This window comes from Pararge aegeria, chromosome 22 (genome assembly GCF_905163445.1).
Source record: "Pararge aegeria chromosome 22, ilParAegt1.1, whole genome shotgun sequence".
NCBI classification, from domain to species: domain Eukaryota; kingdom Metazoa; phylum Arthropoda; class Insecta; order Lepidoptera; family Nymphalidae; genus Pararge; species Pararge aegeria.
This window is the reverse complement of record NC_053201.1, coordinates 13,727,108-13,955,175: the sequence shown is the minus strand read 5'-3', so window position 1 is coordinate 13,955,175 and position 228,068 is coordinate 13,727,108. Positions and strand designations below refer to the sequence as shown.

At 36.9% G+C, this 228,068-nt stretch overlaps 3 protein-coding genes across 3 annotated transcripts; 1 reads left to right on the top strand and 2 right to left on the bottom strand.

Annotated features, from left to right (window-relative positions):
• Nucleotides 1–2,959: 2,959 nt before the first annotated feature.
• LOC120633925 lies at nt 2,960–5,908 on the bottom strand. Its single transcript, XM_039904336.1, has 2 exons — nt 5,757–5,908; nt 2,960–3,269 (listed from the first exon to the last, which is right to left on the bottom strand). The coding sequence occupies exons 1-2, from the start codon at nt 5,854–5,856 to the stop codon at nt 3,049–3,051; spliced, it is 321 nt and encodes a 106-aa protein (XP_039760270.1). The 5' UTR covers nt 5,857–5,908; the 3' UTR covers nt 2,960–3,048.
• Nucleotides 5,909–7,802: 1,894 nt separating this feature from the next.
• LOC120633883 lies at nt 7,803–8,710 on the top strand. The gene is made up of 2 exons (XM_039904267.1): nt 7,803–7,899; nt 8,487–8,710. Exons 1-2 carry the CDS (start codon nt 7,803–7,805, stop codon nt 8,708–8,710), a joined length of 321 nt encoding a protein of 106 aa, XP_039760201.1.
• Nucleotides 8,711–26,020: 17,310 nt separating this feature from the next.
• LOC120633751 (hemicentin-2-like) lies at nt 26,021–154,949 on the bottom strand. The gene is made up of 16 exons (XM_039904085.1): nt 154,810–154,949; nt 116,403–116,611; nt 111,759–111,869; nt 72,225–72,431; nt 70,612–70,757; nt 69,544–69,691; nt 67,851–67,981; nt 66,630–66,789; nt 64,840–65,001; nt 63,074–63,208; nt 51,238–51,411; nt 41,543–41,692; nt 36,415–36,520; nt 34,500–34,642; nt 31,311–31,426; nt 26,021–26,047 (listed from the first exon to the last, which is right to left on the bottom strand). The coding sequence occupies exons 1-16, from the start codon at nt 154,932–154,934 to the stop codon at nt 26,033–26,035; spliced, it is 2,238 nt and encodes a 745-aa protein (XP_039760019.1). The 5' UTR covers nt 154,935–154,949; the 3' UTR covers nt 26,021–26,032.
• Between the last annotated feature and the right edge of the window lie 73,119 nt (nt 154,950–228,068).

Genomic DNA, 228,068 nt, shown 5'->3' with positions numbered 1-228,068 from the left:
ATTAAAAATTGTTCAGACGATACATTATTTATGTACCATCGGTATATAATAACCATATGGCCTTCATATACCTATTACTACACCCGCGGAATCTAAAACTTTTCCCCATTTTATGGTAAACGTAGAGGACATTAGAGGTAAAATAACTGTCAACTGCTAAATGGAATAAAGCGACTGACCGAGAAAGACTACTAAAGTGGAGTGGTTCTTGATGCTTCAATATTAGTCGTGTACACGGATTCTGTATGTTCTTAATTCTGTGATTCTGACCATTTTAAAACGTCAACGCTATTTGGTATTTTAATAAAATTATAACTTAATCCACTGTCATCTCTAATATAAAAATAATCGCAACAGAGTGTTATGTATTGCGGGTAATAAAAAAACCGTGCCTCAAGTCTTTAATATTTTGTTTATTTAGGGAATATTCTTCATTAAGTTGTCACGGAAACCCGGCGCCATGACGGGTTGACGTTTGACACGTCCCAGAAATAATAACATCAAGGTGTTATTTTTTTTGTTCATCTTTCTTCACTCTTTTTTTATTATATCGACTACAAGTTAGCCCTTGACTGCAATCTCGCCTGGTGGTAAGTGATGTTGCATCCTAAGATGGTAGCGGGATAATCTGTTAGGGAGAATGGTAGTCGTACCTCTAATAGGTTTCTACGCGACATCGCACCGGAACACTAAATCGCTTTGCCAGAAGGGAGGTAACTAGCCACGGCAAAAGCCTCCCACCAGACCAGACTAGAGAAAATTAAATAAATAGTAAATAAATATAGGTACTACGACAATACACACATCGCCAATCGCCATCTAGCCCCAAAGTAAGCGTAGCTTATGTTATGGGTGCTAAGATAGCTGATGAATAATTTTATGAATATAATACACATAAATACATATAATATACAGATAACCACCCAGAAAACTGAAAAACAATCATGTTCATCACACAAAGATTTTCCAGTTGTGGGAATCGAACCCACGGCCCTGGACTTAAAAAGCAGGGTCGCTGCCCACTGCGCCAGTCAGCCGTCTTATTCAGAAATTATAAATTCCCAGATATAGTCCCTGCCGGGAATCGAACCCGGGCCCTCCTCTTGAAAGTCACAGCTCTCTATGCTGCGCCAGGGAGTTCGTAAAAACAAAAACGCACTCGTTTATAAGCTTACACTACAGCTGTAACTCTTTTCCTACCGGTTTCGTCTATCGTCAATAACATGAGAGATTTTTCAACTACGCGCAGTGGCGTGCACTTCATACATGCACAAAAGCACTGCATACCCTAAAAAATTTGTATTACTCATAAAGGGGAAGGATTTTTCCATTTTATGCCATTTTCCTTCTTTATGCATACCCTGGTCAAAAACCCTGTGCACGCTACTGACTACGCGGTCTATATTATAGTGCACAAGTGACTGCGCAAACACAGGTGTCTCATTGTCGCAAATCTCATAGTCAAATGTGACGATAGATCCGACACGACCGGAAAGAGATCCGGCGCATGACTATATGCATACCAAATTTTAAAGCTGTCTGCCCGCGGCTTAGCTCGGAAATAATTTTAAACTTTCCCTCGGGAATTACTAAAGGAATCGGGATAAAAAGTAGCCGTTTTTGTTTTCCATGTCAAAGGCTACATGCGTGCCAAATTTCATCCTAATCAGTTCAGCCGTTTTTGCGTGATTGAGTAACAAACATCCCCACTTTCACATTTAAATTCAAATTCAAAATTCATTTATTTCAAGTAGGCCTAATACAAGCACTTTTGAAACGTCAAGTCTGTGTGTGTAGTGATTCTACCACCGGTTCGGAAGGCAGATTCTACCGAGAAGAAGCCGGCAAGAAACTCAGCAGTTGCTCTTTTCCAACATCAAAAATTTACATTTTATATTTTAACATTCATTTTTCTATCTTGTGAGAGATGAAAGCGGAGCCGGATGCTTCCAAGCAACCTTGTCATTAAGAAACTCATCAATAGTATAATAACCTCGCTGTAATAAATGTGTTTTAACACATTCTTTAAACTTATGGATTGGTAGGTCCAAAATTACCTTATTTATAATCTTAGTAGGATGGTAGGATAGTAGGATCAGTAGGATAGTAGGATTAATACATACATATATTATGTTAACAAACATTGAATTCCGTCTTGTCCGCATTGAATAATGTCTTTCCAATTTGCTCTTTTTTAAATGCTTAAACAAACAACTGTGACATTTTTAGTGTTTCTTTGATCAAATTCAAAAAAACTTATCAAACACTAGCGTACCCAGCCCGCTTCGCCGGGCTAGATTTTGATTTATTTTATTTAAACAATAAACTTACATCATTATTTTTTTTAATTTAAGTCTCATAATATACGAAATCATTTATATCTCTCCGTATTCATTCTCTTCTATTCTCTTCTCGGGCGGGTGAAGATCATTATCTACACCCATGTACACCCAACAATAGAATTTCATCATAGTAAATAAAAGCTGCATTTGACAGTTTGAAAGTTCAAAAATAGGAGTGCTCCGATCGTCACCAAACTTTACAGGATTACTCGCCAGGTCAATCCGGAGATCCTCTGAAAGTTTCATTGAAATCGGTCCAGCCGTTTCGGAGCCTATACGGAACATACCCACAAACTTTCTCTGATAAAAGATAGATGTACTTACATAGTTTAAATTTATTTATTTATTTTCCGTTTTACTTTTTTATCAGCCCTCTTCTTTGTACAAATATTCAGTTTTAAACTTTGCTTTGTTAGTTGATAAACTTTTAGTTTTTAGGTTATTTTTATTAAGCATTCTGTGATAATTTCTTGAAAGTTTCAATCTCCTGTCTTTCTCTTTTGTTTATGTTATTCCCATGTTAAGGTCATTGAAAGTTGCCAATTTAATGATCCAGCAAAAAAAAAAAAAAGTGAGTAAGGCTTTATAGGTTAGGAGTATCTATTAAGTTAACCATATTTTAGTTTTCCGAAAATGATTTATTTACCAAAATGGCTGTCAAATATGTATCAATGCCACATTTTTTTCGATTTGTGATTTTTTTTAATTAATTTTTGGTATCTTTCGTCTTAGTGCATTCTTCTAGAAGCACGCATTTGCCAGTAGCAGTATCACGCACGGTGGGCGCGTCGCAGTAGCACGCGGTGAAGTCGCAGATATCTTCGGTAGGGTCAACCACAGGGGTGGGGTTGTCGCAGGTAGGTTCCGGTTCTACTGGGCTACATCCGGTTGAGTACCCGTGGGTGCCTTCCTCGCAGTCGCGAACGCCTGGAAACCAATCGTCATCATTTACAAATTATCATTATCATACATTATTACTGGCAACAAGGTTGCCTTCTATTCATTTATTCATTTAAACACTTTATTTGTACTCCACAACGTCATAAGAACATTAAAAAAAAACACTTTTCAAGTAGTAGGATACGAAAGGCGGCCTTATCGCTAAGTAGCGATCTCTTCCAGGCAACCTTAGGATTAGGAAAATTAAAAAGAAAACAAGAAGGTTAGGTTAGGTACACTGTTAAAAACGTACATACGAATAACTACATACTAAAACATAAACCAGACTACACACATACAACAGTTCAAACTAATATATACTTTAGCATACAATAAATACTTAAATATGAGTTAGAGTAAATAAATAATAGTCGTCTTTATTGAGCGTGATAATGAGCTTTAACAACATTTTTTAATATACCCAGTAACTTAGTCTTTTATGGTAGAGTGGTAGCTAGCCTCGGCTAAATAATAATAATCATTTATTTCAGGCTTTACCTATACAATTTTAACATTAGTTCAACAAGTACATCAGTTACAAAATTAAATTAAATGCAACTAAAATAAATTTATGTAAAAAATAAATTAATTAGAAACTAAATTAAATCAAATTAAAAAAATTTAAAGAAGAAGAACAATAAGAATATTCCCTCAATACTGTCTAAGTGGCATTGGTATTGCAAAGTGCCAATCACAGCGATGCCGGAGTTAATGACAGTCCAGTCTAGCCGCGATCATCTTCAGAACTGGACGGCCAATTGGCGCAGTGGGCAGCGACCCTGCTTTCTGGGTCCAAAGCCGTGGGTTCGATTCCCACAACTGGACAATGTTTGTGTGATGAACATGAATGATTTTGTGTATTTATGTATATTATTTATAAAAATATTCATCAGTCATCTTAGTACCCATAACACAAGCTACGCTTACTTTGGGGCTAGATGGCGATGTGTGTATTGTCGTAGTATATTTATTTATATCTATTAACTATGTTGGAGCTATTTCGCACCCTGTGCACCAAAGACTCGCACCGCTCGCGAAACAATCCGTCCGCGCATCCGCAAACATGAGGCGCTGCAGAATCGAGGTAGCCCCAACTAAATTCTGAGTACATTGTAAAGCGTCCCACAAGATCAGACCAGCCAAAATTCAGAAATTATAAATTTCAAAATTATTCCCACCGGGAACGAGCCCGAGACCTCCCACTTAAAACCTCACCAACCTCACCGCTGCGCTAGAGAGGTCGCCAAACTTAAACAACAACCAATTTAGATAATACCAATGACCAAACTCATATTTTTTGTATTATTGATTAAAAACTTATCAAAGTGGCCTTTTAAATTTTTATTAGGTTAAATAATATTATTATAGAATGGTATATTGGTAATGGCTTATGAAATGGTATCTTAGTATTATAAGCATTTGACAACCTTCTAACACAACGGTGAGCGCTGTGAATTTAGGTAGGAGGTACCGGGTTTGATTCCTGGCAGGAGAAATCTGGAAAATTATAATTTCTAATTGTACTCTCTTGCTATGTATTTATATCTCTGTAACTACTTTTTTTTGGCGTACAATAAAAGTGTATTAATTCATTCATTCATTTCTGAATTTTCTGTGGTCTGGCCTGGTGGGGCTTTGGCCGTGGCTGGTCCACCCTACCGACAAAGACGTGCCGCTAAGCGATTTAGTGTTCCGGTGCGATGTCGCGTAGAAACCGATTAGGGGTATGTCTACCATACTCTTTAACAGGTTAGCCCGCTACCATCTTAGACTGCATTATCACTTACCAGCAGGTGATATTGCAATCAAGGGCTAACTTGTAGTGTAATAAAAAAAAAAGTCGGGGACCATTTCAGTAGTCATCTGATCGTCAGGGTCGTGAGGGATATGTTAAGGTCTCCTCTTGTTGAGACTGGCGCTAAGGTTGAGTGAGTAAAAAGAAAACGCAATCGTAAGAGGAACCGGATGTCGGATATTAGCGGAGAAGCGGTAATAAGTTGAGCTGCTAAGCGGAGTAGTGAGTTCGATTCCCAGCACGCACCTCCAACTTTCTGAGTTATGTGCGTTTCATTTCATTTCATCAATTCGCATTACCGGCCCACTACTGGGCACGGTCCTCCCACAGTGAGAAGGGGTTAAGGCCGTAGTCCACCACGCTGGCCCAATGCGGATTGGTGGAGTCCAAACACCTTTGAGAACATTATGTTAAACTCCCAGGCATGCAGGTTTCCTCACGATGTTTTCCTTCACCGTTGAAGCAAGTGATATATTAATTACCTAAAACGCACATAACTTAGAAAAGTCAGAGGTGCGTACTGGGATTCGATCTCGGCTACCCTGAAGTGAAGTCGAGCTCCTACCCACTGGGCTATCGCCGCTTCTTACCATAAAGATTATAAATAAAATAATATAAATAAATACTTAACATGAATTTCCTACATCGAAAAATCTAGCTTATCTAATGAATGTACTCACATCTTCCCTCAATGTAAATACAGCCCCTCGGATGGAGATCTATTTCACCCACCGATAACCCGACCACGGCAATAAGACACAAAACAAACAACAACTTCATATTGACAGAGGTATTTTCAAATATTCCGTATTACACGTGAGTATTGTTTGGTGTCCCAAGATGTACTGATCATTTGACCTTATGTACAAAGTTGATTTTATAATGACGTCATTAATCTTTAATGCAAAAACCACAATCACCTTTTTATCAAAACCTAACGTTTTATACCTATATATATATATATATATATATATATAGAAGTAGTCTATACTAAGCATATTAATATTTAAAATGCGAATATGTGTCTGTTTGTTTTTCTTTATAGTTATAGTTGACAGATCTAGCAAATGGAACACCGTGATGGCCAGCGTAACGCCATCGCCTGTGAACAGTCTTCTCCACAGAATTAAGAACATACAGAATCCGTGTACACAGCTAATATTGATGTATCAAAAACCACTCCACTTTTTAGTCTTTCTCGAACAGGCGGTAAGTCAAAGTCAGTCTATTCCATTTAGCAGTGGCATTATTAGTGACAGTAATAATTTTACCTCTAATGGTTTAAATGTTTAACATAAAATGGGGAAAATGGGAAAATTTTGTGAGCTAGCTTCATTTCGCGGGTGTGAAGTGAGATGTGCGTATTTTTTTTTTTGATGAGGTCTAGGTTGGAGCACGCTTGCCTAGAAAAAGCTTATTCACTCTAGCCTTGAAGGTACTCAAGTTATACATCTTAGCGTTCACTGTTTTTGGACACAATGCACTACATGCAATAATCCCTGAATGAGGGTTCTGTATGTTTTTGATTCCGTTGTCTGCTGATTATCTTATTATATAAGAGAAAATCGTTAAATATTTCGCACATAGGATACTCTTTATCTCGGTAAAGCAAAAGATACCCACGGGATTTTTAAAAAACCGGAAAAAACACGGTCGATTTCTCGGACGAAGGCAGGTAATAAAATAAAGCAAAAAAAAAAGAGAGCAAAAACTCGAGAGCGATTAGGTATTCAAATTTGCACACGGTGTCAAAGGCAACTAAAACGTGTTTAAATTATCTCGCAATGGTCTGTGACATTGACTTTCTTTGCGTCTTTGTCCGATTCTATGAGTTGAATTTCTTGCCGGCTTCTTCTCGGTAGAATCTGCCTTCCGAACCGGTGGTAGAGTCACTATAAAGAGACAAAATTGACATTAAAAGTGCTTAAATAGCTTGAAATAAATGAATTTTTAATTGAATTTTATTCTTCTCTTAAGATCTGCACCTTTACGTGGTTATATACCTTTAAAAAAACATTTCATCCACATTTTACGGCCGATTGGTGCAGTGGGCAGCAACCATGCTTTCTGAATCCAAGGCTGTGTTTTCGATTCCGAAAACTGAAAAATGTTTGTGTGATGAACATGAATGTTTTTCAGTGTCTGTCTGTATTTTATAAGTGTTTATGTAAATGTAGATGTATCTTATTCGTAAAAAAAAATCATCAGTCATCTTAGTACCCACAAGCTACGTTTACATTGGTGCTAGATGGCGGTGTGTGTATTGTCGCAGTATATTTAATTATTTGTTGCAACGGTCTAACAATCAGCGTTTATGAGATACACCCTGGTGTTATGCAAATGATAGACGGACGGATAGCGGAGCCTTAGTAATGGGGTTCCGTTTTACCGCTTGGGTACGGAACCCTAAAAATCTTTGATTTCGCTTAGATAGCGCGTGAAGAAAGGGCAAACAAACATACACAATTTCGCATTTATAATATAAGTTACAGTTAGGATAGATTGTCGGTATCAGTTAAAAAAATACTGCGAATTATTAAGAAAATTGTTATTACAATTCATATAAACTCTTGTTGACGTTGAGGCATACTTTATGATTAAGAATCTTCATCTTTTAGCTACTTAGCTATCAAAGGCCAAATGATCAGTTCATTTCTTGACATTAAAAGTGCTACACATTAATCTAAAATAGATTTCTCGTATAATTGAGAAATACCTCGTACAGGATGATATTGGTCGTTGCTCTGTGCTTTGTTGCATTGGTCGGGTCTGCGCCGTCGGTGCCCGAAGACAGGGAGTGCATTTATGACGACAGAGGATTGTGTAAGTGTGAACAGCCTTCTTTTGTTTTTACGTGGTGCAAATCTTAAGCTTTATTTACTCCATTTGTTTATTTACTTTATTTTTTTTATTTGTCTTGATATATCAAGAATTTTGTTTAAAAATATAAAAAAACAAATGCTATACGATAAATAAAAACAAACATAAACTTTCGGTAAGTGTGTTTTAAAACTTGCTTTTAACCGCGGCTTCGAAATTAAATAAATTTGAAAAACTTTGCCAGGTGACGTGATTTGGCATAGAGACAGTTTATGACCTACATGGGCTACTTTTTATCACCAATTCACATCAATCCGTTGCGCCGTTGCTGCGTTATTGATGGACAAATATTTTTTTTTATTTAACTACAAGTTATCCCTTGACTGCAATCTCACCTGGTGGTGGTGATGATGCAGTCTAATATGGTAGCCGGCTAACCTGTTAAGGAGTAGGCTAGTCATACCCCTAATCGGTGTCCACGCGACATCGCACCGGAACACTAAATCGCTTAGGCACGTCTTTGTCGGTAGGGTGGTTACAGGCCAAAGCCTCCAACTAGACACTTAACTATTCAAAAACTGTTATTTCAGGTATGGGTTACTGTCCGGAAGGGACCTATTCGTACACACCCGGTTGCGGCCCCATCACCGCGGAACCAACTTGCGACAACCTCCAACCAGTTGCATCCGACTACGACGTCTGCGACCTCTCAGATTGCTACTGCAAACCCCCCACTGTTAGGGACACTGCTTCAAAAAAATGTGTACCCCTGGAGGAGTGCCCTGATAAAGAAAACATAATTGTACACGATTAGAAGAAGTGTTTTTAATAATAAAATGCTAAAAACACGAGCATAATAAACTTATAGCCAATCAAACTTTAACTTTATTGTTTAACTAGCGGTCCCTCGCGACATCGTCTTCGTCTTAGTTAACCTTAATAGAAAGACATATGCTGTAACGGACTTTTTTAAGAACTTTCAAAGGACAACAACTTTGTCATACATGATTATATTGTAACTTTAACCGTTACGTAGCGCACGCGGGAGCTCTCAAAAGGAAAAAAAACGCTCGATTTTTAAACATTATTTATTAGTGCTATTGGTCACACTCCTATAGGTCTTAGCGTGAATGGGCTATCCAACACTGAAAGAAATATACAAATCGAACCAGTAGTTCCTGAGATCATCGCGTTCAAGTAAACAGACAAACAAAAACTCTTCAGCTATATATATATAAATAATAATAATATATATAACAGTATAAGATTTCACTCCAAGTAAGCCCTTAAATGCAAGTTCTAGCAGTAGGTAATGATGTAGTCTAAGATGTTAGTGTGCTAGCCTGTTAGGAATATGGCAGTTATGTTATACATATAATAATTATAGTATATATTGATTTTTCATGTCATCGGTTAAATGCCAGTCGTAAACCTCCATTTGCGTGGACAAGATGTAAGACAAGGTATTCGGCAAATAACTTTTTATCTCGTGCGCGTGCAACAACAAATAAAAGGTGTGCGAGGGCCAAGTGACCGCACGGCGTTTATTAAACATTTGGACAAAACTACTAACAAATAACCTTAAACTAGAGGTCTAATCCATATATTTTTTTACTAGGTATTTGTATTTTTTTTTGAAGAGATTCCTGACTTTCTGCGCTATTTTACACTGAAAAACATTCATGTTCATCACACAAACACTCTCCAGTTGTGGGAATCGAACTCACGGCCGTGGACTTAGAAAGCAGGGTCGCTGCCCACTGCGCCACTCGGCCGTCAAATTTATTGATATTAAATCTATCTAAAATAAAGTTTAAAAACAAAAAAAAAACTCAAAATTTTATGAAAAATCACGACATTTTTTTATATTCACCTCGTAATAACGAAAAATTTCATGAATATTATTGTATTTTAAACTATTATAAAAATACATAATATTATCTACAATTTCTTTGAACAATGTTTATAGCTATCTCAAACATGTACCAAAATACAAACTCTTGAAACAACGCTGGGACAACTTGTACAAGTTATGTGTGTGCAATGTTGCTAACTTTTTTAAGGGCATTCGTAGACCTCTATTCTCAGTAACAGATCTTATCTAAGTAAATCTCTTTGGGTACAGCACAATCGAATGCCTGGCGACGTGTCCCGGAACGATCTTCACGCCGCAACGCATTCTTGCTTCGAAGGCGCAAACCTATTTGTTCTCGATAACAAAGTGTGACGAGGCTGGGCGTGTGCAGGGTTTTCCTGCAACCTACCAACCGAGTTGAAATTAACTCAGTTGGAAACTAAGCTTTCAGAATGCAAAATATAGATTTAGCAGATTGTTTAAAGCAAAATTTTTGTTATAAGATTGTTATTATATATGTATTAAGTTACTTCCTTGTAATTAAAGAAAAAAATCCATCGGCCAGCTGGAGCGTGCTCATCTGCAAGTACACTCGCGTAAGTCTTGCACCTTGCCGATAACACACCTGATGCTACATGCAAAAATTACTTTCTTTTAAAACAAGTAATAAGCGATGATAGCGTTGGATCCTCGGTACGCAGCACTAACTTTTTTTTTTAGATATATTGCATATCCTCATTAGTTATTAAATAGTATATTGTGACCTAATTTGACCTATACTACAATTAAAACATCTTACTTACATCTTGGGGTAGCTGGAAGAGATCTCTTATAAGCTTTCCTTTGTACACTTCATGTATCTTATGTTAATAATGACAATTTATGGTACATAAATAATAAAAAAAATAATAAATAAATAACTTTTAGGACACTTATGTGCGTTATTTTTTTATTTTAGCAATTAAAATATCACTTACTTTGACGGTAAAGAGAAAGCATCGTGAGGAAATCTGCGCTTTGCCAGCGTAATGGTCTATGGCCTACTCTAATTCTGTAGTTAGCTTCAGTAATTGGTTGATAATGATGGTGATTTACACAAGTTGACTGGGGATTCTATTTGCAAGAGCTTTCTGTGATGCTACTTCCCAATGCAAACGAGGCATAATGATCGATATTGACTGATTGCGTGTAAATGGAGTATTTCAACCGAAAGTAGAATTGCAATAACAAGTTTTATGATTCGATTTTTAAATCGTCTAGTCTCTTCATTTCAAAAAGTATTAAAAAAACAATTAGTAGGGACTCTCAGATCTTTACGACTGCCGCCATTGATTCGTACCCGGCTTTTAATTCCATCCTGCGGGCTGGTAGTTTGTAGCACCGACGATTTAATCGCACAAGCCATTTGTTTTTAACCGACTCTAGGTACCTATATCTCGAATCGACCCTCATGTTGGTACAAAGATTGATTCGTTGCTGTTTACTACTTGGATATACTCGTAGGTACCTAGAGACTAAAATGTGAATGAATGAATTAAGAATGAATGAATATACTTTTGGTAGTAAAAGGGTGAAAATTAAGAGTTGTATGTAAACCTTGTCACAAAAATAATGTAGGTAGGTATGTCCTTTTCTCAGTCCTATTAAATATACATAAAAAACTTCTGAAAATATCGAGTGCCCGAAGAAAAATAGAGAAATTATGTCAGTTGAATCTGCTTCACCGCCAGCCACCGCAATTACGATGTTTACGTTAGTTCGGATGACTTTTATATGGTATAAAAGATATTAAAGGTTTTTTTTTTATTTCTCCTATCAACAGGTTAAGAATCGGTGAAGCCGTTACAAAAGAGTTTTATTACAAACACGAAAATTATTCATATCAGACTAAATGACAACTTTTTACTGAGCACCTGTAAAAAAAGAGGAGCAATATTTTATAAGTATAGTTTAGTATTGCTAAAGTCGCAGGCGCTGATATTCTATGATTTCACAGTTCCAAATTGCTGGAACAAATTTATATCCGCATCAGAAGACTCAAGACTCCCAATTGCGGTTTGTATTGTAATGTAAATACTCTTTGCAGACATCCAAAACTTCCGTGGGAACTTCGTCCGCCAAGTCTCGAACAGAGCAACAATTTTTAGCAACTCTCTGTTTAAAGTTTTCTTACAAAGTGGCTAAGAAGAGCATGATTTGTCATTTTGCTTCTTTTTATTAATATGTCTTTGTTGGCTGGTGTTGTTCGCGGTTCTTATTCAATCCATTTGGAAGTCTGTACTTTTTTTTAATTTTTTGCTCTACAAGCCCTTTATTGAGACTGCTATCTCACCTGCAGGGCTAGCACGGGCTGGAGATAAAAAATATATCCCCGATTATGTCCCCTGACAAGGGATATAATTAACGTGTCCACCTGCTAAAGTACGGGAACCTGGAATGAGAAGTTTACCCCCGTTTATTATTTCACCTATATTATTAGCATATTATTTCCACTTGTACGCCAGTGCTCTGAGAGTTGATAAAGCGATAGATACATGGACAAGATACATTTTTGACATGACAACGTCTTATAATTTGATGGAGCCGGCTGCACGCACGAAAAAACATGACGTATGCGGCGTTACCTCGCTCTGAGGCGTTCCATTCAAGGCTTGAAGTGCAAGCGAGAGCGCGGAACGAGCGACAAAGAGGCACAGTCGGCCTCCGCGTTCGAAATCTGACTCTCTCCTACTTGAGTGAGCGATGCGTCCGCGTGGACAGCTTCTATACAATAATACATTTACATGTTTTCGGCAAGGATGAAGTGCAGTGAAAAGTGAATATGGTGTCAATTGTTTATAGCAACGATAATATCTATCAAACAAATGAAATTAAAATTTTCTTTTGAAAAATGCAACTATTCCATCAGTATTTTCTTACGACGTTGTCACGTTCAACTATCGTCAGTAAGCCGACTTTACAGACAACCAATTTTTATCCTATCCCCGGGGATATAATTGTCTCCTGCCCATGCAAGCCGTGCTGGTGTTAAGCAATGAAGCAGTCTAAGATGGTAGCGTGCTAAACTGTTAATGAGTATATCAGTTATATAAAAAACTAAGATATAAAAAGGTTAGTCGCTAAGCGGCATGTCTTTGTCGGCAGCGTGGTATCTAGCAACTATCAGATCAGAGTGAATTCAGGAACCATAAATTCCCAATTTGCCCGTACCGGGAATCGAACCAAACTCCTATTTAAAACCACATCGATCGCCGGAAGGTCGGTGGAAGGTCGTCATAACACCAAGGAAGAGTGCTATGTTATTTAGATTTTGTTCAACCACGGTGTTTGCATTCTGTAAGACTAACATGCTCACTTTGTAGTGAGCATGTTAATCTTACGACAACGACAACGAAACAAAATGACGTGGTGTCTTGTGACAATTATGCAATTATTTTTTCCGCTTTCATCACACACAAGATATAACAATGATTGTTAAATTGTAAAATTATGTTGGAATAGAGCAACTGCTGAGTTTCTTGCCGCCTTCTTTACAGTAAAATCTGCCTTCCAAACCTATATACCTACTTAAAATAAATTAAATTTGAATTTAGTTTTATGAATTTAGAATTGCATTGCATTGGTTTGTATTTAATAAGAAATTGTAGCGGATGCTTTTAAAAGTTCCAGAGACCACAGTTTTATTTTCATGCAAATCCAGTTTTAAGCCACACTCACGGGTTCCCTCGCCGCGGCTCGCCACTTCTGTTCCCAGCACTTTTTTACTTTAGCAAAGCTGTTGGAACTACTTAATCCAACTTTCGCTGTAGTGACGTAGTTTGCTATTTTGTTGACAGAATGTGTAATGTTTTTTCTTCATACCACTACGAGTAACTGCAACTAGTTTATTTTATTTATTTACAAATAAAGGAAATAAAATAATTTTGAAAGCCATGAATTATTTAATTTTAAAAATTGCTGCGCCCAAACTTTGTGTATGTACATACTTTACACTATATAATTAGATTTGTGTTTAATATAGTAATATAAATGTACCATTATGTATTGCTGAATAAATTGAAATTGAAAGGTCCCGGGTTTTGGGAAATTTTAGACTGTGAGATGGTGTTAACAAAAAAAAACCTGGCTAAGTTTGTTGTGGGCTCTTCTTAGACCAGGGCGCGTTTGGAACCCTCATAGCTTTAGTTTTAAGTTAACGAATGCAGTTATCACCATCACTAACATTAATGTAACATGTTGAATGTATGAACGCTTCATAAGTGCCTGTGATAAGGTCTACATGAAAAAAATATTTTTGAATTTGAATTATAATTGCTGAGCTTTCTTTGGTTCGGTCTGGTAGGAGGCGTCGATCTTGGCTAGTTACCCTACCGACATACAGCAAGGGAACGGGATAATGCCAAGAGTGTTTTAATATAGGTATACATAAAAATGTATATTGTATACAAATACTTAGAACGTTTAAATAAATAAACGTAATATATAAATATAAAATAAACATAATATGTACATTTATATGACATACATAATATATAAAAGTAGATTTTAATACATAATTTACAAACAATAATAAAGCAACAACTTCATATGCCATCACACAAAGAGAGGTAGAAGTACTTCAGACGACTCTTAAATATAGGAAGGGAATTACTTCCACGTATTTCAGAAGGCAGATTGTTCCATAGCATAATTTTAATTTAGGTATATTCCCTTTAGCCCCTCTAACCCTATAAATTGGTAAAGCTCATTATGAAAACTCAGGAAGATGATGAAAGGGATAGGCAGAACACCGAGGCCTGAATTAAACAGCTGCCTTTCTGATGGAATACTTAGTGTAATACCGGAAAGTACAGTGGAGGAAGGAGGAGGTTTTTGGTCCGCAGGTCACTTCAAAATTATAGGTGAAGTCGGGCATGCCACTTACTGGTATCCATGAGAATTTTCCTCCTCCATATATATATATATATATATATATATGGTTATGGCCCCGGTTAGAGGGGCTTTTTTATATATATATATATAAAAAAGCCCCTCTAACCGGGGCACAAAATCCCACATAACCTCCGTCCTGCCTAAGGATCTGAGATAGATATAAAGGTCTTCCACCATGCTATAAAAAAGGGAAGATGTGTTTGGCAAAACTGCCATACCCCTAACAGGTTAGCCGGTTATCATCTTAGACTGCATCGATACTTAAAAGTAGATGAAATTGCAGTCCAAGGTTAAATTGTAGTAAAAAAAGGGTCTTTCAACCTTTAGATAGGGGCTCAACTACTAAATATTTCTTATAGTACATCGATACGCTGAAAAACACTCTTATAATTGAAAATAAACGGAAGAAAGCGCCCAAAGTATCAAAACAACAACTTATTAATAATGTCCAGGGATCACAAACTTGTTAATAAAGGCCAGGGATCACAAACTAAGGCCAGTAATTATCACAAAGCGTGCCAATTGTTGATAATCACGCAATTTGTGAGCGCGGCACGTTCATCTTCATTAGTAATGATATATTGTTGGAAATTCGCGACTGAATAACACGGGAACAAACGGCAAACGGCGAGCCTTTTGTTGCGTTTTATATATGTATATGCGTTTTATATTTGTAGTGATTATTGACTGACAAGCAACATCAGGTGGGTTATCTGGGCAATATGGATTTTTAAAGTGAAGCTTTTATTACACCGTCTCAAACTTTTCGTTTGTGTGTTGCATGACACGTGACGGTCGGCCGCGGAGTGCGGATAAAGTACAGGCGCTCGACAGAGCAGCCGAGGCTAATATGGCGGCACCTATTCTGCACATCAGCTGACCGTGTAGTGTATAGGCCATCATTCATTTGTGCCAGTGCTCCATAAAATATTCAGACTCAACGATTATAAAATATTGTTTTCAGCTTTTCAATATGCGACACAGTGTTCAATAAAAATATTAGTTGGAGAAAATGATAAAAGTAGACTAGGTTACTTTATCATTTTCCCAGTATCATTCCCATTTTAAAAGTAAAATATTTATTTTACTGAAGCTATTTTTATACCCTCAATGAAATATTATTCCGAAAATTTTTAGTTAAATGCCTATAATGTCTATAATGAAAGTTTAACTTTTACCGTGGTTTTATAAAACCACTCAATCCTTTTTTAAATAAATAAGAACAGAATAGAATATAACACAACAGAACAAAATAGAATAGACCAGAACAGAGCAGAATTAATCAGAACAGAAATTAAGGGCCGGGCAGGGTGGGGCGGGGCGGGGCGGGGCGTGGCGGCGCGTGGCGGAGCGGAGCAGAGTGGAGCAGAGCAGAGCAGAGCAGAGCTGAGCAGAGCGGAGCAGAGCGGAGCAGAATGTAGCTGAGCGGAGCACAGCCAGAGCGAAAGCCTAATTAGGCCAGAGGAAATTCAGAAATTATTTATTTCCAATTTGCCTCTGCGGGGAATCGAACCCGGGAACTCCATTTATAGCATCTATTAAAATTTTGACACATATTATGTAGCCTTAGGCAACAGTTTTATTCGTACATAACATCCAAATCCACCTTACTTACATTTAAATTTCGTGTGTTCGTTTGATTATTTGTCTGTTTGTTTGTTCTTCCTTTACGCCCTAACCAAGCAACAAAGCAACTTGATTTCTGGCATAGAGCTAGTTGCAAAGACAAATAATAACATAGTCTACTTTTTAGCCCAGAAAACCAACTGGGATTTCTAAAAAACGGTAATAAACAGGGCGAAGAAAGTCAAATAAGTTTGTTGTTTAGTTATACTTTAATTAACCAAACCGCAAAATAGCTTAGCATTGTTACAAGTTTTACTTTGAAATTAAAGTTTAAAGTTACAGCAAAGAATCACTTCGGCGCCCTGAGCTGCGGAGTTCTGAGTGTTGTTTGAAACAATATTTGCATTAAAATACAACGTGACTACGAAATGTTTGCATTATAGTAATGCAGCTTGTTAAAAAACAGTAAAATAATCCTTCATAGTCCTAACTAATATTAGAAAAGCGAACGTGTATTTGTTTGTTTGTCCTTACTTTACGCCCTAACAAACTCATCGACTTGATTTTTGTTAGTTGAAGGAGCAGAGAGTAAAATTGGCTACCTTTTATCCCAGGTATGCAAACGGTTCCCATGAGATTTGCATAAACGCGGGGAAGAATGCGGCATGAAAATTTTAGAAATTATGAATTACCAAAATGCCAGGAATCTATATCGATAAAATAGTATAGAATATAACACAACAGAACAGAACAGAATGGAAGAACAGAGTGGAGCCCAGTAGAGCAGAGTCCGGTACGGGACGGGACGGGACGGAACTGAACGGGACGGAACGGAACTGAACGGAACGGTACGGAACAGAACAGTCTTTTTACTATTACGTGCAGTGCCAATAAAAAGGTTCCGACTCGGCTTAAAGTCCCTATTACAAATGTACACACAACGCTGGTATTCTGTCAGTATCTACAGAGTTGAGGGAAGTCCTGTTAAAAAATGACGTATTAGAAAAAAACAAAAAAGAAAGTAAACTTTCATCGAAAATTTCAGAAGAAAAATTATTTTTATTTTATTAGAAATTAAAAATTATGTTAGTCAGATCAAAAATTTCAGTTTTTCAGTAGTTATTGGAAGTTAGGTATTTAAATACTTTCACACGAAAATAAGAAGAACCCATAGCGGTTCTGCTTTTTCATTGTGATTTGCGGAACCCTAAAGATAATAGAAGTTTTAAAACTACTTAAATCGAGCTTTAGACCTTTTAGCGACTTCCTAATTAATTTATTCTCCGGTGTACACTTTTGCGGGTCGTTCGTATACCATACTCGATTTATAAATCATAATGCAAATACATCATGCAGTTTTGATATTTAAAGCTAACCGGATTGGGTTTATTTTCGGTTACAAAGGTATCATATGTCGCTGGGTGTACTTTCTGTATTACTATGGGTTTCCTCCAGAGGATCGTTATCATGAATTATGAGTATGTTTATTGAATTCTGACCCATTACGACACCTGTGGGTATTGTATATTCAAGGGTGAGATTGGACTAGGCGTGTAGTTAAAGTAGGAGTTGGTATTTTAAGTCTAAGGCAATCAGTGTATATCCGTGCAGTGTATAAGCGTGTATTTCCGTTAAATTTGCACCGATTTTAATAGTTCTTTTTTTATTTGACAGAGGGTACTACCAAGCATGTATTGTCTTATTTTAATGAAGATCTGATGAATATTGTCGGAGATCAAGGACATAATTCTTCACTGATAATCGCAATCGCGATCGCAATCGCAATTTCAATCGCGACCGCGACTAAATTTTGGATCAAATGCAACGTTTTCTAGAGAGAATTTCAGGTAGGCCAATTTTTCCATATGCTATCTCTATCACTCTCTCGGGCGTAATGGGGCTATATGGCTAGCGGTAGTGGTTCAGATAAAATATCAATTTTGAAAATAGAAATAGAAATAGACAGAAAATATTTATTAGCAAAACTAGGAAATCCCGTATCTTAGGGGTCAGTGCCTTCCCGGACATTAATTCAATCGTTGAGTTAATATCTAGTGCACAATAACAAAGGAAACTTTACAAAGGTGTGTTAAGTTCTCTAACGGTTAAGTGAGAATAGAAATTCTGACTGAAACGGGTGGGTATGTATGTGTGTGTGTTTATTTGTGTTTGTGTTTATGTGTATGCGTGTGTGTGTTTATGTTTGTGTTTGTATGTGTCTGTGCGCCCATCTGCACGTGAATGTTGTGAGAATAATTAATTGAATAATTAATTATTCTAATTTTGAGAAGGTTTTTTTTCTTTATTATTTTTATTCAACTTTTTGCAAAATGAATCTATTATTGTGTTGTATTAAAAATTCTGTGCAGAGTGGCTTGCACCGCGAGCTAAAAAAATAAAGCTGTATTCAAATCATCCAGCAACGTTCGGGAATCCCACTCGTAATTGAGTGATGTCGCGACGAGATTTATTTAATTCAAAGAATGTCGGTCGCGTCATCAATTATCGCGCGAGGCTATAAATCGCGCGAGGTGTCGGCCCAGATCGACCCACCTGCCTTCTCATTGATATATTTAACCAATGGCATTATACAAAAAGCGGTGATAGCCTAGTTGTTAAGGCTTCTGGCAACCTTTATGGGGACCGTTTTCGATCGAGTATAAAGGACTACATTATCGATAAAAAAGCCTGGGTCCGAATTATTGCTCTAACCAGGTAGCTTTTCGAATAATTTTAAATGACGATGTGAGATGGTGGGAACAAAAAAAAACACCCGGCTAAGTTTGTTGACTTCTTTTTAGCCGCGTTTGGAACCCTCGTAGATTTAGTTTTAAGTTTACGAATATGGTTATCGCCATCATCTCAATACCATGTAATGTAAACATCAAAATTGCCACCTTAAAGATATTTTTGACTTTGACTTTGCCTTTGATCCCCGGGACGCAACTTTTTCCTATGAGTAATGTGCGATGTTAATTTGCGCCTAATAAATATCACTTGCTTTAACAGTGTAGGAAAACATTGTTACCAACATTCTCACAGGAGTTCCCCATAACGTACTCAACGCCTGAAATCTGCTCCGGCCTACCAAGTAGGGAGACAAGCCCAGGGAAAAAAGAAGAACAGACAGGGTTGCAGGACGTGTTATTTGCATGCCCTGCGAAGTGTTGCTCTGTTTATAGTTCAACTTACCATAAGGTGGACAATCTGTTTGGTCAATTATTCCTACAAAAAAATATTTTTTTAAACTATGCGGAAACGGTACCCCTGTGCTAAACCGGGATAAAGAGTATCCTCGGTTCGTCTCTAGGACTAAAATCTATCTTTATACCAAATATGAAGTTTCGAGAAGCTAAACATAGATAGCAAAAAAATAAACGAATAGGCAGACACTGTCGCAATCAACATTGTCACACGCAAATGACCGTCCCGGGCACCTAAAACGGTTTCACTTTTAAGGTTTTGAAGATGTGGGATAAATGGAAACATAAAAAGTAATGCCCCATAGGCTTTAAATGAATGTAGAAGCATCTGGCTCCGCTTTCATCTGTCTCAATAAGAAAAAAAATCAATATTTCTATAGAAAAATGAATATTTCTTTATAAATTGTCAATTTAAACAAAGAGAAACTGCGGAGTTTCTTACTGGCTTTTCTCGGAAGACTTTGCCTTTCAAACCGGTAGTAGAATAACTACAAAACGATCGAATTGACGTTTGAAAAGTAAACCTACTTAATATAAATGAATTATGAATTTAAAAACCTTCAAGGCAAGAGTACATCAGGCGTATTTTCTCGGCAAGTGTGACCTAACTTAGTTCTCATTACCCTCAGGGTATTTGTCAAAAGCAAGTGTTTCTCAACTTAACTTGGGTGAAATTGCATTTTGTCCGTCTCTCCGAAGCCAACGCCCTGACTAACTATAAAATAAGAACCGCAGCAACTCCAAATTTACAATAATCCATTACCCTAATATAAAGCTGATTTGGATGCTATCAAAGTAGTTTTTTTTAATGTTTTTTTATTCTTCTATAAGCTTGTTTTCAATTGGTGATAGCCCAGTGAATATATGATAGACTTTGAATTCACTTTTGGGGGACCGAGTTCGAGTCCCAGCACGGGCCTCTAACCTTTTTAAGTTATGTGCGTTTTTAATTAAAATATCACTTGCTTCAATGGTGAAGGAATACATCGTGAGGAAACCTGCATGCCAGAGAGATCTAATAATGTTCTGAAAGGTGTGTGGAGTCCACCATTCCGCTCTGGGCTAGCGTGATGGACTCCGACCTTAACCCCTTCTCATTGAAGGAGGAGACCCGTGCTCTGTAGTGGACAGGTGATGGGTTGTTTTGATGATGACGATGATTATAACTTACGGGATTACAGTAACATGTAGTGGAATAAAGTAATACACATAAAGTTTGATTGAATAATAATTTATTACAAAATTATTCACAACGTAATCCCATTAATGCGCGATAATTGTTTCAATTAGATTTTGGAAATGAGTGTGCTGCTGTCGGCGGTAAGCATAACTAATTATTTGTTATCAGTTAACAGATTTACCATAAATTATTTAATTAGGATATTAGACTGCCTCTTTGGTCTATTCGTCAGCATGTCTAACCAGGCATCCCGAGGTTCTCCGTACAATTTCCAAGTCGGGTTAGAGTCGGCCCGAATTTGGGTAAGTATTGGTTTATCGGTACCAGCCTGGAGTAAGGATATTGGAATCCCAATGCCTCGAGATCCCGTTATACTGTGGGTCTCGATTATTCAAACGAACGAAATCATGACATCAGCCCATCACCACCCCCACTACAGGGCCCGGGTCTCCTCTCAGATTAAGGTCTTTACCTTATATCACCTGCTTTAACGGTGAAGGGCATCCGACGGCCGGTTTGCGCAGTTTGCAGCGATCCTGCTTTCTGAGTCCAAGGCCGTGGGTTCAATTCCCACAACTGGAAAATGTTCGTGTGATGAGCATGAATGTTTTGCAGTGTCTGGGTGTTTATATGTATATTCTAAGTATTTATGTATATTATTTATAAAAATATTCAACAGTTATCTTAGTACCCATAACACAAGCTACGCTTACTTTGGGGCTAGATGGCGATGTGTGTATTGTCGTAATATATTTATTTATTTATTTACCTTGCTGAAACCGGCAGGAGTTTTCAATAATGTTTTTAAATGCTTGGGAAATCCGCACTCGGCCAGCGTGGTGGACTTCGGCGTAAACCTCTCTCATTCTGAGAGAAGGCCCGTGCTCTGTAGTGGGCCAGAAACAGGTTGATAATAACGCACTAGGCATCGCTCTATTCTCATTGAAACTCGGTGAATGTACGCAATGCGTACCAATTCATAGACACCTACTGACACAGATTGAGGTTCATCTCATGCCCAAGAATGGGCCGGTAATGATGACCTAACCTAACTAACTTTTGTAATTTTGATTAGTGTTTTTTACCTACACTTGAAGGAATTATCAATTTTATAAATTTAAAAAGCATATAAAAAATTTCGGAACCGACAGGACTTGAACCTGCGACTCTCTGGCAATCGCGGCCTGAGCGCTTTCTCCAATTAAGCTACGGCTCTCCTACCGCCGATGCCGAAATTAGTATATGCCTTTTCACATCAGAAAGCGAAAAGAAAAGCATTTGAGAAAGCGCTCAGGCCGCGATTGCCAGAGAGTCGCAGGTTCAAATCCTGTCAGTACCGAAATTTTTTATATGCTTTTTAAATTTATAAAATTGATGATCTCCTGCCACGGGAACTGTTTGAGAGATCGGTATAGAAAGTCCATGTCCTTTTTCATAGCATAGGCGACACGTACACGAAATTTCAAAGCTGTCTGCCCGCTGCTCAGCTCCTGTAGCTACATTTGTCTGCGATGTCATAATTTAGTTGACTCCCCACTACTTCTAAGTAATATCGATTTGTCATGTCGTAGTTTAAATGCAAGGCGTAAACCTCCCTTCGCGTGGGCTAGATGGAAGACAAGGTATTCGGTAAATAACTTTTTATCTCGTGCGTGCAATGCTTTTAACAACAAATATTGTGAGACGGACATTTTTCATGTCTAAATTGGCACTTTTCGGAAATTTATTATGGCAAAATAAGTATTATAAAGTTTTAAAGTTTTTGTTATTCATTTTTGTTTTAATTTAATTTTTTTTTATCGTATTTGTATAATTTTCGCTTGTAGGTATTTATTCCTAAGCAATTGTGGTTAATGTTATCGTATTATATGTATAACGAAGTTGTGGAAACTTCATTGGTTTAAGTGGGCATTACTTTTATGTGTAATAGTACTGTTTGTTTCCTTTGTAAAGCTAATAAATAAATAAATGTCGCCAGTTTTATTTTTTACTACAGGGACCACAACACTCTACATAAAGTCTGCCGGGAGATAGGAGTGCCGGATGCAAAAAGTATAAAGCATCAAAGGTAACCGAAAAATATGAGCGCCTGCATGTACGAGATACGGACTCGGACAGAGATACGGACACCAGGGACCAGGCGAACCTGAGCCGCAAGCAGAAGAAGAAGAAGATGTACGAGATGCACTACGCTCAGATTATCGTGCCCTTTCCTGTTGCTTAGCTCTATATAACATTCTTGGCACTAAAAGAGAGGGGAAAGTCCGAAGCAGGTCTCCCCCCTCCGATTCACAGGTTTCTATCTAATGTTGAGCGTACCCTAAAGTGATCACTACTTTATCTTTATCCCGAAGATAGATACAGAGACATTCTAAGAGGATACGCGCTCAGGTATGGGAGGTTAACGATAAAGAAGAACTGGCCACATGGCTCGTTTCTCATAGAAACGACGAATACATTACGTAAGTATTCATAGATACCTACCGATATATCACGATATCCGTGTAATCCTCGTGGATATCGAACATGCATTACCTCCATCGCTTATCACTTTATCCTCCGAGACGCGTCGCTCGCAAATGAATACAGATGTTCCGCCGATCAGACGAGCATTGAGATAAATCTCACCGCTAACGACCGGGCGGGAGCATCGCTAACACCCACTTCCGATGTTTATAATGTTTATTTTGAAAATTCACACTTATTTATACTATAAGTATCTACCTACTAGAGCTAATTGTAACAAAGCTCGTCCGGGGAAGTACAGCAGCCATATACCTACAATGAACATTAAGCAGGATTTGCTATACTCCGCCTAAAGCATGAGAATATGTACGGGTAATTTATAATTTCTTCAATCATTATACTACATATACACCAAACAGATCTTTGGCCATTGATTTAATATATTACGACTATCTTCGGCAATGTACTCTTTACGCACGTTTCGAAGATGACGTAAATTTTTAACACAATTAGCTAATAAGTTAACGGCCGATTGGCGTAGTGGACAGCGACCTTCTTTCTGAGACCAAGGCCGTGGGTTCGATTCCCACAACTGGAATATGTTTATCTGATGATCATGAATGTTTCTGTGATGAAATTATTTGTTCTAGTCATCTATATGGATTGAAGAAATTATAAATTACAACATACAGATTCTCCTGCTTTTCGCGGAGTGTAGCAAATTAAGCTTAATTTTCATAATATTCATTATAAGAAACACACCAATAAAAGTCAAAGCCAACGGAGACGGCATCGATGCAGAAGCGAAGCCGAAATGGCAGTATCGGTCAGCCATCATCAAGTCAACCGATTGACGTCCACTGCTGGATATACTCGTAGGGAGTTCCAACTCCACGATTCTGGGCTGCTTGTATCCAGCAGCTACCCGCGACTCGTTTGATGTCGTCTGTCTACCTGGTTGGGGGTCGACCAACGCTCCGCTTACCGCTGCGGGGTTGGCACTCCAACACCTTGGAACCGCAACGTCCATCTATTCTCCGAGCTATGTGCCCCGCCCATTGCCACTTCAGCTTCGCGACTCGTTAAGCTATGTCTTCTATGGATCTCCTCATTTCAGATTTGATCACGTAGAGATACTCCTAACATAGCTGTTTCCATCGCCCGCCGAGTGGCTCTCAGCCTTCTTATGAGGCCCATAGTGACCGGTGGTCAGAGAAAAGGCTACAATATACACAGCTCTTTAAAAAAAACAACTACTTCTTTAAGTATCAACATTTATTTAAAGATATCATAGAATTTACATTAAATATCATAATATTACAATTAGTTAGTTACAATAAGAAGAGATCCTTAGAAGATAGTTAGTAATAATTTGTTGATTATTAACTAGCTTTTACCCTCGACTTCGCATGCTATCTTTACCAAGTGACAATCGTTCGTTTTCGTGTCATATCCGTTTCTAGGACGCAAGTTTATGCGAAATTTTTCAAAAATCGGTTTAGCCGTAAAGCTAAATAGGTAACGAACCCCGTGTGCTTTACACCCTTCTACGGCGGTATATAAATAATATTTTCGGTTTGCTTTCCAGGAAAAAAAAATACCCTACCTCCATCTTCAGGATAAAGAATAACACGAATTCAAATATCATACGTTTTAATTATAACGAACGTAACGTAATTAATTAATCATTTTTCTGAAATAGTAATTCCCGAAAAGTACATTAGAAAAGTATTAGAACGTCTATTTTAAGCTACCTCATTAGATTGGATAGAAGAAGACGTTACTTTGCGCAATTCCACGATATATTATGAAAATTAAGCTCATATATAAGCTATAACTCATAGTAAAGTCAAACTTCTCCTGAGGATGGTCCGGTTTCGTGCGTAGAGGGTACATTGCCGAAGATCTGTTTGGTGTGGAGTATAAGTATTGAAGAAGTAATAAATTACACAATACAGATTCTCCTGCGTTTCGCGGAGTATAGCAAATGAAGCTTAATTTTCATAATAAGCATACAATGCTTACGAACGCGTTATATTCTACAAATCGAGAAATTGACCAATTTACCAAGCAGCGCAATTTGCTAAAACAGAATTAGGAATGTACAGAATTCATCCGTTATTGCATGCAGTGCATTGTGTCCAAAAACAGTGAAAACGCCCCGCGCATTTCTCACTTCACACACGCGGAATATGTAGCATATTTATTGGCAAATCTAGATATATTAGTTATATTTTACAAAGAATGTAAAGGTATCGTTCTAATGTAAGGTTTGGTCATAATAAATGTAAATCTTTTTTTAATTGCTAGGACACACACTTTTCCCATTTTCCCAATTTTATGGTAAACTTTTAGAACATTAGAGGTATAATAATTATTGTCAATTGCTAAATGGAATGAAGTGACTTCCATAATAATCGTGTACACGGATTCTGTACGTTCTTAACTCTGTGGTTGATTAGATGTTTCATTAATTAAGCTAATTTAGTCTTTAAATATTAAAAAGAAAAAAATAAATTTATGTTAATGTCTTAATTACTTTAAAATATGTACATTAAATTTTATTTTTTTTTGGTTAACATAACAGTTTGATAAACTTACAGTTGCTTTATACTTAGTTTATATATTTTTATGTATAGTGTGAGTTTATAATAGTGAGATAATATCGGTATATTATCCAACATATACCGAGAAAAAAAAATAACAAATTACGGCAGTTAAATAGGTGACGGTAACTTTTATTTAAATTTTTACTCTTGCTAAATCGAGATGAGTTAAACTCTAATCTAAAAATCTCTTCTTGTCATAAACATTACAATTTAAAGTGATATGGAAGAATTCGTCTATATTTCTCTTAAACTAAAGTTCATTGGCAATCAAGAAATGTACAATGTAATGATATATTTACACGACTCGCACCTCGGGCTCCGTATGTTATCTCTGAGGCATCTGAAAGTGTAAAAGTGGCATTAGTTAAAGTGGGCGTGGCTGTTTTTTTATTCCACTACATAGGCCTTTAAATCAATTTGGTTTGTCAGAAGGGTCCGTCGATAATCTCTATATTTTTTTTATAGTAATTATTGACCGACCAAGCAGATCCAAGTCAAATATTTCTTTATTCAAAATAGTTACATAGATGGCATTTTTGGTGCGTATGTTCCATGTAAAATATAGTAATGTAAGCATCAAATGTGTAGAATGTTGTAGAAGTGAGTTGATGGCCATAGCTAAATTCGTCGATTTAAAACTAAAGCAACCTGGGTTCCAAACGCGCCTAGTCTAAGAAGAAACTCGTACAATATTAAGCCGGTTGTTTTATTTTTTAATTCAATTCAATTCTTTTATTTGCATAAAACATTTAGGTTTAAATGTTTAGTCATAATATATGACATGCAAATCTTAATTTAAACAAATTCATTTATATAATAACTAAAAAAACATGAAATAAAGAAAATCAAAATAATCAAGATATGTCGGCTGAATATAATAAAAATGTCATTAATTTTACTGTCTGGAATAATAAATTTATTTATTTAATAATAATAATTTCTTTATTTCAAGCAAAACCCATATTAATACATTTAAAACAACAATTAGTATTACTTAATATACAATATCGAATTAAAAATAAAAATTACATTATAAATTTATTCAAATGACATGTCAAAAATATAAAATTAAAAGATAAAATATAAAATAAAAATTAAATTAAAAATTACAATGAATGAATTAAAATGATAATTCTCTCAGGCATACAGGTTTCCTCACGATGATTTCCTTCACCGTTGAAGCAGAAAAGTTGGAGTTGCTGGGATTCGAACTCGGCCCCCCAAAAGCGAAGTCGAGCTCCCACCCACTGCGGTATCACCGCTTCTACTGCCAACGCGCCTAATAAAGCATAATTGAATTGAATGTTTTCAATGTTCTGAATTTGAAACGGCCTTCGCTGTACATTTAGGAGACGTATATAATTACATGTGAGGTTATATTTCGGTTCCCGGGGGTGCGGGGTGCGGGGCACAACGCCAGGAGGGGGTGGGGGGCTGTAGAGCGCGTACAGATGACCGGCTGGAGGGCTGTTTGTGGAGCTGATGTGAAACCTCATTACTAATACATGTTACATCTACATATACGGAGAATTGTTCGCTTGAGACCTAATACCTCGAACTATATGACCTTACTATGCTGACTGTATTTTTCATACAAACTGAGCTGTACTGCACTGAATTCGAAATTTGAATTCGTCAGAAAAAAAAGATTCATGAAGCGGTTATAGCGCAGTAGGTGGGAGATGGACTTAGCTTTCGGGGGGCCGAGTTCGAATCCCCTCCAACTTTTCTAAGTTATGTGCGTTTTAAGTAATTAAAATATCACTTGCTTCAACGGTGAAGGAAAACATCGTGAGGAGGAAACTGCCTGGGAGTTCTACATAATGTTCTCAAGGGAGTGTGGAGTCCACCAATCCGCACTGGGCCAGCGTGGTGGACTGCAGCCCTAACCCCTTCTCATTTTCGGAGGAGACCCGTGCCCTATAGTGGGCCGGTAATGACTTGATATGATGATATGACCTTTACAATGCTGACTGTATCTTTAAACTGGACTGAGCTATACTTAGCATTGAATTCGAAATTTGAGTTTTAGAAAAGCACGATTTACACTTTTTTATTATTCAAAGTCAAAAGTCAAAGTCATAAATATCTTTATTCAAGTAGGCCCACAGGTGGCAATTTTGATGCGTACATAAGAATTACATGGTAGTGAGATGATGGCGATAACCACATTCGTAAACTTAAAACTAAAGCTACCAGGGTTCCAAATACGTCCTGGTCTAAGAAGAAGCCCACAAAAAACTGAGCCGGGTGTTTTTTTTTTGTTATCACCATCTCACAATGAAGGACACTAACTACAACACTACTTCCTCTAAAGGACATCAACAAAGGCACTATAATTCTTAGAATATTTTATAACCTTCGTTCCAAATAACTGCTTTCCGAACCAGTGGTACAGTTACTACAAACAGATGCTTGACTTTTCAAAAGTGCTTAATTAGGCCGACTTGAAACAAATGAATTTTGAATTTTGAACGTATGTAATGTAATGTAACGGACACTTGTGATTTCAGCTCTTGACTGCAATATCTGTACAGACGGTAGCAGTATATTAGAGGCATGGCATATATTAAAACTATACCCTAAACGGCTTGTACGCGGTGACGTGCATGAATGTTGAATCAATCAGCGGTAGTAATCCATGCCCCGAAGCCTAATCAGGCCTACCCGGGAATAGAACCTAGGACCACGTGATTAGTAGTCGAACTTGTAATATAATATGGACTAACATATGGAATAAATATAAATAAATAAAAAATCCAAACAAACAAATCGTAATAAACAGCACTAAGAATCAGTTAGGATTAAATAAATAATATCGATACGACATCAGTTGTTGAGTATTCCCGATTCCTGAACGAAAACTGTAGGTCTTGGTAGGAGGAATGTCAATGTCAGTGGTGAAAAAAGGGGGAATAAGGGGGAATTAACCAGTGATGGTGGAAAAACAAGCATGGTTAAAACTTAAAAGAAAAGTTGGTAGTTTAGTTGGAAGTTTTAAAGGTCATTCTGTTCTCTTACACCTAATTATGAGAAGAAGTAATTGTTTATAAAGGAAAGTAAAACGAACAACCAGTTTAATTGCGAGTCATTGAAACGTACTTTCTTAAAAACCACAAGTTGCTGACGAGATTGGAGATGAGTATTAACACATTTACATTAAACCTAGTTGCTAGAAGCCGTTATAAGCACCATTGTGACAAAATAATAATCGGTTAAAGTTTAGGCATGATAATTAAACTTTATAAAACTATTCAAACCTATTAAGTCGGCAGGTACTATGATAAATTATAAGTACCTGCTTTAAATAAAGCGAAATTAAAGTATTAGTATGAAAGGTGTTTACCTAGTAGGTAACTAAAATAAATCTCGTAACTAAAACTAAAGTAAATAAATAACTCTTAAATATGTGCACTGTATTTTATTTATGTGAGCCTAACCCAATATCTAACACTTGCTAACCTCAATATCGACAGGAACATCAGAAAAATCGAATTGCTAACACCCCCTTCGGTTAAATACTTGACTGCGTAATAAAGTTAAGCCTACAGAGCAATATTTTATTGATAATCATAAAATTGATGGCGAAATCAATTATATATAACGCGTCGTTAATTATACCGCAGGGGCCAATTTCCGTTCGCACTCATTGAGTTATGAGTGTTATTGGGTACAGGATGTTTCCACACTATTACGAGTGCGTACGTAATTATGGAAATAGGATGTGTCCACACTAGCACTATTGTAAAGAAGAATTATTAAAGCAGCTAAACGTCATGAAATATTATGTGGACTAGCCTGTTATATACTTATGTTTATATATATACTAGCTGTTGCCCGCGACTTCGTCTGCGTTTGTTTTTTAATGTGACATTAAATTTAGTCGTAGTTCTAAAAAAAATTTAAGTATTCAGTATCGCTAAGCCTTAAATAAGGGGTTTGCTGCTGTTCGCTATCCTCCATCTCCAACAACAGTTTGGGCAAAATTAAACACATATACCTCTATAGTACAAAAATATTTTTTTAAATCGGTTATAATTTGTCGGAGTTATTGTGTAAAATCGTCAAACACTCATCCCCTCTCCCAAAGGAACCGAGCTTAATGTCGGGATAAAAAGTATTCTATATTACTTCTAACACTTCCAAGAATATGTGTACAAAGTTTCATGACGATCGGTTAGGTAGTTTTTGCGTGAAAGCGTAACAAACAAACTTACATTGACATTTATAATATTAGTAGGGATAGGGATTTCTTGTGTGCGTGTGTATGTCACTGAACTCCTAGACGGCTGGCCCGATTTAAAAGAATTTTTCTGTATGCGTTTGGGTGGCACCCTGGATGGTTTAGATTCACAAATCAGCCCGACAAATGGCGCTGGAGTCCGCTAGTATTATAGTCTGTATAGAAATTATCACCATCTCTCCTAAGTTGAAAGTCAAAGTCAAAAATATCTTTATTCATTAAGGCCACATGACCCTTTTGATACGTATATCCTTCCTCGGGTGTCAAATGGAATTTAACAGAGAGCGGCCAGCAGCGTCCTCTGTTGAGATCACCAACCCGTCTGTTCAGCGTGGTGATTATGAGCAAACCCTTCCGTGTCGGGCAAACTTCCTTGCGTGGGTTTTACGGTCTAATAAAATGGTCTATAATAGCGTAATAAGAGGGAGAGGGACAATGATGTGTAACGATATTACCATTGCGTCGGGGACTTTTTTTTCTATTACGAAACTAAAAGAACTCGTTCAATATGTAGGTTTGGCGGTCACTAAGCTATATAGTGGTGTTATAAGAGGTATATCTTAGTGCTATTTTTTTTTATTTACATACATACAAAGCATTTTTCCACCATATCATCTACGGGGGACGGTGTCTTAAATACTTAGCTTAGCTGAGTGAACTCGTTCATTGCGTAGGTATAACTAGCCTTTAGCCTGCATAATGGTGTATTGGGGGATAGGTACAAACATCATACCTCTGGTCGGAGGCTTCGGCCGTGGCTAGTTACCACCCTACCGACAAAGACGTGCCGCTTTGCGATTTAGCGTAGTATGAAGTCGCGTAGAAACCGATTGGAGGTAAGAGTGAAATATAACTGCCGTACTCTCTAACAGGTTAGCCCGCTACCATCTTAGATTATATCATCACTTACCACCAGGTAAGTGCAAGGGCTGATTTGTAGTGCAATAAAAAAAAAAGTTTTTCACCATATCACCATCGGAGGAGAGTGTGTAGTTTGGTGAACTGAATAAACTTGTTCAATATGTAGTTTTTGCGGTCACTAAGCTGTATATTGGTGCTATAAGAGGGATATAAACAGCAATTTTTTACGATATCATTTGCTGGGGAAAGTGTCCTATATATAAATTTACTTAATAGCTGACTGAGTTAAATTCTAGGATGTGTTTTGCAGTAAACAAGCTGTATATTGGAGCTATAAGAGGCATATATACAAACAATTTTTTATGATATCATTTGCTGGAGAAAGTGTCTTAAATACCAATTTGCTTGATAGCTGACTGAGTTCAAAGCTAGGGTACGTGTTGCATTAACTAAGCTGTATATTGGTGCTATGAGTTGGATATAAATAGGGAATTTTTACCATTTCATCTTCGGGGGACGGTGTCTGGTAGGAGGACTTGCACGGCTGGCTGGCCTCCTTGATTATGTAGGTTTTGCTGTCACTTGACTCCAGCACCACACGTGGAGGTTCGCTTTCTGTAACAAAAAGTAATTTTTACTCTGAACTTTTTGCCGGCTGTATGCAGCCAAAGAGGCCGGCAAAAAAGTTTAGAAAAGCGCAATGAAGTTCAGAGAAGCCAAGAGGCTTTGGCTGCATACAGCCACAGCTCAAAGGCTGGCTCAAAAAAAGACTCATAATTGAGAGGTACAGAGTTCATTTCCTAGCAGGGGCAATTTAGAAATTTATAATTTCTGAATTTTCTCTGGTCTGGTCTGTTGAGATTCCAACCGTGGCTAGTTTTGGAAGACGTTAATAATAGTATTAGTAGAGATTTTTGTGACAGCTTTTTGTTATGCTTATTTCTGCCGCTAAGCAGCATTGTTGCAATGCTGTGTTCCTGCTGAGGGGCGTGGTTGCCGGTGTGATTACAGGCGCATGACAGTTGCTTTAACGGTGAAGGAAAACATAGTGAGGAAACCTGCATGACAGTTCTACATAATGGTCTCAAAGGTGTGTGGAGTTTACCAATCCGCGCCTTAAACCCTTCTAATTGTGGGAGGTAGTGTGTTCTGTAGTGTACCGGTAATATATTCATTAATCAAAAATACTTTATTGCACACAAGAAAACAAATAAAAGAGAACAATGGTACAAGTCATTTAAATTTGTGTTACAAAGGCGGCCTTATCACTTAAATATATATTTTCTTTTATATTAATAGCGGGCAAACGAGCAAGTGGGTCACCTGATGATAAGTGATCACCGCCGCCCATAAACATCTGCAGCGCCATAAGAGCCACCATGCGATAAAGTCAAAGTCAAAGTCAAAAATATCTTTATTCAAGTAGGCCCATAGGTGGCACTTTTGATGCGTAAATAAGAATTACACGGTAGTGAGATGATGGCGATAACCACATTCGTAAACTTAAGCTACGAGGGTTCCAAACGCGTCCTGGTCTAAGAAGAAGCCCACAACAAACTTAGCCGGGTGTTTTTTTTTGTTATCACCATCTTACAATGTCATTTTAAATTATTAGAAGAGCAACCTGGTTAGAGCAATAATTTACACCCAAGCTTTTTTATCGTTTACGTAGTCCTTTATACTATAATAGGACTTTTCTATAAGCTTACGTTTAATACAAACTGTGAACTTTTTAAGAGACATCTCCAAGATGTCAATTGGTAGTTTATTGTAGAATTGTATGCAATTTCCTTTGAACGAATTATGAATTTTATGTAACCTAGTATATTGCACTGTAAGTTATTTATACTTCTAATGTTTAAATTATTGCAGTCACATTTTTTCTTAAATTTAGAAATGTTTTTATGAACGTACATTAAATTTTCAAATATGTACTGACTATACACTGTCATTATTTTAAAATCTTTAAATTTATCTCTCAATGACTCTCTCAATGACGATGACGATGCCGACTTTTAAGGAATTTGTTTATCCGCAGTGGCACCAGTGGCGCAACCTATTGCGCAACCACCTTTCCGACGACCTCCGTGGTTCTTACAAGCTAGCCCCTTACCACCTTAGACTGCATAATCACAGGCACTTGAGGCTAAATACCTACGCCTTAAATTGAATGACACAAGGCGGCATGAATGAATGAATGAATGAATACACTTTTATTGTACACCAAAGAAAAAAACTTACGCTACACGACCACTCAACACGTCAACAGCGACGGTCGATTCTCGCAGTGCTGTACACCTCAAGCAACACTGCTTCACTGGTACGAATTCCAGTCTCGGGGAGCAATACTGTAGCGGTCTCCACATTACATAACAAGATGGCGTTACAAAAATCCTGCATCGCGCTAGCGAAGTGTTCACGAAGAATGCCTATATATACAACTTCGAAAACTGAATGTTCGGACCTCGGTCCCCAAGCACGATCACCAGCTCGGAGGAAGATCTTCCTATTGTTACGGTCGAGCGTATCACCATAGCTCCCGTACACAGAGATATAAATACAAAGCAAGAGAGTACAATTTGGTGGCCTTATCGCTACATAGCGATTTCTTCCAGGCAACCAATGGTGTAAAAGGAAAAAAAACATAGAAAAGAGGTAGGTGGTGGAATCAATAAGATTAAAAAATTATACAAATATATAAATAAAATATATAAATTTCCCTATTAATATTATAAATGTGAATGTAAGTTTGTTTGTTACGCGTTCACGGGAAAACTACTGAACCGATCTTCATGAAACTTTTTATAAATATTCTTGGAGGTATTAGAAATAATATAGTATACTTCTCATTCAAAAAAAATTTACATAAGATAAAAAAATGTTTGTGAAAAAAAACTAAAAATCTCTCTAAAACTAAAAAAAAAATTAAAAATCATGACTATAGGTGTAGACTATGTAGCAGTACGCTGCCTCTCAAACTTACGCGGGCGAAGCCGCAGGGCACATCTAGTATTACATATAAATACAAATAAGATATAAAAATACATGAAATTACCCATAACATATCATCATCATCATCATCATCATATCAACTGATAGACGTCCACTGCTGGACATAGGTCTTTTGTAGGGAGTTCAAAATTCCACGGTTCTGTGCCACTGGGATCCAGCGGCTACCTGCGACGCGCTTAATGTCGTCTGTCCACCTCGTTGGGGGTCGACCAACGCTGCGCTTACCAGTTCGGGGCTGCCATTCCAGCACCTTGGGACCCCAACGTCCATCCTTTCTCCGAACTATGAGCCCGGCCCATTGCCACTTCAGCTTCGCGACTCGTTGAGCTATTTCTGTAACTCTGGTTCTTCTACGAAACTCCACATTTCTGATTCAATCGCGTAGAGATACTCCGAGCATAGCTCTATCCATCGCCCGCTGAGTGACTCTGAGCCTTCTTATGAGGCCCATAACATATATAAATATGAAAATATATAACAAAAATACCTATATCAATATATAACATGTAACATATAACATGCATGGCATGTTGTAGGACCTGCTCCTTGCATGCCCTGTGAAGTGTTGCTCGGTTTATAGGTGACGGTTTTCCGCTAACCATCAGGTGGCGATTTGTTCGGTCCGACAATTATTAACAAAGTTTACCCTGTCAGTTTCCCTGAAAAACAAACTTACCAGCTTTAGGATTCAGGATGTCAGGCTTGGTCTCCAGCTTATCAGCAGGGGCGGGGTATGCGATAAGGTACCGCCTGCCGTTTGCATCCACCTGAACCACGCTCTGAGAGGGTCGTTTGCTGCTCGAAGATGCCTCATTACGCCTGTTGGTGTGGAATAGATAAAGACGTATTTACGTGTTACAATCTCAAGCCAGCTATTTTTGTTCATGACATTGAGTTGGTGGGTATTTTGATATAGATACGACTGTGTTATCGATGCACCGCAGTCCTACATGGATTCGAACGATGCAAAGATACCTCCCGGAGTCTTAGTCGTTTATCACTTTATTATGTGTACACTATTTTTGTTAGTAGTAGTACTAACAAAAATAGTGTGTACTCACAAAAGTGAGTGCACTTTTATTTTGCTTTGTCCTTGGTCTCCACACTTCGCGGTGTAAACAATATCCGAATGACTAGGCGGCAAAGGAAAAGAAATTAGGCAATACGACAATACACACATCGCCATCTAGCCCCAAAGTAAGCGAATCGAACCCACGGTCTTGGACTCTGAAAGCAGGGTCGCTGCCCATTGCGCCTATCGGCCGTCTTAAATAAATATGTTAGTAACCCAACAAAAAATATTATCAAAAGATTTTGTGCGAGTGTGCAATTAAAATTATTTTACTTCAACTTTGATATTTATTGGATTACTAGATAATTTATATTTTTATTATGTTAGTTTTGGGCTCTATTTTCTTTGAGTAGGTATATTTTCGGTTTCACTGTATATTAAATTCTTCAATTAGTCTGTAATGCGCTTCTTGGCTTGTTTTACAGTCCCTGATGTTATGAGACTAGGATATTATATTGTACACCTTACTAACAGCAAAAGACCCAAAACTTCCGCAAAAGCATCTCTAGCTGAAGACAGATAACGTGGATCTGATTCCCCTGTTTTTATTTTTTTATCAAATATTACCACAGTGGAGCCCTGCCAAAGAAATAGCGGGCGCTTCGCGAATCAGAATAGCGTCAATAATAACTGAAAATGAAAATGTATTATTCCTCAATTACTATATAAAAGGCTAAGGCGTAGACCTCTAATTATAAAGAGTTTTTTTGTGCAAACCATAGTTATAGAAACAACTTTACCATGTTGTTATAAAAAATACGCGATCACAGCCATAAAGTTAACTGTGTAATCAGTGGCGTGCATAGAGGGTATGCACAGGGTATGATATAAAGTGAAGGAAATCACCTGCAGGGCTAGCACGGGCGGGGGATAAAAATTATATCCCCCGATTATATCCCCTGACAAGGGATAAAATTAACGTGACCACCTGCTGCATCACTGGAACATGGAATTGGAGAAGTTTACCCCCGTTTTATAATTCACATATATTATTTGGATATTATTTCCACTTGCGCGTCAGTGCTTTGAGAGTTGATGAAGCTGTGGGAGAAAATAAATTTATACCCTGGGGTATAATTGTCTCCTGCCCATGCTAGCCGTGCTGTACGAGTTATAAGTACTTAAGGGTAGGCTTTTTATAACTCTTACAATGCCTATCCTTAAGTTTTTTACAACTCGTACTGGAGATATTCTTCATTTTATATCATCTGCATACCCAGTGCATCCCTCTATGCACGCCCTTGCTGTGTATGGGGTCACTGATTTCTGTGTTATATTAACCTGGATTATATTAAATAAAATAAGGTGGTGGAAATGAAAATGTATCATTCCCATGTTACTATATAACAGGCTAAGGCGCAGACCTCAAGAGTTTTTTGTGCAATCCATACTTTTCGTTTTATTTTTGATCTGCTGGCAAATGCTCTGCTAACTTCACCTACACGTGGAGGGTGGGAATAGTAGATAAATAGAAGGAATTTTTCATTCCAAAGCAAGAAGAAATAAATTTGATACTTACTTTCGTAATGCAAGGACACCGATCGCAGCAGCAGCCGTGAACACAGCTGCGAGACCTGCAATTGCTGCGGCAGCTGGAAACTTGGAGATAGTTCTCGTTGTCTCTTCTGTTGGAGAAAAAACATTGCATTTTTTTTTTGCACAGTGGAAATGCTTTATGGCTACCTCTGACCCTTGGGCAGGACGAAGGCTATGTGAGACTCCCCCCTCCAGCGGGGGTACAACCAAACTAAAAACCACCACGGCATGCCCCTCTTGTTGGCGTTGTTAAACGCTCGGGGAGTCCGCTGTATGGTGGTTGGTAGACGTATGACCGCCCGCTGTTTGACGGGAGGTAAACCTTCCGGACGTCTATCAACCATCCCAACCAATCGAGAAATCTCAGAAAGTAGAGTCTTGTATATTTACGGGTAGCTAATCCAGAGCTACCGCCGCCTACCAAGACAACGTTTTCTTCCCACACGTCTACGCCGGAGCGGATGCGGGTCTGGAGCCACTTCAAGCACCCGCTCTGGGACCTCCATCTGTGAAGTCGGCCACGGCTTCTCCAGAGCTCTCGCTGTTTAGCCTGGGAAGCACTCGTGATATGAGCCTCAGCACCACATTCATGGCACAACGGTGTCAGTTCTCTCTACGCGACTCGGTAAAGGTAAAGACCGACGTAGCCATGGCCTGTCATAGCCTGTACAAGCCAGAAGGAGATTGACTCATAGCTTCGCCCGGACCACCTACCCGCATCGCATGATCTGTGTGATTTCAGATCGTTGCAAACTGCAACGCGACCTATAACCCTACGTGCCGTTCTGTAGATCCATTTCCACTTTTTTTTTTGCAAGTTTTAGTTACTTCAATCGATACTACATAAACAACTAAAACACACATTTTTATTGTTTTATGTTTTGTTTTATTAATGCGTATTTTTTGTTTATAGATCGAGTGTATTTCCGATACACTTCAGTCGTGTGAGTGACTCAGATTCGTTATCACATTACTCGTATGAAGAATGTAACAAGAAAACCGTATGTTATCACAAGTCTTAAAAGTTTCATATTAAGGATACGGAACTAATCTTTAGCGAATTACCAGCGAAGTACTGGATGTAAGTAGTTTTATATGACGGCAAGCAAAAGGAAGCACACATCCTCATCCATTAGGCATCAGTTATAGCCCCGCTCCGGCCAGACTATGATTCAAGGCAGCTGTAATAAGCTACTCGGCGATAGGGTGACCATGTTTCTCATGTTGATAATTTCGAAAAGTAGCTTGCCATCTGGGTTCTTATTACTGTTACAATAGTATATAGTGCGTTCAACTTCGCTTTCGTGGGCAATCGACAACGTCGCACTTGTTGCACATACTATTTTGTATTACTCATGCGGGGAAAGTTTTTAAACTAATTTTAATTTAATTACAATTTTATTTATTAAATTAAACTGTCAGACGCGTCAACCTCAATTCAGTTTTAATATGTGTTTTTTTTGGTTATTATTTTTTTTATTTTAGCAATTTTATCTAAATTTGCGTGTGCCAAGAATAATTTGAGTGCGACAAGTAAACTTGTCGCACTCAAATTTTAAAATGGGCAAACGGTTCTTTTTCAACCGCAACAGCGTGCGTCAAGATACTACTTTCCCCGCATGAGTAATACAAAGTACTATTTAAGTAACTTAATGCTAGGAAAGTAAAGTTCATAATCGCGCGTGAAAGTAAAGTGTAGGCACGTAAAGTTGTGTCAAATAAGAACCTAAGCAACAAAGTAAATCGCAACCAAGTAATTTCGAGATAATGCCTGCTTCAAAACGTGTCTAGAACTGTTGTTACTTTTATTTACTTGTTAACGATTTCACAGTAAAGAAAGTTTTAAGCCGCAGAAGAGATATAAATAGTGCGTGCGGGATGCGAGTGACCCAGGGGATGTAGGTTTATGTGTTACTGTTTATCTCAATAAGATAAAGTTATTATGAAAATTAAGCTTAATTTGATATACTCCGCGAATAGCAGGAGAATCTGACAATGAATAATTGTTAGCCTTAACAATTATTCGTTGTAAAGTCAACATCTCCTGAGGATGCCCCGGTTTCGGAGCGAAACGTGCGTAGAGGGTACATTGCCGAGGATCTGGTGTGGAGTATACGGTTTGAAGTAATTATAAATTACACCATACAGATTCTCCTGCTGTTCACTGAGTATATTAAATTAAGCTTAATTTTTATAATATATTATGGATTTCCGCAAAGTAACGCCTGCTTTTATCCGATAAAGTTATTTATTTGTGAAGCAGCGAAAGCGGCGGTGTAGGATAATCCCTTTTCATTCTGAGAGAGGAACCGTGATTTGTGATTGGGTTGATAACAATTATGCTTTATTTGCAGGCTGTCAGTTACAGAACCAACAAAAATAATAAGCAGGGTTAAAGTAGCTGATAGCAGTATTATTTTCATGTCGATTACGTTTTTATTTCAGAATTATCATAATCCATATTTCTGTGAAGTAAAGGTATGTCATTTGAAAATTATACTGCTTGTCTTAGGCCTCTGGATTTGCTTAAAACATTTTAGCGAAATTCGCACAGATTCCGTTCAATAGTAATCGCATGGCTACCCCACTCGTCCGTATATTACAGTGGAGAGTATTCCCCGATGATTCTGCAAACAGAATTACAGTAACACGCTGTTATATGTTATATTGTAGATCGCATCTAGCAATTTGTGATGCAGCAGAATCCCGGTTCACTCGACCACGGCAGGGATATGTAGCGCGACTAAAAGTAGCATAATCTCAACCAAGAAACAAGTATGTTTTTAAAGTTATATAGAGTGTTTCATGTAAAGCGGTGATAGTGTGGTAGTACCCAGTACGCACCTCCAACTTTTCCGAGTTATGTGCGTTTATGTGCGTTTAAAGCAATTATATATTACTTGCTTCAATGGTGAAGGAAACCATCGTTAGGAAACCATCACATAAGTTATAATAGCCAAATGTCAACTGCTCACAACCTTCATAGTTCAAAAGTTTTCCCGAAGTTTGAGGAGTTCCCCGGCACTTCACCATCAGCTCCTTTATTGTGACGTGCATAAATTGCTTAGTTGCTATATACCATAATCGAAGCGCAACCAGTGTTATACTTATTATTGTGTAGTTTCGGTGACCATCTTTGGTTACATTAAAAATACTCAATCGCTATAGGTGTGGCCATATTTAAAGAGTTCTCTCGATTTTCCTCGCGTACCTGAGAGTTCTAAATGATGTTCCGTAAGGTGTGAGTCCACCAATCCGTACTTTGTCAGCGAGGTGGAGTACGGCCTTAACCCCTTCTCATTGTAGGACACGTGTCCTGTAGTGGGCTGGTAATGGGTTGATGTAATATGAAGTCTTTAGTGTGTTCACACACTTATATGTTTATTATACATGTTATATAATAATGTTATATCGTAGCCGGCAATTTGTAATGCAAACCTCGTCCCGAGTAATTCTAACTGTTATTGCTTTAATTTTCATCGCGTTTCAACTTTGTCGAATTTATTGTCTAGCGCCGGTGGAATTAGAAGACGTTTGGATTAGCGGTTAGCCGGTTAATATGCGTAAGTTATAAGGAAACCGAAATTGGAAGCGTCGTTTGAGTATTAACCTAAAGTTCTAAGCACACAAAATTCGCAAGTCTGCATGTAAAAGAGTGATTAGAAAACGCAAATCATCACCCACCCATTTACCGGCCTACTACAGGGCACGGGTCTCCTGCCACAATGAGAAGGTTTAGGCCGTAGTCTACCACGCTGGCAAAGTGCGGATAGGTAGACTTCACATGCTTTGGAGTAAGTTATGGAGAACTCTCAGGCATGCAGAATCTTCTATATATATAAAAGAGAAAGTGTGTGGGTATGTTCCGTTTCGGCTCTAAAACGGCTGGACCGATTTCAATGAAACTTTTAGGGAATCTCCGGATTAACCTGGCGAGTAATCCTGTAAAGTTTGGTGACGATCGGAGCACTCCTATTTTTGAACTGTTAAACTGTCGAATACAGCTTTTATTTACTATGATGATATTCTATTGTTGGGTGTACATGGGTGTAGATAATGATCTTCACCCGCTCGAGAAGAGAATAGAAGAGAATGAATACGGTGAGAAATAAATGATTTATAACACAAACATTTTCCAGTTGTGGAAATCGAACCCACGGCCTTGGACTCAGAAAGTAGGGTCGCGGTCCACTGCGCCAATAGGTTTCACAAATGACTGGTTTTTGTTGGCTTCTTCTCGGTAGAATGTGCCGACCCAACTGGTGGTAGAGTCATAAAAACAGATAAACTTAATCTCTTAATAGTGCTTTTAAAGTAGCTAGCCCTAACTGAATAAACTTGAATATACCTATCGTACTTCCGACGAACTTATGCACTCTACGAGCAAGAGTATCGCGTATAGAGTATACTGGCTGCTGTCCGAAGATGATGCACCAAGAAGATGCACAAGTTCTTTTACAAAATATTCAATTGATGCTGGTGTGCTGTTGTTGTGCCTATAATACTTGAAGCGTTTCCTGTATTTCTCCAGGATCAATTATAGAAAATGGTTCATAATTGACGGAGTATTTGAGTAACAAATATACAAAAAAAACATACCTACAGTCGAATTGTGAACCTCATTTAACTTAGTTGAAAACAAAAAATAAAATTAATAGTAACGGGACTCGATAGATCTGTGCTTGCCATTTATTTCTAAAATTTAGTTAGAAACTGTAGTTTTCATAACTTTCATAACAGCTTTAACGGTCAACCAAAACGAAACAAAAAATTCGTATAAATAAACTTTAGTAGAACTAGGCCTATATTTTTATTGTCGTACTATGCACGAAATTTACTTTATGAAACTTAAATTAACAACAAATGATGTAAGTTTATTGTTTAAATAAAATAAAGCAAAATCTAGCCCGGCGAAGCGGGCTGGGTACGCTAGTTCCTTATAATTTCTTTTACCGTTATAAACAAGTGATATTATAATTGCTTTAATTAAAAACGTTAGAGGTTCGTTTTGAACTCGGTCAATCCGAAAGAAAGGCCGAAGCCTTAACCACTAAGCTATCATTTCGCTTGTTTTTTTTAGTAACATAACCTAATTTTACAGCCTTACGCACCTGTATGCTTCGCAGCATCCCTGTAGACTAAATCTCGTATGAGCACAGGATCTGAGACACCTTTACTGTTCCGAGCAGTTACAGTAAGAACTTCGTCGTCTGGCATTGACTCCAGCTCTGACCAGCTCACGTTTAGCCATACTATCAGATCTGTAAAGAAAACTTAATTAGAAAATACAATAAACACCAAGTTTATTTTGCTGAACTCCGGAGAATCTATTCATAATTTCTTCAATCAAGCAGATCTTCGGCAATGAACTCGTTTCACTCCGACACCGGAGCATTCTCAGATGTTGACTTTACAATCAACAATTGCTAAACTTGACTTAGAAATTGTTCTCCTGCAGCTCCTGCTCTTCGCGGAGTATAGCAAATTAAGTTTAACGTTCAATGTATATCGTGGAGTTCCGCGCAGTATCGCCATTTCTATCCAATATTGAAAAAGTTATATTCAAACTTAAAAGTGAGAGTGTGGAACAAAATTTTTGACTTCCTGAGTACCTGAGCTTCTGAAAACCTTTGTATATTCTCAAGGCATGAGTTGATAGGTAAGCTAAATGTAGCAAGAAACACAGGTTGGACTCTTCCAACCTGTGTTTCTTGCTAGATTTAGCTCAGTGTTTTGCACCTTAACGGTTCTTACTATTTACAAAATATCTAAATACAGTTAGATAATTGTATTATTTGAATATGTTTATTTATGAATGAATGTATAAATATACTTTTATTACACACCAGAAAAATTACATAGAAAAAAAAGAAAAGTATAACAAAACAACGTATATATGTTTATCAACAGAAATGTGAATAGAAAATGTGTGTAGGTGAAGTTAGCAGAGCATTTGCCAGCAGATCAAAAATAAAACGGAGTTCTCTTCGCATGCAGCTGAGTTCTAGAGTTCCTGATGATTTTTACGAATAGTTCTGGCGTTTTTACCCCCAAAAAAAGGGTGTCAAAAAATGATCTGCTAACTTCCGATAGCAGATCATTTTCGAGCAAATCAAAATTTGATGCTTGTTCTGGACGCATGCAGCTTAGATCTATAGTTCCTGATACTTTTTAATAATAGTTCTGTCGTAAATACTGAAAAAAAAATACTTAAAGAAAATAACCCTAAACATCCTATCGTACACAAAGACCTTTGAATAAAACATTTTTTAGACCCGTACTCTCTCGAAACTCTTTTCTTTCTCACACATCAGTATATAAACTATAATAAAAAAATATTAAAGTTCTTATAAATCAAGTTTCAGAGTCACCACAACAAACATGAAAATTTATTTTCTTAAATAATTACATAAAATAATAAAAAACATTTGTTTTTGAAAACCCTACCTATTAAAGGGGTAAGAACTCTTTTGTTTCTGTTGAAGCATCATAACGCCTGAAACATAACATAAAACCAAGCCTCAAACACTGTTATTCGAGACTGCATATCAGACGTCAATATTTTCAATCCAAAAGAATTATATGAGGAATTATTTTTTTGAAAACCCATTAAACCTCACAGCTAAGAACTCTTAAATTTCTGATAGAACGCTACTTACACTATAACACAATAAAAATTCAAGCCTAGAACACACGTACTTTAGACTGCATATCACACTTCAATATTTTAATGTCTAAAAAATTAAATAACAGAAAGTATAATTTTTTTTGGCAACCCTATAGACCCGACAGCCTAGAACTCTTTAAATTCCGATAGATCACTACTAACACTAAAACATAATTAAAATTGAAGCCTAGAACACTCGTACTTTAGACTGCATATCACACGTCAATATTTTAATATCGAAAAAATTACATAACAGAAAGTTTAATTATTTTTGGCAACCCTATATTCCACACAGCCTAGAACTCTTTTGTTTCCGATAGAACACTATTTACACTATAACATAATTAAAATTCAAGCCTAGAACACTCGTACTTTAGACTGCATATCACACGTCAATATTTTAATATCGAAAAATTAGATTACTTGATTTGTATTTTTTTTAAGAAACCCATCCTACAGCCTAGAACTCTTTAATTCCGATAGATCACTACTAACACTAAAACATAATTAAAATTGAAGCCTAGAACACTCGTACTTTAGACTGCATATCACACGTCAATATTTTAATATCGAAAAAATTACATAATAGAAAGTTTAATTATTTTTGGCAACCCTATATTCCACACAGCCTAGAACTCTTTTGTTTCCGATAGAACACTACTTACACTATAACATAATTAAAACTCAAGCCTAGAACACTCGTACTTTAGACTGCATATCACACGTCAACATTTTAATGTCTAAAAAATTAAATAACAGAAAGTATAATTTTTTTAGGGCAACGCTATAGACCACACAGCCTAGAACTGTTTAATTACTGATAAAACACTTCTTACACTATAATACAATTAAAATTCAAGCCTAGAACACACGTACTTTAGACTGCATATCACACGTCAATATTTTAATATCGAATAAATTACATAACAGAAAGTTTAATTATTTTTGGCAACCCTATATTTCACACAGCCTAGAACTCTTTAATTTTTGATAAAACACTACTAACACTAAAACATAATTAAAATTGAAGCCTAGAACACTCGTACTTTAGACTGCATATCACACGTCAATATTTTAATGTCTAAAAAATTAAATAACAGAAAGTATAATTTTTTTTGGCAACCCTATAGACCACACAGCCTAGAACTCTTTAATTACTGATAGAACACTTCTTACACTATAACACAATTAAAATTGAAGCCTAGAACACACATACTTTAGACTGCATATCACACGTCAATATTTTAATATCGAAAAAATTACATAACAGAAAGTTTAATTATTTTTGGCAACCCGATATTCCACACAGCCTAGAACTCTTCAGTTTCCGATAGAACACTACTAACACTATAACATAATTAAAATTCAAGCCTAGAACACTCGTACTTTAGACTGCATATCACACGTCAATATTTTAATATCGAAAAATTAGATTACTTGATTTGTATTTTTTTTAAGAAACCCATCCTACAGCCTAGAACTCTTTAAATTCCGATAGATCACTACTAACACTAAAACATAATTAAAATTGAAGCCTAGAACACTCGTACTTTAGACTGCATATCACACGTCAATATTTTAATGTCTAAAAAATTAAATAACAGAAAGTATAATTTTTTTTGGCAACCCTATAGACCACACAGCCTAGAACTCTTTAATTACTGATAGAACACTTCTTACACTATAACACAATTAAAATTGAAGCCTAGAACACACATACTTTAGACTGCATATCACACGTCAATATTATAATATCGAAAAAATTACATAATAGAAAGTTTAATTATTTTTTCAACCCGATATTCCACACAGCCTAGAACTCTTCAGTTTCCGATAGAACACTACTAACACTATTAAATAATTAAAATTCAAGCCTAGAACACTCGTACTTTCGACTGCATATCACACGTCAATATTTTAATTTCGAAAAATTAGATTACTTGATTTGTATTATTTTTAAGAAACCCATCCTACAGCCTAGAACTCTTTAAATTCCGATAGATCACTACTAACACTAAAATATAATTAAAATTAAAGCCTAGAACACTCGTACTTTAGACTGCATATCACACGTCAATATTTTAATGTCTAAAAAATTAAATAACAGAAAGTATAATTTTTTTTGGCAACCCTATAGACCCCACAGCCTAGAACTCTTAAATTACTGAAAGAACACTTCTTACACTTTAACACAATTAAAATTCAAGCCTAGAACACACATACTTTAGACTGCATATCACACGTCAATATTTTAATATCGAAAAAATTACATAATAGAAAGTTTTATTATTTTTGGCAACCCGATATTCCACACAGCCTAGAACTCTTCAGTTTCCGATAGAACACTACTAACACTATTAAATAATTAAAATTCAAGCCTAGAACACTCGTACTTTAGACTGCATATCACACGTCAATATTTTAATATCGAAAAATTAGATTACTTGATTTGTATTTTTTTTAAGAAACCCATCCTACAGCCTAGAACTCTTTAATTCCGATAGATCACTACTAACACTAAAACATAATTAAAATTGAAGCCTAGAACACTCGTACTTTAGACTGCATATCTCACGTCAATATTTTAATATCGATAAAATTACATAACAGAAAGTATAATTATTTTTGGCAACCCTATATTCCACACAGCCTAGAACTCTTTTGTTTCCGATAGAACACTACTAACACTATAACATAATTAAAATTCAAGCCTAGAACACTCGTACTTTAGACTGCATATCACACGTCAATATTTTAATATCGAAAAATTAGATTACTTGATTTGTATTATTTTTAAGAAACCCATCCTACAGCCGAGAACTCTTTAAATTCCAATAGATCACTACTAACACTAAAACATAATTAAAATTAAAGCCTAGAACACTCGTACTTTAGACTGCATATCACACGTCAATATTTTAATGTCTAAAAAATTAAATAACAGAAAGTATAATTTTTTTTGGCAACCCTATAGACCACACAGCCTAGAACTCTTTAATTACTGATAGAACACTTCTTACACTATAACACAATTAAAATTGAAGCCTAGAACACACATACTTTAGACTGCATATCACACGTCAATATTTTAATATCGAAAAAATTACATAATAGAAAGTTTTATTATTTTTGGCAACCCGATATTCCACACAGCCTAGAACTCTTCAGTTTCCGATAGAACACTACTAACACTATTAAATAATTAAAATTCAAGCCTAGAACACTCGTACTTTAGACTGCATATCACACGTCAATATTTTAATATCGAAAAATTAGATTACTTGATTTGTATTTTTTTTAAGAAACCCATCCTACAGCCTAGAACTCTTTAATTCCGATAGATCACTACTAACACTAAAACATAATTAAAATCGAAGCCTAGAACACTCGTACTTTAGACTGCATATCACACGTCAATATTTTAATATCGATAAAATTACATAACAGAAAGTATAATTATTTTTGGCAACCCTATATTCCACACAGCCTAGAACTCTTTTGTTTCCGATAGAACACTACTAACACTATAAAATAATTAAAATTCAAGCCTAGAACACTCGTACTTTAGACTGCATATCACACGTCAATATTTTAATATCGAAAAATTAGATTACTTGATTTGTATTATTTTTAAGAAACCCATCCTACAGCCTAGAACTCTTTAAATTCCGATAGATCACTACTAACACTAAAATATAATTAAAATTAAAGCCTAGAACACTCGTACTTTAGACTGCATATCACACGTCAATATTTTAATGTCTAAAAAATTAAATAACAGAAAGTATAATTTTTTTTGGCAACCCTATAGACCCCACAGCCTAGAACTCTTAAATTACTGAAAGAACACTTCTTACACTTTAAAACAATTAAAATTCAAGCCTAGAATACACGTACTTTAGACTGCATATAACACGTCAATATTTTAATATCGAAAAAATTACATAACCGAAAGTATAATAAATCGAAAAAATTACATAACAGAAAGTATAACTATTTTTGACAACCCTATAGACCACACAATCTAGAACTCTTTAATTACTGATAGAACACTTCTTACACTTTTTAACACAATTAAAATTCAAGCCTAGAACACACGTACTTTAGACTGCATATCACACGTCAATATTTTAATATCAAACTTTAAACTTTCTGTTATGTAATTTTTTCGATAATAAAATATTGACGTGTGATATGCAGTCTAAAGTACGAGTGTTCTAGGCTTCAATTTTAATTATGTTTTAGTGTTAGTAGTGATCTATCGGAATTAAAGAGTTCTAGGCTGTAGGATGGGTTTCTTAAAAAAAATACAAATCAAGTTATCTAATTTTTCGATATTAAAATATTGACGTGTGATATGCAGTCTAAAGTACGAGTGTTCTAGGCTTGAGTTTTAATTATGTTATAGTGTTAGTAGTGTTCTCTCGGAAACTGAAGAGTTCTAGGCTGTGTGGAATATAGGGTTGCCAAAAATAATTAAACTTTCTGTTATGTAATTTTTTCGATATTAAAATATTGACGTGTGATATGCAGTCTAAAGTACGAGTGTTCTAGGCTTCAATTTTAATTATGTTTTAGTGTTAGTAGTGATCTATCGGAATTTAAAGAGTTCTAGGCTGTAGGATGGGTTTCTTAAAAAAAATACAAATCAAGTAATCTAATTTTTCGATATTAAAATATTGACGTGTGATATGCAGTCTAAAGTACGAGTGTTCTAGGCTTGAATTTTAATTATGTTATAGTGTTAGTAGTGTTCTATCGGAAACAAAAGAGTTCTAGGCTGTGTGGAATATAGGGTTGCCAAAAATAATTAAACTTTCTGTTATGTAATTTTTTCGATATTAAAATATTGACGTGTGATATGCAGTCTAAAGTACGAGTGTTCTAGGCTTCAATTTTTATTATGTTTTAGTGTTAGTAGTGATCTATCGGAATTAAAGAGTTCTAGGCTGTAGGATGGGTTTCTTAAAAAAAATACAAATCAAGTAATCTAATTTTTCGATATTAAAATATTGACGTGTGATATGCAGTCTAAAGTACGAGTGTTCTAGGCTTGAATTTTAATTATGTTATAGTGTAAATAGTGTTCTATCGGAAACAAAAGAGTTCTAGGCTGTGTGGAATATAGGGTTGCCAAAAATAATTAAACTTTCTGTTATGTAATTTTTTCGATATTAAAATATTGACGTGTGATATGCAGTCTAAAGTACGAGTGTTCTAGGCTTCAATTTTAATTATGTTTTAGTGTTAGTAGTGATCTATCGGAATTTAAAGAGTTCTAGGCTGTAGGATGGGTTTCTTAAAAAAAATACAAATCAAGTAATCTAATTTTTCGATATTAAAATATTGACGTGTGATATGCAGTCTAAAGTACGAGTGTTCTAGGCTTGAATTTTAATTATGTTATAGTGTTAGTAGTGTTCTATCGGAAACAAAAGAGTTCTAGGCTGTGTGGAATATAGGGTTGCCAAAAATAATTAAACTTTCTGTTATGTAATTTTTTCGATATTAAAATATTGACGTGTGATATGCAGTCTAAAGTACGAGTGTTCTAGGCTTCAATTTTAATTATGTTTTAGTGTTAGTAGTGATCTATCGGAATTTAAAGAGTTCTAGGCTGTAGGATGGGTTTCTTAAAAAAAATACAAATCAAGTAATCTAATTTTTCGATATTAAAATATTGACGTGTGATATGCAGTCTAAAGTACGAGTGTTCTAGGCTTGAATTTTAATTATGTTATAGTGTTAGTAGTGTTCTATCGGAAACAAAAGAGTTCTAGGCTGTGTGGAATATAGGGTTGCCAAAAATAATTAAACTTTCTGTTTTGTAATTTTTTCGATATTAAAATATTGACGTGTGATATGCAGTCTAAAGTACGAGTGTTCTAGGCTTCAATTTTAATTATGTTTTAGTGTTAGTAGTGATCTATCGGAATTTAAAGAGTTCTAGGCTGTAGGATGGGTTTCTTAAAAAAAATACAAATCAAGTAATCTAATTTTTCGATATTAAAATATTGACGTGTGATATGCAGTCTAAAGTACGAGTGTTCTAGGCTTGAATTTTAATTATGTTATAGTGTTAGTAGTGTTCTATCGGAAACAAAAGAGTTCTAGGCTGTGTGGAATATAGGGTTGCCAAAAATAATTAAACTTTCTGTTATGTAATTTTTTCGATATTAAAATATTGACGTGTGATATGCAGTCTAAAGTACGAGTGTTCTAGGCTTCAATTTTTATTATGTTTTAGTGTTAGTAGTGATCTATCGGAATTAAAGAGTTCTAGGCTGTAGGATGGGTTTCTTAAAAAAAATACAAATCAAGTAATCTAATTTTTCGATATTAAAATATTGACGTGTGATATGCAGTCTAAAGTACGAGTGTTCTAGGCTTGAATTTTAATTATGTTATAGTGTAAATAGTGTTCTATCGGAAACAAAAGAGTTCTAGGCTGTGTGGAATATAGGGTTGCCAAAAATAATTAAACTTTCTGTTATGTAATTTTTTCGATATTAAAATATTGACGTGTGATATGCAGTCTAAAGTACGAGTGTTCTAGGCTTCAATTTTAATTATGTTTTAGTGTTAGTAGTGATCTATCGGAATTTAAAGAGTTCTAGGCTGTAGGATGGGTTTCTTAAAAAAAATACAAATCAAGTAATCTAATTTTTCGATATTAAAATATTGACGTGTGATATGCAGTCTAAAGTACGAGTGTTCTAGGCTTGAATTTTAATTATGTTATAGTGTAAGTAGCGTTCTATCAGAAATTTAAGAGTTCTTAGCTGTGAGGTTTAATGGGTTTTCAAAAAAATAATTCCTCATATAATTCTTTTGGATTGAAAATATTGACGTCTGATATGCAGTCTCGAATAACAATGTTTGAGGCTTGGTTTAATGTTATGTTTCAGGCGTTATGATGCTTCAACAGAAACAAAAGAGTTCCTTCCCCTTTAATAGGTAGGGTTTTCAAAAACAAATGTTTTTTATTATTTTATGTAATTATTTAAGAAAATAAATTTTCATGTTTGTTGTGGTGACTCTGAAACTTGATTTATAAGAACTTTAATATTTTTTTATTATAGTTTATATACTGATGTGTGAGAAAGAAAAGAGTTTCGAGAGAGTACGGGTCTAAAAAATGTTTTATTCAAAGGTCTTTGTGTACGATAGGATGTTTAGGGTTATTTTCTTTAAGTATTTTTTTTTCAGTATTTACGACAGAACTATTATTAAAAAGTATCAGGAACTATAGATCTAAGCTGCATGCGTCCAGAACAAGCATCAAATTTTGATTTGCTCGAAAATGATCTGCTATCGGAAGTTAGCAGATCATTTTTTGACACCCTTTTTTTGGGGGTAAAAACGCCAGAACTATTCGTAAAAATCATCAGGAACTCTAGAACTCAGCTGCATGCGAAGAGAACTCCGTTTTATTTTTGATCTGCTGGCAAATGCTCTGCTAACTTCACCTACACAGAAAATGTTTCGTTAGAAAGTAGAGATTTTAAACTAAAATTTTAAACTAATTAAGGTATCAGATGTCAAGTTGAATGTCACGGGCAGAATCTGACTGACCGCTTTCGTGTTCTTTTTGTTGGTATTTCCATAATACTATCGTGGTATGTACCCGTTAAACTATATTTAAGGAATGTGACGTTAAGGGTTTTCTGGATGCTTTTGCTCAAGTCATTTTGCTTTTCTGTGGTAGGCCGGTTAAGGAGACGATATTGTTGAGTTCTTGAACATACGTTCTAAACTTTAAGTCGTTATAAATTAAGGCAGAGGAAATCATCATCAACAGTAGCCTAAGCAGTCCACTGATGGACTAACGAGGCCCAGTCCAGGAGTGGACTGTTCCAACTGGAGGGTTTGCCAATAATCAAGATTAACAGAATGATAGGAGTTCGCAGTAGAAGGTAGTAGATACACAGCTATGCTGCACGGTCTCTGTTACACTCTTTTAGTACCCTCGTGCGACATCCGCAGAAAGAGAAGGGGTGGTGACAAGTGTATTCTGATCTGCTGACACAGAGACATATGCCCTTGGAAACTTCGACACCTCAACGCTTTGTGTCAAAAACAATACCAGAAGAATGCCACCACTTACGGCGTGCTGTTTTTTGTGTCGGTGGTACTCACCAGTTTTACTAGCAGTGCTGTTTTCGAGGATCCTCCCCGTATCCCCCACAGCCTCGAGCGTGAAGTGCTGGCTCAGCCCCCCATCGTAACCAGCTACGCATCGCACCGTGAGGTACGCTTCGTTGTGTTTGATCGCCTTTTTGGCGGTGCAGTTTCTAGGTGGGGATGGTCGAGCTGTTGAAAAAAATTGTAGAGATTAACACCAACTTTAGTAGTAGTAGAGTTTTCTGCGACAGAGCTCGTCCGGGGCGGAATTGTCGTCATACTTATTTCTACCGCAAAGAGCACTGCTGAGTTCCGGTCTGAAGGGCGCAACCAGAAGTGGTTAAGGCCGTAGTCCACCACGCTCCAATTGTTAAATAATGATGTTGGAAATGAGCGACTGCTGAGTTTCTTCTCCATAGAATCTGTTTTCGGAACCGGTGGTAGAGTCAATAAAAATAAACAGGCTTGACGTTTCAAAAGTGCGTATATTAGGTCTACCTGATTTTTTTTAACGATTTAAATAGATGTGAAGGAATTGGAAGAGTTTTGTTGCACGGGTTATCCGTAATAGAAAACCCGCCCAGTTTCTTTGTTAAATAAAAGGATTAATAGAAAAAAAACAGATGGTTTTTTCATCATCACCTTTCTCAAAGAATAAGCGTATAGCGATAACGTGCTCCGTGAGGCTCGGCTTGTGGCAAACGACTTCTTAGAACTCGGCGCTAGGCCCTAGCAGCGGTTCCAACAACGCTACGTATTTCGGTGCAGGGTCAATACAAGCACATTGGGATTCCAACGTGCATCGCTCCAACTTGCTCTATTGTGAGTAAATTTGGCTTAAAGAGTTAATTACGATCAAAAGAATTTAAAGTTTAATTTCGAATTGGCATCCGGGTTCAGTTAAAATACGGGTTGCACGCTAACCGTTATAAAATAAAAGTAATAAAATAGTCGGGGCAATGCGCGCGAGAATTTTCAAAATGGCGGACTAAATCGCACGTTTTACAATTTATAACTTTGTGTGTAAGTTAGGTCAAGCTAGCGACACGTCACACGATAAAATGTCGCTAGAGCTAGTAACAGAAAAGTTTAGTTTTCTAAATAACGTTTGGGTTGTTGGGAACGTTTGAAAAAATTATGAATGATGCCTACCTGAAAAAATTTACCAAGACAGCAACTGATTAATGTTAGTAGCAAAACAATATAGTTGCATGAAGGCTGGTGTGAGAATAAAAAGGCCAAAGACCAAGAAAAAGAAAGGTGGTAAGGCTACTCTTTCCTGAGGCCACGATAAACCATTGTATAAGCTTATTGTTAACTTTTGCATTAATTATACTATTACAATTAAAAATATTCTTTACTAGCCATAATAGATTTGTTAAATCAATTTTTGTTTTGGTTTTGCCCTTATTAAATTCTTTATTTTTATATCCCTACAGTATTTCTTCTAGATAGAAGGAATAATCTATGTCCTTTTCTGTTATGCTGGCCCAATTGACAGTTTAGGTTTGAAAGCGTAACAAAAAAATAAACTAATATTCGCATAATATTAGTTAGTTGGTTTGGGGGAGGATTTGAACTAGACCTATCAGGCTTTATTGCAACGTCAAGTTTGTCTATATGACGTGGATTCTACTGAGAAAAGCCGGCAAGAAACACAGCAGTTGCGATTTTTAATAAAGGTCAACATTTTGCAGTATTTGTTTCTTTGTCATTTTGACGTTATTGATTTTCTCGGTGTCGTGCGACATTATTGTCGTCGGTGTATTCTGACTGCAACGCTGTTTGTAAAGCTGGGTCACTAAATTTTGAGCAACGTACAACAAATCTGCGAAATTAGGTTCTATGTTTTATCTTTTTACCACCACCCATTCGGATGTGTAACCAGTCTTATTCATCCAAGTGAGCGTGCCCACCGGTGTAGAGTTCGATTCCATGTTGACACTTCTCAACTGACGTAAGAGTTTTTGAACTTGAGACGTTATTTAGAGACTCCTTCTTTCTGTGGTTAATGGTAAGTATGTGTGTCTACAAATTATGAGGTCGTGGACCTGCACAAAAATTATAATAAGAGTTTTTTGGTGGAGTTCTGATGAATATTTTGATTTACATTAAAAACTTTAACTTTTAAATCGTTTGTCTTGGTTTCTCCTTTTCAAATTCTTTATTTTGTCATCCTTAGGGTACAGTATTTCTTATGGTAAAAGGAATTATCTATCTATCTATTTTTTTCGTTCCTCTGACACGATTGACAGTTCAGGCGTGAAAGCGTAACATTATAGAATAGTTATAATATAGATTAGGGGTTTGCTTTGAAACTTGAACCATTATTTGAATTTCATCATCATCATCATCAGCCCATACCGGCCCACTACTGGGCACGGGTCTCCTCCTACAATGAGAAGGGGTTAAGGCCGTAGTCCACCACACTGGCCCAGTGCGGATTGGTGGACTCCACACACCTTTGGAGAACTCTCAGGCATCCAGGTTTCCTCACGATGTTTTCCTTCACCGTTGAAGCAATTGATATTTAATTGGTTAAAATGCACATAACTTAGAAAAGTTAGTGGTGCGTGCTGGGATTCGAATTCGGCACTTGAAGCCGAAGTCTTACCGACTGAACAGTCCCCGCTTATCGCTAATATTTGGTTTTAATTACCATAAATTATCTTAAAGCGAAGTTTATAACTAGCACCAATCAAAAGATATCTCTCGGAAGCGGAGATAGCTCTCAAAGCGTGTTAATTCGTAATTAATAACTTAAAACACTCGCCGATATACCTATTCGTTAACGTCGCGTTGATTCAGAGGCCTTGTCATATTGTTAGTTCGGGGTTCAGTTCTCGGAGCATTCCTAAAGGGTTTCTCTAATAAGCTAAGGGTTTCTCTAAAATAAATAATAAATGAATAAATGTACTACGACAATACGCACATCGCCATCTAGCCCCAAAGTAAGCGTAGCTTGTGTTGTGGGTACTAAGATGCCTGATGAATATTTTTATCAATTATATACATAAATACTTAGAAAACATATAAACACCCAGACACTGTAAAACATTCATGCTCATCACACAAACATTTTCAACTAGTGGGAATCGAACCCACAGCCTTGGGCTCAGAAAGCAGGGTCGCTGCAAACTGCGCCAATCGGCCGTCAAAAGAGCAACTGCTGAGTTCCTTTCCGGCTTCGTCTCGGTAGAATCTGCCTTCTAACCGGTGGTAGAATCACTACAAACAGGCATACTTAACGTGCTTATAATATGAAGTCTACTTGAAATAAATCAATTTAGAATTTTAAGAAAAAAAGTAGTAAAACTTTTTTGTGTCAGAGCTCTTTCGGGGCCATGCTGCCATTATTTCGGCCTCCAAGCAGCATTGTTATATATACTTATGGAATGCACTCTCAATGAACATAAGACACTCAAAGTTACAAATTCAAATTTCATTTATTTAAAGTAGGCCTTATATAAGCACTTTTGAAACGTCATGTCAGTCTGTTTGTAGTGACTCACCACTCACCGGTTCGGAAGGCAGATTCTACCGAGAAGTAGCTGGCAAGAAACTCAGCAGTTGCTCTTTTCCAACATCATTTTATTATACTAACACCAGACTACTCACATAACACAATACTAGTTATAAATATGGAGAATAAATAAGAATATATAATATAAAGGTTGTTATAAATTAGGCCTACTTGAAATAAATGAATTTTGAATTATTTTGTGTATGTAGTCATTCGTATTTTTTTAGTTTCCCTAATCCTAAGGTTGCCTCTTAGAGATCGTCACTTAGCGATAAGGTCAACTTTTGTATCCTACTGCTTTTAGGATCTGCTTTCCTTTTATATTCTTTACCTGTTGTGGTGTATAAATAAGAACTAAGTACAAATAAACTTCTGGTCTGAAGGGAATGGTTGCCGGTGTAATTACAAACACTTGGGTAATATACCTACGCCTCAGGTTGATGGACACAGAGTACGTTTCAAAGTTAGGAAAACATCGTCCACTCTTGAATATCTGAACGGTATTAGTTATTATCATTTACATACATACATACATACATACATACATACATACATACATACATAAATACAAACACCTACACACACACGCAAAACAAATTTATATATGTATTTAAAATTTAATATAAAATCTATCTTGTATAAGCAAACATATTATACGCGAGTACAAGTACCAACGCGTCGCAAACTCACAGACGCACAATCATACATTCAATCATCGGGACAACAATTTAAGTAGAGCACTCTCGCCTATAATACAGGTTTTTACCTAAATCAGGGACAGTAGATTTTAAATTGCACAATTACATACATTTAATAGTAGTTAAGGCCCGCAAACCGGTATAAGAACAGAGTGGTGGGTCTTTGCTTTAAAAACCCTCTTTCAAAATTCCAAAGGCACGCCAGTTAGAGCATTATAACTATTTGACGAGGTCATTAAGTTTTATTAAAAAGTCAATAAGTTGGTATATCGAATATCGAAGGAGTAAAAGTCAAGCTGGCGAGAAGTTTTCTCGTTATCCTACCCATACTGGGCGATTTCAACTTGAGCCGTATTTTAAAACGTGGCGTGAATTAAGACGCGCACTCACGGAGCGACTTTGGAATCATTAATTTTGTCTCAAACTTACTTTAGTGTAAATATATCAAGATCTAAAACTAACGTTAGTAATGAACCGCCAATCGATCCGATGGCATCGCTCTTTACAACTTAGGATTTATAATTAATTAATCAAGTACCATGTTTAATCGGTGATAGCCTAACGGGTAAGACTTCGACATCAGTTTCAGGGGGCCCAGTTCGAATCCCCGCCCGCACCTCTAACTTTATTAACTTCTAACTAACTTTTACAAGTGATAAATTTAAATATCAAACAGGTGATATTTTTAACGGTTAGGGAAAATATCGTGAGGAAACCTGCATGCCTAAGAGTTCTCAAAGATGTGTGGAGTGTGTTAAAGTGTTACCGTTTTTTGAATGTAACAAAACATTGACAGCCTGGCTGAAGACACTAACCTATGAAGAAACTGAGGCGCTTCTTCAGTTTATTTCTGTTTAAAATGTAATGGATGTAGACGCATTTAATAACATGTACACACACACACACACACGCGCACACACACAAACAAAAACACACCATACACACCAAGACACACTACTTAATCGTTTTATTTTTATTTTATCTTGTTTTTGCTATGGAAGAGTAAGGCCTCCTGACACAGGTATTTTGATGCTTACTAGGAGGTTTTCACAACATGTATCATTTACAATGTAAGAAACGAAATAAACGTTTTTTTTTTTTTACCTATCTTCGACGGACATTTTAATTTTAATTTAATTTAATTATTCTATTTTGTATAACATGTAATTATTTAATATTATAATATTGTAATCTTTTAGTGTAACAATGAATAAAGAAAAGTAAATTATTATGTTTGCAACGTCCAGACTACATAATAGCAAATTATATGAAATAAATGAAAATAAAAGTATAAAAGTAGTTCCTGGGATAAGCGCGCTCAAGCAAACAAACTCTCCGGCTTTATTATATTAGCATAGCATAGATTCGTTCGTTAAACTTAAGACAATAAAGAATTGGAGGCCGAAATTACAATAAAAAAAGTTTTTACGACGACATTCTTGAAACTGGGTGCCATAAATCGAGCTCGCGAGTTGATTTGCAAACTTTCTTCGAGGGTGACCTCGTCTAAATAATCCTAGGCCAGTGAAAGTGGGAGGCGATGGAATATCTGAATTTGACAAGTCCAGCCGAGATCGTGCGTACGTGAACAGTGCGTATTGCTAATATAACTTACTAGCTGATACCCGCGACTTGGTTCGCGTGGATCAAGGTTTTTTTTATTTCCGCGGGAACTCTCTTATTTCCGGGATCAAAGGTAGCCTATGTTCTTTTCCATGTCCCAGGCTAAATGCATTCCAAATTTCACACAAATCCGTATAGCCGTTTTGCGTGATTGAGTAAGAAACATCCACATTTACACATTAATAATATTATATAAAATGTGACGGTAAATTGTTTAATGTTTATTGTTTATTGTTATTAGATACACAAAACAGGTAATAACTAAAAGTAGATCTAAATATAAGTAATAACAAGTTTTGTTCTAAGCTACAACCCAAAGCATGTGTACAACACTTGGAATTAAATTAAACACAAAGTAAAGATAAAATTAAAGTTGAAACAAAAAAGAAACACTTAAATAATAATGTATATATTATTTCTCTAAAGATTATGTGGAATAGTGCTAAAAATTAAAAAAATTAAATTGTTAAATTGTTTTTCAACGCCGATAAAGAAGTTTCACTTCAATAATATCACACCGGCGACGTGCCATTTAGACCAGAACACACCATTGCAGTAATGCTGCTTAGCGGCAGAAATAAGCATGGCGTCAGTACTTCCCCGGACGAGCTCTGTCACAAAAAGCTCTCATCATCATCATCATCACTTCAAGCGATTGAAGTCCACTGCTGGACATAGGTCTTTTGTATTGAACCCATTACATGGCAAATAAATGATCACAGGCATCACTGTGCCAAAGGCGATGAATTAGACTGATTAATGTAAATCCAGTACATTACTACGTTTGTTAACTTGAAAACTTATACTACGGGCTCTGACGAAGATCTTTGGAGATATAGGATGGAACTTGGCAAAGAAACTTTCTGTGTTTGCTGAACTGTTCGGAATTGCTCCCAACAACTAGATTAGACATCAAACCTACCTATCGGATTGTCAACATGGTTTTAGGGTTCCACTTTGATTAACCATGTAAACTTTATAGATTACGCTATTACCGATATGGATTCAGATTGACAATTTTATGTTGCTGATTTCGACTTTAACAAAGCATTTGACAGACTCATGCAAAAGTTTTTTTTTTACTTAAAAACAGATGTCACCATCCCTACTCTTGCGGGTGGCGAGACAAGTAGAGAAATGTAACGAAGAGCGGGCAGCAGCCTCCTATGTGCTACTACTACCATATTCTGCGATCACCAACCCGTCTGCTCAACGTGATGATTATTATTGGAAAGTATTCCCGTTGGGAGTACTGTTGTACTGGTGTACTGAGTATTTACGCTTAAGCAATTTCACTGTAAATTGTCATTTCAGCGTATGTTTCTAGATCCTTCCTTCTGTTGACTTGTTTACAATTTTTGAGTAAAGAATGTTCTTGGCCTCCAAAGCGGTATAAAAGCCAAGTACCCGTCCCGACTGAGTTAGTCTGCTCAGAGAGCAAAGTGTGGTAACATAGCAGTGACTACGATTGACCTGCGATTGGAAGCGATTTCTGGAACTTTGTATTGAAGAGAAGATTTAAGTCTTAATACAGTGTTCTTATCAAATCAACGAACCTTAGCTCGTAATAATATTTTTCCTGCTTTAAACTATTTCATTTTATTCTAACATGTCTCTTTTCGGCGTACCGAAAGGCTAAATAAAAATATTTAGGTGAATGGATATTTCCTAGCGTAATATACAGAGCATGTAAAAATTAGATTTTTTTCCATTAGGAGCCTTTGGGCCAAGCTACAAAAGCTATTAAAAGTACGCACAAAGGTATATAAAAATGTAAAACGTGCTTTTAAGCCGCCATTTTAAAAATTCCCGCGCGCGTTACCCGCCATTTTATTAGTTTTATTTTTTAACGGCCGCGTCCGGACTCCGGCCAATATTTTAAACCGGTTCCGGATTCGAATTTCAAATAAAATTTTCAATCGTTTGACCGGATTGGGCTAAATTAAATCATGGGTACAACATTTTTTTGCGAAAAATTGAATAAAGTTTTACATTTTTTTTTTTAAGTTTTGGCAATTCGCGTCTGTTACTTTTTATGTTGCTACTTTTTAACAGAGCACAAAAATGAGTAGACTGTTCGATATCTACTTCGCGTTGAAGTGATTTGGAACGAGCTCGACTTCACTTTCGGGAGTTCAAATCTCAGCACACACTATACCTTTTCTAAGTTATGTGCGTTTTAAGTAATTAAAATATCACTTGTTTCAACGGTGAACCGGTGGTCAGCGTGGTAGACTAGGGCTTAAACCCTTCTCATTCTGAGAAGATACTTGGTTGAACGTCAATCGTCGCCTCGCAACGTTGCGTCGTCGTCGCAAACGTAAGAAGCTTTACCAAATTTTGGGCTTTAAGACGGTTCTTGACAATCAAAAATGTAATCGAGACCTCCAATATGGAAGAGCTTCTCAAGTGCCTTTTTCAACTCTTAAATGCCTCATTTTTACAATTTTGAGAATTAAAACGAATTGATGTTTTTTTAAATAGATTAAGGTACGGGTATAGGCGGGCGGCCGGACAGAAAGACGCATAGAAACTCTAAACGATCGATTCACTCGGTTAAAAAAATCTAAGAAATTCCTCTAAAGCCCCTAAAAGTTAGAAAATCGATTGTTATAGCCTCCGGCCATTAAAGTTGAACAAAAATCTCTCTAATCGGAAAACGCGTAAAAATTCCGTGAGAAAACTCTTTTACGACTTTGTTTATTGCTTGTCCTAACCGACTTCGGAAAAGAAGTTCTCCATATCGCAAAATTAAACTTAGTCACGCTTGCTTGCGGAATATCTGTTCCGCTCTTTGAGCTTGAATCATCCACTATTTGGAACCTTAAATCACGTAAACATTACCAATCGCAAAAGTCCGGCTCCTGTTTTGCCTTATTTAAAATACTTTGTAACAAATGACTGCATAAATTATGTGTGACTTAACAGTAGTATGTGTGTGTTGATTCTACTGACTCTATGCTTAGAATAAAGTTGACTGTTACTTGGGGCGTAAAAGAAGGACAAACAAACAAACATTTACAATATTAGTAAGGATTTCCTTAAAGGTAATCTTTTATTTTTATGGGTAAAGGTTTTTATTGACATATTATAATCCATACTGATATTATAAAGAGGGAACGTTTGTGACTTTGTGACGTTGTATGGGGTAATCTCTGGATCTACGGAATCGATTTTCAAAATTATTTCACCGATAGAACGCTACTTTATTGTTGAGCGTTATTGGCTATATATTAACCTTAAAACTGAAAAGAACTATTCGTAAGAGTCGGATTTACAAAGTAAGTCGTAAAAAACGATCGATCGTTATCGTTTCTTACGAACGCTGCCTTAACTATGAGAGATATATGATTGAGTTCTATAGAAAAGTTTTAGAGCTTAACAATGCCTACAAAAAAGTCCGCAACAGCATATGCATAGCTATTATATTTAAGTAACAAAAAGTAGTTTTTTATATTAAACGAATAATATTATTATATACTAGTTGTACCCTGCCACGCTTCGCTGTGGCACATTGTGATTGAATGGTTGAGAAAAATAGATAAAAACAATCCTTAATGCGTATTATATATCATGCTAAAATTTCAGTTCGATCGGTGCAGAACTTTTTGAGTTTTTGAAGCGTACACAAACCAACATAACATTTATATATATATATAGATTACGACAATACAAACATCGCAAATTAGCCCCAAAGTAAGCTTAGCTTGTGATATAATAATAATCTTTATTGAAAGGTATACACCCAGTTATTAAAATATACAAAGATAAATAACAAAATAATAAAAATAAGTAACAGTATTGCAATATAAAAATATTGCAAACTCACGTCCGTCATAATAATTACATAATTCGTCATAGTTTATGGGTTATCTTATACCCAACCTTTAGAAAATCACTAAAGTTTATTTTCTATGATATGGCTACTAAGCTGGCTGATGGATATTTTATAAATATAATAAACATAATTTTTTATAATATATAGAAAAACACCCTGACACTGAAAACATTCATGTTCATCACACAAACATTTTCCAGTCGTGGATATCCAACCCACGGCCTTGGAATCAGAAAGCAGGGTCGGTGCCCACTGTGTCATTCGGTATAGCGTATGGACTTGATTTATGAAGTGCTAATTTTGAGTATGGGAGGATTATTTGTTGTCTTTTATTGTTACAATAATTGTACAATAATCGATATTGTTTATCAAAGGATCTATTAAAAGCTTATTTAAAAAAAAAATTAAAGCAATGCTCAGCGAGTTTATTAAAAGTTTTCAGGTCCGTTTAAATCACGAAAAGTTCGCAAATCAACCCGTCCTGTTTACGTCCCAGTTTGAAAAGCATCACTCGTAAAAATCGTTTTTATTTAATTTCGGCGCCGAATTTGTCAAGTTTGGACTGCGATTTATTTAATGATTTTTGTTTAACTCACATAGATAGTTTATACATACACGCTAAATACCACCCTTTTGTAGAGACAATGCGGTTATAGCAAAATAAATGCTGGCCATGGGGAGCGCGACCGGCTGGAAGAAATATATGGAATGCATTGGATTTGACGCCCTCCCTAGCGCAACGGTGAGCGCTGTGAATTTAAGTAGGAGGTTCCGGTTCGATTCCCGTCAGGGCCAATTAGGGAATTTATAATTTCTGAATTTCCTCCGGTCTGGTCTGGTGGGAGGCTTTGGCCGTGGCTACTTACCACCCTACCGACAAAGAAGAGCCGCTAAGCGATTTGGTGTTATGTCGCGTAGAAACCGATTAGGGGTATGATTACCATACTCCCTAACAGGTTAGCCCGCGAACATCTTAGACTGCATCATCACTTACCACCAGGTTATATTGCAGTCAAGAGCTAACCTTTAGTTGAATAAAAAAAAGCATGCCACAGGGTGTGCGTTGCCAATACATTTACTCACAACGCACGATTAATTGGGCGACGCGATTGGTCCCCTGGCCAGCACGTTTGGCTTCTTTATGAGAGAGAACTGAGTTCCATCCTTGGCATGTTTCGTGCGTTTTTAATTAAAACCATTAACGCCATGCCATGACATGAATTCCGGTCTGAAGGGTGTGTGGTTGTCACGTGGCTTAAAACCTACGCCTCAGATTTATGGGCATAGGACGGTGTTTGTAATACGTGATCTTTGCATGCCCTGTGGAGTGTTTATCGGTGTTAGCTTTATAAATATACTACAATACTACGACAATACACACATCGCATCTAGACCCAAAGTAAGTAAGCGTAGCTTGTGTTATGGGTACTAAGATGCCTGATGAATATTTTTATGAATTATATACATAAATACTTAGAAATACGTATAAACACCCAGACACTGAAAAACATTAATGCTCATCACCCAAAAAAATGCCAGTAGTGGGAATCAAACCCACGGCCTTGGGCTCAGAAAGCAGGGTCGGTGCAAACTGCGCCAATGGGCCGTCATCTTAATATTTTTTATCTCATCATCATCATCGTCATCATATCAACCCATTACCAGCCCACTATAGAGCATGGATCTCTCCTCCTGATCGTCCACAACACTGGTCCAGTGCGGATTGGAGGACTAGTATAGACGAGTATCTATATATATGAAAGAGAAAGTGTGTGGGTATGTTCCGTATAGGCTTCGAAACGGCTGAACCGATTTCAATGAAACTTTCAGGGAATCTCCGGGTTGACCTGGAGAGTAATTCTGTAAAGTTTGGTGACGATCGGAGCACTCCTATTTTTGGACTGTCAAACTGTCAAATACAGCTTTTATTTACTATGATGATATTCTATTGCTGGGTGTACATGGGTGTAGATAATGATCTTCACCCGCCCGAGAAGAGAATAGAAGAGAATGAATACGGAGAGAAATACATGATTTCGTATATTATGAGACTTAAATTAAAAATTGAATGATGTAAGTATATTGTTTAAATAAAATAAAGCAAAATCTAGCCCGGCGAAGCGGGCTGGGTACCCTAGTAGATTAATAATTTTAAATTTAAAAACATACCAGCAGGGACTATCTGGAACACGCAGGGCTTCTTCTGGCGACCAACGGCGTTGGTAGCTCGGCAGAGGAGCGCACCGTAGTCTCGCTCACTGGCTGCCCGGTACCGTAGCTCGCTGGACGTCCCGCCCGTTGACACTGCTAAAGTTACATTCAGTTAGTCCCAATACGAAAAATACTCTTGACAACCTTGCTTTTGTTGAACTGCCAGTAGACGTCGGCGGGGTCAGCACTGACTAAACAACTTACGCACAGAGGTTTAGTCAAGAAACGATAGGTAGTAACGTTCTTAAGTCACAAAGGAGAGCGAGTATTGGACTATCAACAGTTATTTAAAAAGTTAAAAAGTTTGTATTACACGTAAGCTTATAGAAAAGTCCTATTTTAGTATAAAAGGCTACGTAATCGATAAAAAAGCTTGGGTGTGAATTATTGCTCTAACCAATTTGCTCTTCTAATAGTTTTAAATGATAATTTGAAATGGTGACAACAAAAAAAAACACCCAGCTAAGTTTTTGTGGGCTTCTACTTAGACCGGGACTCGTTTGGTACCCTCGTTGCTTTAGTTTTAAGTTGACGAATATGGTTGTCACCGTCATATCACTACCGTGTACTTCTCATGTAATGTACGCATCAAAATGCCATCTATGGGCCTACTTGAATAAAGATATTTTTGACTTTAACTTTGACTTTATCGCGCACAGAATGAACCTCAGCGATGACACTTCAAAACTCTATCTATATATCTTGTTAAACTGCCAGTAGACGTTGACGGGGTCAACCCTTGCTATAAAGTTGACGCACTAAATCTTATTTGATCGAGCAACGATATAGTAACGTCACTATCTCAAATAGGAGGGTACTTATCAGTCTATCTTTGAGTACGTACTAACCGTATCTCACTGACACTTTAAAACTCTCTCTGCTGTTTTTGAACGGCCAGTTGAAGGCGACGTCAGTTGGTCTGTACATCGCCCGTAAGGAGGCGGATTTAGTCGAGTAACAACGCCCTCCAATGTCACCAAATGACGTCATTTGATGACATTGGAGGGCGATTTATTGAACACCATTTGTTAAGTATATACTCGTACTAATCATATCTCGTAGGAGACACTTAAAACCTATCGCTAATGTTGTTAAGCTGCCAGGGGAAAGCAAAAACTGCGGAGTCAGCGTTATACACACATCGCACTAGTAAGGAAATAGGTTTGTAAAGAATTACAGCACTTTATCTATGATAAACCCGATGATTCTATTAAGTATATAAACAAACCATACTTTGTATACTCATTGATAGTGTACTGAAGGCCGTTATTCTACTTTCAGTACACTATCAGATATTATTCAAATTCAAAATATTTTTTATTCATGTAGACCTTATTACAGACACTTATGAAGCGTTCATACATTAAACACGTTACACTAATGTTACTGATGGTGAAAACTGCATTCGTTAACTTATAACTAAAACTAGGAGGGTTCCAAACGCGCCCTGGTCTAAGAAGAGCCCACGAGGTTTTTTTTTGTTATCACCATCTAATATAATCAATTAATATAATCATCGGGTTCATCATATATAAAGTGCTGTAATTCCCTATTTCCTAACACACGCATGCCTATGATTAGTCATACCATATATTGTCCACCATATATTGTCCTACACGTTCTTCTAAACGAGCCCCTAGGTTTTAAGGTGCCAGATCTGCTATCTTACACTGGAGGGGCTAGTTGTTTGACCATCAATTGTAAATGGGTACCTTTATACTAACCATATCTCGCCGGGGATACTTGAAAGCTCTCGCCGCTGTTGTTGAACTGCCAGTAGAAGGCGACGTCGGCGGGGTCAGCGCTGACCGTGCAGCGCACGCGCAATGGCTCGTCCAATCGAGCGCCGATGACCAGTGGGGTGAGTTGAGCACACAGTGGAGCGACTGTTAAGCCAATTAACAGTAATTATAAATTTTACGTTATTTTGTGGAATTTCATTTTTCACTAGAAACTATAGTTTTTCCAAAAAAAAAAAAGTTAAATTCTCGTTAACGAGCCGCTGTAAGAGCAAGAATCTTCCATCTAGGTGACACTGTGAGATGACACAATACCAAGTTAAGTTTTCTTAGTCTTAGAGTACAACTGAGTATGTTAAATATACTTCCATAAAAAATCGCCTCTCGTAAACTTTGGATCGAGGTCAGTTCTCAAATCGTTCCCAAGGTTTTAGCTGACACAGACATGATAGTGCATTTAAAATACTACATGTAGCGACATTAATTATATAAACTAACATATATATTAAGTTCATTGTGAATTACTAACACTGTACCATTGTGGTCATAAATTCAATAATTTACATACATAAAAGTTACCGTTAAGACACATATCTTAATATTCTGAAAGGGCTGGTCTTTTGGTGGTCCAGTGTTCTGGTATATATATTTGTTAAATATATAATAGTGAAATATATTTAACGAAGATATTTACCACATCACTACTTCACTTCGAACTCACTGTTATGAGTCACTTAGAAAACTTGGTGACTCATAACAGTGAGTTCGAACAAGCGACCGGTTTACGCTGCAGTTTACCGATACCGTTGCAGTTTACCGATACTCTACAGTTTACGTTGCTCAATTTTTTTATGTCCACCCACATAGCGTAAAATCAAAATTTGTTTTTTTCTAATAAACTATATAGCTACGCATAAGTATTATGTGAGATCGTCATTAGTACAAGTTATAAGTATAGTATAATTTATTTGAATAAGTGTGAATAATGTGCTTGCGTTCGGAACCAGCACAGTTTATATAAGGTAAAAAATATGTTACGTTTTTTTTGCGTAGGTGATAAGGTTAATTTTTAGTTATTGTATCTTTATTTACTTATTGTATATGTTTACAAAAGTGTGTTAGCCTGAACAAAAAAAATTATTAGTTTTACGTTAGCAATAAGAACTTATAATATGTATTGCTTAACATTTGTTACATTTTATTGACAAAATAAAGAAATTTTCAAACTACAAATAGTGAAATAGTAGTTCTAGAAAAGCGGAGTCCTCGCACCTCGAAGAGCCCGTTAAGCCGTCGGTACCGGTTGTAACCACTAACATGTGATAATAATCCTTAAAACCCGCCAACGCGCATTGAAGCAGCGTGCGTGGCCTTTACTCTAAAGCTGTCCAGCCGCAGAATTAATAACACACAGAACCCTCACTCAGACATTGAACAGTGAAAACTCCACGCGCACGTGTTTTCCACACCCGAGGAATGTTGCTAGCTCACAAACTATATCTCATTTTCCCCATTTTATGGTAAACGTTTAAAACATTAGAGGTAAAATAATTACTGTCAACTGTTTAAGAATTCAAACGGCATTAAGTGACTAACCTAACCTGTTCGAGAAACGCTACTAAAGTGGAGTGATTTTTGATGCTTCAATATTAGTCGTGTACACTTTCTGCATGTTCTTAATTCTGTGTGCCCAACATTGGGAGGTTAATAGTGAATGTCTTGCAGATACTAAGAAAGATCAGGGATGCGTCATAAAACAAGTAGGTACAACTTACACTGCACTCGTAAATAAACTGCTTGGCTACTCGATTCTCCAATTTGGTTAGCAGCCCTACAAGCATACAGACCACCGTCTCGCTTCGTCACTTTCTGAAGAACCAGTGACTTGGTGCTGATGAAGACCCCCGACGACATGTTCTGTGTCACCAGATGGTCCTGTAGCAATGATATTTGTGCTTTACTTAGAACTATATTTAGATTACGAGGTGATTAAGGGAATATAACGGAGGCTGCTATCCGTAGTTGTATTTCTTTGATCACCAACCTGGCTGTCCAGTGTGATGATTATGGGCAAACCCTCCCATCGGGAGAAGTCTTAAGTCGAGCAGTAGACTGTTATAGGCTATTGATGATAGGAAGTGAAAAAACAGGAAAAGGTTAGGACGTACACAAGAATAGTTTATCATTAGATAGATATCTTCCAGAAGACCTCGAATGTTTTCCTTTACAGGATCAAAATTTAAACAAATTTGGTATGTAAGAATATTTGAGGAAGGATTACGAGTTTCTGCACTCCTGTATTCAATGGAATTAAGTTTTTTGTAAAAACAATTTCAATAGTAGCCCCTTGTAAGGAAATTGCTGCTGTCAAACACTGTGCCTTAGATAATATGCTGAGAAAATAACCGAGACCTTATTGGAGTAGCATAGTTGGTCTAAGCTCCCTGGAAATCTGTGCCCAGTAGTGAGTCCTTAATGGACTGGAAACGTTGCTACGTTGCTGCATGAAAAAAGATGGATACACTTTCGCATTCATAGCATAAGTATGTGTGTATGTGTGATTACAAATTGCTTGAATTGAAGTCCCCAGCCCAGCGGACAGTCGATGCCAAGCACGTGGATGAAGGCAAGTGGCACAAAACCGAGGAATTTGAAACTCCCTACAAATGTTAGCAACGCATTTTGGCAACTTCAGCTGTGGTCATCTGTGTCGGGTAACGGAAAGAAAAAAAATGGTCGGTCTGCTTCACGTCTGATCACATCACGCGGCAGCTTTCACTGAGACTGCAGATAAACAATACCTTGTACTTTGTTAAAGTAACTTAATTAAATTACTTTACAATCTGTTTGTACCTGTGTGTTTAAGTTTTTACAAAAGGCAGATGTCCGGCAGACGGGTATTGGTTTGGATGATGATGATGGTAAATGGAAGATGACCAAATCTTATCTCAAAGAAGAAATGTAGGGTAGTCATAAAATAAAATGAACTCACTCACGTTATGGTACCATGAGATGCGGTGCTCCCGGGGATTGGCGCGGATGTTACACTCGAAGTACACGTCGTCTCCCTCCTTGATGTCATTGGGGTTTAACGTGCTGCCTAGCGACATCGTCAACACGGGTCTGTCTGCAGAAAACACCCTGTTAGTACTGACTCTCCATCTTGAATCCTACTGATACTCTTCTTCTTACCCTTATCTTAAATTTTATTATATATAAAGAAAGAAAGAAAGAGTTTCTTTGCGAGAGTTATCAAAAAAAAATGTGGAAATTCTAAAATCTGAATGATCTCTGATCTGCTCTATAACTGCCATGTATCTAACAGGTAAGCCTGCTAGCAAAATAGACTTCATCATCCATATCATCAGGTGAGATTGCAGTCAAAGGTCACCTTCTGAATAAAAACAAGAAAATAAAATAGGCCTATAAAAGGAACATTGATTCTTAGAGATGGTATACTTTTGAATAATTGTTTTGTAATATGCGTAAAATAGGCTTAGATAATTGAAAATGTTTGTGTATGCACATGGATGTTTTTCAGTGTCTGGGCGTTTATCTATACATAATACGTATTTATGTATATTATACATAAAAAATATTCAACAGTCATCTTAGTACTCATAACACAAGCTACGCTTACTTTGGGACTAGATGGCAATGTGTGTAGTGTCGCAGTATATTTATTTATTTATTTTCTTTATGAAAACTATCCACCTTTTTTAAGTTTAGCTTCTACTCGTTTTAGGTCAGAAAACGTGTCTTACTTAAATAATACTAACAAAAGTATATGGCTGAAATTTATAACTTTACGTATTTTTGTTACAAGGGTTTGAATATTGGCAAAGATTATTGAGTGCGATAGCCTTCGGCCCTATCGAGTCGATCTCACGTACTTGCAGTAGTTTGTAGCAAATTGTGACTACTTCTGATAGCAACCCCAACCATTTACCCTTTTCAGATCTTTAATAGGGTTGGAAATCTAAGACCGTAATAGTAGGTCTGAATTAAGATTAGACTAAGAGAAGCGGTCCTTTAACTTGGTCACACTGTTCATATTTATAGCTTAAAGACTTGATAAAAATCAAGGGTAAGGTAATTTAATGTTTTTCAAAAAATGCTTTATTTTTTGCTGTAATCTTTTTAATAGGTTACTCCCATGGTTTTCGTAAATAAAAAGTAAAAGCAATAATTAAATGTTGTTAACGATTTTAAACTTAGATTAGTTAATCAACATTTCATAAATATAGTTCAACGGGTACATACCAGGATAATATTGTGGAGTATATTTTATAAATTTAATATGCATATTAAAATTTTTCGTAACCGACAGGATTTGAATCTGCGACTCTCTGGCAATCGCGTCCTGAGCGCTTTTTCCAATGAAGCTACGGCTCTCCTACCATCGATGCTGAAAATTAGTATATGCCTTTAACATCAGTCTTATAGCGACTGTAGTCATCTAGTATGGACCTTTGAAAAAGTAGATCGAAACTGCAACGTTTTCAGGTGTAAAAGGTATATATTAATTTACGGCATCGATGGTATGAGAGCCGTAGCTTAATTGGAAAAAGCGCCCAGGCCGCAATTGCCAGAGAGTCGCAGGTTGTGAATGGATGATCGCACATAGCTCTGAAAATAAAGAAGCGCGTGCCGGTATACAATTCACCAGATATTATTTGTTCAACTTACAAACAACGCTCATCTTGAAGGAGTCCTCCAAGGCTACTCTGAGGATAGGGTTATCAGCTCGGCATCTGATCATGGAGCCATCATCCTCAGGTTGGGGCAACATCGTCAGGCGACTGACGGTAGATGTCTCGTTGATAAACTCACTGTGCTGTAGGAAGTATAGACTTAGATTTTGTTTTTTTTTTTAATAATTGTATGCGCCAAGTTATATTAAGTTATTTTAAGATTTTATTCCGAATGAGTGGACTGTAATTTTTGCGGTATGGTGGTGTACAAAAGAAATATGCAAAGGAAGACAGCACTGACTTGACCATATTAGGAACACCAATGAAATTTTTAAATTAATATTTAAGACTTTATATAACTTGGCGCAACCAATAATAATTATTGATATATATTCATATGTATGTTTCACGCAATTTGTTGTCTGACCGCTATGTATATATAAGTACGCCAAATTGTATACATTGTGTAAACTTTTTATTTACAATTTTTCTATTACGAAAACTAAGCTTTATTCGCGATACTCCGCGAACAGCAGGAGAATCTGTGGGGTGTGATTTATGATTCCTTTAAATGTTGGACACAGGTTGGCAATATGTGGGACGTGTTCCTTGCATGCCCTGAAAAGTGTCATCATCATCATCATCACATCAACCGATTACAGAGCAGGGGTCTCCTACCACAGTAAAAAGGGGTTAAGGCCGTAGTTCACCACGCTGGCTTAGTACGTATTGGTGGACTTCACACAACTTTAAAAACATTATGTAGAAACTTAGGCATGAAGGTTTTCTTTGGATGTTTTCCCTCAACGTTGAAGCAAGTGATATTTTAATTGCTTAAAACGCACGAAACTTAGAAAAGTTTGAGGTGCGTAGTTGGGATTCGAACCCGGCCCCCCGAAAGGGAAGTCGAGCTCCTGCCCAATGCGCTGTCACCGCTTCCGCTTGCTAATAGTGTCACTCTGTTTAAATATAGTTTTCTGCTTATACCATGATGTAGGCCATTGCTTGGGGACCCTCATAAATAATATAAAAAATCTAAAGAATTGATACTAGGTAATCTTACCTTCCCCCTAGTGTATTTCCTATTCTCTCTGTACCAAGTGACCAGCGCAGCGGGACGGCTTCCATGCGTAACGCAGACCAAAATAACCTCGGAGTCTGCTGACAGTTGTCCAGGTTTGTCCACTATTGACACCGAAGTCGGACGCACTTAAACAAGAAAAACCCCATTAGCCATCGATGTTTTAACGAAAGAAAAGAAACTTATTACTAGAGACTGAAAGTTCAAAATCGTGCGACAACGTTACGTCTTAGTAAATACCTACATACTGATACTTACGAAACAACAAAGTGATTCGTTCTCCCGAATTGCTCTCTATGTCTAGGTCTCAGATAAATCCTTATATATAATTACTGTGGAAAGTGTGTTTGCATGTTTGTTTTTATGTTTGCTTGATCTTCGTTAACGCCTTGCTTAACAACCATTAAACTTGATTTTTAAGGCATAGAGTTTCGTCATGTTTAGTCATAGAATTAGTCAACAGGACGGGCAGTAATGTAGGCTACTTTTTATCCCAAATATCCCAAGATAAAGCGCTTAAAGAAGTGTAAAAATACATCATGACTTAGTCAGTCAACAGTGCCCCATTTAGGTAACAGGCACACAACACCTGCACAGTGTCTTCGCCGGCGAAGACGAGTGGCCAAGATTTCTAACGTCATCTGGAAGTGGGTCTTTACCATGGTCACGTGGGCTTTAAGACCTTCGTCGGACTTGGGTTAACGAAGTCCAACGAAGGTCCTTGCAGGAGGCACCCTCGAGATAACATCCTACCTGCCCCCAATGTGGTCGAGCCCAGGAAATCTTCCCACTATGAGATTTCGCGCTCGCCCCAACTCCCCGGTGAAGCTATAACAATCCTTTAGGATTATTAGCTACCGTCCTTTTGAAAAATAATAGTCACTAAGTCATTCTGCTCTGAGAGTGAAGCGAAGCAACTTCTAAGTTGAATAAGTGATGTGATACCTAGATTACCTAGTGACCTACCTGACAAGCGATTATGATCTCTAAATCACTAGCAAAAAGTTCTTTGAATGAATTGATAAGTTGGTGAAATCTCTCTATTGTACCTGCCTAATATTTGTAATTTTATCATTTTTAAACTTTTATGTTTTGTTGTACAACAAAGTGTTATAAATAAATCTCTCTTTATCGTCATTGCCGAAGGTCGAGATCACTTCCACTCATAACCTTTCGGACGATGACGCGCCACTTTACTCGGCTTCTAGCAACAGGTAAAACTATATACACTTTGGTATCGAGAGCAGTGTGCACTTGATCTGCCCAGCGCTTCGGGCTACGTGTTCGAGGCCTGTTTCCTTCCACTTTGCCAGTTACTATCGTTTCAAGATTGTCTCCATATCTTCTGGCAATGTGACCGAAGTACTCAAGAATCCTCCGAAAACAGATGGTTTCTAACCTTTTATTAACTTTAAGCTGTCTCAATGCGTTGGTCATGTGTACTGTCTACGGGAGACGAAGCATTCAGCAACACCACATCTCAAAAGCGTCTATGCGAAGTCGATCAGCTGCTTCAATGGTCCAGGTCTCAGCCGCATACGTAAGTATAGGAAAAATGAGAACGTGGACATGACTTTAGTGAAATAGGTACTTACAATTCATTTCCACTCTAGCTGTTCTCTCATGTGGACTCAGTAGAGGAGTGTTGGTCGCCTGACATTTGACGGTAGTGTTCAGCCAGCTCCGCTCCGCTCCGTTGACGTTGATCCTACTGATGATGACTTTCCCATCGTTCTTGAGGACCGTGTGCTCATCTAAGGGCTTGTTGTTTATCAGCCAGGATAGAGTCGGCTGCGGTCGACCTGCGGAAGATTGTATGGTTAGTGGTAAACTTATACAAAGCGGTGGTAGCCTTGTGGCTCAGCAATTGCGTCTGACTTTTCGCAAACGCACTTTTCAGAGAAACATATGTGCGTTTTAAGCAATAAAAGATCACTTGCTTTAAGGGTTAAACATTTCAAGATAACATTATAAAGGTTAACTTTTCAAGTTCAAGGGTAAGCTTTAAATAGTTTAAAATGACAATGGGAGATGGTGATAAGAAAAAAAAACAACCGGCCGTTTGTCGTGGGCTTCTTCTTAGACCAGGGCGCGTTTGGAACCCTCGTGGCTTTAGTTTTATGTTGACGAATTTAGTTATCGCCATCAACTCACTTCTATGTCATATTTTACATATAATGTACGCATCAAAGTGCTATCTATCTGCCTATTTAAATAAAGAAATATTTGACCTTGAATTTGACAAGGGTGGTAAACATAAGGAGAAAATTCTCGTTCTCAAGGACTTCTGAAGTTGATGATGCTGATACAAATTCATTTAGATAGAGTTTCAAGAGGTTCACAAATTAGTGTCACTAATTCTTGATTTAGCGAAATGATTTCAAATAACGTATATTATATAACTAGAAAACATAAAATAATGGAAAACTCTCATGAATTGTGAGTTGACGTCACATTGTCATCTGCGTGTGTGAGTGTGTTTAAAGTGTATAAATATACATAAATAATAAATAATAAATAAATTTACTACGACACTACACACATCACCATTTAGCCATAAAGTAAGCGTAGCTTTTGTTATGGTAACTAAGATGACTGATGAATATTTTTATGAGTATACATAAATACTTAGAATATAAATATAAATACCCAGACACTATACCCTATCAGCCCGACACTATATCTGTAGCCTATTCTTGCCTGTTGTTCTAATTTGGTCTTTAATGAAAACAGTTTTAATTTTGTGGTTGTCCCTGTACAATTATGGAGAACGCATTGTCATGTACAATAGTTATTTTTGTACATGACAATGCGTAGTAATTTCTAGTTATTTTTCTTAAAGTGTTCTAAGCTTAAGCCAAGCGGTGATAACCCAGTGGGTAGGAGCTCGACTTCACTTTCGGGGGACCGAGTTCGAATTCCAGCACTAAATTTTGTCTGCGTTTTAAGTAATAAAAATATCAATTGCTTAAACGGTGAAGTGAGGAAACCCGATACTTTAGAGTTCTCGATAATGTTCTCAAAGGTGTTTTGACCACCAATCCGCATCGGGCCAGTGTGGTGGCCTTAACCCCTTCTCATGGGACCCGTGCCCGTCGTTGCGTGTCGTAGGCCTAAGAATAAACATGTATAAATTGGGAAAACATCGTGAGGAAACCCGATGCTTTAGCGTTCTCGATAATGTTCTCAAAGGTGTTTTGAGTCCACCAATCTGCATCGGGACAACGTGGTGGTTTACGGCCTTAACCCCTCCTCATTGTGGGAGGAGACCCGTGCCCTTTAGTGGATTGCGTGACGTAGACCTACGAATAAACATCTAAAGCTGTTTCATGTTTAAGGCAAATTAATTTGAATTTATTACAATTTCACAATAACGAAGATGAGAATTCCGTTAACAGCATCTCACTTTGTAAATCATGTCATACCGGATTTCCGTGAGTACAGCGATTCTCTCGGAAACTTTTCTCCACTTTTTCTAACTAAATAATATCTCAAGCGTTTTACGTCTTACCATCCGCCATATTGGATACAACGGAACCGTTCAGAAACGATTTCAGACTTTACCATCCCCTTTTTGTATTTTCTTGACGTTCCCGAGTGCTTTGTCAATTTATTGTATTTTATTTTTATTTCTACAGATACTTCAATGGTGGATAGAAGCAGGCGTTACTTCGTAGAATGAACACTTTTAGTGATTCAGTTATGTTTTTTTTTTTATTTTAACCACTTGTTATTTATGGTAATAGTTTAAAGTCAAAGTCATAGTCAAATGTTTCTTTATTCAATTTGCACTTTTGATGCGTACATTACATGTAAAATATAACATAGAAGTGAGTCGATGGCGATAACTAAATTCGCCAACTTAAAACTACAGCTACGAGGGTTCCAAACGCGCCCTGGTCTAAGAAGAAGCCCACAACAAACTTAGCCGGTTGCTTATTTTTTTTTTGTTATCACCATCTCACATTGTCACTTAAAACTATTAAAGAAGCAACCTAGTTGGAGCAATAATTTACACCCAAGCATTTCTATCGTTGACGTAGTCCTTAATACTATAATAGGACTTTTCTATAAGCTTACGTTTAACACAAACTTTGAACTTTTTCAGAGACATCTACAAGATATCAACTGGTAGTTTATTGTAAAATTGTTACAATTTCCTTCAAATGAATTACTTATTTTATGTAGTCTAACATATTGCACTGCAAGTTCATTTTTGCTTCTAATGTTCAAATAATTGCAGTCACATTTTCTCTTACATTTAGATATATTTTTGTGAACATAAATACAATTTTCAAATATATATTGGCTAAATTCATTATCTTAACATCTTTACACTTATCTGTCAATGAGTCTCAGTTTTTGAGTAGCGTGGTAAGTATAGCGAATAAAACTTATTCTTATATCAGAGATAAGGCCCAGCAGTTAAACATTAATTGGTTGGGAGATACAAATAGTTTTTTTCCTCCACTACAAGTTAGCCCTTGACTGCAATCTCACCAGGTGGTCAGTGATGATGCATTCTAAGACGGTAGTGGGCTAACCTGTTAGGGAGTATGGTAGTCATCGCACCGGAACACTAAATCGCTTAGCGGCACGTTTTTGTTGGAAAGTGAAACAGTTTTCACAATGTGGACTATAGGATATATTTTATCCCTGGAAAATAAAGAACCCTGCGGGGTTTTCAAAATCCAAAATAAACGCGGACGAAATTGTGGGAAAGAGAAAATTGGTAGGTCAAACTCTTCTTCAGCCATAAAATTGAAAATTTTTGGGGTAGGCAGTGCTTTTGTGCATGTATGGAGTGCACGCCACTGCCTGTACACAGCTAAGGACTGAGGAGATACCTCAACAAACATTTTTGCAAATTCCTATTTCTGACTTGAATGTTAAACTGCGTCATAGCCTCTCGGGGACGGTAAAAAGAATATGAATAAATCAAGGGGAAGACAATGAGTTAGGAATTCAAATCAAAGTTGTTGGAAGTTTATGGAACCTTTTGGAACTATGTTAACAATTCTGTAGGTCAATTTCGTAAGCATCAAGTTGTACATTATAAAAGCCCTTGAATTATAAAGCGACCATCGTATATTTTGTGTTATATACAGAAAATATACGACTGTCGTATAATAATATTATTATACTAATATAGACAAAATATTAGTGGTATATTTTTAAGTTGATGTTAAAATTAAATTGGTTGCTGGTTATTAAGAATATTTATTATTTTTTTACAATTAATGTGGTATACCGCCGATGCGTGAATGTGGGTCCACGCCACATATGTTTGTATGACCGGTTTCGGTGGACAGAAGTGGACGATGAGTTGACCAGCGTAACCCAATGGGGTGACAAGCTTCTGAATGTTTTACCAGTAGTGACCTAAGTCATAGATTCCTCCGTTTTCACCAAACCAAAAAATCGCCTAAATCGAATGCCTAATGATTTATGCGACGTCTATAGAAAAAACGAGGTGGACAGATGACATCAGGCGAGTAGTTGGGAGCTGCTGGAGGCAAGCGGCCCAGGACCGTGTATTACAGGAACTCCCTACAAAAGACCTATGTCCAGCAGTGGACGTCAATTGGTTGAGGTGATGATGATAGAAAAAAAGCGGTTCATCAACTCTTAGGTGATAACTATTGGTCAAAAGATGGTATTTTGACCAATATTATATTGGTATGCATAGGAATATCCTTAGATTAGGTATTACTTATTTAGGCATTGCCTTTTTGGTCGTTAGTGAAAACAGGCATAAGCGTTGCCACTGATGACTTAGGGATCTCAGGCGTGGTCTATTACCTATTACGTGGTCACATAATAAGGCTCAGAGTGACTCAGCGGGCGATGGAAAGATCCATGATAGGAGTATCTCTAAGTGATCAGGAATGAGGAGAACTTAATGAGAACAAGAGCTACCGTAGCTTAACGACTGGCGAAGCTGAAGTCTGATCGCAAATTTGGTCGGCCCCGAACGACACGATCAGACGACATCAAACAAGTCTCTGGGATCCGCTGGAATAATTAATATATACCCTCTTTATCAGTCTAATAACGACTGTAGCGCCATCTAGTAGGAAACATTGCATGTTTCGATAAAATTTTCAAAGGTCCTTTTACAATGAGAGACTTACTGAAACAGATGGCACCTTGCTTCTATATCCTTACTAATATTATAAATGTGAACGTGTGTTTGTTTGTCACTCTTTTACGCCCTAACCAAGCTACCAATCAACTTTATTTTTGATTTATTTTTGTAGAGTTAGTTGTAAGAATGGAGAGTAACATACTAAATACTTTTTATCCCAGGAAAAGAAATGCTTCCCACGGGATTTGTAAAAAACCGAGGACGAAAAAAGCGTGAAATAGACAAATCAGGGCAAATTATTTTATATTTTATCATGGTATTTTACGTACACCTGAAGGAAATATCAAATTTATATAAAAATAAAAAGTGCGTGGGTGGAACCTTTACGTGCGATTGAAGTAAACTTTTATTATTATTATTTATTAATGAAATAGTAAAATGTTCCTGGGACTCCACCATTTCATTTAATATACACTATTTCATTTTATATTCTATTTAAAATTCATTAATATCACTTTCACATTTTACAAATATTTTCATCTGTTAAATAGAATAATTATTAAGAGTAGAAAATTTAAGGTGAGATAAGTACATGTCAATATAACCTTGTCATTGAATATTAAATAATGTCGTAATCGTCAGAACATCTATTATTAATTTATTTATTACAAAAGTAATAAATGAGAGAGAGAGAGAGAGAGAGAGATATTTAGAGATTTTCAATAAAATATATATTATACTGTTGAATTTTTATTCACTTTGCTATTCACAATTGATCCGTTTCAAATTTTTTTTTTTTTTCTTAATTTTTTTATGGAGGGTTTGGTCAATTCTGAACATGCCACCCTAATCGGATCGACTTAAAGCATATTCATTACTGCCTACGCTTAATGGACACTTTATATATGTCATAAAGTTTTCTGGCCTCCGTAGATAGTGGATGCGCCAAGACATTGGAAAACATTCATGCTCATCACACAAACATTCTCCAGTTGTGGGAATCGAACCCACGGTCGTGGGCTCAGAAAGCAGGGTCGCTGCAAACTGCGCCAATCGGCCGTCAAGAAGCGTGGAGTATGTGACATATACTTACGACCAATCCAAATTATTATATTTAAATGGCGGAAACTACACAGACGTCTGACGTAAGCGTTACTTCCGTTAGACGTCTCTCAAAAAGTCTGAGTTACTATCTAGTCGCGCCTAAAGAAGTTTTACTTAAAAAAAAAATAACATATCGTTTAAAACTTATGCATTTTGTGGTCAGATATATACCAATAAAAATGAATAGAGCGCTGAAATATTAAAACTCCGTAACACCGAAACGAACCGAATATTAATCTGCGTCGATATTGCCTGCTGGGCGGATATCTAGTATTAAAAATGTATGCACACCCGCTGATGGTGGATATGAAAATGAACGGTGTATGGATCATTCATTTCCCTATCACTTGGCTTTTGATATCCACATCGCTATACTTTTTTGTAATAATGGGATAGGTGCTGCATTCTTCTTTGTTTCTATTTTTAACCGACTTCAACGAAAACAGCAGGTTGTCAATTAGTCTGTTTGTTTTTTTGTATATTTGTTACGCAATTACTCCAAATTAAAATTCAAAAATGTATTATTCATGTAGACCTTATCACAGGCACTAATGAAGCGTTCATACATTTAACATGTAACACTAATGTTAGTGATGGTGATAACTGCATTCGTTTACTTAAAACTAAAGCTAGGAGGGTTCCAAACGCGCCCTGGTCTAAAAGAGCCCACAACAAACTTAGCCAGGTTTTTTTTTTCATTATCAGCATCTCACAGTCGAGTTACTGTTGAGCTATGAAGTTAGCGCAATTCATACCTAAGCTTTTTTATCATATATGTAATACTTAATAAACACCGATTTTGATGATTCTTTTTTTGTTTCTTAAGTCATATCTCAGAGGTGATCCTATATTAATTTGGTAGAGATCTATAGGAGATATCCTGAAAAAATCGAGGGAACTCTTTAAATATGGCCACACCTATAGCGATTGAGTATTTTTAATGTAACCAAGGATGGCCACCGAAACTACACAATAATAAGTATAACACTGGTTGCGCTTCGATTATGGTATATAGCAACTAAGTAATTTATGCACGTCACAATAAAGGAGCTGATGGTGAAGTGCCGGGAGAACTTCTCAACTTTCGGGAAAACCAATATTTTATTGAAGGTTGTGAGCAGTTGACATTTGGCTATTATAACTTACATGATGGTTTCCTCACGATGTTTTCCCTCACCGTTTAAGCAAGTGATATTTTAATTACGTAAAACGCACATAACTTAGAAAAACTAGAGGTGCGGGCTGGGATTCGAACTCGGCCCCCCCGAATCGAAGTAGAGTTCCTTCCCACTGCGCTATCACCGCTTATATTAAGGATTAGAAAAAACTTGGGTATGAATTGCTCTAACTTTGTAGCTAAATAATAATTAACTGAGAGATGGTACCAAAATAATACCCGGCTAAGTTTGTAGTGGGCTCTTCTAGACCTAGGCGCGTTTTAACCCTCTTAGCTTTAGGTTTTAATTAGCGAACGCAGTTATGACCTGACAATTATGTAAACATATATATATGAACGCTTCGTAGGGCCTGTGATTAGTTAAGAATTTTTAATAATAAATAATAATAATAATAATAATAAATTTGATTTCAGTCGTAGCCCATATACAGTACAATTAACATTTAAAAAATTAACATAAAAATAATCACAAATTAAATTAAACACAATCATAAAAAATAATAAAATAAACAGGAAATAAGTATTAAAATAAATATAAAAATAATGTTTAGTAACAAAAACCACTGTCCTATGTTTGCCAGACTAATCAGACCCTAAACTACACCGGCCAAACAAACCAGGCCCTTGATGTGGCCCTCCTATAGCACCTGTTTGCACCATTCCAGCGCAGAGAGGTACTGGGATGGTGCACACAAAGGTTATTAAAAACTTATCTTCTAAATCGTGGTTCCTACACAATTTCTTAACTACAAGGATTCCTTGAAGATACGGCTGCCCCGCCGTCTCCTCTCACGAACGCAATCATGCATTGAACAGTCATAAATCATGAATACCCTACTAGAGTCCACCGCTTAACTAAAGGTTTGTCCATACAGCCGATTGGCGCAGTGGGCAGCGACCCTGCTTTCTGAGCTCAAGGCCGTGGTTTCGATTCCCACAGCTGGAAAATGTTTGTGTGATGAACATGAATGTTTTTCAGTGTCTGGATGTTTATATGTACATTATAAGTATTTTATGTATATTACCTATTCATAAATATATTCATCAGTCATCTTAGTACCCATAACACAAGCTACGCTTACTTTGGGTTTAGATGGCGATGTGTGTATTGTCGTAGTATATTTATTTAATAAGTTAGTTGTAGATCGAAGAAAATTAAAAGTATGTAGTATCGCTAAGCTTAAGGCTTAGCGATACTACATACTACTAAGGGGTTTGCTGCTGTCCGCTGTGGAGTTTTGTCCTCTATCTCCAATCACAGTTTAGGCAAAATTAAACACATATTATAACCTCTATAGTACCACAATAATTATTAAAATCGGTTAAAATTTGTCGGAGTTATGGTTTAAAATCGTAAAACACTCATCCCCTCTCCCAAAGGAACCGAGCTTAATGTCAGTATAAAAAGTATCCTATGTTACTTCTAACACTTCCAAGATGACTGCCAACCGCATGCTCATTACGCGCGCTAACAATACATACGGTGAGCGTACGACCGCCTTTTTGGTTCCGCGATTCATGAACGAACTACCTTCAACGTTGATCCAAAATGTAAATATTAAAAACATTAAGCGTAAACTCAAAGAATACTTTTTAGCGAAGTTAGTTTGCTGACTCTTTTGTATCTCGTATAGTTTATATTATTTTGGTACTTACTACTATTAAAAATTAAAATTGACAGTCTTACTTGGTTCCTATCGTTCTACAATGTAGCAGTATGTTTTTCCCACAGCTGGTTTTATTCTTTTAATTAACACCTTAGGTAATCGTTGCAGATAGGAACCGAGGACAAACCTCTGCGGTTTTTTCGGTGTTTTTATACTAACCATTTTATTGTAATTGCTTTATTTGATAAATAAATAAAAAAAAAAAAAAAAAAAGAATATGTGTACAAAGTTTCATGAGGATCGGTTAAGTAGATTTTGCTTGAAAGCGGAACAAACAAACTTATATTGACATTTATACTATTAGTAGGTTTAGGTTAGTTAGGTTTATAAAAATTGATAATTCCTCCAAGTGTAGGTAAAAACACTAATTAAAATTATAAAAATACCGCCCGGCCGCGATTGCCCGAGAGTCGCAGGTTCAAATCCTGTCGGTTCCGAAAATTTTTATATGCATTTTAAATTTATAAAAATTGATAATTCCTGCAAGTGTAGGTAAAAACACTAATAAAAATTATAAAAACATTAAGAGAGTTCTCTGTTGCTAACATCGGGAGTTTCATCGATAATTACCGAAACAAATGATGTCAAATTAATTACAAAATCGACACCTCCAGCCGTATTTGTATACTGTGTAGCCGTAGTATGTGCATACACTATTGAGTCAAAGTTAATACATCGTTTTTATTTCCTCATTGCTATAAATTATGAAATATTTTAGAAGATTTACTGTAACGCAAGCCGGGCTTTTCGGCTTGTATGGTAGGTAGTACCGCCACTGCGTACGACACCCACGGGAAGGGGAAGGATGGTGACAACTGTATTGATCTGCCGTCACCACACGACGTAAAAAAAAATTAAAACATGTATATATTTTGTTAAGGATATAGGAATGCTGAAAAAGGTTCAGAGACGAGCCACTAAACTGCCATGAGAATTTAGAAACCTAAACTAATATGAAAGGTTTCTAAATTGGGTTGCGAAAACTCTCAAAAGTAGGCGAGGAAGAGGCAATCTTATTGATACTTATAAAATATTGTTTTACAACATTCCAAATTTTTAGGCAATATTTTAAGTAACCCCAGACTAAGAGGCTATGGTCTCAAACTTGTATTTCAACATTATCTAATACTTCCAAACACTGTACCAGCAATAGAGTTATACAAAAGCTAGTTATATAATAACAGTAATAAACACAGGTTATAGCTAGTTAAAATAACTATCATTAAACAAGTACATCCCAAATGAATAATTTAGAGAATGCAAACCGGAATTAAAACTGCCGACAAAAAACCGTTAAACTGTCTCCGGAACTCAAAAACCGGAGTGACATCGTGAATAAATAAAGAGGGGAAAGGAATGAAATTGGAATTTAAACTTCTCGGGGCGGCCATTTTCCGAATGCTGCATTTGCAGTTCACTAAAACTGATTAAAATAGTAAGTGCCTAAGGGTCTAGTTACACTTTGATCCGACTCATTAGGAGCTAGGAGTAATCCATTTGACGTTTTTGAGGTAGTAGTTTTAGCGGCGGTAGACTTTTTTTTTGGCTTGATGCAAAAGCTTTATTGCTACCTTCGATCCTTGGCAGGATTGAGGTTAAGTGGGACTCCCCCCTCTAAAGGGGGTTATGTCCATAACATCATATAAAAAATATCTAGTGGTTAAGGCTTCGGCTTTCCTTCGAAAACCTAGCTCGAGCAAACCTCTAACTTTTCTTAGTAACGCGCGTTCTAAATTTGACCAGTTAAAATATCACTTCCTTTAACGTTGAAGAAAAACATCGTGAGAAAACCTAAATGCCTGAGAACCCTACTATAATATCTATCTATACCTACTTATAACGATTTCTGTACATTAAATATATTTAGAAAATTTTGACCGGTGGATGCTTTATAATCGATACTGAGTCCAAAACCGATTTTTATTTAATTTTTGTCTGTCTGTCTATCTGTCTGTCTGTCTGTCCGGGCATCACGTGAAAACTACTGAACGGATTTAAATAAAATTTGGTATAGTGGTAGCTGATATCCCGGGTCAAAATATAGGATACTTTTTATCCCGATAAACAATAAGTTGCCTCCGAGAAATGGGATGAAATTTTTTATCAATTTTACTTCATATATCCTTTAAATTTGCACCGATTTTAATTATTCTTTTTTTATTTGGAAGTGTGTACTACAAAGCATGTATTGTATTTTTTTTTATGAAGATCTGATGAATATTGTCGGAGATAAAGGATATAATTTTTCACTTCTTCTTTTGGATTGATAGTAACAATTATGGCTATATAACATCACGCTACGACCAATGGCTACTATGATTGGATGAGAAATGTTGAAAAAACTGCAAAAAATATAGCTTTTAAAATTTTTAAAAAATACTTGGAAATGGAAAAGTACACTGATCTGCCACGGAGCGGTCGGGATTTAGTTTTCGACGATATAAAATCAAATTCAAATTTAAAATTCAAGTAGGTTTACTTTATAAGCACTTTTGAAACATCAAGTTCGTATGTTTGTAGTGATTCTACCACCGCTTCGGAAAGCAGATTCTACCGAGAGCCGGCAAGAAACTCAGTAGTTGCTCTTTTATGTCACTGGCATTATCGTGCTTTTTTTTTACGTGCTGTTTTAATTGTTCTTTTAACGCTGTCATAAATAAAGATAGCTATTTAACCGTCATATCAATCCTGATTGGTAATTATCAGAAATCAAGTAAGTGCACCTATGTGAATAAATTCTTACCGTTTTATATATGATGTTCAAAATAACCGGAACCGATCGCGTATTAATCGACTCCGATATTGGCTACTGACCGGATATGGATAGCTACTGTTAAAAATTTATGCTCATCCGGTACAAATTGGAAATGAAAATGGATGGTATTGAAGCGAAATTTCACATTCCCCGGTTTTTAACATATATCCCTTTATATTTATGTTCTAGTGTACATTGCATTGCCATGGTTCACATTCGGGAGGACGAGTTCGAATCCCAGCACGCACCTCTAGCTTTTCTGAGTAATGTGCGTTTTAAGTAATTAAAATATCACTTGTTTCAACGGTGGAAACTACACAGGAATACATCGTGAGGAAACCTGCATAGCTGAGAGTTCTCCATAATGTTTTCAAAAGTGTGTGAAGTCCGCCAATCCGCACTGGGCCAGCGTGGTGGACTACGGCCTTAAACCCCTTCTCATTAAGGGAGGAGTCCCGTACCCTAAAAGCAGTCACTGCCAACTGCGCCTGCCCGGCGATATTATGTTAAGCTATAGCTTTTAAAATTTTGATTATTTAGCTTTGTGGTTAGAACTTCGGCTTCACTTTCTAGAGGCCGGGTTCAAACCCGGGTACGCACCTCTAACTCATGTAATGTGCGTTTTAACAAATTAAATATAACTTGATTTAACGGTGATGGAAATCGTGAGCAAACCTGCATGCCTGAGAGTTCTTCGTAAGGTTGTCAAAGTCCACCAAGCCGACCTTCCCCAGCGTGGTGCACTTCGGCCTCAAACTTACTCATTTTGAAAGGCAACCCTTGTCCTGTAGTAATCGGGTTGATATGATGATATAATCACGATGATGACGAAAATTACTTATGGTCATCGCGCAACGGGTACGCAAGCAGCATCGTAAACCGCTTCAGTGCGGATTATTGGACAAAAATAATATAAACTACTTATATTTCTCATTACAAAAATAATGTTGAAAAAAATAACGTAATTGTCAGTTGAAAGCTATTATTCCAGTCTCAAAGGTCGATAACATTTGAGTCCCTAAGCCATTAACCGCAATGATTAATTATTCGTGGAGATATTCTAAATAAACTGACGGTCAAAGGGGATGAAAATTAAAATAAAGGGACGTGTTTCAATTTCATGCTATAGAGTTCATCAGGCAGCCATTACTTTTCGGGAATTTGTTGAAATTACTTAACTGCCTGTCGGTCTAGTGATAATAATAAATAATTATAGTCGTAAAAATGTAATAGGCCCGTTTTGACATAATATGACATCGCGACGTAACTAGTTATGGAACCATAAGACTCTGTACTCGATACTCACGATAAATCAATCCAAGTTTGTATCAGTACTTGATTGATATTATTATGTATTATAAAGTGTTCATTAGTTCAAAGTATACCTTTAACTTCACAACCAATACGCGTGACTGGCTGTTGATTATACGTCCACTTTTCAACATGTTGAAACAGAGTTAGTACTATATAACAACAAACACAAAAATCGAGTCAAATCACTATATTTAAATTAATGTCCAAAATAGAAGAGCCATAGTTGACGTAATAGTAAACAATATATATCAAACTTAAACGAGCGCACAGTCAACTTTACAAGATGAGGAACGAAAAACTGCGCAGTGCGCGCGGGGACGTTTCAGTCATGTGCCGCTTGGTCAGATACGTCAACTCAGACTCATTATTTAGAACCCATTTTGAGAACCAAGCTCATTCGTTGCAGTAAAAATAACTACACAATATTTAATTTCGATATTCAGTAAAAAAATGGTTACAGCTCTAGTATAAAAAAAAAAAGACTGAGAACGTAACTGTTTTCGGAACGTTTCGCAACAATTATAAATTGCATGCTACTATGAAGTAAGCGCAAAAAGAATACTCGCGATCTATTCTTTCGTATTATTTAACGTCGTAAATTTACGTATTTTTTAAAACACTGTATGTAATTGATTTTTATTATTTTGTTTCTTTCAGTTTCGTTCCAAGTTACATTCTGTGGTCTTGCACAAATGTCAAAACGGGCCTATTACATTTTTACGACTATAGTATGTTTAATTACGAATCACGAGGGTCAAGTTTGGTTCCCGAAAAATGCCAATAGTGGGTTATTTTATTAAAAATTACCGGTATACCACCAAGTTAAATCATTCGACGGTCGATTGGCGCAGTGAGCAAATACCCTGCTTTCTGAGTCCAAGGCCGTGGGTGCGATTCCCGCAACTGGAAAATGTTTGTGTGATGAACATGAATGTTTTTCAGTGTCTGGGTGTTTATATGTGTATTATAAGTATTTATGTATACAATTCATAAAAATATTCATCAGTAGTTTATTATAATTATTTTGTATATATATAAATATATATTTTTAAACTTAAATTGCTGCACCAACCCGTTCCTTCGTTTTTCCTAACGTCAAAGGTTGTCTGGAAGAGATCGCTTTAGTGATAAGACCGCCTTTGCACGCTCTATTTTATTTTCTAAGTCTCTTCTGTATTTGTTTTTAATTTGTATGAAATGTGTGTGTGCAATAAAGACTTCAAACAAACAACCATAAAGGTGAAGCTAATAAAAAGCGTGAAAATTGGGCCTTGTTACTGTTTACTCGCGTAATCCTTTATCTATGTTACCCGAAAACAGTTAAGTGTCAGGCAGTAATGGAGTAAAATGTGACTCATTTTGACTATTTGTATTCATTTGAGCTACTTAGTCGGCGATCTTCACACAAGTAAGTATCTCTTTTGGACTAAAAGTGATGTGGTAAAAGTTTTAGTTTTGTTATTTTAGTTAAGAAAAAATTTAAACCTTTATTTTAAACATTTTTTCGACAATTTTATAAATTTTAAATGCATATAATAATGTTTGATTTGAACCTGCGACTCTCTGGCAATCGCGGCCGAAGCACTTTTGCCAATTAAGCTACGGCTCTCCTACCATCGATGCCGTAATTAGTATATATGCCTTTTACATCAGTCTTATAGCGACTGTAGCGTCATCTAGTAGGAAACGTTGCAGTTTCGATCTACATTTTCAAAGGTCCATATTACAATGAGACACGTTTGATACAAGAGATGACACATTGTTTTTTTTTGACGGCCGTTTGGCGCAGCGGGCTGTGATCCTGCTGACTTCAAGGCTGGGTTCGATTCCTACAACTACAAATGTTTGTGTGATGGAAATGAATGTTTTTCGGTGTCTGGGTGTTTATTTAAATATTATAAGTATTTTTGTATATCATTCATAAAAATAACCATCAGTATATTTTTAAATTTAATTATTACTTTAAAATGTTATAAAACCATTCGTTTTATAACATTTTAAAGTAAAGTGAACGGTAAGCTCCGACTCGAGATATTTCAACGACCCTTGAATGTTGAAGATTTGATGAAAGGTTTTCAGCTAGTTCTAAGATCTTAAAATAATAAGAAGTTGCTAAATGAAATCTGTTGATTTACTAACAAGATGAAAATTCTCATCCAATTATCGTAAGAGGCTGAACGACTTTAAAGTTAAGAAAATCAGTGATTTCTATAGACTAGCAAAGACCAGCGACTTCGTCTGCGTAAATTTCTGATATGGTTCTTAGAACGTATAAGATAGCTGAGACTGTTTTTTTACGATAGTGTGATGAAAAATATATTCATAGATACTCGACATAACGGTGCATGCCTGAGAGTTCTTTATAATGTTCTCAAAAGCGTGTGGAGTCCAGCAATCAACACTGGGCTAGCGTGGTGGACTAGGTCTTAACCCCTTCTCATTGTGGGAGGAGACCCGTGCCCTGTAGTTGGCCGGTAATGGGTTGATATGATGATGATGAAAATTCCATTCTTAATTACACTGGTCTGGGAGGATGCTTCAGCTGTGACTAGTTACCTCCATGCTTTAAGACGATTAAGCGTCCGGTACGATGCAGCGTAGGAACTAAACATCATACGCCAAACTGGTTAGCCTGCTATCATCTTAGACTGCGTTATCAATTACTATCAGGTAGTAGTGGTAGAGATTTTGTGATAGAGCTCGTCTGGGTAAGTCGGGCTTTTTGCTGCCGCTTTTGGCTTAACACCTTCGCCTCAAATTGGTGGAACCAGGGCGGCATGTTTCAGGACGTTCCCCTTGCATGCCCTGTGAAGTGTTGCTCTGTTCAGAAGCGATGGTTTTCCACTTACAATCAGGTATGCCATCTGCTCAATCCGCCAATTATTACTATTAAAAAAAAAAAAAAAAAAAAAAAGTTAAATTGCTGTCAAGGATTTTTAATGGCATAAAAAAAAGAATTAGAAATCATCATCATCCTTAACGCTTTTAAACCCCCCAAGCCCGACTAAAACAACATACCACCTAAAATTATACAATATACAACTAAAATTTACCTTACTTAAATTCGTTTTATTTCAAAAACGCTACTTTAAAACAATGTACTTTATTGCCCGTAACATTTTCCGCCCTCGTTGCCCATAACAAAAGCGTTCACCTAAAAACGTGAGAGAATAAAATAATTGGGTGCCATTATTTCGCAGCTTATCCAACAGTTCGCTAAGATAATCTCGCTAATATGTGTTATAAATGAGTAAATCATTGTGTATGTTTGTTTATTGTTGTTATTTTTTCGCTGAATGAATGAGTGAGAGCTTTAAAAATGTAATTTTACATTCGCCAAAAGGAAAGCACAATAAGTGCAGAAATAGGAACAATGAATCATTAAACTACGACTTTCCTACTGTTACCGCTCTTCTACCGTCGATGCCGAAAATTAGTATATGCCTTTTAAATAATAAAAAATTATAGTTCCTCCAAGTGTTGTTAAAAACACTACTAAAAATGATAAAAAGCAATGTGTCATCGTATCTTTCAAAAGTGTCTCATTACAATATAAACCTTTGAAAAAGAAGATCGAAACTGCAATACTTCCTACTAGATGGCGCTACAATCGCTATAAGATTGATGTCCAAGGGATATACTAATTTTCGGCATCGATGGTACGAGAGCTGTAGCTTAATGGGTTAAAGCGCTCAGGCCGATTGCTAGAGAGTCGTAGGTTCAAATCCTGTCGGTTCCAAGAATTTTTATATGTATTTTAAATAAAAAAAAAATGGATAATTCCTTCGAGTGTAGGTAAAACACTTCTAAAAATTATAAAATGAATCATTGTTCTTGCCATCTCATCTTAATCTGTTGTACTTCTAATAGATAGATGTTCGAGTGATGTTTTGACTTTGAATTTGGCTTTCGTGTTTGGCTTTGGACTTTGACTCAGACTGGTTAAGAATGTTTGACACTTTTTTGAATACTCCATGCATTGAAACTACTTTTAGCACAAGCTTTACGTCTTAATTTGCGATATAATCCGCCAGTCTGCATTAATATTAAAATTCTCGGTCCATAAAATAAGTGATTGATAAGCCATTGATTTTGTGAAACTCTAGTTTACAAAAGTATGTTAAAAAAGTAATAGGTTGATATGATGATACACCTATAAACTGGTGCCGTGTAAATTCAAATTCAAAATTTCTTTACTCCTGTAGGCCTATCACAGGCACTTATGAAGCGTTCGTACATATATGTTTACATAATTGTAAGGGGAGTGATAACTTCGTTCGCCAACTTAAACATAAAGCTACGAGGGTTCCAAACGCGCCCTGGTATAAGAGCCCACAACAAACTTAGCCGGGTAATTTTTTTATTTTTTTTATCACCATCTCACAGTTTATTTATATTAAGCTATGAAGCTAGAGCAATTCACACCCAAGCTTTTTTATCGTTCAAGTAATCCTTAATCTTATAATAGGATTTTTCTCTGTACTTGCATCAGATCAGAATACAGTTACTCTTCTCGGGAGAATGTACGAGGCGAGTGGCGTGCATAGAGGGTATGCACAGGGTATGCAGATGATATAAAATGAAGAAAATCTCCAGTACGAGTTATAAATAAGTACTTAAGGGTAGGCTTTTTATAACTCGCACTGGAGATTTTCTTCATTTTATATCATCTGCATACCCTTTGCATACCCTCTATGCAAGGCAACTGGGGGCGACTTAGGGAATATTATACAACTGCTATCTACTGCGATCATCAATCCGTTTGCCCAGCGTGTTATTTTTTGGAGAGTTTTAAGTCCAGCAGTGGACTGTTAAAAGCTATTGGTGATTGACTATGATAAATAAATAAATAAATAAATAAATATACTACGACAATACACACATCGCCATCTAGCTCAAAGTAAGCGTAGCTTGTGTTATGGGTACTAAGATGACTGATGAATTTTTTATGAATAATATACATAAATACTTTTAAAATACATATAAACCCACCTAGACACTGAAAAACAATCCTGTTCATCACAAAAACATTTTCCAGTTGTGGGAATCAAACTGGAAAATGCCTTGGACTCTAGAAAGCAGGGTCGCTGCACACTGCGCCAATCGGCCGTCATGATGATGAGAAACAATTAAATTAACAATTTAGTATTCACAGTAATACAGTTCCTTTAATTTTTTAAATAAAAATGTCTTATTGTTGTTGTGGTGATCCGATGATTTGTGATTAAAATTTGTGTCATTACAATTTTTTTTTTAATTTAGAGTTAGTTGTTTATTGTTTATAAATTGCTTTATGTACATTGCAATAAAAATTGTCGAAATTATTTTAATACTTTACTGAAGTTATCCCTTCACCTGCTTTTAAGTGATGATGCAGTCGACTGATGATGAGATGGTAACGGGCTAACCTGTTACGGGTATTGCAATTATATTAAGCCCATGTTCCTAATCGGTTTCCACGCTACATCGTACCAGAACGCTAAATCGCTTAGCGGTACATCTTTGTCGGTAGACTGGTTTCTCACATAAGCAAAAAATCGACGAGAGAACTCATTATTTGGATAGATAAAAACGCGTGCAACAACTAGTGTTTGATGAACTCGCAGATAACGGAGCTCAAATGAGAATAATGGAAATAAATAGCCGAGATGAGTTTCATTTAAAACCATTAAGGAGCGGCGCTCACTGTCTCGCTAATCCAGACAAACGATTGGGGCGAGTGAAAATGATATCAATGCTGAACTCCTCCTTAACTCCTTGTTTTCGATTCTTGTGATTGATGGCTGCGACGCGGCGGAGTTCCGTGACAAGAAGCTTAGTTTCTATCCACAAGAAAAACAAGAGTTTAGTTTATTTTTATTAAGCTGGATGAAAACTGTACTCACAGGAACATTAAGCTGAGTCAGAACCTTTTTATTGGTACGACACATCATAGACTTAAGCTATTAATAATTAAGTATAAAATTTTAAGTTACTCCTTATGTAAGTCTGTTTGTGTTGTTTGTCTGGTAAATAAACAAATTCTAGTATATCTATTATATTCTAAAAGATTTACAAGGCACTGATGTTTCTTCGAAGATGCGGTGGAGCGCTGGTGGCCCAATGGGTAGGAGTTTGACTTCACTTTCGGGGGGCCGAGTTCCAGCTCGCCTTTAACCTTTAACTTTTGTAAGTTATGTGCGTTTTAAGTAATTAAAATATCACTTGCTTCAACGGTGAAGGAAAACATCGTGAGGAAACCTGCATGCCTGAGAGTTCTGCATAATGTTCTCTAAGGTGTGTGGAGTCCACCAATATTCACTGGGCCAGCGTGGTTACCGCCTAAGCCCCTTCTCATTGTGGGAGGAGACCCGTGCCCTGTAGTGGGCCGGTAATGGGTTGACATGATGATGACGATGTTTCTTATATAAACCCGTTAGCAGCGAGTTCGATTCCCGGCACGCACTTTTCGGAGGTAGGATGTTTCTGAGGTGCGTTTTAAAATTAAGAAATTTAAAATATTATCACTTGACGGTGAAGTAAAACATTTAATGGAAACCCGAGAGTTCTCCACAACGTTATCAAAGGCGCGTAAGACAAAAGGCTACCAATCCGCATTGGTCATATTGGTGGAATACAATCTGTGCGGGAACGATATACACGTATACACGCGCGGGGGTCACGCGAGTTGACGGGTGCATCGCACGGTCGCGGCGGCGAAAGGCACTCGCAAACGGACCACTGGCCGCGCTCAATGATTTTATAGGCATTTGTTACTAGCGTTGTTATTCTCGTTATAATCAGCTTTATATACAGTCCACTTAGTTTCATTTATATACACATCAAAGCGGCCGTGAGGACGCCAACAGTGTCACCAGGCGAGTTGACGGGTGCATGGCACCTCCCGTGCTTTACAAACGAGTATATCGTTCCCGCCCACAATCTAAAACCTTCTTATTCTGAGAGTCCCGTAATGGGTCGGTAATGGCTCGATTTTATTAATTGCTAGCTGACCCGCGCAACTTCGTCTGCACCGAATCGGTTATTAGAGGTTTCAATATCTTAAAAAACCTAAAAACAAATTGCAACGCTACCAGGTCCAGTTTTATTTCCAAACTATGTTATTCGTAGTTCTATGTAGTTTTCAAGTGATGCCCGCACAGACAGACAGACAGACAGACAAAAATTAAATAAAAATCTGTTTTGGGCTCAGTATCGATTACAAAGCATCCCCCAATCAAAATTGACAAAATATATTAAATGTACAGAAATCTTCCAGTTACAGTTTTATTATAAGTATAGACTTCCATAAAAATATTTGTAACATATAAAGCACAAGTCTATCAATCCGCACGGGGTCAGCGTGGCGGACTACGACCTTAACCCCTTCTCATTGTGGGAGGAGACGTGCCTGGGGTGGGCAGGTAATAGGTTGGTATGATGATGATATAAAGCACCCCGCTCCATTTATTTAAAAATATAAATTCATAATCTTTCTAACTCTACGTAGACGAAAGTCGCTGGTATTCACTAGTCTATTAATAATAAAATTCTCGGCCCGTAAAATAAGTTAGAGATAGGCCAGTGATTTTGTAACTCTAGTTTACAAAAGTGTATAACTTTTATACACTGAAGTTACTATTTCGAATTTCTATGAAAATAAGAGCAGAATGCGGAAAATGTCGAACTTCGAAAAAGTTCGATTTCTATGAAACTTACGATTTCCAAAGTTTCACTACTTTTTTAACAGAGTTTCGACGCTGTTCCACTATTCAAAGCATCTTTGTATACGCTACATTGAATATTGTGTGATAGTTATGATAAAAAGAATACCCGGCTTAAGAAGAACTCTCCTATAAAACTATCCTTAAAAAAAGTAAAGATTTGAGTAGTAGTAGAGCTTTGTGTGAGAGAGCTCGTCCGGGGAAGTACTATTGCCATTCATCGTTCTGCCGCTTAGCAGTATTGCTGCAATATTGTTTTTCTATATAATAACCTTGACCGATTTATAAAAAAGATTATGCATAGAGGACTGCTGCGGAATAATGTTCAAATGCAGACCGCATTTGGAGAAATCTCACGAATGCAGCCGCTTCCAACCTTTTTAAGGTCATCTGTCCAGCGGGCTGGAGGTCGTCCCACACTGCGCTTACCGGCCATGGGTCCTACGACAGACATGAACCGCCCACTACAACTTCAACTTGCTTATCCTTTGATGATGTCGGTGACCTTGGCTCTTCTACGGATTTCGTCGTTGCGAATTCTATCCCGAAGAGAGACTCCCAACATAGCTCGCTCCATAGTTACTCCATTGACTTTAAATTTGTGGATCAGGTCGATTTTCAGTGTCCACGTCTCAGCTCCATATGTCATTACAGGCAGAACACACTTGTTAAAGACTTTCGTCTTGAGGCATTGGGTATCGGCGACTTGATTGGAAGACTTGACGCAGTTTACCAAAATCATCATCATGTCAATCCATTAGCGGCCTGGTAATGGGTGCCAAATATTAATTATGGATTAGTCATTTTAACGGACCGAGGCTACTTCCGAAAAGAGTGGACAACTTACTAACAATGTGGTACACCTTATTTCACTACATCATCTGTAACAATCACCACGATGGGCATGCGGGTATATGATCGCAGTAGATAGTAGTAGTACCACAGAGGGCGCCGCTGCCCATTCTACGTTATATTCTTTTAGTCCCTTTAAGGTGGTGACATTTGTAACGGATCTACCGTCACCACACGACAAGATGCTTTATTTTTTAACTTGAAGAGTTTTTTAGTACATAAAAACCCAATACCTAGTTATGATTTTTCAGAAATCGAACCTAGAACTCTTTCATACATACTCAAACATGGTATGTCTGTTTGAGAGAATTAATGACAAAAGCGTCAGGCAGATTCCATCTAAGAAGTTTTCACGAGTGGATACAGTATCTATAGAGTGTGCAAGCTAATGTAGAATGTGTGCATAAAAGTTTTTCCTGTAATACATTTTAATCCGAAGTTTGGGAACTGTAATAGAAATTTTCCAACCGTGCAGAAGTTTTGTGTGCACTGCAGGTCCCCGTTCTGTATTGGAAATACAAACTCCTCACGTTTAAATTTTAACGAGCCAGCGTAATTAATATCTCGTTTATCCTGGAATTTGAGTTATATTCAATTTTAAGTAGATATAAGCAGGCATTACTTTGTGGAATTCCATGATATATTATAAAAATTGGATGTCTGTAAAGTCGGCTTACTGGCGATATTGGATAGAAGCAGGCGTTACTTTGCGGAAATCCATGATATATTATCAAAATTAAGCTTAATTTGCTATACTCCGCGAAAAGCAGGAGAATCTGTGTGGTGTAATTTATAATTTCTTCAATCCTTATACCCCACACCAAACAGATCTTCGGCAATATACCCTCTACGCACATTTCGCTCCGAAACCGGAGCATCATCAGGAGATGTTGACTTTACAATGAATAATTGTTAAGTGAAAAATTCGCTTTGCTTTTTTTTTTTGCTTTTTCGGAAGGACACTTGCCGATAACCTCCTAAGGGGTTGCTACGGCGTCACCGGGGGAGTGGGGCGAGCGCGAAAGCTCGCCATGAGAAGAGCCCCAGGGCTCGACGACATCGGGGGGAGTATGGGAGACGTCGACCCGAGGGTGCCTCCTGCGAGGACTCGGACCTCGGCTCGGTTCGACGTTAATCTGACTGTTGGTGGACTTTTGGACTAATCATTGTTTAGTCCGAACGCCCCCGTGACCGTGGTAAGGATCCACGTCCGGATGACGTCAGAAATCGGGGCCCTCGTCTTCGCCGGCGAAGACGCTGTGAATGTTGCGTGTGTGTGTGTGGTTGGGACACGTTGTCGGTAGTTATTTTGTCGTCAGGGTCGTCAAGGACATGCTTCGGACGTCGCCGCTTTGGTTCGACGTCGGGGACGGGGGTATAAGTGGACGCCTCGACCACTAGGGGGTTGGGGTGTCGGACTGCATTTTCAAAGTAGGTCTTTGATAATGTTTTCAGGTACTGGGCTATGGTGGGAAGATCGAGGTCTCGGTGGAGATCTACGTTGCGCATGTACCACGGACTGTCCGTGGTCATACGCATAAATTTGTTCTGCAGGACTTGAAAGCTCCTGTAGGAGCTGTGAGGGCGATGGGCGAATACGACGCTGGCGTATGTCATAATGGGACGTATGCACGTTTTATACAAGGTTACCTTGTGACGGAGGGATAATTTGCTTTTGCGGCAAATCATCGGATAGAGACGACCCATCACATACGCAGCCTTGTTGCGGGCCTTGCGAATGTGTGCGGTGAAGCTCATTCTATGATCGAACGTTACTCCCAGGTATTTGGCCTTGTCTTGCCAGGGTATGGGACGCCCGTAGAGGGTGACCTCTGCGGGGTTTACCGTGAAGCGGCCTCTCGGTTTGCCCGTGAAGAGCACCGCTGCGCTCTTCTCGGGGTTAACCTCGATCCTCCAGAGGCGGAACCACTTGCCCAGCAGGTGGAGCGCCTTTTGGAGTCGACTTGCAATGTTGCTCTTTTTGGGATCGGTCGCAAAGAGAGCGGTATCGTCGGCGAATTGGGCCAGTTTGACCGTCGCCGGTAGGTCGCGGGGAATGTCGCTCGTGAAGAGCGCGTATAGAAGTGGGGAGAGCGCGGAGCCCTGAGGGACTCCCGCTCGTATGGGTCTAGGGGAAGAGAGCGTACCGTCTAGACGATAGCGAAATGTGCGATCGGTGAGATACGCTCGCAGCAAACGAACGAGACTAGCTGGCACGCCCAGATGGTGCAGCTTGTACAACAAGCCGGCGTGCCAGACCCTGTCGAAGGCCTTGGCAATGTCTAAGAACACGGCCCCAGTGGGGGCCATGTGTCTGTATCGATTGAATCCTGCCAGTATGTGCTCCGTGAGGCGGTGCGCTTGGTGGACGCAAGAGTGCTTGGCTCGAAAGCCGAATTGCTCGTCGTTAAGGAGGTTTTTCTCCTCTACGACTGCCTTCAGTCTGTGTAATATTACCCTCTCATACACCTTTGCTAAGGTGTTGAGGAGGCTTATAGGGCGATAACTGGAGGGAAGGTCGCGGGGTTTGCCCGACTTGTGGATACCTATGACTGTTGCTTCCTTCCACTGGTTGGGGAAGTAGCAGTTTGCCAAGAATACATTAAAAATTACCACAAGTAGGTTGATAATTTGTCCTGGGAGTAACTTTAGGGTTTTATTGGTAATGCCGTCGGGGCCTGGGGCTTTCTTAGAGTGGAAACCCTTGATAATAGTATGAACTTCATCGCAGGTCGTCGGGGCGAGAGGTTCACCATCGGGAGGGGTCGAGAGGATTGTTGCGAGTTCGCTTTCGACTCGCAAGACGTGGGGCCTATCAATGGATACGGTGCTCGGAGAGCATTGGGATTCGAGGCAGTCAGCCATGCATTCAGCCTTATCGATATCTTCAAAGGCGGGCGGAAGGTCGGGGCGTGCTAACGGTGGGAGGGCGGGAGCGCGGGTCATTTTGAGAGCCTTCGCCAGTTTGTAGAACGCACTACGCGATGGCGAGAGCTCCCCCAAGAACCTGTCCCATTGTCCGTGTCGGAGTGCGGTAATGATAGACACTACCTTCCTCTGGGCTCTCCAGAGTTCTAACCGATTCTGTCGTGTCGGATATTTGTCATGCTCCCTATGGGCCCTATTCTTGTTTGTGATTAGCTCTCGCGCGTCCTCCGTGAGTACCATGCGGTAAAATCCGCACGGCATCTCGCGGGAGCATTCGCTCGTAGCGTCACAAACGTGGTTGGTCAGGTGCAGTGAGGCTGCCTGGGCTTGCTCTAATGTCTCTACGACGTCAGGAATTTTAGAGAGGTGCACAGAGTCCTTCGCTTCGAGTAGCCCGGAGAGCTTCTTGAAGTCGATGACTTTACGGGTCGGGAGGATCGCGGGGCCTACGGGGCCTAGCTGTAGTTTGACAGGTCTGTGATCCGAATATAGCTCGGATAGCACTTCCACAGAGTTCACCTGAAGGGTGATATTCTTGAGGAGCGCTATGTCGAGTATGTCCGGTCGGTCGATCGAACTATCCGACATCGGGAAGCGAGTCGGCGAGTCTGGGGCAACTACGATAAAGTTGAGGTCGGGTCGTCTGACAAGTATGTTAAGTTGTCGTCCGTGCGCGTTAGTGGAGCGGGACCAGTCGGTGTGCTTAGCGTTGAAGTCGCCAGCCAAAATGACAGAGTCACCTAAGGAGAGGAGAGCGAGTAAGTCACTCTCTAAAAAGGTTTTGTTCGGTGAGAGATAAACGGATGCTAGTATGATCGACGGATGGCCGGTCATACCCACCTGACATACGGAGGCTTCCATGTTGGTAAGCTGTGGAGGATCGAGAGGAGTGCAGTGAAGAGCCCTTCTGTAATAGATCGCGGTACCACCCAACCGGTTGGTGGTCCGATCATTTCTAATTAAGTTATAATTTCCAACTTTGGGATCGCTTCTACTAGGTTTTAAGAAGGTCTCTTGCACTAGGAAGATATCGATTTGTTGTGCACATATAAATTCACGGATTTGATGCATTTGATCGATAATGCCGTTTGCATTAAAGAAGCTGACTGCCAGGGAGTGTGGTTTTACCCTACCTTTATATGTACTACCCATTAACGGATTGCTTTTTGGATAGTCCCGATGGTTGTTAGGAGGCTAGAGTGCTCACGCATAGCCTGGTTGAGGGAGACCTTTGCCTTTGCAAAGAATACTTTTACCTCGTTCATGTCAACCGCAGACACGAGGTACTGGATGAAGTCCAGGGGGTCCATATCCGGAGATAGGTGCATGGGCGAGGGCGCTGAGGCCGGGTGGGCCGCTGCCGGTGCGGTGGCCTGAGGGGCTACCGGCACCGGTGCGGGGGCGGGGGCGGAGGCGCTAGGCGCTCCGTTAAGGGGCTTGGCCCATGCGCTGGTAGCGGGTACCGGCGCTGGGACGAAGCGTTGGGCGGGCTGTGCTGCGGGTCTCCGAGCCGGCGGCGGACCCCTGCGCCGTGTAAACTGCGGCGCCTTTGGGCATCCGCGATAATTCGCGGGGTGCCCTTGGGTGTAGCAGAGTACACAGCTCGGTGGTTCGTCGACGGTCGGGTCCCGTCGGGAGCAATCGGCGGTGCCGTGGTCGCCCAGGCACTTGACGCACCTAGGGCGGGCGAAACAATTCCTTGCGGAATGGCCGTACAGTTGGCATCGGTGGCACTGGCCGACCTTGCCTCTGTTATGGGGCTTCTCGATAGTGAGTCCTGAAAGGTGGCACACTTTTTCGAGATTGTAAATCTCTTTACCTTCGGGGGAAAGTTCTAATAAAACGAGAACCATCTCGTAGACATATTTCGTCCTGGTATTGTACATCCTATGTACCTCCAGGACAGGTAGATTTTGCGACAAAAGGTCGGCTTTTATTACCTCGGAGCTAATCTCCTTCGGTAATCCTTTAATGACGACGCGGAGAATGCGTTCGTCTCTTAGGGCGTAGGTATGAAAACCTATATTATGCTCTCTGAGCATTGAAGTTAGCCGACGGTGGTCGTCGGAGGATAGGCACTGTACTCTAATGCCTATAGCGGTGGATCGGGCACCGGTGAAGCCGATGCCGTTCGCTTCAAGAAGCGGGATGATTTTCATCCATGCGAGCTTGTCGCGGATGAAGAGAGGTGGGATTCTATCCCTGGGTTGGGGTTGCTCCTCCATAGGGGAGTCTTCGGGCTCGTCTTCGTCCGCAGGGGAAGCCTGGGACGCTGCGCGAGGCGCTGCGCGGGGCGCTTGGGACTGGGTCTTAGTTGGGCGGTCCGTTACCACTTTCTTTGGCGGGTTCGCCTTGGATTTGGAAGCCTTAAGCTTCCGCTTTTTAGCACCGACGACGGTGAAGCCGTCGTCGGTCTCGGATGATGCCGGGGAGGTAGATTCTTCGATCGCTATCGCAGGGATAGCGACCGGGTCTTCGGTTATCGGCTCTGCGGGAGCCGGGGATTGCGGGCTGTCCGTGAACACTCTAGGCCTAACAGTCCTAAAGCGGCTTAGGTAACCCGCGTTATTCTCCTGGAGGTCCTTTAAGAGGGCCTCCAGATTAAGGTCGGAGTCGGCGAGGGCCATGGCGGCCCCCGGGGTAGCGGTTGACCTCCCTGCCATGCAGGGAGGTGTGTGCCTAAAAAAAGGGTGTGGCCCTATGGGGCCTCGCCTTTAGGTGACGAGGGTGTTAAACTACGCTAATAATAACACGTGTACTTACAGGAATCCTAGACCCTAGAACTACACTGCACTACCACAACGCAGAAACGGACACTGATTTCCACTGACACTTTCACCTCGAGCAATCGGTTGCGAGACAGACATCCGTACGGGACGGATGCGCGAGTCGGAATGTGAAAAATTCGCCAAATGTGTCGCCTTTTATACCTTTCTGACCCCCACCTAATCTATCTAAGCCCCTCCCACCTCATTAGTGCCTCTGAATATGTTCAATAGAGGTGAAGTTGATAAATTTATTTGTTCGTTTAGTAATTCGAACCTCCCATTCCTATGTTTAATAATTTCTAATTGTTCCCTCAAATCAAGTCTCAACCCTTTGTCGCAAGCATGTAATATTTCGTATGAATGATTACTGGGAGTATACTGCAAAATGAGATTTTTCAGGATGGTTATGATTGAAGGCTGCCATATGCTCTTTGTAACGTGTTTCAAATTTACGTCCGGTCTGACCCACATATGTGGCGTGGCATTCAGAACATTGGAGTTTATATACCCCTGATCTGTGCTTATTGTCCAATCTGTCCTTACCGTTACAAATAGGTCTCAGTTGGTTATTTGTTCTAAAAGCCACATGAACTCCATGTGATCTAAGTATCCTTGCTACACGCTCTGATATAGATCCGAAGTAAGTCAGACTGGTCTTATACCTATTCAGTTTGTCCATTGGTACGGCGTATAACTCCTTAGCAATCAGCCTCTGTTGTTTCTTTTTAATTATGCTATCAACCAAACCTGAATTGTAACCATTTGCATTTGCCATGTGATAAATGACATATAACTCTTTCCTATAATCCTCCTTAGTTAATGGAATAGATAATAATCTATGAACATAATTAAGAAATGTTGCATGTTTATGCTGCCAAGGATGACACGATGAAGCTGGTATGGTGTTATCTGTATATGTAGGCTTACGATAAATCTCAAATCGATGCTTATTGTTACTACGAGTTATTACCAAATCCAAGAAATTTAATGAATTGTTTTGTTCCATCTCTGATTTGAATTTAAATTTTCTTCATCCAAAAATTAAATTCAAATCAGATATAAACTCCAATGTTCTGAATGCCACGCCACATATGTGGGTCAGACCGGACGTAAATTTGAAACACGTTACAAAGAGCATATGGCAGCCTTCAATCATAACCATCCTGAAAAATCTCATTTTGCAAAACATCTTTTAGACAGTGGACATAACGTAACCAGTAATCATTCATACGAAATATTACACGCTTGCGACAAAGGGTTGAGACTTGATTTGAGGGAACAATTAGAAATTATTAAACATAGGAATGGGAGGTTCGAATTACTAGACGAACAAATAAATTTATCAACTTCACCTCTATTGAACATATTCAGAGGCACTAATGAGGTGGGAGGGGCTTAGATAGATTAGGTGGGGGTCAGAAAGGTATAAAAGGCGACACATTTGGCGAAATTTCACTTAACAATTATTCATTGTAAAGTCAACATCTCCTGATGATGCTCCGGTTTCGGAGCGAAACGTGCGTAGAGGGTATATTGCCGAAGATCTGTTTGGTGTGGGGTATAAGGATTGAAGAAATTATAAATTACACCACACAGATTCTCCTGCTTTTCGCGGAGTATAGCAAATTAAGCTTAATTTTGATAATTACTGGCGATAGTTGAATGGTTGCATTTTTCAAAAGAAAATTTTAATTTTATTTGGTTGATAGATATTATCGTTGCTATAAACAATTGACACCACATTCACTTTTCACTGCACTTTATCCTTGCCGAAAACATGTAAATGTATTATTGTATAGAAGCTTTCCACGCGGACGCATCGCACACTCAAGTAGGAGAGAGACAGATGTCGAACGCGGAGGCCGACTGTGCCTCTTTGTAGCTCGTTCCGCGCTCTCGCTTGCACTTCAAGCCTTGAATGGAACGCCTCAGAGCGAGGTAACGCCGCATACGTCATGTTTTTTCGTGCGTGCAGCCGGCTCCATCGAATTATAAGACGTTGTCACGTCAAAATTAAGCTTAATTTGCTATATTCCGCGACAAGCAGGAAAATCTGTATGGTGTAATTTAGTAATTACAACTGTTGGTTCTCCAATTAAAGAAAAAAAAAAGAGTTCTAAATAATGAGCCCAACACATCCGACAATGCTTGGTTGCAGAAATAAGCGAACTCTGTCACTATAAGCTCTAATTATAGCTTTTTAATAATGAGCTTTCACCCATTCTAAAATGACTCTTTAGAAATGCGCAGATATTTTTGCGATATATTGCTACTGCCAGCAATACGAAAGAAAAAAAAAACCCTTGCAATCATTTTTTGTTCCGGTAATCTAGACTGTAAGCAGAAAAGTTTTACCTTTTACTGTATTTTAATCAAAAGTTCGGGAACTAATACGAATTTTCCAAACCAACTTCTGTCTGTTTGAAAGCGTTAATTCAAGTCCTCAGTAACAGCTGCAGTGTCAAATACACTTCATCCTAATCTAGAATTGCATATAGATTTTTCCTGTCAATACATTTTAATCAAAAGTTTGTGATCAGCTGCACCTCATACAATTTTTCAAACCAGCAAAAGTTCTGTTCACGCTCTTCACCAATCCCAATTTTCGGAACTACAAAACTCCTACGAGTATAAATGTTAACGAGCCGTCATAAATATCTGGCTTATCCAGAAATGGCAAATTTTGAGGCTTGTTTATTCCTTTTGCATAATAAATTATTTATAGTTACTCTTATATTTAATATAATATTCAAAACAAAGTAAGAACAACAAACAAATAAAGAATTCTAAATATATAAAAGAGTACTTACGGTAAAGGTTATTAAAAAAACTTCCAAAGATTTCCTGTCATGTTTAATTAAAATTTTGTTAAATTATTCTCAAAATAGTCAGTCAGTTGTATCGAGAAAGTGTACATACAAGTTTTTTCTGTCAATAAATTTTAATCGGAACTTTGAGAACCATAATAGAAATCTCAGGCTCAGGCATAACTTAACAACAGTACTAACCCCTTATATTTTAATTGAATATTACAAACCGTAAACTGACTGACTCACTTGACTACATATTGGCACTGTAACTTTAAAGAAACAAATCCGACAAATCCGTCATACTTCCATCGTTTTGGCGTAACTTTCACATATCGCACGCATCGAAATCTCTCAAAAAGTCTCTCAGTTTTTAGTATAATATATAGCCTATGACACTCCACAATAATGTAGCTTTCTATTTAACGTCACAAACTCACAAACGTTACCTCTTTGTAATATTAGTAATTTGTAATTTTGTAATATAAGTCAGTCAGTTCAATCTAAAATATTTGCATAAAAGTTTTTCCTGTCAATATATTTTAATCGAAAGTTTGGCAACTGTAATAGAAATTTTCCGGAACCAGCAGAAGTTTTCTATGCGCTCTGCGCCCGCCCCACTCTTGTATTGAAACTACAAAACTCCTATTCGCGTATAAATTTTAACGAGCAGTCGTAAATATCCGGCTAATCCGGAAATAGCGAAATTCGAGGCTTATTCCATTTTGATAACATCTCGCTCGGTGGGTTTGATTGTTTATAGGCTGTCTTCTGTTGTTATCAAGAGGAAAAAAATATTTGTTAGTTTGTTTGTAGAAGGGTAATTTCTGTTGGTAAAATATTTTATAATGATTTTTTTTACTAGTTCGCTGTGTTACAATCATACTGGTTAGTAAGTGATGAGTTTTATTTATGTAAGCCTTCATATTATAAGCACTTTTGAAACGTCAAGTCTGTCTATTCGGATTAGGCCGAATGAGCTATGGTAATTAGAAAAAATCATTTTATATTCCATTTATTACAAGTGAGCCAACTTTATGGTCACTTTTGAAACGTCAAGTCTGTCTGTTTGCAGTGACTCTACCACCGGTTCTGAAGTCTGCCGAGCAGAAGCCAGCAAGAAACTCAGCAGTTGCTCTTATCTAAAATCAACATTTATTTTACAACATTATACAATTTAAAATTTAATCTTGTGTGAGATGAAAGCCGAGCCGGATGCTTCCAAGCAACCTTATAACTAAGAAATTTATTACAATATTAATTTACATTGCATAGTTAACTTGCTGTAATAGGTAGATGTTTTTAAAACATTTCTCTAGATTAAGGATTTGTAGTCCAACATTACCTTAGGAATCTTTTAATTATAAAAGCTAGACTAGTTAGACTTCTGTACCTTTTGTGACGATATTATATAGATGCTGAGTGCAGATGTTGTCAATTCAGGTTAAGCCAAATGAGCTATAATATGAAGTGGCTTTATTTAAAAATTATTTTAAAATAGTAAATTATTTTTGATGACGTACATTAGCATTGGTTTAATATACTATCGTGAAAAATTACTAAAAAAATACCCTACATTTAAAACATTCCAATAGTGTAGATACATGTTTCTGGAGAACGAAAGTTTGTCGTGGGCTCTTTTTGTCTTTTTGTACCAGGGCGCGTTTAGGATCCTCATAGCTTAAGGTTTCAGTTGGCGAACGTTATTACCACGTTATTATCACAATCATTTTGTAAACATATTTCATATATGTTTACAAAATGATTGTGAACGCTTTACAAGTGGCTGCGATAGGCCTACATGAAAACGTGATGTTAAGCATTATTAGAGTTCGAATTTGATTTTTGTTTTTTTTTAATGATCTTAATTTGTGTCAGACGTATTATATATTTTCACACGGATCGCTCTAGTTTCACGCCGCACCGCAAAACACCTACGGGGGGGGATAAATTTTAACGAGCGCTCGTAAATATCCGGCTAATCTGGGAATAGGTGAGATTTGAGCCTTATTCGCCTGTGATTACATCGGTGCGTAGTTTGCCTTTACAGTTTGTAGTACACCTGTACTGTACAAATTACATACGTTAAAATAATAATACTCAATAATATATAACACTTACTTTCACTAACGTTGGACAAGGCTATACCTAATTAAGTAACACCTAATCAAAGAAGATTCCTATGCATAAATTGAACTTTCACCAATCGATTTTCACTGGACAACTCATATAGCCTAACTTGCCGTAAGCTTATAGAAAAGTCCAAAACTACGTAATCCATATAAAAGCTTGGGTCTGAATTATTGCTCTGACCAGGTTGCTCTTCTAATAATTTTAAATGACAATGTAAGATGGTGATAACAAAAGAAAAAAAACACCCGGCTAAGTATATTGTGGGCTTCTTCTTGGACCAGGACGCGTTTGGAACCCCTCATAGCTTTAGTTTTAAGTTTCCGAATATGATTATCACAATCATCTCACTACCGTGTAATTCTCATATAATGTATACATCAAAAGTGCCACCTCCATAGGTGGCACTTTCAAAAATATGTTTATTCTAGTATGGGCCCATGCCCATACTTGAATAAATATATATTTGACTTTGACTTTGACTTATCTATGATACTTGCCTCTTGGTGTGGCCTTTTGTGTGTCATCATCAACCAATTACTGGCCCACTACTGAGCACAGGTCTCCACCCTTCATGAGAAGACCGTAGTCCACCACGGCCCAGTGCGGATTATGGATTCCACACACCTTTGAGAACATTATGTAGAAGTCTCAGACATGCGGGTTTCCTAACGATGTTTTCCTTCACCGTTGATGCAAGGGATATTTTAATTACTTAAAACGCACATAACTCAGAAAAGTTAGAGGTGGCGTGCTGGGATTCAAACTCAGCCCCCCCAATGTGAAGTCGAGCTCCCACCCAATGCGCTATCACCGCAAATTTAGTAACATATATATAGGGCAACACAGCATTTTCTTTCAGTTTTCATTTTTAAGATTAACTCCATAAATTGCAAACGAGCTGCAGATGGCAGAACAATTCCAAAATGGCCGCCACAAGAGATTTCAATTCAGAATTCATTGCTCTTTATTTATTCACGGTGTCGCTCCGTTCTTTGAGCTCTGGAGACAGTTTCACGACTCACAACAATTCAATTCGATCATTTAAATCGCGTTAACTGTTTCTAATTTAATTGGTTAAACACTTATGAGTAAATAGGGGCTTACTCCCATTCAACCAGTATTTCAGCTTTAAAATGAATGAATGAATACACTTTTATTGTACACCAAAGACGAAAAAGTAGTTACAGAGATATAAATACAGAGCAAGAGAGTACAATTTGGTGGCCTTATCGCTTTCAGCACATAGCGATTTCTTCCAGGCAACCAAAGACGTAAAAGGAAAAATAATAGAAAAAAGGTAGGTGGTGGTGTTCAATAAGATTTAAAAATTATACAAATAAAATTACACTAATATATATAAATATATTCATAACATCTTCGTTTCTGATCCGTACCGCTAGGATCTGGAATGCTCTTCCAGCTTCCATTTTCCCCAGTTCTTACAATATGACTACCTTCAAATCAAGAGTGAATAGGCATCTTCTAGGCAAGCGCGCTCCACCTTAGGCTGCATCATCGCTTACCATCAGGTCAGTCATTGCAGTCAAGCACTTGTCTATATATTTAAAAAAAAAAAAGATTCGTGCCCTGAGGGCCGGTAATGGTTTGATATGACGATGCTGATATTTTAATAGCTGTTTTAAAATATAACCTTTGTGTCGTTTTTTTATAATTTTTTGATGAGTTATAACTTCAGAACTGCACTGCAAATGCACTGTAGCAATATAAATATTAGAAGCAAAAATAAACTCGTTGTGCAGTTTACTAGGCTACACAAAATTGCAAATTCAATCAAGGGCAATTGTATATTATTTTATAACAAATTACCAAATGAAATCTTTGAGTCTCTCAATAACTTCAAAGTTTATATAAAACGTAAGCTTACAGAATAATCCTATAATAATATTAAGGATTATTTAAACGATAAAAAAGCTTGGGTGTGAATTGCTCTAGCTTAATATAAATTTATTGGAAGATGGTGATAACAAAAAAATTAATTTACCCGGCTAAGTATGTTGTGGGTTCTTCTTAGACCAGGGCGCGTTTGGAACCCTCGTAGCTTTAGGTTTAAGTTGGCGAACGAAGTTATCACCATCCCCTTACAATTATGTAAACAAATATGTATGAACGCTTCATAAGTGCCTGTGATAGGCCTACATGAATAAAGAAATTTTGAATTTGAACAACAGTCTTGAGTCATTCAATCAATGATTTCCGTCAAGAAGCTCTTGACACCACTCTGAAGTTTTGAAACTGACTTTGTTCATCCCCATGCCTTGGAGAGCACATTAAGTTTTGGATTCTGGTATTGGTCACTAGCATGCGATGATGGCTAAAGCCTGCCAAGCCGCATTGAAGCAGCGTGGTGGGTTTACGCAACAGGGCATTAGAGAATCTGCAACTAGATCACACCAAGTTCATACGGCATAAGGCCGCTAATTTGAATGCCTGAAACCTTTTCCTTTTAAACCCTTAAACCACTTCAAGCAATCTTAAGCCAAAGAGCAAGAGTCTTCACACCGTGATTAAATAAAGAGCGAGGGAATGAATGCGGAGTTGAGATTCTTTCTAAAGCGGCCATTTCTGGAATAACGAGTAAGTAATAAACCAACATCGTATTCTGCTATTTTTTAAGCATTAAAAGTACCTATGTAATTATAGCCGATGATAACCGACTTTGTTGAACAACGTAAAATTAACCATAAAAAAACATTTAGTCGAATTGAGAACTTTCCTCCCTTTTTTTCAGTCGGTTGAAATGGTATGATAAATATCGGCTAAGTTATTTCTAGATTCTAATTTAAAGCTACTGCTTTTTCTTACTCGAAGGAAACCTCCCGGATGGATTAAATTCAATTCAAAATGCCTCTTACTCATGTAGGCCTATCACAGGCACCTATGAAGCGTTCATACATATTTGTAAGTTTACATAATTGTAAGGGGATGGTGATAACTTCGTTGGCCATCGACAACTTAAACCTAAAGCTACGAGGGTTCCAAACGCGCCCCCCGCGGTCTAAGAAAAACCAACAACAAACTTAGCCCGGTAATTTTTTTTTGTTATCACCATCTCACAGTAAATGAATATTAAGCTATGAAGCTAGAGCAAAACACACCTAAGCTTTTTTATCGTTTAAGTAATCCTTTAAATTATAATAGAATTTTTCTGTAAGCTTACGTTATATATAAACTTTGAACTTATTGAGAGACATCTCAAAGATTTCATTCGGTAATTTGTTATCCCTATCCCTATAACTACTAATATTATAAATGTCAATGTCAGTTTGTTTATTACGCTTTCACGCAAAAATCACTTGACCGATCCTCATGAAACTTTGTGCACATATTCTTGGAAGTGTTAGAAGTAATATAGGATACTTTTTATCCCGACATTGAGCTCGGTTCCTTTGGGATAGGGGATGAGTGAATGACGATTTTACACCATAACTCAGAGAAATTATAACCGATTTAAATAATTGTTTTTGTGTAGATCTGATGAATGTGGTTGGAGATAGAGCACAAAACTCCACAGCGGACAGCAGAAAACCCCTCATTTGAGGCTTAGCGATACTGAATACTTTAATTTGTTTTAGGTACTACAACTAAATTGAATGCCACATCAAAAAACAAAATCAAACGCAGACGAAGTCGCGGGCAACAGCTAGGAAAAAAATATACAATTGCCCTTGCATGAATAAGCAATATTATGTCGCCTAGTAAACTGCACAACTAGTTTATTTAGAGTCGCAGACAATAGCTAGTTAAGTATAATATTACAAGCTGTTTCATTAAAAGCTGCCCGGGACTATTTAGATTTTTTGAAGAACGTAAGGGTTCAATCGGGCTTTAAATTATGCCATTTTTATCTCCAGGATGCAAACTCTATCAATGCAATTTTAGTTAGTTCAAAAATAGGTTGAGTTTCCAGTGCACTATAATCTATATGCGTGTACATGTGTAACTATCACGGTTCATGAGATGCGGAACGACAGACAGACAGACATGTCTTTATGTTTTACCCCTAATAAGTCAAGAACGTTTATTCGTAAATCCCGTCAGCGGAAGTTACATCAAAATGAAAAATCCGCCGCCGCTTGTGCGGGCGTTATTTATTATGAGAAGCGTTATTTGTTACGTTAATAGTTCGTGTAGTTTCGATCTCACCTATTTTTACGCGTGAGCAGGGCTGTCACTTATTTAATATATTTTAAATCTTACAAATAAAGTTTGGATGGATGGAATGATGGATGGTTGTTACTCTTTCACGCAAGAACTACTGAACCAATTTGACTGAATTTTGGAATTGAAATAGATTATACCCTGGGTTAACATATAGGCTACTTTTGATCCTTGCAAAATGTATGGTTCCCGCGGGATTCATGAAAAACACAACACAAAAAACCGTAGGAAGCCGAGGGTAACTGCTGGTAAATAAATAAATAAATAGTATACTACGACAATACACGTATCACCACCTAGCCCTAAAGTAACTATAGCTTGTTTAATGGCTACTAAGATAGCTGATGAATATTTCCAAAATAATATACATAAATACTTATAATATACAGATAAACACCCGGACACTGAACATTCACGTTTATCACACAAATATTTTCCTGTTGTGGGAATCGAACCCACGGCCTTGGACTCAAAAAGCAGGGTCACTGCACACTGCGCCGATTTGCTGTCAAATAAATTTAACAACAAACATGGACCATTTTATAAGAGTTTCAATTTCAATTTTACAATATATACGGTTTTACAAAGGGTGGGGAATTATGAATAGTTGAAAGAGAAGATAGAGAACTTAAATTTCAGAGAATTCAGTTAAAGGAGAAGGAACCATTCCTTACATTCGGTCCCATTTTCACGAGCTCAAGATTTGATGAAGGGATCCTGGAGAAATTGAGGAAACACTTTTAATATTGTAGGGACACCTATAGGGATTGAGCATTTTTTTTAAGTAACTTGAGCATTTGCTATCGTAAACCATCATTTGGTAACTAAAACTGATGATGAAGACTTATGAAATTTATGCTTAATTTGCTATACTCCGTGAACAGCAGGAGAATCTGTATGGTGTAATTTATAATTACTTCAATCCGTATACTCTCACCACTTGAGGGTACATTGCCGAGGATCTGTTTGGTGTAGAGTATACGGATTGAAGTAATTATAAATTACACCATACAGATTCACATTCTGTTCGCGAAATATAGCAAATTAAACTTAATTTTCATAATATATTATGGATTTCCGCAAAGTAACGCCTGCTTCTATCCAATATGATGATGAAGACCACGGATGGCCATCGGCACTACACAATAATAGGTATAACACTGGTTGCGTTTCGATTATTGTTTATAGTAGGTAAGTAATTTATGCTCGACACAATAGAGAAGCTGATGGTGAAGTGCCAGAAGGACTCCTCAAAAACTAACGCCCCGCCTTCGGGAAAAGCAATGTTTTGTAGAAAGATATGAGCAGTTGACATTCGGCTATTATTACAAAGATATGATTGCAAACCTACCCAAAAAGGAACCGACTTTGTTATACAACTAGAAAGCAGGAAATAATATTTTCTACAACATTTTTAAGTCGATTCCAAGTAAAATGGGTGCCAATATTTTATGTTTTTTCTTTGTGTACAATAAAATTGTATTCATTTACTCATACAGGTTTCCCCACGCTATTCTCCTTCACCATTGAAACAAATATTTAAACGCATATAACATCGCAAAGAGAGGTTCGTATTGCGGATCAAAACCTATCCTCTGACGGGGACCTCTCTTGGGGGTATAAAAGATTGTATAGGGAAATTAAACCTATTGGATATTGTACGCGGATAAACACTCGTTCGTAATAAATCAAGGGCAGGTAAGCAAGTCGCAGTGTCAACCCTATTTCCACCCTTTGTGCGGCTCCGCGTGATGGATAGCGCGCCCGCTCAGATGGATCTGTTCCGTCAAAAACTGCGGAACTCGTTGTGGAGCACTTCATCCTGAACTAAAATGTGATACTCGTATTTGTTTTTTTATAAATCTTTGAATCGTAACTGTAGTGACGGTAGCTCCGAATACAGGTGAGGTGACATCACCTCTTCTCCTCTGAATAACAGAGAATGCACAACATTCTTTGTGCATTAAGATTTCCAACCTGATACCACAAAATGTACAGATTTTACGAACACCACTGAGAATATTCAAACCAGCTTTGGAGAAATGGCTCTTACAAAATGTAATAATAATATTTAATGTAAGTTTTTTATTTTTTTATTTAGTTTAGTTTTTAATTATTCTATTTACGTTATAATGTAGTGCGTAGTGATGGGTCATAGATACCAAATAAATAAATAAAAATAAATAAATAAATAAAATTCATTTAATTCATTCAAGGAATTTTTATATCTTATATCTTCAAACGAGCAAATCTTGTATATATATAATTAGAACCTAGGAATCGGCTCCAACGATTTGAATGAAATTTAGTATACAGGGGGTTTCGGGGGCGATACATCGATCTAGCTAAGGATTCATTTTTAGAAAATGTAATTTTATTTGTGTTTTCTGGTAATAACCGATTTGGTGCAACGAAGTTTCACGGGTCAGCTAGTATACCTAATTACTTATACTGTCATTTTTAGTTACTAGCTGTTGCCCGTGACTTCGTCTGCGTTTGTTTTTGTTTTTCGAAAGACGTGGCATTTAATTAAGGTGTAATTCTACAGAAATTTTTAAGTGGTGTATTCTTATATAAAAATGTAAGTAAGTAATTATTAAAATCGGTTATCATTTGACGGCGTTATGGTGTACAATCGCCAATCACTTTGGTCCCCCCTCCCAAAAGAACTGAGCTTAATTTCGGGATAAAAAGCATTCTATATTACTTCTAATACCTTCAGGAATATGTATACAAAGTTTCATGATGATCGGTTTAGTAGTTTTTGCGTAAAAGCGTAACAAACAAACTTACATTCACATTTATAATATTAGTAGGGATAGGGATTATTAGTATAATTCAGAAGAAAACAAGTGGAGGTACCTGTATTCTGTGCTACCGTCACTACAGTTACGATTCAAAGATTTATAAAAACCAAAAAGAAAAAAAAAAAAATTAATATCACTATACCTTGTCACATAAACCTTGAGTGTTTTGAGACGAGTAAGTTAACTAGTTGCCGTTAATTGTTTTACTCTAAGTTGACTAATAAAAGAAAAGAAAAAAAAAGTTGATGGACACAGGGCGGCATGTCGCAGGACGTGCCGCTTGCATGCCCGATGCATATTTATAGGCGATGGTTTTCCACTCACCATCAGGTGGGTATGGGACCATCAATTATAACTATAAATAAGACAAAATTAAATGATAATGTGAGATGGTGATAACAAAAATAACACCCGACTGAGTTTGTTGTGGGCTTCTTTCTAGACCACGGGCGTTTCAAAACCTCGTAGCTCCAGTTTGTTGATGCGAGGAAGTGGGTATGGGTACATGAATTATTACTATAAATAAAACAAAATGACAATGTGAGATGGTGATAACAAAAATAACACCCGGCTTAGTTTGTTGTCGGCTTGTTCTTGGACCAGGAACGTTTCGAAACCTCGTAGCTCTAGTTTGTTGAGAAGTGATGCTCCTTGTATAGGCTATCTATATACTTGCTATAAGGTTGGGACATCTGCTTTGAATCTACGTACGAGTAAAAACTCTATGAACCTATCTACTTGAGTAATGGCTAAGTTACATTGCTGTTACATTATCGAAAAGTAAGTTGCTATTTCTGATTCCCTGGTATATCATACTCGCTTGTAACTATCCAAAATTACCACTTACCTCCTCGTAGTTCGCAGAGCAACGTGAAGTTCCCCCCTTCTTCCAGGGGTCCAACAACCCCTGCCACGTCCCTGCCAGCCTCGTCGTATAGTAAGAGTTGGTGGGGAGGTACTGCGGAACAAACAAATACGTCACAAACATAAATAAAAATCGAATACAAACACTTCTTCGTCGACCAAGGGAGTCGTTTATCGGTAAGGTCCATTCCAGCATCTTGAATCCCAACGTCCATTGGTTCTTCGGGCTATGTGCCAGGACACACGGAATGGGCGGGCCAACAGTGGCGTACACAGTCTTCGGCCAGAGTATGCATGAAGCAGATACATAGCATGAAATGAAAAAATACCCCTCCAATACGAGCTATATAAAATAATTTGGGTAGGCAGTGCTTTTGCGCATGAAGTGCACGCAACTGCGGGCCCATTGCCACTTCAGCTACGCGTTCCGCTGAGCTATGAAAATAACTGTAGTTTTTCTACGGATTTCCTCATTTCAGATTTTACTACTACGACAATACACACAACGCCATCTAGCCCCAAAGTGAGCGTAGCTTGTGTTATGGGTACTTAGATGTGTTATGAATATTTTTATGAATAACTAGCGTACCCAGCCCGCTTCGCCGGGCTAGATTTTGATTCATTTTATTTAAACAATAAACTTACATCATTAAATTTATAATTTAAGTTTCATAATATATTAAATCATTTTTTTCTCTTCGTATTCATTCTCTTCTATTCTCTTCTCGAGCGGGTGAAGATCATTATCATGGGTGTACCATGTACACCCAACATTAGAATATCATCATAGTAAATAAAAGCTGCATTTGACAGTTCAAAAATAGGAGTGCTGCGATCGTCACCAAACTTTACAGGATTACTCGCCAGGTCAATCCGGGGATTGCCTGAAAGTTTCATTGGCATCGGTTCAGCCGTTTCGGAGCCTTTACGGAACATACCCACACACTTTCTCTTTTATATATATAGAGATAGATAAATAGAAGATATACAGAAATATTTATCATATACAGGTAAACACCCATACTCTGAAAAACATGTTCATTGATTCTCAGTTGTAGGAATCAAACCCACAGCTTTGGACTGATGAATATTTGTATGAATAATATACATACATCTTAATAATATACCGATAACATTCATGTTCAAAACGCGAACATTTTCCGGTTGCGGGAATCGAACCCACAGCCAGGGACACAGAAATCATGGTCGCTACCGACTGCGCCAATCGGCCGCCTACCGAGTGAGAAACATATTAACATATTAAAAAGAAAACAAAATATGAATGCACCCTTACTGTTTCCACGAGCTAGTTTTCGTTACATATTTTAACCGGTAATTTAGGGTAATTTTCACCACACCGCGAAACCTACAATATTCATGCGGTGGTAATGGCGTATAGATTACATAATCGCTGACGAAATTGCGATAAAATGGAAACAATATGCAGATCGTATCTTGCATATAGTAGCAATATGAGGTCAATGGTTCGATGCCCGGCTACCCAAATCCGCTTACAGCTCCCCTATATGGCACCCATCATATTCATAAGGACTTCAAATTGACGTTCACTGCTGGATATGTCTTTTCCACAATCACCGGTCCTGAACCGCTTATTTCCGTTAGCGGTTATAACTTAAAATAAGGCGAAAGATAAAAATTTTTAAAAGATTTCTATCTTATTAGGCCAAAAAAGTATAACTCCTAACGCGTGTACATAAGTACACACCCGTTTTTTTATATAATATATACATTGTGATATGGTGATAACAAAAAAAAAAAAAGTTTGTTGTGGGCTTCTTCTTAGACCAGGACGCGTTTGGAACCCTCGTAGCTTTAGTTTTATGTTTACGATTGTGGTTATCGCCATCATCTCACTACCGTGTAATTCTTATGTACGGCCGACTTGAATAAAGATATTTTTGACTTTGACTTTGACTTTACTACGACAATACACACATCGCCATCTAGCCCCAAAGTAAGCGTAGCTTGTGTTATGGGTACTAAGATGAATGATTAAAACTTTTATGAATAATATACATAAATACTTATAAAATATAGATAAACACCCAGACACTTTAAAACCATTCATGGTCATCACATTTTTCAGTTGTGGGAATCGAACCCACGGCCTAAGACTCAGAAAGCAGGGTCGCTGCCCACTGCGCCAATCAGCCGTCAACCGTCAACCTTTCCTTTGTTTTTGAGACCCGTGGTCTGCTGTGGGATGCTAATGGGTTCGTGATGAAATTAATTGACATTCCAATAGTGTTCTTTCTTTCCACCACAAGCAACAAAATTCAACAAAAATACCCAAATTGCTGTTTCCTGGAATCGAATCCGGGACACGCTTATGAAACAACAGCGCTCAGCTCTGTGGCACTTTAATTAACTTCGACCATGCGTGGTTATGGAAACTTAACTTCAAACTTGTGAACTCAATTTGAATAAAAATGAAATTCAATCACAGCTGAAGCGTGAATTACGTTACAGGCGTACTAATAACTTGTGTATATTATTATTTGCGCTAATTACTTTCTATTAGGCTGGCCGTACATTGGCGGATATCGCTTTATATCGATATCCCTTCTTTCGTTACATAATTTACAGGCTGGAGTTTGGTATCTAGACCATTTTTACGGACACGATTTCCACAGATATTAGAAGGCTTTCTTTTTTAAAATTCCCTTAGTCAGGTATTTACTGTAATCTCACCTGAACGTGTCTATGGTGGTAAATTGGTAGATGGCTATTAGAGTTACGGCAGTTATATTAAAAATCCATACTCCTAATCAGTTTTGATGTGGTATTCTTACAATTCTGTTATCACGTTACAATTTCAATATTTAAAACATTAGTAGGAGAGAAAGCTAAGTATTCTCTGCGTGAAAAGTACACTACCGAAAGGAAAGTTCTGCCAGAGAACTGGAAGGTATTGATATAAGAGTGAGTGACAGTCATATACACAGACATCATCATAAGGCACACAATTTTTACACTGCAACGATATATCGTAAGTTTTCAGTACATACTAATAAATACAATTTTTTTTTGTACATTCGTTACGTAATAATTTCTGCTGAACCTTGCATTAGACTTTGAAATACATAGGATTTTAGCCCTTGGAACTATTCCGGTTGGAAAAACTAACTGTTTGCTACTTAAGTACAGCGAAAGAGCTACTTTTGTATGTCACTTTATAAGTTTCTTCTTTTCTATCCATATCTTTTTATTTTTGTGGTGTGCAAATAAAGTGTATAAATAAAAAAAAAGAAAACATTCTGATATAGACAAAATTTTGCGTAGAGATTATTTGCATCCTGGCCACGCCACATAGAATCCAGGTAGAAGGTAACGTAAACTGGTAAAGTTCTAAATGATGTGTTGTACACGCTACATTTTACCGCAAATTCCATTCCGGTGCCCCATTCCGAGGCACGCCAACAATCCCGCGTTACTATTATTAGCTATACACAATTCAAAAAAAAAAAAACGCGGTGCGAACTTTCATCTAATGAGTAAAGCGCGCCACGCATACATCGCGCAATACGACTTTTCCCGTAGCCAGTTCGCTACGACCTTCCGCGCGACAGCAATATGCGGCCAGCCTTACTAACGTTAAGCGTACTAGGGTCCCTGAACTTTGTAGAAGTGTTCGACTAATAATCTTACATAGTTCAAGGACAACAGAACCGCAAACCTTTGATTTGAAACTTACTTGTTCAGCGAGCGGTTTCACGATTAATCGACGAATTGTATAAATTTTGTTAAACTCCTTTGCGCAGTGTTTGTGGCCTTGGATTAACAGATTATTAATTTTATGATTTCTGCAATGAATTTTCAAAGTACAACATCGTTGAGTTACGCGAGCGTTACGAAAACTGTGATCGGGCGAAACGTATGGAAGTTGTGAGTGAAATTTAACTTAGTGATGATAGAAAGATCTCTCTTTCTATCATTTGTATGTATTTTGTATATATTTATACCTATAGGGTGGAGCTAAAGAAGTCATCTCTACTCCAGAAAACGTCTGTTTTGGAGTAGAGGTCCTACGTTAAAGCAAGTGCAGCGCTGTCTTTTACAAGAACCTGAGATTTCGTGGAATCAAAGTCGTCGAAGGAAAATGCATCTAGACGAAAAGGTTAATTTATATAATTATAAAAAACGAGCATTGGTTTTAACCACATCTATTATAGACTTTCCAAACCAGTTGTATTTAAAAGGCGCAAACGATTTTTGTATCAGTTTTATTTGCAACGCGAAGATGGTTTTAAACCACTAAAATAATGTTTTTTACCGAGGTAGCGAATGGGTGTAATCTAGTTAACCATAAATTAAATTTCAGTTTCTCTTGTACCGAATAATCCAATTATTATCGATAAAGAAAAACCGAAAATATTTAACTAAATATATAATGGTTAATGTCTTTTCTGGGGTGTTTTAAATTACCAAATTCTGCTTTGCGCTTTGATATATAGTAATTTAAAAAGATGGATGGATACATGAATGGATGGATCTGTGGATGTAAGGATGGATGGATACATGAATGGATGGATCTGTGGATGTATGGATGGATGGATACATGAATGTTTGGATGGATGGATGGTTTGATGGATGTCAGGAATCTTACCCACAACATTGAGCCGTATCTGGAAGTTCCTGGTGGGTGAGTTCTTGAAGTCCACTCTACATCTGTAAACGCCCTCGTCATCCAGCTGTACTCCATCCACGGTGAGAGATGAGGGTCTGGACATCGTGACGAAGTACGCTCGCCTGCCGAAGGCGAGGGGATCTGACCAGTGGAGCGCCTTGTTGAAACTGCGACCGCGGACGTCGAAACTAAAGGACAAAACAAATAATGGAAATATTAGGTATAAGTAAAACCTTCTCACTTTATTCTTAGTAGCTGTTGCCCGCGGCATCATCCGCATTTATTATTATACGGGTGAACGAGTTTGTATGAAATTTGGCATGCATGTAGCCTTTGATATGGAAAAGAACACAGGCCTTTTATACCGAAGTATCCCGATTCCTCAAGTAGTTCCCAAAATGGAATATTGTTTACGTAGTAATCTAAGCCGCGGACAGACAGTTTTGGAATTTGGTATGCATATCACCTATGCTATGAAAAAGGACATGTACTTTCTATACAGATCTCTCAAATAGTTTCCGAGGTAGGATTAAAAATTGTTAACAAGTAACCAATTCTAAAGTCCACGCAGACGGAGTCGCGGGCAGAAGCTAGTTACTATTATATTTTTGAGAACATACATTAACTTTTCAAATATGTATGTATTGTTTTTATTGGTATTGTATTGTTTAATCCCGTCGGTACCATCAGCTTTCTCGGGATTTTTGTACGTAATAATAATAATAAGGTTGAGGTTCCTCACTCTCCGATCGCTGACCGCCGGTTGCTTGGGTACTCAAAAGCCCCGCAACAGTTGTTTTTGTTTTCTTTTTAATTTACACTGTCGAAAATTAAAAAAAGAAAGCTAAAGTATATCGGCCCAAACATGTTTGCCATCTTTCAAACTAATAAATTAAAGGGAGTTAAAACTTCTTTGATAAGCCTCGTAATGATTAATTAATAATTTTTAAAATTAGTTTATGTAACAGTTTCTTTATAATAACATCATTCATAATTAAATTAATGATAGAAAAATAAATAAGTTCTTTGTTTATGTAAAACATAACTCATATGTAACATCAATAGTTTTCTCAGAGCTTTAAAAATAAAAAAATATCGCCTATGTTACTTTGTGATAATTTTTTTTTTTTTTACTTTTTTATGAATAAAAAACATAAATACTTATAATATACAAATAAACATCTACAACCTGAATAACATTCATGTTTATCACACAAACATTAGCCAGTTGTGGGAATCGAACCCACAGCCTTCGACTCGGAAAGCAGGGTCGCTGCCCACTGCGCCAATCGGCCGTCGGTTTGTTTACATTCTTTAGGTGGTTCTGATGTGGTGCTATCGGTACATAGCTAGGTCGGGGCTACGGTAGAAGCACATATAGTAGCGGTCGAGTGGCGCCGTGTCGTGCAATGCGCGCCCGTACTCTTCGCTAAGCCATGCGCCGAGTTCTGCGATCTCAACGATCTCCGGAATGTTATACCCGTTGCGCGCCCCCTTTAGCTTTCTATTATTAATAAAATGGTAGAAATCAGAGAAATTAAAAAGTAGTAGAGCTTTTGACGTGACAACGACTTATAATTCGATGGAGTCGGCTGCACGCACGAAAAAACATGACGTATGCGGCGTTACCTCGCTCTGAGGCGTTCCATTCAAGGCTTGAAGTGCAAGCGAGAGCGCGGAACGAGCGACAAAGAGGCACAGTCGGCCTCCGCGTTCGACATCTGTCTCTCTCCTACTTGGAGCGTAGCGTCCGCGTGGACAGCTTCTATACAATAATACATTTACATGTTTTCGGCATGGATGAAGTGCAGTGAAAAGTGAATGTGGTGTCAATTGTTTATAGCAACAATAATATCTATCAAACAAATAAAATTAATATTTTCTTTTGAAAAATGCAACCATTCCATCAGTATTTTCTTACGACGTTGTCACGTTCAACTATCGTCAGTAAGCCGACTTTACAGACAACCAATTTTTTTTTTGTGACAGTGCTCGTCCGTGGAAGTACTACCGCCAGGTTTATTTCTAGCGCTTAGCAGTATTGTTGCAATGATACGTTCCGCATGCATGCTACGCTCCGACACCGGAGCATCCTCAGAAGACTTTTACAATGTCTCATCGTATGTGTGTAACACGTTAGTTTATTGAAGTAAAACTTCTTTAGGCGCGACTAGGGAGTGACTCAGATTTATTTCTGACCGAAGTAACGCAGACGTCTGTGTAGTTTCCGCTATTTAAAAATAATCATTTCGATTCGTTGTTAGTATATGTCATATGCTCCACGCTTCTAGACTTATACGCCAGCTAGTAGCAAATGTCATAATCAATTAGGATTATTTATTTCCAATATTTTCAAACGGATCAATTCTGAACAGCAAATTGAAAAAAAAATTAACAGTTTAAAAAATAAAAAATTCATTGCAAAGTTTTTTGAAAATCTCTAAATATACTTGTTTATTTATTACTTTTGTAATAAATAAATTAACAATAAATTTTCTGATGATTGTGATTATGATATAATATTCACAAGACAAGGTTATATTGACATGTGCCTTTAATTTTCTTCTCTCAATTATTCTATTTATCAAATGAAAATATTTATATAATGTGAAAGTGATATTAATGAATTTTAAATAGAATATTAAATGAAATGGCGGAGTCCGTGGAACATTTTCCTGTTTCATCAATAAATAATAACAATAGTTTTACTTCAATCGCACGTAAAGGTTACACGCACACACTTTTTTTTCATAGTAGGTTACATAATAAAATGGAAGTCAAAATTTAAATTTATTTTATACATACCCACCCACCACCCACCCATCGCCGTTTTTCTTAAATACTTCCTCTTAAATTCCCGGATTACGTCTTGGCGTTTCTATAATAAAGCAATTAAACCGCTTAAGAATACACAAACCGAAATGCGAGGCCAAATATCTTTAAGCGATTTAATTAATATGAAGCGCTTAAATCCCCGGTTTTAGTATACACATGATATCTTACGTTGTGTATTGTATAATACGTTGTATATTGTATAATACGTTTCTGTATAATTGCGCTTTGGTAGATTTAATAGCTTGAAGCTTCATAGTATAGCGTAATGAAGCAAGAGTAAATAGAGCGGATCCGCGTTTCTTGGCGCGGTATAAAGCCTCGTGGAGATTAAGGAGCTGTGGGAAAATAATATATGAAGGATAAATTAAATTACCAATAATGAAATTTACATTTTGTTTACATTTTTTGGCTTCTTTCAACACTTGAATCATAATTAATTTGTTTGAGGGAAACCTATTACCAGCTAATATATTATATATTTAATATTAATAATTAATTAATAGCCTAGTATACTTTATTGTCTCTTTTTCCAGTCTGTCAGTTTGTGTTGGGTAAAATTTAACCTTTACACAACCACACACAACACAGAAAAATCACGTTAAGGATTACTTAAACGATATAAAAGCTTGGGTGTGAATAGCGTAATATAAATTTACTGTGAGATGGTGATAACAAAAACAAAATGTACCCGGCTAAGTTCGTTGTGGGCTCTTCTTAGACCAGGGCGCGTTTGGAACCCTCGTAGCGTTAGGTTTAAGTTGGCGAATAAAGTTATCACCATCCCCTTACAATTATGTAAACATGTTATATGTATGAACGCTTCATATGTACCTGTGATAGGCCTATATGAATAAAGAAATTTTGAATTTAAAAACCAGTGTAAAGGTTAGAATTTACTAAAAATTCGGTATAAACTGAAATAGATAACACAGGCGACACTACCTATAGCACACGCAATGTTGCCTGTTTATCGGTTTTTTACCGGATATACTTCGGCGAGTGTGCTCAAGAACTTCACAATCTTGTTTCTCCTTCTCCGTTCTACCACAGAACAGCGAGACGCCGTGAGCGGTGGCATCCTTATGTGGTTAATATTCCATCAACATGCACGAAACGTTTTTCTTTCCACGTTTCTGATACGTACCGCTAAGATGTGGAACGCCCTCCCGCCAACTGTGTTCCCTGCCACGTATAATTTGAGTACCTTTAAAGCAAGAGTGAACAGGCTTTTTCTAGGCAAGTTTGCTCCAATCTAGACCTCATCATTGTTTTCTAACGAGCATGATTGTCTATAATGTCTGCGCTGGATTTTTGTTTGTAAAAAAACATACTTATTATAACTCTTACAGGCCCAATGTGTTAATGAATTCAATTTATATATTTGAAACATATTTGATTGTATTTTGATACACGCGAATTTCACTATTTCATACGATTATGTATCGATTTCGTGTATCGATAAATGTCGCTTACGTTCTTTCATATTCGCTCTGACTTAATTTTCTAAATAAAAAATTAATACCATCAAAAAATAAATATAGAACTCTTAAATAAGCGGCAATCTTTTTATGCATCTTAAAATATGTCATTAAAAGATTTGACTCATGTTAGGTCAGAACTCATCGCAGTTCCTTAAGGTGGTAAGAGATTAATGTAGGGGCGTGTATTAGTAAGTATTTGGCATAAAGAATATTTATTACGCATATAACAATTTACAACGGGAGCCAAATGACTGCCTAATTTTCTGCGGCACACTAATTTCAGGGCCCATTGTTAATAGAGTAATTAGAATGAGGTAAAAGGAATTCCTGAAAGAAATGAAGAAAATGGACGTTTTATTTAGTTGCCTACATTAAAACGCTAATAACAAAAAATTGAATAATGTTCTCAATGATTTATCGAAGGGTTATTTTGGGTGAAATTTGATTATTCATCAGTTTGTTTGACAACTGTCACAGATCTTTTCGGTGGACTGAGCCGAAATTAAATTGTGTCTAGTTTTAGTTTTCTGACCCCTCGTGTAGAGTTTTAACCATTTATCGGCTAATGACAAGGTTGCTTGGAAGCATCCGGCTCCGCTTTCAGCTCTCACAAGATAGAAAAATGAATGTTAAAATGCAAAATGTAAATTGTTGATGTTGGAAAAGAGCACTGCTGAGTTTCTTGCCGGCTTCTTCTCGGTAGAATCTGCCGTCCGAACCGGTGGTAGAATCACTACAAACAGACAGACTTGACGTTTCAAAAGTGCTTATATTAGGCCTACTTGAAATAAATGAATTTTAAATTTTGAATTTTTTTGAATTTTGAAATAGTGTTTCAACGTGACGTTAAGTAATTCAGTGTTTCGATTTCGAACAGCCCTAATTAGCAGATAAAAATCAGTGCGGGTCGCAATGGTTAGCGACCCTGCTTTCCGATTCCAAGGCCGTGCGTTCGATTCCTACAACTGGAAAATGTAATTGTTATAAACATATGTGCTGTTCAGTGTCTGGTATCTGTATATAACAAGTATTAATGAATAATGTTTATTATTCCTAAAAATATGCATCACTCATCTTAGTACTCATAACATAACGATTTGTGTGTTGACGTAGTATATAAAAAAATCTATAGTAATCTGCGCACGGCTTTATCAGGAAATAGCCGTGTTTGTATTTGATGGGAAAAATTTGGTACACAAGTGAATCAAAATGAATTTCATTTTATCTTGTTTGAAACATTTGTTTGCCCAATCAAGTTGTGTGCTGTCGAGTTTGAAAATTAAGCCTTGAATAATATTCGTTTATCCATTTTAAGGGTATTTCTCGTTGATTTTTACGGGAGCGTTTTTTTCCGTGTTTGTACTCATAAATTACGGCAAATAAACGTTTTAAACTTTTTTATTCTATTTTAAGACATCTATGAAGCATTATGAAAATTAAGCCTTATTTGCTATACTCCGCGAAAGGCAGGAGAATATAATGAATGAGAATGAGAATGAGAATCTTTATGGTGAATTTTTAATTTCTTCAATCCTTATACTCCACACCAAACAGATCTTCGGCAATGTACCCTCTACAAAAGTTTCGCTCCGAAACCGAAGCACCCTCAGGAGATGTTGACTTTACAATGAATAATTGTTCAAATACAATATAGATGTTTAAAAACAACTTAAAATAGTTTATATCGGTAAAAAACAAAGTGGTAGCAATATATCGCTGAAGACTTGATGTTTAAACAAATAAAATGAATTTCTCTTTTCTTTCCTTCACGACGTACCGTTTTCTCATTTAATCTTGTCCACGTAATTAGGTGTCATTAAAAAGGCAAGTAATTAGGAGTGAAGGCAGCGCAGGGGCACGTAGGTAACACTAGAAGCGATCTGATGTTAACGATCACGGCGAAACGGAAACTAATTGACGTCACTAATGAAAACTTAATGAGACGTTCCGCTTCAGAACCAGACCTTTTTGAAGGGAGGAATAATTCTTTTTGACGTTTTTAACTTGATAATTATCTAGCTCGCACTTCTAACATTGCTAAGTTATGTGCGTTTTAAATAATAAAAATACACTTGCTTCAACGGTGAAGGAAAACATCGTGAGGAAATCTGTATGCCTGATAGTTCTGCTTAATGTTCTCAAAGGTGTATAGAGTCAACCAATCCGTACTGGGCCAGCGTGGTGGACTACGGCCTTAACCCCTTCTCATTGTGGGAGATACGTGCCCTGAAGTGGGCCGTTAATCAAAATAGTTGGAAAATCCAAAAGTGCACGCCTCATAATCTCATTCTTAACAATAAAATTGAGATTATTTGTTAATCTTATCTTATATCTTTAAACGAGCAATTCTTGTATATATATAGTTGGAATCTCGGAATCGGCTCCAACGATTTTTATGAAATTTAGTATACAGCGAGTTTCAACAGGGGGTGATAAATCGATCTAGCTAGGATTCATTTTTATAAAATGTCATTTTATTTGTGTTTTCCGGTAATAACCGATTAGTAAACCGAGGTCAGCTAGTAATAATTATACTACATCTTATTATACCGTGAAAATTAATAGGCTTCTATTCCTCAAAATACAGAGGCCTATAAAATAAAACCAACTCGAAAAGTGAACTATTTCGCTCGTTATCGTGACCACAAGATACGGGATCCGCACATACAGACACACGGACGTCCAAGACTACACGTTTAAATAATAAAAACAGATTTAAAAATATCATGAGTGTTAGAAACAACAGAAGTTTTTTCTCAACATTTGTCTATTTATATTCACTTATATAAGCAATAAAGAATAAAAAGAATTATATTTTAAGTTGGAGAATCACTCGGTGTGCGTAAACTGACAGTAATACCCACCTCAACGTTTCGCTTATGAGGCGTACAACTACTGAATGCATAAACACAATAATTCACAAAAACGTGTAAATGAAAACCCAAATAATACTTCAGAGGCTTCAGAGGTACATTATTTACTGTCTCCGAGACTTATCTGTGAAACCGTAACGCTAATAGTTTGTAAGTAAACTTCCTTTCCTTTCTAAGCAATCAATCATTTTGATTTTTGGCATTGAGTTAGTTAAAAGAACGGAGAGTAACACACGCTAAGGAATTTTATATACAACGAATGAAGGAGGAGGAACTTGTAACAAGATTTGTTAAAAACTGAAATAAACGCGGACGTAAGCATAGTCTGCATCAGCAAAGAACTGGCCTGACTGGGAAGACTGGCCGACTGGCGCAGTGACCCTGCTTTCTGAGACCAAGGCCGTGGGTTCGATTCCCGCAACTGGAAAATGTTTGTGTGATGAGCATAAGTGTTTTTCAGTGTCTGGGTGTTTATATGTATTTTCTAAGTATTTATTTATATATAATTCATAAAAATATTCATCAGTCATCTTAGTACCCATAACACAAGCTATGCTTACTTTGGGGCTAGGTGGCGATGTGTGTATTGTCGTAGTATATTTATTTATTTATTTATTTATTTAAGAAAATTGAAAAATAAAGTCCCAAATTACACCTGCCGGAAATCGATCCCCGGGCTTCGCACACATGAGACCACATAATGATTTTTTTAGGTTCTTACCTCACCGCTAAGCACGTCTTTTATCACAAACCCCCGTTAGATATAGCATCTTGAGCATATTATCGTGACATATTCTCACACTGGAAATAAGAATGTGGATAAAACTGGGTGCAACGTGACCTGTACGCTTTGCATAAGATTCGCATTGCTCGCGATCCTGGACTCCTTTACGAGTAACAAAATATTGTAACGTCAAATGAAAATGGACTTAATGCCACTATTTTAAAAGTCTGCTATTCTGTAATCCTGTTTTTTAATTTGCCTAAACGCCCTGTTTTAGGAGAGTAGACGAATTTAAGTTATAACACAAGCAATATAAATTGCTTTTACTCTAATAAATCCATCTTCGATAAGAAGCTTACAAAATGTATACTAAGGATAGCTCTGGTAGCTCATGATGTAAATTAAAATTATATTTATCTACATCAACATTCAAACGGCATTCGTTTTATGGCATTCGTTTAGCATAATGACTCAACGTCGACTCAACATCGTCTTAACATCGACTCAACATTGCCTTAAGGTCAAAATTCAATTTCAAATTTCATTTATTTCAAGTAGGCCCAATATAAGCACTTTTGAAACGTCAAGTCTGTCCGTTAGTAGTAACTCTACCACCGGTTCGGAAGGCAGATTCTACCAAGAAGAAGCCGGCAAGAAACTCAACAGATGCTCTTTTCTAACATCAACAATTTACATTTTACATTTAACATTCATTTTTCTATCTTGTGAAAGCAGAAAGCGGAGCCGGATGCTTCCAAGCAACCTTGTCATTCATCAATTTTATAGTAACCTCGCTGTAATAAATGTGTTTTAACAGATTCCTTAAACTTATGCATTGGTAGGTCCGAAATCGCCTTAGGAATCATATTATAAAAACGTGTACTCAATCCCACAAATGACTTCTGTACCTTTCGCAGACGATATGCAGATGACACTAATTTATGACCATTTCTTGTAAGTCGACTAAACATCTATTCGATATCACTAATTATCGACTCAACTCAAGTTAAAGTATTTGAATGTGAGTATAAGGTATAGAGTAGTTTATGGTATGCTTTTTTCACTTCAAGTTAGATATTGTCTGCAATCTAAATAAATATATGTGGAATAACTTTTGGGGAATGGCTGTTATATTAAACCCATAATCAATTTCTATGCAGCGTTGTCCTGGAACTCTAAATCGCTTACTAGCGACTGCCGACTAGACCAGACCATAAAAAAAACGTGTGTGTACTTATGTACACGCGTTAGAAGTTGTACTTCTTTGACATAACAAGATAAAAATCTTACATCTTATTCTACGTTTTTAAAGAAAACGACACTAACAATAGAAAAGAGGTATGTATACATTGAAAGTTTTAGTATAACGCATTATCTAGTTATCTCATTATCGGAGTGTAAACTGTCAAACCTATTTAAAAAAAAAACTAAAATGTCGACTATATCTAGCTTCAGGGTAAAGCGCGCATCGTAAAAAATGAGCTGGCGGACGATATACTCCCCTCTCACTCGGTTTCGCAACTACCTTCATCCTGTTAAAATCGTGTAACCATGTGCGCACGCATTTCGTTACATCGTATAATTCACTGCCATGATTTTTTTCCTAACCACGCTAAAGAAGTTTAACTTCGAAAAAACAGAAACCAAAAATTTCCAAACCAATGTATTTGACCACAAAGCACACCATTGCACAGTCTGACTTTAAGTCTGAAAGGCCACTCCATTGTAAAGTATGTTCGTCTTGCAAGCGAAGGACTCTCCAAAAGCAGTTATCGTGAAATAGAAGACATATTTTTCCCGCGGACGTGAGTAAACCTAGAATCACCGAGACATTTTGGCGTTCATGACAAACGTTAGTTATTCTGTCTGCAGTGGCGATGCGAAATGCATTTAATGCCCGTCTTAGCATTTTACGATCGTACTGTGGGGTATTTTTAACCTCGATGCGAAAACGTCGGGTTGTTAGAAGTTTGACGTGTGTATATGGTGGTGGAGTCACTAAAAACAGACTGGCTTGACGTTAAAAAAGTGCTTATAAACTAGGCCTTATTTAAATAAATGAATTTAGTTTTTATTTTTTGTAAAATCTTTGACGTGTCTGTGTCTGTCTGTATTTCCCGAACGGATGCACCGATTTACATTCTGATTGTTTTGTTGTTTTAAAGTTAAATATGTCTTAGCTATGTTTGATGATAATCGGTCTAAGATGACCGACGCCACAAAATGGCGAACTAAATATTTTTCATAACTTTCACAATATAGGTATGAAAAGGGTTAAATAGTAGAAAATGGCTACAAAATGGCGAAACACATTTTTTTGTTTTCTGTTTCAATATTGGTATCAAATGCTTTCATTTGAATACAATATGTAAACTGTATTGGAAATCAGGGGCGTTTTTATTTTTAATTTGTATATTACTAACGTAAATCTAATGTTGACTGACACGAAACCGCTTCATCTTTATTCTTGTACCGCACGCATCAAACGAAGCGTTAAGACACTCGTCTACCAAACTCAGATACAACGTCATTTCACGTTGCTTTTATGTCACGATCGTGTACACGTATCTATCCGACGTTAGCTACAAACACTGAAGAAATTTCATTGATATTTGGCACACTAGTGGGATTTTAGATAGCATCGCAAACGATAGCTCAAGTTTTTAACCTCCTACGAAAAGAGAGGCGTTATAACTTTTGCCATTTTGTGTGGGTTTTTATGAATATATGTTTGAGCATTATCATTTATTTTCTTATATATTAAGGATTTTGATAATACAATAACAGACAAGTTTATGGTCTTAAGCTATGCATAATGAATATTTCTTTGACATAAGGTACCTACTAGCTGTAGCCCGCAAGAACCCTTTAACTTATAATTTGGATAAAATGGGAGACTGTTAAAGCAGAAAGAAAAAGCTCAAAAATGGCCTACCACAGGGATCCGTGCTGGCTCCAATTCTCTTGAACATTTATATTCACGACCTACAACAATGACTAAGCTTATATCTGCTGATGACATCTCATTGGTAGCTTAAAGTAAAGATTTTAGCTCTTAGAAGACTCTTGCTTACTTTCAATCCTTTCCCAGCGCGAGTAAGAGGTTTGTTGCTTTCACCTCAACAACCAGTTAGCTGGTTATAAGCCAAATGTTTTTTTGACAGTGAAAGACTTAGGTACAATATCCGAACCTTGAAGTCACTCTTGATAGAACGTTAACATACAAAGAACACCTGAAGATACTATTCATAAAGGTCGCGTTGAGGAATACCATTGTGTAACATCTTTCTGGGCCAACTAGGGGAGCATCCGATGACTGCCTGCAGACATGCAGTAATGGCTTGCTTTTTCCGCTACAGAATACTGCGCTCCTGTATGGCTTAATAGTGCTCAAAGCATAGTGATGTGCTGCATCTCAGGTATCGTTAAGTCAACGCCTCGTCACTGGTTAACTGTGTTGTCTCACATAGCAGGCCGAAAAAATCTGTTGAAATCCCCATCTTCATGTTAACAAGTCTTTAAAAAGCCCACCACGAAATCGACTAAAATCTCATCGTGCGGTTATTTCGAGGCTCATGAGATAAGGAAATTTACCCTAGAAAATAGCTGGAGAGAAGAATGGAAAGCTACCCGGGGACCGATAACAGATCTCTTCGACAATGAAACCCAAGGGTTTCCATCTGCCTGGACACTGCAACTATCTTTTGCATAAGTGGGGTTGGAAACCATCAGCTACATGTGGCAAGAAGAAGATCAGACGATGGAGCACATAATCCAGCGCTGCCTCATCTATTCATACAACGGATTGCCCAACGACCTTTTTGATCTCCCTGCTCGGACTGTCGCATGGTTAGAGAATCCTGGACTTGTAACTTATTAATTTGTAGATAATATCAATAATTTAAACCGCTTATTAGAAAATGCAATACGACTAAATAAAATAAAGAAGTTTTGCTTGAAAGTCTACAACTTGCGCCGTATATCAATAGATAACGAAGCGACGCGACAGGGAAGTTTGGCACCGAAATTTCAATGTGCCAAGAGCGCGGAGTTGGCCTGGCGCACGGCTGCAGACTTGAATGACGAGATTGCCTGTGTCGGCACATTTGAGTGTTAATTGACGTCACACGTCGATGAACATAGAACAAGCTAAGTGTTTTACTTCAATATGACATAGTACCAAAACGTGTTTTAGATTCAAGAAGGCAATTGGAATCATGGTAAAAAGAAACGGGTATATTGCAGACGAAATGAAGTAAGGTCCAATCGTACCATCTTGTTAATAGATCTACGATTTTTTATTATAACATCGATAATACGGCTACTAAACGTAATTTTGCCATCTGTGCCTAATATGGTAAGGTTTATTGTTTGATTTTCTTCGCAGATAGATTTTATCCTAACGTCAAGTAAAAAATTGCAATAAATATCAACTTTAAGACTTTGACTTGTAACTGATGACTTTGATTGAAACATTTAATTATGTTTAAATGTTTTTTGTTTTTATTTTACTGCCTGTCATTCTTATGAAAAAACTTAAGGGTCAGCATATCAGACAAAGTCACAAGACAATGGGGTTATTAATGATAAAATAAGTTTAAGGTGTAATAAAAAACTTTAAATGAATGAAAAGTCCGTAACTTGCACCGTATATCAATAGGTAACGAAGCAACGCGACAGGAAGGCTTAGCCCCGAAATTTCAATGTGCCAATAGCGCGGAGCTGGCGAACGGCGACAGACGTGAACGTCAAGATTTTCTGTATCGGCACCTTTTGATGGCAAACGTCTTATTTACACTTTTTCTTCAATATGGCTGACTTAGTAAAGGATTTTTATGTTAAACTAGATATATAAAAATTTTATTAAAGTACCATTTATTAGGTAACGAAACGTAAGAAACTACGAACTTCATAGCTTTGAGTGTTAATTAACTTTTGTTTTTTGTTTTTCTTAACTTTACGTGGTGTACAAATAAAGAGTATAAATAAATAAATAAGATTTACAAGTGGAGAATCATAGAACACGCTAAGCTAAGAGTAAGCTTCAATATGGCTCATATAATATAGGTAGTATTTATATACTAAAAAAATACTTTTAAATAGCGCTCATAGCGATGTAAAAAAAATATTAAGACTGTAACTTGCATCGTATAACGAACCGTCTCCACTTAGAAATTTGGGGACACAATTTCAATATGCTAAACGCGCGATCCTTGTACCTTTGAACGTTATTTGATCAAACGTCGAGTAACAAAAAAGCGCTTAATTTTTTACTTAGTATTTTTAAAATATTATACTATTTATAGGCTTAAATTAATATCAAATAAGGGGACTTCAAAGAAATATGAAGACTGTAAGTTGCACCCTATAATAAATTGGTAATAAAGCGCCAAAACTACGAAGCACCAACTTGACACCATAATTTCAACGTGCCAAAAGTACGAAGGTTACACCTTCGAGCGTTAATTTAAATTACACGTCGATGGATAGAACACGCTAATTGTTACAAGCTATGAGTTTTCTTCTAGATGTCTAACATAGTCTGGGTATTGTTACGTGCTAGAGTTTGATAATTTAAAATAAGAACACCAAGTTTCAGAACACACTTCTAGCTGCAGATCATAGTTTGGAATCGTAGCCGATGGGGGGTTTCAAACCTAAGTTACGTCTTTTCGGTCACCTACAGAGAGGATCCCTGTTCGAGTTTCCAAGGTTAAACCTTGAAGGGAAAACCGGTTGGACCGAGGAAGAAGTGGTTCGACGGTAAAAGAGAGTGGTCCAGACATACCTATTAGGAACTGAAGAAGATGGCATCATCGTACGATTTTCCTCTGGCTGACCTTCGAACTTCAATATAAAGATGGCACCTAATTATGATGAATACATCGCATGGAACTATTTCAAAGCGTGTTGTAGCATATAAATAGCGCTTAAGTATATTAAAAAGAAATAAACATAGGTACTGTAACTTGCACCCCAAAATTGTAAACGAAGTGTCGCGACAAGCAAGTTTGGCACCGCAATTTCAATGTGCCAAAAGCGGGAAGTTCACACCTATGACGTCAAAGCGTTAATTGACGTCACACGTCGATGAACATAGAGCACGCTGAGTGTCACTATCGCTAACATAGTTGTAATGTAGTGATTCTATTGTCTTTGTTTATAGCAGTAGTAACATATTTAATCAACGGTTTATAGTATTAGAATACCAATTAGCGAACGTGTGTGTAGTCAAACGACACTAGTGATCCATTTTTATACAGAAACATGCACTTTTATTAGCAATAATAATAATATTTAGTTATTTGCCAAATTGTGAGTACAAAACAAGTTAAAATTTAATTAAACTGTCCCTTCACAATTGATTGTCACAGACAGTGTGCAAATGTTTTAAAAAAATAAAAAAAAGAATAAATTACATTACAATTTAATTCTTTAAATTGTAATGTAATTTATATTCTTTTTAAATTTATATTAAACTGTCACTAAGGTACTCTTTTACACTATAATAGTTTGTTTTTATTGAGAGTTTCCAAAATTGCTCGCTTCAATTTAACTAGCGGTAGATTTTTGTGACAGTTCGGAAGTTTATTGTACAAAGTAATAGCCATACAAAATGAATTGTTTGAGAAGACAGCCAACCTTTCTTTTATATTGAGGATGTGGTCTGCCCATCCTGTTTGGATAAATTTAATTTAAAATAAATTAGGATTCTTCCTCACACATAGCAATGCTTCGTATATGTAAAGACATGGTGGAAGTATAATATTACGGTTACAGGAGCAGGGCACCCAAATAAGACGCGACAGTTCTTCTCGTCACTTTATTTTCTGGTTTACAACAACACAACACTCGATCACACCACCCTTTTAAATCCTCCGAAGACCGGAAGTAATCAAAACAATGTCAATAATAAGTTGTAGCTTGTTACGTAGGCATACCCACGATTTAGCCATAGTATGCCTGCTAACCAAGAAGCGGCCGTAAAGCATCATGTTCAAGTTACGTGCAAGCAAATTCCGGAGGCTAGCTTTGATTCGTGATGCGATACCTTTTTCACCACGCTTCCTATGGAAATTAATTGTAACGGATGCTAGGGAGCTCGTGCCAGAAATCGGCCGAGTATAGTTAATACATTTAGTTTTAATATTTTACTAATTAGAAATTGAACTCTAAGACTACTAAATTTATATTAGTCATAACATCTTTTTATTCTGTATCCTGCTGCTACCCCAAATATAACTAGCATAATAACTTAACTATAAACTGAAGTTCATAATTTTATAAATATTTTGATTATTGTTATTTATATATATATATATATTTAACAAATTTGTGTGAGTAACACCATTTATAAGTCAAGAACGACCAATTTTTAAGATATTTGATTTTTTGGATTCCTCTTAGACCGGAATAGATAGTATTAAAATATAACATTCATCAAAAATAATGATCCGCGAAACGAAGTTAGCCGGGGCAGCTAGTTATTTCTATATATGAGTGCTTATAAAACGTAACAAAACTAAATTCATATTCTGTGCATACTCTGGGGATCAAATAGCAACTCCGACCTTGAGATACTACAGAGGATCCAAAACATTGTCCTTAGAGCAATCTCTGGTGCACCTTGGTTCACACGGAATGAAGAAATTCACAAATATTTGGAAATACCAACCCTCAAAGAGGATTCGAACAAATACTCAAAGAAACTGAGAAGATGGCACATAGCCTTGGACGAAAGATAAAGCTTAACTTACCGGACCATAATTAACTCTATATTCACTGGAATACTCCTCAAAATTTAACAGTCAGATTGTATTTTTTACACATACATACATCTGACTATGGCCGGCAAAGCCGATGGCAGATAGATATAATATAAAAAAAAAACTGTGGGTCAGCTCCGACGCACGACTGAAGTTTACTCCTTAAGTACGATTGTTTAAACATACAAACAAAGAGTTTATTTAGCTGAATAAAGATTAATACCATATGAAAGGGTAAATTAAAAATCCTGTGCAATTTATTTACACACGGCGGAAGTGTAACTTCTTAAAAGTAGCCTACGGGAGATTGAGGTGGATGTAGAGTATCAGAACTATTAGGATAAATGTAATGTTTATTATTTAGTTTCAATGGTAACAAGAATAGGAAAAAAAATGTAAAACGTTTTGTATCTCTCTCTGTCCTATATATTGATGTGTTTGTTTCTTTACCTAGATAATATTCGGTTTCCTTTTTTCAGTTATTATTATTCCAGTTGCCGGGCATGCAACGTCGCAAAGCGAAAACGTAACGAGGTCATTATATATGAAAATTGATTCTTAAGGAGTAAACTCCAAAAAAAAAAACATTCCGTCCGTTATACGAGCGGCCGCTGGATCGCTCCAGCCAGCCGAGCTCAGTCTTAGCAGGCCGACCTAGTCGCCGAGTGCTTCATGAGGTGTTGCTGAGGAGCCAAGGTGTGCTGCGTGTTACTTCACCACTCGTTGCCAGCTCGTAGCGAGATCTAAGTTCAGGCGAACAGCGTATGCTTTGCGCCGCACGCCAAGGTAACGAAGCGATAAGACGAGTCACCCGGTATTCCGCTTCACTGGCATTTCAATATGGAACAATGCGAGACGCGTCACTACACACTTGGCTTTAACGACGCCTTTGCGTTGCGATTGAAGGACATATTTACTATATCATTTTGCTCAACTCATTTTATGGTCAATTTTATTAAGCCTGACGTAAAGACGCAAAGACGATGGACTGTTATAAGTTTGACGAGTCTGTGTGTGATTCTAAAGCAGCTTTATCTTACTTAAATAGTACTTTATTAAGAAATGTGCTTAAATACTCAAATAGACGCAACTTTAACTCCCATTTCGCTTGGTTATGTGCGTTTATTTAACATCCCCGGCCTCTGACGTAATACGAAAACAGTGCCCTCGACGCTAAATCGAAGGGGTGTTATAAGTTTGACGTGTCGGTCTGTTTTGGTGCGTAAGTGTGTTTTGTATATGTTGTGTGCGTGTGTGCGCGTGTGTGTATCTGTCTGTCTGTCTGTGGCATCGTGGTTCCCGAACGTATGAACTGATTTTTATTAGGTTTTGTTTTAATAGTCCATGATTATTATGATGTATGATTTTATTAGAATACAGTCTCTGTTCTTAGGCAGACAGCCATACACACACATGCACGCACACACACACGCATATTCACACATACACGCACAAACATAGATAGACACGTCAAACCTTAACACCCCTTCATTATAGCTTCGGAGGCACTGTTTTCTTATTACGTCAGTGGCCGAAGCTACGCTAGTAAGCGAAACGGAAGTTAAAGGTGCGTTGTATATATTTATAGTCATGTACTATATAAGTAAGATAAAGCTGCTTAGAATCTTTTTTCCCCAAAAGGGCAATGAGCAAAACAACATTCCTATAATCCACCCCCTGAGGCTATGGGGAAGTTTCTTTTGTCACGACTATTGTTCAGAGCTCCACCTCTGTTTCCCTTTATCTTATCAGTTATCTTTTTATGTTTTACTTCGTCTACGGCTACTTTCATTTTATTTACTTGGAAATTTTTATGACGCTTTTTGTTTTTTTTTTCTTCTTCTACTACAAGTTAGCCTCTGCAACCTTATGTGAAGTTGATGTCAGCCTAAGATGGTAGCAGACTAGGCTGTTAAGTTAAACGTGTATAGGTAACCGATATGGGTTTTTGGGTTTCCCTAACGGATTAATGGTTTAAACTATCGTTTTTTTATAGTATTGATTGATGGAGCAAGCAGATGGCCAACTAGATGGTAAGTGAAAACTATTCCCTATAAAATAAGCAATAATTTATATATACATACTAGATGTTGCCCGCAACTTCGTCTGCGATTGATTTTGTTTTTGATGTGGCATTAAATTTAGTTGTAGAACTAAAAATGTTAAGGTATTCAGTATCGCTAAGCCTTACATGAGGTGTTTGCTGCTGTCCACTGAGGAGTTCTGTCCTCTATCTACAACCACAGTTTGGGCAAAATTAAACACATATTATAACCTCTATAGTACAAAAATAATTATTTAAATCGGTTATAATTTGTCGGAGTTATGGTGTAAAATCGTCACTCATCCCCTCTCCCAAAGGAACCGAGCTTAGTGTCGGGATAAAAAGTATCCTATATTACTTCTAACACTTCCAAGAATATGTGTACAAAGTTTCATGAGGATTGTTTAAGTAGTTTTTACGTGAAAGCGTAACGAAGCGTTAGTAGGGTTAGGGATAGGGATAGGGAAGTAGGGATCTATTTTTCTTATTTCCTCTCTTGTATTTATAGCTTGTCATAATATATATTAGTTTATTATTTTTATATTTATTCCATATATATTTTTTAATCTTAATATATATAAATCTCCTGTCACGATGTTTGTCCGCGATAGACTCCTAAACTACTTAACCGATTTTGAATTAAATTGGCACTCCGTGAGCAGTCTGGTCCAACTTAAGAGATAGGATAGCTTAAATCTTTAATTATAGTCGCAATTTTATTTTATTGAAAATTATTTGTCTATAATTAATTGACAGTCACATGTTATACATATACATATATATATATGTGTATAACATGTGATATATATATATATATATATATATATATATATATATACTACTATACTCACTTAAGGCTTAGCGATACTTAATACTTTAAAAACAAAATCAAACGCAGACGAAGTCGCGGGGAACAGCTAGTTGCTTATATATTTGAATATAGGTTTATAATAATTTAACACAACCTATTTGTTCTCGCTCTTGTTGTCCTAATCCTAAGGTTGCCTGGCAGAGATCGCTTCTAAGCAATAAGGCCGCCTTTTGTATTCAACTCCAGTCCCTCTGTTCTTCCTTTATATTCCTAACTGTGTAGTGGTGCACAAATAAAGAGTTTTAATAAAATAAATAAATAATAAATCGCAGGCATGCGAGAAACGACTTGCATAGTCGACATGTCCTATGTCCACCAATCTGAACCGATTTACCACTCTAAGATACAGATACTAACGATAAAGTTACGTGGACTTAATAGATAGCTACAAGTTTTGTTGTGAAACCAATGAGCAAGCATCTAGTTAAAAAGAAACAAAAAAAAGCTCTTTGATGGCGCGCATAGTACGAATTTGCAAGGCGCTGAACCGCCGGCGCCGTGTCTACACCTCGTTAGCCATACCTTAGGGTTGCCACTTCATAGTTTTTGAATTCAACGTATTTTTAGTATAAGCAGAGTATTGTGTGACAGGGTGCGACGTAATCATCGTAAGGTAGCCAGTCTGTCGGTGTTTTATCCCACTGTAAATAAATAAATAAAAAGCCTTTTTATTCTCACATCTCTTACATTAATTACAAATGTTGTTAGTAAGTTAGTACACAACTATATCTTTAAATCTACATTGTTAGTTTGGTTAGTCAATAATTTTTGTTTTGACTATCTTAGGAAATATGAGCCCCTTTTCGGGTAAAGGCCTCCCCAACCTTTTCCATGTTTCTCTTTCCTTGCTTTGGTTCATCCAATCGTTTATCATACTATCCTACTATGTATATTGCTATTTATTTATGTATATTATTCATAATAATATTCATCAGTCATCTTAGTACCCATAACACAAGCTACGCTTACTTTGGGCCTAGATGGCGAGGTGTGTATTGTCGTAGTATATTTATTTATCCTTCTAATATTATAATGCGAAAGTGTCGATGTTTGTTACTCAATAACGGCTGAACGGATTTGGATGAAATTTGGCATTTATGTAGCCTTTGATATGGAAAGAACATAAACTATCTTTTAACCCGATTCGTTAAGAAGTCCCCGCGGGAAAATTTAAATTGTTTACGAGCTAAGACGCAGGCAGACAGCTTTGAAATTTGGTATGCATGTCGCCTATGCTATGTAAAAGGAAAAAGAGATGTACTTGCCATACCGATCTCTTAAATATTTCCCGTGGTAGGTTTAAAATTTATTAACGAGCTAAGCTTTAGACCCAATTATGAAGTGCACGCAGACTAAGTCGCGGTTAGAAGCTAGTAGGATAAACTTTGGAGAGTGTGCTCAGGAACTATTCGATCTCATCCCCTCCTCACCAATCCACCATCGCACTGCAAGCACCGGGCGGGTTTTCATCCCTATGTTGCTAATATCCCAAAAACTCGCACGAAGCATCTTCTTTTCTTATACGCATGGCTGGAATTTGGAACGCTCTTCCGAGTTCTGTGTTTTATAATTCTAACAACCTAGGTATCTTTAAAACAAGATTGAATAGGCATCTTCTAGGCATGCGCGTCCCATCTCAGGCCACATCTAAACTTTTTTTTTTCAAGAGCTAGTCTTTTACAGTTAAAAATAAATAAATTAAGTAGAGTTGTTCGAAACATCGTCCGGACTATTACTACGGCCATACTTATTTATGCCTCAAAGCAGCAATGCTGTGACCGATCCTAAGGGCCTGGCTGCCGGTGTGATGTCCGGAACATGTGGCTTGCATACATATGCATCAGGTTAATAGATACAGTGCTGCAGTTTGTAGCACGTGTTCTTTGCATGCCTGACGAAGTGTTGCACTGTGCATAGGCGATGGTATTTATCATTAGGTGGGCATTTGTTTGATCTATCAGTTACTTCTAAACAAAAAAATGTACTTCCCTTGTAGCTATCTATTAAGTTTCGTTTGTGATAGCGCATTGGTTAGGAGTTCCACTTCACTTTCGGGGGACCGAGTTCAAATCCCACTTGCTTGCTAGCTCACAATAGTTGGGACGCTAGCATAGATAACCACACCCCATTGCCATGTTCCTTTGCCTTTATCCGACATTTTCCTGTCTTAATCCGTCATAGCTTTAGTTTTAAGTTTACGAGCATCCAGTTAAAAATAACAAATAAAAAAGCTCTTTGATGGCGCGCATAGTACGAATTTGCAAGGCGCTGAACCGCCGGCGCCGTGTCTACACCTCGTTAGCCATACCTTAGGGTTGCCACTTCGTAGTTTTTAAATTCAACGTATTTTTTAGTATAAGCAGAGTATTGTGTGACAGAGTTCGTATGGGGATGTACTACAAGATGCTTATTTTTGCGTTTTCAGCGTTCCTGTACAATGTCGCGTAGAAACCGATGAGAGATATGGGTTTTATATAACAGCCATACCCATAACAGGTTAGCCCGCTATTATCTTAGACTGCGTTATCAGTTTCCACCAGGTGGGATTGCAGTCAAGGGCTAACTTATAGTGGAATAAAAAAGAATAAAAATATTTTGAAAATTAAGCTTAATTTGCTATACTCCGCCAAAAGCAGGAGAGTTTGTATAGTGTAATTTATAATATTTTCAATCCTTATAATCCAAACCAAACAGATCCAGACCCAGGCAATGTACCTCTTCGCACGTTTTGCTCCGAAACCGAAGCATCCTTTACATTGAATAATTGTAAAGTCAATATCTCCTGAAACCTCCTCCTTTAAGGATCAGATCCTCCATACAGATTCTCTTGCTTTTCGCGGAGTATAGCAAATTAAGCTAAATTTTCATAATATATCATGGATTTCCGCCAAGTAACGCTTGCTTCTATCCATTAGAATAAAAAATAATACTTATGATATAGTTAAGTTATGAATTTATTTGTATGAATTTTGGTATAAGAAAATAATTCCTTGAAAAATACTATAAAGGCAAGTGACAGCCCTGGGTGTAACGAAGCGTGTCACAAAGTGGATTATCGTCTCCCACAAATGATTGACACTCGATGCATTAACGGATGTTGCTTAGGGTTCATGCACACTAAGCTCTTTATATGTATCATACTGTTCCAAAAATGTATACATCACTGAATTGGGGATCTTTGATGGTGCGGGGCTGGGAACTTCATGTAGTAGTAGTACACATGCATACATAAATACCAGTACTTTATGTACTCTTGTAGCGGTGAGAGCCCAGTGGGTAGGACTTCGACTTCGCTGTCGAGTGGCGGAGTTCGAATCCTTCTAAGTTATGTGCGTTTTAAGCAATTCAAATATCACTTGCTTCAACAGTGAAGGAAAACATCGTGAGGAAACCTGCGTGCCTGAGAGTTCTACATAATGTTCTCAAAGGTGTGGAGTTAATATACACAAATACTTATTATACACAGATAAACACCCAGACATTGAAAAACATTCATGTTGATCACACAAACATTTACCTGTTGTGGGAATCGAACCCACGGCTTTGGACACAGAAAGCAGGGTCGCTACCTACTGTACAAATCGGCCTTTAAACTCTAATTGTAGGTACTGGGGAAAATGGGGCATTCCAGATCATTGCGGCGCGAATCAGAAACGAAGATGCAAAGCGTTTGTATAGTATAGTAATAGCGCGTGTATAATAATTGACGAAGCAGGTGGCACACCTAATGGTAAGTGGAATACTTTCGCCTCTAAAACGAGCGACACTTCACAGGGCATGCAAGAAGCACGTCCTGCAACATGCCGCCCTGTGTCCATCAATTGACGCGTAGGTCTTCATGTGCCTGTAACTACACCGGCAACCACGCCCTTCAGACCGGAACACAGCATTGCTTCTTAGCGGCAGTTATAAGCATGGGTTTCTTATTATTACCCATCTCTAGATTTTTTACTATCAAACATAAACGCCAAGTGTGTACAAGCCTTAGTACACTGTTGCCTACAAAACGTTATATATCTAATGGCTTTAGCACTTTACTTGTAGAACATGCTATGTACCCATCTTGTGTTGGCGATGGCGATAACTACAATCGGTAACTTAAAACTAAAGCTACGTGGGTTCCAATCGCGCCCTGGTCTAAGAAGAAGCCCACAACAAACTTAGCCGGGTGTTCTTTTTGTTATCACCATCTCCATCTCACATTATCATTAGAAAATATATCATTCAACATTTAGCGGTGAGTTGATTTTTCTGTCAATTTAAGTTTACATTACGCTTTGTCAATGCTATTTGCACTTGTAATTGACGTTCATATCGGTCAATGTTTTTGTGTGTGTGCTTTTTTGTAGTTTCCGCTATTTAATAATATTAATTTGGATTGTTCGTAAGTATATGTCATATCACGCTTCATGACTTCTACGCCAGCTAGTGGCAAATATCATAAACAATTAGGATTATTTATTTCCAATATTTTCAAACGGATCAATTGTGAATAAAAATTCAACAGTTTTAATAAAAACTTAAATTGCCAAGTTTTTTTTAAATCTCTTTATATACTAATTATTTATTTATTACTTTTGTAATAAATAATATTATTAATAAGTTTTCTGACGATTGCGAAATTCTATAATACACAATGACAAGGTTATATAGACATGGGCTAATCTAACCTTCAATTTCTACTCTCATTCATTCTAATTAACAAATGTATGAATTTATAAAATGTGAAAGTGGTATTAATGAATAATAAATAGAATATAAAATGAAATAGTGAATATTAAATGAAATGGCGGAGTCCCAGGAACATTTCACTTTTTCATCAATAAATAATAATAAAAGTTTAAAATTAAATACTAATATTTAATACTTCAATCGCGCGTAAAGGTTAAACGCACACTTTTTTCAGAACTTTTTAAGTATCCAATATTTATATTAACCGACCTGCATAAAAATAACACGCGAGGTGTGCTCGAGCCTTAATCCACCGTCGCCCACAAAATGTGAACCAATTTCGTGTGACACACTGTGTACCGTAATGTGCGATATTCGCTCAGCACGCGCCGCAAATGAGGAGCAATCCCGCTTAGTACACTTCGGAAATATGACGTATTTTCGCTTGATACACTTCGTTAAGGTAGTCGAAGAGCTGGTGGTCTTAAAGGTGGTCTGAATTTTATTTCCTATTTTTATTGGTGACGGCCGCTTTCTGAGTCCAAGGCCGTGGGTTCGATTCCTACAACTGGAAAATGTTTGAGCGATGAACACGAATGTTTTTTAGTGTTTGAGTCTTTGAATGAATGAATGTAAATACTTTTATTGCACACCACAAAAATTACATAGAACAAAAAGAAAAGTATAACAACACAACGTATACAATTTGACGGCCTTATCGCTACATAGCGATTTCATCCAGGCAACCAATGGCGAAGATAAAAAACAGTTACAGAAAAAAGTTAGGTGGTGCATATATACATATACCCATAAAATACATATTGCATTACTTAAATAAATAAATAAATATACTACGACAATACACACACCACCATCTAGCCCCAAAGTAAGCGTAGCTGTGTTATGGGTACTAAGATGACTGATGAATATATTTTTTTTTCAATGAATAATATACATAAATAAATAAAAATATATAAACACAATAAACATATAAACACCCAGACACTGACAAACATTAATGCTCATCACACAAACATTTTCCAGTTGTGGGAATCGAACCCACGGCCCTGGACTCAGAAAGCATTGCCGTGTGCATTGGCCGTTGAAATATATACATATAATATATAAAAATAATGTTCTTATATTATATGAGTCTTTATATGTATATGAACTGTATTTATGTATATTATTCATAAAAATATTTATCAGTCTTCTTAGTACCCATTACACAAGCTTCGCTTACTTTGGGACTAGATTGCGATGTGTATATATATTTATTTACTATTTATTTATTCTACTTATAGTAATAGCTCTTGCCTTTTTATGCTCCAACAAGTTAAAAGTTCCCTTGACTGAAATCTCACCTGGTGGTAAGCGATGATGTAGTCTTAAAATTGTAGCGGGCTGAGGCATTTATGTTAAAGCCATACCCCTCATCAGTTTAAAGCCATAGCCATAGCCACGCTTGCCACTGTGCCATCGAGGTCGTCGGAGACCAGTCTACTGTCTCCACTGCGGATGCGGAGCGTTAATAATAATAATAATATTTCAGACGCTTCCATCGATAGATTGATATATTATTAACAATTTTCCTTAACCACTAATTTAGTATTGATTAGTTTAAAAAAAAACATTCTTAACCCCCAATTATGATTACTTACATTTGTTAAGAGTAGAACAGATCGCTATTCAACAATAAGGCCGCTGCATTTTATCTACCATACGCTCTATTATATTTACATTTTTGTAATTTTTCTCTGTGGTGTGTCAATAATAGTGTATTCATTGATTAATTGGAACTGTGAAACTAAATTGAAAGTTTTTTTTTTATAGACGAGCGCTTGACTGCAATCACACCTTATGGTAAGCGATGATGCAGCCTAAGGTGGAGCGCGCTTGCCTAGAAGATGCCTTTTCACTCTTGATTTGAAGGTACTCATGTTGTAAGAACTGGGGAAAATGGAAGCTGGAAGAGCATTCCAGATCCTAGCGGTGCGGATCAGAAACGAAGATGCGAAGCGCTTCGTACGCGTCCGCGGTATATCGACCACGTAGGGATGCAGATCTTTACGGTGCCTCGCGGTTCGATGAAACTGTAAGCTTCTATAAGATCACGGATCTTATGAAAAAGAAGGTCACTTATATGCTGGTGATTAAAGACTAATTATTAAAAATACAATATAAAAGTTTTTATCAATTACAGCCACCGTCTCTCAGACTATGCGGGTAAAATTCGCTCGGTATTTCGCCTGTGGTCGCGTGAAATTGTCCGGCTATATCTTGATGATCCTGCATCCTGTTATTGGGAGCAATTTATCTGGATTTCGCGTTTCACGTCATTACGATGGAACTGTAGGTGTTATAGTACTTACGCGCTTCTGCTACTACCTACTCTTGATTTATTATATGACAAATATTGTACTTATGTCACCATTTTACTTAAATAGTCTAAATAGTAATCTGAATTGTATGGATAGTAAATTAAATAGTCTTAATCCCTACTTAATATTATAAATGTCAATGTAAGTTTGTTTGTTACGCTTTCACGCAAAAACTACTTAACCGATCCTCATGAAACTTTGTACACATATTTTTGGAAGTGATCGAAGTAATATAAGATACTTTTTATCCCGACATTAAGCTCGGTTCCTTTGGATGAGGGGATGAAAGTGTTTGACGATTTTACACCATAACTCCGACAAATTATAACCGATTTAAATAATTATTTTTGTACTATAGAGTTTATAATATGTGTTTAATTTTGCCTAAACTTTGTGTAGATCTGAATATGGTTGGAGATTGAGAACAGAACTCCTCGGCGGACAGCAGCAAACCCCTCATTTAAGGTTTAGCGATACTGAATTATTAAATTTTTTTTAGAACTACAACTAAATTAAATGGCACAGCCAAAAACAAAATCAAACGCAGATGAAGTCGCGGGCAACAGCTAGTAATACTATAATTTTTCTTAGTGTTCTTACCTACACTTGAGGAAAATATTGAGTTAATAAACTTTTAAAATGCATATAAAAATTGCGATATCGACAGAATTTGAAACTGCGACTCTCTGGCAGTCGCAGTGTAAGCGCTTTGACCACTAAGCTACGGCTCTTATCGCCGATTCCGAAATTAAGATATACTTTTTAAAACTGTTGAATTTTTATTCACTTTGCTGTTCACAATTGATCCGTTTTAAAATATTTGAAATAAATAATCCTAATTGATTATGATTTGCCACTAGCTGGCGTAATAAGTCAAGAAGCGTGGAATATATGACATATTCTTACGACCAATACAACAAAACGACAAATAATTACGACAAAAAAATAATAATTAGTATTATTTTTAAATAGCGGAAACTACACATACGTCTGACGTAATAAGCGTTACCTCCGTCAGAAAAAAATCTATTTATTTATTTATTTTTTATTTATTTAAACTCTTTGTTTGTACACCACTACACAGTTAGGAAAATAAAGGACGAATAGAGAGAAACACAAAAACTGGAGTAGAATACAGAAGGCGGCCTTATCGCTTAAAAGCGATCTCTGCCAGGCAACCTTAGGATTAGGAGACAACGAGAGCGAGAACAAAAAGGTGGTGTAAAATTATTATAAACCTACATTCAAATTATATATATATAATTTGTATTTATTGTATATATTATTATTATTATTATTATTATAGCCTCTTTATTTCCATAATACATTTTTATCAATTATTAATACATTATAATATGTGCATGCATAAAAAATGATATCTATATATATATATATATTAAATTCTTAGTAATAAATAATAAAATCAAGTTTCACTATGGACCCCTATACGGGTGAAGGCCTCCTCCATTTTTCCCCACGACTGTCTGTCCTTTGCTTTAGTTAACCAATATTCACCGGCTTTTCTTATTATTTCGTCAACCCATCTTTCTTTCGGTCTACCTCTTTTCCTTTTGTTTGTTGGACCTTGCCAGGTAGTTACTCTATTTGTCCATTTTTCCTTGTCCATACGTGCAATATGACCCGCCCATTTCCATTTTAGTTTTTGAGAATGTTCTAAAGCATCTTTTATTTTTGTTGTTTTTCTTATTTCTGTATTTCTTATTCTGTGTATTCGTTTTAAATTCAGCAAAATCCTTTCCATCGCTCTCTGACATACTTGTACTCTATTTTTAGTTTTATTATTATAAATCCATGTTTGGCAGCCATACGTAAGACAGGGCAATAAACAAGAGTCCATTATTTTTTTCTTTAGCTTTAAAGGGATTTTTGACTTTAAAGTTTCTTTATTGCTCCAGAATTTATTCCAAGTTATGTTAACTCGTCTTTTAACTTCATCTTCGAGTCTGGTCTTAGAGAAAGATAATAGTTGTCCCAGATAAACATAGCTTAGAACGTATTCTAAGGTGTTGTTATTAACCTTTATCGGTATAACGTGGTGATTTGTCATGACCTTGGTTTTCAGAGTATTTAGTTCTAAGCAGATCGTATTGCTGACATTATTTAGTTCATTAATCATTTCCTGTAATTGAGATGCTGTTTCAGAGAAGAGTATGATGTCATCTGCAAATCGGAGATTACTGAGGAGTTTCCCATTAATATTGATTCCTTTTCTATCCCAGTTTAGAGTTTTCATTATACTTTGGAGCACAGTTATAAAAATTCTAGGTGAGGTTATTGTATATATATATAATTTGAATGTAGGTTTATAATAATTTTACACCACGTTTTTGTTCTCGCTCTTGTTGTCTCCTAATCCTAAGGTTGCCTGGCAGAGATCGCTTTTAGTAATATGAAGCATCAAAAACCACTCCACTTTAGAGTGTTTCTCGAAAAGGCGGTAAGTCATTTCATTCCATTTAGCAGTTGGCAGAAATTATTTTACCTCTAATGTTCTAAACGTTTATCATACAATTGGGAAAAATGGTAAAGTTTGTGAGCTACTAACATTCCGCGACTGTGAAGTGTGACGTGCGAAGGACGTTTTCACTGTTTAATGGACACAATGTATCTGTATTTTCTTAATTCTGTACCTAAGCCTTACATAACGGCTGGATGAGGATTCTGTATTTTCTTAATTGTGTTCCTAAGCCTTACATAATAGCTGCATGAGGGTTCTGTATTTTTTAATTCTGTTCCTAAGGCTTACATAACGGCTGGATGAGGGTTCTGTATTTTCTTAATTCTGTACCCAAGCCTTACATAATGGCTGGATGAGGGTTCTGTTTTTTCTCAATTCTGTGCCTAAGCCTTACCAACTAGGCTGTCACCGCTTATGCAGGGTACATGAATAGTTAACTATAATAGTAGTACGCTAAATTAGCCATTGAACGCGTGGGCCCATAACTCCCTCGGCAAGTGCACACAATAACAATTAATCAAACCCATTAACAATGGCGCACATTAGTTATACGCGATCACGTACAATCGATCGCGTTTAAAGCCTATTCAATACTTACTATTATAGTCTAGGAGTTGGTGTACTATTTATGGCTATTTATCTGTGTGTAGCGGTCTCCACATTACAGAACTAGATGGCGCCACAAAAATCCTGCATCGCCTCTAAGAATGCCTATATGTACAACTTCCAAAAAATAATGTTCGGACCTCGGTCCCCGAGCACGATCACCCGCTCGGAGGAAGATCTTCCTATTGCTACGGTCGAGCGTATAACCATAGAACCCGTACATGTGTATTATACCTTGTATTGGTGTTTATCTGTATATTACTTATTATAATTATAATGTCTAATTTATAAATAAATATACTACGACAATACACACACCGCCATCTAGTCCCAAAGTAAGCGTAGCTTGTGTTATGGGCACTAAGATAACTGATGAATATTTTTATGAATAGTATATATAAATACTTGTAATATACATATAAACACCCAGACACTGAAAAACATAAATGTTTATCACACAAACATTTTCCAGTTGTGGGAATCGAACCCTCGGCCTTGGACTCAGAAAGCAGGGTCGCTGCCCACTGCGCCAATCAGCCGTCAATGATGGAGTCAATATGCTAAATACTAAGCCAACGAAACAAGTAATTAAATTTATTGTGGCTTCCAAAACAAAAGAACTTTTATTTCATCCATTTATTCACCATCTCTCCGGCTATATTATAGAAGTAAAGCCTATTCAATACTATGAAGTAGTGATGTGCTGAATCACTTGAGAATCGATTAAAGTCGAATAGAAAGAGTCTTTCAAACTTAAGCTCGAGGTCATTGCTTAGTGATTCGCCACTTGAATTCCAAGTGCAAAAAGAATTGCAATCAAGAAGGCGACCTTTTTGATGCAGTAAGTCGCATTAAGTACGGGTTTAATCTGTTTGGATCAGTGTAAAGGAAGATTAGTTCCCGTTCCCGTGAAATTCCTGTTTTCCCAAGGGAGCTAAAATTTTCCCGTGAAGAGACACTTTGCATTTATTATAGGTATAATTCGCAATAATCTTTAGTAAGATTTACATTTTCTTTAAGTTTTTATATGCCAAAGATCTTGTAAAATATGTTCTCCACGCTCCGACGCTGTAGCATCTTCAGGACATGTTGGCTTCGCAACACGCAATTGATTCTTTACCTCATTATTACTATGTCAACAATGGATATCCAATGCTGGACTTAGATATTTTGTAGGGATTATTATAAATAATAAGCTTAATTTGCTATACTCCGCGAAAACCAGGAGAATCTGGATGAGGCAAATTAGAATTTCTTCAATCCTTATACTCCACACCAAACAGATCTTCGGCAATGTACCATCTACGCACGTTTCGCTCCGACGATAATATTATGATAATCACATAACAACTATTCATTGTAAAGTCAACATTTGAGGATGCTCCGCGGAGTATAGCAAATTAAGCTAAATTTTTATAATATATCATGGATTTCCGCAAAGTAACGCGTGCTTCTATCCAATATTTTGTAGGGATTTCTAAATACTACTGTCTTGTGTCGCGTAGGTCCAGTGACTCCCTGCTCGATGGTATCTGACCACCTCTCCGGGGGTCAATTCAAAGGACTCACTCTCGTTTACGAGAAGGGATTATAGCTTAGATATTCCACGCAGCTGCTGTAAGATGGCGGGTTTGCAACATTATATAAACCACTGGTAATAATCGTAACTCAAATCGTCAACTATCAAGGTAGATTTATATTCTGAATTAATAAGTAAGTATTTTGTTTTTTTATAACTTTTCTTTTTACCAAATTTCTACTTATATTCATCATCATCATATCAACATATTATGGCTACAGGGCCCCGGTCTCCTCCCACAATAAGAGGTTTAGGCCGTAGTCAACCACGCTGGTCCAGTAGTACTGGTAGGCTACTAATATTATATTCTTATAAAAATAATAAATAATTTGTAGCATCTGTCGTTGTAGATATATATGTATTATAAAAGTTTTATTGCGAACTCGCCATCCTCATCATAATCCTATTAGAGGAAGGCTGATATAACAAAATGACTGAAAAAGAATACATATATAATATAAAAAATAGTTTTATGTTTTGCTTCCAAATTACAAAATTAAAAACATTTAATCGAATATAAAAAAAAAATTACTTTGTCGATATGATATACTCGTAATTACAGTAATCGTACATCACTATTTATGTATCGGAACCCGTTACAGTGTAACACCTAAGCTTTTTCTTTCATTATTTGTTGTTGGCGAGTCATTTCCGAGGTTTCATTGTTGTTACTTGATAAAGAAACAATTTATCAATTACCTTCATAAAAGTTAAATTGTATATTATTCTATAACGAATTACCGAATGAAATCTTTGAAATGTCTCTCAATAAAGTTCGTATAAAACGTAAACTTCTATCCTATCCTATTATAATATTAAGAATTACTTAAGCGATAAGAAAGCTTGGTTATGAATTGCTCTAACTTCATAGCTACATATGAATTCACCGTGAGATGGTGATAACATAAAAATTACCCGGCTAAGTTTGTTGAGGGCTTTTCGAGTCAAGTTTGGAACCCACAGCTTTATTAACTAAAGTAGTTAGAAGTTATCACCATAAAGATTATGTAAACACCACTTACTTTAACGGTGAAGCAAAACATCGTGAGGAAACCTGCATGACTAAGAGTTCTCTATAATGTTCTGAAAGGTGTGTGAAGTCCACCAATCCGCGATTCTCATCCTCTCTCTCTCTCACTCTCATATATGAACGTTTCATAAATGCCTGTGATAGGCCTACATTAATAAAATTCCAACAAAATCAAAATTCATAAATTTTAAGTAGGCCTCTTTTAAAACGTCAAGTCAGTCTGTTTGTACTGACTCTAGCACTGTTTCGGAATGCAGATTCTAACGAAGCAGAGCCGGCAAGAAACTCAGCAGATTGCTCTTTTTTAACATCATATTACAGTTTACGAATTTGAATTTTGTTTTTTTTGGATGGATTTTAGGTTCGGATTCCCTTATCAGACTAAAGATTGATAGGTGTTTTGATTTTTCTGTCTAGAAATAAAAAACACCAGCCTAGAGTAAGGAAGTTACTAGCATCCGGTTCCGCTTTCATCTCTCACAATATAGGAAAATGGATCAATGTAATACACGTAGGGAAGAACGTTATGGTCTTATAAGTTGGAGGTCCCAGATTCGATCCCCGGAAATTTATAATTTCAAAATTTTCAAACGCTTATGTTGCAAATTAGCTACTACTAAGTTTCCAGCCGTCTTTTTCTTAAGTAGAATCTGCCTTAAAAACCGGTGGTATAGTCAAATATATTGATTTGTCAAACTGCCGACGAATAAAGAGCAAATGCTGAGTTTCTTGCTGGCTTCTTCTCGGTAGAATCAGTCTTCCGAACCGATGGTACATTCACTACAAACAGACGGACTAGTCGTTTTAAAAGTGCTTATATCAGGCAAAGTACACAAGTGGATTTTGAATTATGAAAGGCAAATAAAACAAGAAATTCAATTATTCATATGAGTCATCTTCGATATCTTTCGAAACGAAAGTGTGTTTGCAATAAATATATAAATATATACCTTTTTATATACACCTTGACATCCCAATAATAAAGTTTACAATTCTGGAACAAGAGCGTCATCATTATTAAAATAATGCTACTTTTAGCGATAGTAGTTAATCCCCAGTAACGAGTTTTGCTATCTCATTACAAAAGAGTTCCGATTTATTGCCCAACTCATGGAACAGGGCTGTTCGTAAATCAAAAAAAAAATGATAGAACAAGAAAAAAGTTGGATAAAACCGTTACTCCGTAGCAATGAAATATGAATTCATTCGCAAAACGAATCCGTCTGTCCGTATAAATTATTATCTAACACGCGATATCGCCGATACATATGTTATCGGGGTTATATAACAAATCGACCGTGGTTGGTATACCTATTTCATGGATTGATACATTATTTATTTCAGTGTATCACCATCTCAAACCATAGACGTGAAATGAAGTTTCAAATACCACGGTCTTGTTTCGCTTGAGTCCAATGGCTCACTGCGAATCGCTTGATGTCATCCGTCCACCTGATTGAGGGTCTACCAACGCTGCGTTTACCGGTGCGAGGTCTATCGGTTCTCCGAGCTATGCCACACCCATTGCCACTTTAGCTACGCGACTCTTTGAGCTATTTTGGTAACACTGGTTCCGACATAGGTGGTTTAACTACCAGAATATTCTGTTAAAAACAGCGGCAATACTTTCCGTCATAGTCAAATATTTCTTCATTCAACTAGACAATATAGATGGCATTATAAATGCAAAATATGTAGCTACATATAAGTGAGTTGATGTTACAATCAAGAAACGGTCCCGCACAATATATACTAAGTATCACCATTATCATATCAACGTATTACCGGCCCACTACAGGGCACGGGTCTCCTTCCACAATGAGAAGGGGTTAAGGCCCACCACGCTGGACCAGTGCTGGTTGGTGGACTCCACACGCCTTTGAGAACTTTAAAGAGAACTATCAGGCATACAGGTTACAGGTCTTCATATTAATTATATACTTCGGTCTTTAAAAGTATAAATGCCGAAGTTCCTTTACTTTACGCCCTAACTAAGCAACCAATCGAATACATTTTTGGTATAGAGTTATTTTAAAGGACGTAGAGTAACACACGTTTTATCCCAGCAAAAACAAGCTGTTCTCACGGGATTTGTAAAAAAACTGGTATAAATGCGGAAAAGAACGCGGGCATTAGCTTGTTTATCAAAAATTCCCTTACCTATGGAGAAAGTAAAAATACATACTGTATGAGAATTCCTTTCGTCATAACAAACCCGTTACTGGCCCACTTCGGGGCACTCTCCTATCAGAATGACAAGAGTTTAGGCCGGAGTCGGACAAGGTAGCGCAGCACAGAAACGAGTTTGTCAAAAGGAGTCATAATTACTTACGGTACCCTCATAGACTACTATCCAAATATCACAGCCTTAAAAAGGCAACAAAGACTGTAGCAGGCATGGGGCCCAGAAGTTTTTAATAGGATATCAGGTAGCATAAGAGATGCACCAAATAATAATTTATTCAGGAAAAAACTGAAGACTTGGCTTGTCGAGAAGGATTTCTACAGTTATAATGAATTCTTGGAAAGTAAAATATTGTGAATATTGACTTTACTTATTTGTTATTATAGAATAATATTATAATAAATTTATGAAGTCATATACATTTACATGAGATAATTTATTATTTAATAATTGCTATGTGACGTATAATATTAATATTTATGAATAAATGACTAATGGTCATATTGACTATTGAGTCCACCACGCTGGCCAAGTGCAGATTGGTGGACATCACATGCAGGTTTCCTCACGATGTTTTATTAGTACACATAACACAAGCTACGCTTACTTTAGAGCTCCTTAGAGCAAAAAGTCCCTGACCTTCATACTAAACGATGCAATATTAGGATATATAATACTCCCCTGTTTTGAACTGTGTATGCACAGAAATTTGAGTGCTATTTAGGTAAGACATAGATTCTTAAATAAAACGCGATCCATACATAAAATGAATAAATTTAACTGCATAAAAGTAGTTCTAATTATTTACAAAGTTTAAACTATGAAACAGAGAGGACTTACTGAAGCGTATTTACTGAATAATGTTTTAGGATTTATTTATATTAAGGAAATCAAACACACACACTTACACACATACGCACACACCTCACACACATACAGACAATCACACACACGCACACTCACACGCACACACAAATAAAGTAAATTAGTTAATTAAGTATGCACTGATTTTGTTATTTTAGTACTTAATCTAAGGAGGGTAGGTAGCATATGGTTACCTAAATTAGGCAGCAGAGACCGTCCATACTTTTTGTTTGTGTATTACTAAATGTAATGAACATTATTAAATTTAGTTATACACAAACAAAAATAACCAATAAACACATTAAACAGCCACAATAAATCATTTTTTCATTTTCATTATTCATTACTTTAGGGCTAGATGGCGGTGTGTGTATTGTCGTAGTACCTGTATTTTTTATTATTTATTTATTAAAAAAAAGTGATATTAAATTGCTGAAATTAAATACGCACATTACTCCAAAAAGTCTGTGGTGCGTGCTGGGACTCGGTCTCGAAGTATTACCCACTTTGCTATCACCGCTTTAAAGCGGATATTACTCTACGGCGTAGACTTGGCGTAGACTCGGCGTAGACTTGGCGTAGACTTGGCGTAGACTTGGCGTAGGCTGTCACTTTAGCATAGTAGGCCAAAGCTCTGTATCCCTATCTCCTACGAAAGGAGAGCCATGTATTTAGTGGAACATTAAAGTGATTATTAATAATGATTACGTAACCCATAACGTATAGAATATCGTAAACGTTCATTATCCAGTTAAACCCTTTACCAGAGCAAAGTCTAGCTAATTTGTAATCCACGTGATCAGCTGTAATCACTTGTAATCACATTACGTACTTATTATGCTCGACCCTTAATTAACTTTGACTTTTATCTCAAACAATATTACAGGGGAAACTTTGGAAGGTCGCCCGCCTTTCCATAAAGTAGCTACTGTGGAATTATTCGCCTCTAGATCATTTTACCGTTTTGTCTGCTCAAATACTTCCAAAGGAAACATATATCTATAGTTATAATAAAACTGTAACTGGAAGATTTCTGTACATTAAATATATTTTGCAAATTTTGATCGGGGAATGCTTTATAATAGATACTGAGTCCAAAACAGATTTTTATTGAATTTTTGTCTGTCTGTCTGTCTGTCCGGGCATCACGTGAAAACTACTGAACGGATTTAAATAAAATTTGGTACAGTGGTAGCTGATATCCCGGGTCAACATATAGGATATTTTTTATCCCGATAAACAATAAGTTTCCTCCGGGAAATGGGACGATTTTTTTAATCAATTTTACTTCATATCTCCGTTAAATTTGCACCGATTTTTTTTATTTGACAGTGTATACTACCGAGCATGTATTGTCTAATTTTAATGAAGATCTGATGAATATTGTCGGAGATCAAGGACATAATTCTTCACAGATAACAGCAAGTCGCAAGGCATATGGGACAACGATCGAATGCATGCGTACCATCCTACTAATATTATAAATGCGAAAGTTTGTGAGGATAGATGCATGGATGGTTGGATGTATGTATGGATATTTGTAACGCTTTAACCGGTTTGGCTGAAATCTGGCAGAGATACCTACAATATAGTCCGGAATAGCTCATCGGCTTCTTTTATCCTGGAAAAAAGGACAGGACTAGGCTTCTACAGGATAGAATCACTATTTTTTCCGCAATTGTCTTTCAAAATCGGTGCAACGGAGTTTTAGATGGACGTGCTTTTTGGATAGGCATAGTTGAAATATTATAAAGCTTTTAAATTTTGTTTGGTTGAACGCGCTAATCTCAGAAAATGCTATTTCGTTTTTTTTTTTCGATTTGTAGTAACAATTATGGCTATATAACATCACGCTACTATCATTAATGAGAAATGTTGCAAAAACTGCAAAAAATATCCTTTTCAAGAGTTTCTGATCCGTGCGATGCGTGAACGGTAAACGTTACGCCAAACGACGGAAGTATGTAATATGTATACCGGAATTGACAGAATTGTTGTTTCTTTAAAGTTCTATAAAACAGTCCGCGACAACATACGACTATTTTTTGAAGTCGACTCTTTCGCGGACGAAGTCGCGCGGGTCCGCTAGTACTTTAATATGTTAATCGAGAAAGCGGTGATAGCGCGGTGGGTAGGAGCTGGACTTCACTTTCGGGGAGCCGAGTTGTTTATTGTTTTTTGTTATTGGGTACACAGAACAGGTATACAGAACAAAAAAACTAAAGGTTAAAAGTTCTAAATATAAGTAATAACAAGTTTTGTTCTAAGCTGAAACCCAAAGTATGTGTACACAACATGGAATTAAATAAATTGACGGCCGACTGGCGCAGTGGGCAGCGACCCAGCTTTCTGAGTCCTGGGCCGTGGGTTCGATTCCCACAAATGGAAAATGTTTGTGTGATGAACATAATTGTTTTTCAGTATCTGGGTGTTTATCTGTATATTATAAGTATTTATATGTATTATTTTCGTACAAATATTCAACAGCTATCTTAGTACCCATAAAACAAGCTACGCTTACTTTGGGGCTAGATGGCGATGTGTATATTCGTAGTATTTATTTATTTATTTATAAATAAAACAAAAATCGAGTCCCAGCACGCACCTCTAACTTTTCTAAGTTATTTGCGTTTTAAGTAATTAAAAATATCACTTGCAAAAGGTAAAGAAAAACATCGCCAGGCAACCTGCATGATATTAAATGAAATAAGAGAAATTGCTATTAGTATTATTATATTCTCTATTATGTTCTCAAAGGTGTGTGGAGTCCGACAATCTGCACTGAGCTACCGTGGTGGACTATGCCTGAACCCCTCATTGTGGGAGGAGACCCGTGCCCTGTAGTGGGTCGATATGATGATGATGATGATGTTACTCCCACTTATTGATAGTGAGGTGTGGTGACGGTAGATCAAAATACAGCTGTCACCATCCCTCCTCTTACCGGAGGTGTAGAACTAGTTGACTACGGGAATATAACGGAGAGCGGCTTGGTGTATACAGACCCCCCCTCCCCCCGTTGGAAGAGGCCTTTAGTTTTAGCATTTACATGCTGTAGATGAATATGTTAATTATTTTTTATTCCACTACAAGTTAGCCCTTGACTGCAATCTCAACTGATAATGATTGATGTATTTCTATATACTCGTAACATGTTTGCTTTGAATCCGATCGCTCCGCTCTCATCTCTTGCAAATTAGAAAAATAATATTGATAAAGTGATTTTGAAAAAGAGGAACTGTTATCGGTACCTTCTACCTTTCAAACCGGTGGTAGAGTCACTACCAACATACAGACATGACGGTTTAAGAATACTTTTATAGGAAGTAGTCCTTGAAGTAAATAAATTTTGCACAAAAAGAAAAAAAAACCATTTACATTTTTTACAAGTTTAAAATATAAGTTACGAAAATGGTAAGATGTTTTTGTTGCTGAAATTTCGTACACAAAGATTATATCCTGAATTAACCAAATTAAATTAAATTTAGCGTTCCAGTGCGATTTCGCGTAGAAACCGATTAGGAGTTCGGGTTTAATATAACTGCCATACCCGTAACAGGTTACCCCTTGCCTTTTTGAATGTAACATTGTAACATTACTTGCAATCGGGTGAAATTGCAGTCGAAAAGGCAACTAGTAAATCAATAAAATAATTGCACATAAGTACAGTCGCGCATAGAAGCCCTTTGCTTTTTTAGAAGGCGCAAAACAGTAAGGATTTTTATTGGATAGAAGCAAGCGTTACTTTGCGGAATTCCATGATATCTTATGAAAATTAAGCTTAATTTGCTATACTCCGCTAAAAGCAGGAGAATCTTTAAGGTGTAGTTTATAATTTCATTAAACTTTATTCTCCACACCAACAGATCTTCGGCAATGTACCCTCCGAACCGGAGCATCCTCAAGAGATGTTGACTTTACCATTGTTAAGTATGGTTACATTCTTATAGTTATGATGAAAAGATATTTTCTTATTTCCAGTTAGTTTAAGACTTACCTATAAAGGGGTTTTCCACCGGCATGCCGAAACCACAGCACCATGTAGACGCGATCCTCGTGAGAATCAGGCTCGATGTCGCAGGGAAGGGAGGCGGTGCGCCCCACCACTGCCTCCACGTCCATCGTGGAAACTGGAACAAAGTCCACTACATCTGAGTTGATTTGACCACTCTACCAGGCATTACAAGCTAGATAAAATTATAGTTAGCAACTAATCCAAATTTTAACTTCGTTCGGGAATCACAGATGGCGTAACAAGTCGATTACGTCGCGTGGGTTATGCACATAAAAAAATTAATACTGAAGCGGCAAAAAAATCCATCGATACAAAAATAAATTCGCTGGACGTAGGTTGATTTGACCACTCTATTACACGTAGCAATAAATATATATTTTTTTGCACTACATTCTCATTTTTAGCTCTTGACTGCAATCTAACCTAGTGGTAAGTGATGATGCAGTCTAAGATAGTAGCGGGCTAACCTGTTAGGTGGTACGGTAGTCATACCTCTTTATCGGTTACTACGCGATATCGTACTGAAACACTAAATCACTTAGCGGCACGTCTTTGTCGTTAAGGCGGCCAAAGCCTACTACCAGACCAGACTAGAGAAAATTCAGAAATTATGAATTCCCAAATTGCATCTACCGGCAGAGGCAATTTTGTAACACTAAAATAAATAGAATATGGTTACTGCGTTCGGTGATAAAAGATCCACCACGAGTTAAATACATCGCGTTGACATTTTTACACAATGCCATAAGTAAGTTAGTTTAGGAGCTTGTAATTTTTCTTTTCTTTTTCAGTTTCTTTTTTTTTTTATGTTACATTAATAAACGTATTCGCAGTATACCAGGAGAATTCCTAACACCTGACTATAAATATTGTAAAAACTATAATAACGCGATTACAACGTAGTAAAAAGAAAATTTACGTATCACGTTCAGAATTTACCACCAAACGCCCAATAAACAACAAACGATACACATTTGAGTTTAAGCTCTATGAGAATCTACATGTGTTTAGTAAGTTATACCTATCTACATAGGACCTTTTACGAAAGTTAAAATAATAAATTTGCATGTAAAAACTACAATTAATAATTTAGTACATCTGGCGTTAGCAATTATCCAGAGATAATAACTTATGTAGCGGGCGCCAATGAATCGCTCCCCGGACTGACTCATATTTTACGGATCGGCAGTTTCGCCACACTTTTTCACATTAAGATAGCCGTAAATAACAAATTTTCCGGAACACTTAGGATATGGAACTATTATAGTAATCATTTCTGTTAAATGCTGCTGTAATGCGGCTTTGAAGTTTATCTATAATCTATAGACAGCCGCTTGGCGCAGTGGGCAGCGACCCTGCTTTCTGAGTCCAAAGCCGTGGGTTCGATTCCCACAACTGGAAAATGTTTGTGTGATAAACATGAATGTTTTTCAGTTTCTGGGTGTTTATATGTATATTATAAGTATTTATGTATCCTGTTCATAAAAATATTCATCCGTCATCTTAGTACCCATAACACAAGGTACGCTTACTTTGGGACTAGATGGCGATGTGTGTATTGTGGTAGTATATTTATTTATTTATTATTTATATGATATTAAACTATCTGTTGCCTGCGTTTAGGAAAAGTAGCCTTTGTTGCGCTCCGTCACATACTCTATGCCAAAAGTCAAGCTGATTAGTATACTTTACGCCCTAAATAATCATAGTTAGGGCGTAAAGTACAGACAAACAAACACCCTTTCGTATTTATACTCCTTACTAACAGTACTAGTATGGATAAAACACAACCTGACTGTCTGTTATATCAACGCACAGCCTAAACAGCTGGAGTTAGAAACTTGAGATTTTGACAGTAGGTTCACACTTACGACGTTGCTTTCTCATTCGCACCGCAAAAATTGGAATTAACTACGACAATGCACACATCGCCATCGCCAAGTAATCGTAGCTTGTTTTATGCTACTAAAAGAACTGATGAATATTTTTTTTATGAATTATATACATTAATATACGCACTGAAAACCATTCATGTTCACCACACAAATCACATGTGGGAATCGACTTTTTGAAGTCAAACAAAAAAAACGTCGTGGATAGAAGCAGGCGTTACTTTGCGGAAATCCATGATATATTATGAAAATTAAGCTTAATTCGCTTTACTCCGCGAAAAGCAGGAGAATTTTAAGTCACTTACAATTATTCATTGTAAAGTCAACATCTCCTGAGGTTGCTCCGGTTTCGGAGCGTAACGTGCGTAGAGGGTACATTGCCGAAGATCTGTTTGGTGTGGAGTATAACCATTGAAGAAATTATAAATTACACCACACAGACTCTCCTGCTTTTCGCGTAGTATAGCAAATTAAGCTTAATTTTCATTTAAAAAAACGGTTGCAGATAGGGCGTGTGGATACACAAAAGTAAAGGCAAACGAGTTAGCGAACTGAATATGACGAATTTCAGGAACCAACAGACAAACGTTAAGTTCATTTCGGATTTCATTTCGAAAATCAATAGTCATTTGCATAAATTATTCTTCTTTGCAATCTCTATAGTATGATTTTCACGATTGAAAAACGATGAATACAATTGGGAGGGAAAATTTTATTTGTTTAACATAATATGTTAAGGTATTTCCATACAGTTATAATAACGGTTATTTTTTTTGCTCAATCGCCGGCTCTCTTTATGCGGTTTGATCGAATTTCCTTAACATACACATTGGTGTTTCAGATATTAATTGACGCATATATTAGATGTTCTTTCGCACGCACTAGTTTTTCGGAGTTTTTGCTTTAAGGGTTTAGGAAAACCTCGTGAAAAAAACCAGGGGGGGGGAATCTACCAATCCGCCCATGGCCAGCGTAGTCGACTACGGCCCAAACTCATTCTGAGAGGAGGCCCTGTGTGCTGTTGATAGTGACCATGATTATTATCAATTTAGGGGTATCAAGAAAGGGGTATGACTTAAGGCCATGGATTTTCATCGGTACCAGGGCAGATGGGAGCGAGTTATCAAAATTAGTGAAGCGTGTGGGTAACGAACGCGTCTGTTTGTATAGCCATATCTCCGTTTTACAGTTCACCAATTCAACTATTTGTTTAAGCAATAAAAATACAATACATATGAGCGTCTGTATTTTTTTGCGAGCTAGATTTTCATAACGTATTGTATTTATTGTATGGGTTTTTGTAACCTACAGGTTATTTTGACGCAGATTTTGACAACATCGCAGCACAATGGTGAGCGTTTAGCGCGGTTTTATAAATAGGGGGTTACAGGTTCAATTTGAGAATTCATTGTTTCCAAACTTCACTCGTTATTTACTTATTTTTAGATTCTTATATGTCTGATGGAAGGCTCCAGCAGTGGTAAGTTACCACTCTACCGAGAGAGCTCGGCAAATATCACGCAATTTTTTTGTTAAATTTTTATCACACTTAAAATTAAACTCTCAGCAATATTGATTACTAGTCTTAACTAGTCGTAAGTAAAATCATGAAACATTTTTTTTCTTTTTACAATAACAATCCAACGCGTTTACGTACAAACCCACATTTTGAAAAAATCTCACGTGAGATTGGGGGATGGGGGATGGAATTGAATAAAATCTCACGACACCTCACCAGGGGGGGGAGGGAGTGACAGAAAATTTTAAAAAATACCTCATGTCATTTATGGACGCTCCCTTAGCCCTCTACAACTATTTAAGGAAATTTAGAAAATATAAATTCCCAAATTGCCCCTGTTGAGGATCGTACCCGGTTTCACTCACTTTTAAGACCACAGCTCGCAGCACTGCGCCACGGAGGTCGTCGTTCTGATGAAATTATAATTAACTACCTCTATGTCGCAATCAGATTGTGTGTAGTAAATTAGGTTATGATAATTACAAATCAATGAAGCCCGTAATACGCATGCAGATCAAAGCCTTCGCACGTATGTCTTGCTACTGTATATACCTGTGGCTTAAGGTTATGGCTTCGACTTTCTTAACAGGGGGACCGCGTACGATTCCCGGCACGGAACTCTAACTTTTCTGAGGACAAAGTACTTTTTTTGATGTGAAACATCTATAGGCGATGAAACACAGGCCGTGCAGGCATCGCCACGCTTTATGTCTGAATTTTTGTATTTCGTATGTAACAATAAAAATGAATATTAATTTTGTAATAAAACAGTCATTACTAACCGACTTAGAAATGGAGTGGTTATCTATTGGATTGTATTTATTTATTTATTTGTTGAACAAATTTGTAATGATTTATCTTTTCATTATGCAATATCTGCAATAACTTACTAACTATTTCGATGTTTAACATCTGCCAGGCATCCCGTGACGGCTCAAACATTTTTTTTATTTATTCCACTACAAGTTAGCCTTTGACTGTAATCAACTTAAAATTCAAAATTTTATATATTTCAAGTAGACCTAGTTTATAAGCACTTTTGAGACATCAAGTCAGTCTGTTTGTAGTGACTCTACCACCGGTTTGGAAGGCGTATTCCACTGAGAGCAGGCAAGAAGATCAGCAGATTGCGCTTTTCCACCATAATTTTATAGTTTAACAATATTTAGAATTTTTCTGTTTTGTGAGAGATGAAAGCGGAGCCGGATGCTTCCAAGCAACCTTGTCATTAAGAAAGCAAGTTATATTTTAAATGCTTAAATTAAAAACGCACATAACTCCGAAAAAGCTGTCATTCGTGCCGGGGCTCGAACTTGGTCTCCGCAAAAGAAAATCCGAAGCCTTACCCACTAGGCCTTCTCTTCTATCACCGCTTCGCAAAAATATTTGTTTTTGTTTTTCACGTAGCGAAACCTTAAAGCTTTTTGGTCACTTCGGGGGAGTCAGAAAATAACCAAGGGATACGTCAAATATTCCAAGAGAACGAAGCCGCGGGTAACAACGAGTCCCACATAAAAACAAAAACTTTATGCGAACGAAGTCGTCAGGAACCATTAGTTATCTGTACTTTAATGAAAACCAATAACAACAATATGCCGATATGTTAATCGGATAATCATAAATTAGATATTATAACATTATAACATAGTTCGATTAATTAGTACTGTTGAGGTCCAATGGTTAGTTTGGTTAGCTACGTGGGGCTTGAGTTAAATTCCCGGCACGCACTTTTTTCTCTTTTTTTAAATTCCACTACTAGTTAGCTATTGACAGCAGACTTACCTGGTGGTAAGTGATGATGCAATCTAAGATAGCAAGAAGTATAGCTGTTATACTAAACTCACACTGCTTATCGGTTTCTACGCGACGTCGAATTCGGTACCTTCCGCTTAAAACAACACAGTGTTTACCATTGCGCCAAGGAAATCGTCAAAACAGTTATAGACTACGGCATTGACCCTACTCATTCTAAGAATAGCTTGGTGGCACATCTTAAATGGTGGGGTTACTAACTCTACTCCCACCAGTCCTCCCAGTTTTAACACCACAGCGTTCACCATTGCGCCAAGAAATTCGTCAAAACCGTTATAGACTACGGCAGAAACTTTTCACATTCTTAGAATAGCTGTGTAGCACGACTTAAACGGTAGCGTTACCAACCACAGCTGCAACCTCCCACCAGACAAAAATATTCCCCCACATAATCCCCTGTAATCCTCATTTAAAACGGACCTTATAGCAAAGGCTTTTGCCGAATGCGGCAAGTCGTTTGGCCGTTTACTGCGAATAAACCGGAGCGCACCCACCGCGGTTAGGCGGTACGTATTACAGTATTTGCGACTGGGTTTACGACGTCGTAACTTCCTCGGAATTTCATATAGTAATGAGTAATTATTGTTGCAAGTCTCGTGAATTCGGCGTCGCAAGAAAATTCACGATTGTGATGTTTCAAGTAGGGCAATCTAGTCTGGTTGATTTACATATACTCCACGCTGTACAACTGTATTACATATACTCCACGCTTCTTTACTTATACTCCAGCTAGTGCCAAATATCATAATCAATTAGCATTATTTATTTTCAAACGAATCAATTACGAATAAAAATTAAACAGTTTAATAAAAAAAAAAAAATTGCAAAGTTTTTTGAAAATCTCTAAATATACTTGTTTATTTATTACTTTTGTAATAAATATATTATTAATACATTTTCTGACGGTTGCGATATTCTATAATACTCAATGACAAGGTTATATTGACATGTGCTGATCTCACCTTCAATTTTCTACTCTCAATTATTCTATTTAACAAATAAAATATTTATAAAATGTTAAAGTGATATTAATGAATTTTAAATAGAATATAAAATGAAATAGTGAATATTAAATGAAATGGCGGAGTCCGTGGAACACTTTACTGTTTCATCAATAAATAATAACAAAAGTTTTACTTCAATCGCGCGTAAAGGTTACACGCACACAAAAAAGTGACTGATGAATAATTCTATGAATAATATACATTAATACTTATAAAATACTGTTAAGCACCCAGACACTGAAAAACATTCATGCTCATCACAGAAACATTTTCCAGTTGTAGGAATCGAAACCACGGCTTTTGACTCATAAAGCAGGGTCAGTGCCCACTGCACCAATCGGCCGTCAATATATATACTAATTACTATTTAAAAAATGCCCAGCAAAACATAAACTTCCTACCATACGTGGGTGTGTACCATAAAGTGCCAGTATTTGTTTCAGCGCAAATGCCAGAAGACGCTGAAGAAATGATTAGGTCCCACGGGCAAACGGGGAATATTGCAAACACGAGTAAGTAACAGACTATAAATGTGCGCTAATATTGCAAAATAATGTGTAATATACCCACATGCAGGGAGGCTCCCCTGGGGGGCATTAAATGGCGTGCTATCGGCGGAAACGTTGGCGTTTAGGCATCGGTTCCGCGATGTATTTCCTTTTGCCCGCCATCGCCTCTCTGGATGCGCCATGTTCTGAAGCCGGACCTACCCAATGCCAACGAGCTACGGTTTTAATAATAATATTCCTATAATTAATTTTTATTAAGATTAAATTTTTTTTTTAACTCTTTACAATGTCAAATTATATACATAAAAACAGCACTATTAAAAATATTTCAAGTTCAAGTTTGTATTAAACGTAAGCTTATAGAAAAGTCCTATTATAGTATAAAGGACTACGTAATCGATAAAAAGCTTGGGTGTGAATTATTGCTCCTCTAATAATTTTACATGACATTGTGAGATGGTGATAACAAAAAAAATACCCGGCTAAGTTTGTTGTGGGCTTCTTCTTAGACCAGGACGCGTTTGGAACCCTCGTAGCTTTAGTTTTAAGTTTACGAATGTGGCTATCGCCATCATCTCACTACCGTGTAATTCTTATGTACGCATCAAAAGTGCCACCTATGGGCCTACTTGAATAAAGATATTTTTGACTTTGACTTTAATTTATTAGTATGGCAACTATTGTTATACAGGATTAAATTAAATTTTAAACTTTCATGGGTAATCTAACATTCATTGCTGACTAAGTCGCGGGCAACACTTAGTTTAGTATACTAATAATATTATACTACGGGACCTATGATGATGCGCTCTACCGTAACAATAGGAAGATCTTCCTCCGAGCGGGTGATCGTACTCCGGGACCGAGGTCCGAACATTCAACTTTGGTAGTTGTATATATAGGCATCCTTCGTGAACACTTCGCTAGCGCGATGCAGGATTTTTGTGGCACCATCTAGTTCTGTAATGTGGAGACCGCTACACTACTATAATTTATTTTCAAAACAATTGCAATGAGAGAGCGGTGTGAAAAATATTTAATATGATACATAAAAATTATCTACTGCCAGTTGTGGAATCTTATCGGCAGGCCGAAGTGTGTTTGGTTGCGCGCCTTGAGGCTTTGCCCCCTTACCTGATACGCACAGGGAAGATAGGTGTCGGTCTTTAAGCCTTTAAGGCTAAGGTCTGCCATCTTGGCTTAGGGCCAGTTGTGTGAAAATACTGCTTGTCTGGACACCCCTGGATTGTATTGGCCAAGCGGGGGTACGGCCCTCGAGGTTAAACCTCCTTATCCGGGTGATTAGCGCGGGGAATAACATATCCCTTAATTTGTTCTTTAAGCCTATCTAATCTAGGCTAAGGTTTGCCATCTTGGCTTACGGCCTATAGGTCATCAATGATATCCACGACCCCCGCGCTGTGGGCGAAAGGTTCGCCGTCGACTGGGGGTCATTGTCGATTCCGGTGAAGCTTGTATCGTCTTCCTATTTATCGTCTCCAACCGCACCTGCGTTTGTCGCGTACTGCCTGATTTACGTTAGTGACTTCACGTTACTAAACTAGATGGCGCCACAAGATCCCACATCGCGCTATCGAAGTTTTCACAATCTTCTCTTTGCTACGGTCGAGCGCATTACCTTAGCTCCCGTACGTTCGACTTCGTTCGCGAGGAAAAAAATCAAACTATCCTAGTTAAGTCAGAATTAACAGTATTTGTGCTTTAAGAGATGGCCAATATAACATAACTTTATCGAAATCGAAGCGGTGATAGTGCAACGAGCTCGACTTAACTTTCGGGAGGTCGAATTCGAATCCCAGCACGTGCCTCTTACTTTTCTAAATAACTTGCGTTTTAAGTAATTAAAAATATCACTTGCTTCGACGGTGAATGAAAACATCGTGAGGAAACCTGCCTGATTTCTGCATACTGTTCTCAAAGGTGTATGGAGTCTACCAATCCGCACTGGGCCAGCGTTACGGCCTAAACCCCTTCTCATTGTGGGAGGAGACCCGTGCCCTGTAGTTGGTAATGGGTTGATATGATGATGATGATGATATGGTTGTTCGTGGAGACCACTAGCAATTGATTTTTGTAATCTTTTTGAAAATAAAGAAATATATTTTTTTTTTTATTCGCTCAGTTGCGGGAAGCTGAGGGGTGATGTTTTCTTATATGCTGACACAATACGGTTATATACTTTATTGAAGTTATACTTCTTTAGGGGCGTTAGGAAAAAAATCTCATGGGAGTGAAATTATACGATGTAACGAATTGCGCGCGCACATGGATGGTTACACGATTTTAACAGGATGATGGTAGTTGCGAAACCTTTTTACGATGTGCGCGAACACCGTCAGAAAAACCGACACTCTGAAGTTAGCTATAGTCGACATTTTAGTTTTTCAAAAACAGGTTTGACAGTGTAAACTTTCAATTGTCAAAGTCTGCGGGCCCATTCCGGCGATTTAATTGATTCAATTGTACAAAAATGTCAAATTTTAATGTTCAGTGATACTCGGTGGTTCGATAATGAGCTAACTAGACTAACGTTGTAATAAAACTTTCAATATATTCTATACCTTTTTCTGACGATTGCGACATATTCAATGACAAGGTATATTGACATGTGCTGATCAAACATTCAATTCTCTTCTCTCAATTATTCTATTAACAAATCAAAATATTTATAAAATGTTATATTATTTAATTTTAAATAGAATATAAAATGAAATAGTGAATATTAAATGAAATGGCGGAGTCCCTAAAATATTTTACTCTTCATCAAACACGTTACACGCACAAACTTTTTTTAAATGATTTTTATCTTGTTACGCCAAAGAAGTATAACTTCTAACGCGTGTACATAATTCTACACACGTTTTTTTTATTATTTAATGTATTAAGTTGTTTCCAGTAGCTTTAAACCCATCTAGCGCGGGGACCTGTGCATTGAAACGGTAACATATACCAATCGGCTGCATATACGCGGGGATGTGACCAACTTCCGCCCGTGTTCCGTACGCGATAAGGCCGATAGCCGCATGTCTAACTGTCGCGCATTGAATTTTATGCAAGCAATTTTGCGCCATAAATTGCTGTGAAATACGGACGATTGTACGTTGCAGTGTAATTGGGTGTTTGATAAGTTTCGGCTGATACTTTACAGGACTTATGTTACGTTCCTATTTCCTGTATTTTAAATGATATTTTAACTGTGATTATTTCCATACTAATATTATAAATGCGAAAGTGTTTATATGTTTGTTCTTGCTTTACGCTGTAACCAAGCAACGCCTGAAAAAAAAACGTTTCCCACGGGGTTTGTAGAAATGCTGACAAAGAACACGGGCAACTGCCGTAGTAGTTAAATATACAAGTTAGCCCTTGATTGCAATCTCACCTGGTGGTAAGTGATGATACAGTCTAATAATGTAGCGGGCTAACCTGTTAGGGAGTATGCACTAAATCGCCTAGCGGCACGTCTCTGTCGGTAGGGTGGTATCTAGCCACGGCCAAAGCCTCCCACCAGACCAGAGAAAATGCCTCTCAAGGGAATCGAACCCTTTTTAAATTTACAGCCTTCACCGTTGCGCCGTTGAGGTCGTAGATAGCTACAGGCAGCGTCATGCATAGAGGGTATGTATGCACAGGGTATGCAAATGATATAAAATAAAGAAAATCTCCAGTACGAGTTATAAAAAACTTAAGGATAGACATTGTAAGAGTTATAGTCTAAGCACGCCGCTGGCTACAGGTTAAAGATTATAAATTAATTATAATTATAAGGTAATTAAATAAAATAAATATTTTTTTTAGACAAACTCCAAATCAAAATTACGTTGTTTTGATACTTAATTGCTTTACAGAAAAAAGAAATACAAGCTAATCTGAATGCTTAGACCATTTTTTACCCATACAACAACAAACGGACATACATTTGCATTTTGGAACAGACATAGCAAAATGAAGCACCTTTAATGCATTAAGGTTGTAATCTATATATATAAAAGCGAAAGGTTACTGACAGACTGACTGACTGAAACAACAAGAAATCTCAGAAACTATAATACTTCAAATTTAAGTATAACTTATAATTCTGGGAAGTAGGTGTCAGCTAAGAAACGTTTTTGAGAAAGTACCTCCTAAGTTTGTATAAAAGTTTTTAGTTTACTTAAATAATTTGTTGAAGCTGAATAAAATGTATTATAATGAACCGTAGTAGGAACACTTGCAGTCGCAGAAGATCTTTTTGTGACGGAACTTACCATGCCGTAACCACGGCATCCCGCTGATACAGCAAGCCTCACTAACAATAAGCCAGAGAGGAATGCCAGCTTGCAAATTGAACCGCGCAGGGAACAATGGAAAAGAACGTCAGTCACCTACACACGCGTTAACTATTAATTAGACGGGGACAACAGTAACACGCCAGTTCGAGTTGACAAATTAAACAAGATCCAGCGCTCGGTTTGTGACGATTCTGATGATGCGTTGTCCAAACGTGACGTCACAAAAGAGTTAACTGATAACTCAAAGTTACTCTGTCGTTTTGAGAACATCTTAGACTCTAAGCTGAAAACAATCAAGTTCGAAATAGTCGAGGAACTTAAAACGACCATTTTTGCGGAAATAAAAAGCGAAATCGCATCTCTGTCGTCAGAATTCTCCCAACTTCAGGCCTCTTACAGTCAGCTCCAGATAGAAAACGATCATCTCAAAAACGACTTACGCGTACTACAGGAGCGCATCGATGCATCTGATGATCAGGTATCGGACCTGCGCGCCCAGTTCGGCAGACAACAGCAACAGGCAAGAATTAACAACTTAGAAATCGTAGGGCTGCCTCAAACGAGTAGTGAATCGCCAGTGGATCTTGTTTTAAAGATTGCCAGGCATGCGGGCGTTGAACTCAAGCAGGGCGATATCGAATTTGCACACCGTGTCCAACCACAAAAGACCATAACGGGAAGACCCAAGCCCATTGTAGTAAAAATGAAAAACCGACTGTGCAAAGACAATCTACTCTCCGGATTAAAAAGAAAAAAGGGCGTTTGTACGAAAGACATAGGCATCGAAGGCACGGAGAAAAAAATTTTCGTAAACGAGCACCTAACACCGGAAAACAAGCAGTTACTAAAAGCTACTAAAACTCTTGCACAACAAAAGGCTTACAAGTATGTATGGGTACGTAACTGCAATATTTTTTTAAGAAAAAACGAGGAATCACCTGCTTTGAACATACGTCTCGAAAAGGATCTATCCAAAATAAAGTGACCGTAAGCGTTAAACTTTCCTCGAATTATCTTTTTATAAATGACTTTAGTACCTGTACTAAATATTCGCAACATACACGACTATTCCATACTCGACACAATAACTTACACACTCTAATATTTCATTCATCATATTATGCACTACACTTAAATAAATTTCAGCAAACTAAACCACACATCCTACAGTTCTCTTTTGCACCTCATACTACACTCAATAAAACAAGCACACACTACTTTAGTAACTCTGTTTCCAAATTTCTTCTCCATGCTTCAAATAATTGCCTTCTAGCCTACACTTACCCTTTAAGAGCAACACGTCGTAAACCACGTAATTCTTCAAAATACAGTATATATTATAGTTTTATGTTTGTATTGACCACGTTATGTCCACAGGCGCTAGTCCCATAGAATTACTTTACCAAAATGTACGTGGTTTGCGTACCAAAACTGAGATGTTTCGACTAAATATTTTAAATCACAGATATGATCTCATCTTAATCACAGAATCATGGTTAACAGAAGGTATTTACGACCGTGAAATTTGCGATGATAGATATGACGTCCTTCGGTGTGATCGAAACTCAAAGACATCCACTAAAAAAAAGGGTGGCGGAGTCTTATTATGTGCGCGTAAAGAGTTAAATATACAGCTCCATCGGGAATGGACGTGTCCTGGCGTCGAATCTTTATGGGCGACTATACCCGCTCAGTCCCAGCAAATTCAAGGTACTCGTAATATTCACATCGGGTTAATCTATGCGCCACCAGACAACATCTTACCGACTCGACTTGAATCCATTTCCTCTCGACTTGCTGAGCTCATTGCCCAGTACCCTAACGACTACATTATCTTAGCCGGAGACTTCAATCTACCTAACGTAACGTGGTCTGACTCCGGACCCACCATCCGCAAACGCGGACCAGTTGAGTTACATAATGCCTTTATGAATATAATAGATATATGTAACCTATCTGGACTAAAACAACTTAATACTATTCCTAACAGTAAGCATAACACCTTGGATCTTTTGTTCAGTAATATTGACTTCAGTGTGAACCACTGCCCAGATCCTCTAGTCCCCGAAGACACGTTTCACCCGTGTCTCCAATTCAATCTCTCTAATCTGCTTCTTCGTAACACTCGCCAAAAACCTGTCAAAAAACCCAACTTTTTCAAAGGAGACTACAGGCAAATCAACGAGCATTTGTCCAATATCAATTGGCACGAAGCACTCTCAGCTAAATCAATGAACGATGTAGTTGAAATATTTTATTCCATTCTAAACGAAGCAATTAAGAGATTTGTCCCAGCAAAAGTAAAGTACAAATCTAATTTTCCAGTATGGTATTCTAAACCTTTAATCCACATAGTGAAAGATAAACTCCGTAAGCACAAAGAATGGAAAGTGTACAAAAATCCCCGCGATTATGATGAGTTTGCTATTCTAAGAGCGAGACAAAAACAAATACAGAATAAGTGTTACACCTCTTACATCCAAAATATGCAAACTTACATCGCAAAGGACCCTAAGCTTCTCTTTTCCTTCACTAAATCTCTTAGAAATAGTAAAAATGGATACCCCACCAAGCTTACATTAGGCAACACCGTATACACAGATGAAGAGTCTGCTTGTTACGGTTTCAGTGAATATTTTGAGAGTGTTTTCGCAAAACCGGCAAGTTCCTACGACGCTATGAGCCACTCAAATTCGAGCTATAAAGAATCCATCTGTAAAATCACCATTGACGAGAATACTGTACTCAAGCTTCTCAAAACTCTAAAAACTAATAAGGGAGCCGGTAGCGATGGTATTCCTCCAATTTTTCTAACCAAATGTGCTACGAATCTGGCGAAACCTCTCACGATCATCTTTAACCTCTCTTTAAATGTCTACTGCAGTTTCCCAGACATCTGGAAACAAGCACTAATAGTCCCCATTCATAAAAGTGGATCAAAAACTCAAATAGAGAATTACCGACCTATCTCTATTCTTAACGTAATGAGCAAACTTTTCGAATCAGTTATTTATTCATACATATCCCCAATCATTTCGAGATCTATCCCTTACGAGCAGCATGGCTTCATGAAAAATCGTTCCACTGTTACCAACTTAGCAGTCTTCACGGACTATGTATTGCGAAGCATGGATGAGAGATGCCAGGTGGATGTGATCTACACGGATTTCGAAAAAGCTTTCGACCGTGTGGATCACGTGATCCTACTCCACAAGCTAAGCGTCCTAGGAATAAGCGGGAACTTGCTCCGATGGCTGACTTCATACATCAAAAACCGTATGCAGGCTGTAGTAACGGGCAGTGCTAGGAGCAACTTTGTAACCATACCGTCAGGGGTACCCCAAGGGTCTATCCTTGGTCCCCTCTTATACAACGCCTATCTTTATGATATTGGTAGCTGTTTCAGCCATGCGCAACATTTAATGTTTGCTGACGATATGAAAATTTTCCTTAAAATACGTTTCCTTGAGGATTGTTCTCGGCTGCAAGAAGACTTAAACAACCTGAGTAAGTACTATGCCAGGAATAGAATTATTGTTAACGTTAAAAAATGTCACCACATTACTCTATCCCGTAAAACTAGCTCAATAACTTACGACTATCAAATCAATGGTTCAAACATTGCTAAAGTCCAAACCGTCCGAGACCTGGGTATTAAAATTGACACTAAACTATCGATGAATGACCACGTCGAAGTTGTGGCGGACAAAGCCTACAAACAACTAGGATTTATTAAACGAGTAACACGTAATTTCAGTAATATAGAATGTATAAAAACCTTGTATTTTGCGTATGTTCGTAGTATTCTCGAATATGCATGCAACATTTGGTCACCCTATTATATTATACATACTCATAGGCTTGAATCAATACAAAAACAATTTCTTAAGTACCTGGCCTTCAAAGAATTCAAAAAATTTAACAGTTACAAAGAAGCCTGTACTCATTACAAAATTGACTCCCTGGAACTAAGAAGAAACCAAAGTGACATGCTACTGCTACAAGCTATTTTGACTGGACGAATTGACTGTCCTAGACTGCTGTCTGCATTTTCACTCAATGCTTCCTCCTTTAGGCCTCGAAAACCGCAGCTATTACGTGTACCAAAATCAAATACAATCTACGCTCGAAATTCCGTGCTTTTACGCCTGGCACGTACCTATAATAAAACTTACTCAGATATCGATCTTTTTCACTTATCCAAAATACAATTAAAAACAGAAATATCTAGCCTACATCGGAAACTTAATAACGTGTAAGTTATAATATTTATATTAATATCTATAATAGTACATAAATACATATTATCAATGCATACTCTCTCTCACACACACGCGCACACACACACACACACACACACACACACACACACATACATACACACACACACACACACACACACACACACACTACAAACACACACACACACACTTTTGTAATTATCTTACTACTCTTTTGTATTATTAATATCTTGTTAAATTGTAAAGCTTGTTTAAATTGTTTAGTTTCTTCAAATTTCCAAACCTGTTGTAATTAGTAGTTTAAGTATAGCATTTAAGTAAATTGTCAAGCTAAGGATTGTAATCCTATTTGGCCTTATTTTAGCATTAAGTCTAAATGTAAAATTATATTGTATGCAACGCTGTTGATTACAAATAAATGAATAAAATAAAAATAAAATAAAAAATAATTGTTATTTTTATTCATTTAAATAATTTCTGTAATTTTCAATTAATTTTTGATAATTAAATTTATAATTTTTGACGTGACAACGTCTTATAATTTGATGGAGCCGGCTGCACGCACGAAAAAACATGACGTATGCGGCGTTACCTCGCTCTGAAGCGTTCCATTCAAGGCTTGAAGTGCAAGCGAGAGCGCGGAACGAGCGACAAAGAGGCACAGTCGGCCTCCGCGTTCGACATCTGTCTCTCTCCTACTTGAGTGAGCGATGCGTCCGCGTGGACAGCTTCTATACAATAATACATTTACATGTTTTCGGCAAGGATGAAGTGCAGTGAAAAGAGAATGTGGTGTCAATTGTTTATAGCAACGATAATATCTATCAAACAAATAAAATTAAAATTTTCTTTTGAAAAATGCAACCATTCCATCAGTATTTTCTTACGACGTTGTCACGTTCAACTATCATCAGTAAGCAGACTTTACAGATAACCAATTTTTTTAAAAGTCTTTTGTTCACCGCCATATCGTATTCGGAGCTTGCCCGGGAAAGTACTATCCCCATGCTTATTTCTGCCGCTAAGCAGCGTTCTTGCAAGGGCGTGGTTGCCGGTGTAGTTACAGGTACCAGGGCTTAATACGTACGCCTCAGGTTAATGAGACATGAGATGGTGAACATACGGTGGCAGAACGTTTTCCTTGCATGCCCTGTAGTGTATAGGCGATGGTTTTTAGGTGATCAATCTGTATGGTTCGTCGATGAGTCATCATCATCATCATCATCACTTCAACCATTTGACGTCCACTGCTGAACAAAGGTCTTTTTTTGGCGGTACAAACTCTACGATTCTGAGCCTCGCTTGATATCGTCTGTCCACCTGTTTGGGGGTAGACCAACGCCACGCTTACGAGTGCGGGGTTGTCATTCTAACATTGGAACCCCAATGTCAATCGGTTGTCTGAGCTATTAGTACTTTAAACAAATGATTGCAGACCTGGAATCCAAACCTAAGGTTTCATGGTCCTTAGGATACTCCCTCAAAAGCGCTAAGAGGCACCTTCCTTATCAGTCCCATAGTAACCACAAAATCTATGGCCTCTATTTATTGAAGTACCAACATGGCTCTACGTAAAATATCACATAACGGAGAGTTACGGCCGTGTCAAATGCGGAATGTCTGTCCTTTATATCAGAAATGAGAAAAATTTGAGTTATTACGTTTATTAGGGCTCCACGCACGGCCGCCGTCGAGAAATCTTTACGACGTTACACCTCCAAGGTGACGGACATGTTTTTTGTTTATTTCCCTCTTATTTCATGACTTCCTGTTCCTTTTTACGTCCCCTCTATTTGATTCTATATTAACTATATCGTCCATGTTTTATCTGAACACCAAAGCACACGGCTACAAAACATGGCCGCTTATGATAACGACTAAGACACCGGGAGGTATCTTTGCATCGTTCGAGTCCATGTAGGACTGAAGTGTATCGATTATACAACGTTGATGATGAGATGGTGATAGCAAAAAAAAACCTGTCTAAGTTTTTTGTGGGCTTTTCTTTTACCAGGGCGCGTTTGGAGCCCTCGTAGCTTTAGTTTTAAGTTACGAATGAAGTTATCACCATCACCTAACATTAGCATGTTTAATGTCTACATGAATAAACCATTTTTGAACTTTTGAATATTTATGTTCATCACACAAACATTTTCCAGTCATGGGAATCGAGACCAAGCCAGAAAGCAGGGTCGCTGCAAACTGTTCCAATCGGCCGTCAAAAATGCTGGAGTGGTAACCCCGCACCGTTGCAGTATTGGGAGACCCCACTAGTAGGCTACATCAAACGGGTCGCAGAATTAGAACTCCCTATAAAATATTCGTGCCGTGCCAACCCTTTTCTTCCTGCGGTTCTCGTACGAGGTGACTAAGGGAATATAACGGAGAACGAGCAGCAGCGTTCTCAGGAAGGTTCCGGGTTCGGTTCCCGACAGGGACAATTTTGGAATTATTACCACCCTACTATCAAAACCGTGCCGCCAAGCGCAAGGTTAAGGCGTGATTTAAGGTTTGATCGTGATGTCGATAGAAACTGACGATTAACCTGATGCCATATTAGACTGCGTCATCACTAACCACCAGGTGAGATTGCAGTCAAGCGCTACCTTGTAGTGACACAAAAAATATATTTATGTCCAGCAGTGAGCGTCCATCAGTTGATATTGATGATGGTATTTTATTTGTACTATCAACCATTTTCAGTCGGTTTCTGAAACGTTTATCATTGTACATATTAGCAACACGATATATTGATCGTTGATCCTTCCAAAAACGTGTTGCGTAAAAGGCGATTACAAACATATTACTACTTGAATAAATTAATGTTCACTTCAATTCTAAATTTCATTGTCACGTTCTTTTGCAAATTCTCAATGGAATTTATCTAGTTACTGCTCAGAATAAATTTAGTAAGTTTAATTAAATAATTTTAGCTGTGCGAGTTGGTTCACATCGGTTCGCTGGATGGGGAAGTTTCGTGATATTTTAACGATATTTAGAATTGAATTTTCGAATCCGTAATCCAATTATATCTGGTGAAATATATTTATTATAAATTGAATCCGTGTTATTAGTTGTTGTTGATGGATCACGCCTGATGACGATTTATTCGTAACTTCCACTTGTTTAAACTAAATGTTGCTGGGTAAGAACATTTGAATCTCTTGCTTTAGCAAAAGAGAGGTGAACTTGTGCAAACCTGCATGCCGGAGAGTTTTCCATAAAGTTCTAAAAGTCATAAGAAGTCAACCAATCTGAACTCGGCCATCGTGTTGGACGGCCTAAACCTTTCTCATTCTGAAAAGAAACTTGTGCCCTCTAGTGGTTCAAAATGGGATTAATGAGGATGCACTATTATAACAAGTTTTATAGGGCTTTTTAGTTTTACTTTGTAGTGGAACCTATAAATTAGATCAATTTATACATTAAAATACATTAGATTTCCGTTAGACTAGAATTAACGTCATGATTTCAAAATTACACAGTAACGATCTAATTACGACAGAAATCTAACTAATAGACTTTATCTAGTTTACTACTCGGCATAAATTTTGTAAATTTAATTAAATAATTTTCGGTGTGACGGTTCGTGAAACGCTGATCAATTAATAAATTAGAGTCGGTCGAGGAAATAAATGAATTTTGAACCGATGACCGGATTATATTTACGCTACAAATTAAAACGCGACCTAAAATTACAAATTATGCACCGCGTGTATAATTTGTTACTTATTATATTAAAAAAGCAAAACATTTTTTTTATTGAACAAAATTAAATATATTCAAATTCAAATTCAATTCAAAATTCATTTATTTCAAGTAGGTCTAATTAATAAGCACTTATGAAACGTCAAGTCTGTTTGTAGTGACTCTACCACCGGTTCGGAAGGCTGATTCCACTGAGAAGAGCCGGCAAGAAACTCAGCAGATTGCTCTTTTCCAACATCATTTTAAAGTTTAACAATCTTTAGAATTTTTCTGTTTTGTGAGAGATGAGAGCGGAGTTCCAAGCAGCCTCGTCGTTAAGGAATTCATCAGTCGTGTAGTAACCACGATTTATTAAATGTGTTTTAATATATTGTTTAAACTTAGGTAAAGGTAGATCTAATATTACCTTCGGTACCATGTTATAAAAGCATATACCCATCCCCACAAAGGATTTCTGTACTTTTCTCAGACGATATGCAGATATCACTAATGTATGTCCGTTTCTAGTTAGTCGACTGTTTATATCGACTTTTTGTTTATAATTACTTCTGTTTTGTTTAATAAAGATAATATTATTATAAATATATTGCGAGGCTACTGTAAGTATACCTATTTCATTAAATTTGGTACGAAGGGATTCGCGTGATCTAAGTTTATATATCGAAATATAATAACAAAAATGATCAGTTATCTTTCAAATAAAATAGTATTTTTGTATTTTATCCCAAACTTTCCAGTTATACTTAAGAAAAACTAATAAATATACTATACTACGACAATACACACATCGCCATCTAGCCTCAAAGTAAGCGTAACTTGTGTTATGGGTACTGAGATAGCTGATGAATATTTTTTATGAATATAAATACTCATAATATACAGATAAACACCCAGACACTGAAAAACATTCATGTTCATCACACAAACAATTTCCAGTTGTGGGAATCGAATCCACGACCTTGGACTCAGAAAGCAGGGTCGCTGCCCACTGCGCCACCACTCGGCCGTTACTAACTGTAAACTTTCGTTAAAGGTAACTTTGTCATTTTTTATGTCGAACTTACTTAAAACGCATAATTATTTAGATATACAATAGTTTAGAATAGCAACTCTTATATTCGCTATGAACGACTGTATACATATAGTTTATGTTGTTTGAACCTCATTTTGGGACTCAGTATCTTAGCTACAGCTAATACGGATTGGAATAATTAATTTAATATAATTTAGTTTCCTTGTTACCTAGAGGGAAATTGACTTGAATTTCAGATTACACTACAACACACTAATTGCAGGAAGCATCTTATTGCCACTAATTACGGGCCCAACCCAGTTACTACTTTGCATCAATTTATCTTGCATCTAGCACTAAAAATAAAATTAAGTATCGGAAACTGAAAAAAATACTAAATCGGTCGATTAATCGTTTTGCTTTACTATGTTTGCAGAACTTACATAAATCCTTTAATTTCTGATTAAACTGTAACCTGTATTGTGAAAGAACTCATATTTTTTTTACATCAATCTCACAAAATTATTTTTCGCCAATTTCTGAAACTTTAATTAGCAATAAAATATGCGAATTGATCTATTAAACGTTAGTCCTGCGCAACCGTATTAAAATGTACATTGCTTTATTCATTAAAGAAAAACACACATAAACTTTTCAAACAAGTTTTCATATTAACAAATCTGTCGTAGATTAGAATAATCGGTATTTTACAATAATTCTCACTCTTTATAGCTGGAAAGAAAGTAACTTAAATTCCAGATTACACTGTCACATTTTATTGCAAAAGTCATCTGCTAATAGGAGTTATCTCATTACTGTTTAGCATAAATTTAGTAACTTTAATTAAATAACGTTAGTTTGTGAACATCGGTCCGCTGTAAGGGAAAGTTTCGTGATATTTTCACAATATTTGGAATTGAATTTTGGAATTTTAATCCTATGATTACCTACCGTTAAGATTGAATTCATTTCATACTGTTGGTCGATTTTATCCGCCGGTTTAAAATGCGTTGGGATTGTGTGGTTATAAAAATAAATAACCTTAAAATCGAAACAGATTAATTTAAAAAAGTTTAAAAATATCAACTGCTTCGATATCAAGTATTATCATTTTACATATCCACAATATTCACTTTTTAAATTTACAACGTACCAAATTGCTCAAAGACGTTTTCAATTATTTCTAACCGCATTTGGATTCGATTTTTAATATTTTAATTAATGACTCTTCATTTTTATTTTGTAAACCCGTCGAGTACTCGAAACTATATATTTTTTTTTCTATTTTAACTCACACTAAAATATTATTTACTCAAAGAATTAGTTTGGCCATCCGAAGGGGCAATTCCGGTCAGCATCTTAAGAACTGCCTCGCGGTGGTTTCGAAGACGTTTTAGTTTGTATTTAGTTTTTCCCAGGTTATCGTAAGGTTATTTTTGTTGCCTAATTAAATACTGATCATAAATAAATAAATGAACTCTTACTCGGTATTAAAACAATAAACTTTATGTAGCTAGAAGCAAATATCAACTTTTGGTTTCATGTATATGGCGTCATATCCCTCCGACGCACATACTCCATAAAGATTCTGATTTTCCATTCTCAGGCACCTTATAAAGCAAAGAACCTTCATGGTTTTACTTAGTATAAGTACCCACTTTCTAGAAAAAAGACTAAAACTATTGAGCGAAGGCTAAATGGTTCACAATCTCGCCCCTAAACCTTTTATATTATGTCTGCTACAAAAAGGCCGGCTCTTTCAGCCCGAAAATGATTTCGGCCGACGTGAAACGGTATTGAAAAACAATCTGCATGCATGAACGTTTTTAAGAACGATGTCGAAGGAAAAATCCGGCATTTTGCCTTGCAAGCGTTTTCCCCTTGATTGTTGTGGGAGGTCAGTTTCTTAAAGTACTTTTTTACTCACGAGCTTTTACGCAAATTGGGCTGGGAATGAAGTTTTTTTTTTATTCCGCTACAAGTAAGTTCTTGATTGCAATCTCACCTGTTGGAAAGTGATGATGCAGTCTAAAATGGCAGCGGGTATGGTAGTCAAACCCCTAATTGGTTTATACGCGACGTTGCAGCGGAACACTAAATCGCTTAGCGTTTAACAATACTACCGACGTCTTTGTCGGTAGTATGGTAACTAGCCACGGCAAAAACCTACCACCAGACCAGACCAGAGAAAATTCAGAAATAATAAATTCCAGCAACCTGATGTCGTCTGCCCCCTCGTAGGGGCCGACCTATGCTGCGGGTAGCCATTCCAGCATCCTTAAGACCCGAACACGTTCATCGGTTCTCCGAGCTGTCAGCCCCGCACATTGCCACTTCAACTTCGTGACTCGCTCAGCTATATCGGTAACTTTAGTTCTTCTGCGGGTCTCCTCATTTCTGACGAAGAGATACTGCTAGTATGGCTCTCTCCATCGCCCGCTGCACTCAGTAGTCACTACTCTGAGCCTTCTTATGATGCCCATAGTAAGCGACCACATTTCAGATTCGTTGGTCATTACTGGAAACACGCACAGTTCGAAGACTTTAGTCTTGAGGCACTGAAGGATTTGGACGAGACGTTCGTGACAATTGGCGTTTTCCGAACGCTGCCCATCCGAGCTAGGTTCGACAGTTCACTTCTTTCTTAAAATGGGACCCGCTTAACTGGATCGTGTGTCCTAAGTATACGTACTCATCTACGATTTCTATTGCAGATTTATATTACTGGGTGGAGAGGGGAACATGAGCGATAGACATAAATGCTCATGTTCACCGCTCTACCCAGTAAAAAAACTGTGGTAAAAAGACTGTTTGATTTCGCAGAATAATAATGTTATTATTATTCTGCGAAATATTAAATTTTGTTATCGCTAGAGTATTCCTATCACTTGAAATAGATATGTAACTTGCATAAACTTTATTTTGACGTGGGAAGTGAGCTGGTCCTATACATTTCCGCTTTGATAGCCGAAGAGATGTCAGAGGGAACCGGATGTTAACATCAAAAAGATTTTTAAGAACGACGTTGAAGGAAAAGCCCGGCGAGCTTATTTCCCTTGATTGTTGTGAGGAGTGAGTTTCTTTAAGCACTTCTTTTACTTACGAGCTAGCTTTTACGAAAATTGGACTGTGAATCGAGTGTAGCCTTTTGCATACGGAAAGTTTTTATTTAAATTAGCATTCAATTTGCGTCATTTTTCTAATGTAAATAAAGCTTAATTTGCTCCTCCGTAAAAAGCAGGAAAATATGTACAGTTTTATTAATAATTTTTCAAATTTTTACATTGAATAGTTGTTAAGAATTATTAATTGTGAAGGCAATCTCTCCAGATGATGCTCCGGAGTCTGACCGAAACTTGCGTAGACAGTACATTGCCGAAGATCTGTTTAGTTTGGAGTATGCTTCTATCCAATAGAAATAAACAGGGCGATAGTACTTCCCCGGACAAGATTTCATGACGTCATGCGAGAGTTTTGATCATAAAAATTGGATAGCTTTTAGTCCAATGAAATTAAGCTTAATTTTCACAATCCGTGAAAATCAGGCAAATACTTTACTCCACAGATTTTACGAATGTGCTCTCTACGCATGTTTCGATCCAACACTGAAGCATCCTCGGAGCAATTATGCAGAAGGTCTATCTAGCACCATGCCGATTTGCCTGGTATTATTCATTCCATAACATGGACTTTAAGTAATACCTGCTTCTATTCAATGATCAATAAACTTAATAAATATTGATTTGCGATTGTCAGGTCCGCGCGTTAAATATTGATAAGAAGTGTTTCAGTAATTTTATATACAGGTAAATAATTCATCGTCATCTTTTATATAACTATAAATTCATATTTGCCTGATATTTTATTAAATTGAGTAGAATTTTTACTAATACGCTAATAATTATTATTTAATTAATAAATAGTTTTCAAGAAACAATTAAAATATGTTCGTGACTTTGTGTTGGTGGATATTGAATATAAATACGACTGCATTATCGACACATCCAGTCCTACATATACTCAAACGATGCTTCCCGGTCTTTTTGTCGATCTCAGAAGTTTTTTTTTTTTAAATAATTAATTATTTAATTATTAAAATTAAAAATATAAATAAAGGTTTGTCGCAGCAACGCTCACTCAAGGCTCGGGTGACCTAACAGTGCCCTCAAAACAGTTTATTATGAGGAACCACGCGACGGTTTCTGAGATTAAAATGAGCTAAATCGTAACATAACGGTGAACAGACACGTATCGCGTACATAAAGATAACAGTGGGCCGGGATCCCGACGGCAATTATTTATTCCGGGACCGCAGTACAAAGCATAGACTGGGGCGGTTTAGGAATTACGATAGACTCGTGGCGGTGTTACCCTTCCGCAAACAGTACAAGTCACATAATACAGTAATCAGTACTGTATTTTGGCTATTTTTAATTCTATTATTTATGGTAAAAATACTAAATGAAAATATAATTTAATTTATGACGAACGCAACGACTTTTGGAATGCATAAAAAATTGCAACGTTGCATTCTGAAATTGAATCCGGTCATTTCACAATCTTTATGTGCAAGTTTTGCCTTATCAGAAGGCCAATTTTTTTCTTTTTGGTCGTTAAATTTTTTAAGAAATCCGCGGGAACTGTTCCTTTTCCTGGGAATTTTATAACAAAAAGTAAACCCACTACACCTAAACCTACTACCGAGCTCTCTATATGCAATACTTCGCCAAGTTCGGATAAGCAGTGAAGCCTTGCCTATTAGAAACGAACAAAAGTTTCTTTGAATGCGTTAATTTGAGAACTTAAAAAAATTTAGAAGCTATTAATTAATCAATATGCTACGGCAATACACATATCGCCATCGAGCCCCAAAGTAAGCGTAGCTTATGTTATAGGTATTAAGATGACTGATAAATATTTTTATTAATAGGATACATAAATACTTATATTATACATATAAACACCCAGACACTAACAAAACATTCATGTTCTTCACACAAATATTTCCAGTTGTGGGAATCGAACGCACGGCTTTGGACTTAGAAAGCAGGGTCATTGCCCACTACGCCAATCGGTCGTCGGCTATAGCAGGCAGGACTGTAAATTAATGATCACAACTATCCTGCTAAACGTAGAGTAGGTATGGTGGCTACTTATTTATTTTGCAAGATTTATTTATGGTCGTGTGCGGAAATCCGCAGCGGAAATTGTTTAATCACCAAAATCGCTGGTCGCCCGTGGTTTGAACCACACAAGACCGGTCGAAAAAAAGAAGGCGTCTGCTAAATTTGAGGATATATTTTATACTTAATGTGCTCTTCCTCATGACCTGCTCTGTTATTTTTTGCTTAGAAATTTTATTATTTCGGGCGAAATAGAGACTTCAGTACACTCGGCGTCATTCGTTACATCTGCGAGTTGAATAAAAAGAATTGAGTGTTCCTGCGTGACTGTACCTGTTTTGGGTAATGAGAGCAGTTACTTTTTACGGCATGTTTTAACTTCTGTGCCCCTGGTGTACGTTTTTGAGTTAATTTGTCAGTTTAGTCTAGTTTTATTTTTGGCAGACCAACTTTGACTCCAATTACACTTGCGGATTGGTGGACCTGTCAATTACTACTGTTATCAGCTTCTTTATAAAATTGAACTGCAATTTTAGGAATACGATAATCATCAGCAGGCGTTACTTTGCGGAGATTCATAATATATTATGAAAATAAAGCTTAATTTGCTATACTCCGTGAACAGCAGGAGAATCTGTATGGTGTAATTTATAATTTCTTCACTTGAAATAAATGAATTTTGAATTTTCGAATTTATTTTTACGGCGTGCGGTCAGAGAACAGGGATATCAATGCAAACAACTCTTCAGAACACTCTCCACTACGGACTCGATAGAACACATAAAGGGAGCTAACATCTCTTCGAATGCTAACACACAAATGATAATAAAACTGCGTATGTATTAAACCGCAAAAATCGGTTTAATAACACAAGTATAGATCAATTCGATTTCGCAGTCGACGAAATCCCATTCAAATAAATATCTAAAGGACCGTTTTATTAGCAATTGTCGTATCAAAGGTGGATCGACCTTCTGCGGTGGATAGTTGCCCAATTTGTTAACGTTCGGAAAACCTTTATTGGAACTGGGTATGCCCAATTTTATTTTCTTAATAGCTATTGTATTTTTTTTTAATGCCTCTTTGGTTTTCTTGTCGACGTACCGCTGTAACTTGCAATATATAAAATGGGCCCAGGAGAGTCTTTAAGATATAAATTTAAAGAATCTAAAATTATGACGGCGCATAATCAATACATATTTGAAAATTTTATTCATGACTGTAACAATACTAATATTTAAAGTAAAAACAAACTTGTAGTGCAGTTTACTAGGCTGCATAAAATTAGTAAGTAATTTGAGGGTAAATCATTTTAAAACAAATTATCAGATGAAATCCTTGAGATGTCTCTCAATCTCAATAAGTTCAAAGTTTATACAAAACGTAAGCTTATAGAAAAATCCTATTATACTATTAAAGATGACATGTATGATAAAAAAGCTTTGGTATGAATTGCCCTAACTTCAAAGCTACACATTAACTTGACTGTGAGATGGTGATAACAAAAAAAAACCTGGCTAAGTTTGTTGTGGGCTCTTCTTAGAACAGAGTGCGTGGAAACCGAATAGTTAACGAATACAGTTATCACCATACTAACATTAGTGTTGACATGTTAAATAAAAAAACGCTTCATAAATTCCTGTGATAAGGTCTACATGAATAAAACATATTTGAATTTGAATTTATTCTTCTTCTTTTGATTTATTCATGTCAAATTATAATATCAACAGCATTTATTTATTCTTTAAAATAATTGTTTTATAAATATAAATATACTAAACTATTTAAAACTAATTAAAATCTAAAACGTCTTCGAAACCACCGCAGCGAGGTATAGTTCCTAAGATGCTGGCAGCATTGCCCCTTTGGATGGCCAAACTAATTCGTTGCCCAAGGTAATTGCCCGCTCTAGGTTCACCGCTAGACTCGATAACCCTTTTCGATAGTTCTTTGAAAAGAGCTCGTGCCTCCGGACCACACGGTCCCAAAGTCTCTACTCCAAAAGGCACAAAAATAAAGCTGCTATCCAGGTTTTCATATTTACGCCTCTTGGCCTGCTCGGCACTGGCAGCAGCCGCACCGACCATTGACGAGGTGGCCTGGATGTGTGATGCAGCTAGGGTATCGACGCAAGTTGCATCCCACACAAGTGACCTTCCCAGCCTCCAAGGTATGAGCGTCATACCATCAGGTATCTTGCCATCGCTCCGCGCCAAACGAATAGGGTCTAATACAGCTGGTACGTGAGCGGCAGCAAGGGATCGTCGGGTGATGTCGTTGATGGTGCTATGGCGAGAGAAGAGACCAGCGCTTCTTGAACAGGAGAGTCCATGGTTCTGGTACGTAAGCCGTGAATTTGAATTTGAATTTTATGTGGTGTGGGTGGTCTAGGGGAGGGTTCGGCCTCGCCTAGTAACTACCTTAGAGACAATGACTAAAAGATAAAAATACTTCAATATTTACACAATAATGGAGCAAAAAAGTGACGAATGCTGCTTTTAAAATAGGAGGTCCCGTGTTCTATCCCTGGCACGGGCAAAATGGGCAATTATATTATTTATTTAACTCTTATTTGTACATAATTATGAAGTTCGGGAGATAAACGAAGAACAAAGATGGAAAGTACTAAAGGCGGCCTTATCGCTTAGTAGCGATCTCTTCCAGGCAACCTTAGCATTAAGACAACATATTCAAGAAGGAACAGGTGGTGTAAAATAATTGTAAACCTACATTCAAATTGACATCCGGTTAGCGCAGTGGGAACCTTGCTTTCTGAGCTTGAGGCCGTAGGCTCGATTCCCACACTTAGAAAATGTTTGTGTAGTGAACACTGATGTTTTTAAGTGTCTTGGTGTTTATCTGTACATTATAAGTATTTATGTGTATTCTGTATTCATATATTGTTTTTATGTAAATTTATAAAAATTGTCGAATTGAGAACCTCCTCCTTTTTTTTAAGTCGGTTGATAATAGCTTTTTGTAAAGTACGGAACCTTCTTTACACGACATCGTTACACACGTGGCGGGCTATTTTGTTTGCTAATGGCATTGAGGTCGGCATTTTTAGAAAAGATTTTTTGTTTACGCAGCCGACAACCCTAGCGTTACTTCAGCTTTTATTCAGCACAGAGACCAGCGAACCGCGTTATCGGTATATTAAAAGAGCAAAGAACCTTTGAAGTCAAAAGGGTCGCGTATGTCTGTATGTAAATAAGATATAGCCCTGCCATTTGTGGTTCCAGGCTTTTGGCGTTTCTGATGAATAGTTTATTAATTTGTTGCTTATTTGGTTTGTTGGTACGCTCTATTTCGTTATATTGTTTTTTTATTGCGCTATTTTACTTTACTTTTTGTTTTTTGAGCCAAACTCAAAGTCAAAAATCTCTTTATTCAAATAGGCACATAGATGGCACTTTTGTTGCGTACAGTACATGTGAACTATCTATCTCTATATATATAAAAGAGAAAGTGTGTGGGTATGTTCCGTACAGGCTCCGAAACGGCTGGACCGATTTCAATGAAACTTTCAGGGAATCTCCGGATTAACCTGGCGAGTAATCCTGTAAAGTTTGGTGACGTTCGGAGCACTCCTATTTTGAACTGTCAAACTGTCAAATACAGCTTTTATTTACTATGATGATATTCTATTGTTGGGTGTACATGGGTGTAGATAATGATCTTCACCCGCTCGAGAAGAGAATAGAAGAGAATGAATACGGAGAGAAATAAATGATTTAATATATTATGAGAAATTAAAAGTTTATTATTTAAATAAAATTAAGCAAAATCTAGCCCGGCAAAGCGGGCTAGGTACGCTAGTGACATATAAGTGAGTTGATGGCGATAACTAAATTCGTCCACTTAAAAAAGCTAAGACGTCCAAAAACTTCATCACATCAACACATTACCGACCCACTACAAGGCACGAGTCTCCTCCCACAATGAGGAGGGGTTTAGGCCGAAGTCCACCATGCTGGCCCAGTGGTGGACTTTGCACACCCTTGAGAACATTATAAAGAACTCACAGGTATGCAGGTTTCATCACGATGTTTTCCTTCACCGTTGAAGCAAGTGATATTGTAGATGCTATAAACGCACATAACTTAGAAAAGTTAGAGAAACGTGCTGGGATTCGAACGTGCCCCCCCGAATGTGAAGTCGAAGTCCCATCCACTTGGCGTTCACCGCTTTTAGGCTGCGCTATATCAAGTGATATTTATTTGCTTAAACACTAGGCCATCAATCGGTTTGTTGGCAGGAATCAATTCCTCAAGTACGTTTCCAGCCTTAGAGAATTTCTAGACTAAATCCACCCGAATATTGGCGAAAGCTGCACCAAACTTTTGAAATTGGGTCGCGTAATAAAAATTTTGGTAAACCACTCGGGTTGCCTCTTTTGTAGGAATCGCTTGAGCGGTCCCGGTTAGAATACTTAAACCCACTCGAAACTTGAGAGTCAAAAATATCCGTATTTTCTTTGGCGAACCAAAGGTAATAAACGTTTACTGCGAAAAGTTCTACTGCCATTTTAAACTGAGTTCAGAAAAGAGGGTTCCACGTCTTTTTTGGAAATCCTTACCTCTTACTGTTTGTTTATTTCTGTGTATGTTTATGTGCTCTAGGCTTTTATACCCTAAGCAGTCAATCAACTATTTCTTTGTCTGTTTGTCTGTTTATATCCTTCAATTACGCCCAACTAAGTAAATAATCCACTCGATACTAGTATATATTAAATACGAATGTGTGTTTTTTATTTCTTTGTTTCTTTGTCTGTTTGTGTCCTTCCTTTACGCCGTTACTAAGCAACCAATCAACTTGATACGAGTATATTATAAATGCGAAAGCATGTTTGTTTGTTTGTTTATCAGTCTGTGTCTTTCCTTTACGCCCTAAATTACTTTGGTTACGTATTTAGGGCGTAAAGGAAAACACAAACAGACAAACAAACATAAATATACATTATAAATGCAAAAGTGTGTTTTTTTTATTTATTTGTCTGTTCGTCTGTTTATGTCCTTACGCCCAAACTAAGCAACCAAGCAACTTTATTTTTTGCATAGAGTAAGGACGGAGAGTAACATAGGCTATTTGTTTATAGGAATTTGTAAAAAACCGTTTATTACGGTTTTTTACAAATCCCTAAGATCCCGTGGCATAAGCATATTTATTTTAACATACGAAAATCATGAAATTAAGCTAAATTTGCTACACTCCGCGAAAAGCAGGAGAATCTGTATGGCGTAATTTACATAAGTATACTCCGCACCAAACAGATCTTCGGCAATGTACCCTCTACGCACGTTTCGCTCCGAAACCGGAGCATCCTCAGGAGATGTTGACAATACAATTCATAATTATTGAGTGGTTACTTTGGACAACAAAATTTAATTTAAAGACCGACACGCTCATAGTACCTATGCTATGCTATGCGTAACATTATTTTAATTTCGCATGTGATTTGAGGGCTGTATCTCATTTCTTTCAGTAAAAACTATGACAGTGGTTTACTCAAAAACTAGTAGGTTTTCGGTTTCACAGATAAGTCTCATAGACATTATGTTCCTCTAAACCCTGTGAAGTATTTTTTTAAATAAATAAATAAATATACTACGACAATACACACACATCGCCATCTAGCCAAAATGTAGTTTGTTTTATGGCTGATGAATATTTTTTTTATATAAATAATATACATAAATACTTAAAATATACATATGAACACCCAGACACTGAAAAACATTCATGCTCATCACACAAACATTTTTCAGTAGTGGGAATCGAATCCCCGACCTTGGAAGAAAGCAGGGTCACTGAAAACTGCGCCAATCGGACGTATTATGTCAGTGTCCATTTACACGTTGTGAGACTGTTATCCGTCTCTAAGGATTTGTTAAATGCGATTAAAAGTCATTAGGTACAATAAGTTAGGGTCGTATTTTTTTTTCGGTTACTTTTTACTTTTTACTGGCAGCAGGTATCGTACGAGGTGACTTAGGGAATGTAACGGCTACCAGCGTTCTCTGTGCTACTACTATCATCTCCTGTGACTACCAATCCGTGTGATTCTCCCCCCCAGTGTGATTGTCATAGGCAAACCTTCCCTTTAGAGAGAATAGCAGTGGACTGGAATAGTTTGAAGAATTTCTTAATGACAAGGTAGACGGAAAACAGCCAGCTTCGCCCTCATCTCTCGCAAGATAGAAAAATGATTGTAAATGTTGATGTTGGAAAAGAGCAACTACTGAGTTTCTTGCTGGCTCTTCTCGGTAGAATCTGCTTTCCGAACCGGTGGAAGAGTCACTACAGACATACTTGACATTTCAAAAGTGCTTATAAAGTAGGCCTTCTAAAAATTTATATATTAGATCAACGACAACTAAAAAAACATACAATATCCTCTTCATAATCCCTAATTTCAACTTTTAAAACTTCTCTCAATACTTCACTCTGAACCTGTCACCACTTCATAAGTAGGTACATAACGGCTCAGTGTAAGTTAAATATGCTTTAAAGTAAGTTTATTTCACAAAATATCGCTTTCGCTATTAATCAATGCTATCGCTCCGTGTGCTGCGATATATAATGTCCTGAACGACAGCGCAAAAATATATATTTATATTATGACGCCATTGATATGTTAAACCAGAAAAGAGCTGTACGATCAATATATAAACTTAAATCCCGCGAATCCCTTCGTGAGAAGTTTAAACAAATAGGCATACTTACTTTAGCTTCACAATATATTTATAATAATATAGTATTTGCTAGACAACATGTTAGTCTTTGCGATAAACAAAAAGTAGACATAAACAGTCGACTTACAAGAAATGGTCATAAATTAGTTTTATCTGCATATCGTCTGCGAAAGGTATACAATTTATCTGTGGGATTGAGTATACGTTTTTATAATATGATTCCTAAGGTGATTTTGGACCTACCAATGCATAAGTTTAAGGAATATGTTAAAACACATTTATTACAGCGAGGTTCCTATACAATTGATGAATTTCTTAATGATAAGGGTGCTTGGAAGGATCCTGCTCCGCTTTCATCTCTCACAAGATAGAAAAATGAATGTTAAAATGTTAAATGTAAATTGTTGATATTGGAAAAGAGCAACTGCTGAGTTTCTTGCCGGCTTCTTCTCGGTAGAATCTGCCTTCCGAACCGGTTGTAGAGTCACTACAAACAGACAGACTAGACGTTTCAAAAGTGCTTATATTAGGCCTACTTGAAATAAATGAATTTTGAATTTAGGTAGATTAACGTTAACATAGCCATTGTTGCAGGCGTTACTTGGCGGAATTTCACGACATAGAATGAAAATTAAGCTTAATTTGCTATACTCCGCGAAAAGTAAGATAATCTGTATGGTGTAATTTATAATTTCTTCAATCTTTATACTCGACGCCAAACAGATCTGAGGCAATGTAGTCTCAGTGCAAGTTTCCCTCTAGGAGCGTCATCAGCAGAATGACTTTACAATGAAATTTTTTAAGGTATAGCACTTGTTAATAAAGTCTAGTAGTATCGCCCTCCAAAAAAAAAAACAAAATGTCTTCATTGCACGGAATTCATCCCGTTACAGTTCCATTATAAGTAATGCTCTGTTTGTTGCGAACACAAACAATTACATCTGCATTCATCCATTTCTGGTATACAACCTATTAATACAACTGAGTTTGATGTAAAATATAAAAGCTGTTTAGAATTAGTTACTTCTTAATTCATTCACGTCAGTAGGTGAGTGTCAAACGAGGCGCTGAGAGCTGCTGGAAACAAGCGGCCCAGGACTGTGGATTCTGGAACTCCTTACAATGCGGAAGACCTATGTCCAGCAGTGGGCGCTAACAGGTTGAAGTGATGATGATGATGATGAGTTTTTTTTGTCTCTTTTATTTATTTTTTTCTTGTGTGCAATAAAGTATTTTTGATTGATTGATGAGGTGGTATAAATAATAAGAAGTAAAACCTTAGTAGATTGTGGACATAATTAAGGAACTGTGTATCTTTGGTAGCTTAATATCAATGTATAATACCTAGATATTGTAGTGTATTTGCATAAATACTGCGCTGCCGATGACCTAGTTCTACTTCCCGTTGATAAACGATGTATATGTTGTACAAGCTTTTACTTCGGTGTCACCTGCGTTATTTTTTTTTATGTTTTTATACTACACATTCAAGTGATGATAGCGCATTGGGTAGGACTTCGGCTTCACTATCGGGGGCCGAGTTCGAATCCCAGCACGCACCTCTAACTTTTCTAAGTTATGTGCGTTTTAAGTTTATTTATTTTATTTATTTATACACTTTATTTGTACACCACAAATAGTAAAAAAGAACAATGGACACAACAAAAATAAACTTAAAAAGTAGGATACAAAGGGCGGCCTTATCGCTTAGTAGCGATCTCTTCCAGGCAACCTTAGGATTAGGAAAACCCAGGGAAACCGATTGGTGGGGTGTATTATTATATACATACTTACAACAAATTACACACTAATACTTATCAAGATTTCACACAAATTATACTAATAATAATAAATATAAAAAATAATAAACTAATATATACTAAAACATACTTAAATATGAGTAAGAGTTAATCACTGTCGTCTTTATTGCTCAAGATAATGGGCTTTAACAGCTTTTTTGAATATGTCTAGTGACCTTGACTTAAAGTTATTAAAATATCACTTGCTTCAACGGTGAAGGGAAACATTTTGAGGAAACCTGCATGCCTGAAAGTTCTCCATAACATTCTTAAAGGCGTGTGAAGTCTACCAATCCACACTACGCCAGCGTGGTGGACTGCGACCTCAATCCTTCTCAATCAGACCCGCTAATGAAAAATAGTAAAAGGTTGCTAATTCAAAATAAAAATAAAAACATTTATTTCAAGTAGGCCTATTATAAGCACTTTTGGAACGTCAAGTTTGTCTGTTTATAGTGACTCTACCACCGGTTCGGAAGGCTAATTCTACCGAGAAGAAAATCATGGTTATGAAATCAATTATCAAGTAAATTCCATGGTAATCATATAGTAATTGTATCTAAACTAAAGTCCTTATATAATCCAATCTATTCTCCAATCCCGGCTCAGTTAGGCAATATATCTTCGGTCTTAGGTAAAGTTTTCCAATGCCACTGACAGATATATTGAGGCTACATAAGTTAACACCTTATACATATTGTACCCTTACTTATGCTAACCTTGTTGAACTTGCTCGCTATAAGAGAAGCATTAAAGTCAAAGTCAAAGTCAAAAATATCTTTATTCAAGTAGGCCCACAGGTGGCACTTTTGATGCGTACATAAGAATTACACGGTAGTGAGATGATGGCGATAACCACATTCGTAAACTTAAAACTAAAGCTACGAGGGTTCCAAACGCGTCCCGGTCTAAGAAGAAGCCCACAACAAACTTAGCCGGGTGTTTTTTTTTTTTTTTGTTATCACCATCTCACAATGTCATTTTAAATTATTAGAAGAGCAACCTGGTTAGAGCAATAATTTACACCCAAGCTTTTTTATCGTTTACGTAGTCCTTTATACTATAATAGGACTTTTCTATAAGCTTACGTTTAATACAAACTTTGAACTTTTTAAGAGACATCTCCAAGATGTCAATTGGTAGTTTATTGTAGAATTGTATGCAATTTCCTTTAAACGAATTATGAATTTTATGTAACCTAGTATATTGCACTGTAAGTTTATTCTTACTTCTAATGTTTAAATTATTGCAGTCACATTTTTTCTTAAATTTAGAAATGTTTTTATGAACGTACATTAAATTTTCACTGTCATTATTTTAAAATCTTTAAATTTATCTCTCAATGACTCTCTCGGACCCATTTTGTAGATAGAACGAACAGCCCTCTTCTGCAGCACGAAAATAGTGCTAATATCAGCAGCATTACCCCAAAGTAAAATTCCATATGATATAATGCTGTGAAAGTAACTAAAATAATACTATGAATTTCAGTAAAACAGTATAAGTTAACGCACATTGTACGTTTCATGTACTTATTGTCATTTATCTCGGTGGTCGAGGAGAATATAGGTAGCAAACAAACAAACACTCTCGCATTCATTATATTAATAATTGGATGTCATATATGTTAGTTATAATATAGTTTAAGATGGTAGCGGGCTAACCTGTTAGGGGGTATAAATAAATAAAATATATACAACGACAATACACACATCGCCATATAGCCCCAAAGTAAGCGTAGCTTGTATTATGGGTACTAAGATGACTTATAATATACAGATAAACACCCAGACACTGAAAAACATTCATGTTCATCACACAAACATTTTCCAGTTGTGGGAATCGAACCCACGGCCTCATAAAGCAGGGTCGCGCCCACTGCGCCACTCGGCCGTCAAAATATGGTAGTCATACTCCTAATCGGCTCTTACGCGAAATCGCACCGTAACACTAAATCGCTTAGCGGCCCGTCTTTGTCGGTAGGGTGGTAACTAGCCAAAGCCAAAGCCCCCCGCCAGACCAGACCAGAGAAAATTCAGAAATTAAAAATTCTTGCCGGAAATAGAACCCGTGACTTCCTGCTTACATTCATAGCGCTCACCGCTGCGCAATCAATAATATTATAGTTTAACGTTCTTAAAATAAGAATCATAATAAAAACGTTCTTGTCAACAATATTAAAATAATACTGCTTAAAACTAAGGTAGTAAGCCCCTCATCAGCAAGCACATTGCATCGTAGAAAATAAATAGTCTTTAAGATACAGACAGAAATTCAACGTACGACAATGACAACAATGTTGCGGAAAAGCAGGAAGTATATTTAGGGTTCCGCAGCGCAATGTTAAAAATGTTTAGTGTTTCCACAGCCTCAGGTTTCAGTAACTCACACTCTTCAGCAGTAACTAAAGTTAAGCAGTTTAAAAATAATAAACGTACGTACAATTTGGCAGCCTTATCGCTAAATAGCGATCTCTTCCAGGCAACCAAAGGCATACAAGAAAATGTTATAAGAAATAAGTAGGTGGTACAACAAACAAAATTAAATATTAGGATTTAAAACTAAATTGACATAAAAAAAAAACATAAAACATAGTATATACTAAACATAGCATATTAAAGATATGTACAAAAATATAAAATATATTCCATACATATATACAAACATATAAACATACAAATACGCTACTATAAATACTTAATTATGAAATAAATAAAAAAAAATTAATAAAATAAAAGAACCCACAAAAATATGTAGAATACGAAATAAACAAAAAAGAATACAGTGATCATTCCCATCAATGCCCTCAATGCATCAGTGATCATTCCAATCAGATGGTATAAAATGAAGAAAATCTCCAGTACGAGTTGTAAAAACCTTAAGGACAGGGATTGTAAGAGTTATAAAAAGCCTATCCTTAAGTATTTATAACTCGTACTGGAGATTTTCTTCATTTTATACCATCTGCACACCCTGTGCATACCCTATTTCAATTTCAATGTCAATTTCTTTATTTGCAGATTGAGTTACATAGTTGGTGGGTACAATAATATAATAGTGCTACAATCGCCATCGATTGGTATGCAAATTTGATTTCTTAAAAACTATGTTTTTACAATGCTCTTTTGATTAAATTCTTATCCAGTATTTAAATCAAATAATAATAATATACAAAAAATCTATTAATAAAATATATGTCAAAGTTCTATAAAATGTCACATAAATATTCTTTAATATCATAATATCGCTTTTGAGTAAGAACTCCTTAAATTGATCAATTTATCGCCCCCGAAACCCAATACAAAATTTTATGAAAATCGTGGAGCCGATTCCGAGATTCCAATTATATATATACAAGATTTTTCTTTGGTATTTCCCGAGGTAGGTAGACTTTCTCAAGGTAGATTGGTCGCTCTCATCTCCCTCAAGATAGCTAAATGATTGTAAATGTTGATGTTGGGAAAGAGCAACTACTGAGTTTCTTGCCGGCTCTTCTCGGTAGAATCTGCTTTCCGAACCGGTGGTAGAGTCACTACAAACATACATACTTGACGTTTCAAAAGTGCTTATAAAGTACTTGAAATAAATGAATTTGAATTTGAATTTGGAAATGTCGATAAAATAAATAAAAAATAAGCATAACGGTATTTCTTCCACGGACATCAACAAGAAATAATTATTTAAAAAATTCCTTACGGAACCCTCGGTAAGTGAGTTGAACTCGCACTCGGTGGGTTCTATTATTTATTTCGTTACACAGCCGGTAAGGCCAAGCGCAAAGGCAATCAGAGTTGTTAGTATTTTCTCAATAATTCCGTTTCCTTAACGAGACTTTCAAAGACTTTGTAGTTTTACAAACTTTGTGTTTCTCTTTAAACCTTGTAATACGATGTCTATTACTTAACTAAGACAGGTACAATATTTTTTTAATTTATCATCATCATCATCATCTTAATATCATTACAGACATCATTTCTTTATTTATTTATGATCGTACTAGCTGACCCGTGCAACTTCGTTGCACCAAATCGGTTTTTACCGGAAAACACAAATAAAATGTCATTTTCTAAAAATGACTCCTAGCTAGATCGATTTATCGCCCCCGAATACTAAATTTCATGAAAATCGTTGGAGCCGATTCCGAGATTCCAATTATATATATATATATACAAGCGGACCCCAGCGCCATCTGTCGGGCTGATTTGTGAATCTAAACCATCCAGGGTGCCACCCAAAGGCATACCAAAACACAAGAATTATATATATAAAGATATTCGTTCATCAATTTTCGTGAGGACGGAGTTCGGGCCCGACCCGCACCACTGACATTTCCGAGTTACGTGCGTTAATTTAAGCAATATAAATACCACTAGCGGTGACAGCCCATTGGGTAGGACTTCGACTTCACTTTCGTTGGCCGAGTTCGAATCCCAGCACGCACCTCTAGTTTTCTGAGTACGTTTTAAGCAATTAAAATATCACTTACTTCAACGGTGAAGGAAAACATCGTGAGGAAACCTGCATGCCTGAGAGTTCTCTATAATGTTCTCAAAAGTATGTAAAGTCAACCAATCCACACTTAAACCCTTCTCATTCTGAGTGGAGACCCGTGCTTTGTAGTGGGCTGGCAATGGGTTGATGTTGATGATGAAATAGACATCTTTCCATCATAGAAAGACAGAATAGACGGACATGACAGCCGATTGGCGCAGCGGACAGCAACCCTGCCAAGGCGTTGGGTTCGATTCCCACAAATGGAAAATGTTTGTGTGATGAACATCAATGTTTTTCAGTGTCTGGGTGTTTATATGTATATAAGTATTTCTGTATATTATTCATAAAAATATTCATCAGTCATCTTAGTACCCATAACAAAAGCTACACTTACTTTGGGGCTAGATGGCTATGTGTTTATTGTCGTTGTATACTTCGTAATACGTTGTATTGATTTTATTACCGACAAAGACGTGTCATTAAGCGATTTAGCCTTCCGGTACGATATCGCGTAGAAACCGATTTGGTGTACGGGGCTTCATCTTAGTCTGCATCACCACTGAACACCAGGTGAGGTTGAAGTCATGGGCTAACTTGTACTGGGATAACTTAACACATAATCCCACTCAACTAGCACATTCGTCAACAAACAACGTCACTCGCACATTTAAAATGCAGCCTCATTATTGAATCAAAGCTTTGTTATTTATTACATAACAAAGTAACGTTATTAATTATGTAGATACTTTCCGTTCTACGAAAGATATATAAACTGATTCTATTCAGTTCTATTGAAACTAATTAATTATCCAATATACCAGAACAGCAAATGTTAACCCTTATTATGCTAAGGTTACTCATAGGTGACATATACAACGTGTAGCGGAATAACGAAATAATGTTGCAGGCTGCATAAGTATCTTTCATAAGGAATCACCTCGTAAAAACATTAACTCAAAATAAGCATATTTATTTTTCCATACAAATTCAAAACGTTCTAAGTGTTTACTTATGACAGCCCTATTGAAGATAAAAGACCGAAACGTGCATAGTACCTACGCAATACGACGCGTACCTAATAAAGTGACAGGAGTAACTTGATTTTACTTTTACATGCGATGTTAGGGCTGTATCTGATTTCTTTCAGTAAAAACTATGGCAATGGTTTACTCAAAAACTATTAGTGTTTCGGCTTCACATCTAAGTCTTAGAGACAGTAAATAATGTACTGAGAGTTGTACTGCTAAGCGATTTAGGATCCAAGTGCGATGTCGCGTAGGAACCGATTAGGGGTATGACTACCATACTCCTTAACAGGTTGACCCTTGACTGCAACAAGGGCTAACTTGAATGAATGAATGAATGAATACACATTTATTGTTCACCACATAAATATACCGAGAAAATTTAAATAAAAATTTAACACAGCGATCTCTTCAAGAAAACAAATGTCGTAAGAGACAGCTCAAGAAGAGAGGTAGGCGGTGGATGTAGGAGGTAAGTGGAGGTAACTTGTAGTGGAATAAAAACCCGTGCCTTGTAGCCAAATATTAGTTAATAATGATGATTATAGTGATAAGATAAATATATTTATTTTGTAAGCAATTTTCATATATTTGAAATTCAATTTCCAGTAGCTTCACCCGCGTCCGTCCGTTGTTTCGCCTACGTCAAATATGGATCGCAGCGTAATTTATTGTAACCTACAAACTTTATCAAATGGTCTCGAATATTTTCGAAAGAATATTCTTGTAAATCGCAATGATAGTTTCCCATTCATACAAACATAGCAACTAACTGTTTGGCTTTATATTAAGTACCTATTCTATATAGCAAAGCAAAATAAAGCTTCTTAATAGACGTAAAAATAATTCGCTATAGCACTGTATTGAGATAGCATGGCCCCAAGAGAGATTCGAATCCGCACAGACTCACATATCAACGTCTTCATGCCCCGCGCGGCGCGTGCTTATAATTTCTTTGATTTCTGCCCCAATTTTTATTTGATGTCGGCTTGAAGATGCCTTTTGCGATTTTCGAAATCTTTCGGGAGTTGTCGACATCTAACCTTATTTTTAACCGGATTTCTATTCAGGCTATGATTTGTGAATTGTTCCTTAGTATATAGTTTTTTTTTAAATAATTTTTTGGTACGTTAGAAATTAAATGTTCTAGTACCTGTGAATAATTGTTTCACGCACGTCAAATATGGAGCATTGATATTCCTTTATAGTCTACAAACTATCTCAATAAATGAGTTATCTGATGCAAAAATATGTTTGTAAATTGGAATAGAAGTTCCATGCATGCAAACATAGAAACGAACTGTTTCTTATGCTATTAATTAGAACTCCGTCTTTTTTATGTTGAGCTTTGGCCGTAGCTAGTTCCGACAAAGACGTGACGCTAAGCGATTTAGCGTTCCGTTACGATGATGCCGCGTAAACTGTTGTGGTTTTGATATAACTGCCATACCCCCAACAGGTTAGCCCGCTACCATCTTGGAATGAATCATCACCACCAGTGACAGTCAAGGGCTGTACGAAAAAATTTATACAACATAAAAATAGTTCAAAAAATTTTTTTTTTTTATTAGTGTTTTTCAAGTGTCTACTACTTAGTACTTGGAAGAATTATTAATTTTATAAAATTGATAATTCCACCAAGTGTAGGTAAAACACTAATAAAAAAAAATTATAAAAAAGCAATGTGTCATCTCTTGTTTCAAACGTGTCTCATTGTAATATGGACCTTTGAAGCAGTAGATAGAAACTGCAACGTTTCCTACTAGATGACGCTACAGTCGCTTTAAGACTGATGTGAAAGGCATATACTAATTTCGGCATCGATGGTAGGAGAGCCGTAGCGTAATTGGAAAAAGCGCTCAGGCCGCGATTGCCACAGAGTCGCAGGTTCAAATCCTGTCGAATTGTTATATGCATATTAAATTTATAAATTTATAAAATTACTTTATATTAATACTAAGAACATTATCTACATTGCTTCTTCATAGATATAAGAATGCCTGTAATGATAATTCACTTTAGAACCGTATTGAGATAGCATGGCCCCAAGAGAGATTCGGATCCGCACAGACTCACATATCAACGTCTTTATGCCCCGCGCGGCGCGTGCTTGTAATCTCTTTGATTTCTGCCCCAATTTTTATTTGATGTCGGCTTGAAGATGCCTTTTGCGATTTTCGAGAGCTCTCGGGAGTTATCGACAGCTAACCCAATTTAGTAGATTTAGCTGGATTATGAGGTTTATTTTTCTCTGCTTAGTCTTTCGATAAATCGGGGTTTGGCAATATTTTTGTATCCACTTACGAGTTATTTTTTAAATACAAGATCTTTAAACAAGTAGGGGCCAATAAAATGACTGTATAACTTTAAAATGCTCATCGAGCAACATGAATTCATCATCATCACATCAACCCATTAAACGCCCACTACAGGGCACGGGTCTCCCCCACAATGAGAAGGGATTAAGGCCGTAGTCCACCACACTGGCTCAGTGCAGATTGGTGGACTCCACACACCTTCTTGAGAATATTATGTAGAACTCCTTATGTTTCCTCACGATGTTTTCCTTGGGAAGTGATTTAATTACTTAAAATGCACATAACTTAGAAAAGTTGGAGGTGCGTGTTGGAATTCGAACTCTGCACCCCAAAAGTGCAATCGAGATTCTGCCCAACGCGCTATCACCGCTTTAACATGAGTTATCAAAATGCATAATTGTGAACTGATTTTACAATCGACTTTAATCCACAAAAGTCGAATCTACATTCTAAAGTAACACTTATTTAGTCATTTAAATCGTAGACAATTCACTATTATGATTTAACTCCAACAATGTTAATAACTGAGTCAAAGCAAGTGATTTTCAAAGTAAGTTAGAGTTGCGTGACGCAGATCGAACTCGGTCTTCCCGAAAGGTTATAACGTTAACCACTAAGCCACCACCGCACCTCTTATTTTACAATGGGACTATTAAATGTATTAAGGACGAATGGTACGCCATTTCCTACAACTGCTGCTTTTTGTAGTAAAAAGCACCCAACGTTTTCCTAAGGAAACATTACATTATGTAGAAAAACAAAACTAACAAATGAAATGTCTAGTAAAGCAACATTTCCAGGATGCATTATTAAATTTTCTTGCTGCTCTTTAAACCTTATAATTAGTGGGCAGGCTTTGGGTTTTTCATGAGTGAGATATACCTACTAACATTTCCTGATTAGCCGGTAGACGTTAATTGAATCAAATTAAAAATCGTGGAAACCGCGATTCTGCTTCCATGAAAGTAAAGCTGGGTTCACAACAGACCTAAAATCGAACGGATGCAGTTGGATGTGATCGCACATTTTTTTTCTGAAGTGTAACTTCTTTGGTAACGTTGTGATTTGAACAACGGCAACGACGACAAATACATAAGCGTATTGGAGAGAGTGGATAACATATTATGAAAATTAAGCTTAATTTGCTATACTCTGCGAACAGCAGCACAATCTGTATGTACCCTCAACATAACGTTGGGTACATTGCCGAGGATCTGTTTTGTGTGGAGTATACGGATTGAAGTAATTATAAAATACACCATACAGATTCTTCTGCTGCAGTATAGCAAATTAAGCTTAATTTTCATAATATATTATGGATTTCCGCAAAGTAACGCCTGTTTCTATCAAATTTTTAGAGTGGATAACGTCCGCGATCCGTGGACTGAAAAAAATCTATAACACAGTTAAAGATCCCGGGGATGAAATATGGTTTTACCAGGAAGCCAGTGCCATGGTCGTCACCGGGCCTGGGTTCCTTCTTCTTTGTTCTTGATTCACTTCACCACCGTGTATTTTATGCCGTGTTTAGTGTATTGTATGTTTCCTGAACTCGATTATCCCCAAAAACTAATTTTAACGAGCGGACGCGTTCTTAACCCAACCGGCCGTATCTTGTAAGTTTTAAATATCCCTTTACATTGACAGTTGAGTGGTCAGATTCCAATAAATATACGACGTAGCCTCATAATTACCAAACATCATATATTAAAGTTACCATGGAAACTGAGCATATGAAGATAAAGAAACAAACACATAGGAGAGAATGAAATAGAACATCACGAATTTTATATCTTATTTTAGTTACCATGAAAACTGTAACACAATATTTGTCATAATATTTAAAATTAAAATATCAAATATACTCTTCAACGTATATGGGCCTATAATATTTGACTTTGACTTTGACTTTAACTTTGACTTTTGACTTCGAAGCCGGTGAAGTCCTAACGACTCTCCGAGCTGGTGTTGTGCCATTCATGCTCCTATTAATCTATGAAAGTTGTATATAAGGCTATCATTTGTGATAACTTCGATGTAAGATCTTGCCGATTCCTAACGTGGAGTCCCGATTCCTAACGTGGAGTAACCGACACAGTCTCATTTTACCAATTGTATATTGCTATTACCAACAGTGAAATGAGTTTTTTTTTTATTCCACAATAAAATTTGTGTCGTAGAGCATTGCGTTCTGTCGTGAACGCACCTTTAGATCAGCTAAGCCCGGCTATTTGTGAGATTCAGCTTCAGCGTTAGATTAGTTCTGCTGATTCGGATTTTCGTGGAGAGCCACTTTAAAATAGACAAATGGTGCACTCAAACATCGGTACTATAATACAATTATAGCAAAATGTTAACTTTGATAAAATGAGAGGTGAAATTAAATAAAATACTAACGGTCGCGGCGATTTTGTCTGCGTATGAAGCAACCTTGAAAATCACATAGACACATGATTTCCCAGAATTTTTTTAGAACTTTCAACGAAAAACAATTCCATAATAAATCGCCGATAGGCGCAGTGGGCAGTGACCCTGATTTTTGAATCCAAGGCCGTGGGTTCCTTTCCGACAACTTGAAAATGTTTGTGTGATGATCATGAATGTTTTTCAGTGTCTGGGTGTTTGGTGTCTGGTATTTATGTATTTTATTCATTAAAATATTCATCAGTTATCTTAGTACCCATAACACAAACTACATTTATTTTGGGACTAGATAGCGATGTGTGTATTATTGTAGATTATTCATTTATTAATTTTAATATCGTCTTCACTTCACGAATCTTTAACCATTTAAGCATCGCACTCATCCAAAGGGCCCAAAAGAAATATGCATGCCCGTTACACACACAACACACGCGAACACACGGACAAACACTCACAACATTCACATACAGATGGACGCACACACAAACATAAACACACACACACATATACATGCATGCACACGCGTTCAGTCAGTATGCTATTCTATTCTGTTTTTGCAGCATTTTTCATTAATCACTTTCCACTCATATAGGTTGTAGCGTGATGCTATACCTATAGCCCATCGCCTTCTGTGTTCCTGTCTCAAAGGCGTTTGCCGCTGTAATTACAGGCACACGAGCCTTAACACCTACGCCTCCGGTTGATGGACACACAGCGGCAATTTTCTGGATGTGTCCCTCGCATACCTTGTGAAGTGTTGCTCAGTTTATTTTAAGCGATGAGTTTCCACCAATACTTTCTTATACAACTAAAAAGCAAGAAATAAACCGTTTCTACAAAATTTATAGGTGTGTGTCAAGTAAACTGTAGGAAGTGAATGTTTAGATCATATACTACGTATTCCTTTTTATATAACTCGCAAACCCTGCGAAGTTTTGCTCAGTCTATTTTAAGCGATGGGTTTCCACAAATACTTTCTTATACAACTAGAAAGCAAGAATTAAATGGTTTCTACAACATTTATAGGTGTGTGTCAAGTAAACTGTAGGAAGTGAATGTTTAGATCATATACTACGTATTCCTTTTTATATAACTCGCAAACCCTGCGAAGTTTTGCTCAGTCTATTTTAAGCGATGGGTTTCCACAAATACTTTCTTATACAACTAGAAAGCAAGAATTAAATGGTTTCTACAACATTTTTAAGTCGCTGCCAAGTAAACTGTAGAAAGTTAATGTTTAGATCATATACTACGTATTCCTTTTTATATACCTCGCATACCCTGCGAAGTTTTGCTCAGTCTATTTTAAGCTATGGGTTTCTACAAATACTTTCTTATACAACTAGAAAGCAAGAAATAAATGGTTTCTACAGCATTTTTAAGTCGGTGCCAAGTAAACTGTAGAAAGTTAATTTTTAGATCATATACTACGTATTCCTTTTCATATACCTCGCATAACCTGCGAAGTGTTGCTCAGTTTATTTTAAGCGATGGGTTTCCACCAATACTTTCTTTTACATCTAAAAAGCAAGAATTAAATGGTTTCTACAACATTTTTAAGTCGGTGCCAAGTATACTGTAGAAAGTTAATGTTTAGATCATATACTACGTATTCCTTTTTATATACCTCGCATACCCTGCGAAGTTTTGCTCAGTTTATTTTAAGCGATGGGTTTCCATTTCCACCAATACTTTCTTATACAACTAAAAAACACGAGAAATAAATGTGTTTATAAAGCAAGAAAGTTACTATGTATAGATCATATACTTCGTATTCCTTCTTCTATAGTAGCAGGTAATTAAAAAAAATACTCATAATGACTAAGATACCGAGAGGTTTCTTTGCATCGACTGCAAAATACCCACCGACGCAATGTAATGAACATTGCCAACATATCAAATGTAATGAATTTAAATGGAATTACCTATAACTATTTCTTGGAAACTATTTACTAATTAATGAATTATCAGAACATTTGTTAAAACCCTAATAAATTTAATACAATATCCGGTATAAACCAAATTATTATTAAATATCCAAAGTTTAATTATTTGTAAGTCTGTTAAAAATGAGTTATACGAAATCTCATTTCATGCATTATATTGTACGTGTAAACTAAGTACGAAATAAATTTGAAGGAAGCATAAGTATATTTCACCCTGTAAAAATATTAAATCAAAACAAGCATATTTATTTTTCTATACAAACGAATTAAAAAACATTTTAAGTATTTACTTATGACAACCCTATTGAAGATAAAATACCGACACGCGCATATTACCTACGCTTCGCGACGCGTATCTAATAAAATGACAGGAGTCACATGATTTTAATTTTGCATGTGATGTTAGGGCTGTATCTGATTTCTTTAAGTAAAAACTATGACAGTGGCTTACTCAAAAACTATTAGGTTTACGGTTTCACAGATAAGTCTCAGAGACAGTACATAATGTACTTCAAAAGTCTGCGAAGTATTATTTCGGTTTTCATTTACACGTTGTATAACTCAGTATGCGTTGTAAGTAAAAATTGCTTGTTCAAAGTAGCCTTAGCGAAAGAGTTAATTAAGCTCTCGCAACCCCCAAGGACTATCCTCAAGAAATAAAATTTTTCCAAACAATTACTTTTGTGCTCCGTTCCTCGTTAAAAACTGAGAATACTCAAGACGCCATGTTTAATAACACTTGATCTGCTTTACTGTTCAAATTTAGCAGATGAGAGGTAATGTGTTTGTGTAAACATAATTTTCAGTAGTAGTAGACTGCCGCTAAGCAGCATTGTTGCAATGCTGTGTTCCGGGCCGAAGGGCGTGGTTGCCGGTGGGCGTGAGGCTTAACACCTACTCCACAAACTGATCGACACATAGCGGCACGTTGCAGGACGTGCTCCTCGCATGCCCTGTTAATTTTTGACCTGTTTATGGGCGATGGTTTCCACTTACCATAAGGTGCACCATCTGCTTGGTTCATCAATTATTACTATAAAAAAGTATATAAGTGAGATGAGTGGTGACAACTGTATTCTGATCTGCTATCACCTTATGACCTCATCATGAACCCATGACCGGGAAACTACAGGGCACGAGTGTCCACCCACATCCCACAATGAGAAGGGTTTAGGCCGTAGTCCACCACGCTGGCCCAGTGTGGATCGGTGGACTCACACACGCCTTTGAGAACATTGTGGAGGACTCAGGCATGCAGGCTTCCTTACGATGTTTTCCTACACCGTTGAAGCAAGTGATATTTTAACTTAACTAATATGTCTGGTAAAAAGTTCTTAGGACATATTGCTAGGAAAAAACACTCCATCGAACGACTCACTGTCCGTGGGAAAGTGAATGGCAAACGGTCACGCGGTCTATCACCCACGCTTTAGACAGAACTAATAATCGCTGCAACACAAACCTCCATAGTACAATAATCGGGGTACGCTGATGATACAGTTCTCGTTACCACGAAGATATGAAAGAGCTCTTGCAAAGACTTGAAGTGGGGAGTTTGGATCAATAAGAGCAAGACCGCTGACCGCTTCGGAAATCTGCTCGACACCACCAATATACCATCCGTAGACATCGTGGAGGATTACATCTATCTAGGCTCCCAAATATGCAACGATGGTAGTTGTGTGCCGGAGATAAAGAGACGCATAGCAATGGCGAAAAGTGCTATGATACGGCTTGGCAGTATATGGAAAAATCGAGGCATAACTATCAACTAAGAGCCGCTTGGTCCGTGCCTTGATTTTCCCTGCCACAAACAATGTCCCACCGTGATGGCCACGACCACTCTGGCAAGTGTGTTACGACAAAGAAGAAGAAGAAGAGATAGATCACGTACTGGAGCAAAGCTACAGTACGCCTCAGTTCTAACCGGTCGTTTCCCACTTGACCAAGAAGAAACATACTTGGATATATTGTGGGACATCCAACAGAATACCCAAACTGTTTCCTATAAATTTAGTTAAGCGTTTATAAGAAACAACGTTGCGTCAGTCAGTTCGTCGAAGCTACGAATAATAAAAACTGTATCGACGTTTCCTACACTTCCTTGCAAGTTATTCCACGAATCACATTAAATTTACACAACTCAACAAAAAAAAAGCACATAGCGCCGTTGTCCCTACAGCCTTTTCACTTACTTTGTTATCAGCGAAATTGATTTGGACAAAAAAGGTCCACCTGGGGACCCGAAAGGACAGCCAATATCCACAACTCGTCTAAATCTCGTGTATAAGGTTAGCCAATAGCTAATTCTCAAGGGCCCAGAAAAATTTATTACCAAGCTCCTTGAGGCCAGTGTCGAATAAAAAATATTTCCTGCAGACCTTTATAACGGTGCAAAATATATCGCCCGGTGTTTCGCCTCGTTATTTTGTTTATTCTGAATAGCCATGTTTTGAACATTTTCAATAAGCGTTTTAAAATGGAGGAATTACATATCGAAAGAAAGATTGCAGACGTAGCACTGTTCCACCAATGCATCCAAAAAAATAATTTAGGTCACGATAATAATAATGGGATAAAGTCTATGTGTTAATCCAGGGTTAAATCTATCTCCATTCCAAGTTTCAGTCAAATTAGTTAAAAAAAGAAAGAGTAACAAACATCCATCCATCCATACAAACATTCGCATTTATAATATTACCAGCATACCAACCCACACAATGTCTTAAATCAAATATTATTTTGATTATATCTTGGAAACTATTTATTAATTAAAAGAGAATTATTAGAACTATCGTTAAATGCTTATCACATTAGTTAAAAATCAGTCGGTTAAATTATATGTATACACACTTTATAAAAATAAAAAAATAACACGGTACTGATATTGACAAATATAATTAATAATAATAATTTATTGACAAGAATGTAGGTACATACAGTTATTATTATTATATAATATTTATACAAACAAATGCGTGCCTCACAAATTATATTGGTGCGTATGTAATAAATGTATGTAATGGTGCCATTTAAAATCTACTGTCCCTGATTTAGGTAAAAACCTGTATTACAGGCGACAGTGCTCTCCTTAAATTGTTGTTTCGATGATTGAGTGTATGATTGTGCGTGTGTGAGTTTACGTCGCGTAGGTAATTGTGCTCGCGTATATGTTTGCTTATACAAGATAATTATTATATTAAGTTATATATACATATATAAATTTGTTTTGCAGGTGTATGTGTGTGTTTGTATGTATGTATGTATGTATTTATATTTGTGTGTGTTTGTATGTGCGTGTGTGTGTGTGTGTGTGTGTGTGTGTATATGTGAGTTAGAGTTTTACAAATTACATTCGAAAACTTAAAATTACGAGGGTTTCAAAGAAACCCATAACAAACTTAGCCGTGTGCTATTTCTACGTAACCCTTTAAACTATGATAGGTTTCTAAACGGTTCATACGTTTAATATAAACTTTGAGCCATTTCTATAACAAGCTCTAAGAAAATTACAGTAATGCTCAGAGTTTCAAGTTTTGAACATTGACTTACCAATCCATGAGAACCTGTTCTTAACTCGGTTTATCGGTTAATATAGACCTGTGATGCCTATAAAAACGAGATCCCAATGCATACTTTTGACGGGCGATGGGCGCAGTGGGCAGCGACCCTGCTTTCTGAGTCAAGGCTGTGGGTTCGATTCCCACAACTGAAAAATGTTTGTGTGATGAACATTAATGTTTTTCAGTGTATGGGTGTTTATTTGTTTATTATTAGTATTTATGTGTATTATTCATAAAAATATTCATCAGTTATCTTAGTACCTATAACACAAGCTACGCTTAATTTGGGGCTGTTGGCGATGTGTGTATTTTCGAAATTACTCTCTATTAGTTATTTTTCAAGGCTTAGCAAGATAATTCCCTAGAGCACAGCAAAATCTATTTATATAGGTATTTATATATATATATTTGTATAATTTTAAATATTATTTATTGCACCACCTACCTCTTTTCTGTTTTTTCCTTTTACGCCATTGGTTGCCTGGTGTACAATAAAAGTGTATTCATTCATTCATTCATTCAAAATGTATATGAAGCTAAGGTCCAGCATCGAATAAATATATTGCCAGTATTCAAAAAGATTATAGCGTACACGTCACGACATAAAGAGGTTGATATGTGATCCTGTACGCGACTGTGGTTTTCTCTTGGGGACTTGATATCTCACAAACGTTTCCACTGTATTATTTACTGTGCTACAACATTTTATAACATATAGCTAAGTTTTAATAGTATAATGGGTATAAACACTGCAGTGTGTTGACGTCGGTGAAAAACAAATTCAATTCAAAAATTCTTTATTCATGTATTAGGCACTTATGAAGCGTTCATACATATATGTTTACATAATTGCAAATTGATGGTGATAACTACGTTAGCCAACATAAACCTAAAGCTAGGAGGGTAACGCGCCCTGGTCTTAGAAGAGCCAAACACAAACATAGTCTGGTATTTTTGTTATCACCATTTCACCGTCAATTAATATTAAGCTATGAAGTTAACTTAAGTCGTAATGCAAAAACTTGAATTATGAGTTTAAGTATTAAGCTTCGGGCCTTTTCCAGCTTTATTTATCCGTCGACGGGAATGCTAACAACGGTTGGAAGTCAACACTTTATGTTCGACACGTTTTCCTTATTAATTCTTATAATTTATTAGCTTCTCGTTCCTTTAATTTTAACTTTCACCCCATTTCGGATGAAAGTTGTAATATTTTTAAGATAGCGGCGATTTTATCCTTAATTTTGTTAATATTACTTCGGACGCTAATTTTATTTCACAAATCTACCTCATAAATTTTAGGTACCGAGTCAGTATTAGGAGCACTTGTAGGAGAAACACAACGACATAATTCCGCAGCCTATAAAATCTCACTGCTTAGCACAGACCTCGTTTCTCGTAAGAAAGACGGTTTTAAAATGCGGGTTGGTGGGCGATAACAAGTGATAATAACCGGTTAACGTGCTCTCCGAGGTGGTGTTGACACCACCAATTTCCTAAATCCGGGCTGGTACTGAAAACTCTTTAATAGAAAATACGCAATACCTTACAATTTTCGGCACGACTCAGGATTCGAACCTCGTGGTCTGTAGTAGAACCTTTTAACCACTAAAACAACGAGGCAGTTATTTACCACGCGGTAACTAGCCACTGCCAAAGCTGCAATATCAACAGATAAATCAAGAGAGAGACAAATTTAAAAAATTCCAATTTGCCCCTACTTGGAATTAAACCTTAAACTTCCAAGTTAAAACGACAGGACTCACCGTGCTCCAGAAATACTACTTATAGTTTCACAGTATACCTGATTTTCGGCGGAATAGAAAAATATAAAAGCTCTGAAGCCCTCCACTCTCTTTATACACCACGTGTACTCTTGGACCTAGTTTGTAAAGATTCTAGAGAAGGAATAAAGTTTACAAAGTTAATGTAAAAGCTCGGAACATTATATAGTGAAATGTTAGCTAAGGCTGTTGCAAAGAAAATGACGAGGTCAAGATTTGTGATTGCCTTTGAGAAAATGTTTGTATTAATAGGACTTGCATTCAAAAATAAAAGACGAACGGGTCTTACACGTAATTTACATAATAAAATAAGAAAACGCCGCCGTTATTTAAGTATATACAAGCAACAAGCAGGGTACCAATAAGGTATTAATACTTTATAATGACCTACCTAATACCTAAAATATATTTTAAAATATTGTTTCGAAAGTTTGAAAAAGGGATAATTTATCTATTTTTTAACCCCATTATGGGTATCAAATGAAAGGGCTTGGCTAGTGGAATACTATATGAAAATTTTTAAATCCAAGATGGCCGCCACTACAAAATGGCGAATTAATTTTTTTTCTCAACTCCCTCAATATGGTTATCAATATTAGGGACTAGTAGAAAAATAAACACTTTATTGAAAGTCGCGGGTATTTTAAATTTCTACAAGATTATCTATTTTTTTTTTTAAATCAAATAGTTTTTAGTCAGTACTCGATGAAATATACAATAGTATGGATTGGCACATAATTTACTTTTCATCCGGAAAGAATATAGTATGGCTCGTAGCTTTTTTTTTTATATACTTGATAGACTCACGCTTGACAACTATCATGCCTGATGTAAAGCAATGCGGTCTAATTTGGGGTGCCCTTGCCTAGAAAACGCCTATTCACTCTTGTCTTGAAGGCATTCAAGTTGTATGAATCAGGAATCACCGAAGCCGGAAGAGCTTTCCAAACTTTAGCGGTGCGTATCAGAATCGTAAATGTTAAGCGCTTCGTGCCTGTATGTCAGCCACATAAGGATGCCACCGTTCACGACGTCTCGCTGTTCTGTGGTTGAATGGTGCCACAGCACCACGATTTTGAAGTTCCTAGTGGTGGTGAAGCATAGTGGTAGTTCACTGGTCACAGAATAAATGACATAGGCAATCACATCAAAATTTCTAAGCGAACGAAGCAACGGGCAACAGCTAGTTCATTCATAAAATATTTATAATAACAACGCATTACCGACGCACTACAGGGCACGGGTTTTCACCCACAATAACAAGGGTTTAGGCCGTAGTCCAACACGCTGGCCCAGTGCGGATTAATATTATGTAGAACTCTCAGACAGTCTCGATGTTTTCCTTCACCGTTGAAGCAAACGATATTTTAATTATTTAAAACGCACATTACCTAGAAAAGTAGAACGCACCTCACGAAAGTGAAGCCGAAGTCCTAACCGATGTGCTATAACCGCTTCATAAATTAAAATGACTCTCTAATAATAAACAATACATTTTTATATAAAATAATACACTCTGATAAATAATATTTACCAGAACATTTTTATGAATCAAGTAATTATTAATTAAGCCAATAAAATACCTTACGACTCTCAGATAAAATAATTGGTATTCGTAACATGATACGCTGTGTTCTGAGAACTTCATAAAAAACATTGCCAGATTTGTTTATCTAAACAAACGGTCTAAAATTTTTTTTTCGTTCCTAAGATTTTTATTATAAAAACCTGAAACAATCCTTCTAATATTATAAATGGGAATGATGGATGGATGCATGGATGTTTGTTACTCTTTCACGGAAAAACTACTGAACCAATTAGACTTAAATTTTGAATGAAGATGGATTATATTGTGGATTAACACATAGGCTACTATAGGATACTATACTATATCTCCTGACAAAGTGTACGGTTCCCTCGGGATTTATGAAAAACCCAAAAAAACAAGGAAGAAGCCTCGGGCAACCTCGTTGGTTTACTACCAACGCTCAAAGCAGTATTATAAAAAAACTAGCGGACCCCAGCGCGATCTGTCGGGCTGATTTGTGAATCTAAACCATCCAGGGTGCTACCCAAACGCATACCGAAAAATTCATTAAAATCGTTCCATCCGTTTAGGAGGAGTTCAGTGACATACACACGCACACAAGAAATATATATATATAAAGATATACTGCTTTGAGCGTTGGTATTAAACCACAAAGGCACGCTTTGAACCTTTTTAGCTTTAAGGAGAAAAGGGCACATCTCTGTAGAATCTTCCAAACCGGATGTGGAATTACTAAAAACATAAATTTGGCTTTTCAAATATTAGAACAAATAATGAAATAGCATTATTGAATTTAAAGTTAGTTTTTAGTTAACCAATGTAACATTATCTCACCGTTATTAAAAAATAGTGTACGATTTATTCATTTCCATACAGCAGATCAGAACACAGTTGTCACACCTCCTCTTCCCATATGTGACTTTCGAGGCGACTCAGGCAATATACCGTCTGCGAAAGGTACAAAAGTATTTTGTGGCATTGAGTATATGCTTTTTTAATATGTTTCCTAAGGTAATCTGGGACCTACCAATAAGTTTAAACAATGTGTTAAAACACATTTAATAAATCGTGGTTACTATACGATTGATGAATTTCTTAACGACTAGAGTGCTTGGAAGCAGGTTCCGCTCCCATCCCTTACAAAATTATAAGGATTGTAAACTATAAAATGATGTTGAAAAATAGCAATCTGTTAAGTGTCTTCACAAATGTAAAGAAAGTTAACAAAAATATAATAATAAATGGAGAATCACTAAAAATTTAAGATTCCACAGTTTGCTGGGCATAACCTTAGATTTAAAGCTTCAATGGGGTGCCCATATAGATACACTAGCAGGTAAACTAAGCTCGGCTGCCTACGCGGTCAGGAAAATTAGACAGATTACTGACGTAGAAATAGCATGACTTGTTTACTTTGCGTACTTTCATAGTGTGGTATCTTACGGGATCTTATTATGGGGCAAAGCTGCGGATATTGAAAGTATATACATATTGAAGAAAAGAGCTGTACAGGCTTTGCCTGTAAAGTATTATTTCGGTTTTCATTTAGACATTATATGATGACTATTTAAATGGAAATATTTTACTTTGACTTTGAGGGGAAAGTAGAAAATAATCCTAAGAGGTTATATTCCCCGAACGCCTTATTTGTCTTGAGGGAATAAGATGTAACAATCATGGCAGCGTAGTCAATGAAATTATAGACGGTGGGGCATAAAGTGGTGGATTTATGATTCTGTATGCGGATGGGGATTTCCCTCAGGGGTTGATGTGTCTCGATAAAGTTATTAACATGTTATTAAGTTACCTGAAACAGTCGGGTAAACGGAATATAATAACCAATGCGGCCATAACATGGTATATGTGTACGTGTGTGTGTGTGTGTGTGTGTGTGTTTTTGCAGCGAGCGAAGTCAAGCGGTTAGGACTTTGGATTCACTTTCCGGGGGCCGAGTTGAATCCCATCACGCACCTCTAACTTTTCTAAGTTATGTGCGTTTTAATTATTTAAATATCAATATCAAGGAAACCTGCATGCCTGAGAGTTTTCCATAATGTTCTCAAAGGCGTGTGATGTCCACCAGTCCGCACTTGGCCAGCGTGGTGGACTTCGACCTGAGCCCTTCTCATTGTGGGAGGAGACCCGTACACTGTAGTGACCCGGTAAGAGGTTGATGTGTCTTTATATACTGAGGATGCTCCGGTGGCTGTCGGAGCCTGCCGTTACCTAGCTACTGGCCGAATATTGCTGACTTACTATTTCCGTCAATATTCATGTTAATATTAAATTGTCGATCAGCAATATGGGCTATAACATCAATACTTTGGCAACTCCAGCCAGTACGTATTCTTCAGTTGAATTGCTTCCCAACTACGGACCTGGTTTCTGCCTACCGGTTGGTTTACAGCAAGGAAATTAAAAATAAGGTTACTCCGGCTTGAATAAGCCCTTTTTAATCCAAGTAAATAGGAAAGTGGATAATAATAGAAAAATATACTACGCCAGTACACATATCGCCATCTAGCCTCAAAGTAAGCATAGCTTGTATCATTGGTACTAAGATGACTGATGAATATTTTTTATAACTAATATAGATAAATACTTAGACTATAAATATAAACTTCAAAATGTTCATCACACAAACCAGACTGTTGTGGGAAACCCACGGCCTTGGACTCAGAAAGATGCCAATCGGCCGTCAATGAACGAGTTTATTATAACTACCTATATAATGCCGTACCGAAACGCCCGCCCACCACCATCTAAAATAGGCTATGGTAGTAAAATAAAAAAAAAAACGATTATATTCTACCAACTATTTGACATTTGAAAATAAACATTTAAAAATATTTGACTTCCTATGTTATCAAATATATATTATTATTAATAAGCCTAAACAAACTCGGACTTTGATGTATAAAATTTTATCTTTTAATTTTAATTTCATTTTAATTCTATTTTATTTTTTAACCTTATTAATAACTAAAATATATTTAGACATTTACTTTGCAATGCAGTTGTATTTAAAATGTAATTAATTTGAAATTATTTCCAAACGTTGTGAAACCCTGTAATTAGCTGAACATTCACTTACGTAGAAACTTGGACAAGAAAAAATGTATTAACTGTTGTTTTCCCTAAATAAATAAATATATAAACTGAAGTGAAATGTTTTCAAATACCCCGGTATAGAAATTGGAATAGATTCACGCATGGGATGCTGGCAGCCGTATTAATATCAACAATATGCGAGCGGCTTAGAATAATACATGTCACTGAACGTAATCCCTTTATTACAGGGAATCAATAGAGCCAACCGAGAGTGGAATTTGATTCTATTTGCGTTGTGTGATATGCAAATCGTAGACCTATTCTCATTTATCATCATCATCATCACTTTCACACCAATTGACGTCCACTGATAAAGGTCCTAGACCTAGATAAAGGTCTTTTATATCTCTCTCTTTCTCCGCCTCTCTCTCTCTCTCTCTAGCGGATCTTTCATTGCTGAATATCTGGTGGTCTTGATGTGTCCTGTGCTATGATGTTTGAAAGTATCTACTATTTAAAAAAAATATCAAATTTTACTGTAATTTTTGGTTTTGCTGAAATAAATTGAAAAAAAAAATTTAATAACATTATTTCCCGCGTAAAAGCTCACCGGGTGTCGTGGCTGCAGTCGTGACGTCACTTCTATAAAAGTTTGTAGCAATCATTTGGTGCTATGACAGTAATTTCGTTATTTTGTGTGGTAAACATGAATTCTAGAGAATATAAGTCGTGTGCGGCGCCTATGCAGTACACTAGACTACACAAAATACTACTTACTACGACTACTTTGTCGGTAGGGTGGTAACTAGCCACGGCCAAAGCCTCCTACCAGACCAGAATCAAAGTCCTTCCACCTTATTGACTGGCCAACGCTGTGTGGGGGGCTGCCATTGCAGCACCTCATTCGCTGGAGTCCTTATTTTCACTACCCCTGTCATAATGAAAGCGGTGCGAGCGAAGCGATTTATACCTAATGAATAGAACCTTGGTTCTATCCCAGACATAACTTTTCAGAGTTACGTGCGTTTTAAATAATTAAATATAGATTTCCGTGACATCCGTGATACACAGTAAACATTAAGCTCTAATTGCTTTAAGTCGCCAAAACATATTAGTAGTCGCGCATTAAGGCAAATTAATTTAATAATAAATAATTTTAATTCAATATTGTTGTACAACGTTACCTAAACTAACCAATCAATATATTAATGTTTGTTAAATTTAAAAGTATTAAATTGTTTATTAGTATGAATTATGTTCTGGAATTAAAGGCTATTTTATTTTATTTTTTTATTTTTAATAAAGGTAGGTACTACGATAATACACATATCGCCATCTAGCCACAAAGTAAGCGTAGCTTGTGCTATGGTTACTAAGAATATTTATAACACACAGATAAACACCCAGACACTAAAAACATTCATGTTAATCTCACAAACATTTCCAGTTGTGGGAATGGAACCCACAGCCTTGGAGATTTGTTTGCTGGGTATTCTATACAAATGAAAAATAAAATTATGCGTGTTCCAGAATATGCTTTATTATTTTTTTAATGTCAATGACAGCATACTGTGAGCTTTAATGTTTAAATTAATAATTAATGATTAAACCGGGAGACTCGCGAGTCATTGGAGAAAATATACCTACTAAACGTTTGCATTGCTAAGATGTTGGGCGTGGCATTAAAACATCACTCTATTTTCAATCTAACACATAGTGATAAAACTTGATTTTAACAAAGGACGATATCATTGTTTATATTGGCATCACTAATGAGTAATTGCCGCGACCAAAAGCTATAAAAAGTTTATTTTAAAACACATAAGACCACAAAACGCCACCACAAAATAGCGTGTTATATTTTTTTCACAGCTTCCTCAATATGTTTATAAAATGAAAGAGCTTGACTAGTACAATAATGTACACGAAATGTATGTAAGGTTTTTTTTATTTTTAAATTTAGTTATTTACATTGTTGTTTAAAAGCAAAACAAAACCCATACAACCCTAATCTTAGTACCAAGATTTTTTGAACAAATTATTACAATACTCAACCGTTTTTAAACTCGTGGTCAGTAGTTAAGCACTCTAACCACTAGACCAGCGAAGTAGTTTATTTTAATCAGTGTTGTTAATATTAACAACGACAGTGGCCCGCATAAATATAATCTCAAAGTAGACAACAGTAAACGCTGAGCGTACTAAACCTGGATAGTGTTGCCAACTCTCGAGAATATTTACCCATAATTCCTATTAATTTATTTTTATTTGTGTAAATTAAGTTATATATTTGTATTTAGATATTTTAAAGATGTTTTTTAATAATTATATACTACGTGCAGTCTGTTGCCCTTTACCCTTTTTTCCTTAATTGGGTTGCCTGGCAGTGATCGCTTCTAAGCAATAATGGTAACTTTTGCATATCATTCCGTCTATAATTTTCTATATTTCTTGCTTATATGTCTTACTTGATGTTGTGAACAAATCACTGTGCTTACTCTTTAGTAAGCACAATTACTATATATTGCGATATGCTAGGAAAACCCAGTAAAAGTATTCTATATTATAAATAATTTAATATATTAAACAAATTAATATCGTTTTTGTCTACTAGCTCATCAACATTTTATTCAGGCGGACAAAGTATTGAGACGAGACATAACGAGGAACGTAAAGATCCTGTCATATCGAACGTGTGTATTAATTTCAACAAACAAATAAAAGCAAATATTTATAAAATACTACGCGACTAAATTCACGTGGATTAAGGTTTTTTATTCGCGCGGGAATTGTCTTATTTCCCGAGACATAGTTTGTGCGATAAATATGAACGTTTTTCAGTGTGTGGGTGTTTATCTGTATATTATAAGTTTTTATGTATATCATCCATAAAAAATATTCATCAGTCATCTTACTACTCATAACATACGCTACGCTTACTTTGTAGTATATTTATTTATTTATTATTATTTAACCCCTAAAGTGGGGAAAACTTCTTAGTTGAGAACCCTGTGGGAGAGAGATATTCCACCCAAGTAACGCTCGAGAAACATCCGATTTGCATAATAATGCCTGACCGACGCCGGCGATGATAACTTCCATCCCTGATTGCAGTCTCTTTGAAAATTCCCACCCGAAATGCTCTTACGTAGATTTCCAATTTACCTTTCGTGGCTATTTACAGGTAATAGTGTTTTGCGAGTGGTAGGCAGTTATTGGATTTGCCTTTAGGATACTTCGCTCCATAGTAGAAGGACTGTTTATCCTAAAAGGTAAAAAGTTAGGTGAATTCGCTCACAGGCTACCGCGAAAATAAATTGTAACCAAAATAATTCGAAGAGAAAATAAATTGGCATCGAATTGGTTTAAAATATATTATAGATTAGGACTTGACTGCAATCACACCTGATAGAAAATGTCTATTCACTTTTCTTTTGATGACAAGCATGACTCTTCGCATAGTTGGTATCAACTCGATTCAAATTATAAAATTGAAATGAGAACTTCGTTTTGTAACATAGTGTATAACGCTTGGCCGACGAGTGGTCAACTCTTCGTATACTACAGGCATAAAATTTAGAGGTAAATTTGGAGGTAGAAAAGTTTGCTTTCTACTTAATACTACTTCTAGTTTGCTTAATACAAAGTTAGTACGTGATAAGGCAGTCTAAAATGGAATCTGGATAATCAGCTCGGTGGTAGGGAGTAGGGAGATTAAGCCAATAACTAAAACAAGTCGTTTTATACAGATGCAAAATCGTCCGGAACGCTTTATCTACATGACAAGCAAAGCCATACCACTTGCCAAAACCTGACCTCTATAACCTGTTGTATCACCAATATTTTGCATTAGACAGGCGTATGTCTATGCTCAAAAGCTCACGATATAATGGATACAAGAGGCGATACTGTGAAAGCACATTGGGTAGGAGCTCGTTTTCACTTTCGGGGGGCCGAGTTCCAATCCCAACACGCACCAATAAGTTTTCTAAGTGCGTCTTAAGTAATTCAAATATCATTTGCTTCAACGGTGAAGGAAAACATCATGAGGAAAATTCAGGTTTCCTCATGATGTTTTCCTTCACCTGCCTGCCTGAAAGTTTTACATAATGTTCTCAAAAGTGTGTAGAGTCCGACAATCCGCACTGGGTCAACGTGGTGGACTACGGCCTTAACCCCTTCTCATTGTAGGAGGAGACCCGTGATTTGTAGTGGGCCAGTATTGGGTTGATGTGATGATGATGAGGTTTATGCCCAGTAGTAGGCTGAGAATACAAAATAGCCAACACCAATAAAACTTAAACTTTAAGTCTGAAAATTTGGTACGCTCAGCGTAAAAGCAAATCGATTCCCGATCGCAAAGCAAGCAAGAAAACTCCTACTTAATCTCGTATACCGAGTTAGCGTATAATTCCTGGGCTTTTAAAAATTCGTACAAAGCTCCCAGATACGGCTGTAAGATAAAAATTGCGGTAAAACTCAAAGAGATTATAACGAACAAGTTTATGTATGTTTTTGATATTTGGTTCGGAAAACGAATTCAGATCTCTCTTGGGGCATTGTGTCTTACTTTACAAAAAAGGGTTATCGGTGATATTTACTTATATATTGCTTAGTAACAGTTTTTTAGTGATTGTTTAAATCACTAGTAAAATATTAGATGAATGGTTTTTAATCGGTATACCATCTTAGCATAAGTTAGTTCAGAAAATCTCAATGACTAAATATTGGATAAAAACAGGCGTTACTTTGCGAAATTCCTTGATATATTATGAAAATTAAGCTTAATTTGCTATACTCCAAGAAAGCAACATAATCTGTATAGTGTAATTTATAATTTCATCAATCCATTTAGCAATTATTCATTATAAAGTCAACGTCTTCTGAGGATGCTCCGGTTTTGGAGCGAAACGTGCGTAGAGAGTACATTGCCGAAGATCTGTTTGGTCTGGAGGATAAATACATCATACAGATTCTCCTGCTTTTCGCGGAGTATAGCAAATTAAGCTTAATTTTCTTAATGACTAAATATTATGATATCATAAAATCAGCCTTCACTTAAAGCAGTACAAAAAGGGTGCCACTATTGTTTTAATATTAAAATCCTTATTTTAGACACGTCAAGGCCAAATAAAACTCGAAAGTCTATTTTATTTTACTTCAAGCGTAAGCATTAAGCCCCCGGTAACAATGCGATGGTAAAATACTTAGACAAGCTATTTTTATCATTGAGAATTCATTAAGCTGTCAAGAAAAACCCTTTAAAGTGGCCAATTAGCCTGTAGTCATGAAATAGATCTAAATAAATCGTCTGTCTGGACTTCAGAATTGGGTCTGAAGCTTCACTCGTTAACAATTTTTAATTCTACCACGGGAACTATTACATAGATCGGTATAGAAAGTACATGTCTCATTCTATAGCATAGGCGACATGCATATAAAATTTCAAAGCTGTCTGCCCGCGGCTTAGCTCGAAAACAACTTGCAATTTTCCCTCAGGAACTTTTTAAGGAATCGGGATAACAGGTAGCCTATGCTTTTTTCCATGTCAAAGGCTACATGCATGCCAAATTTCATCCAAATCCGTTCAGCCATTTTTGCGTGATTGAGTAACAAACATCCACACTTTTAGACTTTCACATTTAATTTATAAGTAACTAGATATACCCTGCGGCTTCGACGGCGTAAATTTCGGTATGCAGCGTACTGCTAAATAGTCTACAACTATAGTCATACATGAGATTTTTGACAAACGTTTTTTTATCTTCCGTAATTTTTTATTTTTTTTTATAAAAAGTATCCTATGTTTGAGGAGGAGGATTCAGCGGGTGATGGAGAGAACTATGCTTGGAGTATTCCTGCTTTGTCAAATAAGAAATGATTACATCCGTAGAAAAACTTGAGTTACAAACAAAGATCAACGAGTTATGAATCTGAAGTGGCAATGGGCGGGGTAGCTAGCTAAACCGGTAGGGTCCCGAGGTTTACTGAATCTCGAGACCTTCACACCGGTGTACTTTCAGGACCTCCTGAAAGTACACCGGTATATGATATCTATCCACCTGGATAGATAACATCAACCTAGTCGCAACGAGCCACTGAACCCAAGCGGCAAAATACCGTAGTATATAGAACACCCTCCAACAGATCTGTGTCCAGCAGCCATCGTCGATTCAATGACATGATGATAAATACTACGCTATAAATATACTACGACAATACACCCATCGCCATCAAGACCCAAAGTAAGCGTAGCTTGTTTTATTGGTACTAATATGACTGATGAATATTTTAATGATAAATATACATAAATACTTAAAATATACATATGAAACACTCAGACACTGATAAACACACATTTTTATCACACAAACATTTTCCAGTTGTGAAAATTGAACCCACTTGAACTCAGATAGCTGTCGCTACCCAATGCGTCATTAGACCGTCATCATGGCATTTATTTATTTATAATGGACAACCAACAGTAGATACATTAAAACTTGCTCTTTTTTTTTTAATGAATCACATAGTAAATGATCAAATATTTACAGGTTATAGTATACAGCATGCATTAAAATGTAAAAAGTAATTCCTATAAATTATTTACAATTATTTAATAGTCTGGTAATATAAACCTTTAAAAGTATAAATATTTGAAGCTAAGTTACAATGAATAATTTAACTTAATCAAATATTAGGAAACAAGACAAAAATGAATTAAATCGGATTTAATCGATGAGATGATGATGACGATGATTATGAAATGCAAAAAAAGATGAAAGGCATTCAAATGTGTTTATCTGTTTAATTTTTACGATCGACAAACAGGCAATAGTGAAACCTTTTCATACCCCTTTCAATAAGTTTAACCTTAACATGTTTACCAACATTTATATATTCCTAGCTAAAAGAATACGTTAGCTGATACCGTTGAAACTTAAACTTTAAGTCGGAATATTCTGCACTCTCATCGCAAAGCAAGCAAGAAAAATCCTACTTAATCCCGTAAACCGAGTTAGCCTATAATTCCTCGGGGCTTTTAAAAATTCATACAAAGCTCCCCGATTCGGCTGCAGGATAAAAATTGCGGCGAAACTCAAAGAGATAATAACGTTCTCGAACATGTTGAGGCGTGTGCCTGATATTTGATTCGAGACAAGGTTTCTGATCTCCCTCGGGCATTGAGTCTGACTAAATTTAAATTCTGGTTGATGTATATGGGATTGCTCAGTGACCACTATTTTACCACACACGAACATTTTCCAGTTGTGGGAATCGAACCCCGTGGGTTCGATTCCTTGGACTCAGAAAGCAGGATCGCTGCAAACCGCGCCAATCGGCCGTCAAATGAAACTATGTTTTAATGGTTCTACTTTCTAAACACGTGTTAGTTCAGATAGTAAAATTTAATATTTTGGCTAACTTGCTGACGCAGGGGTGAGATCGGGAGCTGTGATCTTATAAATGGGAGAATCTTGGTGCCATCCAAATGGGGGCAATTCATCGTTCAGTGGGAGGCTTTGGCCGTGGCTAGTAACTACCCTACCGAGAAAGCTTGCCCCCACCGGAAAAAGTTTCCAATGCTGCCTGGAAACCAATTAGGGTTATGGTTTTAGTATAACAGGCATACTCTAGCTAACTGTTATAATAGGACTTTCCTATAAGCTTACAGTAATCGCTTCACCTTTATAGTAAAGTTTGTAAATACGGGTGCGAACATTATTAATAAATGGTTTGCAAATTTTCTGTAGCAATGTGCTACGACGTCAATAGTTACTACGACAGTGCTACGAACTGATACGACATAGAATTTTAACTTCGCTAGAGGTTCCCAGCGACTTCGACTTACAGTGCGAATTGGTGAACTCCACACGCCTTTGAGAATACTATGTAGAAACTCTCAGGCATGCAGATTTCCTCACAATGTTTTTCTGAAAGCCGTAGTCCTCCACGCTTGCCCAGTTCTACATGGTGAACTCCGCACACACGCCTTTGAGAATTCCATGGAGAAACTCTCAGGCATTCGGATTTCCTCACGGTGTTTTTCTGAAGGCCGTAGTCCTCCACGCTGGCCCAGTGCGAATTGGTGAACTCCACACGCCTTTGAGAATACTATTGAGGCGTGCAGATTTATTCACGTTGTTTTTCTTCTCCGTTAAAGCAAATGATATTTTAATTGCTTAAAACTCAAATTCATTTATTAAAACAAATCTTGTACGGAGTATTTAAAATTTAAATAAAGTTTTCATAGTCCATCAAATGTTTGTCTAATAAATTAGAAAACAAAATATCTCCAGCTCATATTGCAGGTACTGTAAGACTTTTTGTAGAACGTATGCGTTGAACTATTGCAATTAGTACGTAATTCTTCTCAGACCACGGCGTGTTTGGAACCCTCGTAGCTTTAGTTTTAAGGTTACGAATATGGTTATCGAAATCATCTCACTACCATGTATAAATTTTTCGTGTAATGTCAACGCATCTTAAGTGCCATCTACTTGAATAAAGATATTTTTGACGTTCAACGATTATCGGACGTGGGCGTAGGTAAAAAACCAATCTTGACAACATTTGACTTTTTTGATTTTTTTGCAAGCTATAACAAGGAATGGTCAATTCTTGCGGGATTAAAAAACCCTGAAACAAAACCCAGACGCAATCGTAGGTAGCACCTAGTACAAGGAAAAAGAAAATATAGTAATAAACATTATTTAATTGCAAGCAACGTGGCGAAGGTGGCTTTGAAAGAGTATTTTTACCCCAAGAATGTCTGGAAAGGTAGTATGAAACAATTTTTACGCGCAACGCGTTTTCTTTATTAATTTTTTTCATAATTTATTTGTTTGCCCCACAATGCTCCGTTCTAATTTTAACTTTTTCCTTGAATTGTGATCTTAGGATGAACGTGAATTATTTTTGACACAGTTCTGGGGTTACACTTTGTTTCTTTGTCAACTTTCTCTTATTTATGTGTTCATATTATTTAGATCGAAAAGAAAAGGTTTCCGGAGAAAGTTACAATTTTGGCAATGCAAACACCTTGAGACTTTCTTTGATATTCAATCTACGATCAAAACTGATTGGTGATTTGATAGTTCAGGACAAAAGTACGGTGGAGAAGAAAGCGTGCATATTAAAAAAAACTTTACGTTTTACTTTAAAAAACGAAACGTGTTTTTACTATTTGATAACGATTAAGACACCGGGAGGTAAACTTTGCATCGTTCGAGTCCATACAGGACTGAAGTATGTCGATAATGCAGACTTATTTATATCAAAATAACCAACAATTCCAATGCCATGCACATCGGTTGTTAATCAAATATAATTTTAATTGTTTCTTGTATACTATGTATTAATTAAATAATAATTATTGGCGTATTTGTTAAAATCCTAATCAATTTAGTAAAATATCTGGCAAATATGAATTTATATTTATCACATTCACAAGTATAACACACCCAAAACTGCCGACTCGTCGACACGTCCCGCCGACTTTATTGTCTGCGGGTTCGTCGGCAGCTTCACGTCTTGTTAAAAAGTTTTAAAACTTTGTCAGCGGCACTAAAGCAACGATTTCCCGAATCACTTAGCAACTGAGCTATTGCTATTGAAACGTCAAGTCAGTCTGTTTGTCGTGACTCTAACATTATCATCATCATATCAACCTTTTACCAGCCCACTGTAGGGGTCATTCTCCTGAAGAGAACTGTAGCGACACATAGTGCATTTTGCTGATTACTACAAAATGTATTGCACGACGATACACGAGGAGTCAGCCCGTTCTCGCCACCATTGGCAGTCGTGTTTGTGCGCACAACAAACAATACCAGTGCTATGACGTGTTTCATTTAGACATCCAGATAGGGAGATGTCTCTTAAAAAGTTCAAAGTTTGTATTAAACATAAGCTTATAGAAAAGTCCTATTATAGTATAAAGGACTACGTAATCGATAAAAAAGCTTGGGTGTGAATTATTGCTCTAACCAGGTTGCTCTTCCAATAATTTTAAATTACATTGTGAGATGGTGATAACAAAAAAAAAACACCCGGCTAAGTTTGTTGTGGGCTTCTTCTTAGACCAGGACGCGTTTGGAACCCCCGTAGCTTTAGTTTTAAGTTTACGAATGTGGTTATCGCCATCATCTCACTACCGTGTAATTTTTATGTACGCATCAAAAGTGCCACCTATGGGCCAGGCCTACTTCAATAAAGATATTTTTGACTTTGACTTTGACTTTGGGCATTGGTAAAGCGTAGGGGTAAAGTAGGGCATTGGTAAAGAACTTTAGGCATGCAGGTTTCCTCACGATGTTTTCCTTAACCGTTGAAGCAAATGTATTATAATCTGATTAAACGCACAAAACTTTAAAAGATAATGGTGCTTGTTAGGATTCAAACTCGGCCCCCCGCCGAGAGGGGGATTGTGTAAATCTGATGAATGTGGTTTGAGATAGAGGACTGAACTCCTCAGCGACAGCTCCTCCTCCTCAGCAGCAAACCCCTCATTTACGGCGTAGCGATACTGAATACTTTAAATTTATTTAGAACTACAACTAAATTGAATGCTAATTCTAAGTATGTGTGTATATTATTCATAAAAATATAGTATAGTACCCATAACACGCTACGCTGACTTTGGGGCTAGATGGCGATGTTTGTATTGTCGAAGAATATTTATTCATTTATTTATTACAAAGTGTAATAAAATAAAATGTAGGTTTGAGATTTTTTTTTGTCCGTTTCCGTTCTTAAGATGACTGTTTGTGACGTTTTGAAAGAGTTGTTTAAACTATTTACTGAAACTGTGAAACACGAGTATTAAATTTTTAATTTTAACAAAAAGCTTAAATAAGTTCTATAGATATACCATTATTTAGAAAAATCTGTTCAGATATTCCGACAAAGTTTTTGTCTTGTTTGACTCCTTAGCAGTAAAATTAAAAAATATTACTAAATACATTGTTTTTGTATTTGTACAGGTAAGCACTTGACTGTAATCTCACCTGGTGGTAAGTGATGATGCAGTCTAAGATGGTAGCGGGCTAACCTGTCAGTGAGTGACCTAAATAAAATTGTATTTTTTTAACCAGTGTAAGCGAATTATTTGCTATGATGAAGTGAGCGACTTCGTACTTAAGAGCGTAAGATTACAAACTTAAAATTTTACCAAAGCTACGGACAAATTTTGTATTCGCAAGTTAAAGTGCAAAATCAAATGTTAGTTTTAAAGGAGTAGGTATTTCCTCGGAAATCTTAAATCAGCGGAATTAATCAAATGCTGAATTTGCATCTGCCAAGTTTCAATCAGCTAGTTTCAGACGCTTTGGTCGTGTGCACACTGTAAAAGTAATTTAACTATTCATTTACCCGCGACTTCAAATAGAAAAAAATTTAGGAGCTGTGTAATGTATATGCCTGGAATATATCATTCAAAGTAATTATCGATCTAGAAAAAAATATAATCTATATTCTTATAATAAAACTGTAACTGGAAGATTTCTGTACATTTAATATATTTTGAACATTTTTACCGGGGGATGCTTTATAATCGATACTGAGTCTAAAACAATTTTTTATTTAATTTTTGTATGTCCGTCTGTCTGTCCGGGCATAATATGAAAACTACTGAACGGATTTAAATAAAATTTGGTATAGTGGTAGCTGATGTTCCGGGTCAACATATAGGATATTTTTTTATCCGGATAAGCAATAAGTTTCCTAAGGGTAATGGGATGACAAATTTTATCACATTTACTTAAATTTGAACCGATTTTAATAATCCTTTTTTCATTTGGAAGTGTATACTATCAAGAATATATTGTCTTATTAAAATAAGGATCTGATAAATATTGTCGGAGATAAAGGACATAATTCACAGATAACAAACAGTAAGTCGCAAGGCATATGGGACAACGATCGAATGCATGCGTACCATCCTACTAATATTATAAATGCGAAAGTTTGTGAGGATGTATGTATGTATGTATGTACTAACTCTGTAAACGTAAAATAACAGTATGTACATCTAGCCACGATGATTATAATGTTAGTATCAGATCTATTCTAGCTTCTCGATTGACTCATACGCGGACGAAGTCGCGAGGGTCCGTTAGTCTATATATATAATATTAGATCGCTACTAAGCGATAAGGCGGCCTTTTGTATTCTGCTTCTATTTTTATGTTTTTTTTTCCTTGTATAATTCTTTATGTGGTGTACAAATAGGGAGTTATAATAATATGAGATGACCTGATAGCCTGAACCGCTGGAGTTAGAAACTTGGAATGTTGACTGTACGTTACTAGCATTACGTCACCGCACAAACGACAAGATTTTTTTGAAAATCCACCCCAAAAAGAGTTAAAGGGTTTGCCCCAATAAGGGACGAAATACGACCGAAAAATTAACGCACAGCTTAAACCGCTGGTTCCAGAAATATGAATTTTATAAAGTTCTAGCGGACCCCAGCGCCATCTGTCGGGCTGATTTGTGAATCTAAACCTTCCAGGGTGCCACCCAAACGCATACCAAAAAATTTATTCAAATCGGTCCAGCCGTCTAGGAGTAGTTCAGTGACATACACACGCACACAAGAAATATATATATAAAGATAGGTATCCACTAAGATAGGATATTTTGAAATTCCACCCCTAAAAGAGTAAAATGGGGGATTGAATACTTATAAATAAACAGTCCACCCTTTATTATTTTTCTTTTTTTTTTACAGGGCAAGCTTAAATAATGTTTTTTTTTCATTTTTGTCTCTCTGTATGTCTGTCCGTTGCCTGTGTATTTCCGGTGTCGAAGCGAAACGTGCGTAGAGAGTACGTTGCCGATGATATGTTTGGTGTTCATTTTCATTGTACCTATATCATGGAATTCAAACCAAAGTCTGTTTCTATTAATTATTTTGGAACTACATTACTTCTATTTCTAGTGGAACATGGCAAAGATTATAAACAGATGCAAGTACATACTGCAATTAAAGTCATAAAAAGTAATGTTCTCATCCTTAAAATGAATATTCCAGGCGTTTTCTCGCTAATTGTGAATTTCAAAAAGCAACGAGACGTAATTTTATTAGTCCACTGCAGGAGGCGATGCTGGTAAACATAGCCGCTGAACTTTTGCTTTGCTTGGACATTAAATTAATATTTGCTGTTAAAAATTAAACGTGCACTGTTGGTATTATAATACCTCCACAGTATATCTACCAACTGATGCGGTTGTAGGCTTTTTAATAGGTCTCGGAATCGGTTGTTTGTGTAAAGTTTCCTATTGCGAAAAAATATTATAAATCCGAAAGTGTGTGTTTTTTTGCCTCAACTTTACGCACAACTAACTAATCGAATTGATTTTTGGCATAAAGTTAGTTGAAAGGAGGGAGAGTAAGTAAGAGTTTTTTTTCATCCATGTTCCCACGGAATTTTAAAAACCGTAATAATCGCGGGCAAAGAATACTGGCAGCAGCTGGTTTGAAATAAAATCAGCTACTCCGCTAAGACATCTGGTGTTTTATTCTTATCTTAAATACATGTAACTTAGGGGACCTGCTTATCGTATTCCTTTATGTCTGTTTTAATATTTGGGAGGGGCTTAGATATATAAGGTGATATATAAATATTCGAATTTTTCACTTTTCAACATTTATTCATTGTAAATAAAGATTTTAAACTAAAATTTTCGTGGTTATACAACATTTCTTAAAATATTATCGTGGTATGTACCCGTTGAACTATATTTAAGAAATATTCATTGTAAAGTCAACATCTCCTGAGGATGCTCCGGTTTCGGAGCGAAACTTGCGTAGAGGGTACATTGCCGAAGATCTGTTCGGTGCGGAGTATAAGGATTGAAGAAATTATAAATAACAACATCCAGATTCTCCTGCTTTTCGCGGAGTATAGCAAATAAAGCTTAATTTTCATAATATATCATGGAATTCCGCAACGCCTGCTTCCATCCGATATTTAATAACAAAACGCATTTAAAAGAGCTTTTTAAAATAAAGTCTTATTTTAATAGCGCCTGCACACCTGAATCCTTTCTTTTAACTATTTTTTACTTTAGTCCCGTGCACTAAAACCCGACATAAATCTGAGAGATAATAAAATTCAGTTTAAGTTTACTCTTCCAGAGCGGCTGCCACTGAGCAGCGCAATAGAGCAGCGTCTCGGGACACTTTAGTTTATCTACACTTTAATACGGGCTTGGGAATAAAGGCTTATCTCATAAGGAAAGTCGATAAACCAAAATAGCGGGTGCGGAGCGAAGTCTGGCACGGAAGAAAATATTTATAGGCCCCGATATTAGTCTGAGAACCTGTTTATGGTATTTCTTAAATATAGTTCAACGGGTACATACCACGAAAATATTATGGGAATTCGACCCAGTTGCATGGACTTCCAACTTGATATTTCGTACCAATCCCATCGTGACCACGATACATGCAACTGGGTTAAACTATGGACCTCCCATAATATTCTCTTGGTAAGTACCCGTTAAACTATATTTAAGAAATTATGGTTAATCACAAAAATCTTTATGCTATGTTTTATGTTTTTTTTTTTATTTATTTTTTTATGTTAATTTATTTTTAAGTCCTAATATTTAATTTTGTTTGTTGTACCACCTACTTATTTCTTATAACATTTTCTTGTATGCCTTTGGTTGCCTGGAAGAGATCGCTATTTAGCGATAAGGCCGCCAAATTGTACGTTCTACCTTATTGTGCTGTTGTATTTGTATCTCTGTAAATTTTCTCTGTGGTGTACAATAAAAGTGTATTCATTCATTCATTCATCTTTAGTTTCTGTTTATGGAAGATCTTTGTCGACCTCCCTGGCGCAGCAGTAAGAAAAGTGGTCTTGCGAGTGGGAGGTCCCAGGTGCAACTTTTTTTTCTTTATTTATTTTTATAATGTATAGATTTTCTCTGGCTTCAGCAGTGGCTAGTTACCAAACTACATGCCTGAGAGTTTTACATAATGCACTAAGGCTTTAATCCTCATTGTGGGAGGAGACCCGTGCCCTGTAGTGGGCCGGTAATGGGTTAACACCATGATGGAGAACTCCCAGACATCCTCAGGATGTTTTCCTTCAAAGTTAAAGCAAGTGATATTTTAAATTTCTTATATTAAAAACGCACATAACTCCGAAAAGAGTAGTTAGAGGTGCGTTTCGGAGGTTGTACTCGGACCCCCGAAAGGGAAGCAAAATTCGTACGGACTAGGCTATCAACGCTTGAGTTTAATCACTTAGTCACCACGTACGACGCCCTCAGGAAGGAAAGGGGTAGTGATGACTGTATTCTGATCTATCGTCACCACGCGGCATCATTTATATTCATTTTTTTTTAGTTCTGTTATTTAATTTTGATTTGGTTGATTTAATTTAATTTAATTTTTAATTTATTTATTTTTAAATATACCTTTTAAATTTATTTATTTATTTTAACTGCAATTAATTTAATTTGTAAACTGTTTCATTAATATACAATGTTTAATGTTTATGGGTAAAGCCTGAAATAAATAATTATTATTATATAACGTGTATTTAATCTTATACTAATATATAAATCTGAAGAGTTTGTTTGTTTTTTTAGCCTGGTGAGAGGCTTTGGCCGTAGCTAGTTACCACCTGGCCGCCAAAGACATGCCGCTAGGCGATTTAATGTTCCAGTGCGATTTCGCGTAGAAACCGATGGAATGACTACCATACTCCCTAACACGTTAGCCCGCTACCATCTTAGGCTGCATCAAGACTTGACTGTCAAGGGCTATCTGTGTAGTGGAATAAAAAAAACCCGATGACTTCCGGAACTACAAGTTTGATTTAAAAAATTGTTTCAGTGTTGGATAGCCCATTTATCAAGGAAAGGTTGTAAATACCATCACGCTAAGACAATAGGAGTGTAGCACTAATTAAATTTGGTTTTTTTTTCCTTTTTAGTGCTTCTGCCGCGTAAATGGTTAAAGTTTCGATAAAATCCTATGTGGGAAATACGATCCCCTTTTATAATAAAAAAAATAATCCACGAAAGCATATGTCTATCTTTCAAAGTTGGCTTCTAGACGGACGAAGTTGCGAGGGACCGCTAGTAGCAACGAAGAATGTGCTTAATGAATCGTTTCAATATTTATCAAAGCATTACTATGAGTATGAATTTATACTTTACAATACCTAATTTCAATTCACCGATACTTCGGCAAATAAAAAAATCATATTTGCACATGTATATTATTTATAAATTTTGCACATGTATAAAGATTAAAATCTGGTAATGATTAAATGTGAAAATAATTTTTGAAGTTTACTTCTTTTGACGCCACCTCGAAGTAAGCTATAAGGTTTGACAGTGTTAACTTAAAATTGTCAAAGTCTGCGGGCGCATTCCGGTGATTTAATTGATTCAATTGTACAAAAATCTCAAATTTTAATGTTCAGTGAAAGTTGGTTGTCCGATAATGAGATAACTAGATAATGCGTTATAATAAAACTTTCAACGTATTTAAAAAAAATTCAAGATGATAAAAGAAAAAAATTAACATTATTTCTGCTAAATACATAACTATAACCTAAAATAAACTATTTAAAAACTAAATAAAATCTAAAACGTCCTCGAAACCACCGCAGCGAGGCACAGTTCCTAAGATGCTGGCAGCATTTCCCCTCTGGATGGCCAAACTAATTCGTTGGCCAAGGTAATACGTATTTAATACATTTTTTCTACAGTTAGTGTCGTTTATTATACACATACTAGCTGTTGCCCGCGACTTCGTCTGCGTTAGATTTTGTTTTTAAAGTATTCAGTATCGCTAAGCCTTAAATGAGTATAGTAGTATATATAAGAAAAGAGCAACTACTGAGTTTCTTGCCGGCTCTTCTCGGTAGAATCTGCTTTCCGAACCGGTGGTAGAGTCACACAAACATGCATACTTGACGTTTCAAAAGTGCTTATAAAGTAGGCCTATTTGAAATAAATGAATTTGAATTTGAATATATATATAACATGTGACTGTCAATTAATTATAGACAAATAATTTGCAATAAAATAAAATTGCGACTATAATTAAAGATCTAAGCTATCCTATCTCTTAAGTTGGAGCAGACTGCTCACGGTGTGCCAATTTAATTTAAAATCGGTTAAGTAGTTTAGGAGTCCATCGCGGACAAACATCGTGACAGGAGATTTATATATATTAAGATAGAATAAGGCGAAAGATAAAACTGACAAGACTTATCTTATTACGCCAAAGAAATATAACTTTAACGTGTGTACATAAGTACACACACGTTTATTGTAACTAGTTTCTTCCCGCTACAACTAACATTGTGCAGTCGAAGCTTATATAAAGTTTGAACAGTATCAAACCTTTATTTTCCTTGAAGAGCCGTCTCTTTTACAGAAAAAGGAAATCATTAATAAGTCAAAAGGATAGTATTTGAAGCGAAGTTAAGACAGATTCCTCGGGCGACG

What these genes read in the sequence shown, in the direction of transcription:
- LOC120633925 (XM_039904336.1), bottom strand. Translation starts at nt 5,856, where the DNA reads ATGAAGTTGTTGTTTGTTTTGTGTCTTATTGCCGTGGTCGGGTTATCG. An exon ending in TATTTACATTGAGGGAAGAT is followed by an intron (nt 3,270 to 5,756) that starts GTGAGTACATTC and finishes ATTGGTTTCCAG; the next exon opens with GCGTTCGCGACTGCGAGGAA.
- LOC120633883 (XM_039904267.1), top strand. Translation starts at nt 7,803, where the DNA reads ATGATATTGGTCGTTGCTCTGTGCTTTGTTGCATTGGTCGGGTCTGCG. An exon ending in TTATGACGACAGAGGATTGT is followed by an intron (nt 7,900 to 8,486) that starts GTAAGTGTGAAC and finishes CTGTTATTTCAG; the next exon opens with GTATGGGTTACTGTCCGGAA.
- LOC120633751 (XM_039904085.1), bottom strand. Translation starts at nt 154,934, where the DNA reads ATGGACGTGGAGGCAGTGGTGGGGCGCACCGCCTCCCTTCCCTGCGAC. An exon ending in GATACGGCTCAATGTTGTGG is followed by an intron (nt 111,870 to 116,402) that starts GTAAGATTCCTG and finishes TTTGTTCCGCAG; the next exon opens with TACCTCCCCACCAACTCTTA. An exon ending in AGCTAGAGTGGAAATGAATT is followed by an intron (nt 70,758 to 72,224) that starts GTAAGTACCTAT and finishes TTCTTGTTTAAG; the next exon opens with TGCGTCCGACTTCGGTGTCA.